We start from the raw sequence: 238,645 nt of genomic DNA on the forward strand, positions 1-238,645 counted from the left end.
TCTCTGATGTTGTACTTTGGCTGCTTTGAGACTGCTAACTTGCTAACAGTGGCTAATTAATACAATGAGCTGAGACTCACTGGAATATCATTCAGGTGTTTGGTCGTGGACAAACAAACATGTGACTTGATTAGAGCAGTAGAAGAGAAGTGGAAAACCCAGACTGGGAACAAGAGCAGGACATTTCATCCTGAGGGAAACTTGAATATCTGTAAAAAACTCAACATATCTAATTTGTTTTGGTGCTAGAGGGACGACCATCTCCAGTCACTGTGGAATTCAACCTGCAGGGCTATGAATATGGATGTAAACAGAGTGACTAACATCATTATATCTAGAGAAAAGCATGTGATGGGAATATAACCCAGACATTTGGCTCAGTATTTTTTCATGTTTGTGTTTCATTCTGTGTTTTCCAGATCCTGGCTATTATCTCCATCCTCTTCATTGTGTTGTCCACCATTGCCTTGTCTCTGAACACTCTACCGGAGCTGCAGGACACAGATGAGTTTGGTCAAACCACAGACAACCCACAGCTCGCCCACGTGGAAGCTGTGTGTATCGCCTGGTTTACCATGGAATACCTGCTCCGTTTCCTCTCTTCTCCCAACAAATGGAAGTTCTTTAAGGGTCCTCTAAATGTCATCGACCTGCTGGCCATCCTGCCATACTACGTCACCATCTTCCTGACAGAATCCAACAAGAGTGTGCTGCAATTTCAGAATGTCCGACGCGTGGTTCAGATTTTCCGCATCATGCGGATTTTGCGTATTCTGAAGCTGGCGCGACACTCCACGGGTCTTCAGTCTCTGGGCTTCACTCTCAGGAGGAGCTATAATGAGCTGGGCCTGCTCATCCTTTTCTTGGCCATGGGCATCATGATATTCTCCAGCCTAGTGTTCTTTGCAGAAAAGGATGAAGAAGACACCAAGTTCAAAAGTATCCCAGCTTCCTTCTGGTGGGCCACCATTACCATGACCACAGTGGGCTATGGGGATATCTACCCAAAAACTCTACTGGGAAAGATCGTTGGGGGTTTGTGCTGCATCGCTGGAGTACTGGTGATAGCCCTGCCTATCCCCATCATTGTAAATAACTTCTCTGAGTTCTACAAAGAGCAAAAGAGGCAAGAGAAAGCTATTAAAAGAAGAGAGGCCCTGGAGCGGGCCAAGAGAAATGGTAGCATCGTCTCTATGAACATTAAAGATGCATTTGGTCGCAGTGTAGAGCTCATGGATATAGTGGTGGAAAAAACTGATGAAAAGAAGGAGAAGGTGCATGATAATCATGTCTCCCCTAGTCAGCAGAAAGGGACACCCAAACTCAAGTCACAGACCAGCACCAGCAGCCCCACCAAGACTCTTGAAACAAGTTACCAAGAGCAGGCCAAGGCCTCTGGCAGCCCTCAGCATCTCAGCGCACAAAAACTGCAGGAGATGTACAACAAAATGGCCAAGACCCAGTCCCAACCTGACCTTGACAGTAAGGACAAAGGGCCACTGTCCAAAGCAGCTAGGCAAAGAGCTGAGTTTGAGATGGGCAACCTCCCCGCTGAAGCTCTCTCGAGCACCGTGGAGGCAGTGACCAATATGAGGAGCATATCCAGCATTGACAGCTTCATCAGCTGCGCCACCGACTTTCCTGAGAGCTCTCGCTTTTCCCACAGCCCTGTCAGCAACATGCCAGCGAAGGTCAGCACCAACCCTACTCTGGAGCCCACCTTGGAGAATGAGCATGAAGGGTCCCAAGGCACCCCCACACCCCTGACAGGACGAGGCACCAAGCCCAGCCCCAGGGGTCTGCGCTTCAACAACCCACTTAAAAGTCGCTCACTCAAGGTGAACTTCAGGGATGAGGATTTAGGGACAGGGGCCCTCTCAGACAGTTCATCGGTCCAGAGCCCAGAGGTGTCGATCTACACGACCGCCAGCAGTGGGACACCCAGCAAAAGCCCCGAGAATTTAGTGCCCAGCATCTTCACATTCCACGACGCATCCATCAGTAAGTTCATCGATGCCGACACGGACGAGGAGGAGCACCCACATGATGGCTCAGGCGGCAACCCATCTCAAAGACTCCTGGGAAGAAACAGCCCCAGGTCGGGCCATCACTCCAGCGTCCAGCAGGAGTCCAACCACACGGAGGACCTCCAGAGGAAGCTAGGGAACAGCACACTGCCATCAGAGGGACGGAAGAACCACGTGGCTCAGGAACTACAGCCACTTCAGGGAGAGGAGAGTCACTCAAATGCTTAAAGCTACAATAAGGAGGACACAGAGGACACAGAGGACACGGGGGGTGGGGAGCAGAGAAAAAGCACAGTGAACTTCTCAGAAATATGAACGATAGTGATGATATTTAAAATGTTGGAATATAAAATGTTTATCATAAAACACTTGTGGAGGTTGGGAAAGACTTTTGTGATTTGCTCCCTGATCTTCTTCCTGCCAACAAGTCCTGAATGAATTCGTGAGGAAGACAACTCTGATCTAAGAGGTTTTAAAGGTGGCACTGAAAGCCTGTCAGATCATTTTTACTCTTTATACATTTCTTTCAGCCCAGACTATAATCTAATAACTACAGACTAGATGTGAGACTACATATTATCATTTTATAAGCAAAAAAACTATTTTTCTGACCTCCCTGGATAAAGCCAGTAGCAAAGGCTGTCCATTCAGTAGCAAACCACAGAGGGTTTTCAAATATAGCATTGCAAACTGAGAAACACACTCACCTAATGATGAAGATGTAGTGTAAAGGGGGAACATACATTTTCTAGCTATTGTTATACAGTGTATAATTATAGCAGCACAAACATGTTAGGAAAATGTATAGTTGGCTTCCTTTAACTTTGGCCTTAGTTCACGTTGTCACCCATGTTTTATGTCTGTGTGTGTGAGTGGGAGCGACAGGCAGAGACACGTAGACAGCACATGTAAGCGTGTGCAATAATTATCTTCCCATATATTTATTCCTTTGTGACGTACTTGGTCTCTTGTCTTAAGTGTGATGTTGAGATTAAGTGTTTGAGTTTAGCGTCTCGCTCCTCGATATATTTTTTTACTGCACAGAAAACACTCAGCCAACAGAGACACTGTGAGGCCGCGTCCGTTGAGTTCCTCCTTGTTCCCGTTGTGCCCGACTGCTGGCAAGACAGAGCACCTTAACATGATCGTTATTTTTAATATGAACACAGGAAAAAAAATATGTTTATTTTTCTTCATTTACTTATTTTGTTTGTTTTCAAATGCGTGTGTGTGTGTGTGTGTGTGTGTGTGTGTGTGTGTGTGTGTGTCCCTCAGATTGGTAGAACCAGAGTTCGTCCTGAATCTGGAAAAGAAAGAGTCTTATTATTATTTTATTTTGAAACCGTCAGAGGACTCGTTCCTATTGTAGCTGGCAAACTTCACTTCATAGAAAACAGCAGAGCTTATGAGCATCACCGCAACGAAAATCACAGGTTTTCTCTGTTGAGCTTTCAGTTTTGTAGGAGTGTGAGTCTTGTATAGCTGCTAAGGTAGAATAATATAAAACTCCAGATTTATTGTACAAGGTAAAAAATTTAAATAATTTATATTTTTAAGATATTTTCTAAGAAAGGACTCAGACAAATATATTGTGCTAATAGGCTCGTAGTTTTGCATTTCAATATACACTATGTACTGCGTTATTTTGATGGACCTGCATTTGTTATAGACGATAGTAGAACCTTTGTATCGTTTGCTACTGTCTCCCTGAAAATGTCTGTCTCATCTCTGTGCAATGTGAAGAACCAAAGAACTGTTCTTTCTGACAACACGTGCAGATAATAGCAGGTTTTCCTGGGTTATTTTGAAAAGCATTCCTTCTGTACGCAGCGGACGCTGACATGTTTCAGGAAGCCATACTCGCTCGTTTAGTGCAAACACATGAGCTGAAGGATGCGCAAAGGGAGAGCGCTGGCCCCTGAGGAAGGAAGCTCTTGATGGAGGAGCGAACACAAAAAGGAAGGATAATGTAGCCGGACGACAGCACCTTGTCGTTCATCCAATATCAAAAGCTAATTTGAATATTTACACACTGTGGATCTGAGCAAGGGGCTTCAGAAATCCAGCATATTACGCTGAAATGGGTTGACATGACATTGTCAAAGAGAAAGGCACCTCTCAGTTCCACACAGTTCAGCACTCAGGCACACAAACAGCATGGGGGGTGCATCGTGCGTCGCTGTTCGTATATGCACACACGACTGATCTGTGTGCTGATCATCTGATGCTCTTTATTACATTAAACATTAATAACATTCACTTTATTACATATCAGGCGTCCTACCGAGCATGTTTATAGAAGTGCATCGTTTAAAAACTAGAAGCATTTACTCTGGATGGCTGTTTGCAATCAAGACATAATTAGTTCGATTTTTTTTTTTTGTGCCTTTGCTTTTAACACACACTGAATCTGTCGCCCTTTGTCTAGTGGAGACCCAGCGACAATTAAAAACACCCTGCAGCAAATAAACACCCTGGAAACTGGGTCAACCTGCTGGCAGACTCAGACACCCACAGGCCCCTGCTCCAGTGGTTTTCCAGTTACGCTTACATGCATCATACAGTTACATGAGAAAGTCCCAAAAAACAAACGGATGCAGACTCAAGTCGGCAGGCTGAATGACCACTGTTTCCATGGCGATGGTTGAAATGACTGGATGGTTCACATTTGATACGAGCACAAAGTCTAATTTATAGAACTAGAGGACTTAGAGACTCCAGTGCTCTCAGTGTGTACATCCTGTTCATCCATCCATTCATCAGCACCTGTGGCTTCAGTCTGCAAAGGCCTGATTTAGTACAGAAATAAGATTTTGGGGCCTTCGGTCACGTCGGTCACCGTCCTTAACATCACCTTTACCCCATCATCATCTCAGAAGAACAGACGGGGCCTGACCACAGCTATGTGCTGCTGAATCCAAGGTGTCGTCGCTGTGATGTGTGTATTCACTTCAGCTGTTTACTCCAGTGGAGGAAGGGAGCGTGAAATGTGAATGGAATAGGAACAAGCAGTGTGCGACAGACAGAGCAGTGGTGCAGAGCTGTCAGCCAGATTACAACTGACATCCCTAAAGATGGCTGTAGCGCTGTGTTCCTCCAGCTCCTGTTCGCTTCAGCCCAAACAACACAGACAAGATGATCTTTCAAAACGTGGTTTGTGAGCTTTCCCAGCTCTTCTCTTGCCCTTTTGAGAGGGTGAAGCAGTCCTTCGGGCAAAAGGACTGAGTGCTAGATAACATGTTCTATGACAGGTCAGGAGCACAGCACTTGTATGTCTTCTCCAGTTCTAGGATCAGTCTTTAGTGCAGAATGACGATGCAGAGGGGGTGTGAGGCATCCTTTTTGATTTCTGTTGAGTCTATAAATAACATCCTGGGGAGGCGAAGGGGAAGGTCTGGGGGGGGCAGGACAGGCTCAGTTACAGTCTCGGAGTCCCAGGGAACAAACTTTGCCACAAAATAATCTGGCAAAAGGAGGATACAGAGGCTTTGAGGAGACTATATAAACAGTTAATGTGCTAATGTGCGATTTGTTCCTGCCCTTGGCACCGCATGGATAAAAATGTCACACTGACAAATGGTCACGTGTGACTTTTGCTACCGAAGGTGTGAGAAACAGAAGAAAGGACTAGATGGATTTTAAAGGAGGTCGTGTTACATGATGAAGTGTGAAGATTCATTAACATTCATCACGTAACAGTGAGACATGCAGTAAATACTGAGAAACATTTTTAATGCAGCCTCTCGTCACAGTAGAAGAGTCCAGCTCTTTTCTCTGCTAGATGAATATTAACATTGTCCTTTTTGCTTTTATATCTTTTTTATTGTCTTCTGAACTGCACTTTATTCTCAGTTTCTGATTAAATCCTCGGCTGGTCTAGTGGCCATGCAACTAAAAATGTTCACATAGATTAAAGTATAATTTTCAAAAGCACAAGTTCTAATCTTACCAACCAACTATTTTCTTTAAGCACAATATGCCACACAGGAGGTTTAAGCCAAATAAAGACACATGATTTAACTAAATTTCAGGGAATGAATCACCTCTGTTCAGCGCGCACAGGTCTGTATGATGCCCGTACTGTGTCTGCTTGGTTTTGTAAAGTTTTAGACTTTGTACCATTTGACTTTGTAGAATAATATCTTTGTGATTTCCTGTTGCATGTAGTGCTTTTAAAAACCCTGACACGACGTGTAAATATCATCTAAGAAACTATAGGAAAATGTCTATGATGAGCAAATTTAAAGCAATTTTCTCCTTTTACTGACTGAAGCTTAATAAAAAGACAATAATCCAGTGTTGGTCCTGCTGAGCAACTGTTTTTAACAGGTCCATGGAAAACGTGACAGCAGCAATGCAACACACCAGAACAAGCTGGGATCGGTTCATGGACGTGTCTTAAACAACAGCACCCCCCAGTGTTATGTTCAGTTTAAAGAAAATAGAAGATAATAATCTTATCATTGGTTTAATTCTATAGATATATATATATATATCAATAACGATTACTCTCATTAGGGATTAACCTAAATTATTGTTTTGTTGAGACCTCATGTCATGTTACACAATGACCACAGGTCAACACTAGAAAATAAGCAACTGTCCAAAAGTGTGAGTCGATTCATACCAGTGATTTGAGCACAGATGCTGAGGAGTTCACCACCTTAACGTTTCACGGGGATCGGGATCGGGAGCAACCGAAGGAAATGGAAAGAGGTGACCAGTCATGGATAAAATCCTAAAAATATCATATGCTTACTGTGGTCACTTGAGGTGAAGACAAACATAACTAAAAATAATTCGGTGGTGCAGTGGTTAGGTGGTGCCTCGCAGCAGGAAAGTCCTGGCTCCAGACCTGGGGACTTTCTGTGTGGACTTTGCGTGTTATGATTGCGTGGGCGAGGGTTTCCTTCCTCCCACAGCGGACCGGTGACGCTAAACTGCCCATAAATGTGAGTGATTGTCTCCATGTGTCAACCGTCCCACCTCCCACCCAGTGTCAGCTGCCATAAACGTCTCTGTGGGACAAGTGATGCAGCTGATGGGCGGAGAGACACTTTTAATCAAAGCAACTCGAAAGGGAAAAAGGCACAGGGTTCAAATATGTTTTAACTGGAAGGTAAATCTCTTCTGATGGACTGACAAGTTGTAAATGTATTATTCATGAATATAAACACATTAATATTGATTCAGTACTGGCTGTAAGAACGACTGGAGTAAAGAAAGAAGGAGGAAGATTTAAAAGCCTTTACATTTTAGGGCAGAGACAAATAAAACTGTGCATGTTACACTGAACCATTTTACAGTGAAACTGATGGAACAAGGTCATTTATTTATCTGCCTGTTCCTCTTGACTGTGTTTAGACACTAAAGAGCAGTGAGAAAAATAATTAAGGTCTAGTCTCATGGCCTGAGAGGAGTCACAGTAATACTGTTTTGGTGCTGCGTATCTCGTCTCATCACGGGCTCTGAAGACATTCCTGCCTCAGAAACCTACAATGGAAACAGAAATGTTGAGGGACATAAATCTGGAAGTTGGGGTCCAGTGAAGAAAACCTACAGAGACACGGGAAGGACATGTAAACTCCACACAGAAAGGCCCCACGGTCAAACGGGATTGAGGTGACAGTGCTGACCACAGAGGTGCACTGAACCAAACACACCTGGACATTGTCTAAATATCAAACCCTGAACTGACCTATGGAATCTATACAGCTGATGATATCAAATATACTGTGATATGGGGGGTGGACCTCAGTGTTGTCTCAGTTCCTGTTTATAAATGACTTTTTGAGTCTTTTCTAGCGGTGGCCCCCATTAGTCCAGGTCCTAATCCGGCACATACAAGTTATATAACAGTCCAGAGCGTCAGTGGCTCTTCAACTTCTCCTGAGCTGCCGAGTGACAGGACTGGACTGCACTGGACCATCATGGTTGTTATAGTTGACCGAACCTACTCGATCCTGAACGCGCGCATAGATGGGGAGCTGTGTCTGACAACCTGTTCGAGGGTCCACACCTGGTACTGTGGGACTGCAGGAGCCAGAGCATCCGCTGTTACTCTACTGGCCAACAAGGGGCGGAGGCTGTGGACTGTCCTGACAGGTTTTTGGAGAGGACTCATCTGGTGAACTGCCATGCGCTATTTTGGGTAAGACTTTGACGCACAGACACGCACGCACGCACGCACACACACACACACAGGCGGTGAAACTCCACCTCTGTTAGACAAAAAGCTAACGCGACCTGTCAGTCTGACGTGGATTACATAACATCTGTTATGTGTTTGCGCATTGACGCGATGAGCCGCAACAAATCCGGCGCATCGCATCAGTAGAAACGTCAGTGTGGCTGTAAAACGCGGCCAAGATAACGCGAGGTTATAAGTGAGGGACGGGAATTTACATTTACTCATCTAAAGTCGAGACCTGTGACAGGGCCCTTGGTCCTTTTAAGAAGGGTCTCACTGTGAAGACTCGGAGTTCGCCTCCAGGGGACATGGTCCCGAGCACCAGCCTCCTCTTTTCTATTAACTGTACTAATATCATCTTTGTAAAACCCTCCCCACAGATGTCTGACCGTCCTGCCTCAGGTCAAAGCCAAGAACCTGGTCACTGCAGTACAGGAAGACGCTTTCAGACCACAAACTCTTGGCATCCTAGGATTTCTAAAGCACATGATGCTGATATAGGTTACTGTGCCAGCTGTTGGTTTCCATGGGTCAGTGATGGGCAGATGGCCTGGGTGCATCTGTACCTTGTAGACACAGGGATGTTTGCAGGCTGTGAAATCAGGTGAAGTGACACATCCACTCTTTCAACTTTGACCTGTAACAACAAAAAGAATAGATGCTTCATTCTGCACTTCATGTCTGACATTTTCCAGGAAGGACTCTGGAGTCTAGTGCCGCTGCCCCTGCAGACCAGTACATCCCCCTTTCTCACAAGAGTAAGTATGACGTGTCGTATATTCTTAATTAGTTTCTCTTCAGTGAATGCACAAAGTCGACTGTATACGTTTATCTGTAGCAATAGTTTATTAAAGGGTAAAAACTGGACTTGAAGGGCCAAGGACTGGACCCTGGAAAGGAAGTCAACACTTACTGTCCTGACTCCAACACACTAAACTCAAAATACTACAGAAACACTGAGGCTGCAACAGCACCAGAGATATATAAGTGCTTTTTTATTCACATTAAGAAACATTGCAGAAACAAAGACTAGACATGAACAAATCTACAGGAAACAACATGCGACAGAAAAATATTAGGCATTATCATGTTTGAGCCGGACTAGTCTCAGAAGTGCGAAAAGAATTTCAGACATACGGAAAAAGCGCTTGAGAAATCCCTCCCATATGTTCAAGGTTCTACAATACTGTTGACATTTCCCTTCCACTGCTGTTGAAGTATGACAGCTGAAGTTTATATCCAAGCCTTTGTCAGAGTCAAAGGGCCCAAAAAAAGAACAGCAATTCAATTATGTGAACTTGTCATGCCTTTAAAAAAAAAAAAAAAAAAACTTTATAAAACTTCCGTCAGAAAACACACACACTAAATTCAGGCAAATCCATCATATCACTGTCAAACCAAATCTGTAAGGTTCAGCTGAAGCAGGCCTGTTGTGCGACCTGGGGCCGCTGTAGCTACTCCTGCAGTGCCACGTGGGCTCCTTACTCTGTGAACAGCATCACATCAGTGTCAAACCAGCTGCACAGTGGCTGCCTGCAGGTACCCCTGGAGGAACTGCAGGGCTTCTGCATTCAGGCTGGTGCTCAACATCGAGGGAACCTGAATGAAAACAAAAGTGGAGCCAAGAAAAAGTTAGTGATGTGCTTTTTTTTTTTTTTAAACACCCTACAGTGCAGCACGGTGCCGTTCCATTTCACAATTATCTTTAGAGGTCTTCTGCTCAAAGCATAATTACACCATGACGTCATTAAAACAATAGTGGAACATTAATGTTGGCATCAGGTGCTAAACATTTCCTGCACGCTGAAACATACCCTTCCTGGACAGGCAGTAGAAAGTTTATGGAGCGACTGTGCGAGCAGGATCTTGGGATTGCCGACAGCATCTCCAATGGGGTCGTGCTCCTTCTTCCCTGCAAAGGCCAGCTGTGAGAATGCCGTCTGGTATCCTGGTGTGTCTTCGATGTCAATGAAATGCTCATCATCTGGAGTGCTGTCATCCTCTGGCAACTCGAACAGTCCAATGAGGGCCTGGAGGAGCGGGGTCCTGAACACACAGTGTAACCCGAACCATTATGATAAACAGTAATGCACAGATTTAGCTTTAGACGGGACAAAATAACCTTTAACGTGTAGCAACAAACCGCTTTAGGAAATGTGCTGTCAAACATTACAATCAGTCGATATTTATATGTCATTTTTTTCCATGTTTTTCATTATTATGCACTGTAGTTGCTTAAGAAATAAAAACTATAAGTTATAGTCAAATTCCTTACTTCATCATCACATCATCCCGAGTGATCATGAGTGAAAGCATCTGTGTGCAGTGAGGGTGTGTGTGTACAGGCTTTAATGAACTAACTACATGGTTGAGACAGGCAACTGTTGTGTTTAAGAAAATCTCCTACCAGAGTTTAGTGTACTCCGTGTCCATCATCGCAGGACATTCAGTAAGGATTTTTGTGATGCCAACAGCACAGATCTTCTTCTCTACCGCTCCAGACACCTTCTGAACCTCAGGAATAACTACTTTCTCCAACACCATACCAAACATCCTGCAATACAACACACAAAGTGTTCGTACATTTTCCCAACAATCCTCTGCATGTGCGTTAAACATAAAGCGACACTGGACACCTGTGTCTATTTACCCTGTGAGGACGGGAGTAAAGTATTGCTGCAAGTGGGACGATGCAGGTTTACAGCATGTTCAACCTTTTTACTATTACACTGACTACAACGTCCATCAGTCATGAGGAGCCACCTCTCCAGGTGTCTGATAATGTAAATTCTTTTTAAAGACATCCTGCTTATTGCAGAGACCAAGCCAAGTTTAAACAGCTGAATGTTTTGTGTTGTTGTCAGTAAAACTACCTAAACACGACACTGATGGATAAAGACAACTGCAGTATATATATATATATCGTTGGGTTTTTTATCAATATAGTTTATTTTGAAAATACACTTACTTTGGCTGGATGCTGTCAAAAATCTCCTGAAGTGCAATAGCTCCGTATTTGACACAATACAAGTTGACAAACACCAAGAAGCCTGTGAGAATGAAAAGAAAAACCAACGAAAACTTTAACAGCCCAGCCCACTGGGTTATAGCCCAGTAAGTACATAAAGGAACTGGCGATACCAGTGACACCACACTGCTCATTCAAGTCGTACTTTGAAAACTCTCAGACTATGTGTGAACTTAATGAGATGACGGTACTGACCCTTGATGAACTTTGTGGTTTTGGAGTTTTGTAGCCTCTGGAAGAGCAAAATGAAGATGTGTTTCCTGTACTGAGTGATTGATTCTCTGGCAAAAGAAAGTAAAGACAGATGAACACAAGGCGTCATGAAGTAACTCAGGCCATTTCATCATATACTATATTTTATGTGCGACTTACGGGGGCATGTGCTCTATGATGCTGCTGAGAAGGTAAAAGCCCTGGTGGTCATTGGCCCTGGAGGCAATAAGCTTTTGGAAAACTCCAAGCAAACCAGACTGAGGGGGAAATGTGAGAGTCCAGCGTTACATATTTGTCACATATGGGGAAGAAAATGTGGAACGCCTGTTGCAAATTACAGGAGAACATCACAATCATTAGTATTAACTGCAGACAAACAAAACACTTACAACGCAGCCATCACTTACTACTTTATCTGCAGCAGAACTGGCAATGACAGCACCTCCTTTCTGCAGGTAAGCCTGAAGCAGGCGCACCAGAGGGGGGATGTTTCCTGTCCGGTCCCAAAGCACAGGCTGCAGCAGGTGAGGAAATAAAGCCATGTAGGAGGAGGGAATGGAGTTGGAGTACATCTCTAGGAGGAGAGACATCACCTGGAATACGTATGGAAGAAACTCTGTAACAGAGGACGAAAGGAGGGTAAGTGAAGAAGCGTCTTTTCAGCCACCAGCTGTTTAACAAAGCATCAGAAATCAAATTTAACAAATGGACACAAAGACAATTTCAAGGACAAAGGACACACCCTGGACGTCATTCTGCAGGATATCAGTGAAGACGGGGAAGAGTGCTTCCTCGAAGCTGTTGACAGTAGTGGGGTTGGCCTTGCAGGTGATCCGCACAGACAGGCACAGGGACTCAAACAGGTAGTGGTTGAAGTGAGGCTTGCTGGGATTCTGAAAACAGGTGGCAGATTTTAAGAACAGTTAACACGTACATCCCTCCATAGGCAAATCTATCTGTAGCCGTAAAAGGTGAAGTGTGGGTTACCTTGCTGACTAAGAGGAGCTTATGAGTGAGCTGACCAATCAGGGTGGGAATGTAGGGCACAATGGCTTCCTGCAGCAGGGAGAAGCTGCGCATGATGGCTTAAACAATTAAGGAAGAAAAGAAAAAACAAGACATGATGAAGCTTCCTAAAATAAACTTTCTGTTGATCTGACACTAATTTAGGAGCATTTGGATGAGAGAGGACAGTCAGATCTACCTTTCATGATGTATTCATTTTCTGCAGAACCAGGAAGAGCCAGTGCCTTGAACAGGTTGTTGAGCAGCTGTTCAGTAAAAGGTGCCATCTCTGCAGGAGAGATACTGAAAAACATACAGAGAGGCAACTAACTAAAATACCAGTTTAGTAGCTTTTAGAAATGCATGTGCCGGTTTAAGTAGAAATTCTGCACTGCCATGTTTCATTTTTGTTTTTTTTTTAAATTGGGAAACTAATAGGACAAACAAAGAAACAATCCTTGTGACAGGTACAGCTTATTTATTACTATTTCTTACTAATATTACTTGTTACTCACAGTGTGGTGTTGTTGGGGCCTCTCATTGTGAACAGCCTCTCCAAAGCATGGGCAGCATAAGTGTGCTCCACTATACTCTCTGCCTGCAGGTGTGTTAGCAGGAGAGGAACTGCCTGCAGCAGCTGCTCCTTAGGAAGCTGAAGGAACAGCACAGAGGAGCAGCTTCTTCAGTGCATTCACTCTAGCTTTTTAAAGTTGACAAGACGTGAGGAAAGCAAGAGTTCTCACCTGGCTTCTGAATATCATCACATATTTGATAGCATCTGCCTTCAGCACTGGGAACTCATTAACTGCAATGACAACGTCAGTGTTGGGCATTGATTACTGTGTTCAATACACTCGCACATCCAATGTTTGAAAAATTACATTTAAAAGCCATGTCAGCTATCAAAAATAAGACAGTCAAAGTTAAAAATAAGATAAAATGAACCTTTTTTTGTCTCACAAAGGGAAAATTCATAACGGTACATAAAATAAAATAGGGGCAACCAGTATTTACAATAGAAATAAAAATATAAGAATATAAAGTAAATAGCGATTTAGAAAATGTATTTCATATTGAGGCCTTTATGAGTATTCTTACCATTGGGGGATTTTAAATCTGGCAGAATGTGGTTCACAAAGAATTCAGTCAGATTCACCAGCTCATTAGCTTGTGTTATTCCATGCTAAAGGGGAAAAGAGACAAAACGCAGGCACCTGGTCAGTAATACTTTTTATATCCAACACAAATTTATACATTTATATTCTATTAAATGTTACAGTAATCTTCTAAAATCTATCTTAATCATACCTTCTGTGTCTGGGCTTTAGATGCTAGTGAAGTGACCAAATATATAGCAGCATCTTTGTGTTTCCAGTTCTCTCTGGGGTTCTTTGCATACTCTGCCAACATTGAGTTCACATAGCCAGAGAAGATTGCTGTGACCGGGCCCTCAAAAAATTTGCAAAGGCCCCTCACCAAGTCGCACGCCGCCCTGCGCCGAGTGTCAATGTCTGAGGAATGATGGGGAAAAGGGTTATCGTCAAGCTTTCTAACCAAATATTGAATAAATAATTAATCCACCTGAGTTTACCCACAATTTAAGGAGGAACTACACGTTTCATTGTCTTTATCAATATGACTTTTTTGGGCATGACGAGAAGTGATGATCTAAATTTTTACCAGATCCTTCAAGGTCTCTCCGGATGTATTCCTCAGAGTTATCTTCAAAGGCCTCCTCATCTGCACCTAATCAAGTATTACAGGCAATATGGTCAGTATCACACAGAAGAGAACGGCATGTCTGTGTCCAGGTAAGCAGAGTTGAATCAGTCTGCCCTCCAGGTGCAATCTGAACATTCACAGAACAAAGCGTACTTACTTCTGAACTCCATGTTAGGCACTATGACTTTCTCGCAAATGCTGGTGAGTGTATTCTGGTCTTCAAACAGGTGCTTGTAGTGTGGCCTTTCACAAACGGAAGCCAAGAACTGGATGGCATTGCTTACGAGCTACAACAAGGATATCAGGTGTAGCGTTAGTACGATACAGGGCAAACATAAATACACAGAAACACGGTCGGAGATCAGTAATCTCACCAGATCATATTTGACTTCTTGGCCAGTAGAAACTAAAAGGTTCCAGATAGCAGTGACGAAACGGGGCAGATAGGGCTGAAATTCTTCATCATACTTCTGAGCGTAAAGAGCAGCATTGTCACAGATCTGAGATTTCAGCAGCTCCAGGAGACCTGCTTCCTCCTCATCCTATGGTATTGTTATAACAGATGCACAAACAATTGAGGAATCACTTTACACCACAGCAGTTTTAAAACTCTGGTTTTAAAACTGGGGAGAAAAGAAGCACAACTCACATCTGTTTGTAGAAGTTTGTTATCCAGAGTCAGTAGGCAATGGAAATTGGTCATCCAGGTTTCCATATTGTCTTCAAAAAACTCTGGAAGGTCCTGTGTAATTTACAGAATATGTTTATAGGCAAATGTTCACAACCATAATTAAAGTGTATATAGGTAACAGTGAGAAACTAAGAAACAGATGATAATGTATCAAGAATTACCACTTTACTACGTCAGTCCAATAAAATGATGAGTCAAAGTAAACGCGAATGAATTATTACTACTCTAAGTATTTAAGACAGAACAGACTGCAATTGTTGCTGTTGAATTTTACAGCACAGGAGATGAGAAGAAACTTCCTGTGCTTAGCTACAAACCAAATGAGAAGAACTCAACAGTCATTTATTATATTCTTTGAAGGAAAATAAAGATTAATCCAAAAAAGTATGAAACAATAAATTGTCCAAAACAGCAAAGCTCTTGAGAACAAAGCAAAATGAACTGACCTGAAAGTTAAGACTGTAGAAAAGCTTAGAAATGAGCGTGAGGGAGGAGAACAGGACCTTTAAGGCATTGACATCTGAGGCATGAGTCTGACACAACTCAATAGTCGCCTACAGCAAAGAGAGGAGAAAAAGAATTAACCACACCTCTTCATATTATTATTATATCTATTTCATAACTACGTGAAGCATTTCAATATTTGTTGGATAAAACCAATATACTGCTATAACAACTAGTTACAATAAATAGTTGAGAGTCACTACCTTGAACAGTTCTGTCAAAGGTAGAGCAAATGTGTCCAGTACTAGTTTAATCTCCGTCCAAAGCTCATTTGATTTAAACTCATGGCGGTACCTAGGAAAAAAAAAAAAAAAAGGTAGGTAAAGATCTGAAAATGTCTCTATAAACCATTAGCCACAAAAAGAAAAAAGATTAGTAGTGAGCTCTACCTCTTAAAGAGAGAGTGTGCTGTATGAAGGACTCCATTGATGATGTGGAAGTCTCCGCTTCTGAAACGGGTTACCATTTCAGTTAGCAGGTCAGGCCATTTTTGAGGGAAGTCTTCCCTTCCTATGATGCTGATGGCATCACTCAGCTGTGGAGATACATGAAATGAACAGGGCCTAAGTTCAGCAACTTTGTTTACACTCATAATACGATAGACTAAACCCCTCAGCAGATACGACATGAGAGAATGTACCTGTTTTTGAATCTGTTCAGGGCTGCTTAGCATCAAATTCACAATGTTTGCCTTGATTGCTGTTCGGTCTGGATCCGAGATTTTATTTGGTTCATCCTCCACCTTTGGGAAAACAAATCACAGACACAGGTTAATTAAATCACTACACAGGTCAATCATGGCTCTTTAACAGGTTGTTAAATGTTACTTTATATACAGATCGCCCCGTACAGTGGAGGGAGTTTATCCACTCAGAAACAAACAGCCTTAAAAATGATTGCTTCAAGGGATCAGCACCTGTAACACAAACTGAACAAGCCGCAGTAGACTGTACACAATGTTAACATACTGTGCACCGTGTTTTCTAAATCACACTTCTTTTTCTTCTCTGGCTTGTCCTGTGACTTATACAGCAAAGCGATTTTATATGTGTATATTTACAGTCATTTTGTTGAGTTGTAGATAGCAGTCTTGACTCAGTTGAAGATAACAATGCACTGACAAAAAAAGTTAAAATTTTATGTTCACACTAAACTCTAACTCCTAGTGCAACAAGTGAAAATGCAGCCCAAAACAAAGAGCTATACTGCAGACTTCAAAGTGCAGGTAATAAAGTCTGTGGACAGTTTGGACTGAGACGACCTGAGGGAGCAGAAGGACACATCATTTCTCTTGTCTGTTTGTGGCCTCTCATAAATAAGCAAATATGAAAAACAATGGGAATGTGATGTAACAAGCGATGACAGATCTGTAATGGATTTATTTCCAATTAGACAAGTGGATATGAGCAGGATCAACAAAGGTAATTGTTAATTGTTCTTAGTGAGACTCACAATACGCCAGTTTCTTTTGATGTAGTTCTTGAACGTAACGGCAGCACAGACACGAATCACACTGTCTTGGGACTTCTCCAGCAAAGTGAGCAGCAACAAGGGGTAGTTCTGGTTTCCCTCAACAGATTCAAGAAACTTTTCAGCTAAAAAGGAAAATGTGTGTTAAAGCAGAGTTTAAACAAGTAAACACTTGTCATAAACTGACCAATGACAACATTACTCCTTATAAACCCTAATAATTTATGTTAGTCAGTGTTATGTCATTAAGTTATATTACCTGGACGTCTGACTGTTGGGTCTGGGTCCAGTGTTTTCCTGAGGAACTCGGTGAGTGTTTGTAGATTAGCATCATTCAGCTCCATGTTTGCAGCTAAAGGCGAGAAACCTGAAAGACACCCTGTGATATTGACTTATTACACGATGATGACAAACTTTACAAGTGCTGACTAATTCTGGACATAAACATCAGCACTGAAAAACACGTGCATCGGCTTCCGTAGGATCACTTTACTTAAAGTCACCTACTGGGTGTTAAGTCTGGCTACTGAAACAACTAGCATGTGTAAGAGTTTCAGGGCTCTGCTAACCTTACAGGTCCAGTCATTCATCCATTAGCTTGCTAGCAGCTAACTTAGCCTCATTCTCTCGATCCTGGCTAAAGTTGTCATCGCTGACTCCAGATCGGTTTATGAAGTCTAGTGTCTAAGCTAGCAGGCTAAAGGTTGTTTTGTAAGTTCAAACATAAGCGCATGGTGGTGGTAATACAGCAGGAGCCGGGTCGTATGTGAAGTTAAACTATTGTTAACTGAATCCACGTACAGATCCATTGTCCTGAGTGAGCACCGTAAGTTGAAATGCTACCTAAAGCAGCAAGGGCAGCGAAACCCCAGTGATTTGATCCAGCAGCCAAGTCTGCTGCTAATGTTAGCGCTAGCTTGCTAATGTGTTTGCGCTAACCATAAAGTTAGCTAATTTCGGAACATTACGTATTTCTCGTAAAATGCCGCTCCAGTTCCCGAGATATATCTCCCCTCACTGGATGTAATAAGCGCTAAGACACCGTGCTGTCTTACCGTTACAGGGAACTTGAGTGTAGGTGTGATGGAGCCGCTACAGACCCGCTCGCCGTGCCAGCTTTCAAATGTCTGGAGCAAAAAGGAACTGCGCGGTCAGGGCACTGCGCATGCGCAGATGTCAGGTGAACTCTGTAAGACCCGCCCCTTTCGTTTGGCCTCGACGTAACTATTTACGTCACCTAATTATTCAGTGTCCCAGGTAAACGTTAGCATTTGTCTGAGTTCAGTGACGCATCTCAAACAACAGCAGGTCCTACATAAATAAATGAATACAGGCCCAATTCAACTTTCACATTTTAATCATGAAAGCATGAAGGCATTCATCACAAAATGACAGTCGGTACATTAATGCACTTAGAACGATATATCTAAAATGTAACAAAAACAGCTACAACGCCAAAAGCAGCTTATGTGAATGCAAACATATTTTGTAAACGACAACACGAAGTGAACACTTTTAGTGAGCTTAACCCTCTTCCTGTCTCACAGGTTTGGGACCAGAGGCTCAGGATATGAGCGTGCTACAGGTTGTGCGTCTGACGAACGTTGAGGGTGTCTCGCAGCATCAGATCACTGAGTCGCCAAAGTGCATCCGCCATTGTCTTGTGGGCGCCTTTGCTCTTCAGCCAGTGGGATGGCAACCTGCTCTCCTGCTCCTTTGTTAGGCGCACATCTTGTTTTTGAACTGAACTTGCACAAAAAAAAAAAAAAAAAAATTAATCATTTCACTTACCTTAAGAATTTCCCTATTTGAAATTAACTTTTCAATTATTCATGTGTTTGTATGTGGTTTTGTGTCAAGTTACACACAGATATAACGAAAAAGTTTAAAAACCTATGGATTAATGCTCAAATGGAGGTTCAACCAAGTTTCACTGACAACAGTTGGAAAAACAATACGTGTGGACATGTCCAAGCTATAGCAGCCAGTGTCATTATCATTTAATGCAAATTAATCATTGGACATCAGAGTACATATTTAACCTGAGAGAGCTTGGTCCCACTTGCTAATGGTAGAGGATTCTGCATTAAGACCCTCGATGTATCTCAGATACGCCTCAGAGTGGAGCAGCCGCTGAGACTTGGCTGGTGGGGACACAAACACTGGGGTGGAGGGCTGCTGGAGCGCAGGCTGCCCCATCTGTTCTTGTCCTGGATATGGTGGTGGAGCCTGTTGGCCTGTCCCCATCAGCCCCATCTGATAAACATATTAAACATAAGAAGTCTATTATTTCTCTGAGACTGAAATTCACACTGAATTTTATCTTTATTAATATCTTGTTAAATTTAAAACCCTAATCTGCAACTTTTGAGTGTGTCCCATTATCTGAAGCCTCACATGGGGCAGTGGTTGTACATGGGCTGTTCCCTAGGTGTTTTAAACACAAGGTTTGCATCTAAAGTCAAGTATTTCATACTTCATACAACTATTCTTGATTTAACTTGATATAAAACAACCTAAATAGTCAGGAGTCTCCTGTACTTCTCAGACCACACAGATCTGCATCAAGGCATTAAAATGTATTCAAACTCTGACCTTACCTATGGTTTGTATTACTCTCATTAGTACAGAGCCTGGATTACCTGGGATCCGTGAGTGTTTCCTGCTCCAGGTCCACCTCCCATACCATTGACGCCTGTGGGGATATTCAAAATCAAGACACCCTCAAAGAGTGTAGCAGGCCACTTGCTGTAATTTTGGTTTATAATGTAAACACCATATTCAAAAGCAATACTAAAATGAACCACTGTTTTTTTGATGTACTTTAAAAGATGTGGGAATGCCAAAGTATTGAAATACTTATTCTATTATCAGCTATACTTTTTTTTTTATTGGAAATACTGAATTTCAATGACACATTCCCAATAGGCCTAATGGTAAAAACAGGACAAAGAAGCAAGCCCCGCTTGAGGCTGTACACTGTTCACAGACTACTCGTCAAGTTAAGGACTTCAGCCTATTGGTACAGGTAGCCCCTCCTGCAAATCAGATTGGCAGACAGGAAGCAACTGCGTGGCACATGGGGTGGCTATGACAGCACTCTTACCAAAGTATGGCATTCCAGGAAACCCAGGCATAAAGGGCAGGAGATGTTGGGGAAAGACAGGCAGGCACCCCATGTGATGTGGTGGTATGCCAGTCATACTAACCATGCCTTCAACATGGCCCTGCAGGGGCATCATAGCTGACCTATATGCACCCATCATACCTTCTTAGGAAGGAACAGTAATAACACAAAACAGCAACATGCATAAATCAAACATGCATCATCTACTTCACTACTAAACATGCAGGTTATACTGTATATATATATATATGCTTTAAGCAGAAGAATATGATGGAGATGAATGGAAACTGAAAAATGCACAATGCATGCACTACTTTCAAGCACTAATTCATCCCCAAGCCTCACGTGGTGCACAGGAACCTTTTCTCTTCATGTTCTCCATTTACATCCAGCCCAGCTCAGGCACATGGGCTGTCATTAGGAGGTCATCATCCTCATCACGTAGCATCCACCGTGATGTGAGAGCAGAAGCTTAAAGGTTGTTGTACACCAGTCGAGGTTTGGGCTGATCAGTTATATTAAATAATGTTAGAGGCAAAAAGAATTAAATCACAAACATGCTCACATGGGTGAGATAAGAAACTTAAAAATGTAAATAAATCTAGCAGTTCAGCTTCTTATTCCAGCCTTTTAGTGTACACTGGGGATCCATCTGCATCTATGAGGGGTTACCTGACACAGGCGTCATGCTGGGATTTAGCATCCCCATTGGGGTTGGAGGAGGCACCACCCCCATCAGTGCCCCTACTGGGGTACCTGCTCTAGGGGACGTCTGATGATGGGCCCTGTCACGCTCCTGCTGCTCGGCCACTTTGGCTGCTCGCTCTGTGACACAATAATGACAAGTGTAGTGTTTAAACTCTGTGCTGTTTTCAAACAACTAGGTCATTACTCAGAGTTTAAAGTTTTATTTACCTTCGTACTCTGCCTTTCGGGAACTCTCCAGGTTCCTCCACTCTGTGCCAACCAGGCGGCTCAGCTCTCCGAAGGAGAAGTCTGGGTGCTGTGCTTTGATGACCGCTCTCATCTCACTGCTGAACAGGATGTAGCCGCTCATGTTGATCTTGCGCTTTGAGCCCTCCTTCTTTGATAGGCCCTTTATGGATTTAGGTGTGGACTGAAACCAAACACGGAAACTGTTTTAGAAAAAGATCCTACCAGAAGCAGACTGACTTGTTTAAATCAGAATTCCACATACTTCCCCCCTGACCTGGGGAGGAGTGTAAGGCATGATATCCAGGTCACTAGACATGGAAGATTGGATCTGTGGAAGAGATTGGTCCCCTAGCTCGCCATCATCATCCCCAAGATCTTCTAGCTCTTCATCTGTCATGTCAGCAAACTTAGCCTCCAGTTCCTCAATTTTTCGGTTCAACAGAGGGGATGGCTCCTTTTGGGGCACTATGAGCTTCCTGTATGAAATAATCAGAAAATGATTCTGTGCAATTTGCTGCCATGCTTTAAGTGCCCCTGTCATGAACTCACATATCAGGGAAAATCGACTAGAAACGATACACAGCCTGCAAGAAAAGACAAAAAGTCTCATCTCCTTTAATAGCATGGCTGGCTATTCCTTTGCACCTGCCAGTGGTGACATGTACACTTACTGTACACGCTGCTCACCTAAAATAGTAGATTTCATCCTCCACCACCTTCCCAGAGAGGGAGAAGCGCTTAAGACCCTTGAACTTCTTCATCTGTTTCTCACTCTCAATGTAGCGGCTCTCACAGAGAAGGACATTCTCTTCAGGCACTTCAGTTGGCCGGCATGACAAGTAATCTTTGAAGGACGACACTATACACTTTCCTGTGGAATAAGATGCTGATTCTGATTAAAGATTTCAAATGAACATGAAACCGCATTATGGGATTATCAGGTTTAACCATTATACTGTAAGGAGGATACCTATGATGCAGGTCATGGGACAGGTCTCTTCCAGGTTGCTAAGGAACACTTCCTTTTTGTAGAACATCTTAGTGGGCTCATGCTCTGTTTCTTCTGGATGGATGAAGATGGGACCAAAGAAGTAGCCTGCTCCATCTCGCATCCACATTTTCTCAATCCTATTTATACAGTAAAAACAAAAATCTGCATTAGATTGAAAATATCCAGAGGTTTTTGATTTCTAAAATTCCCAAGAAACTGTCAAACCCTCCCTCCACGCTCCCAGTTCCCTATGTTCCGTAATTTCCGATTATAGAATAATAGGGAGTTCTGTCCTCATGATGGGAAGGGGGGGATATGTCGCCAGTTGCCATTTGACTAGAACGCACCGAGGCCTTTAAATGGCATGAAAGTCTTTGCTTATAAAAATTCAGCATTTGTCAAGTTTAAAACTAAAAGTTTCCATCCACTGTAGAACGTTCACAGTCATTCAAATACATTTTAAGTAGTGCATGTACTGTAAAGCACTGACTCTACCTGCCCACTCTGTGGCGCACTAGTCCATGAGAGCCAATGTAGACACAGTCTCCCACTTTGAGCCACAGGTTGTTGTAGCAGAGCTGCTCATAGTACTGACACCCTGGCTCCCCATTGCTCATATCCATTGGAACATCCTCCCTTTCCTGCAGGGAAAGGCAGGTTTGTTCATGTAGCACAATTCGTACACAGAGTAATTCAAAGTGCTTCAAGGAAATAAAAGACAAGTTAGAAGTACGTAGACAAAACACTATTTAAGCACACATAAACTGGTTTCCTAGTAATTTTATGCGTGTTCAGTATATTTTTATTCTATAGAAACTGGAATTTACCTTGTCAATGATACAATCTGGTATTTTGCTTTCATCGGCCACCTCTGGTTTGTCCTCTTGTTTAGGGGCAAACATGGAAGCCACACGAACAACAGGCAGGGGTACTTCTCTAGGAACAAACCGGACCGAGCTCAGGGGCATGGTCCACATCTTGATCTTCTTAAAGGACTTGGACTTGGCAGAGTAACGCGATTCACAGACATATACGTCCTCTGCTCTGAAGCCTTCTGGGTGAAGTTTAAAGTACTCCTTAAACGGCAAACGCCATAAGGATTTGGTCAACACTCAATCCAAACAGCTGGGACTCAACAACATGGAAAGAAGAAAGGATTTACCTTCACGAACATGACCACACATTTGCCCAGAATCTTGCTGACAGGAGCTTTGTTGTAATAGTCGCTCTTAAAAACTTCTTTCTCCAAAAACTTTCTTGTGGCGAGATGAAACGTTTCATTTGGCCTGTAGAACCAGCAGCCGTACAGCCACTTCTCACCTGCATTTATTACAGGGGACTTAGTTCGATCTCCTTTCAGTCAGAATGATGCATTACTGGCTGAAGAACATGTAAAAAACCTCAAAGAGAATATGAATATTCCAATTACTGCTAAGAAACTGACCCGTGCTGTCTTGCCAAAGACGCTCTATGTAGATGATGTGGGGTTGGAGGTTGGGCTCTGCAGGCTCCACGTAGACGTAGTCTCCCACGTGGTACATACTGTCTTTGAAGCTGCAGTCTTGACTATATGTGCGCTGCAGGTTAGACTGCCACGATCCTCCAATAGAGTCCTCTCTCTTCTCAGCTTCTGGGAATTCACAAAGTAACAGCAGCACAAGGTTAAAGTACAGTACTAGTCAAAGGATTGGAGACAGTTTCAGGTATAATGAGACAAAAGCATCATAGGATTCAACTTCCCCAAATATTTAACAGCATACCCCTTTTCTCCTCTTCTCTCTTGATTTTGTCCTCTTCAAACTCCTTTGGTAGCTTCGCTTTCTTTTCCTTTTCCACATCACTGTGCAGATGTTTGGAGGTATAGCTGAGAGCAGGAGACATCAAGATCTCTCCATTCTTACACAGCTCATCTCTGATGCGGATAAAGAACTGCTGCAGCTCCACGGCGTCTTCAAAGATCTCCGAGTCCGTCCTGTAATGTTAAAAAAGAAGCAGTGACTTTAGCTTTCTACAATATTAATGGAAAAGATGGCTTGACTCACTTTTTCTACATGCCCGTCCACACTAGCTCACCTATTCAATCGTCTGGCCTTCTCCAGCACTTCAAACATGTGGTCCTGAAATACATCCAGCCTCTTATAACGCCCTCGGTCCACATTGGTCCTGATAATCTCAAAATTGAGTGGCGGTTTCTCGGGATTTGCAGGGTCTAGGGCAGGAATCTCAGCGAGCGAATCACTGTAACAACGGCCCTCATCGTCTTGGTGACCGAGCACAGACACAAAGAGGCTGCGGATAAGTTCCTGGATGAGGCGGGGCACATCAGGCACGTGGGCGTCATCTCCTCCCTCCAGGTCCCGCCTCGTCTCCAACAGCACCCTGTGCAGCACCAGGGCGTCGCGGTAAATCAGAGACTCGGGTTCGTTGTAAGTACAGGCGTTGTTGAACATGAGCACCAAGTCCTCCACCAGTGCGTCCACATCCTGGTACTTATTAGCCAACATGTGGCTCTTGATCTTCTCCATGTCCACCGGCTTCTTGATGGCGATGTAGTAATCGGGCAGCTCAGCCCGAGACGGCAGCCGCAGGAAGATTGTGCTGAGACGACGGCCCCGCTTGTCTGTGTAGTTCTTAACAGCCTCATACAGTTCATTCAGCTTCTGCTGTAAAGGTGTCAGATACTTGGACTTCTTCAAAGTAATACTGTTCTTTCCTGTCGTCAAATAAAGTGCATGAGTATTATCGGTATCTGATATTTCCAGTCCTTATAGTGAGTAACACACTCATTCAGTAAAATGAAGTAAACCTGGCTGACTTAGACACATACTTATTTTCAGCTTTGGGGACATCATGTCATCGTCATCAGTTGGTGGCCCCAGATCCCTGCGCCTGTCGTTCATAATCTTCTCTAGGATGTCGGCATCATTATAGACCTTAAAGCGAAGTTCACCATGAGAAGATTCTGGTTTCTGTAAAAACCTTTTCTACATTTTACTTACAATCTGTTATAACCTCTTCCATCATTCTGGTCTCCATATCTGGTTTAATTAGACTGACTAAAAAAGCATCAATGAAATGTTAAGGATCCTACCTGGGAACCTTCCTCATTGTAGTGTCGTGCGTTGCGGAACATCAGCTTCATATCTTCCACCATTGAATCTTCAGTCATGTACTTATCTGAGCGGATGTTGTGCTCAATGGTCCTGAGGTCCATTGGTTCCAGGATGATCTTGTAGTAGTCGGGGTAGTCCTTCTTCGAGGGCTTGACCATGAAAAGGTCACACAGTCTCCGACCAGTGCCAGCTTCTCTGGCCTCGGTCACAGCAGCTAGGAGAGCTTTCATTCGGTTTTTCTTTGTGTTCTTCTTGTGACTGGAAACAAAATGCAAGTCAACTGTCACGCTCTCTCCAAACACACTCACAAAACGCGAAAAACAAAAGAGGGTTCTGCAGGTAAAATTTGACAAAACGGACCTTTTTCTTTTTGTGCTACTGGTGTCCGACGTGGCAGAGGAGAGCATGCTGTCTCCATCATCATCATCTCTCTGTAAAAGCTCCTTTCTCTTCATCTGGACAAATAAGAAGCGATGCAAAACATGACTCTGACAAATGTTTTAAGACGTTCTAATCAAACGCACAAACAAACCTAACTGGAGCTGAGGCTGACCTGCTGAATGTGTTGGAGTTTGAGCGCACGCTTGTAAATGGAGGAGTGAGGAACGTTGTAGCGTTTGGCGTTCTCGAACATCAGCGTCAGATCAGAGTCAATGTGCTCAACGCTCTCATATTCATTGCTCTTCATCTTGTTCCTGTGGGAAATTACGGGCTCTCACATTTGGAAAGGAGGGCACAGAAATACTGTAGTGTACAGTGAGTGTGTGTGATGCCGTAGGGGTGGAAAATAAAAAGAGAGAATGTCGGTGAAACAAAATGAAACAAATCAATAATGAAAAACATGAAAAATTCTCATAATAAAATATGATTGACATTGGCCATTTCCTCCCTGTAACACATATAAACATAATTCACAACAAACTACTTGATGCAACTTTAAATCCACTAAGATGTTTAATACAAACACAAAGAATGCTGAATATATTATATATATATATATATATATATATATACTGTATAATAACAGACAAATGGTGGGCCCTGTTTGTGCCATACTTGATTTGATGTAGGCAGATGGGTTGGCTAATCTGGTGGTAGTAATCGGGGTAGTCCTTCCTGGAGGGCAGCTGAAGGAACGGCTCAGAGATCAGCTGACCCTGGCTGTTCCTGGCGCCTCGCACGGCTTCATAGAGCTGGAAGATCGGGTTAGTCATATCCATGTTAGAGGTCATACTCTCTGCTTCCGACTCCCCCTCGGCGTAGTGGACAGACCCTGAGAAACAGGGGGCAGGATGACACTCATCACACTGCAACAACGTCTATGACATTTCACTGTGTGCAAATTCTTAGTCAGTGTCCAGAGGAAGAAACTGTCCTTTGAATACTGAGGTGAACACGCACCAGAGAGTATGCCTTCCTCATCGCTCTCATACTGAAGAGCCATGGTGATGGCCGAGAGGCGATCTCCCTGCACAGATCTTCTGTTCCTGACACACAGAACAAGAGGAAGAGTGACAAGATCAAAACATTATGTCCTTTCACATTTAGCACCAGTGAGGTTCCCAGTTCATACAGTACCTGATACGAATGCTGGACTTGATTGGTTCTCCATGTTCTATGTCTGATTTCTTCTGTGCAAAAATCTTTTTAATGGTGTTTGCATCCTGGAAGACAGCAGCTGGTCATAGGTGTGTATCTCAAACTCCGATACATGACACATGAACTGTGTATCTACCTCAGTTACACACTCACCTTGAACACCTGTGATCCAGGCTCATTGTAGGTTTTGGCATTCTTCACCAGCAGATCGATGTCTTTAGCCATGGTGCTGACACTCCTGTAGTGGCCCAACTAAGAGCACATTCATTTCATGGACATTTTATTAACCAAATCATTGCAAATAATAAAAGCGATTATAATAATAACTCATAGTTAATGAAGGAGGAAAAACATACCTGAATCTTTTGAGCAATGATTTTCAGATCTATTGGCTCCTTAATGATGGCGTAATAATCTGGGTATTGCTGAATGAAAAAGACAAGCCCATCAAAGCCAAGTCACTCACTTCACTGAAAACGTCTTATGTCAGACCGAAGCCCCTCGTACCATTTTGGAGGGAAGCTTCTGGAACAACTCGCTGACCAGCCGCCCGGTGGGCTCGGTGTAAGACACCACAGCATCCAGGAGATGCTCAAGGATGTCTTTCAGGCAGGTAGGTCCACTCTGCTGTACATGATTAGTCACATAGGTCAGGTAAGCAAATATAGTATCATCCTGCACATACACTGACACTACACTGCAAAACAGTCTCATTATGATAGTGTGATAATTATAAGTGCTACTGCTAAGAGCTAAGATATCTGAGGAGGCATTTGGGCTACACGACACCAACAAGGTGTATTAAACATATTATAAAACAATAAACAGAGCCCATTTATGAACACATATTCATCTGTGTACACTTACTTGAAGTCACAGCACATGAACTCTGTTTGATCTGAGATTAACAGATTATTTATCCATCAATGTTCAGATTAATGCAGAACAGGCCTCGATCTAAACTAACCATCCTAGATATGAAGCTTATGTTATTTAGAGTCAGTGAGGCAGTGAGGAAGGACACACACAGCTGCTGCCACGCTGTTAATATCTTGTATGCCATGTACCACCGTGGAGCCTGACGCCACCACTGCACACCTGGATTATATTTATATTCATATTCATATTATATGGATCATATCTGCCATACGTACTGAGTGAAGAGGGACAATAAATTCATTAGTCACCTCGTCCTCGGTGGACGCTCCGGGGTTGTCTTGTGAGTCGTACCCATCTTCATCCTCCTCATCATATTCCCCTCGCTGAACAAACTCATTCTTGGTTCGCAGGTAAAGGTCCCACAGTTTACAGGCTGCCCTGTACTCAGGACTGTCAGACTACACACAGGCAATTCATGTTCATTTTAGGTGGCACAGGATATGCATGGGTATTATTTTTCTTCCTTATAATAAGCTTGTTGTACCTTGTAATATGTTTTTGCATTGTTAAATAGCAGCTGAAAGTCATTGGTGAGCTGTTCAACATCATCATACTCCTCCATCTTCAATTTCTGCTGGATCTTCATCATGTCAATAGGCTGAGCCACCACGTGGTAATAGTCGGGTTGATTCCTGTAAGAAATCACGACTTGTGCATTTCCTGTTTCCTGTTTGAGCCAAATTAAATGACCCATTTTGGGCTGTAATTACATGTTAATATCAAACTATCACGCACCTTCGCTTGGGGGCTCTGATGAACAGCTCACACAACATCCTGCCCTGGTCGTCCTTGTAATCTCTGATTGTGTTGTACAGCTCATGGCATACAGCAATCTGCAAAGCAGGGATTAAATACTGAAAAATCACACGCCCCCTGTTCCACGTCAGCTGTTTAATAATCTGTGTGGTGGTATAATTCTGACTGTATGTTTTAAAAAGCTGTAACTGAAATCTGTAAAATTACAGGATCCACAGTTGGTATGTTTGAGGTCCTTCTCCTCTTTCTCCCAATTGAAGATACTAACGATGAAGTTTGGCTATCGTCAAAATCTCCTCCACTCACACTGCTAGAGGGGGATGTCGCCCGTCTCCTTTTCAAGGCCATGACGAAGCCCTGGGTGAAGACAAAAGCACCTCCATGTGACAAATGGCTCAAATTAGACGTATAAGAAACTACACAGTATCTAATCAGACTCTACACCAGTCAGTTCTGCTGCAATCTGTGCCACATGAGGAGCAGCGCCGGTTCTTCATGATTCCTCAGGAAACAAAACAGTAGTTTCATACTGAAACACGAGCAGAGGTGGTGGCGCTCCTTAACATGCTGCAGTTGGGCCTTCCAGTCATCCTGATGCTGATTTTTTTCTATAGAGTTAACAGATCAAATGTAGGAAAGTGGGGTAAGCACGGTGCCTTAGTGGTCAGCACTGTTGCCTCACAGCAAGAAGGTTCCTGGTTCTAAACCCATCAGGGGCCTTTCTGTGTGGAGTTTGCATGTTCCGGGGTCCCAGGGACCTGCTGGAGCCTGTCCCAGCTCTCTCTGGGTGAAAGGCAGGGGTCCACCCTGGACAGGTCCCCAGTCCATCACAGGGCCACATAGAGACAAACAACCTCACACACTCACACTCACTCCTATGGGCAATTTAGAGTCACCAATCAACCTGACATACATGTTTTTGGACTGTGGGAGGAAACCAGAGTACCTGGAGAAAACCCACACAAGCACAGGGAGAACATGCAGACTCCACACAGAAAGGCCCCTGATGGGTTTCAGACCAGGAACCTTCTTGCTGTGAGGCAACAGTGCTGACCACTAACACACCGTGCCACCCCAGATAAAACTTGTCAATGTTAAAAACAGAGAAATGGAAATTTCATGACATGAGACTTTCAAACTCAGACTTTATCAAACTACCATTTTACTTTAACGTTTTATTCCGTTTGTGATCAGTGACTGGGCCATTGTGGATTTAAATAGAAATAAACAAGCTGCAGGAAAACTATGATGTCACCTCATAAGCACCATCATTACCTGCTTTACCTGAGACACCTGGATGCAGCTACACTTTAATTGATTATTGTTAATCAATGATCAGGACCGTGACAACCCCTGTGGACGCGGCGCAGGACCAGTGATGCTGGAAAACCCTCCCGTCTCCTTCCACCGTCCGCCTCACCGGCTGTCACTCAGCGCCGACAGGTACGCGCCACCGGCGGCTAACGTTAGCTGCACCTAACGGTTAGCCTCCGGTTACCGAGACAAAGGCATCACCGTAACGACGACTAACGTTAACGGCGAAGCGACGACACCTGATGAGACACGCTTTCCTTTCACCACGTGACACAATCACGCGCTTACCTGCCGTGAGCGCGTTACCAGACCCTCTAAACGTTGACCATAAAGGAAACCGATCACTTATCGATTATGGACAGAAGGACCCAGTGTGAAGTCAGCAGCAACTTACCTGCCGCTTCCGCCTCTGCCCCTTCACAATAAAAGCGATGCGACTCTTCTCGAGTTAACGTCGATTTTGATTGACAGGTAGGTCTCAGTGGTGACCAACTTATTATTTAAAAAGCTTTTTAATATTTATTTTAATTTGTATTTATTTTTGCTTTCCCTCTTTTTAACCTCCTCTCTTTATTTTTCATCTTCCTCTATTAATTCTGTTATAAACATTTTACCCTCCGCTTTAAACCTTACATTTTTGTATTTTCAGCATCAGGGGCAAATAGCCAAGTCAAAGACATGAATTCTGTGTTGCAGCCTATTGTGCTGTGCAAAAGATAAATCCCCTTTGGCTCATTTTGTCAGATTCACCAAACAGACACACGCAGCAGAAAATTCCATTCAAATTCCTGTTACTTTCAACAATAAAGGCACACAGGATGGTTCTCTGTCATTTCTGAACTTCTTGAGAATTGAAGATGCAATAACGCCACATACTATACATGATATGCTCTCTGTAGCTGTTATTACATGTAAACGTTTTAGAGTTTACAGTATTGTATGACCGCAATTAATTCAAAGTGTGTCCATGGAATAATGTACGGGTTTGCTCAAATAAAAGCAGTAAGTGAAGAGTATGGCATTCAGTGTGGTCATTTTCACATCATAATTATATTGTGTGAAGTAAGTGTTAACGCTAAGAAGTGTTTTTTTGTTACTAGGTTTTTATTACAGTATATATTTTTTTGGTTTATATTTATATTTGGGGCTATTTTTAGGCAAGAGAGAGAGTCATATTTTTATCATTTAGCATTTTTTTCTTTAATTTATTTAGGTGAAAGGAGTCCACAGCAGAGCTGCCTCCATCCTTTAAGGACCCCACTCAGCCCCAACAGGGTCCGTCCCTCAGGCCTGAGGTACAGGAGTGTGAAACACAGGACTTCCAGGTGAAGGACCACTTTTTCCCCTCAGCCATTGGACTTTTAAACAGGTGGCCAGTGGACACAGGCTGCTTCAATCATTTGCACATTTAATAATGTTACTGCTGCTATTATTATCATTCTGGTTCAATTTGCACATTTGATACTGTTACTGCTGTTAATTTATCGTTAACATGTGGTTCTCCTCAGATTGTTACTGTTACTGCTGCTACTTTTTTATCATATTATTATATTTTTTATTATTTCCTCGGTACATAGTGCCTATATTTAGTATTTATCTACTTTATAATAAGCTTGTACTTTTACTTGGGATTCCCTGTGGACAGCAAAGAAAGCATTTCATTGTAATAAACAATAAACTCAATGTATTTATTGCCTTCAGGTGCCAGATCCTATGTTGGATTAAATCACAGTATTTTTCTGTCTGAATAATTGAATAACTGTCTGTATGTGCTCTACATGTGGCAGGATTGAGAATAAAGCTTTGACTTTGACTTATGTGTAGCCTGAGCTGTTTAATAAAAATACAATAAAATAAAAAATAAAATAACGTTTTAATGAAATAAAATGAGATTGTATTAAATATAACGTTCAATTAAATTGAATTAAATTAAATTAATCCAGAAGGTGGCACTAATGCGCCTTAAAAGACACCAGTCGCTTTGAGTGATAAGACGAAGAAGAAATATCAGCGAAGAAGAAACCGGAGCAGGAAGTGTTTGTCCATCGGTCCCATGTGTTGCTGTTCATTCATTCTGGAGGCGACACCGTTAGAATCGTCGCCGTTTGCTCCAACACACCGTCGTCTTCTCAAGGACACGACTCATCGGGGCTTTTCCTAAAGACGCTGGTGTCTCTGCTCGATAGCGGAAGTAGAAAACGCGCAGAAGTAGTTTTGGAAAAATCGCAGCTGCGGTCTGAAAGAGCGAAGTGAGTCGTCTGGATGAAAAGTGCAGTGGATACAACCATGATCAAGGAGAACCGGTGGAACATCCCCCCCAACGCACCGGCCTGCATGGAGAAGCATCTGTGCTCGGGGCAGTACAGGGCAGGTGGGTAACGAGCTGACGTCACACAGGTGAAGGCGGCGGGTTGGTCTGAGTCTGTTTCTGCTTCTTGGTGCAGGTTTCGACGTTTAACATGTTTGTTTTCGAACAAATGTCACTTTGTGTTTGTCAAATAAATTGTTCCTGATGCTTCTCAGAACGACAACCACAGGATTAAAATACACACACTTTGCTGGTGTGTGTGTGTCTCTGTGTGTGTGTGTGTGTGTGTCTCTCTCTGTCTCTCTCTCTCTCTCTCTCTGTCTCTCTCTCTCTCTCTCTCTCTGTGTGTCTCTCTCTCTCTCTCTCTCTCTGTGTCTGTGTGTGTGTGTGTCTCTCTCTCTCTCTCTCTCTCTCTCTCTCTCTCTGTGTCTCTCTCTCTCTCTCTCTCTCTGTGTGTCTCTCTCTCTCTCTCTCTCTCTGTGTCTGTGTGTGTGTGTGTCTCTCTCTCTCTCTGTGTGCGTGCGTGTGTGTGTGTGTGTGTCTCTGTGTGTGTGTCTCTCTCTCTCTCTCTCTCTCTCTCTCTCTGTGTGTGTGTGTGTCTCTCTCTCTCTCTCTCTCTGTGTGTGTGTGTGTGTGTGTGTCTCTCTCTCTCTCTCTCTCTCTCTCCCTGTGTGTGTGTGTGTGTGTGTTTTCAGATGGTACCCTGCTGCTCGGGGCCTCCAGCCTCACTGGCAGGACCTGGCAGGGGTCTGTGTGGATCTACAGGGACCCAGAGCAGGCCCCCAACGAGGGATTCTGCAAAGCTGGTGTGCAGACTGAGGCTGGTGTGTCTGAAGTCAAGTGGGTGTCAGAAAAGGGGATCGTTGTTGCATCAGACTTGGGTAAGAAACAGATTCGTGGCATTTTCAAGTCGAGCGCTGGACCTGAGAAGTGAAACGCAAACCGGACGTGTTTAACGCTGCAGGTGCTCTGGAACTCTGGGAGCTGGCGGAGGACGAGCGCCTGCTGGTGAATCGCTTCACCAAACACGAGCACGACCACATTGTCACCACAGTGAGTCCCATAACCGGAGCGAGCGGCGCCGTCACCGGTAGCATGGACTGCAGGTATTTCACACAGACGCACAGCTGCATGAATCGTCGCTGCTCAACAGAGACGTTGCATTTCTCATCACGGTGCAACTTTCCCCTTTTTGTCTGCAGAATTAAAGTATGGGATCTGAGTCAGGAGACAGTTGTCACCACCTACAGTGGTAAAGGAATATCTCTAAGCCTCTTTCAGAATAAAATATTATTAAATTGTCACTCAGTTATGTTCACTGAGAGATAGAGTTGGATTTAATGAACTGAAGTAGAAATCTCTCTGCTAAAGTTGAGATAAAATAAATGTCAACTGTGAAATGTTTTTAAATGATCAGTAAAAAACTGTGACATCATCCTTTTTTTTTTTTTTTTAGTAAATGTAAGTTTTCAAAAAGTGTAAAGTTATTACACGTGCTTAAAAGTACTCACCACGTCCTGTCCCACTTATCAGACAGTTAATGCACCTTTTAAATACAGGCAGGTGTTTGAAGGTTGTGGCTTTAACGCTAATAAAGAAAGAAATCGGTCTGATAACGTTTTCCTCCTCCAGTGCACACACAGCCGGTCAGTTGTGTTGCCTGCAGTCCCACAGATGAGTCTCTCTTCATCTCCTGCGCTCAGGTAAGATGCTGCTTGTTTGCATTGTTGTGAACACAAAGCAGGTTTTTGGATCACCTTGTTTCGTTATTGTGCATATTATTTAGAAAATGCTGTGTATCAACAAATAGTGCAGCAGTAACAAAGATGGATCTGCTGCAGAAGAACAGGGTCAGAACCACTGTGGTCGTCTTCATTCAAACTGTGTTGTCCTCTGCCCCTCAGGATGGCCGTGTGCTGATGTGGGACAAGAGGAAGCCAAACAAACCAGCCTCTAGAATAGGTGAGGAGCTTTTTGGACATTTTTACTAGGTGGTTGACAGAACCAGAACCTGCCTGACCAGCTACCTCATGGTTGTTTGTCTGCTGATTTAACAAGCCTGGTTGAGCTGATCCCATGATCTAATTGTCACTCCAGGTAGTTTTCTGTTGTTACATCCTGTCAAGACTTCAAACTTCTAATTGTGCATCTTGCACTGCTGCCTTTCTTCTGTTTGCCTCAGGTGTAGAGTCCCCCCACTGCTCGCCCACCACTGCAGCTTGGCACCCCGAGCACAGGAGCACCATTGCCTTTGGTAAGGCCCAGTAGTAGATAACAAGTGACAGAGACATTAAATTGTCCTTGTGTTTTCAATCATGCTTCTTGTGCCTCAGGTGATGAGCTGGGTAGAGTCACTGTGAAGGATTTCCTGGGAACACAACCAGCCGAGGTGGTGAACGTCCACCGCCGCAGAGTCAATGGGCTCGCCTTCTCCACACACAGGTACACTTTACTTCTGTCTTGATCTCGGCGACTTCCCACGTTGCTCATCTATAAAATTACAGCTCCTGGTCTTTCCCGTTTTAGTGCCTCCTTGCTGGCCTCCATTAGTGATGACTGCTCCGTTGCTGTTATGAACTCAGATCTAAAAGAAATGTGAGTCTATGTGCTTCAACATGGAACCACCTGGTCAGTCTCCTCCTCCATGTTCAAAATACTAATCTTATATTCTTCTTCTGTAGACTCAGAGATAAGCGACACCAGGATTTTGTCAAAGGTGTGTGCTGGATGTACGGTGGCTCCAACACCCTAACGACCGTAGGCTGGGATCACCTTGTGCTTCATCACACGGTGGATCCAGCAGGTGGCGCCCCCAACTCCTCTTAGACCCAACAGACGGCTCTGGGAAGAGCGTGATAAATAGTCGCCCCCTATTTTTTAAGGGATGTTGTTCAGTCTGCCGGTCACCAGATATGGTTTATAGTGTTTCATTGTCGTTCTGTAACCCAGATGTGTGCACAACATTTGGACTTGTGCTCTCCCAGTCCTGGCCTTGGTGCAGTTCGCTACCTGTCTACTTCTTTCATACTGTTTAGCATTTGCATGCATATGTAATTACATTTGAGGCAACCCATTTGTATTGCATCATTTTACATTAAAGGTAACTTAAGGTTGTGATATCAAGAGCATTTTCTTATGAACTGTAAAGTTGATGAGGCTTCATACTAAAATACAAAATGTTGAGGCAGTTGATGTGTGTGGGCTGTGATCTCACAGGTAAACAAGTTTAAATACCTTATTCTCATCAGTTTACCAGGTTACATTTTGTTTTGTAAGTGTAAAAGGTTATTTCCTGTTAGTTTAAATGTAATAAGCTAAATATTCCCCAACTACAGCTATACTGTTCTAGTATTTGCTCCTTAATACTGAGGGATTATATAGAAATGTATTTACAAAACCATTTCCACCCAGAAAGCACCATGTATACTTCGCTCTGCAGTCCAAAGTGAAGTAGTACACCCTTTGTAGATGGTATGATGAGATACCAAAGGTATGAATATGCTGAATCATTAAGCTCATGCTTAACTAGATCATTTAACCTTATTATTGGGATGTACAAAGCTCCTGAATCTTGAAAGAACTTAATTAGCCTGCTCCTGCTGCTTTTCATCATATACAGTAACACAATGCCATTTTAAACAATCTGCCTCACACCCACAGTGAAATGCATCATGTTGGTTGAACCAAAGTCAATACAAGTGTTTTCATTTTTAGTGAGAGCTTTACCTTTTGCAGCCACGTGATCATCTGACAGTTTCTTAGTTGGGGTTTGTCTCATGTCGGTTTTTACTGAATATATGAAAACTGCTTCCTGGAACCTTTTCATAACAAATAAGTCTTGACACTGACACAAAAGCTTAATACTGAGCCCAAAACACTCACGGGCATTTATTATTTATTTTCCAGTTAGGTGGTTGTACAACATTTGATGTGCATGAGCCAGTCTGACTTTAAATATTTTGATAGTTCAGCCTTAACATGCACACAGCTGCATTTAAATTCTGCTCTAGAGAGTAAAGCAGAGTTTAAATACAGCATCACAACAGGAACTCAGCTTCATGCATCTTTGCTGAAGGAAAAAAAAAAAAAAAACATTCAATACAAACTGCAGAATGTTTCGTACGTCAATAAATATGAGCGATCATCACTCGTTTCAGTTAACTTGGATTTGCTGCTTTGGACCAATAAAGTCGACGTGTAACGGTGAGAACAAATCGTGGTTATGGAACATGAACCACAGCAACTAAACCATATATTATTATTACAGCCGAGATTACAGATATATGAAAGAGTATGTTCTACAAATTACTGTATAATGCAGATTCATTTTCACTCAGAGTACATTGTACAGATATGAATAACTTAAGCAATTTGTTTATACTATGAATATCACCCACGTGATTAAAAACATAAAAATATACCTGTACACTGCAAAAAAAAAAAAAAAAACACAATCAAGGAGAATCTGGGCTACACACACACAGAGACGTGTCTAATTTCTACAGGTCTTTAAGAATCCCCTTTACTAACCAGAGTAATAGGATTTTTGGTTCCAGGCCGAACTGTAAAAGTCGTGCCATACTGATGTTTTGATGGTCCATTGCTGAAAAGAAGAACACGAGTGGACGTTATGAGTGGACGCTGTACCCAAACACCTCCTCTTGTCTTAAAGCTTAATGTGCCATAAAAGAGTCTGGGAGTCTTACCTTGCAGGAACTTTCATCGAGGACGTCTCCTGATATTTTTTGGCCACTCTTCCCTCCAACTCCCGCATGTCCAGGGTTGCTGCTTTGTTGAACACGGGGGTAGTCTTGCTCTGTGGTGTAGCTCTTGGAACAACAGGGGCCTTGTTCTCCTCATCAGAAAAAGGGCTGCCCCATTCATCAGAAGACTCTGCCTCTGTCTTTGGGGGCATTCTGTGGTCCATTTCCTCCATCTTCTTTTGTAAGATGCTCAGGAGTGTGGCCTGACTGGGTGAAAGCGTGGGCGGTAACTGAGCAGGGGCCACTTGAAGTTTTGTCTGAGGCTGAAGCTTTGGTTTGACGTCGAGGTTAGGAGGCGGGAGGTGTGGAGCTGCCGGAGGTTTAGGAGGAGGAGGAGGAAGGTGTGGAGCTGCCGGGGGTTTAGGAGGAGGAGGAGGAGCTGGAGCAGGAGGAGTTGGAGCAGGAGCAGGAGGAGTAAGGCTAACAGTTGGGGGTGGTGTCTTTTTCACAGGAGGGTCAGGTGGACGGATGGAAGGAGGGGGCTCCATAAAATCATCTAAATCATCAAACTCTGGTGGAGGAGGGAGTAACGGCAAATTTAACCCTTCTTTATTATCGCCGGGATGTGCCGATTGCAAATTCGATGTTCTTTGCTCAAAGTCTATGTTTTGTTTCTGCTGAGCCAGGTTGGGGCTGACTGGGGATGCAGCTGGTGTAACCCTACTGGGAGCTGGACTGGTAGACTGAGATGGTAGTAGACTGACAGACTTTGGACCCTGCTGTGTTCTGTCTTGATATATAAGAGAAGAGGGTGAGTTGGACGCCGGGATGACAACAAAGGATTTGGGACTCGAGTCACTCGGGTGAATGCTTGCACTTGGCTGCTCATGGATCTTGGGATTGTTTTCCTGTGACAGAGTGTGGGTTAATTTTTGTTTCTCTCTCTCCTTAGCCGCCATTAAAAGAGCCAGGGGAGAAGCTGCAGGTCCCTCTCGTGCCACACTGGGCTCACTGCTCTTAAGGTTGCGTAGTTTACGATCTAGTAATGGACTGAATTTATGACTCTGACTTGGCGATACTTTGAATTTGTCCTTGGTGAACTCTAAATTCACCTGAGTACTGTTCATCAGAAGCTTTGGCGACATCTGTGGTGCAGGCGGGAGCAGTTTGGGTATTTCTGACTGTGCTGGCACCGTGGCGGTTTTGTTTGGCTCAGGTAGTGGTGATGGAGGGGGCTGGGTAATTTGGGAACTCTCCTTCAGCTCCTGTGCAACTTTGCTAACTGGTTTAGGTGGTATAGACACTTTAGGGGCTTTCCCATCTACCTGGACAAGTGCTGGGGTAGAATTAACAGACCGAGAGTCTTCCAGGACTAACATCTGCTTGGGTCTTGTCTCATGGTCCTCATACCCGCTGAGAACTGAGGTTTTAGGACCATTAAAAAGCTTTGCTGTGTTCTGGGGATTAAAACTGGAGAGGGTAGGTGTCTGCACAGGTGGAGGTGGGGCAGGCGTCTGTGGTGGAGAGTCAAGGATGGGGATCGAGGACAGTCTAATGGGCTTTGGTGGGGGGGTTTTTTGAGTCTTGTGTTGCTTTTCCGTAGGGGGCTGTGGTGGGGTAAAGTTTGGGGGCTCAGGAGCTGAGACTGCTGTTGAACAGTAAGGGGGTATGGATGAAGCTGGGTTAGTGTTAGGTTTAGGTGGAGTCATCGGTGGGGAGTTTAGGTCACCCATGAAGTCTGGCGGGGGAACTATAAAATTCACCGGAGGGGGTGGTGGAGCCATGGAGGGAGGGGGAGGAACAAATATTTCCCCCCCCACAAGGTCAGGCACCGATATGACGGATCCATTGAGCAGCCGATCTCCACTGACTGTGAAAGTAGAAAAGAGAAAGAATGAGTCCAGTGCTGCTGTGGAGCAGGAGCGCTTGATTTACACGCTGCCGCCTCACGTTTGAAGCCTCTACACAATATTATAGACTTAACCGTGTCAGAAATGTTGACTTTGTCAACAAAACAGATTACAATAAAACTCCTATAGAGATTCTGATATGATCCGCTGCTCCCAGTCACATTCAGCCATTGCAGTTGCCACGTTAATCTTGAAGTAAATATTTGAGGTAGCTGGATGTTCACCTGAACCATTAGCCTTTGGACCGTTCACAGGGGGGAGGAGAGGGACTTTGGGTGTAGGAACGGCAAACCCTTGAAAACTGTCAGTCGACTGTGGGATAAATAGAAAAAGCCCATTAGACTGTGAGTATTTCTCAGACACAGGAAACAATAAGAGCAATAAGATCCGCAGCCTGTTCTAGAGGTGGTGAAAGGGTTTGTGTTTCTGGCAACTATTCACTCTGGACAAACCAGTTCTCCACAACTGCAGCGTTCAATGTTCCTTAAAAGCAGGTTAGCATGTACAGTATAATTTGGATTAATAGAACAAAAGTTGCTTGCAAATAATTTGCTTTGTTCTCAGGTATGGGTATTATGGGGAACTCATACCTAGTGTATGAGTTCACACATGCCTTATTTGCAAACATCCATCCATCATCTAGACCCCCTTAGTCCTAACCAGGGTCCCAGGGATCTGCTGGAGCCTATCCCAGCTCTCTTTGGGGGGAAGGCAGGGGGTCCACCCTGGACAGGTCCCCAGTCCATCACAGTATCAATGTAACTTAAATACAGTGTTTTCTAACATATAATGTACACTTGCATCTCTGCATAATTTAGTCATCTATTCTTTGAATCTCCACATGTTAAGACTGATCCTTAAGGTTTCTCAAAGAAACTGGAGGTGACAAGGATTTTTTTTTTCTACTGCACATTTTCACATACTTGAGTTATGAGGAGTACACAGTGAATCATAGGATACACCTATTATTACTATATACACCTATTGTATTATTATATTACCTAGATACCTGTGTTTATGTGTGTGTGTGTGTGTGTGTGTGTGTGTGTGTGTGTGTGTGTGTGTGTGTGTGTGTGAGGGGAAAAAGTTTTTCTGGTGTGCCACCAAAAATAAACACAGACTGTGGACATTGTGAGTCCACACGATTTAATAACACATTTGTCCTTCAAAAGGGCAGAAGCTCTTTCCAACAGCACAACACCACCTACACAGTGCAGATGCTGCCCCTTTGGGTAACTGGTCAATGAACTAAAGAACCTGGTTATAAGACACTTGCTGAGTGTTGCTGAAATATTATTTTCATGCCTTTAAATGTTAGATAAACATGTGATGTTTATCTACTGAAGTGTCTGAAAGTACTTATGTCCAAATTCCACCCACAATCATTTCTGGTGGCTGCAACCTTAGAAAGAAAAATGACTGAGAATAAAAATTTGCTGAATCTGCCTGAATGAAACTACTTGTCAGTCCTTGTGCGACTAACTTCCAGGACGGTTTTGTAGCTTCTTGGAAAAGTATGAACACTGCACCACAGGCTAAGGGTGTGTCAGAAGAGGGCGCATGATCCAGTTTGATTTCATCTGTTTGTTCCCTGCACTATGACTCACTTTCATCTGTTGCAGGAGTCTGGAGAGTCCTGCCCATGAGCTGCAGGGTGTGCCACATCCAGCACATGCCACACATTCACAGAACACTCCCAGAACGAGGCGTGTGAACCTGAGCAGGGATGAGCTCTTTGTTTATATCTGCACACTGATGATATAATGGGAGGCCTGACAGGCACTGGACTGCACATGTAGTACTCTGAGTAGTACTGAGGTATTTTGGGTTCACTCGAAGTATCAGTAGGTCAATACTGACACACTTTGGTATGAGTAGAACCTTTGGATATAATTTCTATTTAAATACAGAAGCCTTATGAGTAAAATGTACTATAACCTTTAACCATGTACTTGAGTTTATGTTTGTCATATGTAAAATACTAATCAGAAAAGTAAATAGTAATTGCAGCCACGACTGTGGTGAAATAATAGGAAATGATCAAATAAACCACAGTGGACTCAGAATTGTACCTTGTGCAAGTACGACCTGCAGTATTTGATGTTATTCCACTTCCAGTCTCATATTATTTTGTGACAATAACTTTTTTATTTGAGTTTTTCCATCTTTGAAATTGTGAGACTGAAATAACTTCCCTGCACTGAATAACTATTATATATAACATCTAATATTTGCAACAGGTTCTTGCATCTTAAATATTTTACTGTTCTAAAAATAAAAATATTTCTCCCTATTTATGTATTTGTCCTGTCAAATAGCCTGTGTGCTGCTAACATCTTTATTGTGGACCCCATGATAATATCATAGTTATTTATAAACTATCAAAGGTAACACAGAGTATACTACAGTTAGTTACTACAGTTAGTTACTACAGGACCTTTCACTCAACATATAAACAGACTCCAAAGTTAAGTACTCAAATCTAAATTGTCCTTTATCAGTTGTGTCTGTGCAGTCCTGCAGGTACAGACGTAAAAATAATCCCACATTTCAGGTGAACAACAGGTTGAGGGTGTTCAGACGCATATTACTGTTAACGTAATTATCCCTCATAAATATAATTATCCCTCATAATTACATTTATGAGGGATAATTGTAATTATCTGCAGTTATTAGCCCACAAGACAAAGATACTCACAGCATGATGCTTGACGGTGGGTCTGGCTCTCACACTGGCTGTCCCTGACTCAGGGATCGCTGGTGAATCCAGTGCAAACTCCATATTGTCTGAGCAAATAAAAAGAGCAGAGCCCAAATATTATCCTGTGTCAGATCTCAAGCACGTTTCAAGGGACCATTTAACTTCCTGCCCAAAGTCCATAAATGATTTGGTCAGAAAGGACACACCACAGTCATGGTAAGATGCAGTAACACCTGCTGACCGTCTGCCTGTTGTTCAGACTGAGATTAATAATAAACTCATGAGATACTGTTTGTTCCAATGTGATGTTTTAGTCGTCATTCAGGCTGATGATGCTTCGTGTGAGCCCCGTGGTGATAAAGTAGATTAGTTATTGACAACTACACAGCTACAGCTGAACAGATCACTGTTATTTAACCACTGGGCCGCAGTGAAAGTGTCGCTGTGGTGGCAACTCAGAGCAACACGCTGTAACTTGCAGCATGAACCACGTCCAGACCCACGATCCCATAAGACGCTTCACAAACTGGTGCCTGGATTTAAGAAGCCCAGTTCTTTTTCCTGTTCAGCCCATTGAGCTGTACATAATAACAGTGACAGCTAAACGTTCACAGTGTAGATCTGTAAGTTACTTTTTTTATTTATACACTGGAGCTGAAAAACAGCACAATGTTCCTGTATTTTGAGCATCTTATTCTGGAGCCTGGAAATAGTTTAAGAGCCAAGGTGACTGCAAGGAGCTGCAGCGCTGAGGAGAAGACCCACTAACTAAACTTACGAGCTTGGTAACATGTAGGTTTTCCACCACTAACATGTAGGGGACCTGTAAACTACGTGGTAACTCAGACGTCACTGCGGCTGATTCAAGCAAAGACGTGAGGTCAGACATTCCTTTGCTGTTCACTCCAGTGTCAGTCCTGTTAGTCCAAAATGTGACTGACTCTTTCATTAAAAAGCTTAGTCTCTACTTTCTGTCATGGCTGTCAAACAGAGCCACGTTATAAACAAGGAAGGGAGGAAAAGTGTTTTTCCTTTGTCAAGACAAATAACGATGTTTCCTCTAAAGTTGATCTTATCTGGAAAACGACTACACTGTGGTGTCAAACCACTGTAACCAAATGATTCGTTTCCCTAATGTCCACCTGCCTGATTTAAATAGACAAATATTCCCTCTCCCTGGCTCTGGTTTCCTGCTCTCACCCACCAGATGGATCAATGTCACGCAGTAAACTGTGAAATCAGTCAACAGGCGTCCACATGTGAGCAGAGACATTGTCTAAGGTTTGACTTCAGCTGTTCCTGTTCCTGAAGCATCTCTGAGGGTTCAGTGAGCCAAGTTTTGTCTTCAGGTGAGTAAACACTATGTGACAGAGCTGAGGTCGTGGTGTTTCCTCAGGTGCTTTATCAATATATGCTTCTATTGATCATCAAGGAAAACACTATTGTTTGTGTTAATCTGGATTAAATCTGATTCTCTTTAACATGAACTACAGTCACAGGCCAGAATCTATAATCTATAATCTATAATCTAACAAAGCAGCAGTTTTCGACATAATTCAGTCCCTGTTTTCCCTCAGACGAGTTTCTGCTGCTCCCTTATTTCATCCAGATGCGAACCTTAAACAGGTTTTTCACGGATGGCACCTGCTGCTACCTGTCCACCAGGACCTGTCCTGACACATCACATACAGAGCTCATTAATACTCAGATCGCCTCTGTGATCCGCTTGTGTTATGAAGTCCAGGTCAGCACCCAGTGCAATGGTCGTGCCGGTTTTCAGGCATGTTCCTGTAAACAGTGGTCTCCATTACAGGCCCCGAGCAGAGCAGCCTACTCACCCATGTCCTTGGGTTTGATACTGGTGTCGAACAGAGACTGGTTCTTTCGGCCCAAGAAGTTCAGCGTCCCCCTCTTCATGATTCTTCCTTAGTTAGTACGTAGGCGCGAGTCTGCTCGGTTCGGCGCGGATTATTGGCACATTCTGATCAGCAGATACAGCGCAGGTGAGCTCCTTCCCCGACAGGTGCGCCGCCGGGATCCAGGTGAACTCTCAGCCAGTGATTTGACGCAAACTTTTCGGAACAGAGAGAGAAAATGGAGCTGGCGCCGCCCACCGTCCCTCTTCCTATCGCGTTCCTCCCAGTGCTAAGACACAGGTGCGCGCACAGGTGAGGCTCGTCCAGTCCGGCCTGCACAGATCAGCCCGGTTGTTCCCGCTGCTGCTTTTCATTTCCTCGCTTTAAAGCCCTGAGCCTTGGTCGCCTCAAACACTGAGCTCTGCAAACTTCTGCGGCTGGTTTCCCTTGGAGCATCAGGCCACTTTGATTAATCATCAACACCGTTTCCATGAGCATGAGCAAAGATCAGCCTGTTTTGCTGCCTCATGGTCACAAATGAGCAATAAAACTCTGATCATATGCTGAAAACCTTTTCATACTTTCTCCCTGTAGCTCAGATTAAAGGTACAGGCCAACAGTTATTTGATTAATGCACATGTGCTGAAGTGTTTGCCCTGTATGTCACTTTGTCTCACTCTACCACAATAAAGAGGTAAAACCATATATTTTACTTCACAAGTTTATCAGACAGCCGGTGATTAGGATTTTAAATCAGCATATAAAGCAGTTCAAATACAGTGAAGTACAATATTACATTACTGCTTACATTCTAATGCATAAATAATAATCTTTCAAAAATGGTTCATGCATTAAGTGCAATTCATTATTCATGTGTGATATGGACGTGAGTGACTTTTTATCCTGTTCTCAGTTTCCATTTCCTCACTTAGAATTTATTGTTCCAGTATATTGATTAAAAACAGATTTATGGAGAGATCTAAAAGGAATAAAAACAATGTTGAGCTACTGAAATATTCAAATCAGTAGGAGCCAGGACTGGACTTTGGCTGAAGCCTCAACATAACAAACCAATACGTCCATATGCTGTTTATTCCTCTGGATATTTGCTCAGGAGGTTATTGAACGTCTTTGTGTTTGTTAGACATCAGTTTTGTTTTGCTGTATCGTAAAGTTCCTGGACACTTTTACTTTATTTGAGTCGTCACGTTGTTGAAAACTCGTGAAGTATCTGAGAACAATCTGACAGCAAAACAAAAAAGTGGCTGTTTCAGGGTTTGTTATGATCTGTGACAACAGAAAGAGCCAACAGCTGGTTTGGTTGAAAGCACCACACAGAGAGCGTAAGTGGACTTTAATGGACTGACTGATTGACAGGTTATTGTTTGCACAACACTGTTAATGACCATAGAGTCACAGTTTATTTCACTCAGTATTGAGTTAGATCAGGAAATAGAATCAAGGCCCTTCTGCATAACTATGTTCATTTTTGATGCTTTCAGGTCATTTTTGCATAAATGTACTTTGAGCTTTGACCAAAGCATCTGATTTCTTCCCACCACTGGATGGTCAATATGAGAATGTGAATTTGAATATCAAGTCATAATGCAGTAAGATAAGATAAACTTTATTGACTCAAGTATATACACAGACATGTGGACATTGGCTCAGTTCCTTTAATCAGACTGATATTAATTATAGATCGACAAATAATCCCATGCTTGGAATTAAGGAAGTGAATCTGTTTAGAAGCAGATGCTTTTATAAAATAGCAGATTTTTAAAATATTTTTTTTTGACATGGTCACAGTCAATGTTTCTGTCAAGTCTGCCTGTTGCACCTGAAGCTCAGCTGTCCCGGAGACAAACCAGACTGGTCAATCCAGTTCCTCCGAGCTGGGTGGAAACTCATCAGGTCGAGCGAAGCTGACTGAAATGTGAAGAATGTGACAGGAAGAGATTTTATATGTTACAGTTCTGTACATGAAGCTCAACTCTATCCGGTGAAATACAAACAGTTTCAGTGTGCACGGCATTCAGGCCTTGTTTAGTTACTCATTACCAGCTCTGCTCTTTTGTCGAAGAGAAACAATGACGGCACTTTGGCAGAGTGGTCAATTAAATGTTTCTCATACCTTTGGATGGCAGATAAACTCATAAAGCTGCTTCACACAGCCAACAAATATTTTATCATGTTGGACGTGGCAAGACCCTGATGGATGGCAGGCTGTGCCGCCATTTTATTTTCTCTGATTAACATCTGCTTCCTTCCCCTTTGCTGTGCATTGTGGGCATTATGATCTCCAGACTATGAAGTAAAGGAAATGCAGTTGTATTTTTGCATTCCATATATGATGTGGTATGAGCTGCTTGTAAATGGAAATGAAACTAGAGATAATATCTGGACCAAAATGATTCTGTGGAAGAATGTGTAGAGTTAAAACAGCAGCAGCGTATTTCAGGATGGTAAACTGTTATTACTGCAGTCCCACATCTGAGGACAGCTGTCACTGGTGTCAGTGAAACTGTGTGTGTAGACTTGTTTTCCTGTGGTTGATTGTTTTATATTCCCTTTGTGTTAATTGCTTTAATATAAAAAACAAAAACTATATGTACAGACAAACACTCTGTCAGAAAAGTCTGTCAGAAAAGTTTGAATATGATTTTTTGTTGGCTGTCGTCATCATGTACACTTGGTTTCCTCCAGGTCCTTAATTACTTAAGTAGATTACAGTTCCTGAGCCTGATGATCGGCCAACACTCGCTCCGATTCCTGCTCTTTACAGTTTGTGGCCTGCAGACTGGCCATGTCCGGACTCTCGGTGGATGCAGTAGATTCTGACTATGGTTTTTAAAACAGACATGGGAAACAGCAACGGGCTGACTGTGGAGGAACTACAAGCCTGTGAGAGTTATCACTGGTACAAAAAATTCATGACGGAGTGCCCGTCTGGACTTCTCACCTTCTACGAGTTCAAGAAGTTCTTTGGCCTGAGGAATCTGTCCGAGGCATCAGACGCCTACATTATGACAATGTTTAAGACATTTGACCTGAACAACGTAAGACGGTTTATCATTTTCTAACAGTATGTAGACATATGTAGTCCAAATATCATTAGAATCATCTACACTGAATACGACTGTATCCTTAGCACAAAAACACAAAAGGTTAATTTCATGTATTTACTCTTTATTCTATTTTATTCTATTTATTCCATATGAAAGCTGCTCATCTGACTAATATCATTTATAATCCTAACACACTTACACGTGTTTAGGTTTCCTACAGATGTGTCTATTCATTGCTCAATATACGTATGAACAAAGAAAGTGGGTCACGTTCAGCTCTCTGTTTCTAAAGAGAGTATCCATATTACATCAGCGTCTGCTTTCTGTGAAAAGTTTTTACTAGAAATCTAATTGAGAAGAACTTAGCCTATTAGAGAGGAGGCTTATCCTGCAGCTGCTGCTTACTCAACTGACCTGCAGTGCCACCTTAAACAAGACGGATGCAACCTCTTTATAGGTACATGTGATCCAGGAGCAGCCATATGTCCCTGTTTGGGAATGTAAATAGTCTTTCAAACATCCATGTTTCTATCTCAGTAATTGTGGGTAATGTTGTTATTAGATAATGTTGGAATTAGAGAAGTTAAACTGGCAGCAGGATGGTTGAATATACTGCTTTCTGATTACAGTGTTTCACTCTGTCGTTTTCTTTTGTAGGACGGCTTCATTGATTTCATGGAATATATGGCCGCCCTGAGCCTGGTGCTAAAGGGAGAGGTGCAACAGAAGCTCCGCTGGTACTTTAAACTCTATGATATAGATAGGAGTGGCTGCATTGACCGCGAGGAGCTGCTTATGATGATTAAGGTGCGCATGAGCCTTCAAGTCAGGTTAAAGAATGACTCAGTGACAGATCTAAGACAATCCAAAGTATAGTCCTGAAAAATAAAACTACTAACTTGGGATACAGCCACATGGGAGACAAACAAAAACAAAGCCATGGAAACCACATCTCAAACAGGAGCATGCACCACACTGTGGTGACACAAGAGCTGACACTGAGCTGACACCTGCTGGTGGAAAGATGAAGCTCTTGAGCAATGTGTGCATCGGTTCCTAACGTGATCTCCTCTCTGTGTGACATATTTAGTCTGTTCGTGCAATCAATGGACTTCCCAGTGAGATGTCAGCAGAGGACTTCGCCAACATGGTGTTTGAGAAGATTGACCTCAATGGAGATGGTAAGGCCCCTCTGATTCACAGTGACAGGATATGACAACATGGCTGTTGCTGCAGCGTTGAAGATGTGTAGCTGTGGAAATTAGCCTTAGCAAATAATCAACAAAGATAAACATCACAGTCACCGTTGCTTCAGGTGCAGGTGTGTTTACATTCAACTGTGCTTCTCCATTTTCCAGGTGAACTGTCCTTCAAAGAGTTTGTGGAGGGGGTTCAGAGTGATGACACTCTGCGGAAGACCCTAACAGAGACTCTGGACCTCACACACATTGTCCAAAAAATTCAAGGAGATATGATGTCCAACAGCTAATACCTCCGACTCTTTTGGACTATGAAATAGACATTTTTGTGCCACAGATGAACGAGTGAAGGTTCCGGATATTAAATCAGCATCAGGACAAACAGATGTGAACCAGGAGCTTTTGTGCAGTTAAGGGCCAGCAAAGAGTTTCCATTAAGTGCAAATATTAAAGCTTCGTTCAAGGACTGGATACTAACCTTGAAAATCAAATTAACCTAATTGATCCAAGGCTTTCAATGTGCACCTAAATCATACATTTATATTTATTAAATTCTCTTTTCTGATACAAACATGTCGCTGAAAATAACCAAAACAAACACACGAGGTCTGGAGAATTCAAGGCAAAAACAAGTTTTGCATGAAACGTGTGTCCAGTGTCCATTTTGTACCATGAACTTAGAAGCAGCTAAATGTTGCTTGACTTTAAACACATGTTGAACTTTATACATTTAAGCAAAGGCAAAAGCTTGAACTAACTCACTTTATAGAGTTTTATAGAGAAGACAGTCCCCTGACATTATGGGCCACAACAGAAACACTGTGATTCCAACTGCACTGACTGGTCATTATTCCTCAGGACAACAATAAGGATGTGGACATTTCCATTTATACTCAGTTTCTTTGTAGCTGCTGTTAGAGGGTCCTGGCTTGTCTTTGCTGCTCACGTTGTGCATGACTCCCCCAAATGTGATGATCCATGATGATCCAGGTTATGGCCTTACTGTGGACAGTCTGGTGGTTTGGCCTGTATCTTCCAGTGGCCTTTAAATGTTCAAGTGTGTGGAATTTCAAAACTAAAATTAGAGACAAGTCAAAAAAATAAATTGTGTATAAACTAAATACTTTCCTCTTTTTCTTTCAGTCATGTTGTCACCGCTCAGGTTTAGCATGGGTCCTCAGGGGGACCTGGCCTCTAGGTTCAGTCTCATGCAAACGAGAGAACATCCTTTATGATGCTACAGGTAACTGCCACCATATTGTCTCCCAAACTCATTCACTATAGACATATACTGACAAACAACTACAGCTCAGGATGCAAAAATGCCTCATTAGCATCACACACATGGCAGCAGGCGCATTATACAGCATGTTGCAGTGAAACCAGGAAACCAAAGGTAAAGATGTGCAGCTGGATGATGGACACACACTCTCAAAACAATGTGTAGTTTCGGGGAGTGGTTTATTATTGTTGGACTGTTTTATCCTTCCATTAGTGCTGGGATCATCATCATCCACCTACAGTGTGCCACTTCACAGTGACTGTATTGTTCTGTTTTTGTATGGAAACACCCGCTCTGCCTGCCAAGTCTTGTCAGACAGACAGAGAGTACCCAAGTCCCCAGGCCAACAGGCGGCCTAGGCCACTTAGATCAAAACCTTTCATACACTATTCATTTACTCCTTAAGCTATTCAAAGCAAATACCTTGTAAAATGAGGAAAATATAGAATATAGGTATGTAGATATGTAGATATGTTAGTGTGTTTAGGAACAAGCAGAGAAGAAAAATGAGAAAAAGGGAGGGGAACATGAAACTGAAAGCAGTTGAATTAAAAACCTTATTGTTAGAGCCTGAGTCAACGAATCTAATGTGATTCATCCATCCATCATCTAGACCCCCATAGTCCTAACCAGGGTCACAGGGATCTGCTGGAGCCTATCCCAGCTCTCTTTGGGTGATATTAATGATAATAGATAGATTTATAGACAGATGGATCCAAAATAAATGTGGTAACAACAACAATTCTACTAATTTTCTATTGTTTGATCTGATTATTAATAGATATTTAATTATTCATGACCCAGCGTCAGGCTTGTATTCCTATGTCCCATAGTGTGAGCTGCTCGTGGGTTGTGTCCTTGTGGAAAATCCTCCTGCTGCTCACAAAAGGTGTGCCGCCGACGTGACGTCACGCCCGTACCTGAGTTTCGGTAAGGAAAGGGGAAGGACCAAGCCGAGAGAAAAACATAATCTCTGCTCTGTTTTCTGAGTGAAGCTTGTTTCTTGTTGTGATTAACATCCAGCTTCGTCGAAGCGATTATCGATTATCTGGGTTTGAAGAGAGTCTGCAGGACTTTTCCTGGACTTTTCCTGGACTTTTCCTGGACTTTCAGCGCAGGGTTTATTCCCGGCAGGCCGACGGAGAAAGGACTTCCTGGTTCGCCACAGGTATGTGTGTCGTTCCTGCGTTTCGGGTTTGGATGCTTCTGTATTCCCTGTGTATGTTTTGGCCTGATTGACATTTAAACTCGTGGTGACCTGTGACATAAGGTCCAACAGTAATGAGGTCGGGACCGCTCGGGGGGCAGCTTTAAAAATGTTTGGAAAATCCGGGGCTGCAGGGTGTCCGTGAACACCGCTGCGGGTTTTATTAGTCGCCGAGTGTGTTTAAAGACCCTGCTTTGTGTTGGTCAGCATGGCCGTCACCCCCCGACGTGTCCGCCTGAAGCCCTGGCTGGTCTCTCAGGTGGACAGCGGACGGTACCCGGGTCTGGTGTGGATCGACCGTGAGGCCATGCGCTTCAAGATCCCGTGGAAACACGCCACACGACACACACCACAGCACGAGGATGAGGACACCATCTTTAAGGTCAGGGCTCCTCAACAGGTGTGATCACACCTGTAAAGCCCCAAACGCTTTACCTGCATGTTCCTGTTGGTTTTCTTTCCAGTGTGTGTTCTGTCCTTGTAAGAACCAAGTCATGAACATTTGATGTCCCTCTGCAACTCACAGCTCCTCTCTCTTTAGGACACATTGGTATTTAAGAACAAGGCCTTGGTCGGCTTCTCTGTGCAGGATGGGGGATTGAAGTAAAATAAAAATACTAATACATCTCAGTACTGCAGTAATGACGTTCCCCAGGCGACACTGTGCCTATGCTGCGTTTCTGCTTTAATACATTCGAGGTGCATGATCATGCAGAAACACATAAACAGTGTTATTGATGCCTCCGTCCTGTGTCAACGTTCCTCCAGGCATGGGCCGTGGAGACGGGGAAGTTCCAGGAGGGAGTTGATGAACCTGATCCAGCGAAGTGGAAAGCTCAGCTTCGCTGCGCGCTGAACAAGAGCCGAGAATTCAACCTCATCTACGACGGCACCAAAGAGGTCCCCATGAACCCTCTGAAGATTTATGATGTTTGTGACATCCCACAGTCTTCTGGTCACCAGGGTAAAAGAGAGTTTTCAGTCTGATTGACTTTCTTCATCAATGAATCTGACAAGAAAAACTTTAAATGCTGATTCTCACCCCTCAGGCTCTTCAGACGCTGGTTCTTGGACTCCACATGATGAAGATGGAGGTGATGAAGATGTCCCAGATACACCAGAGTCTCTGCCTCCATACCCATCCACCGGTGAATAACTTCTCCTACCAAAATTTCCAGTTAAATTGAATTGAACAACAAAAACCCTGAATCCTTCTCTCTCTCTCTCCTAATTTAGGCACCAGCCCCTCTCCTCTCATCATGTGGTCTCCCATGGGCTCAGAATCATCCATGCAGCCTGCAAGCTGTCCCCCTTCAAATGAGGTCTGGCCTAAAGAGGAACCTGTGAAGATCTGGCCTAAAGAGGAGCCTGTAGATGTGGAGATGCAGCCCACAGCCCTGGCTGACATGCCCACAGCTGCTCTGCCTGATCCTTCCATGCAGCCCCCTCCTCTACCTGACGCCCTGTTTGCCTCCCCAGAAACGTGGATCAGCTCCCTCCCGAGTAAGAATCGCTTGTTAAATATAAGCTTCACAGCTTGTGCTTAATAGGATTAATACATTTTTCAGCAGTAAAAAGAAAATAGATTGAATATCACCACGTCATACATGGTCTGTCTCTGTGTGTCGGTGACCCAGTGACAGACCTGGAGGTTCAGTTCCAGTACCGAGGGAAGGAAATGTGTCCCACAGTGACCGTCAGTAACCCGCAGGGCTGCAGGCTGTTCTACGGAGACCTCGGTCCCATGGTGAACCAGGAAGAACTGTTTGGCCCGGTGAACCTCGAACAGTTACGCTTTCCGACCACAGAGCACATTACCAATGACAAGCAGAGGGTCTTCACTAGCCGCCTGCTGGATGTAATGGACAGGGGTCTGATCCTGGAGGTCAGTGGTCACGACATCTATGCAGTTCGGCTCTGCCAGTGTAAAGTGTACTGGTCCGGTCCCTGTGCTCCAAACCCGGCTGCACCGAATCTTATAGAGCGACAGAGGAAGGTCAAACTCTTCTGCCTGGAGTCGTTTCTCAGCAGTGAGTAGCATTTCCACTGCTCCCAGGTTTTAGTCTTTGCAGCTCTTTGTGTTGCTGAGACGTGCAGAATGCTGCGGGAATGATTTGAATAAGTCTTCAAATGCTCTGCAGGTGTGATAGCTCACCAGCGTGGCCAAACTCCAAACCCGCCTGAGTTTGAAATCAACCTGTGTTTCGGAGAGGAGTGGCCTGATGGAAGGCCAAGGGAGAGGAAACTCATCATGGTTCAGGTGAGAAACATAACAAGTTGTTGTTTTTTTAGCAAACAGGAAGTGCCTGTAGTGAATTTGTCCATTTGTATACATGTTGAAAAATGAATACCAATGTAGGGCTTGTTTTGCTGCCCACAGCATTAACTCGTTGATTCTGAGTGTAGCCACATAGTCTCTTCAATGTTTAGTTTGTCAGTTCATAAAAAATAAGACTTTATATGTGACATTATCAAAAAAAGCTGCAGACTTCACAGAAGAGTCAAACTGACCTAATCAATCCTGACCTCAGCGTGTCTCATGTGAGAGACAGGCAGGACGTCAGTTCTCACATTTTCCTGTTTAAAGGATACCGAAGGTAAACTACTGTGTAATTTACCTGCAGCTGCTGAAGGTGTGTCGCGTCTGTTTTGCAGTTTTAGTCTCACTCCCATGTTGCTCCCTCTGTCCTGCAGGTCATTCCCGTGGTGGCCCGTATGATCAGCGAAATGTTTTCCGGAGACAACACACGATCCTTTGACAGCGGCAGCGTGCGCCTGCAGATTTCAATTCCTGACATTAAAGACAACATAGTGACCCACCTCAAGCAGCTGTACTGTCTGCTGCAGACCCACCAGGGTCAGGACGGCTGGGCTTTGCCGCCCGGGTCAGGCTTGAACATAGTTCAGGCTCTGCAGGCCCAGTGAAGCGGCCCACACTGTGAATACTGTATCTGTATAAATCACACTTGTACTGAGGTACCTGTGGTTGGCAAAGAAGTACTTACTTTAACATAATTAGCCTGGGGCACAGTGTACTGTAGGATTCATTTGTTCTTCAGCCTTTCGCTAGCATGACTATACCATGAGGATGCTGTGTGTATACAGAAGCCTTATAGCAGCACTGTGTGTTGTGTGGGACCAACCACTGTGCTGACTGCATAGGCCAAAGTCCTGTTTGCTGCAAAGGAACATTTATCCTAGTTAATAAGTTACAGGATTTGCCGGGTGCTTTATTTTGTCCTAAATGGCTCAGTGATTTTTGAAATAAACCTTTTATGTATTTTGAAGCAACACATTTAGAAAGAGATTTGTTGGAAGCAAATGTGAAGTAAAATATGGATGAATATTTTTCTGCTTTTCATTTATAGCAATAAAGTTCAGGGTGTGCAGCTGTTTGAAGCCCTGTGTGCACATATAGTTAATAACTGACTGACAGAATGAACCACTTTCTGGTCATTTATCCTGCAGGTTCTGTCTCAGCTTTTGTCAGTTTTCATTTATATTGTTGGATATTTTTCTACTTGTATCATTCGTTTTAATCCATTTATCATTTCTAGGCAGCCATTTAATTAAACGTGTGTAATATGGATGTCGCTGCACTTTGGGGTGGTGAATTATGTTTTATGGCTAGTGGAGTCAGCGCATCTATCCGGTGATTGTATGTTTATTTTATCAATAAAAATGCAAAAGTGATATTGGAGCTAATTATTGAGGTTATTGATTATAAATCAGTAAAATATAGCTGCGGTGAAGAAAGCATCATGATCTCCCAGGTATCTTCTGTGACCTCATTCCTTGTCAGAGAGCAGTTTGTGTTGCAGCATGATGACAGACCCATCTATTGTCTAGACACAGGATGGTGATCGAGTTAATTGCGGCTCTGCAGCTTCTGACTGTGTTGACAGTGTCGACCTCTACTGGTCTAAAACCCTGAAGGCAGGTTCGTCATCTCCATTTCATCTGCAGCCTGTTGACAATAAAATGCTAAATGCCTCATTATTTCATTATTCATATTCATTATTTCATAGTGTTTTTTAAGGTTTCATGTAAGAAGAATTTATGAAATAACGGATCATCTGATTTTAAAAACCATTGTCTACACATCACTACAATCCTTGTTACTGTAGATTCAATAATTACAGATTCGAGGTAGCTGTACTTTAATTTGTGAGTATTACGTTACCATGTACTTCAACTCTACTGCTTTTCACTGGGAAATATTGTCTCTTTAACACACTAAATATGGGAACCAGCGTCACCTGTTCATTACATCTGATTTGTTCTGGTTAATGTTTGTCTGTGTGATTCATGGGACATAAAATTAAAGGGCTAGTGGTTTTATTGTAGTTGAACAAGTGGACTGATATTTGTTTTAGTTGTAATGTGGTTTTTGAAAGGCACTAGTCCCTGCTGGGCAGCCTACCCTGGTCTGAACAGACCTGATCCAGGTAATTAGCAGTGGGTAGGGCAGGGATAGTTGGAAAAGCCCAGGGTTGACTCCCCCTGAACTAGAGGACAGGGCAAAAAAAATATTCAGAATTTAGAAGTATTTTTATTCCAGTCAAACATTTTATTTTATTTCATTACTTTAAATGTTACATGCACAAGAAACATTTTTATTGAGCCTATTCTAGACTCGCCCCTCGTGCCTTTGCACAGACTCCACTTCTGCTATAACTAGTCTTCTTTAGTACCAGTCCCCGTATGGAGAGTACACGTGGAGTCAGGAAGGACTCAAAGATCTGGATGTTGGTCATAAATAATGACTTTTTAATCTATATAACTGAATTATGTTTAAAGAAAAACAAAGAAGAGTTGTATTCAAAAGTTACTAAGAGTTTAGTTTCTTATATATGGTCCTGGAAACCTTGAAGCTTTTCCGAGGTAATGTGATTTCCTTTGAATCTGTTGACCTTTGCTCGAGGGACGGGATGCCCCGCTGAAGATCTCACTCCCTCAGCCGTCGGCTCAGCCTTTACTGTTTTGCTACTGACAGTGGACTTTGTCCTTCTCCTTTATGAGGAAGTCTTAGGTGTGTCATGACGTTGACTGAAATACAGGTTTAAAATATCAGTTTTATTAGCAATATTCAGCTACCGGACATCAAAGGTAAGAGCTTTCGATGACACCAACACACCACACACCTGTTATTTGTCTAAATAATCTGTAGTGATGGGTCTTTGACAGTAAAGGTGCCACAAAAGACAATTCTCCATATTCCTTCTAGTGAAACTGACATTAACTTCAGGTCGATTCAAATAAAAGGCTATTTGGTTTTACACTGTAAAATATATTTTGCCAGACTTTTATTTTGACATCATTCTCCAACATTCATATACTTTTTGTAGTAAATGTTTTTAATTCTTCATTTATTGTTAGTGACTAAGTGGTGAATTCACAATAATTCATCTCATATTTTCATCATTTCATATGTAGATGTTGTGTTTCTCAACTTTTTAACCTTCAGTTAACCTTTTAGTCAAGCTTTGACTAAAGACACAAATGGCCGAACCTTTCAGAATAAATCATTTACAAACCTATTTCAGATACAAGTTTCTGATTCAGCTTGTACTGACACACCTGACGTTATATATTCATGCTGTTTATATTCATACAACACCGTGTGTGTCGACTCAGCTCAGGATGTTCAGGAGTATCAGTCCCTTTGACAATGACAGCAGCAGCTACGCAGGATCAACCCTGTCCAAGTAAGTAATTCACTCTTTTATTGATTGATTGATTGACTGATTGACTTTTTTATTAGCAGATGACCATTGTCGTGAAATGTTTGCATTTATTGTAACAGTGGTTATTCCACTACGGATGAGGTGTCATCACAGGTGTCGGGTTTGTCGAAGCCCAGTGCAAAGTCAGTTTACTGTAAGTTAGCACAGGTGTGCTTTACATAACATATTATTGCCCTGTTCTGGTTAATGAAAAATACAGAGCTCTGCTTATGTTTCAGCAGTGCAGAGGAAGGAATATGCAGCGTCGATGAATAAGATGATGGACAAGTTTCAGTACAAAGTGGAGGTATCACCCTTATCCACTCAGATGTGACCCGTTCTGAACCATCCCACATTTAGGGCTTAGTTCTAATGCCTCCGTGTTGCAGCACTTGTTCACCTGTGACCTTGATGGGAGGCAGCTGAGAAGCGTAGCTGACTGTGTGGAGCGGCTGAAGCTGCTGGACAGGATGGGTCGTGTGTGGGGTCAGAGCATGCTGCTGGAGGTGCACGGCGCCCACCTGTTGCTCACGGACACTGAAACCAAGGTAGACAGGAACAGGAAGATCTGTGAGATCCTGTCTCTGAACGGGTTAATGATTATGTAGGAATATCTTTGCATTTTGTGGTCCAGAACCTTAAGACACTCACCTGTTTTTGTGCTCATGCTTAGTTGTTGTACAAGACCATTAAAACCAGGAACAAACCCTGATGATGTTGATGATGATGATGATGATGATGATGATGATGATGATGATGATAATGATTCCCCTGCACTCTCTGGTCATAGTTTGAATATAAAAATCCATATTTAAAGTAATTAGCTACTGTTTATTTTTTCAGGAGGAGCTGGAGACTTTGGCTCTAAGTGACATCCTGGAGCTAAAGGCCGTTCTGGACCCTGGAGCGTTTAACTCCCTGCTCATAGTGTCAGCACAGCCCAGGAACAAAAACACCACTGCTGTCTTCATGTTCCAGTGTGAGGATGTCAGGGTGAGGACACTCCCATGGAGACGACTGTTATCGTGACCGATAAGGGAAAGAAATGGTGATGACTGTTTCCTATTTACAGGCTGACTACGTCCAGAGGGATCTCTCCCGAGCACTGTCGCACAGGAGACACAACCCGAGCAGGTAAAAACCAGTAACACCAGTAAGCAGATACAGTGAAGCTTTATTGACTTTGCCTGTTTGTGAAGCAGCAGCACAGGCCTGATAGTTGGACACGAAAGCATGAAAAACCTCCATAATCCTGCAACGACCCCAGAACCAGAGAAGCAGTGGGCTGCTGCTGACTATGGTGAGACTCTAACAGGAGGCACACAACATTCATTACTAATGACCGAGTCAAAATCAATAACTAATCTTATCAGTCTTTATTGATCGCACTGCATATAATGTAGAAGAGGATGGCATGTTTGAGCCTCAGGAGGAGCAGGAGCAGGAGGAGGAGGAACAGTCCTCACAGCCCTTTTTGCCTCCTACACGTCCGTACACTGAGCTGGACAGGAACGTGGTGAGGATCCTTCACATACAGGACGTAACTCATATTTCTACTGTTCAATACTATGGAAGACAAAAAGATACGGACTCTTTTCCCTTTCCCTTCTTCACAGGATATCTTGAATCACGTTTTAAATGACATAGAAATCTTCACTGGGCAGGTCATGGAAGCAGCAGCTAAAAACTCAAAGAAAAAGAAGAAAAAGAAAGGAGGCAAAGGTTAAATAAGGAAGTGTTCAACTTTATAATATTTCTAATATAAGTGTCACTTAAATAACACTAACAACAACACATACTAATATTCTGTTGTGATGGTTTCGTTATATATTTAGACGTGGATGACATGCCCAGTGCAGGAGAATTTGCAGGCTGTTTCCAGAAGACCAAATATGCTTTTAACCTTCTGGTACGTGTCATTAATCACATTCAGATGCTGCTGTTATCTCTGTGCTGTGCTCAACTCTCAGTGTGTGTCTTCATTGTACAGGGGGAGCTCAACGGAAAGATTCATAATCCCAGTGCTCCTGACATTGTGCACTCGCTCTTCTCCACATTGGCGTTTGTGAGTCAGTTTATCTCTCAGAATGTGAATCATCCTTAACAATCATCGTTTTGACAACTGGTGGAATAACTTACTGTTATTTCCCTCACCAGGTGGTGCCTCACTGTTCGAAGGATCTGCCACCGACCATTGTGGCCCCACTGCTGACGCCTCAGTGTATCCGTGTCATGAGTGAAGAGGCCTCCTCAGAGGAGGACCAGCTGTGGCAGTCTCTGGGAGACCCCTGGAACATCCCCAGGTGAGACCTGACACTGTAACTGTTGACGTTACACCTCTGCTTGATGTTTTTGTATTCTTGGTGTGTTGGTGAAGAAGTGTCAGGATGAACATCAGGTAGGATTTTGACAATATTCCCACCAGTACCAAATGGCCAGAGGACGACGAGGACATCCCCACATACGCTCCGGACTTCACTGACGGCTGGCAGCCTCCTGCAGTGACCTCAGCGCCTGCAGTCCTTGAACCTGTGAGCACGAAGGGTCGTCCTCAACCTGCACCCATCACCCAACGTGACTCCAGCACAGATGGACAGGTTGTTTCTGAGCAGCATCTTAATTCTCTTAATTCTGGTTTAAGCTACGGAAAAAACATGAGAAAAAACACGAACAAGACCGTTTCCTTTCTCTGCGTAGGCCTCAGCCGACTGGACGCCCCCACATGAAGCACAGAAACCATGGTACACACAGCACACACAACATATAACTTAGCATAATGTGAACATTTCAAACCTTTTAAAAGTTCTTATGTGTTTCTTCCAGCTCAGGTGAATCAAGTCTCTGCTGCATGCGTGTTATGTACGACTTCATTTCAAGAAACCACAGAGAGCTCAGCATCAGAAAAGGAGAAGTAGTTGAGGTATCAGCAACACGAACAGACTCTTTCTGTTCTTTTCTTTATCTGATCGTTAAGTGGTCACTATCTCTTCAATGCCATGACTGTGCTCTGTCCACCCACAGCTGCTGGACATGTCGAGACAGTGGTGGAAAGTGAGGAACAGCAGGGGGGAGGTGGGCTACGTACCCAACAATGTCCTGAAGGATCATGAGGATCAGCCTAATGAGGTAAAAAACACCAGAGCGGCCAAGATCGACTTCTCTAAACAAACACATTTAAATTTAGAGTCACCAGCCAACCCCAACCTGATGTCTGTGGCCTGGGAGCCCAGAGACAACCCACACGGACTCTGAGAGAACATGAAACCCCCCAGGGTTTGAACAGAATTTGAACCCTGAACCTTCTTGCTGTGAGGCGACAGTGCTAACCACCATACCACCCCTTACACAGTACAACATGCTTCTCTGGGATTATGGGATTTTGTCCTTTTCATCGACATTCACCAGTAAACTGGAATAGAAAAGTCACCACTGCAGAAAAAGTCACATATATTGATTAAAAAATACAAAATGTGACTCGCTCAGTCTGTGTAACTGCATTACGCACCAAAAAGAAAGATCTGAAATACTGTACATTGAGTCTGATGGTACAATATAAATAATACTCTCTAATTTGATATTTTCAGCTGAATTTAAGTTCATATCTTTTATGTTTCCTTTTTCTCAGCAAACTGGGGGATCTCCTGTCCTGACAAAGCAGTCCAAGCCTGCAGATGTGAAAGCCTGGCTGGAAGACAAGGGCTTTAGTAAAATGTAAGTACATGGATGCATTTAGACCAAGATTAGAGAGTTAGACCATCTAGATCTGATCGAGCCCTCTCCATAAATATACTGCACTATACTGGACGTTCAACAGCTTCTTAGGAAATCGACAACTGATGCTTTACAAATGAGTCTGATCAGCTGCTTTAATGATGATGTTAATGTGCAGAGTCCAGTCACAAACTGGTGTCCATTAAAGGAGCCTGTCAATCTGTGACAGTCCAGGATGCACTTGGTTATCGCTCCTGCAGGAGCAGGACGTCCTCCCCAAGTGTAAAATACACATATTGTTTCATACCTAGATTATATTTGTGGCATGTAAAGTGTGCTAAACATTTTACCAGGTGTACTTGTGCTTGTGTTTAAACATAGTAAAAATAGATTTTTGGTGAGTCTCCAAAGTACAAGATTAGTAAAAGAGTTACTGATACAAAAAAAGCAAAGTATATTGAAATGTATAATGACTTAATTAGTAATTTAGCATGTTTCTTCAAAGTTCACTTTTGCTTTAAACATATTTGTAAGTATATTTAATTATATTTTCCAAAAGTACGTTAATGTTTTTTGTTTAAATTGTGTAATTCCCTTTAAAATATAATACTAAGCCTCCAACTTTAACTTCAGCTGTACTGCAGTATACTTATTTAAAGTACACAGTACACGTGTTCCTGCGTGTGCTACCATACAACAACGTTTTCATTATTAATCAGCCTTGAAAACGCCCAGTAAAGGAGAAATGTTAGTTTGACATGACATATTGGCAGAAATGATAAAGACCGACAGTTTGAAAATGTGATGTGACTCAGGCAGAGGAGGAACTTGGCTAATTGTTGCTGGTTGTGGTTGTCGAGTGGTCGCGTTGTGTTGAAATGGTATGGTACTTTACACTTCAACTTGTGATTAGTGGGCTCATTTTCAGAGAAAAGACATTTAAAAACATACTTTATGCACTTTTTTCAGATTTCAAACATCATTCTGTTGTATTTCACACATACTTAATGTGAGTTCAGAGAATATTTCAAGTACATGTACCTGTCAGTTTCATTTGCAACAAGTATATGTGAAATGTTTCAGGTATATTTTAACAGTAGTGTCGTATTTTGGTAAGAAAAGTACCAAATAACATGAAAAACAAATTTATTTGTTTATTTATTGTGCAGCTGCAAGTGTATTAAGTGCAATTTAAGTGGTTTCATTTTAACTTCAAGTATAATGAAATTTCACATGTAAAAAGTTTTACTCAATATAGTTTTAGAAAATACACAAAAAATATGTTTTTTTCACTTGGTCCGTGATGGTGGACCGAGACAACTTCCAGGCTGAGGAAGGACTAAGGACAGAGGAACGATAAAATAAGATGCTACTACTTTATGTTAGACTTTTCTTTCCAGAATTGATTACTGATATCACTTACCTATTCCAGCACCGTGCGCTGCCTGGGTGTGCTGAGTGGCTCCATGCTCCTGGGCATGACCAGAGAGGAACTGAAGACGGTGTGTCCGGAGGAAGGAGGACGAGTCTTCTTCCAGTTGCAAGCAGTCAGGTCTGCGATGGATGTAAGTGACAGATCACAGAGCAGCTCCAGTTGTCTCCGCTGTCCGACATGAACAGACACGTCTGTTTGTTTTGTGTTTCTGTACCAAAGGCTACCAGCTAAGAGACGCATCGAACAGGAGGAAGAAAGCACCATGGGCACGACAGCTCAGCGGTTTGGGTTTGGCATCGCATAAAATATGTGAAATATTTTCTCACAATCACAAGAAATATGTTACAAACTGTATCAAATAACAAATAACACAATTTGAACTTCATAGCAAATAGTCTGGTGTCACTTGTGTAATCAAGTAGGAGTCAGACAACTTGGCCAGTCATGCTAACACTGTGTAATAATACAGTCATTATACAACCTGTAAATAAAAGTTGTGTTCAGCACAATGAAGATGATCGAAGTGAATCAGCATGCTTTATTTCATTGCTCAGATATGACACTAGAATCTCAGAAGCATCTGAATCTGGAGAACACTGACAGTCCATTTCAGGCAATAATATGGCAGCAGAACAACAGACACGAAATTAAGAAGAATTAACGGTAAAAACAGTGAGAAGAACATAACAACAATACTTTGACACAAACGTATCTTGAGCATCAGAATATTTCTAGTCATCGCACTGACGTTAGTGCACAAATCAAATCTTCAATAGTGAACTAAAAGCCTGTGAATAAAATAGTTCAGTAACTGATGTGTTTGTGTTGGTGTCCACAACGTGTTACTGCTCTAAACAATCAACAGTGTTTTTAAAATCTTTCTGCTGTCTTCATGTGCTATTATTTATTTGATTAATTAATTTATTTAGGATGATTTATGATCAAAATAATAATCAGTGACACTCGTGATGATCAGCTAATTTTCAAGCATTAATGATCAAAATTCATGTGCAGGAGATTCTCAAGTGGGTGGACGTTGTGCTTTATTTTTATGATCTTAACTTGTTATTTTTGGGCTTTGCACTGTCTTAGTACATCAACTTCCACTAATTTATATATTTTAGGATTTTCTGGATTGATCGATTGAGAAAATGATTGATGATGGTTGAGGTGCTGCAACACAGAGCAGCAACTATCACGACGGATTAGCATTTGTCAGGTCAGGTGCACCGTGCACCGTGAAGTCGACATGAAACCAGCAAACCACCAACCTTCATCACTGTGAAGTGACACACATCAAAAAAACCTATTCTCAAGTAATCAGCAAGATGGCTGCTACACAGTGACAGCACGATGCTGCAGAGGTAAATACACTTGAGTCAGTGGACGGATGCTGTAAGTACGAGTCAGTGTGTGATACAATCAGCAGTTCAGCCAAAGTGAAACATGAAGGGCCTAAAGTTTTCAGGCAGTGCAGGTTGAAACGGTTATTTACACCCAGACGGTCAACTCCATCATCTACTGACGTAGAACGGGGGTTGGTTTCTGTGTGTGGAGGTCAGTGTTTGACTCGCTACTGGAGGAGCAACCTTTGGCTTGAAGTAAATCATATATACCTTTCTATCATGGAGGTTACAGGTGTACTCACACAATGAGAAGGAAAAACAGCTACTGTGTTATTAAATCTACAGGCACAAAAATATTGTGTCAAATTAACTAATTAAAAAATACTAACAACACTAATGATCAACGCCAAGAAACCTTAACATCAATATACTGCAAATATAAAATCTCTTATCTCTATTGCCCTTAAAAAAATACACGTCATACATGAAGTCCAACAATCGAAGCTCCTCTTATCCCAGTCGTCTATAAAGCAAACAGGTGCAGATCCTGAAACAAAGGCTGACACTTCCTGACTCGCTCTCTTCCAGTCTTGGCATCAAGTCTTACTGGACGGCAGTTCTACATTAAAGAAAGCTCACAGTCTGATGGGAAGTCGGACCCCGTCCAGCGGCAGGTAGCGTGGTGTCATAACATAATGAGAATCTGAAGCTTTAAGCTTTAATTAGAGATTTGGTGCGAGTGAAATAAAATGCCACGAGAACCATGCAACAGCGTTCACCACGTCCCAGCACGGTCTGCTCAGGTCAATGTGACGAGCAATGCTGGGTTTAAATCTGTTTGCAGCCCTGATACTAGCTAGGATGCTTTACGTTACAGCTCGATGTGAAAAACAGATTCTCTTCTCCCATCTATTATTCATGCAGACATGCAAACAGCACTCAGGTCCAGAGAACTGGAAACAAATCAGCTTCAAAGCTAAAAGCTATTTTACACCAAGCATGCAGCCGGGTGGTTGGAGTTGGATCAGTGCGGAGACAACATCAGAACTGAGCTCAGCTGTTTATGGCTGAGGACAAATATTCAGTATCTGTGGGATAAAGGTGGAAACAGTCTGGAGAAACGTGGGCATTAAAATGTAAAGGCACTGTGACGTATTGGCTTCGTACATGTGCACAGTCACTACATGCAGGGAAAAACTCCACAACTCTCTAGTTTGCTCACTGGGAAAGGAATGAGTGACGAGGCTCTGAGGACATGGCACAGTGAGGTAATGGTGAGGGGGTTCTACCTGAACACTGCTGAACTCTTCCCCTACTTATTGTGCGGTGCTTAAAAATCAACATTACACACTCAAACTGTGATGATCCACATTTTCTACAGTTTTTTTTACTTGCAGCTAAAGAGGAATGTTTGCAATCAACCACAGAAAGTCTGCGTTCTCTCCATTAACTCGAAGGCTATTGAGTTTCTCTCTTTTCCGATCAAACTCACATTACAATTGTGTGTTTGTCGCACTGTGAATAAATGATCTGACCCCAGCACCATGTGTGACTGATGCTCAGCACAGCAGCATTCACACAGACGCTGTCCCCTCTGACTTTAAGCCCCCCTGCCCTAAGACGTGAAACCTTTGTGGTCTTAGCAAGTCCCACCTTCACCAACAATCCCACTGAATTATTACAGTAAAACTGCATCTATAAACCATCATTACATTTGGATAATGAAAAGCAGCATGATTCTATAGTGGAATATAAGCAGCATACAGAAAATTAGCAGTTTAAATGTGCTGGTTGTGGTTGTTTCTGTAAATGCTACAGCGATAACAATAAGTTATATAACGTCTGATGAAAACAAACCAAAAATCTAATTCTTAAGTGTCTCTAGTGAGGAAAACACTGAGTTTCCCTGCGGTTCATCGAAGACTGAGCTACAGAAACAGGCTACAAAGCGAGCTAGGGAAAACCTGAAATACAAATCGAACAAGATTACAGGGTTTAGAAAACGTAAGGATGGAAGTGGAGAATGTCAAAGCTGAAGTGCTCTGGCTGCACCTGTATCCTTGGCTTTCTGTCGGTGTGTGTCAAACCTCTGTAGTTACCACTGGTGACATTTATATTATAACTAGAACAAACAGCAGAATTACTTCACTCATACCACGTCTCTCCAGTGTCATGCTGGGGGGAGACTGAATGGTCATGATTTCAGTGGCGTCCTGGCAGAGGGCCCATGGAAAGAGAGTCCTCCTCATCAATGGCGTCCAGCTCTTGTGTGCGCACAGCGTGAGTGATGAGCTGCAGCTCCTCCGACAGCGTCTCACTGCGGTAAGCCACGCGGATATCAGGGACGTTGGTGCGTCGTATGTCATTGCTCACAGGCCCCACCTTGGAATAATTAGGACCCAACCAGTAGCTTTTAGTCTGGAATTATGAGAAGCTGCATGAGCAGGAGGCTCAGATATGAGTAAAATGAAAAACCCAGCGACTAAACTGGTGTTCGCAGCCCACATTTGCAGCAAAGTTTATTTAAGTATCTAAAAAATATTTTGGATTCAGCTCAAAGTCGGAATAATGTGCACAAAATAAGTTTACCTTGTGTGAAAAGCCACTCATGAGCACGCTGTTTCTTGCCAGCTCACACATGTCACAGGAACTCAGCTTCCACACCTGAGCAGCGATGCTGTACTCCTCCATCAGGGGCTCCTGGGAACAAACACACACATATAATGTAAATCCAGACTTTTTGTCTCTGACCTTCCAGACAAACCTCCTTTTTACTGACCTTGGTGAAGTGGAACTGAAGAGGATCATCGGTGGACAGAGAGACCATGAGGCCTCTGGACAGGTACTCTGGCAGTGGGTTGCGGTGGTAGCTGAGGAACAGGCTGTTGTTACTCAGTGGGGACATGGCGATGCCAATTTGAGCCAGGTAGTAAAGATACTGCAGCACTGGGGCCTGACGGGGACACAAGGACACAGACAAACCAGTAAACACATGTCTGTCTCAGACGTCTTAGCAGTAGCAGATTGGCTGTTTAGCTCAGCTCTGAACGTTGAGACCACCTGTCACACACACACACACACACACACACTAAATGAGCTTTTCATCATCGTTCGGATGTGCTGCAGTGTGTTTGTTCTTTTAATCTGTGGTTTAGTATTTATGAGTAATTGTTTCCTGCATCATTATGATGGGAGCGCTGTCAGGCCCACGTCTTCGTGACCACGTTCTTTATGCTTCCCAAAATATAAAGCAGAAGAAGAAGAAGAGGAAGTACTTTATTAATCCCCAAGGGGAAATTCAATCATAATATAAAGCATAATAATAAGTATTGTATTATTATTGTATTACATAATAATCATGATATAGATTTATAATATAAAGCAGTCCAGTCCAATTAAAGTTAAACCAGCTGTTCTCAGTAATAGTATTTAGAGCTAAGTCGTTCATGTCACTGTGTTTATTATGATCATGTTCAATAGACCTCTATTGGCAGCGTTAGTTTCCTGACCTTTCTGAGCAGCAGCCCATGGGAGATGTTCTCTGACAACATGAAACCTGACACCAGGTGATGGATAGGCCCCGCCTCCCCGCAGTGAGGTCGCAGGACAAACGTATGGAAACCTCGCCGCCTGTCTCAGGCAAATGCATTTAAAAACAATATTATTTAAGACGAAACGTATTTCTGCTTTGAATGACTGGATGAGAGGCCCAGTGAGCTGAACTGTTCATGTTGTGTGTGATAAAGGTGTAGCCGCCCCGTACCTTCGCAGGTGGTTGAGCACCGTCATGTTGGCGTAAGTATAGTAGAGGTAGTAGGAGTAAGGTGGGTTGTCTTCTTCTGTCCAGTTGGCAGGCAGCGGACTGTCAAAATTAAAAATGTGGTGCTCAGGTTTGGACTCGTCATCTACGCTGTCGAAACCCACCACCTATGGACACAGACGCAATATGTTAGAAACAGCTACAACAAAACAATCAGCCTGTGGAAATGGGTAAGTTTTAAAGTGATACTCACGTGCTCCAGGAAGAGATGCAGCTCTGGGTGACTGCCAGGGTTAACAGTGACCTCAAACAGAGGCATGAAGATATTCTCCAACATCTCCTGGAAATTAGCCAGCTGCTTCTTTGTGTGGTACACGTCACTGAAGGGCGACATTTGTTGATATCACAGAGATATTCGTTTGTTTGCTTTTCAAAACCGTAGAACTCATTTATTTCAAATGTAGGTTTCTTATTATTTCAGGTGGAAAGTTTCAACCTGCCTCTAAGCTGCTTAAGGAGCAATAGACTCCTGTCAGACTCACAATGGAGCAAAACAGCACCAGAGCTTTAAACTCTCATTAACCTAAAATCTAGAGATTAAATGCTGCTCGACAGTAGAGCAGGTACTTACAACAGGCGGGGCACCTGGATGAGCCAGCGCACGTTATTGGAGTACACTCGATGGTTGACGGCCCATTGAGCCAGCTTGTCCCATTCGTCTCGGGAGCGGCCGTAGATAGACAGACGCAGCTCAGAGTTCTGGTACTTACTCTCTTCCAAGTCAGACATCACCTCCTGGGCGAACAGTGGCAGAGGATACTGATGTATCGACTTGTGTAAATTATTTGGAAAACTCAGACATATGTTTATTCCAAACCTTAATTATGTGTGCGAAGTATTTTCCTTCAATGTAGTTGTCAGTCTTGATGAAGATCTCTCTGAGGATGGATTCCCCAATGGGATTGTATTTTGCATTGAACTTGTCAAACCGATGGAATGTGTTGCGGTCCTGAAGATGAAAAAAAAAACAAACTGTTAAATCTAAACTTTGACTCTATCACATGTTTTCAACAGCAAATATTTATAAATCATATCTTAAAATAGTCGATTTTTCCCATTTCTCACCGCATGCATGTCAAGAGTATCAACACTGAGGTCGAAGGCTGTCAGGTTCATGTTCTCAAACACGTCCTTGAGGGTCTGGCCCGCACCACGCTCAATGTGAACGATCTCCTCGGGGTATTTCTTCATGGCTTTCTTGATGAACCTCAGGAGGTGCTTCTGGTTCATGCAGGATGATGCATGTATATGTGTGTCCACCTGGAGGCAGTGTACAACAACACAGACAGATGTGACTCATGTATAACCCAGTGTGGTACAGCAGCATAACTTTAATATTTATCCATCTATCTATGAACTGTATATATAATTAGAATATAATTAAGATGTGGTTCAGGCAGTAAAGTTAAATGACTCATTTTAAGTCTCCACTTCCGTTTGTTGACTCTTGCCTTTCGGATGTTGTAGAAGTCTCTGTGAGGAACCTTCTTCTGAGCTGCCAGTTCCTTCATCTCATTCAGGAGGATGTGCATCTGGAATTTAGAGCTTAGATACTGTAGGCGACGGTAGCAGAACGATTTCCTGTGAACGCCACATGGAGGAATACACATTTCATTCAAAATATACACTACGCTAAAATCATAATGACATTTTAAGAACAACACGATCAAAGAGAAACTCACACTGGCCCATTGATAATGAGAGACATCATAACGTTCATGTCTGCAATATACTCCTTCAGGTCAGGATACGGCAGGTCCACCTCTGTGCTTCTGAATTAGAAGACAGTAGAAGTACAAATACAAACAGACTCACTTTTTAAAAATGAATGTACAAATACATACTTGTCCATATTGGTTTTCTTCGTGTAGACATGAACAACTCCATCCACCATTTTACACCCATATCCTGTGTCTGCAGGCATAATGTCAGGATCCTGGTTGTCATAAGGATGCGTCTCTGAAACAGGCGGGTGGACGGGGGCATCTGGGAAAAGGGCGGACAATCAATTTTCCAAACTACAAAAAACATCATCACTAATACAGAAAATGCACAGGTGAAAGAACTGGATTGGCTCCGGTGTCTCGTTTTTTTATTTGACCAGTTTAAGTCAATAAAAGTAAAACTGGTTTAGGGAGTGTTTCTCATTTCCTTTAACGGTTTGCCTCAGCATGTGTGTTCTTTTTTGATTGTTAGTGTTTCACTTAAAGACGATGATACACACTTTCCAATTGCTGCGCCCAGTTGTGATAAAGTGCGTGTCTTACCAGCATCTACAGGCGTCTCTGCTATGTCATCATAGACCCCATGATCCAGAGGTTTCATCCCAAGGTCCTGTAACGCGTGAGCTGTGGTCTTACAGAAGGTCTGCATGGATCGGTTTATGTATTTCTCACGAATGAATAACGCCTTCACCACACACTTTGCAGCATCGACCAGGTCGGTGAAGGGCACCTGGACAGATATCAACACTCAGTTCTGAAAATAGGTGCATTTTACGACAACATAAAAACCATAGGAGAACAATTAAGGACAGGCTCCTCACCCCACACTTCTCCTCTCCAGATATGGAGACCCGCTGGTACTCTCTCTCCATTGGCATCTCCCTCTCCATAATGCCATCATCAACAGTGTCCACGCTCTTCTCCTTCATTAACCTTAAACAGAAAAGCACAGTTTCAAACAAGAGACAGAATTTGACAGAAAAGGAGAAGAAAACATTTTTGTTTGGTGTTGGTACAGATGTTCTGACAGCGTTGGCCATTAGTACAGATTGGAAATCATTAAAGCCCTTCAATTTAAAACATCCTTTCCTGCTGAGATTTATTAAAGGTCCAACTGCTATAGGTATATGATGCCCTCAATCAAAACACGATCCCTAACACTACAAAACCAAAGTAAATGTTTAAAGAGAAAAAACTAATTTTTCTTTTTATTCATGATCAATCCTTTGGACAATACATTACATAATTAGCTGATTGTAGCTTTGAGTAGTGACATGCACGGCAGCATTTAACATTAAGGCAAACAGTTTCTGTTCTGTCCTGCAGAAGAGCAACCTTCACATATTTATATGTTTCTAGTTCTCTAAACTGAATAAAACCAAACTTCCTACATCTAAACTCAATCCAGGTTCCTGGTGTTGATAAAATAAAATACATTTTCAATCAAATCAACTCAGAACTAATAAGTATGAAACACTTTTCAAAGCCACTACACATAGAGGTTAACTGCTAGATATATAAGATGGTGGCCTACAGCACCGCTTCAGGACCAGAATACAGAAGGTCAATGTTTCATTAGCAGGAAAACACAGGAAGTCATGTCTGAGTTAAGGGGAGAGGATTTGAACAGTTATAAAGTACCAGCAGGGGGAAGACACACTCCATCTCAATATGCTGACAACCTCTGTCAATGGTTCTGAAGGAAAGTACTTATACAAGTCCAGACTTGCTAGGTTAGCAGACTATACACTGAAAAACATATGCTACTGATAATATACATTAAATGTCAGGCAAGTGTTTGCCATGCACAGTTCTAAGAGAACGAGCAAGCAAAATAGAGATCAAGAACCAAAGAGAAAACCACTACACAAAACATACATACTGGAGCAGAACTCACTCACTCTAGGTCTGGAGCACTGTCGATTTTCATGAAGTCCTGTTTGGCGCGGAGCAAGATCTCTGGCTCAAGCCTAGGGGTGAAATGCGGCGGCGCAGATAGTGTGGGCAAGGCAGGGGGCAGATGGGTATCAGAGGTAGTGAGATGAGATTAAGCACAGAGAAGGACCGAGAGACCAAGTACACGCAGGAGAACAAACACGAACACACACATCAAGCACACACATACGCATGTTTATACATATACACACCAAGCTTTAGATATTAGCTGATCAAAGTAATTGACACAAACAGAAATATATCATCAGTTAGTACTGCTACAACCTGATTGGTCCACAGGGGGCTTGCAGGAGGCGTGACAGATAACCTAAACAATTGGTTTAGTGGCGCAGATAGCTAAGACCCTGACAACCCAGACAGAACCCACCTCCTCATAATAGTCTGTGCAGACGTAGACTGAACACCAGGACGGCTGCCAGCTGCTGGCTAGCCCAGTTAGCTCATTGCTCATTGTTAGTTAGCCCACAAGTGCATGGGAGCATGCAAGACTCTGTGGATCTGTCTGAGATCATGGAAGGAGTGTGTGTGTGTGGTGGCTTTGCTTTTTCTCACTTAATGTCCTGGCTGATTTGCCTTTCTAGCCGGTGCCGTCGCTCTTCTAGCTGTTCGATGGGACTGTCCTCGGGGAACTCATAGGGGGCACTCCGCATCTCGCTCTCTGTCATGCTGCGCGTGAACAGCTCCTGGCGTTAACACAATCAACCAACAATCTCGTATTTAAAGTTGGAAGATATTGGACTCTGAATTTATTAATAATCAAAATAGATGAATTAATGATAATCAAAGCAGAAGTCACTGAAATGACATTGTTTATTAGTTACTGCTTTATTATGAATTAGTTAAGTAATTTTCAAACCTGCCAATAGCAACAGATTAAAATATCGAACTAAAAAAGTATTAAGTTAAATATTAACTGTCTGATTTTCACTTTTTACCTCAGCAATTTCTTTGAACTTTTCCTCCATGGATGTTCGCAGGTCGATCGGGTAGTGTGTGAGAGAAACTGGTGTCCCTGGAAGGGATCGCTGGGTCTTGAGGGGCTTTGGTCCAGAAGCACCACACAGATCTGTAACCAGACACAGGTAGAGTTACAGTAATTCATGGAGTCACCTTGACTACAGAATCATGAATTATTAATCACAAAGTCTTCACTTTCAGAGACGGTGGAGCCTTGTTTTGCAATTAAAGCGTCAGGTGTAATGTGCGCTAACTGAAAGAAGCCCATAATTTCACAGTCTGAGACAGACAAATATGTAAAAGCAAACAAAACTAACTCTTACCATTAAAATTAGAAGGGAAGGTATTTTGGTGGTGGTTTGAGTGAAAAAAGCTATGATTTTAGTCTCAGTCTATATTTACAGTAGTTTAGACTCCTCATCATTAAAAACAATAGGAGTACACATTTGCTGAGTACACAAAGTTACTCTAACACATAATTGATCTTACGAGCCCCAACAATAGAAAGAGGACACCAGCGTTCTCCTTCTTGAGACAAACTGTAACTACGATTACACTTTTCTGATTGTGATAAGCTCTGGTGACCACGGCTGCAATCTGTGGCAGGGCATATGAAAATCCTTGTAAACGTCCAAGAACAGGTGTCGACCTAAGGACAGACAGCTGGACCAGCAGATACTGTGTCGCTTCAATCACACATGGGCATGCACACCATTAAAAAAGCTTCACATGGACTCACATGTACACAATGACACGTGTGTAAAATAAACACCTGCGAGTGACACGGGGCCTCCCCCACCATTGACCTGCTGGAAACAGATGATGCTAGTCAGACACAACAGAGATCTACCAGAAGACAAGGGTCCATTGAGAATCTGCCGATTCCCGTTCACTTTATAAAGACAGCTACTGTATATAAGGCAAAGAGAGCTGTCATCAAACAGTTCCACAGTTACGTGTGCACACACCGTAAGTTTGCCCACTCGTAATAAGGCTATGACTCTGGGAGTGGTGTGTTCACTGTCCTCTGTAATTGGTGTCATTATTGGAGCTGTGTCTGGCCCATGACAATTAGTCTCTGCCATCTGCTTCGGCAGTGGAGTTAGGAATAACTCAGCACTGTAATGTACTGTAATGTACTGGCACAACGCTGTGAAACATTTCTGTATTGTGCAGTGAAATTTGAAATCACCAACCATATGCTAAAGGTCAAACAAAGTGCTTGAGCATCCACACATATGATCACAGCCTCAGCTAATGCTGGAATTTACAGCATATGTCAAAATTAATTGATATTCTTACATAAACATTTAATGTAAAGAAATATTTACGATAAGGAAAAAATCTTTACGACAGACTCTTTTTCTACTAAAAAATAACTTGTGGGTCTTCTTGATTTAACACACATTAGCAATACTGTTTTTAAAGTACCTCAAACTTCTGTGGCCTTTTTGTATTGACCTCTCATGCTACATACATAAGTATACCATACACACATATGTACACAGGTACATTTGCATTTTCACATGGACAAGGACTTCAAGTGCACAGAAACACACAGTCATTCCCAGTATAGTATGTGAGTAATCCTCCGACCTTTCCACCACAGATGTCTGTTAATCCAGGAGTCTCGACTCTATTTATCTCAGTGGCATCACAGCAGTGGGGGGGGGCGGAGCCTCAACACACTTCTATACAAGTAAACACAACAAAAATGAGCCAAACAAAGATAAACACCACACGTCTGTACTGTGACAATGAGTCCATCATTGAGCTATGGAGCACTTAGAGACTTAAGACAAGTTTAACCTTAGCTGCTCCTCTGTGACAAAGAGCAAAGATCAACACAGGCCTCACAACCAAATGCTGCACATTTCCTCGTTTTTGGCAATGAAGCATTGGCTAAAAAAGGTTGGTCTTCGTTTCAAACTAGTGAACAGATGCAGGTTGCATGAGAATGTGCTTTGGCACTCAAGACTAGTGAAAAAAACCTCAAACACACCATTTACTGTGTGTGTGGATGTCTATTTTAGAATGAAAAGCCTCAACCCTTCCATCTTCGTGTGGCCGCTCTGAGTTAACTGCTTAGACCAGTGAGAATTATTGACATATAGAAGCTTTACCTATAACGTGTGTGAGCCGAGTATACACATTCGCCAACCACCTGTGTGTTTGAACCCTACCAGAGAGAATCGTCTTGTGTCTGTGGAGCTGCCTCTGCTCTGTAAGGATCAATACAATCCTCCTCCTTGGCTCTCGGGCCAAAGGTGCAGCAGATCAGTTCTGGTAATGTCACTCTACAGCAGGTCACATGCTGAAGGGGTAAAACAAAACACTGTATATACACTATTTCCATGAAATCAAGTGTTTTTTGACAACGAAACAACAAACACCACGTTCCATAAACCCCACATTGTTACCTCAACCCCAGACCCACCTGCAGAGCCATCTACTGACATGACAGCTCTGGGAGAATTAACTAATGTGGCTGTTGTAGAGATGAACAGCACTTCCCCGACTTGCAGAGTCAGTTATCTCCCAGTTTCATTTGTACATTTATTCCATCCTGGTCTTTAAGGAAGCTCTTCCATGTAATTAGACTACGCTTCCTGAATATATCACCAAATAACCAACGGATCATGTGACGTGCTGAAAACAAACCTTCGACGTCAAATGAGGCTGCTCACCACAATAACAACTCTCAAGGTAACTGCCATTTTCATGAACACGTGGCCTCACACTGCCGCACCTACAGAGATCAACTCTTGTCCAACCTCTGCACAAATAAAGCATAAGTGATAAAAACAAAGGACCAGGCAGTGTGCTTCTTAAAATAAGAAATCATGCCGTAGTAGCTTTGCCCCATGACACTCAGTCTAACAGCACGATGAATTCTGACTGCAAGAAGGTCGTCTGCAGAGCTAATATAAACAGTGCTGGAAGTAGGGCAGCACAGTTGGCATCATTACCCCAGTATCAAAAACAGTGTTTTCACTACATCACAAGGTTGGTTCTGACAATAGGAATTTGCAGAACAATGAAATAATGATTGAAACATCACAACACTGAAATACTGCCCAGCTCTGTCTGTTGTTACGCAGCTCACCACATGTACATGTCCATGTTTAATGAGGCACATTCACTCCAGCACGATCAGGTCAACTTTCAAACCTTGACACAGAAAAATTAATTAAAAAGGACCATCTATTTATATTTACAATGATCGGACTACTTGATTGAACCAATGCAAACACAAGGACAAAGCTCAAAGTCAAGTATAACCAGACATCTCAGGCATCAACATGTGCCAGTGTATGTGTCCTATAATAATGTGTTTTAGTTTCTGGTCTCCTGTGATTGTGGCTCCAGTATTTAGAAGAAGAGTGATGACATGTGCTTCACATGTTCCTTAGCAACTACAGGTAAGAATAAACCTCTACTCTGCTTTAGGGTTTCATATTATCAGTACTCTGCATGTAGGATGCAGGAGAGATGGCAGATGCAATTAGCCAGATAAAAACTACCAACTATAAATTCACTTACTAAAGAGATCTGGCATTATTTGATTATTTAAGATAAAACGTAATGAATGTTTGATAGAGGAACAAAAATGCATTTCAGGTCACGCATTAAAACCAAGAGGATAATTCTCAGTACTACATAAACAGCCTTTGAAGCAATACAGGTGTCCCTCGTCACTGCCATCACACACTAACACACAACGGAGATGGAAGCTGGTTTTCATAAACACACTTATAAAAACCAGAAAAGTCAACGTGTTCAGCTGGACGTCTAAGACCCCAGCAGTTTGACCATCTCTAATCCTAATTCTGAATTAGATATTTTTCAGTGGCACCTCACTGGCACATTTTCTGTAATGTATGAAAAGAAAAAGAAAAGAAAAATCATTAAACTTAAATAAACAGTGAGATTAGAGATTATGCAATAACATTTCCAACACATTAAGATCAGCATCATGGGAACCAATCAAACTAACAAACACACGATATATTCTGCTCAGAAAGAGAATCCCCCCTTCTCTATACTTCTGTCTCCTGCATGAGGTCAGATTTTTACAAAACACAGCAAATGTGTTTACTTGCACCATCAGTAAAGTATCACCATGAGATTGCTTTTGCAATATTTTGGTTAGTACCATGTCTAATACAGAACTGGTGAAACTTCTAGTAATAAGTATTTATATGACAGAGTACAGTATAAGACACTATTAATAAATAATCACCACAGGTTACAGTACCTCTATCCCCCTGTCTGGTCTCCGTTACGGCTGCAGTGGCCTTGCCTGAGCTCTTGCGGGATGCTGGGACATGTAACTAGGCCTGGGACGACTAATGCACCCTCCCCCACTGGTACAGTGCAAGAGAGAGGAGAATGACAGCAAAGAGAAAGGGAGAGAGACAGAATATTCTTGGTCCGAAACAGCAGCTGCTTTAACACCAGGATCACACAGGACCTCCCTCCTTTTCTTTGTTCTCTTGTTCTAACACACTGTTTCTCTGCTGGTGAGGCAGTTTTTCCCTCTTTCCCCTGATTCTCTTTCCCCTGCCTGCCTCTGTCTCTCACTTGCTTCCTGGATTACACTGGTTTTCAGTGCATGAGCAGCACAGCTTTCAAGCTCCCGGATTTAAATACTGGGTTGGAACATACCACGTGGCAGAGAAGGGGAGGACAATGAGGCTGTATTGTGCGGTAAGATGGGAGAGGCCCTGCATCCCTGGCCCCTCCCACTTCTCCTCCACCTCCTACCTTATTCATGAATAAACAGCTTCTTCCATTATTTTATTACTGCCAGTATTTAAGAATAATTACGTCCATTAAAGACGTGATCTACTGCAGATTAACATTTTTAGTACATGTAATAATTTTAACTCTACGACTGAATTTGTTTTATATGTAGTTGTAGTTTCAAATGGCTTATTGTTGTGGTTTCATGTTTTATTGCTATTTGGTGTTTGTCTAGCTGAGGTTTTTTTTTTTTTGCCCTGATTTAATTCAAGATGTTTTAATCGGACATTTAACTTCAGCGTGATCACTTGTGTTTGTGGAAATGCCTTCACGTACATACAAGGGAACTTATTTACATGTTGTTTTCCATGGGACTTTGCCCACTGATCACATGAGGCCAAAGGAGACCACTTCCTCTCTCACATGACGAAGGCCTGTTTGTGGATTTCACAGTACACGAGACATCTGCTAAGCCTCTATTTACGGTCCATTTTTAGCAAAAGCAAAGATCAACAAGAACTTTTCCAGATGAAGGTCAAACAAATACAGGCACGCACAGAAACCCACAACCGTTACTATGAGAGACGCCAAAAGCAGACACGAGCCACACCAGGGACCGATTTCTGTACCGAATCTCATTTTCATGTGACATCATCATATGAAAATGACCCAGCTGCATCTACTGTAAAGTCAAGTCAGACTCTGACTGACAGACATAGAGCCACAGAGCCTCACTAGCACAATAGTCTTTTAAATCTGAGACCAGGACCTATTTTCATTATAGCTCAGCAACACAGAGAAATGTGAAATTCCTCTCACCGACTGCATGAAGTTTGCAAAAAGGTGAGGAATGTGTTGGACCATGACCTGTGATGTAAGAGCAGGGTTTATTCCTAGTTGTTTAGAGCTGAGAACAAAAATGGACCAAACAGGTTTTATATGAATTCAAACAGCAGGTGATACCGTCCCCACTGCAGAAATATCAGATACTAACCACAATCAACATCTGCCCATCATCCCCAGTGTTTGACAACATGTTGACCTAGATATCCAGTGCTGTCATTGCTCTAGCTGTGCAACCTATAATATGATGAGGCAAAAATGCAGTGGTCAGTGATGTTTTCATAACTGTGTACTGAGTGGTCAGGACATTTACACATCAGCTGAGGTCTAACTGCACCAACACAAATCAACAATCTATTTTAAGTGTTTTGCTTCAAGGAAGACTTGACCTAAAAACTTTTTAAATGCATTGGTATGGTCTCAAAGATTTACAGTGCGATTTAAAATGTGATTTCTTCTAAAACATCAGTGTGGAATCACATATTATAACAGAAGTGTGATTAATCTCACAGATTAAATCAACTTTAGCACGTTGATGAGTATAAACTGATGCATTTGCAGTGCTCAAAAATCTCTAACTTAGAACAGTTTGTGAATAACTAACCTAGAACATAGTGTGAAGAGCCCAACATGTGGCCTATTTTGATCTTAGCACAGTGAGCGAACCAACACAGGCTGCTGTTGCAACTCAAACCCAATTCCAGCATCTCTGTAGATTAAAAAATCATCTGAGTTGTTTTCTTTTTCAACCCCAGAGCGTAATCATCTGAGTTCAACACAGCTCTTTCCCAGGAGACAAATCAGCAGCGTAGGAGAGTAACCATGCACCATTTTGCACTACTTTCTCCCACAGGAGCACAGAGCTGGTATTATTGTCAAGGCTGATGTCAAGAAAACCTAATATCTAAGCCTGCACAAAAATTCCCACGTGAAGAAAACAGGACACACATTCAAAGAAAAATACTCAGGGTTTCTCAGCATTCACGCTGATGCTGTGTCTCAGTCCATCAGGAATGTTCTCAAAACAATAAATCCTCCCTGCAGCCCGCAAATACACACAAAACACATACTTTATAGCCATATAAACACATTTATAGAGGTACAGAGCTAGTGCACGTGCACAATGATGGTCACAGTCCAGAAGAAACAGATCCAAACGGACACATTCTCACTCCGCTCACTCAACCCTCTGTGATTATCCACAGTCCTATTTGGTCGCCATACCTCCTGGCCCTCTGTCAGCGCAGCTCTCATCTTATCTTAATATAGCAAAGAGAAACAACATGTCATTTGATGTTGTCCACATGCAACATGCAACACACATCAGGAGGTTGGTATTGTGTGTCTGAGTCAAAAGGTGTGTGACAGATCAATGGCACTAAGAAGAGAAAGTGTTTGCTAACACAGGCCTATATCCTGTTTCCTACATGCACACACCTCAAAACACCTCAGCACCGTCTGTACTTGGGGAAACTGTGTTGAGAACTGTTGTTCTTGCTTTGCCAAGGAAGGATTGGCATTTTTCAAAGAAACACTTGTTTGGCAGAGCTGCTATAAATACTAAAGACTCTGAATCAAGGTTAGATCAGACTTTGGAAGTTTTATAACAGACCTTCCATTTCAGCGGTCTACAAGAATGTGCAGATGCAAACACAACAAGAGAAAACATTTCCTACTGGATTTCACCCAGTACTGAACAATGAAGGACAGTTCAACAATTATAACTGCAAAAACTGTTCACCTCTATGGCTGGACCAGTGGCTGCATACTGTCTATTGATTTACAGTCCACACCTCATCACTATCCCAAAAACGCTGGTTCTCAATGGTCTCACATAATCAGTAAACTGTGTATGCAAGTGTGTGTTGAGCATGTGTCTGCACGTATTACTGACAAAAGCAAGAGAATGAGCTGGGAGACCTTTAAATGAACAAGGGTTTTGTGGGCGACTGATTTACTGAGGTCGACTAACATCAGCTGACGCTGGTTCATCAGTGATCAAATGAGGTGGATCTTCGTTAGGAGCCATGCTGAGGCCACAGTCAGGGCAGAGCAGCATGCTCAACTGTACCTCAGCAATGAAACACAACCCCTGCTAATCACGGGCATAAGCACAGTCTGTCAGCCAGCAAACCACCTCAGTGAGATACGACGTGTCCAACAGCATGATGTTGAGTCTAGCTGTGTGTGTCAACGTGTGTGTGTTTATGGTACGGTGATGAGTGCAGATATTATGGTGCTGTTGGCTAACTGCATCAAAACAGACCCACCTGTTGGTGAGATAGCGTTCAAGGCCTTGGTTCCTAGTGACCCATAATCCCTTTTCCAGAATAAACACACTGGCTCGGTAACATGGGAAGCAAATCATCTATTCATAGCTGAAGAAAAGTAAGGAATGTTCCACTCAGACACAAAGCAAACTGGTCTGCAGAGCAGAGACACTGACAACCAGCCACAGACTGATGGTCTGTGCAGAACTTTGTTCTAGAGACTCCCCCTAGTGACGAGATGGGAAAATGCAGAACTGTACTTATTCAGTGTATTATTACAATGTGCTGTTAGAAGAGACTTTTAAAAAATGCTAAATATTCAATTTAATTCAAATATAACCAAACCAAACCAAACCAAACCACAGGTTTACACACAGCCTGAGCACTGTTTAGTGATACAAAAGTCATTACTGCCATACCTTTAAAACTGTGGGTAGTCCCAAATGTCTCTTTGCTCGTTCAATCCCTAAATTTCAGATCAACTGCACAGTGACAACGAGGTTCTGCTTTGTCTTTTAGAGTTAGAAGCGGGTAACACCTACAGTGTGATGTAACAGCTGGGCCAGGGACTCCCAGTGTTCGCATGGTTCTATCTGCTGCAGGGGTCGTGGGTGGGGTGAGGACGGCAGGAACAGGGGTTGCCAGCTGTGCAGGCTAAAGTCCGTAGGCCAAGAATGTGTAGATGTCCTAATGATTCAGGAGTGTAACAAAGTCCGCCAGAGGTTACAGACCCCACATGCTGAGGCAAGTCATGACATCAGAATACACTTAATTTACCTTTACAGGAACAGTGTATCTAGTTAATAATGAACCAGAGTGGTGGGGAGGCTGGGTTTTGGAAGAAGTGCCAACCAGTAACCAGCCAACATTTATAGTGAGTAGATCCATGTGGAGCTGACAGTTCAGATGACCATCTCCTCTGGTTGTGACTGCTGTGGTTCATGTCTTTGAGTGCATGTCATGTAACACAAAGCTGAGCACCCAATGAAAAATATGAATAATGCATAAATATGGACAACAGAGAAGGTGAAATGTACATGCCTGGAATCCTCTGCACAGTTTCCATTACCATACAGTACACAGTAGGTAGTATAAACCATGTAATGAGGCAGGGGTCATAATACCATACAAATGGTGATTGCACTGACAAAGAAAATCAGTCTATCGAGGCTGGAGGCCAGTAAGAGTCAGAAAGCCTTAATGCCTTAAGCCTTAATGTGTCATGTCATATGTTTTGCTGCAAAGCTGGAGCATTGCATAACCTGCTTCATGGGATGCAGAGTCCAGTGAGAAAGAACAGCCTGCAGGCAGAGACACAGTCCTGCAGATGTAGTAATCAATGTTTCCAACAGCGAATCAACACTTATATAAGAGACGTATTTCAAATGCACAGAAGTGACAGGGCCACAAGTTTATATGGGAAAAAATAACCTTCTAAGATTCTTGACAGAAAAGATGTCACCACAGCAGAGATGTCAGAGCTATTTCTGGTTATGTGACGAGGATTAACACAGGAAATGTTGCTACCTCAAGTTCATGACTTGGTTAAATTGGCAATTGCTCAAGCTGCAGCCCAGTTACATTTTTCTACAAACGCAATATGACAGCAAGAATGTTAATGGTCGGCCTGGTCAGGTGGAGGTATTGTAATGGGTAGCCTACATGTGGCTCGTACAGCGGAGCGCAGAGAGCTCAGCCAAGCGGCTAATTGAGAGGACTTAAATGACTGCATGGATGGAGAGACCTCTAAGTTATTTATTACTGCAGCAAAGACAGCCTCCCTCAGCAAATACAGGCCAGTGTGTGTCAATGTGAGTAACTGCTATAAGATCTACTGCTGGATCCCTCCAAACTCCCAACATTTGTTCTGGGCTATGGCACACCAAGGCAGTAGCTTCAATTTAAAAATCAATATTAACATTGAATTGCTTCACAATTAAAATGCCAGTTTAACTTTCTAGCTGCTCTCTATGGAGACCAGTTAGCAGAAATTTCAAAGACAGTCACAGAGCTATGAATATGTGTCCTGATTAAGATCCATGTGTATGCCTTTAGAATCAACACCACTATGTAAGTAAATAAAGAGCTAAACCCACATTTTTAAATAAACATACAGGAAATTAATTTTAATAAATTCTGTGACATGAACTTTGCTGCAAGTTGTCAGGTTTTGACTTTGACATGTTAAACATATATCATTACATCACACCTGAAACTTATGGAGAGGATGAAATGCAGTAATAAAATTACAAATAGAATTCAACTTTATCCTGTACATATCACTCACATAACGACAGTTTCTTAAAGGTCGCTGGATATTGTACTGAACAAAGTAAAAACCCTTGGGAGGAGTATTGGCGTCATGATGAGGTGAAGCAGTAAGATAAAACGATCCCACTGTTCTGTTTAACTCAAGCTGACGAGATAAGGAACGTCCATTACCAGTAGACCCATGATAAACCCTGATAAACTGTTTTGTTTTTTAACAAGATGAAGGAGAAGGGGCCCACTAAGGGTAGGACATCACTTTAGAAATGCCAATAATCCAAAGGAAGAAATAATAAATATTTACATTGGTGTATATGTAGATGTATGACAGGACAACCTGGCAGTAAAATCAGTACAACCAGAGTCAGATCCATAATTTAATGTGCTTAAGTTTGTCTGCATTAAAATATATTCATCATATCAATGTATTGATTTTGTTACTAAATAAGAATTGACTTAAGATTGTCATGTTATTTAAAAAACATAAATGTACTGATTACCTCTGGTACAATAACTGTGTTAGGCTGTGCTTGTTAAGTAAACAATGATTAATACACAAAAAGCCAAACATTTCTTTCAGTTATGGATCAATAATGACCAATGAGTTTACAGCGTTTTTTCCTATTTTCACTATTACAGTGTGATGTTCTGAATAGACACTATGCTTTTGTCCATCTGTCCATTTATAAACAAATAGTTAGTTGACCTGTCCAGGGTGGACCCCTGCCTTTCACCCAAAGAGAGCTGGGATAGGCTCCAGCAGGTCCCTGGGACCCTGGTTAGGACTAAGGGGGTACACATGATGGATGGATGGATAGTTAACAATGTATTATCTTATATTAGTGCAGAACAGCTCCCACAGAGCAGCATGAATGATGAATACTACAATATAACATCTGCCAAAGCTTTTAAACAACACCAAGAAACAAACTAGACTTACAGCTGCCGCCACCTCTGTAAACTCAGTTTCTTTTTCTACTGCCACTGAGGAGCCATATGGGTATTTTAAATAGCTCTGCACAAGCATCTGTGTAATTCTCCCCATTCATACAACAGAGTTCCCTCAGCCTTCCCATGGGACCCCTCTCACCCACACTCACCAGGGCTGGTGGTGCTCTGCAGACTCCCCCTCTTGCGGAATGGGGATTTAGGTTTAGGCTTCCCTTGTCCATCAGTGGTACGAGAGGAGGATGACATCTTGCTGCCTGTGCTCCTGTTACTACAGGAGTAGAGTGAGTCAGAGTTGCGCAGTGGCCAGCAGAGGGAGAGAGAAACACCAGCTCTACTGCTGGAGCTCTGTCTCATGGTGAGGTAGCGGGTCAGCAGGAGCCACACTGGGCAGGGAGTAGCTGCTCCGCAGAGCTGGCTCCTCCTCCCAGCCAGCAGCAGGTCAGCAGACGAGCTACACAGCGACGGGCTGACAGACAGCCCGAGGCTTCCCCGACTCCTGCTGGGGGCCATCTTTGTTGGTTGCCTTAGCAACCAAGAAATTAGTTTCCTGTAGCCCATGCGGAGGAAAACAGCTGGAGATGAGGGCATTGCAGACCAAAGTGTGTAGCTAGCATGACAGCCTGCAAGCCCGGAGACCGACTACACCACACCAGCCAAGTGCCAAGGTGAGCGAAGGACAAAGGTTTTTCCACTCATTTAAAAATAGCAACTAGACACACTAGATAATCACAAGAGTATGGATTCAGCCCGGAGAAAAAAAAAAGGAGAATCCAAATCACAGAGAGTGAGAAAAAAAGCAGGAATCCTGAATGGTCAGTGCGTAGAAGCAGAGAAAACAGCTTAGTGTGTAAGCTGACTAGTGGACTCCCAATCTTCTTTGCTGGAAATCTCTGAGGGGAGACAGAGAGCCCAAACACACACAGCACAGGCCCACCTGACATGAAGTATTATAAATAGTGACAACCAATGCCCTGCAAGGGCCAGTAATGCAACCATGACAAGTGCAGCATGTGTGGCACTTTCTGTCATCTGTACTTTAGCAGCATTTTCTACTATTAAAACAGACAAAACAGCCACACAGGCTTCCAAGAGCCAGCAGAGCCTGATCAGGTACAATAAACAAAACCGATCATTGTTTTTTTACTTGCTCCAATGAAAACACACTCACCGCCAAACCCAAAAATTAAACTTTCAGATTTGATCGAAAGTTTCATCAACTATTATGTCATGCTTTTTAAAATAATACCCTTTTTCAGCCAAAATGACAGATCAATAAACACATATTTTAAACCGCATCACATCTTCTGCACATTACTGGAGCAGGTGAATATCTAAAACTGCCATTACATTGTACCGTACGCCTTTTGTTTCCCATCAATACCCCAGTAAACACAGCAGCAGTAGCATAATAAACAGTAAAGATCCCCATCTAGTGGTATAAAAACATTATGCTGCTGTTGCTGTTTTTGCAACTTCATTTTAGCAAATCTAGAATTCAACAGACTCTAAAAATCTATATTTATTCGTTAAGGGCCCCGCTATGCTGGTAATATGATCTGTGATCATTTTGTTCATGCTGCACAACAATATAGAGGCACAGTCAGCAGAGATGACACAAAGATCTACTGTACAAAGCTTTCTGGTCTTACTGACTTTCCTAATTACACTTGGGAATAGCTGAGATGATGGTACAACTGAAGCACGTTGCTAAAAGCAAATGAAAATATTAAGACACTGCTAATAAACAGATATTTAGCCATACACGTGGGGCTAAACAAGCTGAGACAAAACTTAAAAACACTCAAACCAATCACCCTAATCTTTAATCAATTTAAAAGACATTCTCTGTTACGATTAATGAGATTAACTAAAGACAAAACTCCAATTACCAACTTGAGCAAACCAGGCTCTAAAGATTTTAAAGTGGTTTGTACATAGACATCACATAACTGAAATTCCATCCTTCAATTAAGTAACTTCACAGCATCGTCCAAACATAAATGTAGTGTACAGCTGAGGAAAGGAGGAAAAGTCCAGACCTACGTTTGTCAAGTAAAAAAAAAAATCTTGTTTCCAGCCTTTTCTGTGATGTGACCTAGTTTTTGAGAAAGCTGACGCTCACCATCTGGTGCAGCAGCAAAGGCTAAAAAACAGAGGCCCACTTCACTACCCCATCAGAAATATGTCTCAGATTTAGCTCAAACCAAATCACTCACATTCTCAGGGCCCTTACCTGAAAACAAAAGGCTGCTGTGATTATGTCCCTGGTAGCTCTCGTTATTCCTGCTTTGGTTTTATCTTTGCCTCTATTGCTTGGCCAAGCCTTCTGTCTGCACAGTCTTTTAGTAGAAATGAGACCACCGTACATGTCATTGGCTGCTTGGGGGATTTTTTTCACTCCCTCAGAGCTCATGGAATTCAGCATTTTGTTTGCAAAGACCACATCACGAAAAAAAAAAAATGTACGTACTTTTTAAGGTAATGTGAAATGAAAAATCAACTCCAACCGAACAAAACATACTTTTCTCTAATCAGATTACAGACACCTTGCATTTAAAGGCTGACGTTGCTAAATATAAGTCTGGCACACAGCAGACAAACCACAACACTGCTCACCACACATGAGCCATGGAACTCATGGCGCTCATGTAAGAACGCCACCAAACAACTGAGATGACTACATGCTCGCACTGTGCTATGGACGACAATGAAACGTTCAAGATACAGTTCAAAATGAGATTTTTGATGAAAATACAATGATGAGGTTGGTTAGTGGTTAGCACTGTTGCCTCACATCAAGAAGGTTCCTGGTTTGAAACCCATCAGGGGCCTTCCTGTGTGGAGTCTGCATGTTCTCCCTGTGCTTGTGTGGGTTTTCTCCAGGTACTCTGGTTTCCTCCCACAGTCCAAAAACATGTATGTCAGGTTGATTGGTGACTCTAAATTGTCCATAGGAGTGAGTGTGAGTGTGTGAGGTTGTTTGTCTCTATGTGGCCCTGTGATGAACTGGGGACCTGTCCAGGGTGGACCCCTGCCTTTCACCCAAAGAGAGCTGGGATAGGCTCCAGCAGGTCCCTGGGACCCTGGTTAGGACTATGGGGGTATAGATGATGGATGGATGGATGATTAGATACAATAATGATAAACTGAATTTGATGATATGAAACAGAAACAAAAGGAGTATTTAAAAGTCTTTTATCAGGTTTGTCTGTTTTAAGAAAACAACCCATGGCCTTGATTCAAATGGGGAAGATGGACACTCAGACCAATCCACACATGTTGATGTTATAAGTTAAACAGGAAGGACGACGTTTAATAAATATTAACTAGATTATATTTTACCATAACAAAGACAGTATTTGTATAAGTCTGACTTACCACCTGACATTGTTGAGGACCAGCAGATGTAGACTGAAGATAACACCAGAGGACAGAAAATGTCCTGCAGAAAACACACAGCGACACAGTACAACTTACTTATATTACTTATAGTACAACAATACTACACTACAACTTACTACTTATACTACTGATACTACAACAATACACTACAGTACAACTTACTTATACTACAACAATACTACACTATAACTTACTAATACTACAACCATACTACAGTACAACTTACTACTTATACTACAACAATACACTATATTAGTATTGTAAATTGACAGCAGGCAGCGAGCTAATGAGCTGTCAGTCACACCTGAGTACTTGTCATAGGTATAACTGATATACAACTATGGTTATTATATACAACTATGGTTATTATATACAACTATGGTTATTATATACAACTATGGTTATTATATATAACTAGCTATGATTAAAGTTACTATAAAGTCAGAAAGTATCGTGTATTTTGCTGAAAATACAACTTCACACCGTCGAACATTAACTAGTTAACGCTGAAACATGTTAACGTCTGTAAACTAACGTTTCTGACGTCAGAGTCTGACACGTAACTAGTTTTAACGTCAGTTAACGTTCACGGTCATTCGTGAGTTACCGTCTTCTATAGGTGTTAACTAACTACCTTAACTAACAGAACAAACCGTAACGGAGAAGTAACGATAACCGAAATAAATAATTACCAGCTGAACAACTGATCTGACGAAAATGCAGTTTCCTGCAAAGAGGAAGTTTTAGTTTGAAAAGGCGCCGCCCGCTTCGCCGGTGTCAGGGTTCAAAGGTCGCCAGTTGTCCTGCCACACCCGCACGCACAGACGGGAAACAGATGTTCATAAGTCCACATCTGTCTACATAATTTTATTAACGAACTAATCAACGTCTCCAGCCTGTTGTGATTCATTCAGTTGTTTCATTGTTTTTAATTGTGTAGTAAAATGTCAGAAAACACTCAAATTAACAAACGTTGTTTATTCTGTGGAGCCAGAACCTGAAGTGCTGCTGCTTGGAAAAATGCTACTAGGGATCAGTACTTATTTACATAATGCAAACTATTATTATTATTTATATTAAAGTATTATTCAAGTGGAATGCACTGTTATAGTACACTGTCACACATCATCATTATTATTATTATTATTATTATTATTATTATTATTATTACCACTAAGCTTTGTTTAATATTGTAGCTGGTCATGGTGGAGCTAAGCAGGTTTGACTTACTGCATAACAATGAGCCATATTCAACAAACCCAATATATTAACATGCACAGTAAGTAGAAGTGCAGATGCTAAATACTAAATGTATGTTGAGTAGAAGCAGGAAGCAGATAAAGGACAGTAAGAGTGTAACAAAGTTGTGCAGTACATGTGACCAGACCTCATTCTGACAGAACACAATACACAGCAGCTTTAAAAGAGCAAATTAAACTGTGTATTCCTTAAAAGTAACAAGCAGATCTGGGATTTACAAAAGGAAACTGGACGACCACAGACATATTTAGTAGAAATGGGGACACATACATTTTCTGTACAGAGTCGGCTGATTCGGGGCTTTGAAGACTGAAGTCCAGCATCTTGTTTTACCCCGTGTGTCACTGATGAAAAAAACCTTTGGCCCACCAGATAAGATTTATAGGTTCATTGATACGATAAAAGGCTTCACTTTAGTGGCTTGATCAACAGCAGGATTATCAGTGGGATATTTATAGTCGTACAAACAAGCATGTGATCCATGTGAACTGGATTGTGTTCCTCTGCTTTATCATTTACCTTCTACTAGTGTTCTTTCCTTTTTCTATGTCTGTTCTATGTTTCTAAAATCCAGCTGCCGCCCTCTCGTCCATCTGCTTCCATTTGGTCTCGATAACCAGCAGAAGGAAACATGAAATGTGACGCACCAACCTCTGTCTGGGGTCAGCCTTTTAATATTGCTCTCATGGGACAGGGTGAATAATAGGAACAACTGAAATAAGGTTCTGAGTGAACAGCTGGGCCATCTACGTATACAAGGGCAGGAGAATGCAGTGAGGACTGCTGTTCAGAAGAAAACCCCAAAACATTCATTTGAACTCAAACCTTATTTGGCTTCTTTATAGCAGCGTCAAATGTTAGACATTATGCCTTCTTGGTAGTGACACAGGACCTACTCTATAAATACCCAGCTGGTGTAGAGGATCATTTGTAATGGGAACAAAAGAATGCACATTTGATATTAACAAAGGGTCAAATTACCCAGTGTAATATGAAAAGTGCTGCACGTAGAGACAGAAAATTATTCCTGCTCTTTGCTGTTCCCCTCGGCTCTTTAGTGCCTTTCACCTCTTTGTTTTTTAGTTTCACAACCTACATCGTTACTGTTTTGGTTCAGTGGTATTTTTTCCAGATGCAACAGCAGCTACTATCAGCAAAAAACAGTCTACATTAACTGCCCGACCCCAAACTCACCACAAAGTTAACTTGCAGTGACTCCGAATGAGTAATAATGATTTCCTGTGTGCATAAATAGGCAACTGTTTGCTAAGATGTTTACCATAACAACTAAAAACAACAGTATATTAATGTTGGGTTTAGCAGGTTCTACTGCCCACAAGTGGCAAAAAGTAATTACTGTAGCTTTAAGCTGGTACAGGATCCGCTTTGGTCTTTTTGAGTCCCAGGAAACGATGCAGCATCTTCACACGCTATGTTGACTTTTCTTCAGCATTTCTCTCATCTCAGTTTTCATATATCTTAGCATTTTTACAGCTGCACTTTATACAATTTTAGATATTTATTGTACTTATTGAGTTAGTATTATATGACAACACAATTATCACTTAAAATGTTGCTGCTTGTCAATGTCCCAGTCAAAAAACAAAGTTTTGCTGTGTATAAATAAAATGACAATAAAAGTATTAAAATTTGTATTTTCACCTTCTTTGCTTTTGTCCAAAAAACTCATTCATATTTTTAATTGAGTAAAGCAAAACATGGACGTGATCTAATGAGGGTCTAAACAGTAGAACAGGATGAGTTATACCAGTTTACAGTGTGAAATACTTTCACAAGCGACCTCAGTAACAAAAACAAATGTCAGCTCTGGTGCAGTCTGGGAAAAATATTTTAAGAAGTTACAGATAAGGGTGTCTTGTTGGACTCCCAATGCCACGAGCTCCTCCTACCGCCCACTGCTGCACTGAGAAATGTCACTAGGTAATAATTGCCATGGGGATGGCAGAGCCTGGCGAAGCTGGGGGCGGTTTGACTGAGGTCCATCGTTGAGGTGTGAGGCCTGTTGTGAACCAGCATCTTCCAACTGAAACACAGCATTAAAAATTAGCTTCGTTAAATTAGTGTGTTTAGATTTAGTATCTTTACAGTGTCGTATTTTTTTCCTTCATAGCTTGTGTCTATTTATATTAATAGACATATATTTTCTTTCTAATGAAGGTCATACCAATGGCATTGGCCTTTGAAGTTTAAATGTTACCTTAAGGTCAAAGTGTTTGAACTGGATCCTCCCACGCCCCTTTTGCAATATCAAAGCAGGGAGATGCTGCCACATAAACTGAATCCTAGAGGGCAAAAACACAGCGACACAGTGGTGACTGAGTGAAACAATCCAGAGACCCTAAATATTAAGCAGATGTTGACTGTATTTATGACAGCAGCCCCATAATGTTGGGAAAATTATGACAATGCGTTAAAATGTTTTACAAACATAAAAACTCTTTATTACAACAATATCTCTCACTCGTGTTTCAGCCATGTTTAGTGTTTTTTTCTAAACACATTCATGTCATAGCAGTACAGCGGAAAACAATCTTTAAGTCACAGCATGAAGACAATCTCTGAACAAGTGAAAATCCTAACACAAACGTCATTCAACATCATTCACAGTTTGGGTTATTTAGATTTGTGAAAAGCTTTTGATTTGGCTTCGTCTCTCGAAAACAACCTCTGGAAAAAGTATCTGAAAAACCCTGTGTCCACATCAAGAGAGGATCTGTGATTTCAATCCACATACGGCGTTGTTTGTCATATTAATCTCTAGCAGTTTGCTATAAAATACTACTTCACTCCATCATCACACACAGCTGAAAATGTAAAGTATGTTCCCTCGTTTTTCATAAAACCTCAACAAGGAATCACGTTTCGTCTCCTTGTGGCATTAGAGTAGAGCGTGCAGGACTCACACTTGACATGGAACTGTGCAGGACTATTAAATGTCTTTTGCCTGCGTCTGAGGTACTGTAAAAACCCTGATGTGCAGGGTAGTCAAAAACTCTACAAGTATTCTCCTTCCAGGACAGAAATAAAAAAGCTCCAAAACACATAGAGAAGGCAGCTACTGCATACCGGTCACAATAGATCAGCCTTCCTGTAATGAAACTCATAACAAACACGCTCATTGAAAAAGAAAAAACGGCTGTGTTGAGTGGCATACAAAACCCATACTCACACAGTTTTACTAAACAGAACATACAGTTTAATACATTTAACAAATGCAAGATCTATATCCAAATATATCCAAAATTACTGATAAGTACATCACATGTCAGAAAGCAGAGTGACTGTTAAGATGAGCTTTAACGACAACCTACATCCTAAACTGAGTCACAGCAGATCTGATTTGCTTCTTAGGAAACAAGGATGTTTGGACAAGCCCCAAAAAAAGGAGAATAAAATCAAGAAGTCTGTCTGTAAACAGCTGGCAGCAATGCTGTGGGAGCTAGGCCAGAGTATGTGTGCCACTTAGTCTAATATGATCAGACTGGCTTAAGGGTTAGAGCGGCATTATCACCGATGAACGCTCACCTACCAGTCAGAAGTGACAGTAGTGCTGTTTTTTCAACAGGTGCCCTAAATGGTAATAATTCGGTGTGTTTTATTGCTGTCACCTTTGACATAATTTTTCTTGCCGTAATTTAAAAAAACACTTTTAAAAAATATAATTAACTTGCCAGAGTCTCAAAGTGATTGATTGACAGTTACAAATACAGTCTCTTGGCGCGTGTGGAGACACGTCAGCACAATAGTGAAGTGATTAATTGAGAGGAGGGTTCTCCGATTTCTGCTCACAGATATCCTGAAAACATTTATGTCTGAAACCATTCAGCTGTCATCAGAGATTCAAACATGTACTTAGTGCTATTTTTTCAAATGTTACATCAATATGCTTCCAGTCACTTACTGTACAGAGCTGAGCGGTTGTGTGGAAGGCCAAAATGCAGCCTTTTCTCTTTTCTTCATACAGCAGGAATCGTCCCTGCTTAGAAACAGCTGAAATGAATCTCGGACAGATGTGCTCAACTGTATCACTATGACTCCTCTGAAAAACCAGATGAGCTCTGATGGTGCAAAGTGTAATGATTCAACTACTGGACAGCTTTCAGTAAAAAAGAGACCATGTTTTATATCAGAATGACTAAAATGAAACTTACTTTCAGGAAATAAAGACATTAAAAACTCAATTGTCTGTATATATGTGGTTGTTTTTTGACTGCTCAGTCTCAATAAACTCTGATGTCTCCTCTGCAATTTGTCCAGGGATGCGGAAATCAATGGGTATGGACTGTGCTGGTTCAGGTGGTTGGGACTGAGCCACGGGGCAGCAGGCCTCCCCTTTGGGACTAGAGGTGCTGTGAGAATTCTGAGGATCCAAGTTGCAGCCAGTGCCCTGAAGAAACTGAAGGAAATTCTCTTCTATGGATCCTTCCCGACTGGGCAGCCTGTCCTCGACCTCAACCCCGGCTCGACGAAACAGACAAGGCAGGTGCTTTCCCAGCTCCTCCCGGATCTGCCTGTTGAGACAGCCGTAGAAGAAGGGATTCGAGGTGAAGCAGAAATAGCCAATCCATGTAACCACCTCCTCCAGATAGGCCAGTGTGGCCGGAGGGCTGGCAGCCAGTGCTGAATACAGGTGGAAAGTAAAGTAGGGCAGCCAGCAGCAAAGGAACTGCCCACCTACCGCTGCCAGCACTGCTGCAGCTTTCCCTCCTCCAAAGGGGCGCTGTGGAGTCACTCTTCCTGTCCCAGTCCCCGTCCCAGAGCTGGTAACCATGGTAGAACGGCTGCTGAGCGACTCCGACCGCTGGCGACGAGGTGTGTCCATCCAGGTAGGTAGAGGTCCATGGTGCATGGCAGCTACCCGAGCCACTTTGAACATATTGCAGTACACGACAAGAATGACTAGGAGTGGACACAGAAAATAAACCAGAGTAAAGAGGACCATGAAGGCCAAGCGGTTCGACCCTCCCCCTGTCCAGTGCAGTGAGCAGCGCCTGTGAGCCTGAGCAGGGGGAGATGAGACTGTCCCACCGCCTCCTCCCCCAATGCCACTACTCTCCAGAAGAGGAGTTCTTCCGCCTTGCAGGAACCAAGCGAGCAAAGGCAGAGCAGACATAGCCAGAGCTTTGACCCATATCCCCACCAGTACTGACGCTACAAGGCCAACAGTCATCTTTACTTCATAGCGCATAGGGTGTATGATGTAATAGTAACGCTCCACGTTGATGACAGAGATCGAGAGAATGGCGGCGCTGACCAGGCACACGCTGAGAAAGAGGTAGCTCCGGCACAGGGCCTCCCCGAAGAAAGCTCGGTTTGAGAGCATGCCGAGAGGCATCAGCACCAAGGCTGCCAGCAGGTCCACCACGCACAGGTGGAAGACGAAGGCAAACTTGTGGAGCTGTGGGGCCTTGGCGATAACTGCCATGACAGCCACGTTACCCAGCACAGCCAGCAGATCCATGAGCAGCATGGCCAGCAGGGCTAGCGACTGGGACAGAGCCCAGCTTTCAGGCAGAGAGGACACAGACATGTTGGACATGAGCTGAGGAGGTGGCTGGGAGGAGTTCCGCATCGGCTCCATTGAAGGGTGGGATGAGGCAGGCGGGCAGGATCAGTCACAGGCCCATCACCCATCCTTCAAAGCCAGGAAGTACGGTCAGAATAGAGCGGCTTGAAAACGAGGTCAGTGCCAGGTAGTCGGGAGGAGGATGCTGTGATTGTCAGGCGGTTGAGACTTTATGATTTCTGTGCATTTAGAAAATCTCCATGTTTGTGATCAGCCACAACCCACTGCAAAAACAAGAGAAAACACAGGAACACAAGGTGAGTGCATATGTACAGTACCTGCATAGGTGACCATCAATCACTTGCTCACACTGGGTCTCTCTTTTGCCACATGAATTCATTTGGGTGAAGTTTTATAAAATTCCTCTTAGCTTCTCAAATCTGTGTTAAGGGTGTGATCCCTCTGACAAGGGAATCCAAAGCTCGCCCTCAAAGCTACCAACCTGCTCAGGTATGCATTATTCCAGACGGGCACTTTTGGCACCATGTTAACAATATACTGAGAGAACTGCATGAGTAACATGAATCAAACCGTCATCCTGCAGCAGACCTGAGTCAAATGAGCAGTTTATAGTTTATAAATCACGATGTCTGCTCAAAGACATGATCACATGATCACAAAGGAAGAGCTTTTGTTTTGTTTTTTTTTAATAATAGTGTGGTACAACAGGTCAAAGATAAATCCAGTCTGATCCTTGCAGGATCTGCAGGTCCTGAATACGTTTCAAGCAAACATCAATACAAGCTAATTCATTCCCCTAAACCAATCCTGTCCAGGCACTAGACCTTCTCCACCACAGCTACAGAGCTCTTGCACAATATGTATAGTCAGGGCGTAAATGGATCATGTATGACTACATTTTCCAACAAAACAACTCTTGTCAGTTTCTGGATGGGCTTGTCAGTCAGGATTAGACACATGAGCCACAGATGAAGCCCCCACTATCCATGAGTGAACTTATTTCAAATGGAAACCATTAGGGTATTTGTATGTTTCAGAGCCTGCCTCCACTTTAGGGATACCTGTTTATTACAGACAACCAACAGACATAGGTGCCCGCTGTGGTTGTACACTGTGTGTGTCAGATTTAGACAATACATTTGCTGGCAGCCAAGAATTGCCACAGACATAGCAAAAGTCTGGGATGTTGTGTCTCCTGCCTACAGTGCTAATAGTTTAAATAAGGCTCATATATGAGCTTGAACCTCCCTCATCATCTATGAATGATCGCCCTCAGCAACGGCTCTAAATCACACACAGGGGTGCTCCCAGTTCAGTTACTGCCTACTCATGTATATATATTAATCATTGGTACGTTACACCCACTGTATGAAGACCCACGTTGTACATGCATTGAATCTATTTGTTGCATTCAATAGTATAGAATCAGCAGATTAGAGGAAGAGGATGAGGACAAATAGGAAAATGTGCTGAGGCTCGTGGAGCATGATGAGAAGAAACAGAACACGAGGCAGAGGGCATTATATATCTGAATCAGAGTATTTCTTCATGCAGCTGTCTGCTGCTTTGGTCTCTGAGGATGAAGACCTGGTTTAGCTCCCACTGAGGTACACAGTGGACATCAATCACTGTACCTTGTGAATGCTGCTGGGGTACTTGCAAATGTAAGAGGCTGTTTCTCTTCCCGTTCCTCGATCTGCCTTGTGCATCCTACTCCCTGTAAGGCTACAGCCGTGGCACCAGAGATTAGTCTGAAACGATGCTGGTGTAAATCCCCACAAAGACTCACTGCTCACTCTCTGCTCTCCCCCTCCACTCACATACAGTGACTGCAGAGATGGAACAGGAGGCAGTGAGAACCAGGACCAGAGCTGCTGCCTCCGCAGGGTCCTAGTGTCCTTGGCGTGTTGCAAATTTTACCTTCACAATTAGGATCTAAATACGGTGCAAGTGGAGAAATATATTGTTGACAGTTATTTTCATTGCAGGCCTGAACAGATTCTTGTAGGACAGAAGACGACAACACATAATCCATAATCCATGATTTCTCTAAATCCACTTACAGATACAGATGTTACAGATGTTGTTGTTAAACAAGGTAAATATATGCATGCTAGATTTATTGCTAATGTTAGCACTAACTGTGCTAATTATCTTAGCATCATTCTAAGATGATTACTTCCATTGCCAGCCCTGTAGAAAACCAGATAAATGCCCCAAATTTACTATCTTTGTGTTTTTGATAGTGTTTTGTTTAAAAATAAGCTGAACTGATTCATATGGGATATTATTTACATGTCAATGCCTGCAGTGGTTTCTTTTGCAGCCATGTTGCAGGCAGCCCATCGATACACCTGTATTTATTGCTGATAACTAAATGTACACTTTGATTTGTTTGTAGTTAAAGTCTGGATAATAAAATGTGAGTTAATCCTAATTATAACAGAATACTGCAAACACATCCTTTTCTTGTTGTGGCTCAAAGTTGCAGCCAACATTTGTTTCCCAGTTTGTAATGAGCACAACCAGGAGCCCTAATGTGTGTACAGTAGTTTTGCTGTTGAAACACTTGACGTGACCTCTTAGTGTTTCCTCACTACAAAGCTCATATCTCATCCCTTATCTCTTGTTGTCAGTCAGTAATGATTCAGGTAGTAATTCCATAGATTAAAGTGCCCTACAACACAAGATTTACTGAGACAGTGAGGCATTGATTGAGCCAGGCCTCAGCCTCCTCCATCTGAGGCTCCTGTTGCCACAGTGATCTTTTTCATATACAGTCCATCTCATTGCTCTTTCTGTGGAGAACAATGAAATCTGGAAGAGGGTAGGGCTGCTCTAATTAAGGATAAAGCTGCTAAGTCCTAGGTGTTTTGCATTTGCATTTCCACATGATTAAACAAATAACATTTGCATTTCACGGAAATGATGTCTTGCACCCTTTTCACCATTTGAAAGCATGTTTTAATTTGCAGCACCTCTCATAAATGGACTGAGTATTCTCATTCAGTAATACCCTTATTATAATAATGTAACTGGTTAAGTCACTGTGAGAACTGAGGTCTACACCTTCAGTGTACATATCAGTGCACTTCTGCATCAGAAGCAATAGAAAAGCATTTGCTGCTCTCACATTGTGAGCTACTGAATAAACATAGTGTTTAAGGTTTATTATACAATGATTAGTTATTCTCTGGTTTCTGGTTCCAGCTTCTCAAACGTGAGAATCAAGGCAACTGACTGTTTAATCAGTTTAGTTAAAATCACACTGTGATGTCAGTTGCAGCCATGAAACATATGATAATGCATCATCATTGTAAACCATGATTTCAGAATATGTACCTGCATTTTTGTCTGTGGTCTCACAGTTCAAACACCTTTTACCTTAATATATCACACATATAACTTTTTGTAATTAGATTCTTTCATTTTCATGTGACCCTGGGGTGATATACAATCATTTAATGTTGTCATTTAATTATAAGTTAACATCACATGTCTCTTCCTGTCAATACTTGACACATGCCTGGACAGCAGAATGTAAGAAACTACAGCTCAGTTTAGTGGAGGGGTTTAATGGGCAGCGATTATTACTGTTGTCATGGTGAAAACGCATGAAGATGTCTAAGGAAAGCTGGTCAGACATGCACATGCCTGTGTACCACTTCATATGATGGGAGCAACAGCATGTGTTTTGTTGTCGAGCACTGCATGAGTGTAACTGTCTGTTTGCATCTGCATCCAGGCATGTACACCTGGCGCGTGTGCGTTGTGAAAAAGAGAGAGCGTGGGTATCAGGTGTTGACTCATGATAAAAATAGCAGAGTCTTGCTCGGCCGGCAGCACCAATCACTGGCACCACAAATACAATGGTTTCCATGGCAACCTTGAAAATAGACTCCACATTCGCACTCAGAAATAGCAAAGGACGCTGCACTAACCCCAGAGAGCCCCTGCTGCCAATAATAACTACCCGTAGACGCGGACACACAAATGTCAGCTGCAGTCAGGAATAAAATTACATTTACCGAAACATAATTACTGCAACCTACACGAACAATCAACTCAAATTTAAATGCACATTTAGCATGACTGTACTGAGACATGGGAGAGCATCAACCAGCTTTGTGCTTTAATAACATCAAAGCCAAAATAAAAAGAAATCGTTCAGTCAGACTGATCTTTACAAATGTCTAACGAAATGTACTAACAAGCATCTGTCAAGTCATATTTTCAGACATCTTCAGCAAAAATGTGTTGGAGTGATATTACAGGAGATAAAGGGCGAAGTGATGAATGTTGCCTTGGGGACACTTGGGGAGGAAGGTCTATACCACAGTCCAACAGAGGACGGAGAAACGACTGAAACACACAAGACAGAAATAATATTTGTTGGGGTATTCTCCTGATGATCAACCAGTCCGAGGAGTAACATTATTGATAATCATGGATCACAATAACAGGTTTTGGAGTGATTTATATTAGAGATGCTATTTTGAATCACTGTGTCCCTGGAAACAGATTTGAAAAGGCTAAAAAGTAAAATGTAGAATTTGAATTATTGTCAGGGAGGCAGCTGCTTTGGTGCAGATGGATTAACAGACTCAATAATGTCTGTTCAAAAAGTTCAGCATTAAAAACATTAACAGCTTCAGATGAATCCAGAGGCTAATGTAAATAAACACATTTACAAAGTTCACTGTTGTGAACATTTTATTATATTTATTATATTATTATATTTATACACTTTTTACTCCTGTACATTTATATCACATCTATTTAAGGTTAGATTACACAACATGATATAAAACTGACAACATGAGCTCCACCTTCACCAGCTCCAACATTAAATGCTGCACAAACATTATTAAATAATATATATAAAAACCCTCACTGGTCATTTTCTGCATAAAAAGTATATTTTTTAACTTTTCATTAAGTTTGTTAACGATGATAATTTTATTTGAGAATCGGTTTCTGAATTACAGAAATGAAAGTTGAGGCCTGACTTCACGGCCGCAGTGTTGAGCTACACACACACACGATGAGACTGTCGGTCTCTGAGAAACATGTTTGCTGAGTCATCTGGATAATTGATCCTTTTAGATCAATCCAGTTTGATGGAGTGCTGGGTTTGACAGGTTTATCCACACACCCGCTGAACGGACCCGTGAAGGCGCCGGTTCTGCCAGATGGTGGCAGTGTGTCCACTGTAATGCACATGTGCTGTTGCAGCAGATTAGAGTAACATCTCTATAAGCGACTGTCCTGTTTGCTTTGCATGGCAGCTGTAACTGTATGTGCTCACATTTAAATGCATCTGCACTACACACACAGTAACACACAGTAACACACAGTAACACACAGTAACACACAGCTGTTCTTCTCTGTTATCATAAGGAGTCTCAAAGACACAAATGTCAACGTCACGCAGCGCAAACGCAGGAGGTCACTGGACGTCACCCGGGGGACTATGGATGTTTCATGACAACTTCATGAAAACTTCACATATCTTTGTTTGTTGTTTAGTTTATTTCGAATATGTGAGTAAAGAAAAGTACATAAATAAAAACTAGGAAGACAAAACTATGTCAATAACAACAACAAAAGAAAACTAGTGTAGATGAAGGTACATTAGGAAACACGTTACATATAAACACGTTATACATCAACACGTGGACTTATTCAATCCCACTCCTTTACCATCAGATCAATATCATTTAAACTGTTTATTTACATCTAGTTTCCTGAGTAAATAAGTTCATTTGCTTTATTTATACCATATACTATATATTCTACACTATATGCTAAACTACACGTATCTTCATTTGGACGGACGTCTGACTGACCAACATGGATAAAAACATTTTGAAAAGATACCAGTCCTACCAGTACACAGATACCAGTACTACCAGTACACAGATACCAGTACTACCAGTACACAGATACCAGTCCTACCAGTACACAGATACCAGTACTACCAGTACACAGATACCAGTCCTACCAGTACACAGATACCAGTACTACCAGTACACAGATACCAGTCCTACCAGTACACAGATACCAGTACTACCAGTACACAGATACCAGTCCTACCAGTACACAGATACCAGTCCTACCAGTACACAGATACCAGTCCTACCAGTACACAGATGATACTACATAATAGTGTAGTAGTATCTATAACTATAGCAAGCAGCTGTTCTCCAGAGAAGAAATTGATTTCATTTAGCTGATGGAGCGCTGTTGGCCGGGATGGTTATTACCCAACGTGCTGCCACCGCCACAGAGCTGCACCTCATTTATAATTCACAACTGAACTGGAAATCTTCCCAGAGCAGAGCACCCATCCTCCAGTCCGCTGGCTGGATCAACGCTGCTATCTGATACTTCCTGACAGCATGTACATCAAGTTGAATCAGCTTTGTGAGAAAGTAAATACTGTCCCTGTTGAATTAATTCACGTTTGGTGAACCAGTGAGGAGGTGCAGCAGCAGGACAACGTGTAAAATAAACTACATGTTCAGACTAATCGAGAAAAACATGGATCTCTGAAGTGTTTTTAGCGTTTTCAGCCAACAGTGAAGGGGGTGCACTCTGTCACAGCACAGGCAGTGTTTACAGGATCAGCTTATTGTCAGTCCTGATATTTCCATGGGATTTATCGACTATTTATTGGAACTTCAATTTAAATAATACACTGTCAGCTGCAGCAAAAAGCCATCATTTGTTTAGCCGAAGCAGCTTGTGTGTGTTTCATGTGTGTGTGTCTCAGTGTCCTTAAGCTAAAAACACACGTGGTAATGATGGGTAATTACTGAGATCAATGTCACATTATTATACAGCGGAGGTTCAGATGCATCACATCTGCACGACGCGGTCTAAACAACACAGCTTCATATCTGAACCACAGATATTTATGATGTGTGTCGTTGCTGTGCAGTGTACGGACCATGTGTCAAATGACCTGTGAAGGCCACAGTTTACACTGGCAGCAGAGAGCGGACTGAGAGCCTGCTGGTTTATATTTCAGGAGCTAACTCATATAATTTGTTCTTGTTGCTTCAGCATGAAAACAGCTGGATTCTGGGGCTGAGATTAGGGAAACACACAATCAGTGACACTTCCTGGAAAAACTGTAGCCGTGTTCAGCAATGAAGGAATGAAGCTCAGATTCAAAGGGGGTTGTCTTTGTCTCTTATGTAAACGCCATAATATAAACGAGACCGTGAGAAAACGTAAACATGGATCCTTCCCAACATCCAGCCAAAAGAAGAAAGATGATTATAGCAGGAAATATTACGGCTCTCTGGAGGAGTCAATCAATATGTGGCATGTTCTCCTGGGACAGTCGCTTCCTCATTTGTAAAAGCTGATATTGACTGAGCTCTTTTCACAGTCCATGTTCTGACACATCCGTGACTTCCCCGAACACTTTAGTCTGTTTCCATTGGAAAATGTGAGCGGAAGGGGAAGGATAGGCCATGAATCCATTCGATCTGCATGTGCTGTATCGTCCTCATTCCTCATTAGCAATGAATGATTTGCTAAATACACTGAAAAGGTGCTGGTTCCTCATGGCAGCGTATAAAAACTCCACGTAGGGATTTTATTTGACGTTTAGCATAAAATTGTCTTTACATTACAAAGTCAGATTCACTCCTTTGACCTCAAACTTGACAAAAATCCAAAGCGTTTGCAGAAACTTTAATTCCAGAGTTCAGCTTATATGAACATTAGCAGCTTTGAGCATAACGTTTTTTATAAATTAAGTCTGTTTAGGCTTTTTGTCCAAAGGCTGGGAAAGACATTGATTTCATTCTAGGTCTTGGGAGTTTTGTTGGTGGTGTCATTTTGTCATGTAGGTGAGACCTGGCTGGGTGACTGGACCGTGCGTTGAAGTCCTGCCCTGATTCCTCGACACAGGTTCAACATTTGAATCACCAGAGTTGCGTGTCAACCCAGATGACAGCAAAACGTGTCTCTGGAGCCTGTTTGCTTTTCTGTCTTTTGGCACTTTAATAAGCATCTTCTGTCAATCCCATCCCACATGTGTTTACATGCACAGTCACGTCTTTGGCTTAATTTCTCCCATGTTTTCGAAATTGCACATCACACAAAGCATATTTTTCTGTTTCTGCCTGTACCAGGGTCAGATTCTGCACAAACCCTTCTAAGTTTTAGGGCCAGACCGACCTCTCCACCTCATCTTCCAAATGTGCCCTGTACTGCTTATACGACATGCCATCATCTCATGCTGCGCACGCTGCTCTCTCCATTTAAAGTCATTTCAGACCCGTGTGCACCATTTCATCTTCACGTCGTCGTACCCCTGAGGGTTTCTGTGTGAAATGACCTCGTGAATAAAAGATCGATTACACGTTCTGGACGTCTATAGAGCTGGATGGTCGTCTGTCACGTTGACGTCTGCATCCCTTCACAGTCCCAGTCACAACGTGGGTTCTAACATATGTACCCTGTGCCTCACACCCTCATCACCTTCCCAGGACATCAGGGTCATGTAGGTGCATTTTCTAATGTATCTCTGTTGTGCATGTTGTTTATGGCCGTGCCTGCTGATTTCCCAGGTGTAGGATTCTTACTGCCGTGCTGTTAAATTGCCACATGTCACAGCACCTGTTGGTTTTCAGTGCTGCCTGTCAGTTGTTGTGACAGATAACATCACAATAAGTGTCGCGCCCTCCAGTTGCCAGCGTAGTTATATATATATATATATATATATATATATATATATATATATATGTGTGGACGTAGTGTAGTGGATTATGTCTAAACTTACAACTACATTCCAGTGTTGTCCCAGTGGGATTGGATTACCAACCATGGAACGCTGACAACTGCACAGGGGAACCAAACTCCAGGGGCTGTGGCGGCTCCAGGATTTGTATCATCTGGTTTGAGAGACTGAAGTTAATGTTGATTTAAAGGCGTACACTAAAATATAAAAGGTCTGTTTGCATGAAGCATAAATGTGTTGTTGGTCCCACTTTGTCACCTGATGTCAGCGTCTCGTCCATTACGTGTTTTAAGAAGCTAATTTTATATGGTCTTATTTTGTCCCCTAACAGCTGGGACTCTCCATACTGCCTCTTCATGCACATCACGTCCTGAGCAGTTCACACACACCGAGTGTTTGACTTGTCCTTTACTGCAGCAGCAGCTTAATAAGATGCACCAAAGCATGAAGACGTCATGAGTGTGTCATTGCTGGTTCATGCACCTTTTAATAAAAGCCTTTAAGAGAAACACATCATGGTGAGAGCCAGTTTAAGAATCTACTGACCAGACCAGATGTTTGACCAGACCAGATGTTGTGAATGACAATCAGCATGTTCAATACAAAATGATGAAGATTTGACATAGTGTGGCTGATTTCATACAAATAACTAGATGTTGTGGATGAAGCAGAGAGTGAAATATTCCCACTCACTATGTTTGACCCAAACATCTTAATGTGCATATTTGTATTTGTTTTATTTGGATATTTGTTTTAGTTCTTCAGTCTTTATAATACCTCAGTCCTCTCTGTCTAGAATTAGAGAGGGGGGGGGGGGGGGGGGGGGGGAGAAAGAGGAAATGTGACACACCCCCTGATCTGCTGTTTGCGCCCTCAGATCAACTATCAGATGGTTTCCACACCAGTCCAGACCGCACACAGGCTTTTCCGGTCATATGTTCGCCTGCGCGTCCCAGTGACGAACCGCAGGGACCGAGGACCACACGGGCGATCGCTGCGGCTGTACCGAAGAGGATGCGACTGTCCTGCAGCGGATCATCTGCAAGTCCAGCTCCACTGTTGAAGACTTGAGACTGTTCTCGCTCCGGATCTTAAGAGACCGACAAAAGCTCTTGCGCAGCCGGGCCGGACCGCGCCGGGACAGTGTTAGTGGCACAGTAAGGAGATGTGATCATGGGACGGTGATGGGGGGAGGCCCTTATTAAAGGGCAGTGTGAGAATAATCATTTGGGAGGTGTAGCTTGTTTTTAATGTGACGACGAGGTTTAAATCACTGATGTGTTAATGTGACGTGTTTGGCTGAGCAGTCAGAACTTTTGAACAAAGCCCTGGCTGCTGCAGTGCACCCAGAGGTGCTGCATGTACTTTGTTGTCTCCTGTGAATTGATCTCCGTCTATGATATGTCCTTACAGATCCATGGCTCCTCACTCTGACGACTAGGTGAACTAATCCAGGCTCCTGTAGTTCATAATCCGGACACGATGGGGGTCTCGCTGTGTATTTCCCATCATGCTGCTGATGAAGTGCATAGACGAAGAAGAGGCTTCTTCGCGGTTCTTCCTCTGGTTTTACTGTTAGCAGCACTGGGAGTCAGTGGGCAGTTACTGGGCAGCCCTCTGGACTGTCGCAAGACCTGTGTGTGCGCCAGCAACATCATCAGCTGCTCCAAGATGAATCTAACCAACGTTCCCAGCGCTCTGCCACAGTACGCGAGCGTTCTGGATCTCAGCTTCAATTTCATCACCAAGCTGCGTGCTGAGTGGACGCCTGACAAACTCAGCAGGCTACACAGTCTGATGCTCAGCCACAACAACCTCACCTTTCTGTCCTCTGAGGCTTTTGTGTATGTGACAGAGCTCCGTTACCTGGACCTGTCCTCTAACAGCCTCCGCCTGCTGGACGAGTTCATCTTTGAGCCGCTGGAGCACTTGGAGGTGCTGCTGTTGTACAACAACCGCATCTCTCAGATCGATCGCTCTGCCTTCTCTGGCCTTGTGAGTCTGAAAAGACTCTACCTGAGTGAGAACCAAATCTCACGCTTCCCCTTGGAGCTGGTGAAGGAGCGGAGCCGCCTGGAAAATATTAGCCTGTTGGATGTGTCGTCCAACCGAATCAAACACCTGCCCTTCCACGAGCTTCAGGTTCTGCCTGCCTGGATCACGAATGGTCTGTACTTCCACAACAACCCTCTGCTCTGCAGCTGTGAGCTGTACAATGTTGTGGCCCGTTGGTTCCTCAAGGAGCTCAGCTCAGCCACTGACTTCAAGAACAGCCACACCTGTGTGCTGCCAGGTCCACAGAAAGACAAAATAACCACACTGGATCTGGACAGGGTCGGTCTGAACTGTAGCCAGGTCAAAATGTTGGGGGAAGAAGCCTACCTGGAGCAGTCCCTGGTGCTGGACTGTGACACCAGGCAGAAAGACATGATGAAGACCTGGGCCCTGCCAGGAAACATCCCAGTGTCTCAAGCAAACAGGACTGCAGTGGTGCGTCCTGACGGCAAACTCCAGATCGGGCCTCTGAAAGCAGAAGACTCAGGGGTCTATACCTGCTATGCCACAAGCGACTCCATCAATGAGACGCTGTATGTAACTGTAGTGGTGTTTAATTCCACCATGAGCGGTGGACTGGACAACCTGAAAACGGCCTACACCACCCTGGTAGCGTGCTTGGTCAGTCTAGTTATGGTTCTCGTCTACCTCTACCTCACACCCTGCCGCTGCAGTTTCTGTCCGGGACACGGCCTGGACAAAAACGACACCATAGACAGTCTCCACTCTTCAATCATTAGCGTCTCTCAGACAGGGCAGGAAAGAGGGGAAGGCGGAGGCTTCCCCTACAGACAGGTGGCCTTCCTGGACCCTAAGGACCAGCCGGAGCAGAACGGGAGGTTGAACCCCACAGGTCAGGAAGACGAGAATTGGAAAGGCGACAACAGAGAAAGAAGCAGGCCGGAGTCCGTCAGCTCTGTGTGCTCTGATACCCCCATGGTGGTGTAACTTTCAGCAGCAAACTCTGCAGGGTAAGACGGTGATCAGGCTTTGAAAAGCATCTTCCAAACAAAGGTTAAACTTTAGTCGGCCTCCGCAGCTTGTGGCACTGCTGCAGTAGCATGTACTGTTAAAATAAACATCAGTGTAACCAAACAGAATCCCATTAATGCATAGAAACATGGTAAAAACTGTATTTCAGGTCATGAGTTTGTCTCATACGTTTGTAAAGACAAAAAAAAACTATATTCAAAAACAATTTCAATATTTCAATCCATGCTGTTATGATTGTCACTAGTTTTCCTGCCAGATGTTGGCTGCCCCTGCCAGATGTTGGCTGCCCCTGCCAGAAAACTCTATGCAAATAAGAAAACAATGAAGAAAAGTAATGAGACAAACAGCATGAAAAGATTTCGGCATGTTATTTCTGACTTCAGCTTGTTTCTGCTGCACTTTTAGTAACACACACCAACATGTCTATGCACCGGGATTCTTGGCACAACACAAACATGAAAAGCTGTAAAGACGTTGGACAGAAGCTACAGCTTGAAGCAAGAGGTTCATGTTATGCAGTGCTCACGTAATTATTACCGTTTCAGTGTATTAAGTGTTTCTAGTTTAAGTTACATTCCTGACTTTGGACTCTTTACACTACTCTCATGCAATTTAGTCATTTTAAATGATTTTAGATTTGAGAGGGATATTTAAGAAAGTACATTTTTGAATACTGCTTACCTAAGGAATCATTGGCAGCTTTACCAGTGCAAAGGAAAACAAAAGCATAAAGATCAACCAGGCTGCATCCAGAGCTGTGGCCATTATTTAAATATAACAACAATCAGACTTTATGTGTTGCTGAAACTAATATCTGATGGTTTAATGCTTAATATGTGCTTAATATCAGCATAATTATTAACAGACAGCTGCACCTGAAATATTCATTAAAGATTTGTTTATTTTATTAGAGTCATTTAAATGCATGGTGCCTTCCACAGTGCAAAGCAACACATTTGTCCCTGGCTGCATGTCAGATTCCTCTACATGTGCATCGTTTTATTAGGAACAAAAGATCAGAATTTCTCCACTGAGGGAATTTATCAGTAAACTAACGTTCCCTTAAGGGTCTGCAGAAGTATCACAGTTTCTTATTTAACAAAGACAATAATAAGCTGGTGGGCAGCACGGTGGATTGGTGGTTAGTGCTGTTGCCTCACAGAAAACAAGTATCAGATACGAATCCTGTTTGAAACCCATCAGGGGCCTTTCTGTGTGGAGTCTGCATGTTCTCCCTGTGTCTTTGTGGGTTTCTCCGGGTACTCCGGTTTCCTCCCACAGTCCAAGCTGTTTGGGGTCAGGTGACTGTAAATAGTCTGTAGGTGTGACTGTTTGTCTGTCTCTACGTGTCAGGCCTGTGATAGACTCGTGATCCGTCCAGGATGTATCCCACCTCTCGCCCAGTGTCAGCTGGGATTGACTCCAGCTGCCCCATAACGTTCCAGTATCAGCGTTAGATGATGATGGATTAATAAACTAAAGCTCTTTTCAATCTTAAACCAAAATTCCCCGTGTCCTCAGAAAGAATCAAACATTAGAGAGAAGAGAAAATAATAATAATATAATAATATTATAATCAAAAGCACCATCTCACAGTGTCTTAGCATCATCTCAGGACCCCTTGTTGGAAAACTCCTTGAAACAGGTTAATCTTGTTCTGGAACAGCAGCTGTAGAAACTGGCTTGGATTGGACCTTCACGGTATAATTCTGCTAATGAACTGGGATTATGCAGTTTAATGATAGGTTCGGAGTGAGATCCAGACTGGCAATATAAATGCACATCCTGCTGGATATTTAACAGCAGGCAGGAAGCGTCGCCCGGGGGAAACAGCTGAGAGCAAGTAACATCTACTAAATGCTCGTGGGCATCAGTGCTCAACCCGGATCAAAACAGCAAATGTCAGCCAGAAGTCTCAAAGACACAGTCAGAAATAGCAGCTCACAGCCAACAAGTCGTTCGTCTTATATTATTATATTACAGAATATTACAGATTAAAAGTAAAGATAGAAATATCATTTTCCACACGTCTTACTTTTAGTCACACTGCTGAACTACCATGAAATTATTGGTCTGAGTTCAGTCTGTGTCTTAAAGTGACACCGCTGACAGTAACAAACACTTTCAGCTACAGGCTGAATTTAGCTCGTCATAGAAACACAATGAAGAATATACAGAAACATTAACACAACTTTAACACACCAGCTCCAGGCGGCGTAATGCACAGGGCTATTACTTTGAAAGAGCAGTGCTTCCCATGATGCTTTATGAAAATAATCAGTTGAACATTGTGAGCATGTTGAGAAACTAACTCCATCTCTTCAGTGTTTACAATCAGTACATTTGTATTAGTACGTTGACGTTACTGTGTTAAGCCTCGAGCTTATATTTAAACATATGCAATTGTGTGTAATGACTTACTGTACTTTATATGTGCTGCATCATGTCATGTCATGTTCCTGTACTTCATGAACTACAGAAATATATGATGAGTGAATGATGCCCACTATATCCTGAGCTGCAGCTGCAGAAGGTTTCAGGTTCGAATCCCGTTCAACCCGTGGTCTTTCTGTGTGGAGTTTGCATGTTCTCCCCGTATCCGTGTGGCTTTTCTCTTGTTACTGCAGCTTCCTCCAGACACCTGTAGTTTGGGGTTGATAGGTGACCTGTCTGACTTTATGTGTGCCCCACCTCTGGCCCGATGATGGATGGATGTGCTAAAAATAAATCAGTGTAAAAACAATGAGTTGTGGTTGTCCTGAGTTCTGGCGCAGTAACTTTAAGAAGTGTATTTGAACCACATGTTTTCAGTCTGACTGGCTGTTAGCTGTAGCTTGTCATTATTTTTGTAGGCCACGTTAGACTGTGACAGCAGAGTAATGACAGGATGAGTGGGGAGAGAAAGGAGACCGATCTGCATCGAGGGTCATTGATGCTGAAGGTCACAGACGGCACCAACACTGCAGCAGCTGATTTACTGTGGAGCTGTAGTCAGTAACTGCAGAGGTCTCCACATCCGGCCTTGATACCCGTTTGGCCAGATTAGCGTGTAACTCTGCTGCTTTTCTCTATTACAAGACGTGGCCCTTTACTCCTGAGGGTGAACTGGGACACCCCACAGATCACTGAAGCAGATACTGTTCAACCCAGAACTCACATTTATCTCAGACCTACGTTATTCTGGCAACATGTATTATTGCTGTCTTTTCACCGTTATTTGGATCACTGAGCACAGGATCTGCCTGAGCAGAGAGAGCACTCTGGGCTGTATTCACTTTCCTCTGCTCGGCATTGTCCAGCACACAATAGTCAGTTGGATCTGTATTACACCGACCGGCCTGTGACAGCGTCTTGTTTTAGGTGTCAGATTTCCACGTCATCTTTATTTTGTTTGGAAGTAAACATGCATTCATTTATCATTTTATGGAATATGCTACTTTTCATTTGAGAGTCCATCTTTGTGACCCACGCGTCTGTATCAAACTTCACCTGCTACCCTGAAACGCCTCTCCTGGATGAATGATTGACAGCTGTCTGCAGGGACCGTGCTTCCTGTTTCAGTACCTGCTGTCTCCTCTTTATTTATGGTCTGTGCAGCAACAGTCCTGTGTGTGCAACTAAATTCAACCAATTGGAGCAAAACAATGCAGGAACGGATGAAGAGTTTAAAGATATTTGATTCTTACGAGGTTCAGTAGCAATAACTGCTTGGATAGACGTGCTCATAAGGGCTGTGAGAGGGTTAACGATAGCTGATCTGTTGATGCACATGTTTAAATAGGAAAGAGCTGAATGATGCACCCCCGTTGAGAATTAAATCAGAGACTAAAATTAGAACAAATGCAGCAGCCTAAAGAAAAGCTCAGATCACTGAACATCACAGACACAGATGGCATGAACACAAGCCAGCGCCTGCTGACCATGAATGACTGGTATTCGGCTCTGTGTTGTACAGACTGAATTCTAAGTAGGATGACTCATTCTCTCCTCAGCTCCTCCCAGGAGGATCGCATGTACAGCCAAGACAGTGAATGTGCAGCTTAGTGAGGCCTCTGCCATCTAGTGGCCACCAAGACCCGTACAGGTAGTGGTTCTAGGTTCTAGCCACAACGATTGAAAGACTTTACAAGCTGCTGAATGTTTCTTTGACAGGTCTAAAAGACAACATTTTATTAGCTGGATCCTCCAATATTAATGCTTTTATCATGGTTATAAAAATAAAGTCAGTTCGTTTCTAAAAATCTCTAGTTCTCTTAGGGCAAGAAGAGCTACAGCCTCTGACAAACACTCAGACCCAGGCCTTCATACGTGTCTTCACACAGCCTGGGCAAAGCCAACCCTGTTGTTGCCAACATCGAACGCAGTGTAAAACTGCCGCATGAAGACTTCGCCCAGAATCCAGGAGCCGGATGTAAACCCCGTCCTGCACCCAGATGTGGACTAAGGAGAGAGGAAAGAGAATGTCAGTGCATTAACTTAATCAGACAGATCATATGAACATTACATGAGACCATGTCTGAACTAGCTGTTTCACATATATTAGCAGCTATTAGCTTGACTTGAAGTACAATGAGCTGCATTCATACTTTGTACACGTCACCATATTTAGACATACCTAAAGTTTATTCTGAGTCAGGCTGTTGGATGTAACCTACGACGTGCACTATTAAATCATGATGTGTCAATAAATAACTTCTAAACATTGATCGATCCATTAACTACAACAATTAATTCTTTAGGTATGCCTTAGAAAGAGGCACCATATAGCACCTGTATGATATATGCTGATGGAGGGAGAGAGAAGCTCCAGCCGTTCATGTTGAACACAATGTCTGGCAGGAGATTCACATTTCTACAACCCACAACAGCCTGTGAGACAGAGATGCATCATGTTAGTGATTTAAACCCCGGACACTCCTCTAAAAATCATTCATGTGATGTTGACTAATAGGAAAAACACACTCACGTCACCATACTCGTCTGTGGAGGCTCCCAACCAGCCGTTGATGTTGTTGATGTCTTTTCTCGGGCCGACGATGAGAGAAGTACCCGAGTCCACTATGGCCGCACAGCTTCCGGAGCAGGCTACGGTGTTCCCATTAATGGTGATGCTGCAACATAACAATGCATGTTGTGGAAATCAGAAGCCAATCTCCAAAAAATGTCCTGAGTGACGTGACGATAGATTTATTGCGTTCAAAACAATAAATCTATACATATATAATGAAGTACCTTTGTATTTGGATGTTCCAAAAGTTAGTGGCTTGATATAGAGGGACCCAGCTAATGCTTCCAGTGTAGTACGAGGGATCTGTTCCTCCCAGAATTAGCATACTGCCCTCTAAAGAACTGAAGGTATAGAGAGTTTTTATTGAAAAGAAATGCAACTATCATAGGAGAACATCTTTTATTTCAGCAGGTGAATAATAACATATTTGAAACATCACCTGCTCAGGTACATGGAGAACATGTGTTCAGGGATTTTGCCCTGGTTCCACATGTTTTCAAATACAGGTGTGCCTCCTTCAAGGGACAGGCTGGGGAAAGCCAGACCAAGAATCCCATCCCAGGGGACAAATCCCAGGGTACCTGACTCTTTTTCAGTGAGGCCAAACTCCTGGTACTCCACATAGATATCACTTATCTGACAGCAAAAACAACACAACCCGTTTTCATGTGTTTTAGGACATGCACAATGTTAAATGCTGCGACTGGTGTGCAGCCTATATATCGTCATGGGTGATGTTGTGCTCACCTTTACAGTGTCATATCCTGTGCTGCCTGTTACAAAGCCGCTGCTGTATGAAATGGAGAAAGGCTCTGTGCCGGCCTGAAAAGTGGGTGAAGCTGAGCTGTTGAACTTTGCATGGCTGTCTAAAGACAGAGAGAGACGTGCAGCAGCACAGGACAGAACCAAGACAAAGGGAGTCCATTGCTTTTTGCTTCAAAAATATACATACGTTTCTAAATTATTGTGGACACAAACTATTGTTCTAATACTTACCACAGGAAGAGCTGGTGCAACGTACTGAAGGAACCCACAGGTCAGAGGAGCCGGTGTCAAAGAGAACCTTGAACAGCTGCGGTGGCGTCCCGATGCCAATCACTCCATAATATGTTGTCTGTGCCCAAAATAGGATTATTAGGGAACTCACTTCCATCACTGTGTATGGTACAGTTTACAGTGGGCTACCTACGTCTGGGTCAAAGGTCATCGGCAAAACATGCTCCTTATCCTGGGAAAGAAACTTCGCAGCAGGGTCATATGGGAACGTCCGTCTGTGCTCTTCAAACTGGCCTCTCTCCTCCAGCAGCTGCCTGGCTGACTTCCCTCTCCTCAGGGGAATCCTGTATGGACGAGACGGATCCATTAGCAGCATATAAGCCCTGCAGCACATTCATTATTTCAGAGTTTAGCAAACATCTGGGAGCACACTCAAATATTTGTATGAACGTGTCAGACCCCATAACTTATCCAAAAAAGGAGTTTCAGTCTGGGAATGAAGTAGAAAATAATATTTTTCTGTCCACATGGTCAAGGCTTAATGTGATTCTCGTCATTTTGAGACAGATGTTTTTGCAGTGTAATTTCACCTTCAGGTTGTATTAAGTTCTTGGCCAAGCCTTTAACAGGGAGGATTTACTTAAATACATAAAAAATAAGTTTCAAATACATCTCTAATAAATTTCACCACCACAAAGAGTAAAATAGCATTTATCATGAAAATGTCTGAGGCTCCTGTGTATCTTACCTGAGAAGACTGTGTGAGACAGCCAGAAGAACTAGAAACACCAAGACAGATTTCATTATTTCCAATAGGACCCTAATAAGATCTCACACGAAGGAAGGCGAGGTGTTTTATAAAGGGGTCAAAACTAGTCTCAACTCCTCCTTGTCACATGAACACATGAAAAACTGAGGTGATAAGAAACCACTTAACAAAGCACTGAATCGTGAAATCAGATAATTCTCTTCCAGTCCTTTAATCTCACGTCAGTCAAGTTAAGAAAACAATGTTCCTCAGTTAATCTCAGCTCAGGTCAATAATCAGCAATTAATGTTCAGCAAAATAAACATGACTGTGTTATAACAGTTTGCTGAGCATAAGCTCCTAAATAACGTGCTCCACATTTGTTTCTATTCAACTTCTGTTAACTATTTATCGAACTGAACAACAGAATGTCTCTTTTTAAAGGGGGAAATAATAAATAATACTGAAATGCCATTAAACATATAGATATACACATATAACTCTTAAATGTCTGCATTGTATAATTAAAGGCATGTTTAATTCCTATATGTCTAAATCTTATTTATGAACAGTTTCATGAAACCATTTGATGTTAGTATGTGAGTTACGGGACCAATGAATCAATGTGGAACAATTCTTCCATGTAGACGACACCACAGATTGAAGAGAAATCTGCAGAGTCACAAGTACATGTGAGTTTAATGTGAGCGCCAGGTGAGGTTTGACCTTTTGTGTGGCTGCTGACTTTTCTCATCTACTGCATGTACTTTCAGCAAAATGTGAAGTATTAAATGCAACAGCTCTGAACGCCCTGTTTGCATTGCAGACCTAATGTTATTGACATTAGCGTTTAACGTCTCATAATGAGTTTCTCAGCTCAACCACAGAATAACTGGATAAGCTTATCACGTCACTCTTTTTAAAAATACTGATACTCTATCACTCCCCCTTGGACGCATGTCTTCTGTCCATGTCCTCTGGTAGTTTGATATGGCTCCGTCCAAATCTGCCCTCTAGAGGACTGAGAGTCCACAAACTAACTCACATTACAAGAAACAGGTGATGTGGAAGAAAGACACAGCATCAGTGCTTATCTCAAAAATAGACGTCTTTATTTAAGGACACATTTCATTTCTCACATGGATATAAAACATTAAATACCATTAAATACAAAAATGTTGAAAGAAACTGAAAATGTACTCACCAAGGCCCAGCTTCTCCTTAGGGACTAATAAGACCAGAGAGTTCAGTAAAACTCATTCAGCCACACGGCAGGTAAACAAGAGTTTCCTTCCTTTTGTGCTTCCACGCTGAGAGCACGACCTGAGACACTAAACATTTTCGTTATGAGCAGCTCGTTTTTAAAAAGGCAGTTTGATAAGTAACAAGTTCAAATAACATCAGTGTTTTCAGCATTACATAACCATGTTAGGGCCAACTCCACAGCTACAGGGGTAATCGTACTGTTTTCTCAATCCATCAACATCAACACGCAAGAACTTTTCTTAAACGTTAGTCTCATGAGATTGTTTTAAAAAGTGCTAAAGTTACAATGGGCTGATCTGATTGTTTGACCCTGATTAAAAATCACCTAAACCTCTTCACTAAGAGCACCCACCCCCCAGTGCAAAGAAGGGCATTAAAGAATGTCCATGAAGTGAAAGAGCCAATTTAAAGAAAACCACATGCTGTTAATTTGGTGTTTCAAAATAATGTCAGCTTTCTTTCTTCCTGGTTTCTAATAGTTTTCCCACATTTTCTATACATCAAAATTTTTGATACTACCCACATGACATCCTGTAGTGTCTGCAACCAACATGCCACAAACTAAAGCAGACTGAAGATGAAACATACTGTGGGAGTCACAGTACTTTTTACTCATATAGAAAATATTTGAAGGTACTTCTATTGGCCCATTTATGCTTTTACTGTACTACATTTCAGAGGCATCTTGACCCTTTTACTCCACATTTACCTGACAACTGTATTTTAATATTAAACCAATTATACTGGAACATAACACTGTGAAATGGGGCATTAAGAAGTACTCAAAGAAGTAATTTTTGAAACAGACGTCTATTTTGTGGAATTATTTGGTTCTTTAGTTTTGAACACTCAGCTCAGTTAAATGACATGAACACTGTTTCCACCACTGACTGAGACTCCGTTTTTAAAAGTTGGTTTATGAAGCTCGATCAGTAAGGAGACAGGACAGTCAAAGACAGACCTTAATCTTTGCTTACTGAGCGACAGATCTGCATAACAAGACGACAAACTTTGACCTTCAAAATGTAGTTTTCCACTTAGTTTTAACAAATTGTACCGTTACTACATTTAAGGATGTTTTTTACCTTAAACACCTTTTAAATGTCATGTAATCATTTTTGCGCTGTGGTCTTTAACAATGTGAATACATACCTACACCAGTCGGTCATCTTAATACTTTACCTATGGAACAGGTGCAAGATCAGTCTGGGGAGACTCAAACCTGTGGATCCTCGCAGCTACAGGAAACTGTTACTCCCAGCCGTGGCTCTGTGGACGTCTGGGGCCGCAGAGAAGCTACTCAGGTCCCTTTTGTTGCAACGAGGAGAAGGAGCAGTACTGTCTGTAGACACATCCTGCAGACGATTCTAGTTCAGTAACAGCAGGATACTCTTCACTTTGCTTTCATAGGCAGCTTGGCACAGAATCTTTTTTAAGTACATAAATAACATCAACATAACTAAAGACTAGGATTCCCTGGACAGGACTCTGGCAAACTTTTCTCTGGTGCTTCCTTTCCAACTTACGGCAAATGAAGCCAGTGTTGCGTCACTGTCTCAGCCTCCTCCCACACACAGGATGAGACAGGTAGGAAGTCTGCACCTAGCACGCAGATCTTCTTCAAAACTCCAGTGCAAAGCTCAATAAGCAACTACACACATGAACACTGCTCCTTCTCAGGCTGCTGCAGACGCTGAACCAGTAAAATGCTGCTGGAGCCAGATGAGAACGACGACCTTCAGACGACACCGTGGTTCCGCTGAGAGACGGTCTGGTTGAGACCACCCCAGTGAACTTGAGCAGAACCTGGCGAGCGACAAACCAGACTGGTGATCACTCTGCTGGTGCTCAGCCACACCTCCAGATGTACAGGCCAGAGGCGACTGAGGAAAAAGTCGTCTGAAGAGACACGGCGACTCTAGATCTGCCTCTGTAGTTGCACTGACAAAAGTATTCTAGTATGCACAGATTTCAATTTGAATGAAGGTCACATGAAAAGCTCTTCACAAAAAGGCCATTCAACAAATGATGAGCAACAACATGAAACACAGAACTGAGGCTGTCTTCACTTGATTCTTACTCCTTTCTGCTGGGAAGGCTCCCGCTGTCAAAGTGACAAAGCCTTTAGAGTTTGATAGACAACTCCAAGCACAGAAAAGGTCACAAAAGCTGTCTTCCAAGGCACTTGTGTTTCCCACGAAAGAGTAAATTTATTGAGACAAAATGTGCATGTTGCACTTGGTGTTTTTTTCTGACAGGTATACTTCTCAGGGCCATGAGCACTGATGTTCTCCATTTCTTTCTCCAGATATCCTGAGTACACAGCACACATCATTTCTCTTTCCATTTGAAACACAGTACTCAAACCAAAACATGAAAAACAGTAACTCAACAGTCTTTTCAGAGGAAGGCATATAAGGCCACCACAGAGTGACCTCCTCTCCTGTGGTGCGTTCAGAGGTTTCCATCACAGTCCACTGGCTGTAGAGCAAATATTTATAGACTCCTGATCAGTTATTACAGATGTGCGGACATACATATAGCTCTGAATTTATACATTATATCTTTTCTTTTCTTTTTTTTGCAGTACATGCTGTCTTGGGGCAGTATTTGTTCATTTGTGGACTACAAAATAAGCCAAAATGTGAAAAACATAATCAAACAGAAAATGGTCGACCCAACAGGACGTGACGCTATTAAACCTGCACAGTAACAGGGGCAGACACAAGGAAAAGCAACCCTGTATAGTACGATGTCATTCAAAACAAGGAATGTACAGTGCATATGAGATTTACGAAGCTTGTGATTTAACTCCATGACAATAATATTGCAGCCATAATCAGTAGAAAATAGCCTGAATCATAGCAAATGAACCTGCATACAGTGTTTGTCTTGGATGTAAATATTTTCTGTTTCCATATCACAAAATATCACAAAATAAACACATTTAGGTGAAAGGCTGCTGGTGAGGACCAAACACAACAATCTGACGACATCAACTGTTTCAAAGATCAAACTCTTATGAAAATAGGCGGCCACTTAATCAATATTGAAAACAATTAGTAGTTAAAACCCCAATAACAGCATTGTACAATATAATGCAGTCTAAAAGAGCAGAGAAACCATGAGGTCAGAAATAAAAACCCTCCTACATCAACAAGTTTTAGAGACACAGTATTAGAGGGAGAGGGTTGTATTGAACTGCATTATAATGCACAGGTGCTTGCTGCTTGTGTCCAGCCCCTGCAAGCTGCACAGTGAAAAAACCTTGTAAAGTCACATAAGTTCCAGATGTGGCTCAACTTCCTGTAACTGACTGTATTACACCCTTGAAAATTGCAGCCTAAGCAGAACTGGCCAAACTTGACAAAAAATGCAAAGCTCTCATAGTGAAACTACGAATTAGGAAGTACTCTGGGTTTTCTACTTGGTCAGTAAAAGGTAACACACATGCACATCTGGAATATTCCTATGGGTCGGTGGGTAAAGCTTTAGTGCAAACACATATTTCCTTGATCAGCTGTGGGAACAGGACTACAAACTGGTTTAAATCTGCTGAGGACAAACCAAATGAAGACTAAATACTCTTTGTATTTAAGTAACGTTTGAAATATAAAAGAATTGTGTTTCCTTTCTAAACCAAAGAAGGCAACATATAGTATTGACTCAGACTGTGGTTTGCTCTTTCTGCCCCTCAAATAACGTACATTTAACAACTAAACAGCAGAAGGCAACGTGGCTCCTGTAATCAAAAGGAATTCAGTTCAATCTGACTTCTCTATAACCCTTTAACGACATGAGATGAACCTGTAGTTCAGGGAACTTAACAAAAGTGATTTTTTTTTGTTTAGCATTACTTCCCCCAGTTATAACAAAGTTTAACAGTCCATGAGACATGTGAACAGAGACATTTATGATTTGCACTTTTATGATGCTCCTCTGATAACGATCATCACCAGGTAGTCGTCCTCTGATTTGGCGAAGGCTTTGGCCGAGGAATCTAAGAACTGCTGTGAGAACTCACATGGGGGGAATGCGTGAAGGACTCCTCCGTGGTCCTTGTCACGGTTGCCCCCCACAGGGAGGCTGATGACGCCGGCCGCCTCCTTCTGCTTCAGGTAGGACACCAGGTTCTTCAGCGGTCTTTCTGTGTGGCTGCTGGCATCCTGGAGCCCCCCGTCCTCAGATTTCCCAGGGACAGCAAGGAGGATGGAGTGTCCACCTGAGCCGGCGGCCTTGATGCGACGAGAGACCTCATCTAGCTTGGGTTGGTCCAGGCGCAGGCGCTGGTTGATCTTCAGCTGGGACACCTGACTTCTTGTGGAAGCATCCATCAGAAGACTCGTAGCCAACGCCATGTCCCCCTCCAGCAGGTGCAGTGAAGTGGGAAAGCTGCTATTCTTCAGCAGGAGGACACCCTGCCAGGCCTGACTCAGCCTCTGGCCCCCAGCTGCTGCCTTGGACTGCTGGTTAGACTTGGAGGAGGAGGAGTTTGAAGAGGAGGAGGAAGGATGGTCTGAGCGTTCCTCCTTCTTCGCCGGGCTCTTAGATGAGTCACTTGCTTTGCTTTTACGATCCTTATCTGAAAAGGAGCTGGGCTCGGTCGGACTAACTGTACTTCTTCTCTTGTCCCTAAAACCAATGTCCTGGTTGTTCGGCCGGTCTCTGACTGGGGAGGGTCTGCCAGAGCGAGGCAGTCGTTCAGGGTCACTGTAGCTGCTCCCTCCAGGGCTGCGCTCTAGAGAGCCGCCATGCCGGCGCATAGTATAGTCACTGCTTTCAGGGGATCGATCCAGCTGCCAGCCATCATCTAAGTGTCTCCTTTTGCGGCTTAGATCTCTGGTTTGCAACTCTTGCTCATGCTCTACTGACCAGGAGTCCCGCGAACGCCTCTCCAGACGATCCATGGGATCAAAGCCTGCCCCTCGCATCCTGTCATGGACACCCAGGCCGGACCACTCGGCGGTGGAGTAAAAATCCCTGTCTCTGAAACGAGCGGGGAGCGTAGGGGACCGCTCTCTCACTCTGACGGAGTCAGTGATACGGTGGGCAAAGGGTTCAGGCAGCAAGTCATAGTGTGGCAGGGGCAGAGGGAGCTGCATGAACTGCTGCTGCTGCTGCTGCTGCTGCTGCTGATAGCGGTGCTCCGTGTCTGCAAAGTCCACTCTGAGTCTCCTGTCAGGACCTCCGAGAGGGAAGCCTTTCATGTGAGTACATGCAGCCTGAGCAGCATCCAGACTTTCATACTGTATATAAGCCCAGGCCTCACCTTTCCTGTAGTCTATAGTCCTGATGGTCCCAAAGCGGTCAAACTCCTTGGCTAGTGCAGCGAGTGGAACCCAGGGTCCAAGACCGCCCACCCACAGCCTGGTTGTGGGTGTAGGTTTTCCATAACCGATTTTAATGGGGTTGTGACCGACCACCTTCCCTGACATCGCTACTTTGGCACGATGAGCCATGTCGAGATTCTCAAACTTGATGAAGCCGTAGGTGTTGTTCTGGCCTCTCACCGGACGCTTAATGTCCACCTCCGTTATGACCCCAAACCTGTCAAACGCCCTCCTCAGGTCGCTCTCCGTCACACTGATGTCCAGGTTACCCAGAAACAAAGTCCTGTTTGCCCTCTGGTGGTCCTCGGAGTCCTCGTCACGGTAAACGGCACTTTCGGGGATAAACGGGGGTCTATTTCTGGCGTAGAACACAGAAAAGTCTGTCTCTCTTTCCACGTCTCTAAGGGGAGCGGGCCCAGGAGGAGGCGCCAGGCGGCCCATGGCCAGCTGCTGGAGCCGGTAGCCCCTGTAGCCCAAACCAGTGGGAGACAGAGGTCTTTGAGGGTGGAGGTGCCTGGGCCCGGACGGGTAACTGTCTTTGGAAACAGGAGACCGGCTCCTCCGCCGGTTCGTGTACACGGTCTCTATTTTCAGAGGCCGGTCGTACAGCACCAACTTGCCGCGGGCGTGTTTGGCGGCCCGGGCGTCGTCGGGCCTCCTGAAGTTCACAAAGGCGACCCTCTCGTCGTTTTCTCGACTGATTTTGACACTCACGTCCCCGAACCTCTTAAACTCGTGGAACAGCCCGTCCTCGATTTCCTCGTCGTTCAGCTCCGAGCCCAGTTCGGTGATTTTCAGGGTCCTGTACTCGTTTTCGGGGTTTGGCGTAGGCCGCGGGTCGCTGCGTGAACCGGACCTGGATGTTTCCGCGGTGATGTCAGCGGCCACATGCGGCTTGTTCACCGGAGAGACGCCGTAGTCGTAGCCGCTGCTAGTCCGGCTGGACGGATTGTGTCCGTCCGAGTCCCTCATGTCCCTTTTCTCTCCGGGTAAAACTCTCCGGGACGAGGCGCCGTTATTGCTGCCAACCGTCGACGGAGCTCCGGTTTTCTTGCTTCCTCCTCGGTCTCTGCTCTCATCCGGCTCCCGGGACCGTTTCTTCACGGGCGAGCGCTCTTTCCCCTTCATCTCCAGGAGCCGATAAAAGCCGTTTTCAGCCGTCAAAGAGGGAAAAACCCGTCAAAACCCGAATGTTCTCAACTTCAGCGCGTTTGTCGCTGCGCTCTCACACAACCGCCATGTTGGCCTGCTGTACAGGAAGTCCCGCCTCCGAGCCTGCAGCCGAAGCCGATTGGCTCTACGGGTTGTCAATCAAATGGCCTGAGCGTCAGAGGAGGTCCTGCAGAAATGGACTCAAAACTACAGGAAAGGCTTAAAGTTTTAGCTTTAGTGTGTATAAAAGTATAAAACGTTTTTATTTATTTAGCCTGCATGTAGGAGGCTCCGGCATATGGCATACAGCATACAATGGAGCTGGAATAACAAAATAGTCTTTAAAAAAAGTATTTCCGATGCACTTTGCCCTCGATACAGCAGTGACAGTGGCAGTGTGTTGAGCAACGTGGAGTAAATCAGCACTTCAGTCAATCATGAACTGTTTGTGCTGTGTGGCCCCTGAAACGTGCCAGTGAGGATCAGTCAGTTCATTTGTATGTAGAAACAGACAAATTTAGCCCAAGTCCAAATTATTCTGTTAATAATTAGATTATTATCAGTGTCATACAGTTACAGTTTCTTTTTGCCAGGTATCAACTTCCTGCCTACTCATATAATAAATACTAAAAACTATGACTCTCAGGTAAAGTATAACTGAACCTACAGACGTTGTGTCTTTCCTTATTAAAATCACAATGAAAACTTTAATTACCAAAGATACTGTCTGACCACTTTCCTTATAACAGCAACTCTTCTGCATGGTCAGTTATGGCTCTTAAACCTGACCGGGGTTATGTAAAGTCATGAGCACTTACACTGGATCTGATCAGAAGCATATGAACTATTTTATCTGTGAGCACTTGTGTGTGTTTTTAACCAAAAGGGCATCTGTACTTTTTACCAGTAGGGGGCAGAAAGTTTCCACATATCAATTACTGAAGCTGCTGTTTATCACTGAAACAAGAAACTAATCACTACAGACTGAGGGCTATAAAATCTGTGGATCACGTTGGCTGAGAGCAGATCATCTCCTACATCCTTAGTACTTTGATTTTTCAGTGAGTGTCTCCATCCTTCTCCCTCTCTCCATTCATATTGGCTATTGTCCTATTATTACATAAAGAAACTACTATAGAACTGAACTAACTGACCCGTGCTGTTGTTAGTTTAGCTTACTTTAAATTAAGTAATTCTGTTTCAAAAAGTTTGTTATGAAAAATGTGAAATTGTACCACACATTTGAATGCTTTGCACTTTTGTTTTATTCTGAAAACCTTCATCCTTTTCCTTTTTCAATTTCTTTTGTTTTATTCTGAAAGCCTTTATCCTTTTCCTGTTTTGAATAATACTTAAATCTATTCTGCAGCATTAGTTCACGAACATATAGAAATAGATTTCTAAATCCTTATAATGTGGTTGGTTGATTATTTCAGGTCATTTTAAATTAAATTAGCTTGATATGCAAGATCATGTTTGTTTTAATGTCAATGAATCCTTTGACCTTTGATTTTCCTAATTGCAGTAACACTAGCTCAATACAGTCACAGTAATTTGTTAAGGTGTTGACTTGATCATTATTATGGATAATAAACACAAACATGCTGAGGCCTGCATATGACTACAGCCTGCTCCAGAAACTTCTCTCTCCACCTGCTTTATCTTTCACTATATTGCATAAATTCATATTTTCTACACAAAACACCACTTAAAATTGACAGTTTTCTTAATGTTAATGTTGACGTGGCATGGTTCTTACAAACAAAAAAGATCTTTTTCACTGCAACAAGGGAACATTGTCAAAAGACAGATAATCACACCTTGATTATTTTAATAGTGTCGTACAGGATCATTTTAAATTTAAAACAGACTTTGAATCTGGACCTCGGCTGTACTTCACTTTCTCATTCTATTATTTGTTGCATCAGCCTTGTTGCACCAACAATATCTACTAAAACCAAAGCGTGCTTCACTGCAGGGATGTTTTAAAAGGATTATATTGCCCAGAAAAATGGGGACAGGAGCTTTGCCCTCAACCCTGTGAGCTGGACTTTGAGAGACCATCTGGTGAAGTTCTTCTACAGACCATTACATGTCCCAGTACAGGCCTAACAAGACAGTCTGCTGCCCAGTATAAAATCTGTAAAGACAGGAAAAAGAAATTTGTCCCATTTTTCATTTAGTTCCAAAATCAGTTTAGTTGTTTGTACTTTATCAAATGGAGCAGTTACCAAGATAATTCTGTGTCAGAGGAAATTATTTTAGCTATAGGTAAGAAGAAAGAACCTGCACACTGGTATTGGCAGTAACTTTTAAATAACACATTTACAAAGAGATTTACATAACTTTATCTGCAAGTCGCTAAGCCTGCTGCACATGAGCACATGAAAGCTGGAACACACTGCAACAGATAGGTGTCTCATCTGTTAGGAGCCATCAAAACAGAATGGCAGGCAACGGTTAATGAGCTGTCGAAGGGGAAATCTGCAAAGGATTAGTGGGAGAAAACAGCTTTTAATGAGTTTCTATTTCTGTGTGTCGCATTAAGGTGAACAGCATGGCCTGACCCACTGCACTGTGGATTTCATATGAGACAGATGCTGGGTAACAGATTGTGCATTTCTGTCATCAACCAACCAAAAGACAACCAGTGCTTCACCTGTCTGACCTGGACCAGCGTGTGCTCATGATGCATCTCCCACCACCTGTGAAAAATGGGTTTTGTCTCGTCACGCAAGTGAATCACATGGTTTAACAGATATATCCTGGACAGTAGATGGATTTACGCATACACCTACATATGCTTTGCATGTATTTAACATATATATAGTGGCTTGTTGTATGAAATTTATAAACCTATATGGCATTAAGAATTCAGTCCTGTTTGAAATTTGAATGTATTGTCCCTATATTCATTTTAAAAAGTCAGTCCAGGATTTTCTCTGTGTCCTGCACCTGTGTGATCTCCTCCTCAGCCTTGGCTGACAGGGCAGGTTGAAAAAACTGCAAAACACAATATAAGAAGCAAAACTTTTAACCCCTGTAATTCGCTCATTGTGGTCGGTAAGGTTTGTGATATGAGTAGATGTGTGTAGCATCTGGACATGTGCTTATATTGAATACGTCGCTTTTTTCCAGGAAATTTATGTACGTTGGAAAGAGAAGTTCAGATACTCTGAAACACACACACAAACAAAATCAGCCATAAAAATGTCAGTGCACATATTAAACTTGCGTTGGATAATTTACTTTGTTTTAAACAAATAGTTGACAAAAAAGTGAGAAAGAAGGAGGAAGAGTAGTATATCCATCCATTATCTGTGTTTTCATTTTCTTTCATTTTATTTTTGGCTAGTTAGGAATTCATACATGGGATTTATGCAGCCAAAGGAAGTTTAAGGTGTTCTGTTGTGACTCATGTTCTCCCTCACACCTCATTTTTACACTAACATTTAACAGAGAGGATAAAGTTTACACTGCGATGGACTGGTGACCTGTCCAGGTGTGGACCCCTGCCTTCCACCCGAGAGAGAGCTGGGATAGGCTCCAGCAGATCCCCGTGACCCTGATCCAGGAAAAAGCGGGTATAGAAAATGGATGGATAGATAAAGTTGACAAGTGCATGTGACTGTGTGAGTAATGCTCCAGCTAACAGGTTAGCCTTTCAGCAACAGACACAAATTTTACCTCTGATGGCCACCACCAGGAGCATCATGGGTATTCCAAGTGAAATTGAAATGATCAGTGAGTGTTGAGTTTGTAAACTGGCTGGTCCACCGCTACAAACACACACACAAACATGGAGATCATTGCACTGAAGTTACTGCATTCAGTAAATATGTGAGTGTGTTCAGGCTTTCTGACATCAACCGAGAGCTTTGACTTCAGACTCCTCTCCCTGCTCGGGTCCTTCAGTCCCTGCAGCTGGAGCCTTGTTTTTCAGTGGGGTTTCCATCATAAGTGCTGCCCTCACTGAAGGTAGACACTCTTGGTAGTAAAATAAATAATAATAATAATAATAATAAATAAATTATTATTAAGTTTTGACTTGGTAAATCAAAATTATGACATATTTAATCAAAATCACTGCATAAAAAAGCAAAATGATGACTAACCCATCAGAATATCTCCTGATGGAATATGTTTACTCAGGAGACAGTTTTAGGGTTGTTTGTTGGGATACATGACAATAGTTGGTTTAACTGAACAGCTCATTTGTTAGGCTTGTACACAATTTGCGATTATTTGTAATCAATTACTGTGCAGTGATATACAGGAAATATAGACCCCAACTCATTAAAACTTGGACCCAAGACCATCCCAAGATCATCATACTTGAAACTTTATTCAATATTTATTCTACATCCTCATATGTATAATTTCTGTTAATTAAGCTTCAATTTTAACGTGGTGACAACACAAGTTTCCTCCTCAGGGTGGACCTCACTTCAGGCATCTGCTTCCTTGCACCAGGTTCATTGGCGTCACCCTCTATCTCACCAACCTCCTTGTTCACACGGTGGAGGATGGTGACGACGTCTTCACCGCTAGAACAATATATAAAAATCATGTTACCATCACTATCACTGCAGACTGTAACAAAATAAAGTGTATATAATTGTGTAATTCTCTTATATCAACAAAGCCTACTAAACATACAATTTGACATTTACCTCGGACAGCTGTTTTCTAGCTGGCGACAGACAGACTGGATGAACCAGCTCCCATTTCTTCGGTTTCTACGTGCTTTATAATCTTCAACAGTGGAAATAGCAAGCAGAACATCAGCCATCTCCGGGATGGATGTTAGAGCATCATCATCCTCCTCCAGGATGGATGTTAGAGCATCATCAGCTTCCACATCTTTGGGCAACACTCCACGCTGGACATTCGATCCCTGGCAGGCCTGGATCAGGAACACTTTAGGTTTATCGGTGAGGGCTGATGTGTTGGTCGCCTTGAAAGTTCTAGTTATTTGTTTAATGTCGAGTCGCTTCCAGTCAATCCCACACACTTGGCCCTTCGCTCCATGACTCAGTACACAGCAGATGAAGGCATCACCGTGTTTTGGAGGCTGCTGAAGATCGGTGAATCCAGTGTCAGACCACTCCTTAACACTGAACTGCTGCAGCTGCTCAGGGGGGTTGCTCAGAGAAGCAAAGCATTTCAGTGCCCGATCCATCTGGTCCTGGGTTAGGTCTTTCAACATCAGAACTCTGAATCTCAGCAAGGTGAACACCTTTGCCAAACTTTCTGTAGGAAATTTTGATATTAAAAAAACATAGTTAAGCTTTAAACACCAATAAACAAACCAAGAACAGTTTAAAATAGTGAAGCTGCCAATTAACATACCAGCATCTTCGTTGGTTCCATGTCTCCTTTTAGGTTTGTCTGAGCAATCTGTGAAATTCTCATTGTTTATTATCACACAAAGACCGACAGGGTCGCTGTCCAGTTTATACTGCTCATCCTAAAACCAATAGAAACAAATGGACACAAACACACAAAGTCTTTAACTTCAAAGAAAACGTAATTGTCTTGACTAGTTCAAATGTCCTAAGGTTTGACCATGTGTGTGTGCAGGTTTTGAGTTAAATGTCACGTGGTTTTCTGAAAAGTACTTGTGTCTCAAACAAAACCTAATTAAAACATTCTCACTTCCTGTCCTAGAACATTAGCTGTTGGCCTCACCATCTTTGGCGTCTTGCAATCTGGTGACTGATCATCTAAAGAAATCAGAGCAAAACAGAATTACACCTCCAAACATAAAACATACTGCAGGCTGCCATGTGTTGAATACTGGATACATATCACCTGAGCTCTGTTGGACACGTTTACAACAGCAGCTGTTGGTCAACGGTATATTTTTCAGATCAGGGTAAGTTTCTTTAATGCCTTGATCAGTTTCCAGGAGCTCCAGGAAGTCCCGGCAGGTGGTCTCCCCTTTATCCATGATCTTATCCACCATCTCACGAACGTGCCCTCCTACGTCTTCTTTGTTGATGCTTTTAAGGTTCTTGTACTCACGTGAGGTTATTAGTTTTTTCTCCTGAACTTTGTCGAGGATGAACCCGTGGTCTGTAGAGAACAGGTCCTGAAGGGCTGTTTTATTACATCTCAATGTGTCTTTGGCTGACATGATGAATCTGAGAATGAAAAATGAAAAGACATGAAGAAGAGATTAGAGATTGGAGTTTGTTTTAAAATAAACTGTAAAAGCTGACTTTTCATTTTGTGACGTAAGTTGAGTTATTACCCTTATTGGTCCCACAAATTGGGAAATTCCATTACCACCCAAAGTGCACACCCAGAGCAGTGGGCAGCCATTGCTGCAGCACCCAGAGTGCCTTGCTCAAGGGTCTCAACTCAGTTGTGGTATTGAAGGTGGAGAGAACACTGGTTATTCACTCCTGAGACTCAAACCCACAACGTTCAGGTTAGAAGTTCGACTCTCTATCCATTAAGCCACGACTGCTATAGCATTTCCCAGTATATACATATACAGTGGGTACGGAAAGTATTCAGATCCCTTTAAATTTTTCACTCTTTGTGTCATTGCAGCCATTTGCCAAAATCAAAAAAGTTCATTTTATTTCTCATTAATGTACACTCAGCACCCCATCTTGACAGAAAAAAACAGAAATGTAGAAATTTTTGCAAATTTATTAAAAAAGAAAAACTGAAATATCACATGGTCGTACATAAGTTAAGTACATATTTCAGGTAACTGTACTTTACTTGAGTATTTATTTTTCTGAGCACTTTTCACTTTTATTCCCTACATTTAAACACAAATATCTGTACTTTCTACTAACCAGAGGGAAATCAAGTGTGTTTAGCCTGATACATTCTCTGTTCGTTTTCTCGAGGTGGCGAGAGCGAACTTTGTCCTTTCCTATTGCTCCTAAAGTTAAAGAAACCCATTTTAAATTAGTCACAGCAATTTACCCTGTGAATAATTTTTTACAGAAGGCTTTAAATTTGAAGATAATCCATGTACCTTCTGCTCTAAAGAGCCTGAAACTATTGAACACTTATTTTTTAACTGTTCCTTTGTTAAACGTTTCTGGTCTGATATCCACAATTGGCCGTCTTTAAAAATAGACAACATTCCTGTTTTTTCTTATATAAATGTCATCTATTTCATGGATGACCTGGATGATGATGTCTCTGATACTGTCAATCTTGTGTTACTTCTGTATAAGTTTCACATACACACATGTAAGTGGAATGGTTGTACTCCCTCTGCCTCTTATTTTTTAAATTATTTTACTAATTAGTTTAAATCACTGAGATTTATGGTTAAATTGAACAAAAAAGCGAAGAAAGTACAGACTTCTATTTCTAAGTCTCTCTTATTTTAATATTTTAAGTGCAGCCCTTTTTTTTTGCCATTTCTCTATTGTAATGCTAAATTATCTTTCCCCCATAGATGCTTTGTGTCTGTTCCGTGTGTTTCCTTTGTTTGTTTAATGGAAATAAAGTTTGGAGGGAAAAAAAAAAAGAGAACGAACTTTGCTCTTGTTCTCGCGAGGACGTTTCAGACTCCACGAGAATCTCAACTACTCCTGGGAGGTCCCTGAAAAAGCGGGAAGACAACATTTCCGCTTTCCTCATTAACCACGCCCACTTCAGCGCTCCAGGGAGTGTTGCTAAGTCCGAGGCTTACTGCTGTGGCTGAAGGTGTTTTTCCTGAGGACACTGACACACTTCTGGGGAAAAAAGTTCTCAGGCTGAATAAAAGAAAGTGAAAAGCCCGTCCCAGTTAGGCGTAAACAAAAATGCCCCAAAACAAACTCAATCACAAATCCCTCTGTAGGATTTCAGACGGGAGTAAATGAAGAAGTGAGGTGAGAGATCACTGATGGCTTTACATTTCTAACTGAGGATTCAGATGTGTATTTATTGTATTACAGCTTTGACAAGAAAGTCCCATAACCTTAACAAGTTCACAACAATAAACAGTTTTGTTTTTCCAGCTACAGTCTTTTATTTTGAAATTCCCTCTCTGACCTCATGGACAGTGTTTCATTACTGAGAGGAACATTAACACATATATTTATATTGGTAGCTGCTCATGAAGTTTGATGGAAGAGGAACAATTGCACCATGGAAATAAAGTCTCAGTAACGCACTAAATAGTGATTCCTCCCTGCGGGTCGAGAAGCTTTCATCCTAATGAGACACAGACAGAGACACAGACAGAGACACAGACACAGACACAGACAGAGCTGTACTGTTACAGTAAGAGAAAGCTCTGACGAGGAGACGTCGTCTCAGTACAGACCGTTGTGTTATTAATTCCTGTCGTATGCAGCACAGTGAAAGAGGACAGATAACACGAGAGAACAGCTACTGCAGAAATGGATTTAGTCCTGGGGACTAACTAAGAAGCTGATGCCTGGCCAGTTTCCGATCTACCAACTTATTTGTCACTGTTACGTGAAGAAATGAGAAAACACTACAATGGAAGTTGTAAACAACTGACCGTATGGTGGGAGTTGGGGTTTCCTGTAGAAGTTAGTCTGAGTCGTCCACAACTAGTTTAAAAGATCAACTTGAAAAGAAGGAAAGAGAGAGAGAGAGAGAGAGCAGAGCAACACAAGATATAAAAAAGAAACACAAGTTGGTCCAAGATGGCTGGAAAGTCACAAGAGGGAAAGTATGTTGAGGTATGAAAGTCAGTGGTATGTCGAAAATAAGGAAGTGGACGTGATAGATTTGATACACGCCTACTGAACATGTAGTTTCCTGTCCTACTCTCCCCTACCCAGAAAGAACTGTTTACAGGAAACATTCCACAGATCCCACTGCCAAAACGTGTTGACTGGAGCTGCAAAGACCTGAGCCGCTGGTTGCAGAGCTTGCTGGTCCTCGAGGACTTTCAACCAACAGCATCAGATCCTAGGACAGAGTATAACAAGAAGGGTGATATACATCGCACACTGTTTACATCAGTTGTACAAATTTGTAGAACAGTTGAGCTCATTAACAGCCAGAACGCCACTAATGCTGCAGCCTTTACCATCACAGAGACTAGTTTAGTACCAGAGCTGGAGCAAATTCCAAAATCTCTCTGGGCAGCCCATAAATATGATGTAGGCCTCATAAAAAGCACCATTTAAAACAGGAAGCCATCGATGGTGTAAAGCCTGTGTTCAACTCTCCAGTGAGAACTCCCATTTTTCCAGGTAAAAAGATAAGAGACCAAGGTCGACCAACTGAATGGAGCTTTGTGCCAGATTTACAGGCGGTGAATGCAGCCATCAACCCCCGAGCGCCAGAAGTAAGTAATCCTCAAACCATCTTGTCTTTGTTTGAAATGACTAACATCACTGTTACAAGGTGTAATGTGCTAAACCCTGCAGCTCTTCTTCCCACAGAGCATGAGGCTCATAGCTGCACTGAGGTGTTGGAAACCATCTGTACTCCCAGACCTGATCTTGCAGACACACCAATCTTGTTATTTGTTGATGGCTCTGCTCCCTGTGATGTAAAAATCATATTAATAATCATGTTACGCATGTTGCCATGTCGGCGTGGTTTACATGTAAGTGACTCTGATGTGTAAATTAATGCTGCTGATCATTTTCTTTGTTCGGGGTCAATCGATATTGACCCGTTCTGCAGATCGTATGCTCTGATGTGACTCTGCTGCTTTTGCATATTAAACTTTCCATCCTATAACCTGAGATTTGCCTCCCAGTACTTTTTGCCACAACACTTCTGTATCACGTCACACAAGTGAATCACATGCTTTAACATATATATCCTGTACATCATGATGGGATTATAGCAGTTTATGTGAGGAACATACCAAACTCCTCATACAACAGTTTTTGGACACACTATCTTGCTGACAAGTGGTAGAACAGTGCAGAGCCTTGCGTGACCCATTTTCTCCATTGTCTGAACACCTGCACGACACCAGCACGTCCCTGTGCGCTGCTGCATTCTGGGAAAGCAGGAGTCGGTACAGTACTTCAGGATAATCCACAAATGAAATCCAACTCTGTTGTCAGAAAAAACATAGTTATGCATGAAAAAAGCAATTGTTCATTTTCTGATTTTAGGGAAACATTATAAATGCACAAGTTTTTTATTTTGTTTTATCATTAATGTGTTTGATGTGTTTTATATTACACACCATTGCACATGTTTAGTATGAGGATTATTAAGCAGCATTTGTTAGAGGACAGGTCTTGTGGCTCTAAAACAAAAATGATCATTGCACTGTTCATAGACAGCAGGTTCATGCATGTGGGCTAAAAACAGTCAGATAGCGACGCCACAGAGCCCAGTGCAGAGTGAAGCTTTTTTAGGAGCTGAGTGACCCAGACAGCACAAACCACGAGGGGAGGTGGGGGAGGGAGGTGTTATGGAGGCGAGTGGGGAGGGAGGAATATAAATGAGAATGAGAGTGAAGGAAAAGTACTGGGCGGCTGTGGTGGTGCAGTTACAGAGCGCATGAGTGCACGTGAGGGGAGGTGGAAGTGGGGGAGCAGAAGAGAAAGCAGCAGAGACACAATGTGAAGTTAGAGACGACTGAAGGTGACGAACAGAAATGTGCTGTGAAATAGCTGCTGACGTCAGACACAGGATACAACAAACAGCAGAGAGGAAACATGAAGAGAGAGAGAAGAAACTGAGTGATCACAACAAACATACAGGAACAAGGACATGTTTAAATTCAGACCTGACAGGAAATAACCAGGACTTGGCTGGTGTTTGGTTTAGATTTCTGCTGAGTTTATTGGTCATGCTGGCAGCATGGATGGACTCTGCACATCTGGTGCTGAATAAACAAGAACCAGGATCAAATCTCTGGGGTTTTCATGAACCACGAACTCTGCAGATTATCATAGTGGGAGTTAAAGTTGAAACATATGTTCATAAGTGTATAAAATAAATATCAGTGAAATGACATAAGGTAAATAAAGGCGGAGCAAAAGCTGCAGCTTCTCCAACCCAGATGGGACCGTTGTCTGGTTCGCTAACCAGAGAGGGCAGCAGCCCTGGTGTGCCAACAGTCCCACAGGCCTGCAAAGCTGCTGATGCAGCTGCTTAATAAAACTGAGAATATTATGTGAGTATTACTGAGTGACACACTGCTGTCCAATTAGCAGATGCCCTGCAGCAGCTGACACTGTGCCTTGTTCAAAGGCACTTCAGTTCTCACTCTAGAGTGTTTTTTACATTATTCCTCTGGGACACATACATCATAAGTTCTATTTCTGTGTTAGGGTTTGGGATGTTTGACTTTTGACTGTATGGACTTTTATTTTGGTCTCTGGTTTCCGTGTCACCTGTGTCAGTCATAGGGAGCTTTATGTTCATTAGTCGGATTAGTTACACTTGTGTTTGACTGCCCTTGGTCAAGAACCTATATATACCTGCCCTGTGCCTTTTCTTCCTCGTTGGAGGATTAACGTAATGTTTGTTCTTCTCGTGCCTGAGTCAGCGAAGGGTAAACTTTTGTTTTTACGCTGAGGGGTGGAGAGAGTGCTGAGAGAGCTCTCAGCAGTACCTGAGCCTGTTTCTGTCCAAAATAAAGACTGTGGGTTTTGCTCTTGGAGAGAAAATTATTCAGATGATCATTTAAAATGTGCACACGTGTTAAAACTAGGGAAACCGTACAGGATGCAGAGGAGGTGCCGTGACAAATATCAGCATAGGACAAACAGAAACAACATGACGATTTGGATTACATGAAAAAGTTTTCCTCTGTCTCTTGCAGGATGGCATAGAGACATCACCAAGCAGGACCAGGAACTCAGTAGGTCACATGTGCACGGACGAGTGAAAGCCATTTGTTTTTTTCCAAAAAAGCAACTTGTCGAGGGAGGGGTGCTGAGATGAGACAGGCCGTCATATGATCCAGGCGTTGCTGTGGCAACTGCTCCCAGTAGTCAGCTCGAAGAAGGTGCGTCAGCAGCATCGAGGACCGGAGGTAGAATGAGGAGAAATAGATCAGCTTGTCTCAACAACAGTCTGAGGAACATCCTAATGAACTGTGATTCAAATGTACTGTAGAGATTTGGAGTCAGCTCAAACTGTGTTAATGCCTTTTAGCAGGATTTTATTCCCACAGAGGGTGAAGCCACTATGTTGGTCATATTTTCTCTTCTGTATCATCGGTGACACCAAACCACATAAAAATGTCCATATCTGAAACCAAGAAGTAGGTGAGGCTCTAAAACAACTGAGGAGGCACAGCACTAAATTAATCCACAGGGTCAGGATGAAAAATGGCCTCTCGATAACATCTTCCTCCACTGTCTTGGTGGCATTAAAGAATATTTTGGCGGAGGGTGCTTGATTTATGGTCCCCTGGGTGCCTGTGTCTGCTGCAGTCGCATCACGTGTCCAGTGTCTCTCTAGAGAAATGACCACCCAGCACCAGCCCTAAGGTTTACAGCTTGATTAGGAAGATAAAGGTGTTAGTCAGACTTTATTAGTGTGTAGTCCATGTTCACAGATATAAAAAAGTCTCAGTGAAGTGAATTACGTATGTTCAGTTAGTGGATTTCTGTCCAACACAGGATTGTACTGTCATGAGAAGGTCACGATAACATCATTTATTCTTCAAACTAAAAATATCCAACTGTTTTCCCCTTCACCATATTTTTCATTTGTTATGAAGAAGTTATGAGAATTAATTCAGCAGCGACTATGAGGCTCCAGCAGAGTGAGACTGTCGTCTTAAGAACAACTGCATCAACTGTTTCTGCAAAAATGTCCCAAAACAACACGTTTAAACTCAAATCACAAATCCCTCTGTAGGATTTCAGACGGGAGTAAATGAAGAAGTGAGGTGAGAGATCACTGATGGCTTTACATTTCTAACTGCAAGACAAACAATGTTGATGTGTATTTATTGTATTACAGCTTTGACAAGAAAGTCCCATAACCTTAACAAGTTCACAACAATAAACAGTTTTGTTTTTCCAGCTACAGTCTTTTATTTTGAAATTCCCTCTCTGACCTCATGGACAGTGTTTCATTACTGAGAGGAACATTAACACATATATTTATATTGGTAGCTGCTCATGAAGTTTGATGGAAGAGGAGCTTCATTGTTCCTGTGGGAAAGACAATAGGCCGTTGAACTAAGTGTAGACTCATTATGAATGTGAAGCTATATATCAACATTTCTTCTGCCCTGTCTCTCTGCTGCATCACTGTGCTCTCTCTGAATGGCTTCAGTGTTTTATCAATTGAAGATGACGAAAGCTGCGTCAGACGGTCGCTTCCTCAGGTAGGAGTGGATAACCTTGACAAATCCACGCGCAGTGTTTCCAGCCCAGTTCTCCCCGTTTGCTTCCCTGCGCTGTGAAAGTCTCCAACAACAGATGAGTGGCAGGTGATGATTTGTCATTGTTGACGGGGAGCAGCGCTTCGTGCGTCACGGTGCGCCCCGCGCTCTCCACCCTGCATGTCAATTGCAGGCAGAGCAGCATGTGATGCTCCGTCCTCCAGTGTGTGTGAGCGCTCAGTCCGTGCTGCCCAGCGGATGCATTCATGACTCTGTCCAGATCCTCTCTGACTGCTGCGCTCAAAACAAACCTCGGATACTGCTGATCGCCTCTACAGACTCACGGTGAGACAAAAACACATTTTGTTTATTTGTTAAAAGACGTAAACTGGTTGTTTCTGCAGAAGTTCACACGAAGCTTAAAATGTTTTTGAACTGCTCTGGTTCGTGTCTTCAATGCGCATCGACGCTTGTTCTGAATCACGTGAAGTTGTCTGCAATCGTGTGAAATTTGCCAGATGTTCTAGTTTGCACAGAGATCAGGAAACATCAGCATCTGACCTTGGCCGCGTGCGTAAAAGCCACAGCATCACTCGCGATCAGCGGCAAAACAGTCAGAGCCAGATGTGTCACCTGGCTCGAAAGGTGTGTTCACAACCTGCAGCTGTTCTGCTCAGCTGTGTTTTAGACTGAGAATAGTTTGTGTGTGTGTGTGTGTGTGTGTGGGATGAGTTGATGAGGATGTTTGGACAGTCTGTCAGTAAAACGAGCATGAGTTGCTTGTTAAAGGTTTGAGAGCCGTCAATACGTTTGATCACTAATAGTTCAAAGCAAACTCATAATCACAAGATCAATAATGAGTCAATGAAAAATGTGGATATTTAAACAAGTGAAGATGAACCTGCTGCATCTGTATCACTGTTATCTATAGAAATATAACCTGCAGGTGTCACATGTGCCTGTGTGTGAAATTATATCTGTAACCTTTGACCTTGTTGGTGCTGAGGGTTATTACTGTGAAATGTGACTTTAATGTCAATGTCAATGTTAATGAATTTAACCCTCCTGATATTATCGCATGGTAAAAATATTAGGTAATAAAATACAGTTAACCTGAGGGAGACCTTGTGTGTTGCTGCATATGTGACTATTATTTTCTCCTTAGTGAATAAATGACACTCAGGTTAAACTATACACAGACACCAAATAGTGAAGATTCCACCCCTGGTGGAAAATAACATGGCCACTCAAAGCCACCACAGAAAACATCCCTTTGCACCACAGACTCTCAGCATTGGCTCGGGTCATCTGACCTGTGTGTTGATTTTTGGATTGGACCTGTGTGAGGATTATTGGTTGTGTTAGTTGATGTGTTTCCAGTGTTGGCTGGATGAGGCAGCTGCTGACTGACATTACGTGTCTTGTGTGTACAGTAGTGTGGGACTGCACGGCCCTGTGGCTTTTACAGTTGATGCACACAGGATTATGAAGACTTGTGCGGGCCATGTGTGGATTATTGCATCACAGGCTCATCTTGGCACGCACACAGGAGGAAATCTGTTGTGGGAGAGAAAATGAAGACGGAAAGCAAATACTCATCCTGAGCACAACTGTCAGGCCTGTCTGATCTGTGGCTTTCATGGGCCCAGTAAAAGAAGGTGTGTGCTGAGTTTGTTTTAGGCTGTGACGACGAAGGCTCGTTGCGTCACACGGGAGGTGCTGCGTCTTTATTCACCTCCAGTCCAGTCCGCTGTTTGTTTCTCCTGGACCGAGCAGCCACGAGCAGCACACAGAGACAACTCTTCTGAGACAATCTTTATTTTAGTTCTTCTTTTCCTCTTCCAGCATTTCCAGATTTCCAGCTTTGCGTTTCAGTACAAGGCAGATTTTTTTATACCCACTCAATAAGTAATGAGCCTACACAGCAGCCAGGGATGTGGATCAGGCGAACACATGACAGCACTTCATCCAAAGCATCATGTTCACTTCCTCCATTACGTTTGGGTTGAACCAACCACTCCCTGATAGAGGGGTGAGGATGGATGTTGCTGCAAGGCTTCAGGGGATTAGAGGATTTACATGAAAAAAGCTCCACTAAAGTTAAGCTTTGCAGAAAAGGGAAATTAAATAGAACAATTTGCTGGATTGAGATTTTTTTCTACCACAAACATTGCATGAGAGACAAAGGACTGTGATGGGGTGATTTTGTGAGTGTGTAAAAAAAGTCCCTGCTGGGTTTTCAGGCTGGGTTAATAGTGATGTGTGACAAATGGTCTCCTGTCTTTATCTTGACATCCTCCATGGTTCTAGGGAGGCACAACCAGGTGTTACAGTCTCGTGTCTTATTAGGAGATTAACCAAGCAGGAATAATCGTCAGCGACAGTGTGACGTGTTATTTTAGGACATCAACTGGGCCTTTTATTTAAAATATAGACTATTTAGGGGACTTTTGTTCAATAATAGCAACTTATATCATTTTAATGTGGAAAATAACATAATAAAAAATGTTTATTTGACCTTTATGTTTTTCTAATGCAGGACTGAGGCCAAGAACTGACATCTGGCCCTTCAGCTTCTCCTTATTTCTGCCTCCGCCTGTCTCTCCTCCACCCCGCCGGCATCATCATTTCTGTGTGTTCCTATCAGCCTCTTAGTTGTTCTTTCTTTCTCTCTCCACCCTCTCCCCGACCCTCAGCCTCCCACATGCCTAAGAACAGCAAGGTGACGCAGCGCGAGCAGAGCCATGACCAGGTCACTGAGTCAGTGGCTGACCTGCTCGCTCACGAGGAGCCGCTCGACTACAAGAGCAGCTCCCTGAACGTTGGAGGGGCCGCGGGCAAGAAAGTCCCACAGATAGAGGTGCCCGAAAACGACGGACGCCCCGCCTGGAACAGCAAACTGCAGTACATCCTGGCCCAGGTGGGCTTTTCTGTGGGCCTGGGCAACGTGTGGCGCTTCCCTTACCTGTGCCAAAAGAATGGAGGAGGTGAGTCTGAGACGAAGCTTTCCAGGCACCGAGCTGCAGTGTCCAAGTAGTAACAGATCTCCTCTATTTAAAAAAGGCAGGAGGACAGACAGCATCAGAAACAATGGGCAAAACTGATCTGTATGTTGGACACATGTTGGACGGTTAGAGAAAGTATCAAACCCGACACAGGAGAATCAGACTCTTTTACACACATTACCCACAATGCAGTTGAAACGCCATCAGATAGTCCCGAGCAGAGACGAGCAGTGGGCTACAGAGGTCGGGTAACTGAGAGCAGCTGTGTTGTGTGGTCTAAATAGGAAAGTCTAAAAATAGGTGCACTATTGATTACTACTGCCAGTAGGACTGGCTGGGCTCAACTGATACTCTGCTAAACAGCAAAGAATTCAATAAAAAATGAATGTAACTGTAAAGTGATGAGGTTTAATTTTGCTGGAGATGCAGAGACTGTAATCTGAGATGTGTAGGGCACAGTCTGAACCTGTGCTCATTAAAGGTAAAGAAACTCCTCGTCCTCACGGTTCATCAGACGTGATGCTGCTCCGCTGCTTGTGTGTATTTACTGCTGATACAGAGGATTTGTTGCTCATAGGCAGATTCACTGATCAGGTTATGTGACCTGGCCAGTGGCCATTTTTCACTGGTGTGATTTTCTGTCTGGCAGCCAATTACAGACACATTAAAGCTCAGAGTTGTTTGGGAGTTATCACCATGGGGGTTCCTCTCTTGTTTTCCTCTGTCTGCCTCGATTGTTGTGCCTTTCTCTAGGCTTCCTGTCATATCTGTTGTATATCATTTTTAATATGGCCTCCAGATTTGCTTAAAGCTGATTTGAGGATCCTGGCAGGGCCCCTGAGCTCCTCGGGACATTGACCCTCTTCGTTATTTACTGCTCTCTGCCCCGTTCGTCCACCCACTGTGACGTGTGTGTGCCACTGAGTGTAATTCCTACATGTGACGTATTAACAGCAGTAGATGTTTCCCTGCTATAAGTCTTTATATCCCAGATGATGACGCAGCCTTTGTAGAAAAAAAAGAACAGTTGCATCTTGAGCATGTCTGTCTGGATGAAATTCAAAGAATAACTGCACAGATGCAGGAATTCAAACACAAAACAAAACTACATTTGATTAAGACAAAGACAAATATCTGCTGGCTGCTGCTGTTTATTCCTTTTTGTGTCACATTATCAGAAAGTTCAGGAAATAGGCCTATTTCCTGTTTCCTGTTGAGAGTATCTTTATTTTTGTTTATATTTTAGTAAGGGACACATTTCCCATTAAACTCCTCATACACCACATTGCACAGGCGCCTATCTGGTTCCCTACTCCATCCTCCTCCTCATCATTGGCATCCCACTCTTCTTCTTGGAGCTGGCAGTGGGTCAGAAGATCCGCCGTGGCAGCATCGGCGTGTGGAACTACGTCTGTCCTCGTCTGGGCGGGATAGGGATGTCCAGCCTAATGGTAAGACAAAAAGGGACTGCTTTTATTTTACTGTTCGTCGTCCATCATCTCTGTGGAGCTAAGCCTGAGACGTACTCCGATAACACTTTATTTGGTGTGTTGTAGCTGTTAAAGACTTTAAATTACAGTTTGACAGCAACAAGAGAAAAACTGTGGGTCGTCTGATAACAATCAGGGCTGTAATGGCTGAGCAGCTGTCGGACCTGCAGTTAGTCAGAAACACATCCACCAGTTTAAGGATCAAACTAAAGACAAGACACTGCTGTTTCTGTGAGACTTTACAATCCTACCTTTGTTTCTGCACGAGCAAACACTTTGAATAGCTTTGCATCTATTACATCTCTTAACGAGGTGATAGGCCTGTAGCAGGAACTGGGATGAAATCACATCTTCAGTCACCACAACACCTTTTCTCACGGGGCGTATAGCAGGTATCAGGGTTATTTGAGAGTCTTTCTTTAGAGCTGCACAGCTGGTGCAGAAGTAGCTATAAATATCTCACAGAAGATCACTGTTGAAAAGAGAGCACTTTAATTATTCATGCTTTCCTCAGCCGTAGGTAGATTTTGAATGTCCTGGCTGGCAAGACTTCTCAGAAGACTGACAGCAACATGGGACATGCACAAAGCTGCCTCATTAGCATACTTTCACTTTGTGCAGACCTCATTCTGCAAGGAAGTGCTGCTAGAAAACCTGATATTATCTGCCTGTCTCTGTCTCTGTCTCTCTGTCTCTGTCTCTCTGTCTCTGTCTCTCTCTCTGTCTCTCTCTCTCTCTGTCTCTGTCTCTCTCTCTGTCTCTCTCTCTCTCTCTCTCTCTCTCTCTCTCTCTCTCTCTCTCTCTGTCTGTCTGTCTCTCTCTCTCTCTGTCTGTCTCTCTCTCTCTCTCTCTCTGTCTCTCTCTCTCTGTCTGTCTCTCTCTCTCTCTCTCTCTCTCTCTCTCTGTCTCTGTCTTTCTCTCTGTCTGTCTGTCTCTCTCTCTCTCTCTCTCTCTCTCTCTCTCCAGGTGTGTGGCTTTGTGGGTCTCTACTACAATGTGATCATTGGTTGGAGCATCTTCTACTTCTTCCAGTCCTTCCAGTATCCTCTACCATGGAGTGACTGTCCAATCAGAAAGAACGGGACACTTGCTAGTGAGTGACATGAAGTACTAACTATGCAAAGCAAGTTTATTTATATAGCACCTTTAAAATCCAGAGGCTTTGGCCCTGTACAAAAAATGACTAGAAAAGCAGAAATCAACAAAAGCGACAACGCTGCTGTCTCAGAGATATAATGTTGACATGTATAGTGTGTCGGCATGTGCTGATTAGCACACAAAACACAAAGCACTTCACTAAAATCTCAAAAAGGTCAAACTTCTGTCTGCATTTCATCTGAAATGTCAAGTGATCATTGAAGTCAGTGATGCAGATCTGCACAAAACATCATGACAATCCACTGAACAGAGAAATAGTTTAGTTTGACCCAAGACCTTTATCACTCAGTATCAAGAGTGTGTGCGTAGTGTTAGAAAACATCTTTTGGGTCAGTCAGTAGTTAAAAGGTTTTCACAATCCTTCCTCAATGGGCCACCGAGCCACAAGGACTGGGATTATATTCACATTCACACCTGCAGCCACAGGCTTCATCAACACACCTAAGAAGATCAGAAAAAAACTGTTACAACTTCACCGACATAACCTGAATTAAAACCATCCATCCATCATCTAGACCCCCTTAGTCCTAACCAGGGTCTCAGGGACCTGCTGGAGCCTATCCCAGCTCTCTCTGGGTGAAAGGCAGGGGTACAGCCTGGACAGGTCCCCAGTCCATCACAGGGCCCAGATTAAAACCCTCTGGAGGTTATTTGATTAGTGGTGATAATGACAGCCAAGTCCATGACTCAGCAAGGCCGAGCATAGTGCTGAGAGAAAGACGAGGAGCAGAGACTCAGACTCTCAGACTGGAGGGCGCTGACGTTGAGGACAGCAGCAGCAACACAAAGGAGAATCTAAAACATTTTGCTGGAGGGGCAGAGACGCTGCTGCTCATAGATCTGTCTCCTATGGAACCAGACTTTAATTGACCAACAATGAATTTAACAGATGTAAAACTTCTATAAAGTTTTCCCTGAGTCTGGTTGTGTTTATTTCTGTGTGTGTGTGTGTGTGTGTGTGTGTGTGTGTGTCAACATAGAAGTGTGTATGATTTTCCCAAACTAATGAGAATATAGTGTGTGTGTGTAGTGAAAAGCTCAGCCATGGAGGTTCGTGCACTGCATACTAATTACAGAGACGACCTTGACTTAGATCTGAGAGGTGTGAACCAGCAGAGAATTGAGATATTGAGCCTGAGCAGCTTCAACAGCATCTTCACACCTATTTCCTTTCCTTCATACTCATTATCACCCAAACTAAAGCCCGTATTCCTCTGTCTGAAAAACAAACAGTTGTGGAGCCGGAGTGTGACAAAAGCTCAGCTACTACCTATTTCTGGTACCGTCAGACCTTGAACACGACCAGCACCATCGCAGAGAGCGGTGGCCTCAACATCAAAATGACCCTGTCTCTGCTCGTGGCCTGGATCATCGTCTGCCTCGCCGTCATTAAAGGAATTGCCTCTTCTGGGAAGGTAGTGGAGAAGATGAGAGACCACAGAGAGAAACATGAAGGAAATTGCTGGTTTGCTCTTTGTGAATGTTTTTCCTCCCTCGATTTGCAGGTGATGTACTTCAGCTCTCTTTTCCCCTACGTGGTGCTGTTCTGTTTCCTGGTCCGGGGTCTAATGCTGAAAGGATCTGTGGATGGGATAGCTCACATGTTCACGCCAAAGGTCAGACATGTTTTTAATCAACCATCCATGTGTCCATGTTAATAAAGAGGTTCACTGATGGTCCTCTCCTTGTGTGTCACAGCTGGAGAAGATGCTGGAGCCCCAGGTGTGGAGGGAGGCAGCCACCCAGGTCTTCTTCGCCCTGGGTCTGGGTTTTGGAGGAGTCATAGCTTTCTCCAGTTACAATAAGATAGACAACAACTGTCATTTTGACGCTGTGCTCGTCTCTTTCATCAACTTCTTCACCTCCATTCTGGCCACGCTGGTGGTGTTTGCTGTGCTGGGCTTCAAGGCCAACATCATGAATGAGAAGTGTGTCACGGAGTAAGTTTGATACCTGCACCAGCTGTTTGCCCTTAGGGATCATCCACACTATATGTTGGCCATGATATTAGGTCTATGTTAACCTCGTCATTGGATTTTCATACTTTGTGTTTGCAGAAATGCAGAGAAGATCCTGGGATATCTCAATTCAAACATGCTGAGCCACGATCTCATCCCTCCGCACGTGAACCTCTCCCATCTCACCACCTCGGACTACGCTGAGGTCTACGGGGTCATCAAGACGGTCAAAGAGGGCAGCTTCGCCCAGCTGGGTCTGGAGCCTTGTGTCCTGGAGGATGAGCTCAACAAGGTGAGAAAACGGCACCGATTTCTGCAGCCCTTTAACACCTGGCAGTTATCTGACTTGGCTCCTCTGACCGTGTCTCTGCAGGCTGTCCAGGGAACTGGCCTGGCCTTCATCGCCTTCACAGAAGCCATGACCCATTTCCCTGCGTCTCCGTTCTGGTCGGTCATGTTCTTCTTCATGCTCATCAACCTCGGTCTGGGCAGCATGATCGGCACCATGACGGGCATCACCACGCCAGTCCTCGACGCCTACAAGGTCCAAAAGGAGCTGCTCACAGGTAACCCACTCCCACTAACACACACACACACACACACACACACACACACACTAAATCAGGCCACTGTAAACTTTCCCAATCAAAACTCCTTACTCAGCTCTTAAGAAGTATTAAAGCACATTTCGTAATGGGCTGCATTAGGCTTTGCATTATTGTCCTGAGTGAACTGAATGTATGCATGTAACAGGAAACAAAACAGCTTAGTGGCATTAAAACTTTTGCTTTTCCAGTGTGTTGCTGCATCGTGGCCTTCCTGTGTGGCTTGTTGTTCGTTCAGCGTTCAGGGAATTACTTTGTCACCATGTTCGATGATTATTCCGCTGGTCTGCCTCTCACCGTTGTGGTCATCCTGGAAAATCTGTCTGTCTCTTGGATTTACGGCACTAAAAGGTACATCTGCCTGCAGGTCGGCTGTGTGTGTGTGTGCACGTCTCTAGATAGTGCGAGTGTGTGAATTGTTCAGTTTTGTTTACATGCAACTAGGGAATGAACTATAGTTATCAAACAATTATTGGATTGGATTTTAACTTTTACGCTGTTGTTTCTCAGGTTCATGCAGGACCTGGAGGACATGTTGGGTTTCCGACCGTATATGATCTATTTCTACCTGTGGAAGTACGTCTCCCCTTTCTGTCTCATCATTCTCATCTCAGCCACTGTCATAGAGATGGCCATCAGCCCGCCAGGATACAACGCCTGGGTTCAAGAGCTGGTCAGTCAGTCTGTGTGTGTGTCTGTGTGTGTGTGTGTGTGTGTGTGTCTGTGTGTGTGTCTGTGTGTGTGTGTGTGTGTGTCTGTGTCTGTGTGTGTCTGTGTGTGTCTGTATGTGTGTGTGTGTGTGTGTGTGTGTGTGTGTGTGTCTGTGTGTGTCTGTATGTGTGTGTGTGTGTGTGTGTGTGTGTGTGTGTGTGTGTGTGTGTGTGTGTGTGTCTGTGTGTGTGTGTGTGTGTGTGTGTGTGTGTGTGTGTGTGTGTGCGTTGTCAGCAGCAACAAAATGATCCATAATTTTACTGTTCAGTAAAAGTCAAAGAGTCTAAGAACAGAAATAATAAATTTGTGATTCAGAAATATAGAAAGAAGTTTTATCTACACACTCTGTTACTCTGAGCTCACGTGTTTGTGTCTTTAGTCCTGCAGCCTCATGTGACCGTGTGTGTGTGTGTGTGTCTGCAGGCTCAGGAACGCTTCCAGAGTTACCCTCCCTGGGCTCTCGCCATGTGCTTCACTCTGATTGTCGTGGCCATGCTTCCCCTCCCCGTCGTCTTCATCGCTCGTCACTTCAACCTGATGTCAGACGGCTCCAACAAGCTGTCTGTCACCTACCGCAAAACCATGATGAAAGACATGTCCAACCTGGAGGAGCAGGACGAGACCAGATTCATCCTCGGGGCCAAGCCCGGCGAGGCGCCGCCATCAGTGGCAGCCCGCAGAGCGTACCTCGCCCCTGGGGGGAACAAACCCCTGGACCCCAACTCCCTGTCTCCAAACAGCTGCTACGGTACAAGCTACCAAAACGCCGCCATCAGCCCCACCACACCGACCACGCCGACCACACCGACCTCGCCCGTCACACCGGAGTCTGACTCTTGACTGCTGTCCGAACACTCCTCTGACACCCAGTCCTGTAGCACAGTTTACCTTTCACCAAATCACCGGGGGGATTCCCACCACTGCCCTGGTAGCACCGCACAACTGTACGTATCCACCTGTTATACACGAGCACACACTTCCCAAAATAACACCAGGGAAGATGTTTCCTTGTTTCCCGGCACCTGGACAAGTAAGCAGTAAGCAAACGCTGCACGTCAGCAGACACGGCCCTCCACAGTATAGAGCACATCCCTGATTTCATTGTCCAGGGGATCTTGAAGGATGGATATAGTTGAACCTGCAGCATGAGCAGGTTTTCTCTCAGTGGCAGAGAGAGCAGAGATGAATGTGAGTTTGATTGTTTTAGGGTTTGAAGCCTGTCACCTTGTGTTGCTATTAGATTGTATAATCTGTGTGTACATGCTGTAAAATATGTGGACACTGAGCACTGACCTGCAGCTCTGTTCTGTTCAGATCGTTCGTCCTTATGTACATTTGTCTGTATCTATGTGAACTGTGCTGAAAGCAGCTTTAGATAAACCCAGTTATGTTCGGTTCCGAGCTGACGTCCACCTCCTGCTGTGTTGTGTGTGTGTAGCCAGTATTGTATAGTAGCGTAACATAGGATAGCACACGGTTTTTATTACCTGGAGGAGCTAAGTCCTTTACATGCACTGGCAAACTTATGCATTCGTTTTAGTGTCCCCACCAAAGAGTGAAAAGTATAAATATAATTGAATTAAACTAAAATCATAGTCTGACGCGTAAAGCAGTCACATCCTTCGCTGACAGGAAGCTCAGCTTGTTCATGGCAATTTGAAACAAAGGTCCAGTTTGCATCTTGATGCAGTTCTGACTTTCTTCTTAAAAATATGACAAAGCTGCAAAAGCACAAAAGAGATTTTATATAATTATTGCAAACAACCAAATGACTAACCCTCATTACTAACCTGTTATTAACACTGATGCACACGTGGAATTAAAATAATGGCTGCCCCTCAAACATGCATCGCACAATGAGTGCGCAATATTTATTTCTCTTGGAGCACAAACTGTTCAGAAAGGACCAAAACACAACGGACGTGGAACATAAAATAAAAAAATCAGTCTCATCAGTCGTGTTGGTGTTAAGAACCTCTGTACGCCTTAGACTCCTCACATGCAAATACATGCACAAACAAAACATATGTACTAATCTGTCCATGACCGTGTTTGATTTTTGTTCACACTGATAGTGAATAGTTGTGCAAAACTGTCCACAAGCACATTTAAGAGAATAATTTATTTATTTTTTTAATCACAGTACTCAAAGCCATGGTGTTAAGGTATAAATGGACTATATTTGTACTCTGATATATTTGCAGTGTACCTAGGTGTGATCAATTACAAAGACTTTATCTTTTAAAGGTGACCAGTATATATAATGTATATTTTCATCTCGTGTGATACTGAAATTGTATATTGAAAGGCTGTTTTGTAGGTTGTGTAACTCGTTGCTGTTGTTGAAAATGCTGCTGGCAGGTGGATGTACTTTCTAATCTGAGTGTAGTGTTTCAGATGTGTTCATGGGTGTGTTCGGGCTGCACCTCATAGGTGACGTCCACTCACCTGTCTCCACTTTAGGTTCACTGGTCTACTGGTTTTTAGCCACACTAGGAGTTCACGGTGTAAACAACTCTTTAGTTCCTGGCTGTGTAGGTGCATATAAACATATATCATGCTAACATGCTAAACAGGCAGGTTTTCTTCTTATCTGTATTTGTTTTATTAGGTATTTTCAACCTGCATGATGTGCATGAAAAAAATTCAGTCCAAGAGACACTGACATGAAACGTGACTCTTCTTCTGGCATCAGAGTCTAAATTTCCCCCATGTGGGACAGTAAAGAATGTTAAAGTAAAGTTGTCTCGGTTGTTTACCCACACACAAAGTTGCTTTTCTGCTCTTTAGTGAGTGTAAACAGTCTCTTGGAATAACTAGTGTGGCTATAAACATCATGTTTATTGTGCCGTATTGTTTCTTTCTGACATCATGTAGAAATGTCTCTGTTGTAGGTTTTAAATACTCCTGTGTAACCAAACTAACCTGCAGGTAGAGTTTATCCATGTCAAGTATATCGATGTCTTAAAAACAGATTTAGCAGTTAATGTAGCAGAGTTATAACGAATGTGAGAATGCACTTTTGTCACTAGGACTGTAGAACAGTTAACCTTGTTAACCTTTGTTTTGGAAACTCAAGGCCGGTGTAAAAGCAATATGACGTCACTCAAACTGCAGAATAACTGAGTGTCGGTTAATAACAATTATTAGGAATAAGAACCAAAGGGATATTCTGATTATGAATAGTGTGTGTGTGTGTGTGTGTATGTGTGCAGGGCCTTACTGAGTGTGTGTTTTAAGCACTTTGTCCTTCTCTCCCCTCAGTCACATTGTGATTGTATGATACTGACAATTACTGTACAAAACGTAAACATCACCAAAACTATTAATAATAAAGAGTAGACAGGTTGTTGTCAGACTTCTCAGTTTTTACTGGTTCAAAACTGTAACTGTCATGGTGAAAATGTTATCTCAATGAATATTATGGGATGGCCTAACTTGACCACGACAAAAAAAAAAACACTATCTTCATCCTAAAACTTGTACAATTGTCACGATGAAAAATATTTTTAGGAGAAACATCAGTTGGACAGTCCACCACTAAAATATCCACCATATATACACCCTGACCCTATAGACACACAGATAGACATATGATTGATAGATAGATAGATAGATAGATAGATAGATAGATAGATAGATAGATAGATAGATAGATAGATAGATAGATAGATAGATAGATAGATAGATAGATAGATAGATAGATAGATAGATAGATAGATAGATAAGCTCTATATGCAGTAACAGCACATTAGTATAAAAACAGCAGAGAGACTGTGGTAGAAAAATATCAGGCTTAAAAAAATAATTTATAAATAATTTTCTCTCATATAAAGAAATTCAGAAACATGTTGAACAAACTGTATAAACACTCAGGTAGAAGTTAAATGTTTGTTAAAGGATATTTGTATCAAAGGTGTGGCCCAGGTCCCTGAATGAATAATAGAGAAAGGTTCTCTTGAGAACCCAACCTAATTCAAGTTACTTCATGTCCTTCCCTTGAGCACAGTGTTTTAGGGGTCTTCTGTATAATATCTTTACTATCCCTCCCATATATCATAGGTCTCCCATATATATATATATATATATATATATATATATATAAAAATCAGTAAGTGTGTGCTGTTGACCTGTTTGGTTCCTTCATCTAGTCTTTCCCCTCTAATTGATACAGGGTTCCTGTAAAGCTCTCATGTCATGTTAAGGCTTCACTGTGTTAAATCACAGATGCGGATGCGACAGTTCTCCCCGAGCCAGAACCCCGGATACAGCGGCTCTGTGAATTTGGCTTCGACCTTGTAAAGGAAGTTCATGCTGTCTGACACCTCGTAGAATGACAGAACTCCTGCTTTGAAATTCAGATAAACCCCGATCTTCTGATGGCTCGGGGGTTTTGTGAGCTGGACACCGTCATTATTGTGACTCACGGAGTAGACTGTGAACCGATCAAGACTCCAGGAGTTGGCGTTACCCCCGAAGGCTGACAGGTTGATACGGGATTTTCTGTCTATTCTTTTGTAGGCCAGGGCAATCTCTGCCTTGTCCCCCTTCACTTCTATCTCGTAGTAAGAGCGCTCGGCCTGCAGTCCCTCCCTGCACAGCACCTGTCGCCGATAGATAAACCTTTCTGGGTTTTGGTTAACTGGACCCCTATGTGTCAGAGGGATCAGCTTCACCTCTTTGTCCCCTTTAGAAACCATCAGGTCCTTATGAGCCGTGTCAGGGTCCAGGGTAAGCTGACATGCATCTGCGATAATGTAGAAAAAGTTTTAAAGAACATTTTAATAATGACGTTCTAGGTGGTTACAGGCTGTCAGTCTTGAGCTTAACATTTACTCACACTGCAGAAACTCCTCTCTGGTTTTAGGCTCAGCTTCCAGTTCTGCCAGTGTGCTGTTAAATCCAGAGGGTCCTGCTGTATGAGACATCATCAGAGCACAATCAACAGATAGTAGCAGGAAAATGACAGTAAATGTTGAAATGTCCCAGTAAGACAGAGAGCCCGAATAATAACCACAACACTGGGACCATGAAACTGGTTGCCCCAAATGGAGAACAGCCACCAGAGTCTTTAAAGGGTCGTTTACTCAAATTACAAAAAAAATAAATAAATTCTGCTGAAATTGTTCAAGCCTGTGGTTTTTTTTTTATTTGTGGCACAGAACTGAAAAAATACTCCAATTTATTTAGTATCCTGTTACTCTACTAAACCCACTGTGAGTGAAAGTAGCTCCAAAAACATTAGCATGTTCTTGTTTTTGTGGCCCTTCAAACCCACAATTAATTATATTTAAGAATTTTAAAGAACATTTAAAATTCAGGAAATTGTGGTCTGAAAGCAAACTGGTTACTAAATTGGTTTTCAGTGTTTTTCGAGACATTTCATAAAATGACAGAAATGCCCTAATACACCGAGGAACCATCATCTAGACCCCCTTAGTCCTAACCAGGGTCCCAGGGATCTGCTGGAGCCTATCCCAGCTCTCTCTGGGTGAAAGGCAGGGGTCCACCCTGGACAGGTCCCCAGTCCATCACAGGGCCACATAGAAACAAACAACCTCACACACTCACACTCACTCCTATGGGCAATTTAGAGTCACCAATCAACCTGACATACATGTTTTTGGACTGTGGGAGGAAACCAGAGTACCTGGAGAAAACCCACACAAGCACAGGGAGAACATGCAGACTCCACACAGAAAGGCCCCTGATGGGTTTCAAACCAGGAACCTTCTTGATGTGAGGCAACACTGCTAACCACTAACCCACCAGCCCCAAGAACCATTAAAACCCTAGAAATCCTTAAATTACAAACCATGGGCCTGTGAGGTGCTGGCTACACATTCTGGGTGCACGTCATCCTCGTTCGTCTCTGCTGCTGACTCCGGTTCGGATCCACTGTCGGCTTGAACAAAGGGACAAAGATTCTTTATAAAAACTATGATAAGAGACAATATCCACAGGTCATCGAAGGTCCATACCAGTTTGAGAGATCGCAGCAAATTCTTTGTCACAAAATTCCCCCAGCTCCTCCAGCTGCTTGACCGCTCTCTTTGTCACCTCAAAGGGCTGGAGTGGAGCGTCGAAAGCAGCATAAGAAGGTTGGACGTGGTCTGATACACAGAGTTCCCTCAGCACAGGCCACTCCTGTAGGGACACAACAGGAGTTTACAATTCACATATAGTCAGAGTCCAAAGAACTGAACACAACTAATATACAGACATCATTTTATTTTTTGGACAACATCCGTCCATCTGCTTATCCTGGTACATCCAGGGGCTGGAGCCAATCCCAGCATGCACTGGGTGAGAGCCGGGTCCCCCCCACACACTCACAACCCCTTTCACAGCTACAGGCAGTTTAGAGTCACCAGTTAACCTAACCCAACCGGGCAGACAGGCGTACGGTCACACAGGTTTCAAACCCAGAACCTTTCTGTTGTGAGGTAACAGTACGAACCACCACACCACCGTGTTACCCTTTTTTTTTTTTTTTAGATACCGGACTTTTAAAGCGTTTTCTTTTATGACCCGCCATCATTTCTTCTATTCTCTCCTGTTACTGACTGAATATACATATATTGATCATCAGTAATGTGCCTCGCATGGATAGAAGTAATAAAAATACAACATAGACAATCGGTCTGGTTTCTATCATGCACACAATATTTCCTGTTTGGTCACGAGCTGTTTGCACTATATTGATTACATTCAAGGTGACAAACTGTATTAACAACACACCAGTTTTATATTGATCATGCACGTAACCTTATTTTAGCTTCAACAGGCTGTAGGTTGATGTGAGCACCATACCTTCAGGAAATAGGCATCGCTCCCAGTCTGTGCCAGACCATCTAGCTCAGCATCCCTCGTCTTCAGCTCCTCTATCTTCGCCTCCAGCCTCCTCAGCGAGCGTCTAATCGGAGCCGCTGCCGCCTTTTTCTGAGCTCCGATCAGCTTCCTCACTGACAGGCAGTGTTTCTGGAGGGAGCCGATGACACCGACCACGATGCCTTCACAGAGGTCCTGCGTTTGTTCCGCCTCCTCCTGGTTTAGAAACAGTCCAGTGGGATCAGGGCACTGTATCTGCATGTGTTCACACTCTGGATCAGGATCTGTTACGTGTCCTGCTCACCTGGATCTGTTGGAGGACCGCTTTCAACTTCTTCAATTTCTCTTCTTGTTTCTGCAGAACCCGTTTGGATTTGGTCTGTATGTTCCTCAGATCCTCCTTTGATGTTGGATGGACATTTTAAACATCACACGTTCAAAAACAGGCAGTGATTCATTTAGAGGCTCTATCACACACTGACTGTTTTAGTCTTTACATTTTTATTAGATCTAATGATGATGATGAGACAGTAAGTGATTTTTTAAACATGTTTTGTTAAGAACCACACCGAGCCTGATATTAATCAGCACCTTCTTCAATGGAAATTAATAGATTTGCCTTTTTCTGTTGATTTACTGAGTGAAGCCGCAGCACAGGACGATCTGCACCGACTCTGAGGTTGACTGCTGTGGAATATTCCTTTAACATTTATAACATTTAACATTTCTATTTCAAAAGTCAGTACAAGCCTCTACCTGAGTAATGTGTGTGTGTGATAGATGATGTTTGCAGCTGACACCAATGTCTATGAACTGGGCCAAGCTGAACAAAGACTTGGAGGAGGAGACGGCAGAAACGAATGTAAGACACAACAGGCAGAGAAGTCTCAGGCCAGGACCGACAGCAGCTACTGGACTCCACCAACACCTTTCTTTCTTCTTCTGATGCTGGAAATCAAACTCACAAGTCGACAAAGCCTGAGCCAAAGGTTTATTATTAAGTTAAGCCTGAGCGATTCCCCACACTGGCTGTTCCTGCTGTGTCCTGGTTTATATTTATTCTTGCAGGCTCCTCCTTCTCTGGACGTTAATTCTTAGTCCATTCATCTGTTTTTATTGTTCAACTTTACCTAATCCATAAATATTGGTGTCTATTCCAAACATGTTTTTCTGAAATATCAGTGTCTGACTTTCTTCATAAACAGTGAAAAACATCAGCTGCACTTCATCAGACTGAAATATTTCCAGGAGGTTTCATTAAGAAAACAATATAATTGACCCTGACCCTGACCCGGTGTGCCTGGAGGGAATGTAACTGGAGATGTTCTTTGAGTCCCTAGAAACAGTTTGTGAGTCAAGCCACAAAACCTGGGTGTGTCCTGAGGGCGAAGCCGCAGACGCTACCTACCTGATCGTTCTTTACACAGCCTGAAACCCAGCAGGGCACGGCGCTCCTCCACACCCAGTGCTCCCAGGTTTTAAAAATCATTTTCATGTGATGTAATTATCTCTAGTCTGCTCTCGCTCATGGACTCGTGGTGTTGGTGTGTGTGTAAACTTCAAATGTCCCTTTGAGAACAACAAAAATAAGTGAAACGTTTGACAGCAAGAATAAAGACCCTGCAAACTCTATTAGCTCATGTATAGATGGATCTGAACAGTCTTATATTCTGAGTCTGACTAATGTTGGCTTCAGTGAACACTGGTACTGTTGTTTAGTCACAGTTCAGTATTGCTCTGTTGTGTCTGTTTTCTATCTTTGTTATCGGACCATGAGCTGAAACTGAAACTGTCCATAACTAATGGAAATCTTTTCCTCCCTCATATGCTCCTACTCACTGCAGCTAAAGTCTCCTTCCTGGTCAGGACCTTCTTACCTGTTTACACCTGCGCTCCTCCGCCACTAACTCGATCCTGTGTCCTGAATGCTCAGCTGAAGCGCACCGGGCGCAGATGACCTGGCTGTCGGTGCAGCAGTAAAGATTCATGGGCCTGCTGTGCCTGTAACACAAAGACCTTCTTGATTGGTTCCCGGTCTGCAGAGTCTCGTCCAGGGGATGCTGCCACCAGTTTCCCGTGTCGTGTCTCGCCAACTCATCCATGGAGGCGGCCCTGGTCGGCTGAGGTCTGTTGGGGAACATCCAGGACAGCTGCGGTGACCGCGGAGTCCTCAGCAGTTTTGGACGCACTGGCTGCAGAAGCTGTGTCCTCAGGAGACGGCCCCGGGGGTCCCTGAGGTCCCTGAGGTCCTGATTGTGACTGGACAGAAGAAACGATCAGTCCGAGGCTCCGACGAGGAGAAAGGCTGTTACAGGTTTAGGTTTCGTTTCTTCTCTCACTAGTCTTGTGGTTTCCTGATGTCACAGGGGAAATGGGTGTGACTGTAACATCCTGGTGTTGACTCTCAAAGTTCTTTTTTTCTCCCCGGGGAAATTAATCTAAATGAGGAAACTACAGAGAAATGTGTCCGAGGTGTTTTGCAGGAAAACGTAAAGACAAACAAACAAAGCACCAGAGGGCGCACGAACCGTGACCTGGTCAGTCCAACATGTTTCTATCAGTTTGTTGTTGTTTTCATTTCCTGGGTTATAAGGTTCAGACAAGAGGTTTAATGACATCAAATCCCAAACGGACTTATTGATATTATTGATATTATTGATATGTTAAACATCAGTGCTGCTTATTAAGTTTTCATCACCTGACACCAGTTTCATATTGTCAGTGGCCAAAGCATCAAACGTGTATTTCTGAGGTCAAAACTATTAGAGATGAAAAATAAATTTATTCTCTGATGTAACCTGATTTTCTTCTTCCTTTGAATTTAAATGAATTATTCTGTTTCTTCGACTCAGAGACAAATGGACTGATGGACTGATGCTAAAGATACTTAAGGCTTATAAACAGATCCAGAGTCAGAGTCCTGTCATGAAAACAAACAACATACATTCAACTGTACACGTATCTTCTATCTGTAATAATAACAGTTAGATGAATATAAACAGAATGAATGGAGTTACAGCCGTGCTTGACATAAAGCACAGGGGGCTCTGGAATTATCCTGAATATTTGGCCTGAGAATTCTCCATGTGGCAAATTTCACCTTGGACAAAATAGAGACACACAAATGATAATGACTCCAACTACAAATGTACCCAAAGTTTAAAAACCAACACAAAACATCTACAAGAAGCTACATACACACCTGCTACAAGGCCTGGTTGCTCAGTCTGTGAGGAAAAGCATAGAAGAGGTGGGACCTTTTACATGACGAGGACCAGGGGCCCGTTGTCTCATGGTCCCTCCATCAGTAAAAGAATAAAGGAAAACCTGTAGCAAGAATCATAAACAGAGTTAGGAACAGCCCAATAGCAGAACAGACACAAAACTATAACGAGCAATGTTCAAACCCTGTGCTGTCACTGCACACAGTCCTGAGTGTATCTGCACAACCACAAATTTAAGTAAAGAAAAATAAACATGAATGACAGTTTAATTTTATTACAGTATTTAAGTCCATGTAAAACACAAGACAACCCCGTGATAAATATGGTTCACAATTTACATGTATTCTCTTTCCCTTAACCTTCATAATAAAACATAATAAAAACACCAAGGAAAATGTTTCGGTAACTGGTAATTGTTTTTTCCCACTACACTTCAAAACCAGTCTGACCAGTGACACCAGTCAAACACAGCTTGTTTTACTATCAAATAAAAAATTATATAACCCAAGTTCATTCAAGGTTTAACTGACAATGGTCCCAGGGCGCAGATGTGTAGGCAGCACTACGATGACTCCATAAAATGCAAACGACATTTAAATCATTTGCAAATACATCAGGATCAACACAGGGTGAGTGTGGTGAACAGAAGTTCTCCTGTTGAGGTAACAACTTAAAAAATACGTGGTTTTATTTTTACATACAGACGGTCCAACGACCACTAACCCGTTCCTTTCATTTCTCTGAACCACATAAACTGTCATACTCATGTCCAAGGTGTTGAACAGTTAAAACATATTTCAAATACATTTCTTTCAAATTAAGAGAGAACATAGTGTCATGTAGTGATTCTAGGTCAGAGGCACACACACAGCAAATACCTGTAAATAGAAGGGAAGGGTTGGGGTTAAATCAGCAAATGAGCAGGATTTAGCACTTAATTTATTTTCAGCTTTCATTAAAAAACAGTGGAGAGAACATTAGAGTGGAAAAATCTCAGCGATTAAAAGTACAACAATACTAAACTTCTCAAAGGCAAAGGTTCTTCACGTAAAGAACTTGGTTGTAGGCCTGATCGAGGTGTAAAACCACAACCATAAATCCAACGTGAGGACTGAAGGTAACGCCTGGTGGCTTTAGAGAGTGAGATCCGTCCGACATCTTACATCTGTATGGAACATGAAACATAATGCTTTCATCAAAGTTTTACCAGAGAGAGAGGGAGAGCACTGTTTGTGGTTTAGTCTGGAAAAACCATGAGACTGTTGATTCTCACTGTAGCAGTTCTTCCCAGGAAATAGGTTTGGAGAAGACCTCCCGCTCGAGCCAAAGGTCATAGTTCATTTGAAAGTCTTCGGGCAGGTCCACCCGCTGTCCCAGAACACTTTGCAGACAGTTGTCCACAGGCATGAAGTCCGGGTTGCTGTGGCTCTTGTCGTAGCGGCGACTGTTGAAGCGTTCGATGTTGGCCCGCAGAGCGCACTCCTCCGCCTGGAAGTCCCAGGGACGAGCATCCAGATCTGCTCGAAGAGAGAAAAACAGCAAATCAAATTCTGTGGACTCTGGTCTCACCATATATTTGCACCAAAACACCATATTGGGAACGTCGTTCCACTAGAACAACACACACTGTTGTTCCCACTCACCATTTCCATAGGCCCAGTCGTCGTTAAGACGATGTCGGACCTTCTGGTAGATGGCAGACATGGTCTTCATGTTGCTCTTCCTCCACTGACGCCCCAGATATTTGGTTTGCACTTTAAGCAGCTTGAGGACGTAGAGCTGCATCATGGCCTGCTTGACCTTCAGCGCCCTCTTCAGAATGGGAGCCGACTTAAACACCACCAACATCTGGGAGACAGAAGATCAACGGTGAGCCCCATATTTAACCCCATACTTTCACATGCTGAGTTTGATGGGCTCTCACCATCGTCCTGGAGTGTTTCCACTTGGTCAGTTTGTTGAGGATCCTCAGCAGGTTAATACAGGAAAACAGATTCCTCCAGCAAAACTGATTGTTGTCTCCCGCTTCCTGTAGCAGAGGAAGTACCCACATTAAAACGTAAAAGTCTGACGTCAGCCGTCAGTGCAACACTTTGCTTTAACCAGCTCATGACAACAGAAATCTGAAAACTCACCAAACTCTCAGCAGTTAACTCTGGGAGCTCATGCACCACACAGTATGGAAAGTCCAGTACTGAAATGCTTTTGGAGAGAGAGCATTGAGAAGAGCGAAATAAAGAAAATGTAAGTAACATAAGTGTATTTTTACTTGAAGAGGCCTTGAAAGTACCTATTTTTAGCTGTGATGTAAGACATGATGTTCTGGTTGAAGAACTTCAGAATGAGGGGGATGCAGTTGGCAAACACCAGGTGCTGAGCCATGTATTCAAACTATGAAAAAAGACACACAAAAACATCCTTTATTCAATTACACACGGCAAATTCATTAAATCATAGTGAAGGATCGCGATGAGGAACTGGGCAACATTTCTACCTGGTAGATGTGATTTAGCTTGAAGTGTTTCAGGAGCAGCAGCAGGATGGCGGAGATGGCCTTCACGATGATCTCTTTGTGTCGATTCACATCTACTCCAAGTTTCATGCTTTGTAACACTGTGGTCCTGCAGAGTCAGACAGGAGAGATCAGAACCTCTTCAGGTTCCTCACAGCAAAACCTAGATCAGGTCAGGTCAGCCTCCGGTCTTTACCTTTAACATCTGATTAAAAGAAACGCTGAAAGGCTGCAAAGCAGAATCTCGGCTATAAAATAATGTTTTTCTCCTTGACATGGTTCCATGCAAACATTTCCTTTTACTGTAACTGTCCTGCTGTTTGCACCTAAAATAACAAACCGCCTCAGAATAAGCACAGTGCTTATAATCAGACTTCACACACATTCCAGTAACATAACCTGTACAGCTGCACTGCCAAAACAGAGATAAGCTTTGTTAGATATTAATGCAGCTGTAATACTGTTGTTTAAGGTTTTCTTCTTGTTCATAGTGTTACACTGCAGAGGAGGAAGCAGCAAAGCCTTTAAACCCGTTTAGAGACTCTACATCACTTACGGCATCTCCTCCGGCAGCACGTCTGCCAGGATGTTGATGGAGTCTGTTTTGGCTTTGGAGGTGGGAGCTGCTGCGAGAAGGATCTTCAACAGAGCAATCTGACATTATGAGAGACACACCACGTATTAGCTACAACATAAAGTCACATGGCTCTTCACGGCGGCTCCTGAGGGGCCGAATTAGTGGTCAGATGTCGACACAACCATCTTATAACCCACAACCCTGAGTCACATTTAGTAGTAGTAATGGTAAGATACCAGGGCCAGGAGTAATGGTGCGTGACATGTTAAATCTAATACTACATGAGAGTGTAAGTAACAAACAGTGGGTAACATATCAATCTGTATTCTGTGATCCACATCAGCATTAAACAAACTGTCCTTGAAACTAACCATGTATTGAGGCAAACTGGGCAGAATTCCCTGATAGAGCAGCTCGGTTGAACACATCTCCACCTCCTCCTCACCCTGAACATGAAGAAGCAGAAAACAAGAGACACAAAACAGACAAAAGCCTTTTACCACCACATGTCAAGACAGTTTGACCTGCTTCAAATCTTCATCAACAGGATGAAGAGTTTACTATTTATTACACTGCTTATTTAAAAAAAACATTCTTACTCCATCATGTTAGCAAAATGTTAGATCACAGGAGCATCGTGTGCCCTCTAGGTCAAAACTGTTCATATTCACAACAAATCATTTTGTTTCGACTTACGCCAGACAGAGGGGTTTTCTGAAACTCCTCCTCCTTCGTGATCTGTATCTCAGCTATAGAGACATACTTGTGCTGAAAAGAGACGAGAGCAAGTCCAGGAGCAGTACAGCTACGCACTCTTAGTTCTTAAGATATTCCTTTAGAGAAAGAAGTTAAAGAAAAACTGTGGAAAATGTTGCAATACCTGCTTTAATGTCTTGATGCTCTCATGAATTGGCCTGGGGAGGCCAACAACTGTATCTGTATCACTGCAAGACATGCACACCAGCAACCATGGTTTACTGCTGTGTGTTATTTCAGCACACAGACAACACATTTTCTTTAATAAACCAAATGATAACCAATGATAACCTCTTTAAATATCCAACGAAACAACAAACTTACCTCCCCAGTGTGTAACCAATAAATTTGCTTCTACTTGATTCCAGGAAATTTTCAATGTCTTTTTCCCTGTTGGAGCAAAAACAAAAACGTCCAAAACAGCTCAAAAACCTTAATCTGATCATCCAAATGTTTATTTGAGATTACACTTAAATAACAAAAGGACATAATACAGAAGTCATACACATATCCAGTTATTGAACAGTACCTGACTTTAGGAGCCCATGGGAGCCCTTTGGGGAAGGACACCCTCTCTGATGGAGGGTGAGGAATAGGGGGAGGCATCACCTCATCCCTCTCTAGAGGGAACGTCTCTGCCTCTATAGAGTTGTCATTGTCATCATTGTCCTCCTCATCCTCACGAGAGTCATCAGCTTTGTAAGGGTCCTTTTCATTGAATGCATCGAGGTTGTCCTGTTTGATCAGTGCCTGTGTGAGATACAAACATACAGTAAAGATGGTGTTGAACTGTGAGTGGAGTCTAAACTAAAATTACTTTGCATTACAAACTATTTCACGTTTGTAGCTTGTTTCCCAGCCAGCCTGAATAATGTCAAGACAAGTAATTCCCCAAAAAACAATCAGTACTTTCAGATAAGATGGGCTGTTGCTTGTAGAATGGTTCAGTTCATGTCTTTTTGTCATGTTGCTATCATGCCATGTACATTCAAATGTAGTGAAAACACAGTGTTTTCTTTCTCAGCAAGAAGATTTATATATGTATGTGCCCCAGTATGTGCCATAGGGTTATAAAGTGCTGTATATCTAATTAACACCTTTAAAAACTGGGACAACATGTAACCATTATGGCATTATTCATAATGAGTAGAGAGTCTGGAAGACGCTGTTTATGTCTTGGTAATATCTTAATTGTGTTTAAAATGACATACTAACGTAAATGGCATCATCGTGCATCACTGGCAGCCACAGGCTGAGCTATACCCATGGCAGTGATACCGAATATCACTGGTCTGTGAATAGGCAGCTGTAGCAATGACAACCTTGTGTTCTCGACGTGCCCGTTTTTGTTGCTGTTCTATGAGATCAGATGCAGATGCAGGGGGAGAAGCGGCCCTCATACTGCGAATGACCCGTATGCTGTCCTCGGGAAGAGGGGGGAGACCCAGCTCCTCACGCTTATGGATCTTTATGCTTTGGAGCTGCTCGAACCCTCCAAGTGTGAACTGAAACAGAACAAAGGAGGATTTTAATGTCTCATCTCCAGGTGTCACTTTCTGTTGCAGGGTAATCAGTCAGGAACAGTAGCTATTTCTATATCTCACCAGTATGCTCTTCCACAACAGTAATAAAACCTTCTTCATTGGGAAGTGGGGGGCATGACCGCTGCAGAACTTGGTAACCATACCAAACAGCATGACAGAAACAGGCTCATTGTTGAATATAGGAGACCCTGGATTAAAGAAACAGGGTGGTGTTAGTTTATCTGGCAGGTTTTGTTAATATCCATAACATGACTGACATTGATAAAATTTACCCAGTTCTGTTCTGAAGGTTTCCCGGATGATTTTCCATTCAGGCCTGTCAGCTGGATCATCCTGTTGGATTGTTTCCACCATCAGGTACATTATGTTAAGCAGCACTCTGAGATCTGTGCTGTCTGCAAGGGAAATGGCTGGTTTTCTCACAGCGCTACTACAGGCAGCACTGTTACTGAAAGACAGAAAATGGATTAGTTGATATTATGTTCTGCACACAGAAACCCTGACAACAGAAAATTCATTAACATGTACCTTTAATGCAAAGCTAAGCAACATTTTTTTCCTTTTTGGTGAGTGAATCACAGTTTAATCAAAAAGCTGAAAAGCTTCTTTGTTCTTTGTATCAAGTGCTGATTCATAGATGTTTCACTTCTGAGTGACAGTAAATATTTTTCAGACTAAAACCAGACTTATATGAAACTAGAAAACTGATCATACTCTATCTCCATGTTGAGCAGTTCCACCAGAGCAGAGAAGGTCCCGACATCCAACAGCAGAAAGGTGTTGTATCTCATCCAGTGCTGCACCTCAGCCTCAGAAGTGCACTCTGCAAAGGTTCCTAGAGAAAAACAAAAGGTAAAAAAAGTCTTACAGTATTTCCTTCTCTGTGAACTCATTTAATGCTAAATCACTTCTAAGTGATGTGGACTGACCCTGGGCCATGTAAAGAATGGCTCTGGCAACCTTCAGCCTCTTCTCCCGAGCAATCACCTCCAAGCTGTCCAACAAGCGCATGGCGTGAGCTCTGTGCTGAGCTGCATCAAGCTCTGTCCACTGCTTATCAGACACTAAAACACAGTAGAGGTGCAGATAATAAACTGTAACAGACACACTTTCTCCATATTAGATGTAAGTTGGTGTTCAAAATAAATAAACTAAGATTTGATTGTTTCTAAGTTTAACCACATACCATGTGTTCTGAATTCCTCTTCAAAGCACTTTCTATTAAGAGCAAACTCTGGCCCTTCAGTATAACTGTACAGCTCTGAAACAAGCACACACATCATATAAAATATTCTGACTTCACCAGAAATTACAAATCTTAAAAGATCATTAAGTTCAGGGAAACAAAGCAGAGTCTGGAAACCTCCATGATGGTAAAATGTGACAATAACCCACACACCTGACAGCTCTGCAGCCCACTTGTCCGTATCAGCATATTCAAACTCCAGGTCTGGAGACTCAGACAGCCCCTGTGGCACATTTTATGGCATTATGATTAGACCAAATATTACACTAGAGTAATAATGAAAGAGTCTAATTGTATAGATTAGAAAGCTACCCCACACAAAATAATATCTACTAAATATTTGCTTTTATTTAACTGAGTTTAGAGAGTCAGGTCGCCCCAAATCCCACATCCCAGGAACACATCTTCTCTTTCTTGCCTTTAACCAGGATAAAGCCCAAAGTTCTGTTGCTGCCATTCCTGTGTTTTCTATGATTATTTACCATTGACGGTGTATACAGTTATTATTTACCAATCGAAACAACAGGACAGGTCCTGGAAGTGATTTTCTGGCACAAGAATCAATCATAACCCTTTCACAATCATTAGTGACAGCTCCATGACCCACGTCCATAGTGAAAGTACAGTATAATAGTATAATAGTATATATATAATAATTAAACAGGACCTGAAATAATCTGACAGGCTGCCCTGTGGTTAGCTACCAGCTATCAGCTAGTTAGCTAGCCCCTGCTCTTCAACAATATCTGTGGACTACAAAGCAAACACCGTCCAACTACAGGCCCATTATCCATCTATTCCCAACATCATCTGCTGCTGTTAGTTTTCGCTTTGCAGCAGAAACGACAATTGAACGAGATTAGCCTTGGCCCGACTGAGCTAACGCTAGCTGTGTTAGCTAACGGTAAAGAGCAGCAGAAAGGCCGAGTCTGTTGAGTGTTTGCGCAAAACAAAGCTCGGTCTTCGATATACGCACCTCTGAATCTTTGCGTGCATTTCTTGTAAAGTCGCCCCTGCTTTTGTTCGGCAGCATAGCTCTCTGTTTATTGTTTACAGGTAGCCCACCACCGTTTCCACCGACGTCCATAATTTTTGGGGCGCCGTGTCCTCTCGCGAGAGCTGACGAGCGTGAATTCGGCTGAGCAGTACGTCCGTTCATGATGACGTCAGAGGACGTTCATTTCTTATACACCTATAATATAATACCTGTGTTGATGTTTATTTTTCTAGCATATACGGTTCTGATTCCTTCTCTAGTTTTAGACTCTAAAGAAAATAACGTTCTGTATTTCTAAATGTTCCCCCTTTTACACCTTTTACATCTTGCATCCTTCTTCTCTTGGTTCACTATTCCTGGATAATTTGGACACACATGTTCTGTGGGAAGTAAACATAAAGTAATCCATGAATATCCTCAAATGTACACCCAGTATCTGTTTAACAATAAAAATGGCATTAAGATCATGTAATTCAAAATATCAAATGTATGTTCTGTGTGTCTGTACGTCTGATATGTAGACTACAGGTTTTACATTTTCAATGCAGAGAAAGCCTTATCACAAGTTATACATCTCAGCCATTTTCAGATTTAAACAGCAGTTTATTAAAGAGAACTGTGAACAGAAGTTGAACAGGGTGTATATCACTGAAATTATGTTCTTCAGTGTTGAAACGATAGGGCAGTTTTACAGAACAAATCCAAAACCTCAAACCAGCAACAGTCTGCAGCTTTCAAATCACAGTGGTTACCTCAGTTTGACAAGATTTAAGCTGTTTCCTCCAGCATTAAACACATTCACTTGTCTCTATAATAGAGTTAAAACTAGGGTAGAATGAAAACCACATTATTAGTTAAAGCTGGAGGAAGCCACTATCAAAGGCATGTGCTCTCAGGAAAAGTCCACTGTAAATAATTAGAACTTTATGGTCGATTCAAGAAACAGTGACACAAACATACATTAAAATCAATGTAAAAAGCATTTAAGAAGACCATAATGTCACCTTTTATTCGAATAATAATGTAATGTACAGTCGAATAATATGAAACACTGATTTAATAATTCAGTACTGCAGAAGTAAAATACTGAGTATGTTCAGCTGCATAGCGATTTCCGTATATTGCAAAATAAAACCATAGAAACACAGTTGTATATAAACTACTGAGTGAGTCACAAGGCACTGTCAGCTGACCAGTAACCATGGTTACACTGCTCATCTTGCTAACAATGATGTCCTCACTGAATGTCCTTGGCCTTAAAGCTGCAAATGCAAATATTAAAGCACTTTATCGTAGCATACTGCAATAGACATACATGGCCTACTACGGTGAGTGACAAAAGAATGAAATCACTGCAAAATCTAAATACAGGAACTACCTGTCATTGTGGATGGAGCTGTTTTTCAAGGGAAATGCAAGGAGATACAGAATGAATTCAGGTGGAACACCTGAACAAGGTGTCAAGGTGCTGAATCACTGGCAGTAACAGTAACACAGTCAGCTGTTTGGATTAAGGTTGACCCACAGATTACCAGCATCAAATACAGAAAAATGAAATGCAAGTTTAAACTCAGCAAGACACAGCAACTACCAGCACACTCGACAGTTTGAATTACAAAATAATTACTATATAAAGTCTGAGTGTGACCACTAATTTAAAAAAGTCTTACAGGTGAATATAGAGAAGTAAATGGAGTATACTGCTGCTGTGCATTTAACAAGCTAGACAGAGTGTTAGTCTTTTGAACAATACAAATCTTTAACAAGAAAAAACATTGTGTTTTAAGAAGTTATAATAAATGTGTAAATGCACAAGATAATACAGAAGCAAAGTTAAAAGTATTACTGTAAATAGTAACTTCACAATAACGATAGATTAGGCATGGATCTTAAGGTCAGACAATGCAGATCTGGTAAAAATATATTTACAAATAATCTGAGATATCTGAATGCCCTGAGGTGCAGATACTATTCTTACCAGACACCAAAATCTCATAAATGGACACATTTTTTAAAGAAGGTAAATATCAAGATTGCTTCTTATGTTAGCCATACTTAAGACATTAAGTTCTTTCATTGCCCAGATCTGTTGAATGTTAGCATTAATGGCGATGACACCACAGAGGTCATGATGTATATTTTCTGTATTTTGTGGATGGAATGTATTAGATGTGTAAATACTGTAACATCAAACTGAAAAGAAGGTACATTAAGTCATTTTTGATCACTGGAGAACGGCTCCAAAACAAAGTCACAGAAACACAGCCTTGATTTACATTCAGATTATCAATTTCTTATGGCTCAATAACTGCCTACTAGAACATCCAGCAGACACACAGTGACATCCAATTACTCAATCTAATGGCCATTTGATAAACTGAAGAGCAACACTCTCTGGCCTTTCAGCTCTAATTTGGTCCACCTACACAGGAGAAAAACATGTGGAGTTCTTCACCATCCAGAAGTTTATAGCAGCTCTCTTTTTTGTGCAAGGCTAAGCTTGTCTCTGCTTTATCCCTGGAAATGGCTCCAAACAGGAGGCTAATGAGAACACCAACGAATGAGCTAAAATTGGCTAAAACGCTTTGTGAGTTTGGCATTTAAAGTGACTCTTTAGTATTAACACAGGTGGATATAATGTTGATATCAAAAGTATTGCCTAATGTGGACTGGTTCCACAACTAACCAATAACATTTCACAATAGCTGTCAGTCTCTGAGTCATTTGGCACATTGTACTGATACATTGTCCAATATCAGTATGCTAAAATAACTTCAGAGCCAGCAGGTACAGAAAAAGGTGCACCAGAAGATAAAAATCTCATCCAAAAGCAGCTATAAGTGCTATAGTTACACAGGCTTTTAATAGCCACGTGTATTATCTATACAAAGCAGCAAGTGAAGCAAATAAAATACAGCTAAAAATAAGCTGAGGATCCAGTGATGAGTATAAAATACAATATAACTCTGTCTTTTTCCAGGGGACAGCCAAAGTTGGACACTGTCCACACATGTGAGGAGACTAATACCTGTAAACACCAAAAACAGATAAAGTTGAGAAAAGCTGTTAACAGTTCTTTTATTTTATATACAGAATATGTCGGTGCATTTGTGAGCAACCTACTGCAATCTATTTTACTAAGCAACTGTTACTTTTCTCTGTATACAAATATTCAGACGTTATGATGGTTTCATAAAATCAGAAATGTTAATATTATAATATGAATGAATAAAAAGTCCATAGATGAATTGACGGTGAATAAAATATAAAGGAAACAACTGTCAACTATTACCTGTAGTAATTGGGTTTAAAAGGTCCGTTCTTGTTAAGGCCCAAGTATTTTGCCTGATCATCTGTAAGCTCTGTCAGGTGGGCGTCAAACGTAGTCAGATGGAGACTGGCAACATATTCATCTGGTATAAGACACGTGGTTTAGTGAGAAAAAGATGTAAACACACCAACAGGACTCATCACAAGAAATCAACTTATATCTGCTGGATAAACTACACTGAGCGGCCACTGCTGGCCTTTGATAGTTACAGCACCACCATCACCAGACGTCATGAGAGGTTCACAGGAGATTTTCAATTCCCATCTTATAAACTTGTAATCTCCAAACTAACATCTAGGAAATTAATTCACGCCCCTCACTGCAACAGCCCAGCCACAAGTAATGTGACTTGTAAACAGTGAACTTTAAATACTCCATGTGAAGGTTAAATGTACGTATCCTCACCCATCTTCTTGGGAAGCAGGTAAACATCCTGCTTGTAGCGTCCCTCAGGAGCGTTGTACAGCTCTATAAGGGCCAGAGCCTGAAACAATTACGCATCAATTTCACATTTGTGATGCTGGTAAATGGAAAGATAATTTAGACAATTCAGAGCAGTAATAGCACATCTATGAACAGAAGCAGTATGAAGCTGTGAATGCACTGTCCTGCACATGTAGGGAAATACTTCATGTTACTGAAACACGCTCAGCTCAGACAGCTGCTGTTGCTCTCTGGTGTTTTATTATTACTGATGATATTTCCAGGTCAGAGCATGAGCTTATCTGCCAGGAAGGCCAAATAATCAAAGCAAGTGGAAAAGCACACGGTGAACCCTTCACACTCTGCTCTCTGCAGGGGCCTGCAGCAATAACTACTGTACGTTAGCAGCTGCTACAAGTATGTCCCAAGTGTTACCTGAGTAGTGGCTGTGATGGACAAAACAAAGGTAGGGACAGTGGAGCAGCTGAGGTTAAGGAGACGCCCCTGTGGAGGACAGCAACGTGTTTAAGAAAATTGGTTCCAAATGCAACGACACTGCAACATAATGTAACCGCACTTATTAACAAGTATTGAATTGACAGAACAAATTAAAACCTCTGTGTATTTCCTTTAAAAAGACTGACACAGATTATTATTTACGGATAGTAAAGCCACATGCCTAGCACTGTATGAGATAAGTGACAGTCACCTCAGCCAGAAGTATAACTCTCTTCCCATCAGGCCAAATGATGTGATCCACCTGAGAGCGCACTCTCTCCCAGGTCAGCTCGGTGGTCCGAAGACTTGCCTGGTAGGGACACGAGTGTCATCATATTCTGTTGTCAGATTCTTTATGATAGTTCAACCAGATGAATTCCTAATTATTCTAACAGCAGCTTACCACGTCAATCTCAGTATTGGAGTGACCCATGTTGCAGACAATGGAGCCATTTTTCATTCGGTCCAGCTGGTCTCTGGTCACCACATTCTTGTTCCCTACGGAGAGACATAGTGATTCACCTTCGGTCAGTGTGCATCGGCTGCCTCACAGAACGTAACATGAGCTAAAAGGCATTAATCATGTAAGACAGGTACGGTACAGCACAGATTGAAAGCTAAACTCTGTAAACTCATATCAGTGCATTTCAATGAACAGTTACATCAGCACAGCTTCAGGTCCAGTTACCTGTGCACGTGATGATGACATCAACCTGGCGAATGACCTCATTCAGCTTCACCACCCGGAATCCATCCATGCTGTTCACAAACAAGTGAAAGATGTTCGGCATTAAGCCTTAGACTTAGTTACGCAATACTATTCAGTTAGATCATTGACAAAAACAGTTTCTGGCTTGCTCGAGCAGCTGTGCTACGTTTCGATCACTGCTGCGGTCTCTCCTACTCATATATGTCAACAAAGTGAGCGGAGAGATCATCCCGGTTCTTGTTGTCCTCACCAGGCCTGCAGGGCACAGATGGGATCAATCTCTGTAACATAGACAATGGCTCCCAGAGCTTTCAGAGCAGCACAGCAGCCTTTTCCAACCTGCAAAGACAAAATAATACACTGTATAACTAACAAAGTTACATATTCTGATTAACATGTTAATACATAAATTACAATTACCAGTCCTTAAGCATTAACCACCTAACACAGAAACATCAGTAATCTCAATAACTCCAAACTTTGATTCTTCAACACCATCTAGACTCAACAGTGAGCGAAAGATGTGTCCTGTAAATCTTGTCATAATAAAATGTGATGACAGCTATTTGTGTCGTGATTCCATGGCCGTGTTGTGGGAGTTGTTAGCGTTGCAGTGTATCATTATGAATATTTTAACACCTGTATGATTAATATTAGTGCGGCATGTTAACATCTGAAGCAGCATCTTACCTCACCATACCCACATACAACCACCTGTTTGCCTCCAAACATGACATCTGTGGTTCTCTTCAAGCTACGGAGGTTTAAGACATAAAATTAGCACATTCTGTGGAAGTGACAAACTGCCGGTCAGTATGTTTACAACTCCAAAACCTGCCGTCCTTACATGCTAGAGCAGTACTGTTTGTACTAAAGGTTGTCCAATAACAAAAAGCATTTTCCTAACTGTCCTAAATAACCATGTTAAGTGATGTGTGTCTGTAACATTATAACCTTCTACAGTACAGGAAAACCCAAGGACTGTAGAAAAACAGCTTACTGTAAATACCCCAGGTCTTTTGATGCCCACATTTAGTGCCATAATTCATAATGGATCATCAGACATCACTGTAACTTGCAGATTATTAATGAATAGTAATAAACCATCCGTGGTGTGTGTATTAACCATTGACCTGATGCTGTGCAGACACCGAGTACAAGATTATTTGTATGATGATTAACTGACATTTGTTAATGGGCAACAGCTTTTTAAAACCAACTGAAGTGACATGTGAATTAGGAGAAAAACACGAGTTCACGAGGGGCTTCAGGAACTGGACTGTGAAGTCGAGTTCATAGTGGAACCAACATTTATCAGCTGAAGGTCACAGACAGGCCTGATTTGATTTTAACCCTCATGTCGACAGATTAAACTCCAAGGCCTTTTTTGGATGTTATATTTATTTCATACCTTTTGAGTCACTGTAAAGCTGCCCAATACACAAACCATTCTAGTGTTTAAACCACACTGTTGTCATTGAGCCTTCCACCGATCACAAACCTTAGAGGTGAACTTACCCATCCAGGATTGATTCTCGGCAGCAGTACAGGTTGTCAAACTTCTGCTTTGTCACAGAGTCATTTACATTCATGGCTGGCACACACAGTTTTCCAGCCTTAGACAACTGATACAACCTGGAAAGAAGCAGACAGAAATGCTGCACTTTATGTTTGTATGTAACTGAATAAAGTTAAATAAAAATCTGTTGCACACTAAATTACCTGTGAACCCCAGTGACACTCTCTTCGACGATGCCCCTGATCTTCTTGAACACATTAGGGTATTTCTTGTACATCCAGTGTGTCAAGTCTCCTCCATCATCAAGGATCTAAAGGTGATGAAGAAGTAGTTATGATTTTTCTTTATAACCATGAGTGTCAGTATAGACACAGTGCTAAAGTCTCCTTCTTGCCATAAAGATTTTTGAAAATAACTATGAAAATAATGTCTGCTCATTGGTTTTCATGGGTATTTAAGGCTTTTGTTTGTTTATATAACATATCCGAGGACACTGCGACAGAAAATATCCTGTATTAAAAAAATAAATAAAAATGACATTTTTCACATACCATGTTAGGCTGCCAACCCTCAGTATTAACACACTGGTCAATACACCACCAGAAGTCGTCCTCAGACTCCCCCTTCCAGGCAAACACAGCTACACCTGAAACAAAACAGGTGGGTAATATCTTCATAAAGCTTAGATTAACAACTCCATGTCTAGATTTCTGAACATGTGAAGTGGGCTTTTAACTCCCAAGTTACTGACACAGCAAAGTATTTAGAAAAACTGAGCTGGTTAAACGTTCATATTCAACATCTACAGCTCCCAAGAGATAATGTCACAAGCATTACTGGATTTAAGTTGGAGAAGCGACCGACATTTATCCTGAAGGTGCTATAACTTAATGAAAATGTGTTTTACCCAGATAGTTCATCATGTAGCAGACCATGCGTAGCACTAACTTACTGAACAGAACACATTCCTACAAAAATGCAACAGTTCCACTGAGCAGCTACTAAATCTGTTGTGACCCCTTTCAACCTGCCACTGTAAAGATTTAGTACATACTTAGACTATCACACAGCAACCCCAGACAAAGGGCCCGAGGAGTACTGTTCCTTAACTAAATGGCAACTCTAATGTGTTCCTGTTATCTCTGCAGGGATTGTTTTTCTAAAGTTCATTTAACATTTCCAAATGCTATCCCATCTTCTGAAAGACACCACATGGCAAAGCCCACCCCTGCTCCTAAAACACACTATGCATACTAGTAACACATGCCTATTACAAACACATTATGGTTTGTACCAAGTGCATCTTGTATGTGCATAAATAGGTGTGATCTCCAAACTTTGGTAGACACTGCAAACATCCTGCATTAACTCACATAAAATCTAATGGGATTGGAGGCAAAATCAGTCATGGTGTTTGAGCACCAAAACTAAATGTTCTTCACCTTCTCTGCCACTTACCTGAGTCCGACAGGGCAGCAGCCACTTCATTTTGTGTGGAGTATATGTTACAAGCAGTCCAGCGGCACTGAGCCCCAAGAGCCACCAGAGTCTCAATTAACACCTGAAAAAGGGGAAAACGTTAAGAAGACGATGAGAAAAAAGCTACTCACTAGTCAAAAACACTGCATAGCAATAATACGTATTTTAATATTTAATTACATAATAAAATAACAGATACTATCACACTCATTGCTTGGTCAGAGCAAAATCTTACTGCAGTCTGGGCAGTGATGTGTGTGCAGCCCACAATTTTGGCACCTGCCAATGGTTTCTCACTCTGTGCTCTCTTCCTGAGTGAGATCAGCGCTGACATATCTAAAAACAAGATAACATAAAGATGAATGTGTGGGAAACACAACCCTGCAGATGGTGTTGAAGATATTGAAACCACTTTTTTTTTAGACAGCATTTCTGATTTAAATCGGATTTAAAGATGACAAGATTTTTAAACCATAGCTGGATTAAAGCTTTTTTTTTTTTAAAGTACTCCTCTATTTTCCCCTTGTTTAACATAACTATATTTCACATTATTATTTATTCTAGACTTACACACGATTGGGTCAAATGAAATGAAGCATGACAGGATGTCTTTTAGATTAATTAGATTACAGTGACTTCAGCTCTTCTCCGTCTTACCTTGTTCCGCGATCTCTATCTCACGTCTGCCAAATTCAGCCTGTTTGATGTTCTTGACACAGAAGTCAGTGCTGCCCCTGGAGTTGACCTGTGTTTTTTCCCGTGGTGAAGTCTCATCGTCAGAGCTATCCGTGTAGGATGCAGCTGTACAACGAGGTTTTCAGAGAACGCACCAAATTAAAGACACCACGGAGTAAACAGAAGAGATTTTGTGAAAATGTGAGAATCAAAATAAACTAAAGTACATTAATTTATTATTAATCATCAAAGAATATACTGTATGTATAATATTATACTGCAGACAAAGTGAACTGTGTGTTAGGTTGTGCCTCCTTCTTACCAGAGCTGTAGCTGTCTGTGGATGACTGAGAGATGGAGCGGGACAAAGAGCGACGTCCTGCCTTGATGGGGTACCTGCTGAACTCCTGCTTGTCCTCCACGAACTGGATTTGCTTAAAGAAACAAAAGTCATGTTAAACACTGTACATTATTTCCCTCATAGAGTGTTTAAGCTCTGTTTAAGAGTGTGTTTTGAAATCTTTATATATGGAATAGGCTTGGCTGAAAAATTCTTTGCTGTCAACCGGTAACATGAAAATCCTAATCAAACTAGTCATCTTATTTTTTTGTATTGCCAAATGGCTGCAGCCCAGCTTAATACACCACAAAGACTGATGTTCCTAAGCTGCCTAAGCCAAATTTACTCCTCGTGACTTTGTAATGGTTGTGAACATCCCCTCAATCCAAGTAGAGATTTGCTGCAAGCCACAAACTTCAAACAGATAAAAATCACAACAAATGCACAAGCTTAAATCAGTTTGTTAACAATATTTCTCTTTCACTGTGGCCTGTTTAACAAATTGAATTTCATTTTGAAAATAATTAACTGTGAAATGCATTAGGCTTTCTTTCTTTCTTTTATTACCAACCGTCAGGTGCAGTCTAATTAAATTTAGCTTAATGCAGTTTCATCTGCTTCTTCTTATTTTTCTGCATTGAAATAAACAGTTATTCCCTCCTCAGGTAAACTAAAGCCAATACAGAGTGTGTGTCTGTAAGAGGAAGGAAATGGTGTTTTGTTTGTGCAGCTTTATGCCTGGTCAGCTATTTTTTAATCCCAGCTTTAAATAGAAAATACATTTTTGTTGACACAGATTTTCCACGCATCAAAGCAATGCAGGGAAGTGACAAAATCATTGAGGTGTACATTTCCCCATATCAGCAGTTTTTGAATTTATTTTTCTTTACCATATCTTATCATATATTCACCAGTGAAACTGATTGAATCACTGTTGACTGGGATGAATGTAAAGACTGGATGCACTCCAGGTTTATTTTATGCTGTGACTTTGTGTGCATTGTTTTATGTGAGCTGGTGTGTTTTATTGTTTTTGGCTGACATGGCTGCACTCAGGATTTCCATTATTGGACCCCTATCCCCTGAACAGCCTCCTAATAGAAAGAGGTGAATCTGAAAATGTAGACTTCTTTAACAAGGCCTTAAACACAACTTAAACACATCTTGTGCTTTACTTTACAATACTGTTTCATGCCTACAGTATGTGGATTACTATATTTGTTGATACTGTGAATCACCAGAACAAATATGATTAAAGGTAATAAAACAGGTACATCAAACCCATATGTAAACATGATCTCCAGCCTAATTCCCATGTAGAATCATTTATAAGTTTGCAATTTAACTCAACCATCAGTACTTAAATATTAACTAAGGGGCACAGTACTAAACATCCATGACATAATACCCTAACATGAGCAAACTATGTCCATGTAAACAGAATGAATAACTGGTTCTTAACTTTGAGAATGGATAGCAGAAGGCACAAAGCACATGGACGCAGCAAACAGTCCTCTATCAGGCCCCACAGCAGCGACCTTTTGACCTCACATGACAGATGAAAGCAGCTCTTACCAGGATCAAACACCATAACATCATGTAATTACATTATTTGTACTACCAAGTCAGGATTTCTGTTCTATTATTTGGCACATGTCATCTGTTCATACCCACTCCTTATGTCAATGTCTCCCTCTTTGAATCGTACAATCATCTACTGTTCTGTTTCTGTCTAAATAATGCAAGCTATCAGCTGCCGTAGGTCCCTCCCCAAAGGAGAATGAGGATGTGAAACAGCTGGCCGACAGTGAGGCAGCACATTGTGTCTCAAACCGGTGCTCATTTGTCCACTCCAGCCAAAATATATTTTGGGTTCTCACCTGCGAAAGAATTCAAGATGAAACTCTTCCTTGTTCTTTGACAGCATCAGTTACCAGCTTATTCTGTAAGTGCTACAGGAAACAAGTCGTCTGCTACTTCCTTAAGTTGGACGTAATCAGGAAATCAACATATTTTAGTGTTTTCTATTTGTTACTAACCTACTGTGCTTTAAAATAGGCTCCATTTCCCAGTTAACAGTGTCATACTAGTTCTTACTACTGGTTCACCAGTGTCATTGTTTTTTTTTTGCCAAGTAGATAAACCTGGTCAACAGGTACTGACAGACTGACAACCAGTCCTCTGTGAGACATGAACCCTGTCAGAGCTGAGCTTCAATCAGGGTAGTTAGTCTGTGTTCAATAGATAATAATAAATCCTTGTTGTTGTGACTACAAATATAAATTTAATAGCCTTTTAAGTTACTGTAACGTGTCTTTAGATTAAAGTGGCTGTTGAGACATAACCCATAGCCTTTATTTACTAAAGTACTGCACAGGTACTTATCACAGAGCAGGTAGTAACAGTATTTAAACAGCTTAAACCCCTAACCCAGCCCACACAGCTCAGTAAAACAGACGTAAAGCTAAATGCACAGTGTTACTACATTGTCCCGGCTGCAGGGCGTCCTGTGCAGACTTTAGACCCCCAGCTACGCTACGTGTCCTCCGCGGTGCAGCTCTGCAGAGTTTCGGCTCAGGTTCTTACCTTCTTCACCGGTTTGTGCGCGGGCGCGCCGCCGAAGACGGGCGACAGCTCTCCCATGGTCGGGTCGCTGCTCCTGCTCACGGTCATAGCTGAGTATTTCTCCGCTACGTTTTCGCTCTCTTTCACCTCTTTACTTGCCTGTTTCACCTCCAGCTTCGTCTCCCCGGCTGGGTCTGACATGTTGGCCGCGGCTGCGTAACGTTACTCGGGCAGGACCACAACAACCGCCGAGTCTTCTCCGGGAGTAACGCGAGCGGCTAACTGCTGCTAACTGCTGCTAGCTGGTTAGCTAGCTGGCTAAACCAGCCGAAGAGATGTGCGGGTACGGAAAACGGAAAAGTAACGGAATAACCGAGCACCGGAGTGTGAGTGCTGTACTTTTACTCGGCGCGGACAGAAATCGTAACGCTGCGTGGCGGCCCCGCCCCCTGCGGTCACCTTTCCACTCACTTTGTGGGCGTTAACACGGGCCGAGGGGGCGTGTCCTATTGAATGAGCGTTATCAGCTTATCAGTCCCATTTATATAGGTCAGTAGGGGCCTACTACACCTACTGTAGACTCAGTGGTGATTTGTATTAGTATTAAATGTAAGTTTTGTTTTTATTTTCTAAACCTAACCAACATGTTTTACTGCCTAAATATAACGGAGTAGTTGTTGTAACTTACATAATGACGACAATGAAGTTCTGTGGGATGAAAATGACCTACTGAACTTTCCAGTAGGTTCGAGTAGGTGAGTAGGGCCCTACTGAGCCATAACTATAGTCTGAAGGGAAGCCCAAACGTGCTATTCAATAGCATGACAACATTCACATACACAGAGTAATTCAAACTGCTTCACAGAAAATAAAAGACAAGTTAAAAGTACACAGGCAAAAATTAAAATAAGAAACAAATAGTAGAAAATTGACTTGAAATAAAATTAACAGAGAATAAGCGCTGTTAAAAAAATGGATGCTTTAGAGACAGTGGGACAACAAAGCTAACAGTGAGGAATCGCAACCATTTACAGTGTGCGATATGTTTGAGAGACATTTATGCCCACTAACAGCTCATCCCAATTGGGATCAATAAAAAAGAAAATAATAATAATTTTTCATATACTGATAAGTGAGAGTGTAATTAATCGAGTCATTTCCCCATGTGAACACTGATATACCCTGGTCAGTAAATATTATATTGTCTCAGGTACTGTCAGAACACTATTTTGAGGGGAATCCTCCATAGTCTATATCATAGAATTGAATGTTAATACTTAATCAATCAGATAAAATGCTTTGTATTATAATATAGAGGTAGATGTTATTATCAGTAATATGTTGTAAATTAGGGCAGAAAAGTGGATGAGTGTTGCCTCACAGCAAGAAGGTTCCTGGTTTGAAACCCATCAGGGGCCTTTCTGTGTGGAGTTTGCATGTTCTCCCTGTGCTTGCGTGGGTGTTCTCCAGGTACTCTGGTTTCCTCCCACAGTCCAAAAACATGTATGTCAGGTTGATTGGTGACTCTAAATTGCCCATAGGAGTGAGTGTGAGTGTGTGAGGTTGTTTGTCTCTATGTGGCCCTGTGATGGACTGGTGACCTGTCCAGGGTGGACCCCTGCCTTTCACCCAAAGAGAGCTGGGATGGGCTCCAGCAGATCCCTGTGGTTAGGAATAAGGGGGTATAGATGATGGATGGATGTTGTAAATGATGTCTATTGCCTGTGTGACTGTATGAGTTATTGTGTTAAGGTGTATATATATAATATGTAATTTCTTGAGTAAAATTAGCTGAAACTTTACAAAAAATGACAAAATGACGATAATTTAACTAAAACTATGGGTTTTTATTAAAAGACAAAATTTAATAAAATAAGGTTCTACTTACTTTTCTTCTACGGATTGTACATGGTACAGCACTTTATTCAATAATTTACGTGAAACAGCGCCACAGCTGCATTGACTCCTACGCTGTGGCCACAAATGGTATGGCAGCTGTATGGTGTGCGCTCGTAAAACGGTTCTCTGTTTAATCATCCAATAAAAAGCCCAAATATTTACAACACTACATCTCATTGAATCAAAGCATATTAGGTCTTTGCATTATCAGTTATGTGTTAGGGGACTGATATATCAAATAGGCATGTTCCTAATGGAGTGTTTCATAGAAATTACACAAAAAGCGAATTTACCCCGCCCCTCTGGGAGCAGCAGCCTGGTAGCCAAACGCATCTTCCGTCACGCCATTTTCCATCGACGAGCCGATCGCGCTGGCAGGAGGATCGTGGATAGTCTCAGCTACGAATCGCAAAAAAGAAAACGGTAGGGTTTGGACGAAACCTTTAATCGTGTTGTGTACTGGAACTGCACATATATTGTTCAGCTTTGTGTGATTACTGGTATTTAATCCAACGTTACTGTTTAAGATCTGTGCTCGTTACCAGTGCCCCGCTGCCGAATAGTAGGCCTTGGCACGACGACAGCCATTTTAGCTGTTAGCGCTCATTGTCTCCAAATGGTCGAGGAACAAGCGAACCAAAATGTGAAACAGGCTCAGGCTTTTTTAAAGGTCGCACATAGATAATTGTGTTAGTTGGGTCAATAGTTGCTCCAATCAATTGGTCTGATGTTAGCGAACACGTTCAACGCCTTAAAGCTAAGGTTAGCTTTAGCATAGAGTGCTAGGTTTAGCGCTCCGCCAGAAAAGTAGGCCAAGCTGCTTTGCTAAACGTCTTTGTAGTTTAGATGATAAATGCAGGGGTTTTCGTGTAATGTTTATCAAATAACACGTTGTTTTTGGGTGGTGGACATTATTCAGTGGAAGATGTTGAAGTAAATGATGTAAGTTAGATTAAAAAAATGCACATTAACGTTCGTTTTTACGTCTCACTTCCGTGTAACGTGGTTTCATTTACTGGTTCAGTGTTTTCCAGTAGAAACGCGTAACCTCCTGTTTACATGTATTTTTTCATTTGTTTATAACATGTTAGAAATTATTAGTGAATTAAAGTTAACTTTACACAGCACTTTGGTCGTGGCTGTGTTAAAGTAGAAGCCACTTAATGAATTTTAAATGATCTGTGTGAGTAACTTAGTTTGTTTTTCAGATCCAGTCATGCATCGTGACTGTCCTCTCGACTGTAAAGTCTATGTTGGAAATTTGGGAAACAATGGAAACAAGACAGAGTTAGAGAGAGCATTTGGCTACTACGGACCTCTCCGCAGTGTTTGGGTAGCCAGGAACCCCCCAGGTTTCGCCTTTGTAGAATTCGAAGACCCCAGAGATGCAACTGATGCTGTGCGAGAGCTTGATGGAAGGTAAGAGACAATGAAATGATGAGAGACAGTGGCCAAAATAAGAGAAGCAAGATATATTTTTGCTACATGAGGACATTGTTTGTTTTATAGGACGTTGTGTGGTTGCCGAGTGCGTGTAGAGCTGTCCAATGGAGAGAAGCGCAGTCGCACTCGTGGTGCCCCCCCTTCGTGGAGCCGGCGTCCTCGAGACAGAGATGACTACAGGCGACGTAGCCCCCCACCTAGACGAAGGTGACCTACATGTTGTTTAACTGTGGCCAAATGACAAACGTTGGATCTATTCTTTGTTGTAAATGTGCTCCGTGAGTTACTGATTTCCACTCTCTTACTCACCATATATTTCCTGGTAGTTGTTTTTCCAGTGTAGGTATTGTAGTGTTATCTGCTCTGCTGATTGTACATTTGTCACAAATGTGTAAGGCTTGCAATTTCATCTTCATTGACATTATTGGTCATTTTATGCAGGGATCCGAACAGCAGATAGACCTTTATAACCAAATATGACGTGAAGACAACGCTAGGCTGAGATATACAGTGGGATCTAAAATCTGGCCTGCAAGACTTTATTTGTGTACATGTTTTGTGCACTCTCAGAAAGTCTTAACATTTGAGCTGCTTTAAAGTGGCAGATTAGATGACTGAAGTGTTAGGTAATTGGTAATAGGTAATTCCTATGTCAGAAGTGTAATCTGTTTGGGGGAAGAAAGTGCCAAATGTAATGCTTTTTTTTTCTTTTCATTTGAGGATGCTTTTTATTTTTCATCTATATTAATAAGAATGAAACCCGTTGCAGAGCCACCACCATGCCTCTTCTCACCACCCTCTGAGTCAATCAACTAGTCCTCTTTCAGCATCATGTGACTGCTGACCATCGTGCCCCAATCAGCTTGGCTGGTGCTGTCACATGACCCAGGCATGGCCAGTCGTCAGGTTGCACCAGCCCATTGGTTCCTCAGCATGCCGTTCTCAACCTCCTCCTCCTTCAACCTTAACCCAAAAGGCAGCGGCCCACCTCACATTCCCGACCAATCAGCGTATTACGTTCCCAAATGTCTACAACCTACCGGCAGCAGCCTTCGGCTAACCAATTAAAGCAGGAAAAAAGCCTCAGCCAGCCCCCATCTGCCTGCCACCTAATCACCTTGCAGCATCTGGCCAGTCCCATTCAGCCAATTCTACCTACCCGGCCGACAGTCTGCCTCCCTTTCGTCATATCTAGCTTGTTGAAAACCAAAAATACTAGTAAGTTTTCCTGCTTCATTCAGTACACTGCTGATTACAGTTTTGAAAGTGAAGAGACAGCTGGGTTGAAAAGGTTCCTTTTTTTTTTTTTTTTTTGGTTGTCATTTTGTCCACCACCACTACTGTAATTCGTTGTTTCAAAGGGGAATGGTCCCAACATCAAATGTCTGGAAAACTTCTCATGTCCATAAATTTCGATTATCAATAATCATCTGCTAGGTCCTGGGGCTCTGGGCAGTATTATGAGGTCACGCAAACCCCCCTTTGTGCTGTATGGTTGGTTTTAGCAGATTTTAATGGACTTTACTAGCCTCCATTTCCTTATGTTCTCCCTTGCAGTGCATTGGACTAGTTTCATGCTGATGGTGGCCTCTGTGTGTTTTTTATTCCCACACCAGGGCCAGTCCACAGTTCAGTGTTCAATGAGCTGATTGGCTCATTTAGATTTTTTTTAATGGGCTTTGAGGCAGAGACAGAAAAATCCCCTGTATAATTCTAGGACATGCTCTACTCCACCAGTTCATATTAAACTCTACAATGTAATTCATTCTGAAGAAATTTTAGGGTGTACCGTGGAGTAGGTGAACATCTTTGGGTGCTAGGTCCGTTGCCAATAATTAGTTTACTGATTGAGATAATTGTTTTCTGGAACAATGTCCCAGTCTTTTATTTCCATTTTGAGTTACGTATTGTTACGTATACGCGATAGGCAGAGGGCGAAAATGAAGAGGGCCCACGTTTATAAAAAAAAAAAAATAAAAGATTAAAATAGCGTGGAGCTCTACGGGCGATTCGCTGCATATGTCTTTGTTTTTAACACTTGTATTTTTCCTGCGCAGATCCCCACGCAGGAGGAGCTTCAGCCGCAGCCGTAGCAGGTATGTCAGCTTTCTGGTTTCTGTACAGTGGACTCAAATTGTTCAGCCCTGAAACTTGAATATAGGAGAGAAAACACGTTAAAGATATTCTGACATAGTCACTCAAAAATATTGGTAATGCACATAATGTTTTTAGGGCATTATTTTAGTGTTTCCCAGATGGAATTTCATGTAGTCATGCATCCATCATACCAGGGATGTGTATTTAGCAGATACTCGTTTGCATTTCAGCAAACTAATGTGTCCTTTCTTGTGAATAAAATTGAATCGGCGTTTACCTAAATGGGGTGGCTTGGCTTTTGCAGGTCTTTCTCCAGAGACAGGAGGAGGGAGAGGTCCCTCTCCAGGGACAGGAACCACAAACCTTCGAGATCCTTCTCTCGATCAAGGAGGTACTGATACGCTGTTGAGCTCTCTCAGGACTGTCATGTGTCTTAACGTGATAACTGTAAAGTTTAGAGATATGATCTGCCTATTTAAACTTCTGTTGATCCATTTTGGTTTCTAGAGAGCAGATCACTGAGAATAATGCTCATGTTTTTGTCCTTTCTCACAGCCGTTCCAGATCTAATGACAGGAAATAGGAATGTCTGTGAAGGGTGATGAAGATGAACGGTTGTACAGGTTTTGCCCTTTCATGTGATGGACTACAACGTGGCCATTAGGCCGTTTTTGTGTTGGATTTTTTTTTTTTTTTAAAGCAATCAAGCATTTTAGTATCCCTTCATCTTTCTTACTGTAGTTTTCAAATGCATTGAATGGGTGTGTGCGAAGGAGTGATGCCTCACCTAAGTCATGCCCATGTCGTCCTTCCTGAAAGAGTTGTGCCGCCCAGCATTCCAGTCCACTAGCTAATCTAAGCGCTTTGGTTATTGTCAGTGAATGTACCACGTAGTCCGACCTATGGTGTGAGTAGGTTCATTTTTATTATGTGAATGCCAGCATTTTTAAGGAAGGATTGGAAAGATGCGTAATAAAGTTCCTCCTTTTCTTAGTCTGTACAGCCAACTTGAAACTTCATACTGAAGGTTTGGTTTGATAGTTAATTTGTTTTAAAGGAACCCTCATTCAAGATGCCAAATTATGGCATTGATTTAAAAACAAAAAAAAAATGTAATGAACACAGGTCTGTGTATTTTTTTTCCACTTTTGTTTCGTTCTATGTGAAATTGTTACTCAATTAAAATTCTGGTTGGTTTAAAAAAAAAAAATGCTTAGTGTTTGTGTTTTTCTTGCACCTGTTTAGATACTAAAATACAGACACAGTGTCGTAAGCTCGTTTTTTCCACAAGAGGGCCCTGCTGTGCCTTCAAGTGTCTAAAGGGCTTTTTGTATGACAGTCAAGTCCTTCTGATTATATGACTGTGAACATCTTTGTGTGATAGCTCTGTTGCCAACAATCAATTAGTTTTCTGATTGTCCCAGAAAACAATTGTCTCAATGTCCCAGTCTTTTATTTCCATACAGGCAAAGTGCTAAAATGATTTGACTCATACAAATTAAGTGATTTAATTTATTTTACTTGTTGAAGGCCACGGATAGTTTTGCTTTTCCTTTGCTTGTTTTACATGTGCTGTCTTTATTATATATATTATATAGTGTTTCACTGAATTAAATGTATATTAGTGAATAATGTTGATGTGAAGTGACCGATGTTTAAGGTTTATTATTAAAGTGTGAGTTTCATATTTAAGTCGGACTGTAGATCTCCCATTGTTGGCTCTGTGGACCCTGCTGTTAACAGCAGTGGATCTTTCTGGATTTGTCGGGTGAAAGTGGTTTCACTTGTCCCCTGGTGCAGAAAGTCAAGGAGTCAAAAACCAACCTGGGGGTCCAGGTCCTGTATGGAGGGTTGTGTAATCCGGTTGAGAGAGTTTCACACGATAAGCTATCCAAACACGGCCTTCTGATAGTGTGAGTGGAGCCTGTCACGTTCTTGGGGACCCACAATAAGAGCCATACCTGTTACCTGGATTACATTAGTGTCTGCTGAGACTTGTCGTCCGTGTCTCCCACCGTCCAATCGTTGTTCTCGGTCACACCCTGAACGAGCCCACGGCTCCGTGTTCACGCATCGGCCCACGTGAACCGGCACGAGAGATGGACACGCTGCTCTCAAATCTGCGCGCGCTTTTCCACGAGTTACTCAAGCCCGAGTGACGTCGCTGACGCGATGACTCACGGTATCCATGGAGACGGGTCTCAGTCTTCGGGAGCCCGCGGGAATCCACCGAGAAACCTGCGGTATTTCCACCCACTGTTATGTAACAGGCGGCCCACGGAGGACGGAGGGTCTGGACTGGGAGAAGGTGCAGCCTGGTGGAGCTGATTTTAGACTGTTTCACATTATGGCTGTCTGTCGATTTATCTGTCTGTATTTCTATATATCTGTCTGTCGATCTATCTGTCTGTATTTCTATATATCTGTCTGATGATCTATTTGTATTTCTATATATCTGTCTGATGATCTATCTGTCTGTATTTCTATATATCTGTCTGTCGATCTATCTGTCTGTATTTCTATATATCTGTCTGTCGATCTATCTGTATTTCTATATATCTGTCTGATGATCTATCTGTCTGTATTTCTATATATCTGTCTGATGATCTATCTGTCTGTATTTCTATATATATCTGTCTGTCGATCTATCTTCTGTATTTCTATATATTTGTCTGTCGATCTATCAGTCTGTATTTCTATATATCTGTCTGTCGATCTATCTGTCTGTATTTCTATATATCTGTCTGTCGATCTATCTGTCTGTATTTCTATATATCTGTCTGTATTTCTATATATATCTGTCTGTCGATCTATCTTCTGTATTTCTATATATTTGTCTGTCGATCTATCAGTCTGTATTTCTATATATCTGTCTGATGATCTATCTGTATTTCTATATATCTGTCTGATGATCTATCTGTCTGTATTTCTATATATCTGTCTGTCGATCTACCTGTCTGTATTTCTATATATCTGTCTGATGATCTATCTGTCTGTATTTCTATATATATCTGTCTGTCGATCTATCTTCTGTATTTCTATATATATCTGTCTGTCGATCTATCTTCTGTATTTCTATATATATCTGTCTGTCGATCTATCAGTCTGTATTTCTATATATCTGTCTGATGATCTATCTGTCTGTATTTCTATATATCTGTCTGTCGATCTATCTGTGTATTTCTATATATCTGTCTGTCGATCTATCTGTCTGTATTTCTATATATCTGTCTGTCGATCTATCTGTCTGTATTTCTATATATCTGTCTGTCGATCTATCTGTCTGTATTTCTATATATCTGTCTGATGATCTATCTGTCTGTATTTCTATATATCTGTCTGATGATCTATCTGTCTGTATTTCTATATATCTGTCTGATGATCTATCTGTCTGTATTTCTATATATCTGTCTGTATTTCTGTCGATCTATGTCTGTACTTCTATATATCTGTCTGTCGATCTATCTGTCTGTACTTCTATATATCTGTCTGTCGATCTATCTGTCTGTATTTCTATATATCTGTCTGTCGATCTATGTCTGTATTTCTATATATCTGTCTGTCGATCTATGTCTGTATTTCTATATATCTGTCTGTCGATCTATGTCTGTATTTCTATATATCTGTCTGTCGATCTATCTGTCTGTATTTCTATATATCTGTCTGTCGATCTATCTGTCTGTATTTCTATATATCTGTCTGTCGATCTATGTCTGTATTTCTATATATCTGTCTGTCGATCTATGTCTGTATTTCTATATATCTGTCTGTCGATCTATCTGTGTATTTCTATATATCTGTCTGTCGATCTATCTGTCTGTATTTCTATATATCTGTCTGTCGATCTATCTGTCTGTATTTCTATATATCTGTCTGATGATCTATCTGTCTGTATTTCTATATATCTGTCTGATGATCTATCTGTCTGTATTTCTATATATCTGTCTGATGATCTATCTGTCTGTATTTCTATATATCTGTCTGATGATCTATCTGTCTGTATTTCTATATATCTGTCTGATGATCTATCTGTCTGTATTTCTATATATCTGTCTGTATTTCTGTCGATCTATGTCTGTACTTCTATATATCTGTCTGTCGATCTATCTGTCTGTATTTCTATATATCTGTCTGTCGATCTATCTGTCTGTATTTCTATATATCTGTCTGTCGATCTATGTCTGTATTTCTATATCTGTCTGTCGATCTATGTCTGTATTTCTATATATCTGTCTGTCGATCTATGTCTGTATTTCTATATATCTGTCTGTCGATCTATCTGTCTGTATTTCTATATATCTGTCTGTCGATCTATCTGTCTGTATTTCTATATATCTGTCTGTCGATCTATGTCTGTATTTCTATATATCTGTCTGTCGATCTATGTCTGTATTTCTATATATCTGTCTGTCGATCTATGTCTGTATTTCTATATATCTGTCTGTCGATCTATCTGTCTGTATTTCTATATATCTGTCTGTCGATCTATCTGTCTGTATTTCTATATATCTGTCTGTATTTCTATATATCTGTCTGTCGAGCTATGTATCATCTATCTATATCTGTATATTGATGTCTGTATACCTATCTATATATATATCTATATCTATAGATATATATAATCTATCTGTATATCTATTTAACAGAAAATAACCAATTTCAAAAAGGATTTGACATTTTTCTCAGTTTTCTGTTGAAAATATCTTCAGGATTTTACTTTTGATTTTTCTGATATTTGTTTGATAATCCTTCAGACCACAGCTATATCTTTAGCATTTAGACTAGAAGTGACTGAAACATCAGTTTTAGACAAATCCATGCACCAGTAACTGGAGTTCACATCTTGTTTGTGTAATTCCCACAAAAACGAAAGTGTAAAAATGAAAAAGAAAGTTGTGGTTACACGGGAAAGTCTGTTTCTTGGCTGTTTGCTGTGCAAACCAAAATCAAAACAGCACAACAAGCTGCATTTGCGGGCCCACGTTAGTTTGGCCACCAGGGAGACTAAACCAAATTTCAGACCGATCACTGACCATAGTGCCAAAACACTGTACAACATTTTTAAGTGCTTCATAATTATTTCATGACTGAAAATGATCATGGATACAACATTCACATTATGCATGTGACTGGCCATTCAAGTAAATCAAGGTGTATTCATGAGTGTATGTTGTAAACTAGACCACACTCTGAGACTGTCCTTCTGCAGATTCATTTTCTATAATGACTTGTTCACATGTGTATACAGCCTCCACTATTATATATATTGTATAATATATATATATCATATATATTATCACCTGTGCTTTGTTCACAAAAGCATCACACAACCACGTAAAAGTCATGTGTCAAAAGTACATACACGTTAAATAGGTTTAGTTGCAGGTACTAAAGCTGCTCCTTCGATGACCTTGTCAGTAAATGGTTAACTAAGTGGACATATGTAGTCCAGACAGTTTATGCTGAACCAAAGCCTGAATAAGACGAGGCCCAGCTGACAGATAATAAAACGTCTACTCAGCTGTAAAAATGCAGAGGGTTTGCTGTAGTGGGGGCAGCACGGTGGATTAGTGGTTAGCCCTGTTGCCTCACATCAAGAAGGTTCCTGGTCTGAAACCCATCAGGGGCCTTTCTGTGTGGAGTCTGCATGTCCTCCCTGTGCTTGTGTGGGTTTTCTCCAGGTCCTCTGGTTTCCTCCCACAGTCCAAAAACATGTATGTCAGGTTGATTGGTGACTCTAAATTGCCCATAGGAGTGAGTGTGAGTGTGTGAGGTTGTTTGTCTCTATGTGGCCCTGTGATGGACTGGGGACCTGTCCAGGGTGGACCCCTGCCTTTCACCCAGAGAGAGCTGGGATAGGCTCCAGCAGGTCCCTGGGACCCTGGTTAGGACTAAGGGGGTACAGATGATGGACTGGGGACCTGTCCAGGGTGTGTAATAATATAAAGCTGCTGGTCAGTCCGTCGTATTCTTCCATTTTGATTAAACGTCATTAACTAAGTACTAACTCAGTAGAAACCACCACTGAACATGGTGATGTGTGTTTCTTTGCTTTGTGTCCTGTCAGATTCACTGTGGGAAGCCGGAGGAGTTTTCTCTCCTCTTCCTGACTGGAAACACGTGATCCGGGACAGTCGCCCCTGTGCTCTGTCATGCGCACTGCAGGCAGACCCGGGCCGTGCTGGTCCGGGCTGAGCTGGAATTTCCTCCCATCTACACGGGAGCCAACTCTCACGTGTTCTCGTGTGTTTATCTGGCGAAATCCACGTGTGGGACCCACCAGACCCCGCCTCCGGACCGGAGCGGACGGTCCCCGCCCACCGGAGCGCATAAAAGTTTGGCCCGTGCCTGAGAGAAACTTGGAGACGCGAACGAGGAGCACGGGTTTACGGTTTCGGACTTATTCTGGGTCAGGAAGCATCAGCCTGGGGAATATCTGTCACATCGGAGCTGAAACCCAAATCCACACGGACACAAGGAACCGGCTTCATTCAGAGTCTGAAGTGAGGAGGATTTTCTGAGGACCGGACCAAATGTAAGTAACTGAGTCTGAAACTGAACTTGAAGTGAAATTCGGCTTCACTTGTTGAGCTTTTCTGGCTTTGGTTGGTGTGTCCAGCTGTTGGAACAGCTGCCTGGACTGAAATCTTGTCTCCAGGTCCACTTTCGTGTTTTCCGACCCATAGATGACTTTACTGACTAATCTGATCCGGATCCGAGTGAGTCCGGAATATTTTTGTTTGTTGATTGCCCCTGTGGCTGCTCGACACGAGCCGCAGCCTCACGTGCGGCGCCGTAGTAAACTGGGCAGGGTTTGCGCCTCCAGCTGCGGATCCAGCTGCGCCTCCGAGCTCGAGCCGGTGACTCGCTCTCCCGCCACAGCCTTGAATTGCTCCTCCCGGCGCCGCCCCCTGTCGTCACGTGTCGTCACGTGTTGGTGCGTGACGTGACTACACGATTCACCCCAACAACCCCGACCCAAAGACCTGTCCCCCTTTTACCCAAGACCGATGGTGTTTTAGTAGATGTTGGAGCCCATAGGAAGAGTTTAGTCTCAGAGAGGGGGGCCCCTAGAGGGGGCAGGGGGACAGGTGGTCCCCAGACCCCGCTGACATCAGGTCCTGACAGAGTCTGTGAAAAGGCGTCGAAGTTTTCAGACTCATGACGTTTGTTTATTCCTGTAAAAGTAATAAAAGTAATAAATGAATAATTGAACTGTGTCCATTTCACGCTGATTGATCTCAGGCTGAAGTTTGTGCTAATGCAGCTGCTTATCAGCTCATTTGCATATTTGAACATCTTGTTGACAGAATCTGCCTGAACCTGGAACAGTTTCTGTCCTCAGATAAAATATGACCTCCTTCATCAGGAATAAGCGTCAGCGTGTTATTACTGTAGTTGGGATGATCTGGCCTCGCCCATGGAGCAGGATAATTAGGGGGGCTGGTACGAGTTTCTGCTGATTGTTCCCTGAAATGGGAACCCAGGGACTCCTGCCCAGCCCTTCCTGGATGTGTGTAACGACTTATTATTCCCCTGAGACGCAGCCGATTCCTTCCTGTCACTCTTGCAGAGAAAGGCCTTGTCTCTTTCATACTGAAATAGTTTTGTGTGAGTGCGGTGCAGGTGTGTCGGTGTGACCCTTAGAGTTTCATGACTAGATTTAAGGGTCTGACATCCTGGTGCAGGCTCACGTGGAGCACAGTGAACCACCTACCACTGAGCGGATTGTCGCCCTGTGGTCTGACACTGCCACTTAGTGGAGACTTTCTGCAGTGCTCAGACCCTGTGCTGAGGACTTGCCCTTACATGTTTGTCTGAGACTATGTCCAGACATGTACAAGTGACTCACACGGGGCGGATCTGGTCTCCTAGTTATAAAGAGCTCTGCAGTGACACCAGTCTGAGATGCTCTGTGGGAAACCCAAGTCACCAGAACAATGGTGAGTCTAAGTTCTGTTTTAAATTTGAGGCCGTGAGAAGAAACTTCTAGGTTGTGTTTCGTTTAAGATGGGATGAGTTTGAATATTGAATTTTTGTATTTGAATATTTACAACATTCTTTGATAAGTGATTGTTTTAATCAGTTTTTAAGCCAAAATGCTGAACAGAGGATTCGATGTTTTTTGTCGTACGTGGCAACAACCTGAATTTCTTCTGGGTGAAAAGGAACGAGCAGCTGGTCCTGGCACCTTCAGTGTTAAAGCTGATCATTGCCCGGCAGCAGTTTCCCAAATTAACCAGTGGTGTTTTCTCTGTTGTCTGCAGTGTAGAATGATGGCTACTCACAAGCGGATCTTAAGCGCCCTGGGGACCGGTCCTGCTCGACGAAACCTGTTTGGACCCGTCGACCGAGAGCAGCTGCAGGTGGAGTACCAGACTGCCCTGCGGAAAGACGTGGAGGAGGCCTCACAGCGCTGGGGCTTCGACTTCATCTTGGATAAACCATTGGAGAGCAGTGACTTTCAGTGGGAGGGGATCCCAGGAACCGAGGTTCCCCTGCTCTACAGATCCTGTATTGTTGGTCTGGGTCAGGCAGGAGGTCATAGGGCGACAGAGGCAGCAGTTACCCCTAAAAGAGGAAGGGTGGAGCCTCCTCGGAGTGAAAAGGAGAACATCCCACATACACCAGAGAGATGTGCACTCAACCTGGAGAAGCTGGAGAAAACACCAGAGAAAAGCGAGAACTCGGGACTGAAGAGGAAGCAGACAAACATTACAGGTACATATTTCAATTTCCTGTCTTCACATTCACAGAGCTGTAATTTCAGGCGACCAGCATGATCTGAAATTCCTGATATTTATCCCAACAGATTTCTACCAGGCCAAAAGACGAGTAGTTGGGAAGCCACGCAAATCTGGCGAATGATTTTCAGTGCAGTTTACTCTGAGGTGCCAATATTCCAAGAAAACCACATGGACAGGTCTTCACTCAGGAATATTGCACTTTGCACAGACTCTGCTCAGCTTCTCACCAGGAGGTCCTGTACCCAGTGCATCACCTGCGAACAGTGAGGACCTCAGCTAGACATCATTACTTTAAGATTAATTAGGGTGCAGCATTCACTCAGGGGGGTTGGTGTTTTTCCCAGGGGTAAGAAGGGGGCATTTGAGCAGAGAGGATTAAGTGGATTTATACTCATTTGGATCAAGGGGTTGCCAGAGGGTTGAGGGACATTTCCTACTGTACATTCCAGCAGTCAGGTCGGTACGGGGAGATAAGCTGGACGGACACATTACTGTACACATCTCTCATGTTGATCACCATCAGTGCCTCACACAAGGAATCAAGGAGCGCCTGCGATAAAGCTGCAGAATGACTGGCAGTAGAAGGAATGAACGAAGCCTCTTGGCTCCTTTGTTCAAGTCCACTACTGTTTTTTACAATGTTTTTTATTGTTTTTCTTGAGGACCAGGGGTCATTTCGTACAAGCACTTCCTGTCCTGCGTTGTACTTTATATATCCAGCTGTGCGATTGTGTTTTTTCTACCATCATGCAATCATAGGAAAATGCTTGAGTTCTGTTCATGCAGCTGCTTTGCTTAGATTACGAATGACAGACATCCCATCATACCCTCTTCTATGCCAACTGAGTCTCACAGCAGCACGAGTCCCCTGGCCCAGCCTCTGACATGTGTACGGCACCACAAGATGGAGGTCGCAAGTGTAGCACATGTCTATGAAACACTTAAAAGCACTTATGTTCATTTAGATAATTAATTCAGCACACAGGCGATAGGTGGTGTATCCACAGCACCCACCATCAAACACCTTTACGCCATTTGTTCTGGAATTTAAAGCTAATTTAAAGGAAAATTAGGAGAAACTGTTCTCAGAAGCAAACGTACTACTCACTAAGCTACAGACGTTTATTTTTTGTGCAATTTGACATTTAATGTGTTTATTTTCTGCCTCAAAGAAAACAACTAGTTTATTGTTTCACAACACTTATTTATGTCCGTGTTGCCAAATCCTGCTGCTATTGGTTAATCTGAATGGGTGTTAAACCAGGTCACCACAATGTTAACCCTTACGAGCTGACAGCTTTATAATGTTCACTGCTGCAAATCAAAGCTAAACTAACAGCGTTGCCCCACACAGTGATGCCCTTATGTTCATAGACGCTTGTGCACAGCTGCTACGTTTTGTTTTTAAAAAATCTATTCTTATTTATTGTACGAAAACTACATTCACACAAGGAATGGTGGCTTGTGTGAATATAGCGTTTGTTTAATTATCATAAAATTCAAAATTGAAATAAAATGTTCAAATGAAGTTGTGTCATTCTGGCCTTACTGTTTTATTCTTTTTCTCAGGTAAGTATGATCAAGTATGTGTGCGCTGGTGTCTAAAATTAAAAGCATGGGTCATCATGTTCAAATGTAGTCGTAAGACTAATACTGACCCTGTTACTTATACTGAGTCAAATAATATACTATTAAATATTACAATATTGGAATATTTTTACTGATGCATTACTGTCTGTGAAACTGTAATATAGTTTGTAATATAATTTGTTTAGTGTAATTTATGAGTATTTTCACATAAATATTTATGCAGTGGTGTAAAAAAAACACAGTATTTGCCTCTGAGATATATTTGAGCACTGGAGAAAACTGGCAAAAGCAAAGTGGACCAAAAAAATCATCTTGTTTCAGTTCTGGCTGCAGTGGGTGAGAAACTATAAATGAAACTTAACTATTTGCTTTACTCCTACTCTGAGCTTAACTCCTGCTGTGCCTGAGGATCCTGTACTGAATGATGAATTTATTTACTCCTTTGAGTATGGATGAATTACTGAACGGCCCCATGGGGCACAGGCCTAGGGGCCCAGAGGGTCATGGGGGCCCCTAGAGCAGAAAACCACGGACGGGCCGTTGACTTCTGTTGGAAAGTCAAACAAATGACTAGAAAAGCCAAAAAATGAGAAGAATTGATGTAAAATTCTACAAATAAACAGGAAACGACACCAAAGACAGAAAACAGATGCAGAAATATGCAAAAGTAAAAGTTATAAAAAGTAAAAGACATAAACACAAAACAGGAAAACACAAACTGACTACAAGTCAGTCCATCATCCATCCACCAATCATCATCCATCCATCCATCATCCATACACCAATCATCATCCATCCACCAATCATCATCCATCCATCCATCATCCATACACCAATCATCATCCATACACCAATCATCATCCATCCATCCATCATCCATCCACCAATCATCATCCATCCATCCATCATCCATCCACCAATCATCATCCATCCATCCATCATCCATCCATCCATCCATCCATCCATCATCCATCCACCAATCATCCACCAATCATCCATCATCCATCCATCATCCATCCACCAATCATCCACCCATCCACCCATCATCCATCTATCCATCATCCACCCATCATCCATCCATCCATCATCCACCCATCATCCATCCATCCATCCATCATCCATCCATCCATCATCCACTCATCCATCCATCCATCCATCATCCATCCATCCATCATCCATCCACCAATCATCATCCATCCATCCATCATCCATCCACCAATCATCATCCATCCATCCATCATCCATCCATCCATCCATCCATCCATCCATCCATCATCCATCCACCAATCATCCACCCATCCATCATCCACCCATCATCCATCCATCCATCATCCATCCACCCATCATCCATCCATCCATCCATCATCCATCCATCCATCATCCACTCATCCATCCATCCATCCATCATCCATCCATCCATCATCCATTCATCCACCCATCATCCATCCATCCATCATCCACCCATCCATCCATCCATCATCCACCCATCATCCATCCATCCATCATCCACCCATCCATCCATCCATCCATCATCCATCCATCCATCATCCACTCATCCATCCATCCATCCATCATCCATCCATCCATCATCCATCCATCATGCATCCATCCATCCATCCATCATCCATCCATCCATCCATCCATCCATTCATCCATCCATCATCCATCCATCATGCATCCATCCATCATCCACTCATCCATCCATCCATCCATCCATCATCCACTCATCCATCATCCATCCATCATCCATCCATCATCCATCCATCCATCATCCACTCATCCATCCATCCATCCATCATCCATCCATCATCCACTCATCCATCATCCATCCATCATCCATCCATCATCCACTCATCCATCCATCCATTCATCCATCCATCCATCCATCCATCCATCATGCATCCATCCGTCATCCACTTATCCATCATCCATCCATCCATCATCCATCCATCAGGATTTTGTTCCTGTATTCAAATACCTGAAACCCCTTTTATGTTTTATGTTTCTTCTTGTACTACACACATTTTATTTCAACTCTAAATGTTCTTTCTTTTCTACATGTAATTTTTTTCTCTTTGAACTGAACTGGGGTTAGTTTTTATGATGGTGATGAAAGCTTGTTTTCCACTGTTTCCATTGTTTGATGGGTATCCTTCCACACACACACACACACACACACGCACAAAGAGGCTGTGAAAGCTACTTGAAGCTGAGCAGCTCAAACAGATCCCTGTTGTTGTGACAGCAAACTTTCTCTTCCTTGGTGAAAAGCAGCAGAAGCAAATTAAAGAGTGAGTCACTGCGCTGACAGACACCGTGTACTTTGGCACCGCACCACTGCAGCCCCACACCAGCACACACTGGGTGCATGCGCTTTGCTGAGGGTCCAGGAGATGAAGGGCCTGAGCAGGATCCGACACAGGCCCCGCTGTGATCCTCCCTCCTCCCTCCCTGAGTCTGCTCTGGCCTCAGCACTGAGGTACCTGCACGCCTGCGCCGAGCTCTCCCATCCCCCGCCCATTCTCCTCCATCATCTGGAGCTCCCACATCCATTATAGGACAGGGCCACTAGCATTTGCTTTTAGACTGAAAGAGACAGAGAACAGAAGAGAGAGAGGCAGGGAGGCGGAGGGGGCATGTGACACAAAGGAGAGAGAGAGAGACCTAGACCGGAGCGTCAGGGAGAGGGAGGCTGCAGATATCGATGCCACTAACAATGGAGCATTAGGATCCAGGGAGGTGACAGTCAACAAGCCACCTGGGGGTGAAGATATTTGAGGAGAGGGGCTCCTCCTCGGTGTGCACAGGGGGAGGAGGAGGAGGAGGAGGAGGAGGATGGGCCTCGAACACAGACTTGCAATGGCGCTGCAAAAATTGGATTAAAGCAGTATGGTAACGTTTCTAATTTAATTTATTGCTGTGCAGCTTGTGTCTCATCCTCATGTGCTCGCATCCATCGGCCGCCTGTCCTGTCACAGTGTGTCTCCTGCACAGGCTTGTCCTCTTCTTCTTAAGCCATCTCCATCACTGCAGCCCTGCTTCTCTTCCAAGCTCCGGGAGGCGGAATTCATCACAGGACATCACCATGTGCCTTTTTAAAAAGACGCCGTGAGATCCGAGCATCATTGTGTTGTTTTGCTGTGTTTGCATCCGTGCACACCTCATCCTCCTTATCGCAGCACCATCGCTTACACACCTCACTTTGTGTGGCTGCAGTCACCTGCTCTCCCCTCCATTACAATGTGATTTAACCCACTTTGCTGAAGAAAATTAACACCGACTGCTTTCAGCTCTGCTTGATTTCTAATGGCACAAGCAGCTTGTGCTCATTTCACACAGTCACGCAAACAGAATATAAATAAATCCTCGCACTGTCCCGTGTAGAGAATTAGAGCAGCGCTATGTGATGTTTGCCTGAGCTGGGTCTGATTACAGTGTTTGGCATCAGAGCTTCATTAACAATCCCACCATCTGCCAACCTATGGATATATAACACTGACCAAGGGAATCCCCTCGTTGGCCAGGGATCCACAGGGATCTGTTTGTATGTTAGATTTTCTAATGGAGAAGACAGGGAGACGTTTAGGATCAGACAGAAAGATCCAGAACACACATGAAGAGAGTCACATAAAGGGTCAACGTTTCACTGTCATCACAGTCATTGTTTGAATGACCATGTACTATATATGTTCACAATATTTCAAAGGAAACGTGTTTTAGAGGAGGTTGTTTGTATCGAAGCTGAGTTTCCAGACTGTGCAGGGCAGGAAGCAGTGTAATTATGTGTCATCTAATTAATGCATGATGGCCTTTCTGTGTACTCTGATGCCTCCACCAAATCAATTACCAGCAAAGCCACCAGGGGTGGAAAGAAACTGCAAGTACTCTCATTTATGTGCTATTTTTATCCTCGGGAACAAAGTTCTGAGGATGTTAGTTCAGTTTTATGTTGGATTGACCAACGTTTGTGGATTTCCAAATACATTTTGTAGAATAAAACAACTCTGTGTTTGTTCATTTTTAATTTATTATTAGAAATCCTCAATATATGTTGAATTAGTAGAGAAATGTTACATGTTCAGCTGAACTGCTGACTGAAACAAATGAGTCACAGCTCTACCAACACTTTAATTACAGTATTTTCCTATAATTAGGTCAAAATTACTGGGGTCTTCCAGGACAAACCTTTGCAATATTGTGCAGAAACTATGGACCCATGAAATAAACCATTACTAACATTTGACATATGATTATTTTTGTAACGCCAGTAATTACACAGGAGCATGGAGTCAACATCAGAGTACAATGTTTAGATTAACTTCATGTTGCCTGTTCTTTCAGAAATACTTTTTTTAGGAGGAAAAAGACAGATTGCAGTGAGTCACAGTCAGGATTGTACTCCGGCCTTTTCATAGCGCCTCAAAATAATCTTCAACAGACCTACATTTGCACTTGAATAGATTCATCTGGACTCGTAATATTCCTGACAACCTCTCCCCTCCTCCCCCCAGCTGGACAAGAGCGAGGTGGCAACTCTAGGCCTACCCTCCACAACCAGCCACGGAGGCTCTGACAGCAACATCAGTGCAGACGGAGCAGGGGCAGCGTCCGGGGTCGTGACCGGAGGCGCTGAGGGTTCGGGGACCGGCGAGCCACAGCGGACTCGTGCTGCTCTGGAGCACCTGCAGCAGAAGATCCTGAAGGTCACGGAGCAGATCCGCGTGGAGCAGGAGGCCCGCGACGACAACGTTGCAGAGTACTTGAAACTGGCCCACAATGCAGACAAACAGCAGGCGTCCAGGATCAAGCAGGTGTTTGAGAAGAAGAACCAGAAGTCAGCACAGACCATAGCGCACTTGCACAAAAAACTAGAGCACTATCACAAGAAGCTAAAAGAGATAGAACAAGTAAGTGAGAAAATGGGTGCGTGTGAGTGAACATCGTGAGCACATGTGAACAAATGTCTTATATTTGTGAGGACATTTGTGTCCAAATATAGACTGATGATTCTCATCTCCTAACACTTATTTAAAATGATGCATCATCCTGTGTCTCACCTAATTCTCTGCAGGGCCTGCTCTCCTTATCTATCTCCCTACAGTTCTATCCCTTAAACCTAATCACCTCTCTCCTACCTTTGAGATCCTCCACTTCTCTTCTTCCTTATTTCTCTTCCCTCTCTACAGAATGGACCAGCCCGGCAGCCCAAGGATGTCCTGCGGGACATGCAGCAGGGATTAAAGGATGTGGGGGCCAATGTTCGTGCTGGGATAAGCGGTTTTGGAGGTGGAGTAGTTGAAGGGGTCAAAGGTGGCGTGTCTGCCCTCACTCACACAGCCGTGGTCTCCAAGCCGAGGGAGTTTGCCAGTCTTATCAGGAACAAATTCGGCAGTGCAGATAACATCGCCCACCTAAAGGACACACTCGAGGACGGAGTCGGGGGTCACTCTGAAGATACCCCCACACCTCGTGCGCTCAGTGGAAGTGCCACTCTGGTCTCCAGCCCAAAGTACGGCAGCGACGACGAGTGCTCCAGTGCCACATCCGGCTCAGGAGCAGGCAGTAATTCTGGGGGAGGAGGTGGGATATTAGGGCCAACAATGGGGAGTCCCAGACTGGATGGACACCACCACCACCACCATCACATGCACAGCTCTTGGGACTCTCTACTTGAGGGCCTACAGGAGATCAAAACCAGCCAGGCACACATGGAGGACGCCATCGAGGACATGAAGGGTCAGCTGCAGAGCGACTACTCCTACATGACACAGTGCCTGCAAGAAGAGAGATACAGGTAGCGATCCCCCAAACCTTTGGCTTAATTTGTATAATCCTCACAATGTAGCAGTAACACTGGCAATGTTCTATGTCATCAAATCCCATGAAAAGACTGAAACCAACACGTGCTTGTCTGTAAATAAACTGCAGTGTCCCATGCTTCATAAGAATATGTTCAAAATTAGATTTCTCCTGCCTTTAACATGTTTTTTGTGATTCTTAACAGGATTCTTGTGTGTGTCTGCATCTAATACTCAGGTATGAGCGACTGGAAGAGCAGCTGAATGACTTAACGGAGCTGCACCAGAACGAGATGACCAACCTTAAGCAGGAACTCGCCAGCATGGAGGAAAAAGTGGCCTACCAGTCCTACGAGAGGGCGAGAGACATTCAGGTAAAAAATCTGCTGCATTAGTTGTAGACATTAAAGAACAAGCAGACTGGAGCGCAGTAGGTCTACTTCACTGATAATAAGAGCGCAGTAGGTCTACTTCACTGATAACAAGAGCGCAGTAGGTCTACTTCACTGATAACAAGAGCGCAGTAGGTCTACTTCACTGAGAATAATACAGTAGTTCAGGTGAGCTCTAGCTCGCGTAGTAAATCTGAGTGCAAAGGAGAAAGTCCACTGACATTGTTGTATGTGAGGAAGTCCGCCCAGGCAGGTCAGGGTGTGGACGTGGAAGACCACCTATGTTAAAGTGATTTTTTATTTTTATCCATGATTGTTTCACAAACCGTACAGTGTCTATTATTTTAACTGTGAAGGGAACAAGGTCCCACCCACTTCAGAAGAGCTCAGGCAACAGCAAAATCTGTCCTGTGAAATAACAAAAATATAAAACATGACAACATTACACATGTAGGACCCCATCTCCTATAGTGAAAAGCTGAGGAAGTTCTCATGACCTTTAATACAAGCTATGCTCAGGGACAATAAAACACACCTTGATTACTCTTTCTGTGGGCCCATGCACGCAGGAGGCTGTGGAGTCCTGCCTGACCCGCATCACCAAACTAGAGCTGCAGCAGCAACAGCAACAGGTTGTGCAGCTGGAAGGGGTGGAGAACGCCAACGCTCGGGCTCTGCTGGGCAAACTCATCAACGTCATCCTAGCGCTCATGGCTGTGCTGCTGGTCTTCGTCTCCACTTTGGCCAACTTCATCACCCCACTGATGAAGACCCGAGCCCGGGTAGCCGCCACCGTCCTGCTGACCCTGCTGCTCTTTGTCCTGTGGAAGCATTGGGACTTTGTGGAGCTGTGGCTGCTGCCCAGCTGAGCTGCCTGCACGAGACTCCAGAGGGGACCAGAGTCACGAGCTGGTTTTAACTCCACCGCTAAATGTTCAGAAACAGAACGAGAGCCGCTGCACTTGTTTCCTCTGAGTTTAAAGCGAGGACAAAACATGGCACTTTCAGCTTAGGATCGGCCGACAGAGTGTGTTTGTTTTGTTTACAGTGGAAAAAGACAAGACTTCATCTCATCTCACCCAGATCCGTTTGTGTTGATGACGAATCATCGATTGCATTGCTGTCACCAAAAGTTTCTTGCTAGACATCACTGGATTGTCTTTTCTAACTATTTATGACACTTTAATAACAAAGACTAGAGCAACTTCTAACGGCTGTAAAATGCTGATCATGTTTGCTGTGACCTTCATGTTGAAGCTTTAGTATATTTAAGAGGAAAAGGTTTTCTTCATGAATGTTTCGTGTCCGTGCATGTCCACTGAGATGCATCTGGCTGGCATGAGTTGACGTTTCAATAAGGACAAAATTAAGCTGTAACTACCATTTTGTTCAGTGTCATTTCTGATTTGTTTCACATCCTGTTCCTGGTGTTGAAGCTTTTAGACGCATTTCTTTCTTTTTGGATTTTTCTTGAAGTGGGAAGAACAAAAACAAACACTGATCTCTGATAAAACACAGCATATTAATTCAGCTCTGTAAAATCCTTTCTGTTCACAAATGCTATTTCATAACCAACTATTGTGCTACTGCTTCTATCCACAGTGTCACATTATCTGGCATGTCAAACTGTATCAGAGTTTATATCCAGGTTGCAAAAAATAATTACTGCTGTTTTATTAAACAATGTAAGAAATAAATAATTTCGTATCTTAGGCTAATCTTGGATATATCCTTATCATCCTTTACTGAGTCTGAAACTTACATTTAAATCTTTTTAAACTAAGTGAAACATCTTAAGTGCTAGAAATAATAATTTTAAATAAACTTTAAAAGGACTGTAATGGAGGTGGTGGACCAAAGCATTAGAACATATTTGTACTGACATAACGATATTTTAAAATTGTATATTCCCTTAATATTATTAAATAGCTGATAATGAATAAAATAATATGTTCAAGTAAAATGCATTATCATGAATCTTCATGATGCTGCTGACTTTACATAATATCATCAGAATAAAACAGTGGACTTTAAACCCAAATCACATGCTCTCACCACTGTGAGGAGAACATGTGATATGGTGCTCAGCATTTAGCTGAAATGCTAATCTCTTGCTACAGCAGCAAAGAGTCGTAAAGACTCAATGTTGACGCCTGCTCACTTCAGGTAGCGTTAGCATTAGCCACCGTAAGATACTGGTCACAGCAGATGAAGTAAGGCTGCAGCAGCAAAGCCCCTGAGTGTGTTGAGCTGAACAATGGTGTTTCATTTATACTGAAAAGGACATGTTGAATCTTTCTCAACAATTACAGTCATAACTACTTTTAAAATAATAGTCAGAAAAGACAAAAACAAATTTGGACAGGGGGCCAGTCCACTGTAGAGGAGATGAATAATCTTCAGAGGTTATTTACATTTAATGCCCTCTAACCAGCAGCATTTTCATCTGGATTACTTTTATTCCACATTTCAAATCTTTAAGAAAACACTAGAGCAGCAGAAATAACCGGAGGCTTCAGAGCAGCTGCAGGTCCATCTGCTAAGCCAGTGGATTAACTCAATCCTACTTCACTGTATCTGTTGCAGCCATGCTATTCATTTGTGAAGAGATGATTGGCAGCACAGGTTTCTGGGCTTGATTTGGAAACACTGAACATACATATATATATATATTTATATCTTAACATGTATGGTGCAGGCTAAATGAATGAGGCTACATACAAAAGTATATGAACCCTCCTCCATCTTCGTGCTTTAGAGAAGCTATAGAGAGAAAAAAGACAAAAAAACAAAAAAATTTGTTTTGTCTTTTTAATAATTACTGCCAGGCAAAACCCATATGACCATTACATTTATGACAGGTATTCTTAGAGTACAGGACAGAACTCAAGGGGATCAGAGCCAGTGGCATGGCCACACCTGACCACTAAAAAGTAAGACATTCATCGTCATTAGATTGTTCCAACTTTTACATAAAGTTCACAAATGTAATTTGCATCTGACTCGTATCAAACACAAGAGGTTTTCTTGATTAACTAGCAAATTTTAAAGACTTTGATAGAAACAGCAGAGTAGAAAAAAATGTTGTATAACAAGCAGAATTCCTGATTTTATCTTAATTTCCTGTCAAGATGCAAGATGTATAATATTGCTTTCTTACTCAAAATGGGTACCCCAATTCTCCCAAAAACACATTCTTCAGTATCGCAGTCTGCCCCTCCGCTCATTTTCAGACTCCTGCAGGTAAAACAGGTGCAGAGTCTCTGACCCGGGCTCAGACTGGTCTAACCGTTTAACCACAGAGGGAGCTGCCATGTAAAGGAGCTAGAACATGAACAATCACAAAGATTAGACCAACAGTAATAGCCCCTCTTCTAAAGTGCAGCTTTCCATTATTCATAATCAATCAAGTGTCTAAAACTCATACTTTTTGCTTCTTTTCATGGAAACATAGAATGACTACAAAAATAAACTAAAACAAAAACTATTCCTGTTCACTGAGAGCGCACACCGTGGCCTCGAGCCTAAGACACAGTATCCAGTCACAGCAGTACAATTGAGGAGAGGACATGATAAAATACAAATGACACAAGGATGAGTATTAAAAGTTTCCAAAACGGACATTTTACAATAATTAAAAAATCTGAACAGAAGGCAACACAGAGTCTGGAGTTTTGTCTTTTCTATCACTAGACTCCTTTCATTCAAGTGGAACGATGATGCTGAAAGATGTACCTTTTATAGAACAAATGTACAGTTACATATAAAACACACGTTAGCAACATTACTCCAGAATCCGCGTTGCCTTTGAATGTAAAATGCTGTTTCAGAGAGTGCCTGGTTGTTTCCAGACTCAGACACGAGCCTGATTGTTTTTTAAAAACACGGACACACAACTTGGTGTTCAGCAGGACAGAGTCGGACCTGCCCCCACAGTCTTCAGGCCATAAACCAATATGCTGGTCCCACAGGCTGATAAACCTGTGGCATCATTTATGAAAAGGTTTTTGATTGCTGAGAGAATTCTAATACAAATCCACCAATTGTAATTACTGAATTACAGTATGTATAGTCTGATTTTCATTTTTCTCATCTGGATTATGCAGCTAAAGTTTTCACTTTGACTCATGATAGCAGTTGCTCTACTGCCCTCATTGCTATCCTCTTTTTTTTTTGTTTTTTTTTTTTAGCAAATCATCTTAAAGTGACCGTTTAATGACATCTGGGAAAACATCAGAGAACATTTTCATAAATGCAGCCCTAAGTTGTCACGTACAGGTCGACATCACAGCGAGAGGTGCCTAGGCAGACCTCTGGGTATAGAAGAGAATATAGGCCTGAGTGTTGCACACTTCCTCCACACTGCAAACCTTCATCTCAGAGTCATTACAGTGGACCCAGAAACCTGCGGATTAAAAGATAAACTAGGTTAAAAATGCAAAGGAACACAGGGACGTCACGTGTTGACGAGTCCAGCTTCTTCCTCACCTCCTTCTGTATTGTAGCAGTATGCGGTATAGTGCCCTGAGCCGAAGCCTTTACCATGATGCATAACTACAGCAGACAGATCGTAGGTGTAGCCTCCTCTGTGGACAGAGTGACCTGAGCCTGTGCAGCAGTATGGTTTGATGTTCAGAACCTGGTCAAAGGCCACATGGACGCCAATTTTCTCCCTGTGGTTCCGCCCCGACCATCTGCAATACAACAGAGACTCGTTAGTATCACAAGGAAAATAAATCCTGCTGTTTGAAAGCATTTCAATATGGGCTAGAGCAAATGAGAAATACCAGCACTGGTCTTCTTAAACCACTGGAAATGTTTAAATTATTAATTCAGAAGTAAACACAACAAAATCAGAGGCACTTGCCTGAAGCGTTTGAGGTGCAGCCGTAGAACCTGAGGTAAGCGGTAGATCAGAAGCTGCTTACATGCCTCTGACAAAACTAAGGGTTTGTGGGATGATTTCCGTCTTCTTTCTGACAAAACATGAAATAATATGATGGTGAGCTAATCAAAATATGCACATTTCTGCTGTGAGGTTTTCATTTCAGCCCCAAAGTTACAATTTGTTACGACATATTAGACTTTTCAAACAGTTAAACATGATGCATGTATTTCATAAAAGCTTCCTAGTTTTCAAGTCACTGCCTCGTCAAACACACTGTCGGCTAACACCCCTCACATCACCAATGAGTGACTGTCCTCATCCCCTGCTCAGTCACTGGTTGAAGAGATAACGGGAGAGGAATAGTGGCCTCAAAGCCTCTGAGTCTGAGTCTGAGTCTCTTATTATCTGCTGTCTTCAGTTTAGAAACCGTGGTACTAACTGTTGCAGTGGTTGCAGGCATAGATGTTGCCTTCAAGAGCCTCCATTTCTGTAAACTTGGACAACATCTCAGTGAGGGTGCAGCTGCGCTGGTAAGCTGTGGAGGCTGAGCCTTTGTCATTGCTGTGATATCTCTCAGGAAACTCCAAAGACAAATCCCAGAATGGCTCAACTGTGTTAGACTTGTGCTTACAGGACAAACACGTCACCTGGAAAAAAACACGCAGCAAGAAGAGAAGAAAAACAGGTGAGCACAAAACTGCTAAGCTGCTGCGATGTCTGTTGAGACGAGTCTTCATTTTAGAAGTGAAGTAGGTCTCCAAGGACAAAACAATGAGATTTTTAGAAAGTCACAACATCATTTCTGAATGAAACTGAACAGAAAACATCCTAATGCAGAAGTGCCAGGAAATCAGTCTAGTTTATACACAATCACAATCCTGTGGCTGTGCAGTGCTAATTAGACCCATGTTTTCTGAAACACAACAACACAACAGTCTGATCATTCTGGCCACTTTAAAACTATATATAAATCATGTCTGATGTGTCGACAGTCTCACCTGACTGAGTAGCTGCCCATGAAAGATGGTGTTAAGAACCTTTAGCACCTGCTTGGATAGTTTCCTCTTAGTGATGGGAATAACTATTCTACGTTTGGACCCCTCTGTGTCCAGCTCCTGCTGCACCTTGTCCAGCAGTTCACACAGGAACTCCTGGGCGTCCTGCTGGTCATACCCACGGAAAGCTGGGATGAGGTTCCACACGGAGTGCAGCATGGCAAAGGGGGACACCAAAGACCACCGGCCTGACCACATAACCCTGAAAAGTGTATGCAACTCATGGCACAGAGACATCTGCTGGCGGGTGGAGCAGCGAGGTTCTTTGGGCTGGACCAACTCGGCAGACGGCGGAGAAGGGGGGGCACTTTCTTTTTTGCCCACCGGCAAATTCCAACAGCCTGCCTTCCCCATGCGTCCGAGAGGGCATCCTGACAGCGCTGTGTTACCACTGCTGACTACGCCTCCTGTCACCCCCTTCACCCCCTGGGAGTGATTGGTTTTGGCCAGCAGCTCCTCAGTCTCACACAGGTCCAAAGTGAGAAAACACTCCCTGAATTTCTGCAGGTGGCTCAGCACTTGCAATATTGAGTTCATGTAGCACGTGTTCCCCAAGTTGCGCAGACCAGTGACACCCGGAGCGAGCCTCCGTCGTGTTACCGCATGCGTGGAGTAGTATCTCCTCGGTTTAGCAGCTCTGCCATTCGGAGGAGCCTTACGGGACAGGGTTAGAGGGGAAGGCTTCTTGGGAGGAGGAGGTAGGCGTTCTGGAGGGTCGCGAAACTTGCGAGGAATGAGTGTGATGGTTGAACGTGGCGCCTGAGTAAGAAGCCTAGCACTCTTTCTGGGAGGTACATTGCCAAGCTCTTCCAAGAGTCTCCTTTTTACCTCTTTCTTTTGTCTTCTAGCTTCCTCAAGCTTTTCCTTGCGTTGATTCTGTAGCTCCTGATGTTTGCTGATCCACATTCGAAGCATTTTCCCCAGGAGCGCTTTCCTCCTGTATCGTAAGGCCAGCTGCATGGCAGGCTGTGGCCCGCCTTCCCCGACCCAGGGGGTGCACTCGCCCCCGGTCGAGGAGCGTAACGAGCGTCTACCTGGGCTCCGCACGGTAGAGAGCGCCCCTCTGAGGAGTTTGAGGTCTCCCTCTGCGTTATCGTTGAGTACATAGTCCCCACAGGCAAAGCAAAAGACATCAAGCTCCCGCACCTCCATAGCCAGTGGGTGGTGAGACTCCTGAAAGTGTTTGAGTGAGTGCTCCTCCATGAAGCGTCCGCAGGCCACGTGGGAGCATTTGAGGCAGGCCCACACTGAATCGGTGGTGCTGCAGTCCACGCAATGCCATTTTTGAGGATTTAGGATGGAATGGTCGTGGCCCAGACGAAGGCGTCCCACGTGCTTACAACGATCCATCTCGCCAAATACACATGTGGCCTCAGTGACAGGACACACGTCCTGTAACCAAGCAGCGACTCATTCTGAAGTCTGAGTTACAAAGGAGGAGATTGGAGAAGATTAAAGACTGACAAATACATTCTGCTCTTATTGCTGCAGACACACCATCGGTCTACAACGTTCAAAATAAAAAACATGCCAACAACGTCCCAAACAAACACAAAACCTACTGTGACTGTTGTTTCCGTGATCGCGTTTGGAACAATACATCACAACATCTGCAGAAAGGTCAGCAGCAACATTCAGCTCGATCAGATCATGTCGTCTGTCACCAGCAGCACCAACGGGAACGTTCTGCAAAACAGCAATGAAAACAAACTGAGAGTCGAAGCTTCGACAGGAACTGCTCTCACTTTTACCAACAGTTGTTTCATTAAATAACAAGTCGAGCATTTACCGAGGAACATGTTCCTACATTTCAAGGTTACCAAGCACCTGGGAAGCCTCCAGGAAACACACACTTTTAAAATGAAAAGGTAAAAGTCCAAAAGATCCGTGACTCACATTTTACTGAACAAAAACTGCTACAGCATGAACCTGAGAGACTGTTATTATTATTGACTGTTATTGTTGTTGACTGTTATTATTATTGTTAACTGTTTTTATTGATGACTATTATTAACTATTATTGTTGTTGACTGTTGTTATTATTGACTGTTATTGTTGCTGACTGTTATTATTATTGTTGACTGTTATTATTAACTATTATTGTTGTTGACTGTTATTGTCAACTCTTATTATTGTTGACTGTTATTATTATTGTTGACTGTTATTGTTAACTGTTTTTATTGATGACTATTATTATTAACTATTATTGTTGTTGACTGTTGTTACTGACTGTTATTCTTAACTGTTATTATTGTTGTCGGATCTTGGTACTGGCACATGTTTGGACCTCCGGCTGCATCAGTCCGAGCTTCAGACCCGCAGTCTGGCTCGGGCTGCCCGGTTCCTGGCGCCATGCTAAGCTGCTCCACATGCCCGTGCGGAGCCAGAACAAAGAGCCGATGGGGGGCCACTCTTTCCGGGACCAACTTTGTCGGTCCGGGGCTAACATGAGTTAGCTAACGGAGCTAGCCGCTCGGGGCTGCGGCGCCTTCGCCCGAGCGTCGCCGATAATCCGCTGCAAAACGCGGACGCGTGTCCGGGCTGCAGCCGCTGCCCGCCCCGGTAGCTAGCCTTAGCACGCCGCTAGCGGACAATCGAAGTTAACCTACCGGGTGTTGTCGGTCGCTAACGTGAACTACCGACGCGGCTTTAGCTCGCTAGCGACCTGCGCCGTTAACCGTCTACAAACTCCCCGGTGACATCCGCCACCGAGACCGGTTAGTGCGGCGTCACTAACACCGGGCCTCAGTCCTGCTCCTCGGTAACACCTGATAAGGGAAAAGCTCGGTAACGTTACCGTCGCCAGCATCCATCCATCCGGTACACTCGGTGCTGCTTGTTGTCCTCGCACATTGAACAACCCAACTCTCGATCCGAGCCCAGACCCGCCGCTCTCATTGGACCGGGACTCAGCGCCAGCCGGGCTCTCATTGGCGGAGCGGCGGAACAACAGGCAGCAGGGTGGACCGACCGTCCGTCCGCCCCCTCACCGAGGCCACATGGAACAATGACCGGAGCGAGGAGGACGACTACCCCTGGGCCGCCGACCCCGGTGTCCACACCGAGTCCACCATGTCTCATCTGGTCTGCAGCAACCTGGTCCGATGCGGCTTTTACGCACAGCATTGGGCGACTCTGGTGTTGGAGCTGGGGGACACCATGTGGAAAGGACCATGTGGACCTGTGGACTCTGTTACTGCAGATACTTGGATTCACTTGTTACAGGGTCAAACTGGGGCCAAAGGTTAATCCAGCAGCTGCAGTGGACATGCAAAGTTCTCAGGGTGTCTTGGCTCCCTACAATTTGATGTTGACTACAAAACTAAAAATGTAAAGACATTCAGAACAATGACTTTAAATACCTCGTTACCCAGGAATTGAATTAATGAAAACATTAAATGGATCAGAGGTCTGATCCTCAGGTCATGTCTCTGTGTCTTTATCAAGGGAAGCTCTTAATGTTCCTAATAATCACTAAGAAACACTTTGGACACCAAACATCTAATAAGACGAGCCAAGAGAACCTGCTCTGTAACATGTCGTGAGAAGATTTTAACACCAAAAGAAGATATTTGAAATACGTGTAGGTTAAGTCCAGTATCATAAACAAAGACTGCAGCCACTTCCTTCAGCTCTCTTTAATGCAAGATGCCTTTATTCAATTGGAGGGTGTAATGCAATGGTGAGGCTTCAGGAAGGAAAGTAAAAACCCACGTTTTACCAAAAAAAAAAAAAAAAAACAAAAAAAAACCATAGGACCAGAATTAAAGCAACATCATAGATAAAAAAAAATAGATGTTTTCATTCCAAGTCAACGCACATTAGTTCCTTGAATTTGCAGTTTACGAAGTTTGTTGAACAGCTCCAGGTACTGAGTCATGGTGTCAATGCAGTCAGCTGGGGCAAAGAGTCCTTCGGGTTTGGCAGCAAACACAGACGGCAACTCGGGGACGCTGGCTCCAAGAAAGGACTGCATGAACTCCTTCATGAGGTTCCAGCAGTCCCCGGGAACCACACAGGGGCAGTACTCCACCTGAGGAGGGACACCAAGAGTTAACGTAGTGAAAGAGTAAAATCTCTGCTTTCATTAATAAAACTAGGTGCACATACCTCTACTGATATCCCCCTGGCACTGGAGCTCATTGTTACAGTACCAACTTTTATCAAGAAGTCACAGTAGCGATATCTTGAACCACGACACTCCACCTTGTGGGCCTTGGCATTCTGGAAGTGGCTTTTTAACTTCACCATGAGGACGTCAAAATTTGGATCAGCTACTAGGCAGGGCCCGCCTTCAAACAGAGCCATGCAGCTCAACGGGGTCTCAGAGTTGTGCATTACATATAAGAGCTTAGACGGCTGACCTGTAACAGACAGGCAGGAGTTTATTTTCTCCAGTGTCCAGTGTATTTAAGTACATTACAGTCATTTCCACTTTGTAAGTTCATTTTGGGTTCCAACATAATGTTTTAAATTCATAAACATATCAAACTCTGACACAAGCAGCAGTGAAGCACCGATTTAGTCAGTGGCACATGGGAAGTGTAGTCTACAGCAGTGGACTCACCACAAACACTTGTTACCACAACAACATCACTGAGTGAAGATCCATGTTGAGTGGATGCTAATTTACTCTATTGTTATCGAGCAATTCCATCCATCCATCATCTAGACCCCCTTAGTCCTAACCAGGGTCCCAGGGATCAGCTGGAGCCTATCCCAGCTCTCTCTGGGTGAAAGGCAGGGGTCCACCCTGGACAGGTCCCCAGTCCATCACAGGGCCACATAGAGACAAACAACCTCACACACTCACACTCACTCCTATGGGCAATTTAGAGTCACCAATCAACCTGACATACATGTTTTTGGACTGTGGGAGGAAACCAGAGGACCTGGAGAAAACCCACACAAGCACAGGGAGAACATGCAGACTCCACACAGACAGGCCCCTGATGGGTTTCAAACCAGGAACCTTCTTGCTGTGAGGCAACAGTGTTAACCACTAAACCACTGTGCTTTACTGAGCAATTATTATTTTTTTATTATCAATCATTCAGTGAATTATTTTTGATCACCAGTTACTCATTAATGTATAAAATACTTTAAAATGTTATTATTAAATGATTTAAATTGTTAAATCTGCTCATTCCAATTTCCCAAAGCACCAAAGTCTTTGCTAGTTTCGTTCTACTCGTTGTCTTGAGCATATTGAATTTATAGCAAAATAAAACTCAGCTATTAAGAAACAGGGAATATTGTCATTTTGTCTTATTTAATAATATGACTTCAATATTACCGCTGACATTTCCTGTGGCATGGTACGTCTCACAGTCTACACAGAAGCTGCCCTGCTTCACGGCTCCCAGCTGCTCCAGTTTCTTGTGCAGGATGTCCACTGTCTGCTGCACGCTCTTCCCCTCCGCCACGGGCACCTGGCACACGCTGCAGCACAGCAAAACGCCGCGTTACGTCAGGAAACATCTGCAACATCTGGTTTTTGACTCAGGTGATCAGAGATCAGAGCTGCTGTCTGGTTCAGCGAGCACAGTGTGGACGGGACAGAGCTTAAAGACACATATGGCGGTTTGGCTAAAGCCCATGATGATCCTATATGTTCATTTAGAAAGAAGCTTGTTTACTTTTTTTAATATAGCTAAAAAAACACAACACGATCGTCTTACCAAGTGACCCCCATTGATGCTTTGCCTCCAGCTGCAGTTTGAGCTTCGGGGTGAATACTTCCGGGTGAAAAATATGACACTTCCGGTAAAGTTAAATCAGCGTATTTCCGATTTTAAACAGCCAAGATACAAAACTGACGGTCGTTGTTGCTGAACCTTTAGCTATAAACCCTGAAATTAAAGCCAACATCAAATATTTAGCTGCGTTTTCGCTACGTTGACGTGATGACGCTACGTAACACAAAATGCGTCACTTCCTGCGTGATGGCCCTCCGCACGTGTTGAGCAAGTGCCTGTTTACAGAAACTACTTTTTCATTTGAGACTTTATCTCCTCAACGTGGAAGCTGCGTCTTCTGGGACGAGCAGTGATGCCGAAAGTGAAAAAGTCCCGAGGCGGCGGCGGCGGAGGAGGAGGAGCGGCGGCGGCACTGGCTGACCAGATCCTGCAGGCCGACACGGTGCGACCCCGAGGCCGGGTGAAGAGCAGAGACAGTCGGGCAGAACACGAAGATAAATACGTGGACGAAAGGCTGTCACGGAAGATCTTACAGCAGGCCCGGATTCAACAAGAGGAGCTTCAAACCGAATATGGCCTGGCACCAGAGAAGAAGACGACACCGGTCACTGTTCTCGGTAATTACAAGTTTCACCTGCACTAAAAACTCTGATGTGTGTGACTTATTAGGAATTATCATCAATTATTATCATCATCATCATTAGAGGTCTGTGTGTGTGCGCTTAAAGCGGCCATACAGCCACACATTAGTTTGTTAATAGGTGACTTCATTTGTCCATGAGACATATGCAGTTTAAATGTCTATAATGTATATAATAACGTTAATTATGATCCAGGTCTATTCATGTGTGTCATGACCATCCAGCCCTTATCTAAACCCACTTATTCCTATTTAGCGTCACAGGGATCCGCTGGACGCTTCCCCTAACCTCCTTAATTGGAGGGAAAACGTCAGCTTTGAATATGTGCTGTTAATTGACAGTAATCCACTGTACATGTTGTATTGAAGGAAATTAGTCTTTTTAATAATGTAATTGAATAAAATACTAATGGCACCACACAAATACATCAGAGCGTACGTGTTGAGTGTATTTTAAGTCTCCCTTACAGAACATCACTAATGAAGGCAGTGTCCTAAGCAGCAATGTGTAATTATCTAATTGATCATATTTGTCTTGTAATAAAAATTTAGGCTCTGCTGACCAGGATGCAGACTCCGATGAGGATTGGCCAGCACTGGGAGAAGCAGGCGCCGGTGACGACGACATTCATTGTGACGCTGAGGTTGTCATTGACCCTGACGATGAGAAGGCCATTGAGATGTTCATGAATAAGAACCCTCCCATGAGGTAAGACCCTTCTCTGTGGTGATTCAACTTAAATGATTAAAACTATGAGCTCAGTTTCTAATACTTAGCTGTGTTCTCCCTCGGTGGTTCCTGTAGACGGACCTTAGCTGATATTATCATGGAGAAGATCACAGAGAAGCAGACCGAGGTAGGAACAGTCATGTCAGAGGTGTCAGGTCGTCCGATGCCTCAGTTGGACCCGAGGATAATAGAAGTGTACAGAGGTGTCAATAAGGTGAGTTGTTTTGAAATGTGAAGCTCTACCTGCACCAGATAGTATGAACACACTGAACATATTTAAATCAAACTGAGACAAATTTAGGTTAATGTGATTTAGACTGTAATTATTTTTTTATGATATAATATGGTGTTTGTAGGTGGATTTATGGTTCACAAACCCAACAAACCTTCTGCCCATTTCTCGAAGCGCTCTCATAATAGCTGCCTAAACAGTTATGAGGCAGGTGTTTTAGTTCCTGAGTGTAAATGTGGAGAGGAGTGAAACTGTAGTTGTCATTTCTGTTCTTTTGCTTCAGGTTCTGTCAAAATATCGCAGTGGTAAATTGCCAAAGGCTTTTAAAATAATCCCAGCACTGGCAAACTGGGAGCAGGTCCTGTACTTGACTGAGCCTGAGACCTGGACTGCAGCTGCCATGTACCAAGCCACAAGGTGAGTCTTACTTTACACTGGATTAAAAATGTACCACAAATATTGTAGTAAAACAAAGTCATTTTTTTCTCTTTTTGCTTTCATCGTAGAATCTTCTCCTCCAATCTGAAAGAACGAATGGCCCAGAGGTTTTACAACTTAGTGCTGCTGCCCAGAGTACGAGACGATATTGCAGAGTACAAGCGACTCAACTTTCATCTTTACAGTGCCTTGAAGAAGGCCCTGTTCAAACCAGGAGCATGGTTTAAAGGTGACACAGAAAGCCAAGCATTTTAAAGGATGTTTATCTTCTTTCTAAAGAGTTAGTTTAGAAAATTGAGATTAAGACTGGAGTTAGGAGGAAATGGCTAGTTGTACACATGCTGGCCTTAACTTTGATATACTCACATTGAGTTTTTGGTCTGTACCCTGTTTTTAATACAGTCAGGGAACAAATTGTAATTATGTGCTAATAAATTCTTCATTAACATTGATCTGAAAGCAGCTAAAAGTTCCTTAGTGGGTTAATTATTCTTAGTGGGCGCTGCACCACAAGGAGCCATTTCACATTTCTGGGAGTCATTTGACTGATTCCCAGTATAAATTATTTCCCAGTTTAATTCAGTTGTTTGGCTCATGTACTCTCATATAATTCAATTCTGTTTGTATTGCTCCAAATCACAATACAATAATCTCAAGGCACATAACAAAAAACATACATACATACACATATATGTATACACATCTGTGTAATAAAAAATATTACATATGTAAGAGTAAGAGGAACTTCTGATTAGTGTAAAATTGTTCCTGAAAACCAGGAGCAGCCATAACTCGTATGTGCCTTTGCCATCCTGAGTATTGTTCAAAATCAAACACCAGTTAAGCCGTTCTCTTGAATTTAATTCCTCATATGCCTCATGGGCCTGTGAACAGTAACGGTCTGTTAGGTATTACTAGTCATTGTTTCATTAAATACCCAGTGGGTGCTGGGCTAAGCTCCAGTCACATGTGACCCTTGGAAATAAAAAGTGTGGAAAGTGACTGAATGAAAGGATTTGTCAGAAGATGAAAATTCAAGCTTTCTGGGACGTGTCACATTTTTAATTTTTGCACTAAATTTAGATATTTTATTCTGAGGACACTGACGGAGGATTAGCCAGTGTCCACAGGGTAAATAACACATTTGGCTGTGGAAGCACAGTAATTAACACACTTCAGATATAACTGGGTCAGATCATTCTTAATGTATCCAGAAGTCATTCTAGCCAGTGATTCTTTTTTAATTTCATTCTGTCAATCCTGTGTTTCCCTGTTTGATGGTAACATTTACCCCAAACATTTGGTGACCTATATTTGGAAACCCTCCTATGTGAGACATCACCACTAAGTGGCAGTGTTGCTCACAAATCCAATGTACTGCATAACACATCCAGTGTAAATGAGAAAACTAATAAACTGTTAATACAGTAGTATGTAGCTCTGTACTACATAGGTTTAATATTTTGTTTCGTGATTCCCTCCTCTCTGTCTCAAAGGTATACTGATTCCTCTGTGTGAATCTGGCACATGTACTCTCAGAGAAGCCATCATCATCGGGAGCATACTCACAAAGTGTTCAATCCCTGTGCTCCACTCTAGGTAAGCTTTCCTTTCATAGACACACCAGAAGACCGACATCAGCATCTTACCATTACATTTAGGATTCTGACAGTTATCCTTTTATATTGTGCTGGAAACTAAAAAGTCATAGTTGCATAACACAGAAAACTGTATAAAGCACAATTTTTCTTGTCTTTCAGTGCTGCAATGCTGAAGTTGGCAGAGATGGAATATAATGGCGCCAATAGCATTTTCCTGCGGCTCTTGCTTGACAAGAAATATGCCCTGCCTTTCCGTGTCCTAGATGCCTTGGTGGCTCACTTCCTATCCTTCCGCAATGAAAAGCGTGTGCTTCCTGTGCTGTGGCATCAGAGTTTATTAACTCTGGCTCAGCGCTACAAGGCTGACCTGGCCTCTGAACAGAAGGCAGCACTGCTGGAGCTGCTGAAGATACAAACACACCCACAGATCTCTGCAGAGATTCGCAGAGAGCTGCAGAACTCGGAGTCGAGGGATATTGAAATTGGGCTCCCAGCTACAGTTGAAATGGACTGAGGATTCTGTCTGGTTTGGTGCATCGTCCTCCTCCTCTGATACAATCGATTCCTTCAGCATGACGACGGTTTTAATAAATGTCGTTATTCTTCCAGTCAGACAGTTTCAAAGATCACAGTGACTCATTACGGTGCTTGAAAGAGTTTGCACATTTAAACGTGCAGATCAGCAGTGATGTAGATGTAAATTTGTAATTTGGGCTTTTTCCTGCAGTTGAAGTGCAGCGATTGTTGGGAATATACAAAGACTGGTATTTGTGTGCATTTAATAAGCAACTTTGTTGAGATACTGAAGATGACAAAAGAAAGGTAACAGCAGGGACTGAATTTAGTTTGACTTGTAATGAACAGTAGCAGTCAGGTTTTCAAAGCATTTCCCTGCCTATACAAAAGGAAAATAAATTCTCATAGTTTACCAGATTTTCAGTTTTGTTTTTTGTTCAGTTGTATCAACACGTACGGATGATTCATCATTAATTCATGTCAACACATAAATATTATGTGTTCATAAATATTAGAAATGAAACATTGAAATATTTAAATGTAATTGGCAGTACCTAAAAATGATTTATTTCAAATTATAGTAGTTTCAATTTAATTTCAAATTGTAGTAGTTTCAGTTTAAAATGAAACCACTACAGTAGTTTCTATTTTATTTCAAATTTTGTTCAGTTTCATTTTCAATTTCATTTTCACATTTCAATTTCAGTTTCGTGAGCCCCCATAAAAGGAGTTTCACCAACCAAGTCATGACTGTAGATGTGTTTTACCCTTTAAAGGTTTATGGGCCTACATGTTAAAACACACACGATGAGCTTTACCCCACACTTTAAATGAAATATAATTTTTTATTATAAGGTTCAGGTGTCTGACTAAATTTAGTTTATAGAACAACTTTTTTTTTTCTTAAATTCACATTTTATATTTTTCAGGCTAAAGTGACAAATTTCAAACAGGAAAACAAATCGTAGGAGAAAGAATTTTTTTTTTATTTTCCACTTTCTGTTCCACATTTCAACTTTGTTCTTGAAATTGTCAATTAATGATCCAAATGCAAAAAAATTACATTTTAAAAATGTCTTTGTTTCAAAATGTGTCTCACTTTTCACTTTTCCTGCTCCAGAGGTTTATGTTTAATATATTTAACGTTTTTAATATTTTTTAATTTTTATATTTAGGAGCCTGAGGTTTCTGGCTGTTAGCTAAACTAGCTAACGCTAAGTAGTTAGTCGGCATGGGCGTAATAACGGCTAACGGTTAGCTTCACGGTTAACGATTAGCTTTACGGTTAACGGTTAGCTTCGCGGTTAACGATTAGCTTTACGGTAAACGGTTAGCTTCGCGGTAAACGGTTAGCTTCGCGGTTAACGGTTAGCTTCGCGGTTAACGATTAGCTTCGCGGTAAACGGTTAGCTTCGCGGTTAACGATTAGCTTTACGGTAAACGGTTAGCTTCGCGGTTAACGATTAGCTTTACGGTAAACGGTTAGCTTCGCGGTTAACGATTAGCTTCACGGCTCGCTGATGTTTTAATGGTTCCTAGAAACAAACTGAATATTTCTGTCAGATGGAACATCTTAAAAACGGAGATAAACATGGAACGGTTCTTCGGGCGGACACCGACCCCGCCTTGACCGGCGACCCCAGAGTGCTGCACAACCTGCGGGTCCTGGAAAACACCTGTCCGGTGTCCCCTTACTTCGGCCCGGTTCAGACCGACATCCAGCCGTACATGAGGAGGCTGCTGGCCGTCTGGATGTTCCAAGTAAGTCGGTCCGGCCCGAGCCGAGAGCTAATTTGACAACACGTAGCGAAATTACACAGGAAGTCTGTCCTACAGGTGTGTGAGGAGCAGAAATGCGAGGAGGAGGTGTTTCCGCTGGCCATGCGGTACCTGGACTGTTACCTGAGCCGCTTCTCCACTGACAGGTCCAACCTGCAGCTTTTAGGGTCTGTTTGCATGTTCCTGGCCTCCAAAATGAGAGAGACCGTCCCCCTGACTGCCAGCAAGCTTTGCATCTACACGGACAACTCCAGTTCAGTCTCAGACATCCTGGTAAACCTGTTAACTCAAAACTGTGATCAGGATTCAGAAAGTGGCAGCACAGTGGTTTAGTGGTTAGCGCTGTTGCCTCACAGCTAGAAGGTTCCTGGTTTGAAACCCATCAGGGGCTTTTCTGTGTGGAGTCTGCATGTTCTCCCTGTGCTTGTGTGGGTTTTCTCCAGGTCCTCTGGTTTCCTCCCACAGTCCAAAAACATGTATGTCAGGTTGATTGGTGACTCTAAATTGCCCATAGGAGTGAGTGTGAGTGTTCTCTGCTTTACCTTCCCACTAACAATGAAACACAACTAAACACCACCATTGATGACAAGGCCCTGGGATCTGGAACACACACCCACATGTACCATTCATTTCTCTTTCTGTCTGGGAGGTTTCCTCACATGGCCCATACGTCCTTATCACAGGTGTTGATGGATTAGACCATTGTGTGTGTTGCAGCAGTGGGAGATGGCAGTGGTGTCCAGGTTAGACTGGTGTCTGGCCTCCGTTGTACCCTCTGACTTCCTGGAGCCGGTGCTTCATGCTCTGCCCTTTGTTCGTCCCCTCCACCATCAGAACATACGCAGGCATGTCCACTCCTACATCGCTCTGGCCGCCATTGGTAAGTTACCATCCCATGAGGCGTTTTGTTCTGAGGAGACAGCAGGCATTGGGACTGGATGAAAAACATGTAAAATATATATTTTATATATCCTGTTTTTCTTGTTTAAATGATTTCTGTGGTTGTTTTTATCGTTCCAATAAAACAGGAATGTTATATTCTTTATGCTCGAATCACTGATGATGTTTTTTAGTTAATGAACATTGAATGTACCCATTGACATTTAACAGCTTTGGATGCAGAGCAGCCATAACTTTGATGTGTCAGCAGTTCATTTTGGAGACCGAGAGCTGAGTTTGTGTAATCCTGTATTGTTTGCTGTGAAAGACCTGCGCTCGACCATTCAGCTGGCTGATTTCCCACGAATCTCCGCGATGCTGCCCGAGGCATCATGTCATAGGGATACAGACAGTCAGTGCTATTTTAGACACACTATGACTTTGCAACTCATAAAGGTGCGACAATTCCTGGCTCCCGACATTGTAATCCATTGAAAAAGGCGTCTTAGGTGTCTTATTCTCTTCAAGGATTGAATGGCAGCAGTTCTCCTGTTTGAGGCAATTAGGACATTGTTCAGATTATCAGGCTTTAGGAAATGTCTTTTTCTGAGCACTTGCTTTTGTCTGTCTGGGTGTGTCTACAGCAGTGACATCCGACTGGCGACCATCTAAGCTTTACTGACCGTGTCTCACTGATGCAATAGTCATTAGGTTCATGGAGGCCCTGAGAGCTTGACATGCTGTTAGTATTGTCAGTACACAGTATTTTGAAGTTTGACACAGTCAGCTCTGTTAATCATACAACCCTGTATCCCTTATCCTCAGACTGTAGGTTCTCAGTGTTCTTGCCCTCTGCTGTTTGCTGTGCCTGTGTGAGCATTGCCATGCAGAAGATAAAGTTGGTTGATGCTGCTCTTTCCTCTGAGACAGTGATGAAGTTTTTGGCCAACGTTATGGCCGTTGATCTGGTAAGGGAAATGTTTAACCGACACGTAGTTTGTTTTTTGACTTTGCCCTGTTGTCCACATTATGTTTGTGACAATCACTTTGATCAAACAATCTGGGAAAAGTACAAATTGTTAAATGCAAATTTTCACAGCAGTCTTATATATAACCTTCTCTGTACTGATGAACTTTGGATTGTTTTTTGTTTCTTCGACTCTGACCCTGAACAGAGCTCAGTCCTCCTCTGCTGTGACCAGCTATGCAGTGTGTTGGAGCTCAGCTTGCCCTCCTGTTTCCAGGATAGTGTTTGCACATCAAGAGCACACAGGTCAAAGGTCAGCTACACCCCTGCTGATATTCAGGATACTGCACTGACACCAATGACATCACCCCAGGAAGTTAAGATTAAACCTTCCTCTGTTGTAATTACATAGACTAAATATTACATTTATAGTTATAAGGGAGAACAAAAAGCCTAGATATGAGGCAAAATATGTTTGAATGCATTTCTTTCTTGATCTTAAATGTTTTTGGCAAGTTGAGTTTTGGCGATTCTTCTATGACATGTCTAGAGCTATTACAGTTTGAAAAATTTCTAAGATTAGTTTTTACTATTCTGAGGCAGCTTTGACATATTCTGATAGTGTTTTATGAATATTTGAGGCTATATGAACTTTTTTCTAACTGAACTGCAATAAATCGTAATAGCAGTGTTTGCACATTTTAATTAGAGTATTTCCTATTGAAATGTATTTTGCATTTATCTGGACAGTTGTAATAAGTTTAAATGAATGTTTCTACATTGATTCCCTTGTTGAATGTAAATTAATACTATTAGATATGACAGTCATTGGTATGTAGGTCACTAACAACAACATTATGCTGCTTTTCTTTTTATTGAGTTTCTCATTCCAATCATAACAAAATGGCAGATCACCTGGTGGTATAAACAATAAGCCAGTAACTTTGGCAAACATGTTTTTTATTGCAGTCAAAGAGAAAAAATACAAATAGAGACTGCATCATTTGGAACAAGAGAAAGTGATGAAAATGTCCGTGTACATTAAATTATACAAAAATGAAAGACACCATTTTGTCCTGTTTTCCCAAAGTTCATTGCAGGTTTTCCTTGTGTTGCTTTAACTAAAATGATCATTGATGAGTGACAATGAGTATAGCTCAGTCCTTAAAACGATCCAGCAGGTTCCAGAAATGATAAGAACTTCCAGTTGAAATTGTGGAATCCTTATTTTATAATTTACCTTTACTTTCAATTTGCTTTTGTGGCCATACAAGCTTAAAAGTCCTGATGTGTTTTACTTAATGTCAACAATTACACTCTTTCCATTCCAGTTTTAATAAAACTCCATGTTTAGCACGTACTGTGTACTGCCTTGTGCAGTTTTTCTCACACAGACTCTATACTCAAATGATGATAAATGCATTGTGTAGTTATCAGGTTACATTAGTCTGATAAGGTTTGATTCCAGGCACATGTTCTATTTTAACCCCACTGTGCATCATGAAACTTCATATAAAAACAAAAAGGACTTACTGCTGTACCCTTCTCTGACCACCAGGGAGTGAAAAACATTAAAAAAAAGAATAACATAAAGAACAACATAAAAAAAGAATAAGATGAACAGATAATTATAAAAAGTGACATGAAATATTTTGTCAAAGCTAATAATCTGTACTTTTAAGCCTAATGTAGACGTTTTGTTAAACAGGTCACCAGGATGCAGCACAGCACTTCCTTTAACAGCTGCTTCAGCTTTGTGAAATACTGTACCACCCAGGTGTCTAGATATTTTAAATAAAATGAAAAATTCAAGATACACCTGAGCTCCATGACAGATCTAAAAAATTCAGCTGAAAGATAACACATCATATGTGCCACATTATACAGCAGCCAGGGCTCATGGTTTACATTCAAACACATCGCTGAACAAGCTGTGACCTTCAAAAAGAAGAAAAAGAAAAGGTGACTTAAGTAGCCCCACCTTTCACTGAAACTGTCACCTGCATAAACAACCAATGGCCAACTCTTGGCTTGGGAGCAGAAGCAGGTTCTGCTGGTTGTGCTTGTTGTGAGTCATAGTGTTATGATCTAACAAAGCCAAAAATAGACTCTGTGAGAGCTGAATCCCTGTTTCAAACACACACCCTCTTGACACTGGTGTTTTAAATAAAGATAAACAAAAAGATCCAATAACAGGATTTCTTTGGTGTTAATGAAATGTCAAGTTCCCCACATCCTAAAAAGCTGTAGTATCTAGTACAAGGACACATCCTGACAGTAAACCTGCAGCTTATTGCTGTTCTACTAGATAAAGTTTACAGACAATTAAATATCACAAAGCTGCAATCCAAAAGAGCTATGACGTGATAAATATTTTCTCAGATTTTCCCATTGACAATGGAAAGACTTGAAATTATTCTTCAACTGTAAATGAGAAAATAATCAATAGTCAAACAACATCTGTGACGGTGTAAAAAGACAGATTCCTAATGTACTATGACCTACAACTCAAACCACTTGTTTGGTTTCAAGGTGACTTCACTCATTAACTAGCCTCCTAATTGATCAGCTCTTTCCTCCTGAGTCTTTGAAATGAACCGTTGGAATAATTTCTGAATCATTTCTGTAAAATACTGTTCCACCTGGTCATGATTCAGCCTGTTTCACTCAAAGGTATCATTTATCTATCATCATCCAAAACATAATTTCATGTTTAGCAAGACGTTTCCTGTCTTTTTGGTACTGTACGATTCCTGAAGGGAGCCAAAACGTGTGCTGCTATTTTGTATAATGCACTTTGACTGTCATTGCTTCAGTAGTTTACAGCACTTTAAAAATTCTGAATCAAAAATCTTTTTAGCCAGCATCCTGTACTAATTACTGGTCTTTAGCTTGCGGCAGAGCCTCGTATGCCCATGGCCCGCTTGTATGCTTCTGTTACATTATCATAGTCTGTGATGGAAAACGCGCTGTCAGCCACTCCTGACTCGTAGCATTTCCATGGCCTCAGCAACCCATCCCCAAGAATCCTATCTTCTTGGATGTCCAGCAGGTTGTCAGCTGACACACATCCTCTCATGCTGGCTTTAGTTGGTTTATCCATTTGTGTAGGGGGTCCCACACGGTCTGGTAGATCCAGCTGGTCAAAGGACTCTGAGGACAGAATGCTGTCCTCGCTGATAGCCCCATTTGGTCTAGACCTGGGCCCCCCACAGGGTAAAGAAGCTGCCAGCTGGTCCAGAGAGCCGAACTCCTGCAACCCACCTGAGGAGAACTTTCCATTGCGTTTCAGGATGCCCTTTCTAGAGTTTGGTGCTGAAGGGCGCTCTTTACTTTGTGGTACCCAGCCAGAGTCACTGTTCTCAGGAGAGGAAGAGTAGTATCCTGACTCATGCTCCGTAGACTTCTTTAAGATACCTTTGCGAGGCAACAGCGTGGCTGAAGGGGTATTAGATGATGCAGACAAACCCAAAATGTTCTGATGCTCAACTGGACCTGCAGGTGAGGTTTCATTCACCACTTTCTGTTTCGCACTGTTGCGTCTCTTCAGAATACTCTTTGAGGGACGACTCTCTGCGCTTGGTTCATGAACTGTCTGAGAGACATTGTTTTCCTTCTTTGACCTTCGTAGAGAGCGCTGCCGGACTAAATCCACTCCACCACCCTGCGAGCGGAGCAGGCAGCGCATCTTTGAACCATTCTCCAGTAAAGGCCTGGATGTACGACGCAGCCAACTAGCAACACTAGCCAACGCGGCAGGGTGTGACACTAATGAAGACACTGATGAAGGGGCCTGCTCTACTGTACTGCCCTTGGCCTCAGACAGTAATGGCTGCTGGTAACCCCAGTTAAGCCACCAGTGTCCTGCAATCTCCTCTATTGTAGCTCTGCGGTCTGGATTCACCATGAGCATCCAACGAATAAGCCCACATGCATCTAGAAGAAAAAATATGCTCATTAAGGGAGTTACATGGTTGTAAGAAACTAAAATGCAAACTCCAAGTATGGACAGTGGAGGACTCACCAGAGGGTTTGTTTGGTTTACGGTAGTTCCCAGTACTAATCTGCTGGACCAGTGTCTTGTGATTGTTCCCATCAAATGGCATGTTGCCGTGAACCATAGTGTATAAAAGCACACCGAGGGACCACGTGTCTACCTCAGGCCCATGGTAGGGCCGTCCGTTGACAATCTCTGGGGAAGCATACAGAGGACTGCCACAAAAGGTTTGAAGATACTCATCACCACGGTAGAGGTTGGACAGGCCAAAGTCTGCGATCTGCAAGAAGAAGAAATAGAAAAAATCTTCAGAGCTTATGTCATCATCAGTGCTGTGTGTCCAACCTCCCATATGCATCACAATCCCTCGTCTCATACCAAATACTACTCTGAGTTCAGATGTTAAAGTTTTCCACTGCAAAAAAAATGTAAAAATTCTGTTATTTGTTTTTGTCTTTTCTTCTTTCTTTTCTTCCCATACAATCCTGCCAATACACAATACGTCAACAAAAAAACTACAGCAAAAGTATTTTTAACGATCATACAAGTGGTACGAGTGTGCAAATGCTTTAGTATTTCTGTGCAGGCATTTTCCTTACACATACCTTAACATTGCCTTTGCCATCTAGTAAAATATTCTCCAGTTTCAGGTCCCGGTGTACTATTCCATTCTAGGTAGGAAAGAAAACAAAGAAATCAGTTTTGGATAACAGTATTTTTTGCAGTGATAAATTCTTCATCCAAGCTGTTACACAGTTTAAAAGGATTAGTTTTAAATGGGTCGTAACACATTCTTCTCCAAGTAAAGACTTTTTTCTGGTACGTCAGCTACGCTTCATTGTCCTTCACTCTGCAGGGGGGCATGCCTTTGACTCAACCAGAATTTGAATTGGTTTTCCTTTCAGAAATGCAGGTCAGCTACTTCTTGCATTTGGGCTGTAGCAACGGGCACATTCTTTGTAGGGCTGAGTTATGTAGCATTCATTTAATGGTAATTGCCCTTTTCTAACTGCTTTACAGATGGAATATTAAACATGAAAAAGACATCAGCACTCTATAAAAGCGGAAAAAGACAGATGGCTCCTGCAGAATATGACATGGCAGCTCGCTCTGTAAATATTGTCCAGCAAACATTTATAAAGGGTGTGCAAACAGACAAACTGTATAGTGTGCTCTAAATGTCCGTAATTACGCAGGTCTGGACTACGGGAACAACTCTCACTGTGTGTGTGAGTGTGTGAGTGTGTGAGTGTGTGAGTGTGTGTGTGTGTGTGTGTGTGTGTGTGTGTTTGTGTGTGTGTGTTTGCGTGTTTGCAGAGCCCTACTGTTCCATCACACCCTCATTAAACTGTGAGCCCATGCGTGTGTGTGTGCTGGGCCGGGCTGGCTGGCCTTTAGCCCTGGCGCTAGCTCTCCACAGACCAACTGTTCATTTCCCCCTGTATCCTTTTCACAGGCTCCCTGTCAGCAGGCTCAGTGAATAATGCACATTATGTAACTTTGGGGGTGCCAGTGTCCTGGAAAAAAAACAAGCTGAGCAACTAGCCCGAGCGGAGTCCTGCGTCACTGGGTCGACCTGGCAGCCAAGGGTGAAGCCTGGGCTAATATACTGCACTCTGCTATAGCTACAACTTTAGGTTTTATGCAAGACTAATGAATACACCCATACCTTCTGTAAATAGTATGACATGTTCCGTGTGAAAGCACCGAATGAAGAAAGACCGTCTTACCTGATGGCAGTAGTGCACAGCTGACACAATTTGTCTGAAGAAGTGCCGGGCCTCCTGTTCAGATATGTGTCTCTTGTCAGAGATGTAGTCATACAAGTCCCCTTGGCTGGCATACTCCATCACAATCACTATTTTGTCCTTGTTTTCAAACACTGAATGACCAAAAAAAGAAGAAAAACAGAAAAACACCCAAATTTAACATCCAATTATACAAATGATAAGATGTCATGCATCTCCAAGGGAACACTGGACTGTGCGGAGCCTTTACAATACCAGCATGTACACTGCAGTCCATGTTCAGAATGAGGACGTGCCTGCATTTAAAACAGATTACATATGTCCTTTCCTCCTGTCAACCCCTCGTTCACACTGAACAGGACACGCGAGGCCTCGTGAAAACTGCGTTTCAAACAGGCATGCACCGTGGTGGACAGACACTCAGCGATGACCATCTCATCAGGCGTGAGGGACACTGGAAGACACGAGGCTCTATCCTGCAGCCCGGCTGGCTATGGCAGGGTATCAGTGCTTATGTAACCCAACATCGGTCGTCAGCACAAAGCCTTGCGTGATCAAACTGAATCTCAAACAGTAGCTGATTGAGACACGTCTTTTTCCAGGTATCACGTTTCACTCCTCATGAATCTCAGGGATTCAGTCAACTTTGAAAAATAAACAGTGAAACTAAACACACACACACACACACAAAACATAATCAACATTGCGTGGTTTGTTTTGTTCCCGTACCTTCATAAATGGTGATGATATGGGGGTGGCAGAGTGAGGACATGATCTCGATCTCTCTCCGAATATGAACCAGGTCTTGCTCATCCTTTATTTTCTCCTTTCTAATGGACTTTATGGCAACCTTGAAAAGGAAGAAGGAAGAGGAAAAATTTGACTGAATTTCACATTGCACAAGTATTTGCGTGAGGTCTCATAGACAAAATAAACTAACCAAGCAGCCGACAGGAGCAACTATTGCTTCACAAGCAACATTAACACACTATGTCAGACCTGTTCGCTTGGCAGAAGAAGGTAATAAAACATTTACAAAAATAAAACTGCTCATCTACAGCTTGTTCTCTCGAGAGCTGAACGACGGGCAGTGAACCGAAAACTCTGCTGTGTAGTTTTAGACGAGGCAGAGGCAATGTCAGGTCAAGTGTTGTCTGCTGTAAAGAAATCTGTTGCCTGCTGTTTTCAGGGCCTGCAGGGAAAGGACACTTCACACCGAACAGTATGTTGTGGTTTGTGTTCACTCTGACCTATCGCATATACACTTTGTCTGTATTCATGGCTTTATGTTGCTTTTGTCCATCTGACGCTCAGATGCCTGGGATTCCTCTGGGCACTGAGTGCGTCATCAGTCTACCCAAAGGTTGAAGGGTGTCATGGGGCACCAGAGGGTGCTGGTAGTGGGGTGCCCGTGTTTCCTCTCCTTTCTAATCCTTAAGGCTACAGACACAGAGAAATGAGTAAAGCAGCGTCACTTCAGCCGTATCAGTTTCAGTCTCCTGTCATGAGTCACCGTCTGGCCGGGATCCTCCAGGTCAGCACGGGATTCACAACATACATACCTTCTTCCTGATTCTGGGAACTGAGGTTTCCTGTGTTTGTTTGCAGGGCTGTCAGACAGGCTGAAATCACACTCACCATGAGCTCACACCTCTGTGAGATTATCTGTGTGTGTGTGTGTGTGTGTGTGTGTGTGTGTGTGTGTGTGTGTGTGTGTGTGTGTGCGGTCTTTGTTGCTAAAGGTCTGCTCTACGCAATAAGCACTGAGGGGCTAGAATGTTTGATATTTCACACGAAGCTCCTGTGCAAATACACTAAAGCCTGAACCATCAAGTTCAAACTCAGTGTAAAGTTGTCTAAAGATTTATACATCACCAAATGAGAACACAAACTAGTTCTTACACGGACATTAGTTCTTGCTAAATACTTATATCCAGTCACTTGCAGGTGTAACTGTTGCGTAGCTAAATCTAAGCTAATCCTATGTTAGCTAAACATTTCACTAAAATAACACAATACTCCCTGAATTACCAAACAAATGAGCAAATAACATCATGTTAGCTTATCCACTCAGTCCAAGCTGCATTCACACTACAGGCCAACTGGATCCATCTATATATATATATGTACATAGAAATAAGGCTCAGTAATGTTTCTGTGAATTGGCAGTTGAGTTGAATAAGTGAGTTTCTGTGTCATTTTCAGATTGAATGATGATGTTTGATTCTACACTATATTTGATATGTTTGATATGTTGCACTGTACAGTGCTGCAGACTAAAGCTGAAACAGTTAACTGATCAGAGTGACGCTGCAGGTAAAGCTTCCACTTGGTCTTTAGTTGAAAGTCTTGAAATAAATCTTTAACTTTGAACTTCAGACGCTGCCTTGTGCCTCAGGGAGATTGTGACAGGCATCATTTGAAATTATCAAATCATTTGATAAGCAACAGCCACGTGTTTCCTGGGAATCGATTTACACGCTGCTGCAAACGATCTGTGCTGAAGTCCACATGCTGGGTTATGTAATCAAACGTCTGCAATTAGACTCTGAACAGCTGTACTGCCACATCGCACGCGAGGTGGATCCATCCTTTGTGCAGTGTCAGATTACATCTCTGTCCTCTTGTTGTCAATACACTGAGGTCAGCAGATGAAATAAAACAAATGGATGTTTCACCTGTTTTCATTCCACGCTGAACGCTGCTTGTTTGTTGTGAAGACAAAACACACACTCGAGTTAATCGGTATTTTGACGTGTGAACACGGGTTTGGTGCCTGTAGTCGAGGAGGCCCCCTGCAGGGACGGATCTCAAAGTCAAGTCCAATAAAGGCAGAGGGCAGCGGCGGGTCATGCCAGACAATGGAAGAGCACAGAGGGAAGTGTAGACAAGACTGAACATGTATCACAGCCTGTTTGGTGCAAGAAGACGAAGACGGTTTCTGACACTTACTTCCTTGACTGAAGCACTTTCACTTATAACAAAGACGCCTTTCAACAGAGCGTCTCTGATAAACAGGACAAAGATCATTTTTAGGTGAAGTCTCTGTTTTTTAAAGCAGTGACTTCATCTAAACCTTGTCCACTATTTCAGGGCTGACTTTTGTTTTTGACATTAAAACACATGGGATTAAGAAAAAGTGTGTTTTGTTAGAAACATTTAAAAGTTGAACATTTTATCTGACTATTCACCAACAGACAATGATATTTGTTTGCCAACTCCTGTTTTCCTTTACGTGATTATCTCTGTTGGGTTTGTTTTCAGTTACCTCCCTTTTCCCTTTGGGTCAAAGGGGACTGGAATCCACCTGAAAGGCCAGTTGTAATTTCCTCTCCTCCCCTTATCAGCAACGCAGAATGAAAACCACCAAACTTTCCTGTCCAAAACTTCTTCCTGGCACAAACTCTCTCACACTTTCCAGTGAAACGCCTTTCCTTCACACTTCCTTCATGGTGACAGATTTACAGGAATCAATTTTTGCTCGAGTCTGTGTGAGACACACCTCAGAGAAAAGGATGTTTGTGTGTGTGTGTGTCTTTGTTTTGTTTTTCACCTCACTAGCTCAGAAATAGTCTAACAAAGAGACCGTCTTTGCAAACTGCAGTAAGACAGCCTTTCATTTTATTTAGATAAAGAAACAAACGTGTGCAGGTTGTGAGGAAACTCATGCTGTGAAAATATTTGCATTATTCCAATTCAGTTGACACAGGATCAAGACTGAGCCTGTGCCAACATGTAAGAAAGGAGTTTTAGTTTTATAGTGTGTGTATTGTTCACACACTTTCCACTGATGAAGTTGGTGGATATAAGATTGATCACTACAAATGGATTGCAAATTAAAATGAAACCCTACAAAACACACTTTAGTTAAACTGAAGCAGGGTTGCAAACAGCAGTGCACACACACACACACACACACACACACACACACACACACACACACACACACACACACACACACACACACTTTAACCCTTTCATTGTTCAGGCCAGCTCAGCAAAGAAAACCAAACACAGGCCCCCAGTGTAAACAATAGGTGGGCAGCGCGGTCAACAACACAGACCCGAACCCTGACTGTCCTTGATGAAGGTGCGCTTGGATCACACACAGACGCATTAGATAAGATGCAGAGGGAGGTTCATGTCAGTCCTTACCAGTCTGCCGGATCTCTCCTTGGCTTTCTTCACTTGGCCGTATGTTCCTTTCCCCAGGGTCTCCAGGAACTCGTACCTGTGCTTCAGGTTGTGTCTGTGGTGGTGTCTCTTCACGGCTTGCTTCCTCACGGCCGCTTGAGGGCCATCCATGGTGACCCAAACTTGTTTTTCTTATTGCCTTATCTGTCTTCGTGCCGAGCCCCGGGGGCTGTTGGAGCAAGTTTCCTCCAAAGGTGCTCAGGTGCAGTTCAGGTGAGAGTGTAAGGGTAAACTCCTCTGACAGCAGATTCTGGAGCTGGAGACAGAACCGAACCATCTACCCTGAAACCGTCAGCGCAGCTGTCTGGTTGTTTGTGGTGTCACCTCCTCTGGAGCCGCAGCGCGCCGGCACAGCAGCGCAGCGCGACCTCAGGGCGGACACGTAAGACAGAGAGGGGGCGTTTCAGGCAGAGGGGGCGTTTGATTTGCGACACCGGGAGGGACCGGTAAGTGCAACTTTCAACTTTCCTTTCATTGCTCAGCTCTGTGATTTGTTTCTTTCTTGTTAATAGATTTTTATCCATTATATGTTTTCAAGGCTGTATTTGTAATAGATGAAGAAAAGCTAAGAGCGTTTATGTAACTGCTTTACAGTCGGTGTGCAAGGAGAAATAGATCGAGCGCACCTCCAAAATAAATAAATAAATAAAAATATTTGACATGCCCTTGCAAATTATTATGGTACTTGGTAATTTAGGTACAAGCGCTGATTTCATGCCTAGACAACATCAACTCCACTGCGGTTTTTCACCCACAGCAATAATTGAATTATTGAACAATCAGCTACTTTATCAGTGTCAATTTCTTTGTAAAGCACAATTTAAGAAAACAAAGCTGACACAGGGCTTTACAAAACCAGAAATGATGACAGAATAAACAATAGGCTCACAAAAACAATCACAACACAATAAATAAAAGCTATAGAACCGGGAAATAAAAGTGAAAGTCAGCCAACCAAACTAAATGCTTCTCATAATAAAACGTTTTAAAAACGGTAAGTGCCTGAGATATTTTAAGATTTTATGTAAAAACCATGTGACAAGCCTATAAAGTATGATGGACGGTTATAGATTAAACTGTAAAAACGTTTGACTAATCACAACTGTAAAATGCCATTTTTATATTAATGCGTCACACATAAGGATTTAATATACATATATATTCATATAGTACGTAAAACCCATGGGAGCCATTTGATTTAGCAGCCTTATGAGTACTTTTACATTTGATGTTTTAAGTACAAGTTGCTGACAATACATTAAGCTTATCAGTTGTTGGTTGATGCACATTGATTATGTTTATTTTACTGTCTACTTGAAGAAAAATGACTGATTAATGAATTTCCCTTTTCACCATAACCTGTATCTATCTGTAGTAGATAAAGACTGGACAATTATAATTCATAAACTCGTTCAGTTAGTCTGAGCTAAACAGTGTGAAGAGCTGAAACACCATAGATAGAAGTGTGTTTAGGATCAGTTAGTGTCATTGCAGCTGTGGGCCACTAGAGTTCAGCATGTGGTAACCAGCTACATGAATGTGGATTCACTGATTTTAAGTTGTTTAGGTTCACCGAAAGAAAGTGACTTTGTCTTACACCATGTAATATCACTTCAGACAGAATGATGAGTATCACAGGATGAGAAAATGTCCCTACCATTTAAATAACATTCAGATGTAATACTCTGAGCCAACTGACTGCTGTCTCACACATTGTGCCTTAATTAACATCCAAACAAATCAGGAATAGCCTTTGTGTTTAGCATTCAATCGAGTAATGTTCCAGTAATTCTCTCATGCATGCAGAGGAACACTGTGCACAAAATAAACAATGAAGAAGAACAATGACTGAGCATTTGGGACCAAATAAATCATAACGTGTCCACAAAATGTTGTAATGTCCAAACAGTGTGTGAAACACACACTGTGTAAACAGTTAAAACTTAAAAAGGAATAGCACTAGACCAGAGAAAAACATTTTAATATGAACAGCATAAATAAATACTGAAATACAATAATACAAATACAAGTGACTCTACATGAGACATGTTTTCACATATTAACATTAACACATCAAATCTATTTCTCACTATATATATCAAGTATTTACATTTATGAAATTAACATTTTATTTTTAAAACGTAGGCAAAGCAAAAGGTTTCGTTCACGTAATTCAGTAAGTGTGCCAGGAGAGGGGATTATTTGAGTCCTGACAAAAACTGGTTATTTCTTGTTCAAAATGACTGTAGTCAAGCAATTTATGTTGAACAACGTTTACGTTTGTGTTGAAATAAAACCAAGAAATGTATGTGAAATGACTAATTTGAGAAATATGAAATGGATAAACCACAGATGGAACAGTCTGTGGAAAAAATACAGAACTATATTTCTTCCATTTCACATGGTTAGTCTTTGCATCCGAATTAACCACAGCAATGACATTAATGCTAATAAACATTTCATTGTACTGGGGCTTTCTCTGTGCAGTGACCTTACAACTGAGTCTAATAAGCCTCAAAATTGTCAGAAAATTAGATAAAGGAGTGAGATAGTCAACATTTTAAACTAGTTACGTCTCATAATTTTGAAACATGTATAATATTTCTGTTTCTGTAGCATGTCAAAGAAGTGGAGTTTATCACAGGAATTATGTAAATTATATTTTTGCCAATTACATTTCTGTTAATCCTGTTAGTAAAATACCCATCCGTCACTGATACATGTACTCCATGTATGGGTGGGAGAAACAGATCTAATCTAATCTAATCTAATCTAATCTAATCTAATCTAATCTAATCTAATCTAATATAATATAATACTAAAACAAAGTCATAGCTTTCATCCACAGAATGTACAGGAGCTGCAGGACCGTTTCCTACATTTCCCAGGTGGCAGTGCGGCCCAGTGAGCCCCGCCCTTTCCTCCCCAGCTTCGGCCGAGGCGACTTTCTGTTTTGCAGTGATTTGGTTTTTCGGCTGTTCGCTTCGGGCCGGACACACCTCGGTCTGCGCTGTCTCTGCTCTTCATCACCGCCCAAAGTGAAAACGGTGAATTTATTTTTACCGGGGTCGCCGTCGCTGTCCGGGCTGGACGTGTCTGCTGGCGGCTCCGGGCCAGAGCCAGTTTAGGACGGTACTTTTCCGCGGAGCGCGCAGGTTCTGCCGCGTCGTTAAGAGGCAGCTTTGAAAGATGGACCCGGGTTTGGACCACGGAGCTGCAGGGCCGTGAAACGGGGCCCTGGGATGTGGAGATAAAGCCCGGGTGTGCTTGTGCCAGGCCGAGGGCGGCTAGCGGCGCTAACGCGACCCGGACTGCGGCACAGATTAACGCGGCGAGTCCTCATCAGCGGGTTTCTGTGTTTTTGTCAGCAGCCCTCGGTTCGCAGGCGCGTTTATTCCCCGGGTGTCTCCAACCGACAGCGGACACACATGTCGCAGCGTTAGCTGAGCCACTTTGGAAGCTAATTGTTGAAATCTCGCATTGAGGTTGCGGCGGCGCGCTAAGCTAGCTGTGCTAGTCACACCGATGGTAACGACGCGACAGACAAAGACGTTTGTTTGTTTCTTGTGTTAAACGCTGCTCGGAACAACCTGGCAGGTGTGTGTGCACACGTGACTGCTAACCACGCACTGACACAGGTATGATAACGGGACCGGCGTGAGCACGAACACGCTCAGTTGTTTCCCTGTTTAACATTGTAAATAAGAAGAAGAAGGAACAAAACAAAACAACAACAGCTCAACCTGTTGACCATGGAGGGAAATGCACAGCAGCACAAAGTGAATCCTCTGGCTCGGGAGCTGATGCGGGCGGTGAACGGCTACAACAAACACTCGGTGCAGCTGAAGAAGAACCTGAAGGAGACTCATGCTTTCTTCCGGGAGATAAGGCAGAACTACAGCAACAACTCCGCATCCACAGTGAGGTCGGACTCGGCTTCACTGGAGGCAGGTAGGTCTGAGCACAGCCAACACCTGCACCTGCCAACAAGGCGAATCTTATCCTCAAGCTGCTCCTTGTTGTTGGGAAACTAAAGAGCCGAGAAGCTGCCAAGTGTTTGGACCATTAGCACGTAAAATGGGGGAAAGTGCTTTAATTAGTTGTGGAAAACTAAAGAGACTAAGCCCCCTGTCAGAAGCATGAGCAGACTAAGTGCATCAAATATGCTGAGATTTCTGTTTTCATCAGGCGCTTCATTCTTCTAGTTCTCATTGTTTTTGTCAGTCCTTCTCAACAATCTGGACCGAACTCTACTTGCTTCCTCGATTCGTCGTCTACCGTCACGTACCTGAGCCTCGACGCTCAACGACGCACAGCTATGATGGAGTAGGATCATATGAATGGATTGAGCTGTGGTTTTTGTGGAGAGCTCATGCAGTCAAATGCCCAGCACAGCTTGCTCTGAAACAATAGGCTTTAAAGGGTCACGTTAGGTCAAGGGGTGAATGCCAGATTAGAGAAACCAGTTATGTAATGTCACATGTATGGTAGAAATTAATTAAGTGCTGTCCTCATATAAAGTAGGCCGTTGTTGCTTTTGCCCGTCTCTGTTATTTAACTGAGACTGTGACTCAGCATCACACAGGATTATGCCTTACACTGTCAGTAATAATCTTGAATTGGTTCTTCTGTGCGTGTTCTGCCCAAGGAACATCATCAGAGTTAAAATCTTTGTACTATTACTGTCACTGAACAGTGATTTATTGTATGTTCTGAGAACGATGCTCAGATGTAACAGATAATGTGTCAGTACTTTATCTCTGATTACACTGCAGACAAAGAATTCCTAAAAGGCTCCCTAATTCCAGAAGTAGAGGACGTTGCCCCAGGACGTTGGTTCAGTTGTAGACAAGTGCTGTTCTCGGTCCACTTCTCAGCATCACATGCTTCTTTTTGTTTTGTCTGTTCCTCCAGGTCAGCTCAGCTGTATCTCTTTCCCTAGCCATGAGGAAGAGTTCCTACGCAACACAGTGGGTGCCGCTCCATACATCGTGGTACTGGGTCAGGACTGTGCCGCCCGCTACCAGTTGCTGAACTCTCTGCTGGGGGAGAGGCTACTGCCCCTGGGGCCTGAGGCCGGGGAGGCTTGTGAAGGAGTCCAGGGCACAGTCTGCAAGAGGCGGAAGCTATGTTTCACCCATGGGAGACAGACACGGCTCAGTTTGGCACTGCCAGGCCAGTATGAGCTGGTGCACCAGTTGGCGGCCAACTGTGGCCGCTGGGATACGGTGCCCCGGGAGGACCTGGAGATTCACGAGGAATGTGAGGACCCAGCCCACAGGCTAGCAGAGCTGGAGATCACCCTGCATCACCCCCTGCTCCAGGTAGGCTTTAGATTAAATGTAATCCTTCTGAATCAAGTCTCTACCATGTCCCCCAGTGATTTAAATAAAGCACTGACATGACACTGTTTATTGCCATTACTTTGTTTCCTCTGCATGAACTTTGACCCTTTTGCTTGGAGTGTCTAGATAGACTCAGTAGAGTTTGGTGATATGAACATGTTGCTCACTGCGTAATTTCTGGGAGCAGATGTGAGACTAAAAGCCCAGAAAAGCCTGAGGCGTCTGCAGAATTGGGTTGGTCACATCAAATGTACATTCTGTTTTGTTTTCATCTCAAATATGAGCTATATTGTGCTCATTGTGTTGCTTTCTAGATGGGTATGGGATTCATTTAGCATTTAAAAACATCAGTATGTATTTATTGAACTGACATTGTAAAATATCTTTAGATATTTGGATATGCAGTTAGTTTTCCCTACATTAGGGAAGTTGTGATGTTTGTGTTGACAATGTTGTGTATTCACACACGTCTTAGATCACAGAGAGATGAGAGAGCGGAGCTGATTGTTTCCTGTGTTGTTCAGTGTTTCACTTCACCTGAGTTCTTTGGGAATACATTATTTTCTGGCAATTTTTCCATTCAGGCTTTGAGAACCTCTTAAAAAAAAAAAAAAAAAAGACTCACACTCACAAGGCAGTGATGAAGTTGTATGGAAAAAAGCCTGAAGGCGTGTGACCCAAAAATGACGGATACTTGTGGGAGTGAATCGGTTTGACATGGTGTAACGATCGTAGACATTCCTTATCATGTGTGACGTGTGGAAATTTGCCTTTAATCCTTTAGAGCAAAGCCCCTTCAGCGAGCATCACACAGACTAGAAACTAGGCCTAGTCCTGCATCAGGACAGCCCTGCGGCCAGTCCTCCCGCTGGCCTGGTGCGGTTCACATGACTCGATCACAGAATAAAATCCCAAACCCTTTGCTGTGTTGGCATTGTCATGGTTACGGCGGACATCTGGGACAGTTGAAGCTGTTGTTGAAGCTGTAAGTGTGTGGGATGACTGTGTGTGAGCTATTTAATTAGAATTCATATATAGCATTACTAATTACAATTTTAATGTGTTACTAGTTTGTTTGTCATAACACAGTTGACAAAAACCTATTTTCATCACTGCATTATAGCAAAAACAAACAGTTGGACCACTGAAAGCAAAGGTAGCTCATGTGTGGCAGAAGTAAAGGCAGTTATTTTGCATCCGTGGATGTTTTCACGTGTGGGAGCTGCAGTCCCTTAGGAGTCAACAAGACGACCTCACACATTTAAATTACTTATTTTTTTTTGTAGTAATCACATCCTGGATTTAATTTGAATATGAGTTTTTAAACTCTTTGTCCATGGTCACTGGACAGTTACTGTACAAATTAAGTTAAATCTTGTGAAGCGTAAGACACAGACATAACATTTTCACCAGCAAAGTAGTAAAAACAGCTTTTCCCCAAACTAAAGTAGCTCAGGTTTCTGCCGAACGAATAGGAGAGTTTAAGGAGGTGTAACTGCAGGCCCAGAGTATCTCTGCTCACTGTGATATTCACACATTCCTGTCATAATCACAGCACTCTGCTGTAGGGGCCCGCAGATGAGAACCAACTTGCTAATTAGCTTCTTTTCATCTGTTTACTCACCTCAACTTTAACCACACAGGCACCACAAAGACATAAAGGCTTCAACGTATCGCTGCCTTTCTAAAACTCCTTTAAGGAACTTATTCTGTCATGTTCTTCTCCAGAGCTCCATGGTTTCATATAATATTTTTGTTAAAGAGCTGTGATATTATCACTCATCCTTCAAATATCCCAGTAATTGAACATTCCAGTTCCTCAAAAGGATTTTTATCTTAACTGTTTACAGTAAACAGGGTGAAATGGCAGCTGTGATGAAAACCTTTTTTTTAAAGGTGGACGAAAAGCAAAATAACTTCAAAATAGCCCACAATCCTTCTCTTGAAGGGTTGTTGTTGAAAACAGGCTGCATTAAGGCAGTATTATTTATTTTGATTGGTTGTGAACAAATGTTCGCAGGCCATCTTTGTTCCAAAGAGACTGCTCAGATGGGCTCCGCTCTTGTTTCTTGGAGACAGGACTGACTGTCTCCTTTGTGTAGCTGCTGCTCGTTTCTGCCTCTTTTCTCTGGCTGTACCCACCCACCACGGTCTCCTTTTCAAGCCCTCTGCTGCTCTATTTTTGTTAATGTCTTTATTTATCAAGGGTTAAGCAGAACTTTTTACTCAAGTCATTTTTGTGCCCTGTCGCAGACATTCCCAAGACCAGTACAAATATTTGTTTGCTGTCATGGTTCAGAAACAGAAAGAGCATGTGAGATGTCTGCATATGCTTTTATTCCTCCTTCGTTTTGGCTAAAATATACTGTTAAAATATCTAGAAGGTGTTTAAATATTTAACATTCCCACCTTCTAGATTAAATTACTTTGAAAAATGTGCCTTGATTGCCTGGACATAATAAAAGATATTAGACATGTTAACAAGTAAAACTTTCTACTGATTTTTTTCAGAAAAACAAAACAACAGATTATATCATTGCTAATTTCTGGACTCTAAAAGCAATACAAGGAAGTTGTAAACACAACACTGATATATTATGACCTTTAATATTCATGGCATTATGGCGTAACAGGAGCTGCTAAGTGATAAGTCCAATATTCACTTTCTTTTAGCTCAGGCCTCTGGCAGCTCATGGGGCAGATAAACGGCTCTTTAGCTGCTAAGTGCTTCACAGGATTCAACAACTAGTTGCTAACTTTGTCTGTCTGCTGAGGAGGTAGTAGCCAAGTTGCAGCTCAGAAGGACGCTAACGAGAACAGTGAGAGTAAACCAGAACTGCAAAGTCATGGGCTGGAAAATCACAGCAGTCAGTTGAAAGATGCTATTAAAGTCCTGTGGCCTGAGGGGAACTGCAGTCAGGTGTCAGTCGTCTGAGTTTGTGAGTGACACCTTTAACGTTACACCTTTAATCTATTGATATTGATGTGCGATAGATTGAAATGATAGATATGAAAGGATTGTTTGGTCAGGACCACGTGATCTGATCATTTCCGATGTATTGGAAATATTATTGCTTGGAATAAAAGTCACTTTTTGTACTTTCTTTGTGGTTCATCATCAGGAAACAAAGGTCATGGTGGTTCCTTGTCCGAGTGTCCAGCCTATAGAAGAGGCCCTGGAAGACTGCACTCGCAACGTGATCCCCATCATACTCTATGCAATCAACCGGGAGTCCCTCAGCACGGAGCAGGTGGCCGAGCTCTTTAAGATCAAAGAGCTGCTCTCCTTTCCCATCTGTTTTGTCCGTATCCCTGACACTGTGCCAGCATCCTCCCCAGAATCTGGCCACCGTGCCGAGAAGGAGAAAGAGAAGGAGAAGGAGAGGGAGAGGGAGAAGAGCCCTCTCCATAAGCAGCTGCTATCCCTCGGTTTCCTAAGTAGCCCAGCAGGAAACTGCTCCTGTGGCGCCCCTACACAGATTCCCGCCCCAGGTGCCAAGCCTCAGAGCATGCTGGGAGAGGCTTTTGAAAGACTGCATAGGTTTCTGGTACCTTTCGTTCGCCAAGTGCTTCAGAACCAGCAGGTTGAGGCTGCCAACGTGCTTAATGGGCTGCACTGTCGCTGTCTGGATCTTTTCATCAACCAGGTCAGAGGATGATGACGCCTCCCAGCAATGTTCATCTATATGTCTTTGATTATTTTACTGCGTCATGAACATGTGGCAGATTTTACTACCATTGCATGAACAGCTTGGTCTCAGTCTGCTCAGAAATCACCAACAGACCTTTGCCCTCTCTTCCCCACAGGCCTTTGACATGCAGAGGGACCTGCAGATAACACCTCGCAGGCTGGAGTACACCCGTGAGAAAGAGGGAGAACTCTTCACTTCCCTTATGGCCATCGCTAACCGCAAACAGGAAGAGATGAAGGAGATGATTGTGGAGACACTCAGCAGCATGAAAGATCAATTACTGGAGGATGCTGCAAACCTGGAGTTTACAGGTTAGTGATTAACATTAGTGATAACTTAGTTAGTGATTAACATTAGCAATAACTTAGTGATTAACATTAGCAATAACTTAGTGAAGAGACGGTACGAGGAGTTGATGACATTGAAGATTTTCTTTATTTATTTAGTCATTAATTTAGCTACAAAGCTAAAATGAAACATACAACGTCAACACCTAATAAATGAGACATAAATCATTAATCTGTACATAAACTGTGCCAACGTAGGACATTGTCTAATACCAGTTGGTAGCATGTTCCAGTTTTTGACTCGTATGGAGAAAGCTGAGCAACCAAGTTCTGTGTGTGTTGAACTTCACCGTCACCTCGTTTGTCTTATGTTTCCTGAGCACAATCGCATAAATTATTTCAAAGGTGTTGATGCAAGATTGTCAACTGGCTTTTAGTCTGATCAGCTTCTTTAAATTAAAGCCAGTGGATGTGATTTCATCAGATGTCTCTGTAAAATCTGCAGTGTCTTGGTTTACTGTGTGCATGTAATGACTTGTGCTGTCAGCACAAAATTATTTTGTACATTGCCCAAACCTAAATCTCTCTGTTCCTCAAATTTAATGTCCTCTTTTTGTTATGTCATGCTAATAAATTACTAATTTATTTGTAAGCTTGTGATTTGAATTGATATTGGAGTGAATGTTTTGACTTAATCATGTGCTGCAGTTTTATTGTGACTTGTGGCCTGCAAAGATGTAGGACAATACATTCTTTTAGCAAATAAGAACCATTCACTTCATCTCACATGCTTCAAATTACGACTTCAAAATATACAAGCTGCTGTTCTTTAAATGTATCAGGTTATTTGTTTGTCAATAAAGAAGCCACAGTTGTCTTGATCTGAGTGTTTTGCTCTTAGAGACCCCAGTAACTTTGGTTCCGTGGTTTCACATCTGAGCACTCAACTGGATCAGACGTATTTGTTTTGCTCTCACATCTTTAAGTTAATGAGAAAGGATTCCCTCTTTATTATCTCTCTACTAAAGAAGATAGTTATCTCGTGTCTCGTGGTGCCCAGAGTGCAGCTTATTTGGATAATTTTATGTTTTTTCTTAGATTTATGATATTGTTAGACTAAATGGAAAGCTGACTTGTCTTTACTGAATAGGGGTTTCTTGTCTCCAGCCTGAGTTACTCCAAACTAGTTTCTTTACTGTCTGAAATATTAGTTGGACCTGCAGGAACACACCTGCATTTCACATCCTGCCAACAAAGGCAGAGTCTGACTGACTCTCATCAGTTCTTGTGTTTTGCTTGCTTACAGTCTCCCCTCCTGAGCGTGCTCCAAGAAGCATGTTTATTGGGTTAGCTGGATACGTTTACTGAGTAAAACCCAACACAGATGTTTTAACATCGGATCATTTTCCAGAATCGGTTTGGAAAATGGGTCACTCTCTTAGACAGGAACCAAGCTATGCTTTTTGCACCATCGTCAGTGTAAAGCTGAGTTTGAGCAGACGGTCCTCCTCCTCTGTTATAGTACAAATAATATGCAAACCTAATTCTGACAGTCTGAGACCAGCTGTGCCTAAGTCTTAACAAACATAGTGAATGTTTTTCTGTCTTTTGTTTTTTATATTTTAATCTTGCATAGAACAGTGGAGCAGTGTGAGCAAGTAGCAACACTGGTGGTCAAAACGCCACAGGATGCAGGTCTTTTGGGGGGGAGGGCATTATGAGTATTTAATCTTATTTTAGCTAAAATCAGTATTACGTGCTATAATGTCTGAGTGAGTGAGTAGTCGTGGGTAATTTGCAGTGTTTAGCTGCTGCCTGTGTTCCCAGTCTCTACGGTCAATAAATGTTTATAAATGTGGGAGGGGTTTGTTATTCTAACATTATTTTGTTTTTGGGCAAGTTGCCTGAACGTTCAAATTAAACTCAGCAAGGTGAACACAACACAGGTGGAGAGTGCTGCTTCACAGTGCATTTTTAACTTGGCAATACTTTCCTGAATTAGCACTTTATATTGAGCATCAAGCGACTGTCTGATACCGATATCTCACCATATTAGTTCATCAGGATTTCTGTTTTCTTTCACCTGCAGACATTATTGTAACGACTAACGGAGAACCTGTTACTTCGAAGGAGATCAAATCCTGCATCCACCAGATCCAGGAGCTGATAGTCGTCCGTTTGAATCAGGCAGTGGCCAATAAACTGATAAGCTCTGTGGACTATCTGAGAGAGAGCTTTGTAGGAACTCTGGAGCGATGTCTCAACAGCCTGGAGAAGTCGAACTTTGATTCTTCTGTCCACAATGTCACTTCCAATCACCTCAAACAGGTGAGCAATATGATCAGACTTATTAAGCTCTGCATTTTATACTGAAGAATAAAGAAAGTGGTAAAATTGTGTCAGACCACTTACCAGCTCTGTTCTCTTTCTACTCTCCATTTAATGATTTAAACATAATAGAAATATTCTAGAAAAGGGTTTTCCAACAGAGAGAGGTGACATTTTAGTCTGTCGCCTCCTCTTGGGTTCAGTACGAGAAGACTTTAAATTGAAAAATGACATTTATTGATATTCTAAGCTGTGGATTTTCTTGCATCGTTACTCCCTTTTCTCATTCGCCACAGTTATTAAACGCTGCTTATCATGTGGAGGTCACCTTTCATTCAGGATCCTCTGTAACACGACTCGTCTGGGAGCAAATCAAACAGGTCAGTGTCTCTAAAATTCAGCAGCAACAGCTTTGAGATATGTGTTAGGTGACTTCTGAAGGGGTGTTATCATTTAACTCTCTTGCTTCTAGATTATCCACAGGATAACGTTTGTGAACCCTCCTGCCATCACTCCAGAGTGGAAGAGGAAAGTGGCCCAGGACGCCATAGAAAGTCTCAGTGCTGCCAAACTGGCCCGAAGTATCTGCTCCCAGTTCAGAACCCGCCTCAACAGCTCACATGAGGCATTTGCAGCGTCTCTGCGCCAGGTTGACCGACTCTCTTCTTTGCTGCCTGCTCTTGTTTGTTGATCTTCTCTCTCTGTGCCCACAGTACAGCGTCCTGTTGCATCCAAGACCACTAAATCAAACTAATCGGAAAAGCTGGTGAAAATTATTATTAGTGGTCGTCTTAGAGAGGATGTGACTGCAGATTGCCCCTTTAAACCACCAGGAAAACTCTTTCACACAGAATTTGTAGAGAATAAGAAACTTAAATAAAATATCCGCTATTGAGCTGTTGACTGACTTGAGTATGACATTATAATTAACTGGACGAGCATAGCTCTACTTTGAGTGGACCTGCAACAGAGATGGCGTAGGTCTAAACGATATAAGTAAGAGCAGAGCTTCTGAAATGGTAACAATAGAGTAGAATAGAGTAGAATTCCTTTTATTGAATATAATACAATGAAATTTCTAGGCACAAGGTGGAGACACGTTTCTAAAAAATAGAATAACAATAGGATTAAAAAAATAAATAAGTAAATAGACAAGATCAAAAGTCCTCAATAGTGCAATATAGGCAAAGTACTTGTGCAAGCTGTAAACTCAATTTCTCATTGCACAAAGTGATGTATGTGTCCGCTGGGCGGTGTGACATTCAAGACACATGAATCATGTAGTTATTTATATGTAGGGCAGAGATGAGCAACTTCCCACAAAGTGACCGAGCATGGGTTGGCTGATTTAGCTGGTTAGTGTTTGCATTTGCTGCTCTTGCAGCTTAGATGTTTTCTCGTGCACATTTCTCAGGCAGAGAGCTGACTTGAAGTGCCTTCATTGCATTTGGGGTTTTATCTCTTTAAATGCAGTGCAAGCAAGTGAACCTGATAATAAAACATTGTTCTGCCACATTCCTGTTGGAAATACCGAAGGTGGACTCTGAGCAGTAGCCATAAGAGTTCTGACCTATAGTACTCTGGCATGCAGTTTGATATGCAGGAGTGTTGTGAGTGTGAATGCGAAGGTTTGCTGTCAGTGCAAATTAGGGTCATTAGTGTAGTATAGTAGATGTAGACAATGAACTTTGATTATGTTGTGAGTCCCAAAGTTCCAGCAATGGGATGTAAATATCCTGATGAGTGCCGAGTGTGTTTCTAGCCACAGTTTGGTTTAAATATACTTCTTGATGCATCAGAAGAGTTTCCAATGTACTTTTTGACAAATATGGGTTTTTACTGTTCCGGCAGATTAGAGAGGGAGTGATGGGTGCACACCATTACTCCTAGTGGACAGTAACAGATGGTCTTTCTGTTGTATGTGAGTTTCCTTATGTTGGAAACATGGATGATTGAGCTGATATTTGAAATAGCAAGTAATAAATATTTAGTATGAAAACAGCTGGATAGACGGACATTTATTTAGTGTCAACATCTGGGTTAAAAAAGGATCAAGATGAAGGAGCGACACCGACAAATCACCGCAGAGGTCAGGGCCGGCAGAACGTTTGATCATCGTTGATATCGTTTCTATGGTGACAGCACTTTTCTGATGTTTTACGGAAACTGATTTTAAAACATTTTTGCAGAGACGTGTTAGTGTTCTGACTTTTCCTGTATTTCATTTGCTGAGGAGAAGCACCTGTATAACCAGTAAAGGTTGAAGACATCTCTGTCCTCTGATTGGTTAAAACCGACAAGCTGCTCGTCAGTTTGCCCTCGTCTTCGACTGTTCACGTCTGTTTTACCCGTTTAGTGAAACTGCCACTACATGTGCAGAGTCCAAGCGTGTAATTGACGCATGCTTACCGTGCTTGCCATCGTGCTCTGTTACAATTTTTCCTTTTTGTGTTATGAAGAAAGTTTTCTCAGTTTAAACAAAGAGCTCATTGAGTCTGTGGGCGTTTGAAAATGTGGGAATTTTCTTTCCTACAGAACAGCACTGTTGACTTAAAATCACCGTTAACAAATGAAACCAGTGGTTCAGCAGCTGTTAGCTCCAACCATGAGATGTTATGTCATGTGTTGTAGTTGGAGGAAGGGCACACGGGGCGTCTGGAGCGCACTGAAGACCTGTGGCTGCGTGTGAGGAAGGATCACGCCCCTCGGCTGGCCCGCCTGTCCCTGGAGAGCCGCTCCCTCAGGGATGTGCTGCTGCACGGTGAGTCGCCACCAAATCCCCCCTTTGCTCAGATAAACCCAAGGCTGCTCACACATTGTTGTAATATCTGTAAGTTATCATGAGCATTAATGACTCTGGTATAATTAATAGATCCCCAGACACACTTTAAGATATTTAAAATGAAATGATAACATTTAAGCAGACGGATACACAGACAGTCCTCCAGAGTCCAACTGTGCATACACGTCACAGAGAAGCTCAGTTACCCAAGTTATAATAAGTTAAGTTATAATAAGGACAGAAAAAATGATTAAATGCTTCTTTTTTTTTTTGACAGGCAAGCCTAAGCTTGGGCGAGAGTTGGGTCGGGGCCAGTATGGAGTTGTTTACTTATGTGACAGTTGGGGAGGAAACTACCCGTGTGCCTTAAAGTCTGTGGTTCCACCTGATGATAAACACTGGAACGATCTTGCTTTAGAGTTTCACTACACAAGGTGAGTTGGTAAGAGCAAGTATAAAGAACATCACGCACACAGACGTGCGATAACATCTGCTGTGGGTTGGTCCTGTTTGTTTTAAACTTTTAGTTTTTTAATTGCTGGTGTTTGGGAATGTTCAGAATATTTGATGCAGGTTTAGAAGAAACTGCATTTGTCAAGAGCTGTGCTGTTATAATTTAGCATGACAGTTGCCGTGTTATAAAGGTTCATCTCCACCCAGTTTATAAGAACTAGTTTTGACTGTTTAGGCCTTGAGGCTGTTCTGTGCACACATCAACATGTTGGATGTGACGGTGTCTCATCAATACTTGTCTGTAGCAATTGTCATCAATCTGAGGAATGCAGGTACGCTGACTGCTTTAGCTGAGTCCAGCGTTAATACGCTGTGATGTCAAGGTGACCAGGAGTGATCATTTTATCATCTGAAATATACTTGTCCTGTCTTTATGGGCGTGTGTTCTCCAGGTCCCTGTCCAAGCACGAGCGGCTCGTCGACCTGCATGGCTCGGTGATCGATCACACCTACGGAGGCGGCTCGAGCATCGCCGTGCTGCTCATTATGGAGCGACTGCACAGAGACCTCTACACAGGCTTGAAGGTGACTTAAAAATCCAGTGAACAAACATTATTCTTTTATTATTATTGTTTCATAGGAAAAACATGCATCTAGTTAAGTGTTTTCTCTGTCCTCTGTCTTACGTGTCGTCCTGATTCATCTGTGTCAGGCTGGTTTATCACTGAGGGAAAGACTCCAGATTGCTCTAGATGTGGTAGAGGGCATCCGCTTCCTGCACAGTCAAGGCCTCTTGCACAGGGACATTAAGTTAAAAAATGTTCTGGTAAGTCCAGACCAACCAACCATCAACAACCAATCCCAGCTGACCCACACTCTGGTAACCTGGGCTCTTGCTCAGTGGCCAACTGAGGGCGGTCACATGATCATAATCAGCTGTTCCTGCAGTCTCTGATTGATGATAGTGTTCACATTGCGATGATGATGAAAATACTATTTATTGGTCATTTTTTCGCTTCTACTTGACCAAACAATCTCTCTCTGTTTTCTTCTAGCTGGACAAACAAAATCGTGCAAAGATCACCGACCTGGGCTTCTGTAAGCCAGAGGCTATGATGTCCGGTAGCATCGTTGGAACCCCTATCCACATGGCTCCAGAGCTGTTTACAGGTAGTCACATCATGAAGCAAAGTCCAGATGTGATTACATGTTGTATCAAAAATATACCTGCTTTTACAAGAATGGTCACCATCAGTCCTTTTTCCTGACAGGAAAGTACGATAACTCTGTTGATGTTTACGCCTTTGGGATCCTCTTCTGGTATCTCTGTACTGGTTCAGTAAAACTCCCAGAAGCCTTTGAGAAATGCTCCAGCAAGGACCAGCTCTGGAACAATGTTAAAAAAGGTAAATACAACTAAGATCATATTCAAACCTGCATTTCAGTTTGTTTTTTGTCCAAGAGCAAAAAACTAAAAGAATTTAAATTGTATCATGTCAAAACAACAAGCAAGTGTCAATTTTATATCTGTCAACATCTGTCAATGAACGAGTGCTTTGTGAGTGCAAAATAAAAATACATATATTAACGACTATAAGTATGGCAGCATGACTACTTATATCATTCTAACTTGGTTTTGTCCAAACTGGGTCTCTGGGTCTCTGTGGGTAGTGATCTGCATCATTTGTTGTTCATGTTGTCTCCAGGTGCCAGACCAGAGCGGCTGCCCAGTTTTGACGAGGAGTGCTGGCAGCTCATGGAGGCCTGCTGGAACGGGGACCCTTCTCAGAGGCCCCTGCTCGGTATTGTGGAGCCCAGCCTACAAAGCATCATGGTTCGGCTTTGCAACTGTGACTCTGAACAGAAAAGCAGCAGCCTCGAGGACTCAAACTGAAAATACTCCAGACGGACTAACACGTGTGGCAGGGATTCAGATCAGAGAAGTATTTTTGTTGTATTTATGGAGAACAGAGCTGAACAGAGAACTTCTGAAGAACAAGTGACCAAATGTGTTGGGTTGTCCTCCCTGTTCACTGTTGGATTTACATTATTTATGAGGAGTTGATACAGACAGAAGTTTGCAAATATGTGTTTTATTGTTTGTGCTGTGTGTATTTGTATACATACTCAACAATACGCTTTTGCTGTGCTAATTTCTGCCTGGTCATAGAATTGTTACTAGATGCAAATTGTTTTAAAAAGTAGTCTATACCAAGTGTGATAAAAATATATATAAAAGATTAATTTTAGACTGTATTTAAACCGAACATTTCTGCATCTATTCAAATACGTCTTTTTTAATAAAATGATCTGTTACAACAAATGATAAAAACAATTTGATGGGTTGTTATTGCAGATTTCCTTTGAGGTAAAAATCATTCCACTCTTGTTTTCTAATTAAGTTACATCTATTTTAAAATTCATTAATGTTGATTTCAGACAATCTGAAGAGATTCAGTTCTTCAGTAATTCACAAAAACCGAACTAAACTTTGTACAGCAGAGACGTTTTTGTTTTCCTATATTCTAATGTTGACGTCTATGTCTAAATGACAAAACTCTGGAAATGTCACATTCCAAGTGTAGTTTAGCAGGTTGATGAAGAAACACTGTACTTCGAGGCAGTGCCACCTAATGTGCACACTGTGTCTGGCACGGTGCAGCGAAGAAGCTGGAGAATTTGAAGTGTAAGTGCTTGTGTTGGTTATAACGTACAGTATGTCGCTGACACACTTCAGTAAAGCGTTCTTGTATTAATCCTGGATTTGTGTTTCCGTTTCAGAACCAGCAGGACGGATGACGGATGTGAGGGCATTGTCATCAGGGCAGAGTGGAGTTTGGTGCTACTACTGGGAAACAGAGCACAGGTAAGCAGCATTTCCATTTCTGCTCCC

The 238,645-nt window shown here is 42.6% G+C and overlaps 26 protein-coding genes and 2 long non-coding RNA genes across 46 annotated transcripts; 15 read left to right on the forward strand and 13 right to left on the reverse strand.

Moving 5' to 3' along the window:
- Nucleotides 1-300: 300 nt before the first annotated feature.
- On the forward strand, nt 301-2,255 carry LOC113130045 (potassium voltage-gated channel subfamily B member 1-like). Its single transcript, XM_033325211.1, has 2 exons — nt 301-306; nt 420-2,255. The coding sequence occupies exons 1-2, from the start codon at nt 301-303 to the stop codon at nt 2,253-2,255; spliced, it is 1,842 nt and encodes a 613-aa protein (XP_033181102.1).
- A 4,571-nt stretch (nt 2,256-6,826) lies between these two features.
- Nucleotides 6,827-8,967, forward strand: LOC113130604 (uncharacterized). The gene is made up of 3 exons (XR_003295715.2): nt 6,827-8,178; nt 8,598-8,821; nt 8,913-8,967. It is a non-coding gene; the product is annotated as an uncharacterized LOC113130604 (long non-coding RNA).
- Nucleotides 8,968-9,174: 207 nt separating this feature from the next.
- On the reverse strand, nt 9,175-18,001 carry cse1l (CSE1 chromosome segregation 1-like (yeast)). 2 transcript variants are annotated; one of them, XM_026307910.2, is made up of 25 exons: nt 17,906-18,001; nt 17,110-17,217; nt 16,833-16,975; nt 16,021-16,122; nt 15,770-15,915; nt 15,584-15,674; nt 15,323-15,430; nt 14,835-14,927; nt 14,560-14,727; nt 14,343-14,472; nt 14,144-14,209; nt 13,772-13,974; nt 13,562-13,646; nt 13,207-13,268; nt 12,979-13,115; nt 12,663-12,766; nt 12,446-12,543; nt 12,201-12,351; nt 11,866-12,074; nt 11,618-11,715; nt 11,441-11,526; nt 11,186-11,267; nt 10,625-10,771; nt 10,032-10,263; nt 9,175-9,816 (listed from the first exon to the last, which is right to left on the reverse strand). In XM_026307910.2, the coding sequence occupies exons 2-25, from the start codon at nt 17,192-17,194 to the stop codon at nt 9,727-9,729; spliced, it is 2,916 nt and encodes a 971-aa protein (XP_026163695.1). In that variant the 5' UTR covers nt 17,195-17,217; nt 17,906-18,001; the 3' UTR covers nt 9,175-9,726. The 2 variants fall into 2 exon arrangements, with proteins under 2 accessions (XP_026163695.1, XP_026163696.1); XM_026307911.2 differs by having other exon boundaries at nt 9,727-9,816; nt 17,110-17,229; nt 17,906-17,978.
- A 188-nt stretch (nt 18,002-18,189) lies between these two features.
- LOC113130430 (protein polybromo-1-like) lies at nt 18,190-30,019 on the reverse strand. Of its 4 annotated transcripts, none has more exons than XM_026307064.1 (30): nt 29,914-30,019; nt 28,618-28,668; nt 28,291-28,388; nt 28,040-28,187; nt 27,804-27,953; nt 27,124-27,243; nt 26,973-27,041; nt 26,770-26,868; nt 26,596-26,681; nt 26,419-26,504; nt 26,074-26,290; nt 25,571-25,712; nt 25,378-25,472; nt 24,996-25,275; nt 24,732-24,837; nt 23,978-24,617; nt 23,665-23,876; nt 23,349-23,534; nt 23,067-23,224; nt 22,732-22,980; nt 22,400-22,545; nt 21,884-22,041; nt 21,601-21,784; nt 21,188-21,389; nt 20,893-21,094; nt 20,650-20,802; nt 19,957-20,118; nt 19,493-19,545; nt 18,893-19,106; nt 18,430-18,593 (listed from the first exon to the last, which is right to left on the reverse strand). In XM_026307064.1, the coding sequence occupies exons 2-30, from the start codon at nt 28,657-28,659 to the stop codon at nt 18,430-18,432; spliced, it is 4,821 nt and encodes a 1,606-aa protein (XP_026162849.1). In that variant the 5' UTR covers nt 28,660-28,668; nt 29,914-30,019. The 4 variants fall into 4 exon arrangements, with proteins under 4 accessions (XP_026162850.1, XP_026162849.1, XP_026162847.1 ...); XM_026307062.1 differs by having other exon boundaries at nt 28,519-28,668; XM_026307063.1 differs by lacking the exon at nt 29,914-30,019 and having other exon boundaries at nt 27,124-27,240; nt 28,519-28,659.
- A 1,627-nt stretch (nt 30,020-31,646) lies between these two features.
- wdr77 (WD repeat domain 77) lies at nt 31,647-35,061 on the forward strand. The gene is made up of 10 exons (XM_026307066.1): nt 31,647-31,996; nt 32,629-32,814; nt 32,898-33,039; nt 33,136-33,185; nt 33,566-33,636; nt 33,838-33,895; nt 34,116-34,187; nt 34,267-34,375; nt 34,460-34,528; nt 34,615-35,061. Exons 1-10 carry the CDS (start codon nt 31,888-31,890, stop codon nt 34,757-34,759), a joined length of 1,011 nt encoding a protein of 336 aa, XP_026162851.1. The 5' UTR covers nt 31,647-31,887; the 3' UTR covers nt 34,760-35,061.
- Nucleotides 35,062-35,836: 775 nt separating this feature from the next.
- Nucleotides 35,837-43,555, reverse strand: LOC113131022 (uncharacterized protein C6orf132). Its single transcript, XM_026308057.1, has 5 exons — nt 43,086-43,555; nt 41,245-41,333; nt 38,771-38,858; nt 36,640-38,506; nt 35,837-36,536 (listed from the first exon to the last, which is right to left on the reverse strand). The coding sequence occupies exons 1-5, from the start codon at nt 43,162-43,164 to the stop codon at nt 36,443-36,445; spliced, it is 2,217 nt and encodes a 738-aa protein (XP_026163842.1). The 5' UTR covers nt 43,165-43,555; the 3' UTR covers nt 35,837-36,442.
- Nucleotides 43,556-45,929: 2,374 nt separating this feature from the next.
- On the forward strand, nt 45,930-47,660 carry guca1ab.2 (guanylate cyclase activator 1Ab.2). The gene is made up of 4 exons (XM_026306330.1): nt 45,930-46,162; nt 46,829-46,978; nt 47,262-47,352; nt 47,530-47,660. The coding sequence occupies exons 1-4, from the start codon at nt 45,947-45,949 to the stop codon at nt 47,658-47,660; spliced, it is 588 nt and encodes a 195-aa protein (XP_026162115.1). The 5' UTR covers nt 45,930-45,946.
- Nucleotides 47,661-49,554: 1,894 nt separating this feature from the next.
- On the forward strand, nt 49,555-53,552 carry irf6 (interferon regulatory factor 6). The gene is made up of 8 exons (XM_026308054.1): nt 49,555-49,820; nt 50,067-50,241; nt 50,628-50,823; nt 50,909-51,007; nt 51,096-51,362; nt 51,497-51,889; nt 52,001-52,119; nt 52,554-53,552. Exons 2-8 carry the CDS (start codon nt 50,068-50,070, stop codon nt 52,782-52,784), a joined length of 1,479 nt encoding a protein of 492 aa, XP_026163839.1. The 5' UTR covers nt 49,555-49,820; nt 50,067; the 3' UTR covers nt 52,785-53,552.
- A 1,237-nt stretch (nt 53,553-54,789) lies between these two features.
- On the forward strand, nt 54,790-61,249 carry eps8l3a (EPS8 signaling adaptor L3a). 3 transcript variants are annotated; one of them, XM_026306376.2, is made up of 20 exons: nt 54,790-54,968; nt 55,497-55,567; nt 55,666-55,739; nt 55,825-55,892; nt 55,975-56,133; nt 56,429-56,578; nt 56,658-56,719; nt 56,785-56,885; nt 56,989-57,101; nt 57,202-57,307; nt 57,421-57,494; nt 57,576-57,650; nt 57,743-57,888; nt 58,011-58,182; nt 58,283-58,326; nt 58,409-58,505; nt 58,607-58,711; nt 59,211-59,296; nt 60,729-60,861; nt 60,951-61,249. In XM_026306376.2, exons 2-20 carry the CDS (start codon nt 55,503-55,505, stop codon nt 60,960-60,962), a joined length of 1,842 nt encoding a protein of 613 aa, XP_026162161.1. In that variant the 5' UTR covers nt 54,790-54,968; nt 55,497-55,502; the 3' UTR covers nt 60,963-61,249. The 3 variants fall into 3 exon arrangements, with proteins under 3 accessions (XP_026162161.1, XP_026162163.1, XP_026162162.1); XM_026306378.2 differs by having other exon boundaries at nt 54,794-54,968; nt 56,788-56,885; XM_026306377.2 differs by having other exon boundaries at nt 54,796-54,968; nt 55,828-55,892.
- A 2-nt stretch (nt 61,250-61,251) lies between these two features.
- Nucleotides 61,252-85,780, reverse strand: ampd2a (adenosine monophosphate deaminase 2a). Of its 8 annotated transcripts, XM_026306374.2 has the most exons (20): nt 85,707-85,774; nt 84,991-85,054; nt 72,131-72,225; nt 70,513-70,643; nt 70,130-70,260; nt 69,523-69,591; nt 68,443-68,554; nt 68,165-68,351; nt 67,742-67,883; nt 67,580-67,669; nt 67,349-67,478; nt 66,963-67,157; nt 66,715-66,846; nt 66,469-66,632; nt 66,091-66,217; nt 65,841-66,004; nt 65,587-65,707; nt 64,857-65,030; nt 64,667-64,777; nt 61,252-64,495 (listed from the first exon to the last, which is right to left on the reverse strand). In XM_026306374.2, exons 4-20 carry the CDS (start codon nt 70,540-70,542, stop codon nt 64,280-64,282), a joined length of 2,295 nt encoding a protein of 764 aa, XP_026162159.1. In that variant the 5' UTR covers nt 70,543-70,643; nt 72,131-72,225; nt 84,991-85,054; nt 85,707-85,774; the 3' UTR covers nt 61,252-64,279. The 8 variants fall into 8 exon arrangements, with proteins under 8 accessions (XP_026162159.1, XP_026162156.1, XP_026162157.1 ...); XM_026306371.2 differs by lacking the exon at nt 72,131-72,225 and having other exon boundaries at nt 85,707-85,780; XM_026306372.2 differs by lacking the exon at nt 72,131-72,225 and having other exon boundaries at nt 84,994-85,054; nt 85,707-85,778.
- Nucleotides 85,781-90,472: 4,692 nt separating this feature from the next.
- On the reverse strand, nt 90,473-91,876 carry LOC113130723 (G-protein coupled receptor 61-like). Its single transcript, XM_026307544.1, has one exon. The coding sequence runs from the start codon at nt 91,874-91,876 to the stop codon at nt 90,473-90,475; it is 1,404 nt and encodes a 467-aa protein (XP_026163329.1).
- A 9,609-nt stretch (nt 91,877-101,485) lies between these two features.
- On the forward strand, nt 101,486-106,371 carry LOC113129852 (amphoterin-induced protein 1-like). Of its 2 annotated transcripts, XM_026306003.1 has the most exons (3): nt 101,486-101,737; nt 101,994-103,606; nt 103,873-106,371. In XM_026306003.1, exon 2 carries the CDS (start codon nt 102,063-102,065, stop codon nt 103,581-103,583), a length of 1,521 nt encoding a protein of 506 aa, XP_026161788.1. In that variant the 5' UTR covers nt 101,486-101,737; nt 101,994-102,062; the 3' UTR covers nt 103,584-103,606; nt 103,873-106,371. The 2 variants fall into 2 exon arrangements, with proteins under 2 accessions (XP_026161788.1, XP_026161787.1); XM_026306002.1 differs by having other exon boundaries at nt 101,994-106,371.
- A 198-nt stretch (nt 106,372-106,569) lies between these two features.
- Nucleotides 106,570-111,348, reverse strand: LOC113129853 (pepsin A-like). Its single transcript, XM_026306004.2, has 9 exons — nt 110,381-111,348; nt 109,826-109,976; nt 109,633-109,750; nt 109,384-109,502; nt 109,076-109,272; nt 108,861-108,977; nt 108,595-108,739; nt 108,399-108,497; nt 106,570-108,068 (listed from the first exon to the last, which is right to left on the reverse strand). The coding sequence occupies exons 1-9, from the start codon at nt 110,434-110,436 to the stop codon at nt 107,943-107,945; spliced, it is 1,128 nt and encodes a 375-aa protein (XP_026161789.1). The 5' UTR covers nt 110,437-111,348; the 3' UTR covers nt 106,570-107,942.
- A 122-nt stretch (nt 111,349-111,470) lies between these two features.
- LOC113129851 (RNA-binding protein 15-like) lies at nt 111,471-118,225 on the reverse strand. Of its 2 annotated transcripts, none has more exons than XM_033325189.1 (2): nt 113,173-118,225; nt 111,471-113,001 (listed from the first exon to the last, which is right to left on the reverse strand). In XM_033325189.1, the coding sequence occupies exon 1, from the start codon at nt 118,102-118,104 to the stop codon at nt 115,573-115,575; it is 2,532 nt and encodes an 843-aa protein (XP_033181080.1). In that variant the 5' UTR covers nt 118,105-118,225; the 3' UTR covers nt 111,471-113,001; nt 113,173-115,572. The 2 variants fall into 2 exon arrangements, with proteins under 2 accessions (XP_033181080.1, XP_033181079.1); XM_033325188.1 differs by having other exon boundaries at nt 111,471-113,013.
- A 4,223-nt stretch (nt 118,226-122,448) lies between these two features.
- LOC113130971 (caspase-8-like) lies at nt 122,449-126,820 on the reverse strand. The gene is made up of 6 exons (XM_026307984.2): nt 126,617-126,820; nt 123,943-124,274; nt 123,820-123,854; nt 123,481-123,598; nt 122,802-123,381; nt 122,449-122,675 (listed from the first exon to the last, which is right to left on the reverse strand). Exons 2-6 carry the CDS (start codon nt 124,265-124,267, stop codon nt 122,531-122,533), a joined length of 1,203 nt encoding a protein of 400 aa, XP_026163769.1. The 5' UTR covers nt 124,268-124,274; nt 126,617-126,820; the 3' UTR covers nt 122,449-122,530.
- Nucleotides 126,821-126,831: 11 nt separating this feature from the next.
- Nucleotides 126,832-127,820, forward strand: LOC113130972 (uncharacterized). Its single transcript, XR_003295746.2, has 2 exons — nt 126,832-127,414; nt 127,512-127,820. It is a non-coding gene; the product is annotated as an uncharacterized LOC113130972 (long non-coding RNA).
- A 3,760-nt stretch (nt 127,821-131,580) lies between these two features.
- Nucleotides 131,581-141,314, forward strand: LOC113130358 (sodium-dependent neutral amino acid transporter SLC6A17-like). Its single transcript, XM_026306922.1, has 12 exons — nt 131,581-131,728; nt 134,080-134,370; nt 135,682-135,839; nt 136,845-136,971; nt 138,270-138,451; nt 138,542-138,652; nt 138,735-138,976; nt 139,094-139,286; nt 139,368-139,560; nt 139,791-139,950; nt 140,110-140,272; nt 140,734-141,314. Exons 2-12 carry the CDS (start codon nt 134,088-134,090, stop codon nt 141,148-141,150), a joined length of 2,229 nt encoding a protein of 742 aa, XP_026162707.1. The 5' UTR covers nt 131,581-131,728; nt 134,080-134,087; the 3' UTR covers nt 141,151-141,314.
- A 2,343-nt stretch (nt 141,315-143,657) lies between these two features.
- Nucleotides 143,658-149,534, reverse strand: LOC113130949 (tripartite motif-containing protein 16-like). Of its 3 annotated transcripts, XM_026307954.2 has the most exons (8): nt 149,019-149,155; nt 148,550-148,710; nt 147,446-147,541; nt 147,124-147,357; nt 146,292-146,457; nt 146,126-146,215; nt 145,151-145,225; nt 143,658-145,057 (listed from the first exon to the last, which is right to left on the reverse strand). In XM_026307954.2, exons 2-8 carry the CDS (start codon nt 148,634-148,636, stop codon nt 144,519-144,521), a joined length of 1,287 nt encoding a protein of 428 aa, XP_026163739.1. In that variant the 5' UTR covers nt 148,637-148,710; nt 149,019-149,155; the 3' UTR covers nt 143,658-144,518. The 3 variants fall into 3 exon arrangements, with proteins under 3 accessions (XP_026163739.1, XP_026163738.1, XP_026163737.1); XM_026307953.2 differs by having other exon boundaries at nt 148,550-149,534; XM_026307952.2 differs by lacking the exon at nt 148,550-148,710 and having other exon boundaries at nt 149,019-149,533.
- A 1,085-nt stretch (nt 149,535-150,619) lies between these two features.
- LOC113130037 (striatin-interacting protein 1 homolog) lies at nt 150,620-169,974 on the reverse strand. Its single transcript, XM_026306321.2, has 37 exons — nt 169,558-169,974; nt 166,954-167,065; nt 166,614-166,757; nt 166,192-166,292; nt 165,936-166,038; nt 165,029-165,123; nt 164,681-164,787; nt 164,477-164,593; nt 163,649-163,712; nt 163,209-163,297; nt 162,938-163,008; nt 162,653-162,747; nt 162,461-162,559; nt 162,187-162,255; nt 161,734-161,812; nt 161,290-161,410; nt 160,397-160,419; nt 157,977-158,119; nt 157,154-157,223; nt 156,941-157,015; nt 156,684-156,818; nt 156,469-156,589; nt 156,027-156,202; nt 155,815-155,942; nt 155,533-155,715; nt 154,740-154,960; nt 154,535-154,600; nt 154,335-154,398; nt 154,151-154,222; nt 153,826-153,900; nt 153,434-153,531; nt 152,860-152,986; nt 152,656-152,756; nt 152,501-152,567; nt 152,290-152,394; nt 152,009-152,213; nt 150,620-151,882 (listed from the first exon to the last, which is right to left on the reverse strand). The coding sequence occupies exons 1-37, from the start codon at nt 169,735-169,737 to the stop codon at nt 151,635-151,637; spliced, it is 4,149 nt and encodes a 1,382-aa protein (XP_026162106.1). The 5' UTR covers nt 169,738-169,974; the 3' UTR covers nt 150,620-151,634.
- Nucleotides 169,975-171,720: 1,746 nt separating this feature from the next.
- On the forward strand, nt 171,721-176,185 carry srsf3b (serine and arginine rich splicing factor 3b). Its single transcript, XM_026307620.2, has 6 exons — nt 171,721-171,858; nt 172,644-172,854; nt 172,945-173,085; nt 174,936-174,974; nt 175,280-175,366; nt 175,531-176,185. The coding sequence occupies exons 2-6, from the start codon at nt 172,652-172,654 to the stop codon at nt 175,556-175,558; spliced, it is 498 nt and encodes a 165-aa protein (XP_026163405.1). The 5' UTR covers nt 171,721-171,858; nt 172,644-172,651; the 3' UTR covers nt 175,559-176,185.
- Nucleotides 176,186-181,205: 5,020 nt separating this feature from the next.
- Nucleotides 181,206-185,081, forward strand: cdkn1a (cyclin dependent kinase inhibitor 1A). Of its 2 annotated transcripts, none has more exons than XM_026306540.1 (3): nt 181,206-181,510; nt 183,243-183,696; nt 183,788-185,081. In XM_026306540.1, exons 2-3 carry the CDS (start codon nt 183,249-183,251, stop codon nt 183,841-183,843), a joined length of 504 nt encoding a protein of 167 aa, XP_026162325.1. In that variant the 5' UTR covers nt 181,206-181,510; nt 183,243-183,248; the 3' UTR covers nt 183,844-185,081. The 2 variants fall into 2 exon arrangements, with proteins under 2 accessions (XP_026162325.1, XP_026162324.1); XM_026306539.1 differs by lacking the exon at nt 181,206-181,510 and adding an exon at nt 182,868-182,918.
- A 3,062-nt stretch (nt 185,082-188,143) lies between these two features.
- tmcc2 (transmembrane and coiled-coil domain family 2) lies at nt 188,144-192,371 on the forward strand. Its single transcript, XM_026306502.1, has 5 exons — nt 188,144-188,204; nt 189,824-190,219; nt 190,499-191,106; nt 191,349-191,484; nt 192,072-192,371. The coding sequence occupies exons 1-5, from the start codon at nt 188,202-188,204 to the stop codon at nt 192,369-192,371; spliced, it is 1,443 nt and encodes a 480-aa protein (XP_026162287.1). The 5' UTR covers nt 188,144-188,201.
- A 1,924-nt stretch (nt 192,372-194,295) lies between these two features.
- On the reverse strand, nt 194,296-200,493 carry usp49 (ubiquitin specific peptidase 49). The gene is made up of 7 exons (XM_026306493.2): nt 200,243-200,493; nt 199,008-199,131; nt 197,389-198,867; nt 196,830-197,037; nt 196,370-196,478; nt 195,991-196,196; nt 194,296-195,907 (listed from the first exon to the last, which is right to left on the reverse strand). The coding sequence occupies exons 3-7, from the start codon at nt 198,793-198,795 to the stop codon at nt 195,804-195,806; spliced, it is 2,034 nt and encodes a 677-aa protein (XP_026162278.1). The 5' UTR covers nt 198,796-198,867; nt 199,008-199,131; nt 200,243-200,493; the 3' UTR covers nt 194,296-195,803.
- Nucleotides 200,494-201,082: 589 nt separating this feature from the next.
- Nucleotides 201,083-203,228, reverse strand: med20 (mediator complex subunit 20). Its single transcript, XM_026306532.2, has 4 exons — nt 203,127-203,228; nt 202,742-202,887; nt 201,556-201,809; nt 201,083-201,478 (listed from the first exon to the last, which is right to left on the reverse strand). Exons 1-4 carry the CDS (start codon nt 203,138-203,140, stop codon nt 201,257-201,259), a joined length of 636 nt encoding a protein of 211 aa, XP_026162317.1. The 5' UTR covers nt 203,141-203,228; the 3' UTR covers nt 201,083-201,256.
- A 128-nt stretch (nt 203,229-203,356) lies between these two features.
- bysl (bystin-like) lies at nt 203,357-207,718 on the forward strand. Its single transcript, XM_026306503.2, has 7 exons — nt 203,357-203,761; nt 204,337-204,493; nt 204,590-204,728; nt 205,030-205,163; nt 205,253-205,413; nt 206,681-206,783; nt 206,945-207,718. The coding sequence occupies exons 1-7, from the start codon at nt 203,497-203,499 to the stop codon at nt 207,297-207,299; spliced, it is 1,314 nt and encodes a 437-aa protein (XP_026162288.1). The 5' UTR covers nt 203,357-203,496; the 3' UTR covers nt 207,300-207,718.
- A 1,146-nt stretch (nt 207,719-208,864) lies between these two features.
- ccnd3 (cyclin D3) lies at nt 208,865-211,417 on the forward strand. The gene is made up of 5 exons (XM_026306318.2): nt 208,865-209,062; nt 209,138-209,353; nt 209,801-209,960; nt 210,785-210,927; nt 211,135-211,417. Exons 1-5 carry the CDS (start codon nt 208,865-208,867, stop codon nt 211,336-211,338), a joined length of 921 nt encoding a protein of 306 aa, XP_026162103.1. The 3' UTR covers nt 211,339-211,417.
- Nucleotides 211,418-211,576: 159 nt separating this feature from the next.
- On the reverse strand, nt 211,577-221,233 carry nuak2 (NUAK family, SNF1-like kinase, 2). Its single transcript, XM_026306501.1, has 6 exons — nt 220,827-221,233; nt 217,401-217,521; nt 216,654-216,805; nt 215,529-215,594; nt 214,951-215,203; nt 211,577-214,862 (listed from the first exon to the last, which is right to left on the reverse strand). The coding sequence occupies exons 1-6, from the start codon at nt 220,974-220,976 to the stop codon at nt 213,814-213,816; spliced, it is 1,791 nt and encodes a 596-aa protein (XP_026162286.1). The 5' UTR covers nt 220,977-221,233; the 3' UTR covers nt 211,577-213,813.
- Nucleotides 221,234-223,778: 2,545 nt separating this feature from the next.
- Nucleotides 223,779-238,075, forward strand: dstyk (dual serine/threonine and tyrosine protein kinase). Its single transcript, XM_026306477.1, has 14 exons — nt 223,779-224,816; nt 225,780-226,189; nt 229,333-229,857; nt 230,018-230,213; nt 232,279-232,517; nt 232,814-232,897; nt 232,990-233,166; nt 235,149-235,278; nt 235,577-235,733; nt 236,205-236,337; nt 236,465-236,578; nt 236,808-236,922; nt 237,024-237,158; nt 237,459-238,075. Exons 1-14 carry the CDS (start codon nt 224,618-224,620, stop codon nt 237,644-237,646), a joined length of 2,802 nt encoding a protein of 933 aa, XP_026162262.1. The 5' UTR covers nt 223,779-224,617; the 3' UTR covers nt 237,647-238,075.
- Nucleotides 238,076-238,645: the final 570 nt, after the last annotated feature.

The sequence above is a fragment of the Mastacembelus armatus genome, chromosome 5, assembly GCF_900324485.2.
Source record: "Mastacembelus armatus chromosome 5, fMasArm1.2, whole genome shotgun sequence".
Classification (NCBI taxonomy): Eukaryota; Metazoa; Chordata; class Actinopteri; order Synbranchiformes; family Mastacembelidae; genus Mastacembelus; species Mastacembelus armatus.

Bases quoted from the DNA above. Each gene is read 5' to 3' on its own strand.
- tmcc2 (XM_026306502.1), top strand. The intron at 190,220-190,498 runs GTAAGTGAGAAA...CCCTCTCTACAG, and splicing joins AGCTAAAAGAGATAGAACAA to AATGGACCAGCCCGGCAGCC. The intron at 191,107-191,348 runs GTAGCGATCCCC...TCTAATACTCAG, and splicing joins CTGCAAGAAGAGAGATACAG to GTATGAGCGACTGGAAGAGC.
- LOC113130358 (XM_026306922.1), top strand. From the start codon at position 134,088: ATGCCTAAGAACAGCAAGGTGACGCAGCGCGAGCAGAGCCATGACCAG. The intron at 138,977-139,093 runs GTAAGTTTGATA...TTGTGTTTGCAG, and splicing joins AATGAGAAGTGTGTCACGGA to AAATGCAGAGAAGATCCTGG. The intron at 140,273-140,733 runs GTCAGTCAGTCT...GTGTGTCTGCAG, and splicing joins ACGCCTGGGTTCAAGAGCTG to GCTCAGGAACGCTTCCAGAG.
- dstyk (XM_026306477.1), top strand. From the start codon at position 224,618: ATGGAGGGAAATGCACAGCAGCACAAAGTGAATCCTCTGGCTCGGGAG. The intron at 232,518-232,813 runs GTGAGCAATATG...CATTCGCCACAG, and splicing joins CTTCCAATCACCTCAAACAG to TTATTAAACGCTGCTTATCA. The intron at 232,898-232,989 runs GTCAGTGTCTCT...TCTTGCTTCTAG, and splicing joins TCTGGGAGCAAATCAAACAG to ATTATCCACAGGATAACGTT.
- ampd2a (XM_026306367.2), bottom strand. From the start codon at position 82,200: ATGCCCTCATCTCCAGCTGTTTTCCTCCGCATGGGCTACAGGAAACTA. The intron at 67,479-67,579 runs GTGAGTTTCTCT...TGGCGTTCACAG, and splicing joins CTCATTATCAATGGGCCAGT to GAAATCGTTCTGCTACCGTC. The intron at 66,847-66,962 runs GTGAGAAATGGG...TTTCATCTTCAG, and splicing joins ATACTCTTGACATGCATGCG to GACCGCAACACATTCCATCG.
- LOC113130949 (XM_026307952.2), bottom strand. From the start codon at position 149,282: ATGTTCCCCAACAGACCTCAGCCGACCAGGGCCGCCTCCATGGATGAG. The intron at 147,358-147,445 runs GTGAGCAGGACA...TTTCTAAACCAG, and splicing joins CGGTCCTCCAACAGATCCAG to GAGGAGGCGGAACAAACGCA. The intron at 145,226-146,125 runs GTTTGTAATTTA...TGTCTCATACAG, and splicing joins CAGCACCTCACAGGCCCATG to CAGGACCCTCTGGATTTAAC.
- LOC113130723 (XM_026307544.1), bottom strand. From the start codon at position 91,876: ATGGAGCCGATGCGGAACTCCTCCCAGCCACCTCCTCAGCTCATGTCC.
- usp49 (XM_026306493.2), bottom strand. From the start codon at position 198,795: ATGGATCGTTGTAAGCACGTGGGACGCCTTCGTCTGGGCCACGACCAT. The intron at 197,038-197,388 runs GTGAGACTGTCG...GTTTTTTTCCAG, and splicing joins ATGGGCAGCTACTCAGTCAG to GTGACGTGTTTGTCCTGTAA. The intron at 196,197-196,369 runs GCAAGTGCCTCT...GTTGTATTGCAG, and splicing joins CTGCACCTCAAACGCTTCAG to ATGGTCGGGGCGGAACCACA.
- LOC113130430 (XM_026307062.1), bottom strand. From the start codon at position 28,659: ATGGCCTTGAAAAGGAGACGGGCGACATCCCCCTCTAGCAGTGTGAGT. The intron at 23,535-23,664 runs GTATGCTGTTAA...GTGAATTCCCAG, and splicing joins GAGAGAAGAGGAGAAAAGGG to AAGCTGAGAAGAGAGAGGAC. The intron at 23,225-23,348 runs GTCAGTTTCTTA...TAATAAATGCAG, and splicing joins TCTTTGGCAAGACAGCACGG to GTGAGAAGTGGCTGTACGGC.
- LOC113130971 (XM_026307984.2), bottom strand. From the start codon at position 124,267: ATGTCAGCCAAAGACACATTGAGATGTAATAAAACAGCCCTTCAGGAC. The intron at 123,855-123,942 runs GTGATATGTATC...TGATTTCTTTAG, and splicing joins ACGTGTCCAACAGAGCTCAG to ATGATCAGTCACCAGATTGC. The intron at 122,676-122,801 runs GTAAATGTCAAA...ATATTGTTCTAG, and splicing joins CTAGAAAACAGCTGTCCGAG to CGGTGAAGACGTCGTCACCA.
- LOC113131022 (XM_026308057.1), bottom strand. From the start codon at position 43,164: ATGAAGAGGGGGACGCTGAACTTCTTGGGCCGAAAGAACCAGTCTCTG. The intron at 38,859-41,244 runs GTGAGTATCTTT...TTTATCCCACAG, and splicing joins CCACCGTCAAGCATCATGCT to TCGACTGACAGTTTTCAAGG. The intron at 38,507-38,770 runs GTGAACATCCAG...CTACTTTCACAG, and splicing joins TCCAAAGGCTAATGGTTCAG to TCAGTGGAGATCGGCTGCTC.
- LOC113129853 (XM_026306004.2), bottom strand. From the start codon at position 110,436: ATGAAATCTGTCTTGGTGTTTCTAGTTCTTCTGGCTGTCTCACACAGT. The intron at 108,740-108,860 runs GTACTTCATTAT...GTTATGTTGCAG, and splicing joins TGGAACATCCAAATACAAAG to CATCACCATTAATGGGAACA. The intron at 108,498-108,594 runs GTGAGTGTGTTT...TCTGTCTCACAG, and splicing joins CCACAGACGAGTATGGTGAC to GCTGTTGTGGGTTGTAGAAA.
- irf6 (XM_026308054.1), top strand. From the start codon at position 50,068: ATGGCCGTCACCCCCCGACGTGTCCGCCTGAAGCCCTGGCTGGTCTCT. The intron at 51,890-52,000 runs GTGAGTAGCATT...AATGCTCTGCAG, and splicing joins CCTGGAGTCGTTTCTCAGCA to GTGTGATAGCTCACCAGCGT. The intron at 52,120-52,553 runs GTGAGAAACATA...TCTGTCCTGCAG, and splicing joins GGAAACTCATCATGGTTCAG to GTCATTCCCGTGGTGGCCCG.
- bysl (XM_026306503.2), top strand. From the start codon at position 203,497: ATGCCGAAAGTGAAAAAGTCCCGAGGCGGCGGCGGCGGAGGAGGAGGA. The intron at 204,494-204,589 runs GTAAGACCCTTC...TGGTTCCTGTAG, and splicing joins AATAAGAACCCTCCCATGAG to ACGGACCTTAGCTGATATTA. The intron at 205,414-206,680 runs GTGACACAGAAA...TCTGTCTCAAAG, and splicing joins ACCAGGAGCATGGTTTAAAG to GTATACTGATTCCTCTGTGT.
- guca1ab.2 (XM_026306330.1), top strand. From the start codon at position 45,947: ATGGTTTTTAAAACAGACATGGGAAACAGCAACGGGCTGACTGTGGAG. The intron at 46,979-47,261 runs GTGCGCATGAGC...TGACATATTTAG, and splicing joins AGCTGCTTATGATGATTAAG to TCTGTTCGTGCAATCAATGG. The intron at 47,353-47,529 runs GTAAGGCCCCTC...TCCATTTTCCAG, and splicing joins GATTGACCTCAATGGAGATG to GTGAACTGTCCTTCAAAGAG.
- cse1l (XM_026307910.2), bottom strand. From the start codon at position 17,194: ATGGAGCTGAATGATGCTAATCTACAAACACTCACCGAGTTCCTCAGG. The intron at 16,123-16,832 runs GTGAGTCTCACT...GTTTTCCCAAAG, and splicing joins TCAAAAGAAACTGGCGTATT to GTGGAGGATGAACCAAATAA. The intron at 13,269-13,561 runs GTAAGAATACTC...TTGTCATTGCAG, and splicing joins AGATTTAAAATCCCCCAATG to TTAATGAGTTCCCAGTGCTG.
- srsf3b (XM_026307620.2), top strand. From the start codon at position 172,652: ATGCATCGTGACTGTCCTCTCGACTGTAAAGTCTATGTTGGAAATTTG. The intron at 172,855-172,944 runs GTAAGAGACAAT...TTTGTTTTATAG, and splicing joins GTGCGAGAGCTTGATGGAAG to GACGTTGTGTGGTTGCCGAG. The intron at 175,367-175,530 runs GTACTGATACGC...CCTTTCTCACAG, and splicing joins TCCTTCTCTCGATCAAGGAG to CCGTTCCAGATCTAATGACA.
- med20 (XM_026306532.2), bottom strand. The intron at 201,810-202,741 runs GTAATATTGAAG...TGTCTGTTACAG, and splicing joins TGCCACAGGAAATGTCAGCG to GTCAGCCGTCTAAGCTCTTA. The intron at 201,479-201,555 runs GTATGTGCACCT...GTCCCTCCTCAG, and splicing joins CCAGGGGGATATCAGTAGAG to GTGGAGTACTGCCCCTGTGT.
- LOC113129851 (XM_033325189.1), bottom strand. From the start codon at position 118,104: ATGAAGGGGAAAGAGCGCTCGCCCGTGAAGAAACGGTCCCGGGAGCCG.
- ccnd3 (XM_026306318.2), top strand. From the start codon at position 208,865: ATGGAACATCTTAAAAACGGAGATAAACATGGAACGGTTCTTCGGGCG. The intron at 209,063-209,137 runs GTAAGTCGGTCC...TCTGTCCTACAG, and splicing joins TGGCCGTCTGGATGTTCCAA to GTGTGTGAGGAGCAGAAATG. The intron at 210,928-211,134 runs GTAAGGGAAATG...GACCCTGAACAG, and splicing joins ACGTTATGGCCGTTGATCTG to AGCTCAGTCCTCCTCTGCTG.
- cdkn1a (XM_026306539.1), top strand. The intron at 183,697-183,787 runs GTACATATTTCA...TTATCCCAACAG, and splicing joins GAAGCAGACAAACATTACAG to ATTTCTACCAGGCCAAAAGA.
- nuak2 (XM_026306501.1), bottom strand. From the start codon at position 220,976: ATGGATGGCCCTCAAGCGGCCGTGAGGAAGCAAGCCGTGAAGAGACAC. The intron at 215,204-215,528 runs GTATGTGTAAGG...TTCTTCTTGCAG, and splicing joins ATGGCAAAGGCAATGTTAAG to ATCGCAGACTTTGGCCTGTC. The intron at 214,863-214,950 runs GTGAGTCCTCCA...TTTTTCTTCTAG, and splicing joins TAAACCAAACAAACCCTCTG to ATGCATGTGGGCTTATTCGT.
- eps8l3a (XM_026306376.2), top strand. From the start codon at position 55,503: ATGTTCAGGAGTATCAGTCCCTTTGACAATGACAGCAGCAGCTACGCA. The intron at 57,495-57,575 runs GTACGTGTCATT...TTCATTGTACAG, and splicing joins AATATGCTTTTAACCTTCTG to GGGGAGCTCAACGGAAAGAT. The intron at 58,712-59,210 runs GTAAAAAACACC...CCTTTTTCTCAG, and splicing joins ATGAGGATCAGCCTAATGAG to CAAACTGGGGGATCTCCTGT.
- LOC113129852 (XM_026306002.1), top strand. From the start codon at position 102,063: ATGGGGGTCTCGCTGTGTATTTCCCATCATGCTGCTGATGAAGTGCAT.
- wdr77 (XM_026307066.1), top strand. From the start codon at position 31,888: ATGAAAAGTGCAGTGGATACAACCATGATCAAGGAGAACCGGTGGAAC. The intron at 31,997-32,628 runs GTGGGTAACGAG...GTGTGTTTTCAG, and splicing joins CTCGGGGCAGTACAGGGCAG to ATGGTACCCTGCTGCTCGGG. The intron at 33,186-33,565 runs GTAAAGGAATAT...TTCCTCCTCCAG, and splicing joins AGTTGTCACCACCTACAGTG to TGCACACACAGCCGGTCAGT.
- LOC113130037 (XM_026306321.2), bottom strand. From the start codon at position 169,737: ATGTCAGACCCAGCCGGGGAGACGAAGCTGGAGGTGAAACAGGCAAGT. The intron at 163,009-163,208 runs GTGAGGACAACA...GTTTGTGAACAG, and splicing joins ATCTGTGCCCTGCAGGCCTG to CATGGATGGATTCCGGGTGG. The intron at 155,943-156,026 runs GTAAATTTTATC...TCTTTAATCCAG, and splicing joins AACCTTCAGAACAGAACTGG to GGTCTCCTATATTCAACAAT.